At 43.8% G+C, this 282,794-nt stretch overlaps 3 protein-coding genes across 5 annotated transcripts in view; 2 read left to right on the top strand and 1 right to left on the bottom strand.

Moving 5' to 3' along the window:
- Window positions 1–6,587, top strand: part of LOC106567410 (sarcoplasmic/endoplasmic reticulum calcium ATPase 1) — a 90,454-nt gene extending 83,867 nt beyond the window's left edge. The window contains exons 21-24 of one of the 2 annotated variants that reach the window (XM_014136610.3): window positions 677–794; window positions 901–1,018; window positions 2,766–2,799; window positions 3,028–6,587. In XM_014136610.3, coding sequence (XP_013992085.1) covers window positions 677–794; window positions 901–1,018; window positions 2,766–2,770 — 241 coding nt within the window. In that variant the 3' untranslated portion in view covers window positions 2,771–2,799; window positions 3,028–6,587. The remainder of the gene's footprint in view (window positions 1–676; window positions 795–900; window positions 1,019–2,765; window positions 2,800–3,027) is intronic. The other variant, XM_014136608.3, reaches the window with a different exon arrangement.
- A 60,459-nt stretch (window positions 6,588–67,046) lies between these two features.
- On the top strand, window positions 67,047–202,462 carry LOC106567408 (calcium/calmodulin-dependent protein kinase kinase 1). The gene is made up of 16 exons (XM_014136604.3): window positions 67,047–67,308; window positions 99,498–99,936; window positions 117,658–117,705; window positions 123,584–123,637; window positions 140,313–140,364; window positions 143,603–143,739; window positions 153,862–153,898; window positions 156,579–156,600; window positions 162,089–162,177; window positions 166,420–166,619; window positions 168,265–168,318; window positions 168,718–168,791; window positions 169,657–169,744; window positions 173,012–173,140; window positions 173,305–173,408; window positions 200,986–202,462. Exons 2-16 carry the CDS (start codon window positions 99,598–99,600, stop codon window positions 201,056–201,058), a joined length of 1,500 nt encoding a protein of 499 aa, XP_013992079.1. The 5' UTR covers window positions 67,047–67,308; window positions 99,498–99,597; the 3' UTR covers window positions 201,059–202,462.
- A 3,532-nt stretch (window positions 202,463–205,994) lies between these two features.
- On the bottom strand, window positions 205,995–265,065 carry p2rx1 (purinergic receptor P2X, ligand-gated ion channel, 1). 2 transcript variants are annotated; one of them, XM_014136605.3, is made up of 14 exons: window positions 264,457–265,065; window positions 240,649–240,793; window positions 232,333–232,404; window positions 231,893–231,965; window positions 223,502–223,592; window positions 223,181–223,261; window positions 217,932–218,073; window positions 217,432–217,577; window positions 215,520–215,610; window positions 215,334–215,399; window positions 214,767–214,862; window positions 212,828–212,926; window positions 212,306–212,347; window positions 205,995–206,520 (listed from the first exon to the last, which is right to left on the bottom strand). In XM_014136605.3, the coding sequence occupies exons 1-13, from the start codon at window positions 264,642–264,644 to the stop codon at window positions 212,315–212,317; spliced, it is 1,323 nt and encodes a 440-aa protein (XP_013992080.1). In that variant the 5' UTR covers window positions 264,645–265,065; the 3' UTR covers window positions 205,995–206,520; window positions 212,306–212,314. The 2 variants fall into 2 exon arrangements, with proteins under 2 accessions (XP_013992080.1, XP_013992081.1); XM_014136606.3 differs by lacking the exon at window positions 212,828–212,926 and having other exon boundaries at window positions 264,457–265,062.
- Window positions 265,066–282,794: the final 17,729 nt, after the last annotated feature.

Raw genomic sequence — 282,794 nt, 5'->3', positions numbered from 1 at the left:
TGAATAGACAGGTTTGCCTTTCCAAATCATGTCCAATCATTTGAATTTACCACAGGTGGACTCCTATCAAGTTGTAGAACCATCTCAAGGATAGTCAATGGAAACAAGATGCACCTGAGCTCAATTTCGAGTCTCATAGCAAAGGGTCTGAGTACTTATGTAAGTAAGGTTATTTTGAATAAATGTGCAAAACATTCTGGAAACCTATTTTTGCTTTGTCATTATTGTGTGTAGATTTGAGGAAAAAATACAACTAAGAATAATACTGTAACGTAACAAAATGTGGAAAAAGTCCAGGGGTCTGAATACTTTCCATTCATGTTTTGGCCTTCTACTATGTCACCCTGATTCTGAGAGTTGTATTAGTTTTATTAGGCCAGTAATTTAAGTATAGACTACTGTAAATCAGGGACTTTACCCACAAAGACTCTCAGAGTAGGAGTGCTGATCTAGGATCAGTTTTACCTTTCAGATCATAATGAATACGATAATATATCCTAGATCAGCACACCTACTCTGAGACGCTTTGTGGATACGGGCCCAGACCTCAGACATCTGCAATGTAATAATTGTCCTGTATACCATGTTTTGGGTCCAGTAGTTGTCTTGTCTATGAATACAGTAATTACAGTTTTGGTGGTTTGTTTTCTAATGTGGCCTCTCCTCCTGCCTCTAGTCTGTCTGAGAACCAGTCCCTGATCAGGATGCCTCCCTGGGTGAACTTCTGGCTGCTGGGGGCCATAGTCCTCTCCCTGTCCCTCCACTTCCTCATCCTCTACGTCGAGCCCCTGCCTGTGAGTACAGCATATACATAGGTTCTGTCTGTCCGTCAGCAATAGTTTGCTTTCTAGTGTATCCATCTCTCTGACCTGGTCCACCTGTCTTTTCTCTGCTCTCTAGCTGATCTTCCAAGTGACCCCTCTCTCCTGGTGCCAGTGGATTGTGGTCCTAAAGATCTCCATCCCCGTCATCCTATTGGATGAGGCCCTCAAGTACATCTCCCGCAATCACTTAGACGGTATGACTGTTTCTAAAAGTAGCTTCCTGTTCAAAAACAGGAAATACAGTGCATTTGGAAAGTTTTCAGATCCCTTGACTTTTTCCACATTTTGTTACGTTACAGCCTTATTCTAAAATTGATCGAATAAAATTAATTCCTCAATCTACACACATTACCCTACAATGATAAAGTGAAAACAGGTTCTTAGAAATTTTTGCAAATGTATTAAAATGAAAAAACATCTAATTTACAAAAATATTCAGACCCTTTGCTATGAGACTCGAAATTGAGCTCAGATGCATCCAGTTTCCATTTATCATCCTTGAGATGTTTCTACGACTTGACTGGAGTCCACCTGTGGTAAATTCAATTGATTGGACATGATTTAGAAAGGCACACACCTGTCTATATAAGATTCCATAGTTGACAGTGCATGTCAGAGCAAAAATCAAGCCATGAGGTCGAAGGAATTGTCCGTAGAAGTCTGAGATGGGATTGTGTCGAGGCACAGATCTGGGGAAAGGTACCAACATTTTTTTGCAGTGTTGAAGGTCCCCAAGAACACAGTGTCCTCCATCCATTTAAGAACGATGAAGTTTGGAACCACCAAGACTCTTCCGAGAGCTGGCCGCCCGGCCAAGCTGAGCAATCGAGGGAGAATAGCCTTGGTCAGGGAGGTGACCAAGAACCCGATGGTCATTGACAGAGTTCTTCTGTGGAGATGGGAGAACCTTCCAGAAGGCCAATCATCTCTGCAGCACTCCACCAATCAGGCCTTTATGGTAAAAGGCACCTGAAAGTACGCTTGGACTTTGCCAAAAGGCACTTAAAGACTCTCAGACCATGAAAAACAAGATTCTCTGGTCTGATGAAACCAAGATTGAACTCTTTGACCTGAATGCCAAGTGTCACGTCTGGAGGAAACCTGGCACCATCCCTACGGTGAAGCATGGTGGTGGCAGCATCCTGTTGTAAGGATGTTTTTCAGTGGCAGGGACTGGGAGACTGGTCAGGATCAAGGGAAAGAGGAACGGAGCAAAGTACAGAGAGATCCTTGATGAATAAACTTTCTCCAGAGCGCTCAGAACCTCAGACTGGGGCAAAACTTCACCTTCCAACAGGACAGTGACCCTAAGCACACAGCCAAGGCAACGCAGGAGTGGCTTCGGGACAAGTCTCTGAATGTCCTTGAGTGGCCCAGCCAGAGCCTGGACTTGAACCCGATCGAACATCTCTGGAGAGACCTGAAAATAGCTGTGCAGCGATGCTCCCCACCCAACCTGACAGCGCTTGAGAGGATCTGCAGAGAAGAATAGGAGAAACTTCCCAAATACAGGTGTGTCAAGTGTTATACCCAAGAAGACTCAAGGCTGTAATCGCTGCCAAAGGTGCTTCAACAAAGTTCAGTGTAAAGGGTTTGAATACTTATGTAAATGTGATATTTCAGTTTTGTATTTTGTTTAAATTTGCTAAAATTTGTAAATACCTGTTCTTGCTTTGTCATGATGGGGTATTGTGTGTAAATTGAGGAGAAAAAAAACTATTTAATACATTTTAGAATAAGCCTGTAACGTAACAAAATGTGGAAAAAGTCAAGGGGTCTGAATTCTTTCTGAATGCGTTATATGTGACTCTGTTTGGTTTTCCCTAGAGATATGTGATTGACTTTGGTGAGACAATAGGGTTAGGGATAGCATTTCTTCTAGAGCTTGCTTTGGAAACCACCCAAAAGTGACTTTCCTCTTTTTCTGCATTCCTTATTCAGCCTAAACTTTGTCTCCTCTCGCCTTCTGTAAAAGGTACTTTATAATTTGGTTTTTCTCATTGTTCCTGCCTTTTCTCCCATCTCTCCTCTGCTTCCTCCTTGCGCCTCTCTGAACCAGCATATTTAACTAAAACTTGCTAGATTTTGACTTTTCAGTTTACCCTTCTCATGAATTAGTTTTTATGCCTCGTGGTTAAGCTATATGCATGGACACTTCCATGTAGACGTTAATGTTAAAACTTTTTGTTTTTCTCCCCAATAGACAACGAGGACAAGAAGTACAGGAAGAGGCAGCTGAAATATTAAGAGACCCCCCCCCCCACACACACACACACCTTTCCTTTTAAAGAAATGCCCCTCTGTTCCCTCATTCCCCCCAGTCCTGCATGCTCAACCTCCACTAGAAAATGAGCAGGGCATGCATGAGACCAAGAGTACATCTGTGCGAGTGTGTGCGCATGTGTTTGTATGCGAGCGTGCGCATGTGTGAGAGTGAATGAACGAGTTAGTGTGTGTGTTTGTATATGAACCAACGAACGAATGCATGCCCATGTTCACATAGGCCCAGGAAAGCGTGATGACAAACTGCAAAACACATCCAGGACTCCTGTTGCTTTTTAAAACTTTCAGCTCATCGCTTTTCACTCTGTACAGTAACACGCAATAGGTGGACCGTGGGGGGAGAGAGGGAGAGGTTTAGGAGGAGAGGGGTCAATCAGCTGGGGGATTGTTGTATGTCTGTGGGGAGAGGGAGCTGGTGCAGCATAGAGAGAGGGGCATACCCTGGCAGAGACTACAGAGTCTTGATGGTACCAACAACAGACAAAGAGTCTGGCATGCTAACTGGAGATGAAGATACTACCAACGGGCAGCTAGAGGAACCACATTGCTCGGCCTGAGGTGTCCGCCCAGTACCCATGTGTCCATCCCACTCCTTAGGAACCCCTCTGTCTGCCAAGGCTTCTGTCATCCAGATCCACAATGTTGGGGAAGTTGTCTGGACCGCTCTTGTCAGGCTCATGGTAGTGGCCATCAGACCAACACATCACAACTACATGCTCCTCTGGCTACAGATACCACCACATTCCTCTCTCCTTCCCTTTCTCTCCACATGGACCTCTGTTTGCTCTATATTGAGCTGATTTCTGCTATTTAGCTCTCCCATCGACCTTTCTCTTCTTGCTCTCTCGCTCTTTCATTCTCTGTTTAGGAAGCAGGTAGGCAGCGTTGGCCCTGAGTTCTGACTCATCCGGGCTTGGGCGGTGCAGTGTGGTGTGCGGAGGCGTGTGCCTCTGTCCTGAATGTGTGAATAGCTTTTTGCTGCTTGGCTGCTTTCTTTAGCTCTTACTGGGGAGCCGGAGTCAGTCCAGAGACATGGCAACCAAGATTAAATGTGAAATGATGACTACACCCACTTTGCCCAGGCTATTCTGATAAACCCATCCAGATACACAATCAACCTTCAGTGTTGCGCATCCCTCCCCTCCCCTCCTCCCATCTCCATTCCAGAAGAACTCTGTTCCTAAATCACAACTGTATTTGCGGAGTACTACTACTACAGAGTAGATAAACAAAATATACTTATACTTTGGAAAGGATGCTTAGGAGGGTGAGGAGGAGAATTAGCAAGCAAGGCAGCTAAATTGGCCAGACTTCATCAGTCGGAGACCTTTGTCTCTTCCACACATCAAGAACATGCACACATATATCAATCAAATCAAGACTTTAACACTCCCAACATGCTGTATGTCGACTTGGACCTAGTAGGGTCAAATAATGAATGTATTTTTGTGCCAGCCTATTTCCCATACCTTCCCACTCTACTCCCAGGCCACTCCCACGAACCCTGGTTTACCACGTGAACCCTCTCTAGTCCTTTAGTTCTGTGCAGTAAGATAATTTCATCCCTTGTTACTTCGTTTTGATCTTATTGAATAATAATACACCCTCACTATCAATAGTGCATGTCCAGTTAGACAAGCTTAATACAAGCTCTTCCCCCTTATTGTTGTGCTGCTCCCTGGGCTCTCCACGCTAACGCCAGTGCTTTTTGCATTACAGGTTAACTATTGGCTATTGTTTTTAAAACAAGTAATAATAATGTATTTGACTGAATGAATGAATTTTGGATTGTTGCTTTAGCTCTTGTTTTGGGGTTTGCTGTGGAGCCATTGTGCTCTGCAGGCTGGGGCCAGTGGATTAGCTGGAGGGAAGCAGAAACACTAGGGCTCAATCACAAATTGACCCCTAAGCAAAGATCTGAGGGATTGGATTGATTTAAGCAATGTGGTGAAACTTCTACCTAGCCTATCAGAGAGCAAGGTGGAGCTATTACCATATTGCTTACACTTGTCATCCAGTCAGATCTCCACAAATGTGTAGGACATAGGGGTCGATTTTGGGATTGGGCCTAGTGGTGTTATGTGCTTGTTGAGCCTTCTGCCACTTTCTAAGTCTGCTTGGGTGAGAGCACCAAGCAGTATGACCAAAGTCCACTTTGATTTCATCAAGGAACTGCATATAGTTGTGATATGCAAACAGTTGTGACTGGCACTTAAGTTAAACGTTAGATGACCAGCTATCTCTCACCACTGACCTAACACCTTGACATAAAGGAAAGATCTTGGTCTTTCTATTACTCTTTAATGAATATCTACCAGGGTACTCTTGTTAGCTAATCATAACAACTTTTGATTCTGAGATTACTACCAGGCCGATGCAGTAGCTCTCTACCTGTCCTATAGCCTAACAGTGGCAGAAGGCTTCAGGACCCCAGGTGTGCTTCCTAGCTGGTCCTCAGCCTCAGATCATGATGGCGACCTATAGCATGCTGGCACTCAGGCTGTCCAGCAGTGATGTGGGTTTGTACAGTACCTTGTTATTTACTACTGAATCCTTGAACTCTGTAAAGGAAAAAAGAAAAACGATTGCATGGATACCTTGTTACTGTAATTAATATTCTATACAGTATATTAGATCTTTTGATAACTTACATGGCATCAATGAAACCTACTTAACAGCAAGAGAACCAACTGCGAGAAACCATTACATATTTTCTTTGAGCACATCTTGGCATCTAATGATCTAAATTTTTTTGTAGACTAGAAAAAGGTTGTTTATTCATTGTTACTGTTTGTTTTCACGGTTGCTGGGGTTTGGTGTCATACTTTAGGGAAAGAAATTACAATGTATAAAATAAACAAGAATCATGGTTATGATGAGAAATATAATTATGATAATGATGAAATAATTTATTTCACTGATGGTAATATGGCTTGAGAATTTCTGTTGAGAATTTCAAAATGAATTGTTTGGTTTAGACAGCGCAATGAACAGTGATGAATCCTGGGTAATGAAGTTTTGTGTGTACATTGAAGGGCTTGGTGTGACTGCAGGCTCCAGAGACCGCATGTTAGCCATTTGGGTCAGACCGTTAGGAAGGTGGTCCTAACCATGGTATGCTTGGAGAGCCTGGTCCCAGATCTGTTTGTGCCGTCTTGCCAATTGACCACGGCCATAGGAGTTGGCAAACCACAGTCCCAGATCTGTTTCTATCAGGCTAATGTTTGGCATCGTGTGCTGTAATAACATAAGCACCCATGTGTGTATTATCAGTGTGGTAGTCACCAATCTAGAGGTGGCTCTGCTCCTATTGGTCCTTTCTCCCTGTCAACCAATAGTAAACATTCACAGGTTGCTGGAGCCTGAATCTCACCACACAGAAATAAAGGATTCTCGTTATTGCCTTGTTAATATTAATTGTGGACACAATTTTATATATGACAAAGACATGGAAATAAATATTATTTATCTTGTTATTTATTCAGAGGTTTGATTTCTTTCTTTTTTTGTATTATGTTGGATCAGAAGAGTTGGGTTTGCTTGTTAAATTTGATGGAGGGATAAACAAGATCTGTACACTTTCTCAAATCAGTAGAGCATCGTGCTTGTGATGTGGGGTCGATTACCGCTGGGGCCACCTTTGACATAAATGTTTGCACACATATCTAAGTCGCATTGGACAAAAGCATCTACTTAATAGTATATCATTATTTATTAATACAATATCTTGGAGGGTTGTCGTTTAGGCTATTATGTTTGTATGTGCCTAAATGGAATCCTACCAGCAGAGGGCGATATTGTATGATTTTACCGTCTGAAGACACTACCATTATCACTTTACCTTCGATGGCCAGGCCAAAACATTAGTAGGCTACACAAAAACAAAATAACCATATAATGGGTAGTGATGACAGGACACTGGGCTCTCCAGATGGTGGTGCAGTCTGCCCAACGCATCACCGAGTGCACACTGCATGCCCTCCAGGACACCTACAGCACCCGATGTCACAGGAAGGCCAAAAAGATCATGAAGGACATCAACCACCCCAGCCATGGCCTGGTCACCCCGCTATCATCCAGAAGGTGAGGTCAGTACAGGTGCATCAAAGCTGGGACCGAGAGACAGAAACTGTTTTTCAATCTCAAGGTCATCAGACTGTTAAATAGCCATCACTAGCCGGCTACCACCTGGTTACTCAACCCTGCACCACTGGTCACTTTAAATGGAACACAAGTCACCTTAAAAAGGGTCTTCCAGGTGGCTCAGTTGGTAGAGCATGGTGTTTGCATCGCCAACATGGTGCGTGCAACGCCAGGGTTGTGGGTTCGATTCCCATGGGGGGCCAGTACAACAAAATTCATGAAATGTATGCACTCACTACTGTAAGTCGCTCTGGATAAGAGCGTCTGCTAAATGACTAAAATATAAAAATGTTTACATACTGTTACGCACTGTACTCAGTATTCTACTGTATTTTAGTCAATGCCACTCAGACATTGCTCGTCCTGATATTTATATATTTCTTAAATCCATTCTTTTACTTTTAGATGGTTGTGAATTGTTAGATACTACTGCACTGTTGGAGCTAGGAACACAAGCATTTCGCTACACCCGCAATAACCTGCTAAATATGTGTATGTGACCGATTTTGAACACACCTACAGTGCCTTCGGAATGTATTCAGACCCATTAACTTTTTTCACATTGTGTTACGTTACAGCTTTATTCTAAAATGTATTAAATAAAAATAAATACTCAGCAATCTACATACAATACCCCATACTGACGAAGCGAAAACAGTTTTTGTTTTTATTGTAGCAAATGTATTAAAAATAGAAATACCTTATTTACATAGGTATTCAGACTCTTTGCTTTGAGAATCAAAATTGAGCTCAGGTGCATCCTATTTCCATTGATCATCCTTGAGATGTTTCTACAACTTCATTGGAGTCCACCTGTGGTAAATTCAATTGATTGGACATGATTTGGAAAGGCACACAACCAAGCCATGAGGTTGGAGGAATTGTCTGTTGAGCTCCGATACAGGATTGTGTCGAGGCACAGATCTGGGGAAGGATACAAAACAATTTCTGCAGCATTGAAGGTCCCCAAGAACACAGTGGCCTCCATCATTCTTAAATGGAAGAAGTTTGGAACCACCAAGACTCTTCCTAGAGCTTGCCGGTCAAACTGAGCAATTTGGGGAGAAGGGCCTTGGTCAGGGAGGTGACCAAGAACCCGATGGTCACTGACAGCTCTAGAGTTACTCTGTGGAGATGGGAGAAACTTCCAGAAGGACAATCATCTTTGCAGCACTCCACCAATCAGGCCTTTATGGTAGAGTGGCCAGATGGAAGCCACTTCTCAGTAAAAGGCACGACAGTCCGCTTGGAGTTTGCCAAAAGGCAGCAAAAGACTCTCAGACCATGAGAAACAAGATTCTCTGGTCTGATGAAACCAAGATTGAACTCTTTGGCCTGAATGCCAAGCGTCACGTCTAGAGGAAACCTGGCACCATCCTATGGTGAAGCATGGTGGTGGCAGCATCATGCTGTGGGGATCTTTTTCAGCGGCAGGGACTGGGAGACTGGTCAGGATCGAGGCAAAGTACAGAGATCCTTGATGAAAATCTGCTCCAGAGCGCTCAGGACATCAGACTGGGATGAAGGTTCACCTTCCAACAGGACAATGACCCTAAGCACACAGCCAAGACAACACAGGTGTGGCTTCGGGACAAGTCTCAATGTCCTCGAGTGGCCCAGCCAGAGCCCAGACTTGAACCCGATCGAACATCTCTGGAGAGAACTGAAAAAAGATATGCAGCAACGCTTCCCATCCAACCTAACAGAGCTTGAGAGGATCTGTGGAGAAGAATGGGAGAAACACCCCAATTACAGGTGTGACAAGCTTGTAGCATCATACCCAAGAAGACTCAAAGCTGTAATCACTGCCGAGGTGCTTCAACAAAGTACTGAGTAAAGGGTCTGAATACTTATGTAAATGTGATATTTCAGTTTATTTGTATTACAATTTCTAAAGTAAAAAAAACTGGGGTATTGTGTGTAGATTGATGAAGGGGGAAATAAGGCTTTAGAATAAGGCTGTAACCTAACAAAATGTGAAAAGTCAAGGGATCTGAATACTTTACATCAGCTGATGTCACAAAGTGCTGTACAGAAACCCAGCCTAAAACCCCAAACAGCCAGCAATGCAGGTGTAGAAGCACGGTGGCTAGGAAAAACTCCCTAGAGAGGAACCAGACTCTGAGGGGTGGCCAGTCCTCTTCTGTCTGTGCCAGGTGGAGATAATAACAACATGACCATGATGTTCAAATGTTCATAGATGACCAGCAGGGTCAAATAATAATAATAATAATAATCAGTGGTTGTAGAGGGTGCAACAGGGTGCAACCTCAGGAGTAAATGTCAGTTGGCTTTTCATAGCTGATCATTCAGAGAGTCTCTACCGCTCTTGCTCTCTATAGAGTTGAAAACAGCAGATCTGGGACAAGGTACCACGTCCGGTGAACAGGTCAGGGTTCCAAAGCTGCAGGCAGAACAGTTGGAACTGGAGCAGCAGCACGACCAGGTGGACTGGGGACAGCAAGGAGTCATCAGGCCAGATGGTCCGGAGGCATGGTCATAGGACTCAGGTCCTCTGAGAGAGAATTAGAGAGAGCATACTTACATTCACACAAGACACCGGATAAGACAGGAGAAATGCTCGAGATATAACAGACTGACCCTAGCCCCCCGACACAAACTATTGCAGCATAAATACTGGAGGCTGAGACAGGAGGGGTCGGGAGACACTGTGGCCCCATCCATCGATACCCCCGGACAGGGCCAAACAGGTAGGATACAACCCCACCCACTTTGCCAAAGCACAGCCCCCACACCACTAGAGGGATACCTTCAACTACCAACTTACCATTGTGAGACAAGGCCGAGTATAGGCACGAAGATCTCCCCCACGCATAACCCAAGGGGGGGGGGGGGGGGGGGGGGCGCCAACCCGGACAGGAAGATCACGTCACTGACTCAACCCACTCAAGTGACGCACCCCTCCTAGGGATGGCATGGAAGAGCACCAGTAAGCCAGTGACTCAGCCCCTGTAATAGGGTTTGAGGCAGAGAATCCCAGTGGAGAGAGGGGATCCGACCAGGCAGAGACAGCAAGGGCGGTTTGTTGCTCCATTGCCTTTCCGTTCACCTTCACACTCCTGGGCCAGACTACACTTAATCATAGGACCTACTGAAGAGATGAGTCTTCAATAAAGACTTAAAGGTTGAGACTGAGTCTGCGTCTCTCACATGGCTAGGCAGACCATTCCATAAAAATGGAGCTCTATAGGAGAAAGCCCTGCCTCCAGCTGTTTGCTTAGAAATTGTAGGGACAGTAAGGAGGCCTGCGTCTTGTGACCAAAGCGTATGTGTAGGTATGTACGGCAGGACCAAATCGGAAAGATGGGTAGGAGCAAGCCCATGTAACGCTTTGTAGGTTAGCAGGAAAACCTTGAAATCGGCCCTTGCCTTAACAGGAAGCCAGTGTAGAGAGGCTAGCACTGGAGTAATATGATCACATTTTTTGGTTCTAGTCAAGATTCTAGCAGCCTTTAGCACTAACGGATGTTTATTTAGTGCTTTATCCGGGTAGCCGGAAAGCAGAGCATTGCAGTAGTCTAACCTAGAAGTGACAAAAGCATGGATACATTTTTCTGCATAATTTTTGGACAGAAAGTTTAGGATTTTTGTTATGTAAAAAAGCTGTCCTTGAAACAGTCTTGATATGTACGTCAAAAGAGAGATCAGGGTCCAGAGTAATGCCGAGGTCCTTCAGTTTTATTTGAGACGACTGTACAACCATCAAGATTAATTGTCAGATTCAACAGAAGATCTCTTTGTTTCTTGGGACCTAGAACTAGCATCTCTGTTTTGTCCAAGTTTAAAAGTAGAAAAATTGCTGCCATCCACTTCCTTATGTCTGAAGCACAGGCTTTCAGGGAGGGCAATTTTGGGGCTTCACCATGTTTCATCGAAATGTACAGCTGTGTGTCGTCCGCATAGCAGTATAGGTTAACATTATGTTTCCAAATGACAACACCAAGAGGTAAAATATATAGTGGTCCTAAAATGGAGCCTTGAGGAACACCGACATGTACAGTTGATTTGTTAGAGGAAAAACCATCCACAGAGACAAACTGATATCTTTACGACAGATAAGATCTAAACCAGGCCAGAACTTGTCCGTGTGGACCAATTTGGGTTTCCAGTCTCTCCAAAAGAATGTGGTGATCGATGGTATCAAAAGCAGCACTAAGGTCTAGGAGCGCGAGGACAGATGCAGAGCCTCGGTCTGACGCCATTAAAAGGTCATTTACCACCTTCACAAGTGCAGTCTCAGTGCTATGATTGGGTCTAAAACCAGATTGAAGCGTTTCATATACATTGTTTGTCTTCAGGAAGGCAGTGAGGTGCTGCGCAACAGCTTTTTCTAACATTTTTGAGAGGATTGGGAGATTCGATATAGGCCGATTCATTTAAAATATATATATTTTCTTGGTCAAGGTTTGGCTTTTTCAAGAAAGGCTTTATTACTGCCACTTTTAGTGAGTTTGGTACACATCCGGTGCAAAGAGTGCTGTTTATTATGTTCAACATCGGAGGGCCAAGCACAGGAACCAGCTCTTTCAGTTGTTTAGTTGGAATAGGGTCCAGTATGCAGCTTGAAGGTTTAGAGGCCATGATTATTTTCATCAATGTGTCAAGAGATACAGTATGAAAAAAACTTGAGTTTCTCCCTTGATCCTAGGTCCTGGCAGAGTTGTGCAGACTCGGGACAACTGAGCTTTGGAGGAATACGCAGATTTAAAGAAGAATCCGTAATTTGCTTTCTAATGATCATGATCTTTTCCTCAAAGAAGTTCATGAATTTATCACTGCTGAATTGAAAGCCATCCTCTCTTGGAGAATTCTGCTTTTTAGTTAGCTTTTTAGTTAACAATGACAAGCCACCGTGGTCTGACAATCTGGATGGAAAATTACTGAGGATAATAGCAGACGATATTGCCACTACTATTTGCCACATCTTCAATTTAATCCTACTAGAGAGCGTGTGCCCTCAGGCCTGGAGGGAAGCTAAAGTCATTCCGCTACCCAAGAATAGTAAAGCCCCCTTTTTCTGGCTCAAATAGCTGACCAATCAGCCTGTTACCAACTCTTAGTAAACTTCTGGAAAAAATGGTTTAACCAGAAACAATGCTATTTCACAGTAAACAAATTGACATAAAAATTTCAGCATGCTTATAGGGAAGGACACTCAACAAGCACAACACTTACACAAAAGACTGATGATTGGCTGAGAGAAATTGATGATAAAATGTGTCATGACGTTGGCCTCTTTTGGTACAGGGAGGACAGTTGACCCCCTCCCTTTTGCACCACCACCCAACTTACCTCCCCCACAACCCAGGCCCTGTGTGTAAAGGGTTGTAAAAACTCTAAAATTCCAGGAGAGTCTCTGGCCACATGGCCCATAGAGAGACAAAGGAAATTATTCTAACTCATAGAATTGGAGAACCGAGCGACATGTGTGTGCTGGAGAAGGTATGGAAGATTGGTGAAGAATCCAGCTACGAACTGATCCACTTGGTACAACTTTGTGATACTCAGAAGAGACAATATAGCCATATTACCATAAAACTGTTTATATAATAGCATCAGCTTGAGACTTGCATCATAAGGGTTGTATAGAATGTATTAATAAGGATAAAACTTTTGTAAGACATTGAAATGCTATGTACTGATGTAATGTGATAGAATTGTATTTCTGTAACCAAGTCTAGCTCAGTGATGGGCACGCCCCCAGGGACCCATACAGGACAAGGCGTCATTTGACAAGCCTGTTCAAAGGGTCACTATAAAACCCTCCCTGATTTACATTTCTTTAGACCAGGCCTCCACTCGATGGCCAATAGGTTTTACCATCCAATTCCTCTACTGAAAGTGAACCATACCACGTGGTTAACTTTTAGACTATTGATCCCGACAGAATAAGAACAAGTCTTTGATATTAATTATTAGTCTGCAGCTAAGTAAATTATATCATTGAACGTGAAGACCAACGAAACAACCATTCGATGACGACATTAATGAATGTCGCTTTGAAAGATCCAATCTAACCGAGAGAGAGACTCTCCATCAGAACGACTCTCCAACAAGAATCAGAACGACACACTGAGCGTAAATATATATTGATTGCAATTGTTGCCGAATGAGCGAGCCTTCAATTGTCAATTGTTAATATTAATGAACTCTGTGTGCCACAGCTGACCTTTTATGATCCATTGTTCAACAGGCCGACCTGCCTGTTTAGCCCACAAGGGCACATTCCTTTACCAATCCTTTGTGACGATAATTACTGTTTATGTTTTCTGTTAATTACTTAGTGTAGTAAATAAATGATTTTAAGACAATTGATGTATGGATGATTTTAGTAAAGACTGGGTTCGTGCAGATACAACAATTTACGACGTTTGGAATGAGACTGGACTAAAGGTAAAATACACCATTTAAACCAGAAGATAATCGGCCTATACTATAATAGAATATAATATTGTAGTACAGGAAAGTTATATTAGGAAAATTATAGCTTTGTAATCTGAATATTCTCCTTGGTGCCCCGATCTCCTAGTTAATTACAATTAAACGATTAATCAGTTTAATCGCGTGATAATAATTACCGGGAGCTAATTGATAAACATGTCTTCAGTTTAATGGCACCCCCGAAGACACGACAAATGATTTGGGGGGGATGTCTTGTTAGACCACAGTGCAGCTTTTGACATTATCAATCATAGTCTGCTGATGGAAAAACGTATGTGTTATGGCTTTACACCCCCTGCTATAATGTGGATAAAGAGTTACTTGTCTAACAGAACACAAAGGGTGTTCTTTAATGGAAGCTTTTCAAATATAATCCAGTTAGAATCAGGAATTCCCCAGGGTAGCTGTTTAGGCCCCTTGCTTTTTTCAATTTTTACTAACGACATTCCACTGACTTTGAGTAAAGCCAGTGTGTCTATGTATGCAGATGACTCAACACTATACACGTCAGCTACTACAGTGACTGAAATGACTGCAACACTCAACAAAGAGCTGCAGTTAGTTTAAGTGGGTGGCAAGGAATAAGTTAGCCATAAATATTTCTAAAACTTAAAGCATTGTATTTGGAACAAAACACTCACTAAACCCCAAACCTCAACTAAATATTGTAATCAATAATGTGGAAAGTGAGCAAGTTGAGATGACTAAACTGCTTGGAGTAACCCTAGATTGTCAAAACATATTGATGCAGTAGTAGCTAAGATGGGGAGAAATCTGTCTATAATAAAGCGGATGCTACGCCTTCTTAACAACACTATCAACAAGGCAGGTCCTACAGGCCCTAGTTTTGTCGCACCTTGACTACTGTTCAGTCGTGTGGTCAAGTGCCACAAAAAAGGACTTAGGAAAATTGCAATTGAACAGGGCAGCACGGCTGGCCCTTGGATGTACGCAGAGCTAATATTAATAATATGCATGTCATTCTCTCCTGTCTGAAAGTGGAGGAGAGATTGACTTCATCACTACTTTTATTTATTAGAGGTATTGACATGTTGAATGCACCGAGCTGTCTAAACTACTGGCACACAGCTCGGACACCCATGCATACCCCACAATACATGCCACAAGAGATCTCTTCACAGTCCCCAAGTCCAGAACAGACTATGGGAGGCACACAGTACTACATAGAGCCATGACTTAACGGAACTCTATTCCACATCAAGTAACTGACGTAAGCAGTACAATTATTATACATTTTTTTTTAAGATTAAAAAAACAACTTATGGAACAGCGGGGACTGTGAAGCAACACAAACATTGGCACAGACACATGCATACACACACACGCACACACGATAACATACACACTATACATACACATGGATTTAGTACTGTAGATATGTGGTAGTGGTGGAGTTGGGGCCTGAGGGCACACAGTGTGTTGTGAAATCTGTGAATGTATTGTAATGTTTTAAATTTGTATAAACTGCCTTAATTTTGCTGGAACCCAGGAAGAGTAGATGCTGCTTTGGCAGCAGCTTATTGGGATCCATAATAAATACAAATACAAATGCTATCAATTTCAAAGCCTTTCTCGAGTTTCAACCTTCTGCCATCGGAGTTGCAGTTTCTCATTTTAGCAGTTTCTCAGTTTATGTGCGTACATATGGGTCAAAGTGTCCATGGAGGACCGCACATTCTCCCGTCAAGTTTGTTTTTTATAAATCCCAAAGTTTGCTTAAAAAGTGGCGTACGTTTTCTTTTGTGCCTATGCAACGCTTATAAATGAGGCCCCTGGTCTGGTGTCGTTGTGCTTGGCACTAGATGTAGATGACACCTGTTCCTTTTGAACTGCTCCCCTTGGGCAGGTTCCACCCGGTATGACCGTGGGGTGGAGCTGGGGTCTTGAACAACAGCTGGTGTCTTCCAGTGTTTTTGTCCATCAAGTTTCTGACTCCATTCCTGTTGTTATGACTCTCCAAGACATGACACTGTGGTTGTAGTAAAATGCCTGCTTCAGTGTTGCAGCAGCGTCTGCCTGTCTGACCTTCTCCTGGTCGGTCCAGTTTGGTTTCAGATTCTCTTCTAAGGAAGGGAGGGTTGTCCTGAATCTTCTCCCCATCAGCAGCTCAGCCAGGCTGAAACCTGTGGATGTTGAGGGAGTGGCTCTGTATGTCATCAGAGTAAGCAGAGGGTCTGTCTGCTTGAGTATCCACTTTGCTGTCTGTACAGCCCTCTCCACATGTCCATTACTCTGTGGGAAGTGGGGGCTGCTTGTCACATGTATGAAGTCATACTCCTTACTGAGTTCTTTTAGCTCTGTACTTACCAACAGGGGGCCATTATCGCTAACCGGGATCTCAGGGATACCAATCCTAGCAAAGGTTGCTTTGTGCTTGGCTATGACCTGGCTACTGATCGTGTTTGGAAGGTGGAGGATTTCTAGGAGTCTCTGACACTACTAGATAGTTTTGCTTTTTGTATTTACACAGATCTATTGCTATTTTCTGCCATTGTCTGGAGGGAAGCTCACTAGACATGAATGGCTCTTTTCTCTGTGTGCTCCTAGTTTCACAGCAAAATGTACACATTTGCGCCTCTATGGTTATCTCCTGGGAGATGTAAGCCACCACACTGACTGGTTAGCGCTCTCCCTGTACTTAATCTAACCTTGGTGTCCATCATGAATCCTATGTAAGATTTTTTTCCTCATGCATGTGGGAATGACTATGCGGTTTCCCCTGATCACTAGTCCATGTGTCACTGATAGTTCCCCTTTCATCTGATAAAAGTCTCTTATCGATTCAGGGGTTTTCTCTAAGTACTCAGGCCACCCATTTCTGATGAACCACAGCACCGACTACAGCTGTGGGTCAGATTCTGTGTTCAGTCTGATGTCCTCCATTCTCTGTGGGGAAGCAGGTAGATTACTTACAACTGATGCAACAAATTAGGTCACGTCGCTGTGGGAGTCTGTTGCACCCTCGTGGTTTCTCAGTGGATCCCTGGACAGAGCTCAGCTACAGCGAATGTCTTTCCTGGTGTGTACTCTGCAATTCCACTGTAATGCATCAATCTCATCAACAGTCTTTGACACCTGATAGGAACATTGTCCAAGTCCTTGCTGTTAATGAGGGGCACAAGGGGTTTGTGGTCGCTGACCAGCCCAAAGCTGTCTAGTCCGTAGAAGTACTTCTCAAAGCGTTCACAAGTCCACACACTCGCTAAACACTCTTTTTCAATTTTAGCGTACCTTGTCTCTGCATCACTCAGATTCCCGGTGCAGTAGGAGACTGGTTTCCAGTCCTCACCATGCTGTTGAAGTAGGATGCCTCCTACTCTGTAGCTGCTGGCATCAGCTGACACTATTGTAGGCTTCCTGGAATCATAATACGTTAACACTGGAGCAGTGGTTAGTGAATGTTTAAGTCTCTGAAGTGCTGCCTCCTGTGTGTCCCTAGACCCACTCTACCTTTTTGTTTTGAGGAGCTTGTAGAGCGGCTGCCCCACAGTGGAGAGCTCAGGAATGTATTTCCCCAGATACTGTACCATCCTGAGAAAACGCTTTAGCTCGCTGACATTCTGGAGCTGGGGGAGTTACTTATCCTAGTGAATTTTTCCGGGTCTGGCCTGACGCCGTTTCTGTCAATGATGTGCCCCAGGAAGCGAAGCTGGCATTGTTCGAACTTACACTTGTCCTTGTTGAGCTTGATGCCTGTTTCTTCAATGACTTTGAGCATGTTTCCCAGGCGCTCATCATGTTTCTGCTCACAGTTGGCATTGAGCCCTTGCAGGAAAAATCTTGGGGGCACTGATAATTCCGAATGGGAGACGTTTGAAGCACTATCTCCCAAAAGGGTGACGAAAGTAGTCAGCTTGCTACTCTCCTTGTGTAGAGGGATTTGGTAGAACCCACTTGCTGCATCTAGCGAGGTGAACACTTTGGCTCCTGACAGTTTCGACACGTTTTCTTCCATCGTGGGAAGAATGTGCTTTTCAGTACTTTGTTCAGTGGTTTCAGATCGACACAGATTCAGACATTTCCATTTGGCTTTAGAACTGGCACCATAGCTGCACACCATTCTGTCGGCTCTGTTACTTTTACCGCTATGTCCTCTTAGGACTATTTTCACTGGTTCAGTTTTTAGCTGCCCACAGGACCCGAAAACATCACTGACCTCATGTATGCGCTTAACCAGGCTCATATCTGCAGCAGTTACACCTCCTCCTGATATGACGTACACAAGGAAACTGTACTGTTGTCCCTTGTAGCTAGTGTTAGCCTGAAACTGCCCTAGGCACTATAACTCGCCCCCTGGGCTGCTCAGACTCACTTCAGCGGGGTTCAATTTCATCCTTGGTGAGAGTTGCTTAAAAGTCTCTTAACTAATAATGTTTGCGTCTGCGCCTGTGTCTATTTTAAGCTTGTAGGGGTGTCCCCTGTGTTGGGCAGTACAGTTTTCTCGCTAGACTGCTTGCTAACTGATCTATCTCTTCTGTGATCTACCTCACAGATTGTGGTTTACTTTTACACATACGTTCCCAATGTCCTTTCTTATTACACTTGTTGCAAGTGCTTTTGAACGCTGGGCATATTTCCTGGTCAGCATGCCTGCTTTAACCACATATTTCACAGTGGCTTGTTTTAGAGCCACCATTACCTTGACTCACACCCTTTTTCTCCCAGTAGTCCTCTGGTCTTAGAGGAGCTGCAGCTAGCTACATATTGTATTAGTCTGTGCTGCGGTTCCCCTGTCTGCAAGCTAATCTGCATAGCAACATCCTCAGACTGTCACACTTGTTGAATAGCCTGTGCTAACGTCAATGTCAGCATCAACTGTAACTTTATGAATTGACCCATTCATCACACCACTTGAACAGAAACCAGTCTTGGTAGGATCTGCAGTGGTTGAGGCTTGGACCAAGAGAAAAATGATTACAACTTCTCTGTAAACGTGATGTGATCAAAAGGTGTGGATATGCTGGAAAGTGCCTGGAGTATGATTGAAGAAGGACACCAACCCCTTTTTAAAGTCCAAGCGCACCCTGACTCGCTTGGGTTTTGGCTCGACTGTCTGTGGTCCACTCGCTTGGGTTTTGGCTCGACTGTCTGTGGCCCACTCGCTTGGGTTTTGGCTCGACTGTCTGTGGCCCACTCGCTTGGGTTTTGGCTCGACTGTCTGTGGCCCACTCGCCTGGGTTTTGGCTCGACTGTCTATGATCCACTCACTTGGGTTTTGGCTTGACTGTCTGTGGTCCAACAAAGCACAGTTTCTAATTTCTCTCATTTTCTGGGCAAAGATTCTCTGGCCACCCCTACCCTCCAGTCCTCACTTTTCCCACCTCCACCTCCCAGTAGTGATTCCCTGAGGAGAAGCCCAGTGGACCCAGGACAGCATGGTATTTATCAAACCTGTAGGTTGAAGAGGGAGGTTCTACTGTTAATCAACTTGACATGTCAGACTAGTCAGGTCCTGAGACCGATGAAGTGGGAGCAGTGGTGTCTGGGTCCAGAATCACAGGAGGTCATTTCAGCACCTTCTCCCAAACATTGAACTGGAGGTTGCTCATGTATTTGGCCACATCGATCAGTGCTCCTGGTCCCAAGGTCAGCTCTGGATCCAGTAAGGGAGGTAAGTTCGGGGTTCTCCTTCGCAGTCCTGTACAAACGCCAAATCATCACCCCTGCTAGCTTCTCCTCCAACTCTCTGATCTGGTCTGACATAACCACTTCACTCATCTCCATCACTCTCTCCTCCATCCTTGTCATCTTCTCCCTTTCTTCCTACAACAGAGCAACCAGCCTGGCCTCCTCTCAGAGGAAACGGTACAGCTCCTCAAACGCCTCTGACCTGTCCCCCTGTTGTCTGGGCCGGTGCCCTGGTAAGCCAGTGTTGGTTCACATTCACAGCTCATTTTGCCTCTGTTGAAGAACACCATCTGATTTCGTAGCTCCTCTAGTGAGGTTCCTATGAGCTCTTTTCTCCTTTAACCTGCAACTTTTGCCACAGAGCAGAAGCTATGGTCTGGGCCTCCAGGCAGAAGTTCCCCATACTCTGAGAGTGGAGGCTACACACCCTGACCATGTGGTCTTGGAGCCATGGAACCGGCATCAGTGCGTTGGCGCGTCAAGGGCCCGGGCCCCTCTGTAGTCTGCTGCTCTCTGGTGCCCTCTACTGGCCCGTGGGTCTCCCTGTGTGATACAATTAAATGTGCCTTAGTATCATGAAGAAATACAATAGTACAGCATCATGTGTATCAACAAGCAATATGGCAATCATTTATCTGAATGTGATAACTCCCCTTCCAGGGGTACAACAGCTGCATTCATGTTTCCTCTCCCTCAGCATGGTCTCAGCTGCATTCCACAGAGCCAGGTTGGCAGGGGGCTTGGCCCAGGAGGACCTCTGTCTGCAGATGGGGCAACCCCAGGCCCCTCCTGGCCTCCAGGTCTCCTCCAGACTGGGTCTGCAGTAGAGCACAACAGAGTCCCTGAAGATGTCATGGCAGATGGGGAAGGTTAGATCCTCCTCGAGGATAGAGTTTGGTTGGGACCGACAACATTCTCTTTGCTAGATAACTGGAGATCTATCTATATATATTATGCAAAATTTGTACTATATCAACAATATTAGACTAAACAATTTACAAACAGTATTAAGAAATGTCAGAAACCTACAAATACACACTACAATTATGACAATTTTCATTTATAAAACCCATAACATTAATGACAAGTGATGGTCTGACTATTTGACATTTTAGAAAAATTATACCGGTCTTGTATGGATCAGTTGGTAAGAGTGTGGCATTAGCAACACCAAGGTTGTGGGTTCAGATAAAGCAACAACGTAAATACACAACTGAATGGAGGCTGGTTTCACTCAGATGCTTGGACCTCCCAACACAACACTGTCTCCAAATACCTGGCCCAAACTGCAACTAAAACAAAGATCAATTAATTAAGATCATTTGATCATCCCGGTGGCATATACTGTGTAACTTCACATACATTTTGGATTTTGTCAAACATTGTTAAAAATGCCCAACCCTCAACCTAACGTGACGCTAGTTTCTCTCTCACACCAAACACCTGTCAATCACCCTTCACAACTCTGCCAATTTGAACTAATTTGAACATAGTTCCTACCGTGTCAATTCTCAGTTAAATGAGAAAGTTCAGGCGATTTATTTTAATAAAAAAATAAAAAAAAGTTGTCCTTAAACTACAGACAGCTCAGCAATAGCAAAGTAAAACAAATCTAAAATTGCTTCTTCAAAGAACGAGAGAGGACAGTGCGTACAGTACGTGTAGGTCTGAACTGCTTCACTGAAGAGCGAGGTATTGCATTGCTATTTCTATTCACACACACTTCAACTAAAAGTGCATCTAGTCTTTACACTAGCAAAATATGTTGTAAGATCTTCTATTCAACATCATATTTGTAACTTTTGGGGGCTGTATGCAATTTGGTGTGGGTCCAGGGTGTCTGGGATGTTGATGTGAACCATGACTGGCCTTTCAAAGCATTTCATGGCTACAGATGTGAGTGCTACAGGGCGATAGTCATTTAGACACGTTACCTTGGTGTTCTTGTGCACAGGGACTATGGTGGTCTGTTTGAAAGATGTAGGTATTACAGACTGGGTCAGGGAGAGGCTGACTCTGGGCCTGACAGGAATACTCACTCTGGGCCTGAAAGGGAAACTGCCTCAGCCTGACAGGGAAACTGACTGGGCAAGGGGAGCAGGAGTGCTCTGGGCCTCCTGGAGAGACTGGTAACTCTGAGCCAAGAGGGGCATGAGCCTGATGACCCACTGGGGCTAGGTACAGAGGGCAGACTAGGGCTAGAGACAGAAGACCTAGGACCTAGTGCTAGAGACTGAGGACTGAGAACCTAGCACAGGTAACTTGTGGGGTAGGAGGCTGAAGGCCTGGTGGGCTAGGGAGCTGTGGGCTGATTGTCTGGACAGTGAGCTTAGTGCCTACCAACCAAGGCAGGGGGCTGAGATCTGAGCAAGGCAGGGAACTGCAGACCTGGAAGAAGGGCAGCTAACTTAGGGCTTAGGGTTCTAAGCCTGGCAGGATAGGGAGCTGCATACCCAATAAGCCAAGGGGCTGCGATCCGAGCTTGGCAGGAGACTGCAGACCTGCCAGCAAAGCAAATGTGGATCCTAGCTGGGTAGAATACTTAGGGCCTGGCAGAGCATCAAACCTAGGGACTACTAGTGCAGGGAACAGTGGACCTAGAATGGCAGAGGACTGGGGGCATACTACTAAGTCAGGATTCTAGGAAAGGAACCTAAGTCAACCTGCAACTAGTGCCAGAGACTGAAGGCCGGGTATTGCCGGAAACTGAGAGCCTCCTGGTGGGAGAGGGTGGGGGGCAGGATAGACGGGACTTACCAGGAAGGCAGGGCAGTCTATACCTACCACGGGGGCAGGATACACTTGACCTACTTGAGGGGCAGGACACTCAAAGCCTGGACACTACACCTTACAGGTGGGCAGGACATGGAAACTCTGACCCTACCGGGAAGGAATGGAACTCTTACCCTACCAGGAAGGAAGGGAACTCTGACCCTACCGGGAAGGAAGGGAACTCTGACCCTACCGGGAAGGAAGGGAACTCTGACCCTACCAGGAGGGAAGGGAACTCTGACCCTACCAGGAGGGAAGGGAACTCTGACCCTACCAGGAAGGAAGGGAACTCTGATTCTACCATGGTACCAGGCGGGGCTGGAGAGGCCCCAACATTCTGGCTGCACTGGACATTCGCAGAGGCTGCAGGCTGTGGCTCCACCGCTGGAAACTTCATGGTTGAAGGCGACGATCAGGGGAGTGGCAGGGCTGCCTCGACGTATAGTAGAGGTCCCAACCGTCCCATGGCGGTGGTGAAAGCTCAGGCCGGAGGGGCTTGGAGTAGTGTCACTCGGGGGAGTAAACTGCCTGACTCGGGGAGTAATTGCAGTGGCGCTTAGGAGAGTAGCGGTGGTACAGGTGCTGCCGCAATGGTGACTCAGGCTGGGAGGGTCTAGAGTACATCCTTCTGGACTCTTCCCTCTCATAGAGCAGCTCCTCGTTGTCGCTCAGAAGCTCCCAACTGATGAGGGTGATGAGGAGGCCTGGAGTAGGATTTGTAGTAGTACCTTAGATGAGAGATGTGCGTAAGGCCTTGCATCTCATCTTCCTCAGGTGCATGAATGCTTCATGTAGCTTCCGGGTACCTCAACATCACAACTATAGCAGGTCAGAATCCGGCGATACGAAAGACAATGAAAAAACGGCTATGGAATGCATTATAACTACATGGTTCACGTCACTGGAGATAGGGGATAACACACTATCACATTTCATAATGCTTTAAAAACAATTACCTACACTCCAGACTGCCAAATCAACCAATAGATGGAATATCCATCAGTTTATAGCGTCAAAACAAAGTATATATTTTGTTAAAATGTGCTCAATCTAAACAGTGTACAAAATTATTCAACTCAGTTTCTCCTTCAGGTACCAACTCACAATGTGCCCTGTGTGTCTGTGGGAAACCTGGGAAAGGGCCACTGTTGCCATAGCAACGTCCTCTGCACTCGAACTGCAAGTTGAACTCAGTGAGATAGAATCCTAATATGATAGTGCAGTTTGTTAAAGCGAGCAGAGTTTGATACTGTGACCAAAACTGTCGCATTTGCGACCGTTTGACTTGACTATGCTTTAAAAAAAAATATTATCTTAATTTATTCAAACAGTAATGTGTGAATGGCCAAAAATAAACCAACTTTCTGAAGAGAAAACAACTGCACAGGAATGCCCCTGTCTGTGTGTGTGTGCAGTGCGCAGAGCGTATATATGTCTACCATTTTGTGCAGCCGTTAGCGATGCTAATGATAGCCGTCTTTGGGTAGATGAAAATGTAATTTAAAGGTAACTACAAAGTAGCCTATACCTACCTGGAAGAATCATGATTATTTGCATCAATCCAGTGGCCATTTGTTTTGAACTCCATCACAAGTGCACTACAGACATAGGCAGCGCGCCCATAAACTAAGCTTCCCCTAAAGTAAATTGAATACAATTTCAAAAATTATTTAGCTTAATTGGCCTACTCCTGTGAACTGAAATAAATTAAATCATTCAAAATAGGGGACTACACCAGAAGCATGATTTGGCCACAGAGGATCATTAGCTTCTTTAAAAAAAAATAAACTATGGATTGTTTTATAGGTGCTACACCTAGAATTTTGCAGAATTTCTACCATATGTGGAAGCAATCTGAATTGCAACAGCACTGGGCTGCATTCAAAATAAAATCCCCCTCCCCCACATGCCATTTCCGAGTAAAACGGCGGAGAATCAAGCTTGAGCCTTTTACTTTCGGTTTTGGTCCACCAGATTCAAACAGCTGTAAAAACAATATTTTCTGCTATTGAAAATATATTTCACAGCAATTTAGTGGACACACTATGGTTCCCTACATTATTTAGTTCTTGTTTCCTCACATCATTTGAAATTCAGCGAACAGTGTAGAATTTTAGCAACCATGAAATGACAGAGAGACTTCTACTGTACATTTGCTGCTTGACCTGATTTCCACTAGATAACACAGCCACAAAGTCAAAAAATCTTTCCCATTTTGACAACAGATTCTGCTTCGGCAGGACAATTCAATAAGCAAATATTACAGCCAATCACAACAGTGGTGGGTATGTAATGCTGTGAAAAACGATCATTCCATGACTGAAGATATTGGGGTGGTCCAAAATTCAATTTGATGGAAACAACTCTGATGGGAAAATTTGCATATTGTTTTTTTTGTGCATATTTTAGAATATTTGCTTGAAAATATGACGGCAATTGGTTTAAAACCTAGCTATAGACACCCTAAAGACTCTGACAAGTGTGCTAGTCCAGTGTCACTTTGATTATGCCTACACATCATGGTTTACCAGAGGCCCCAAACGTCTAAAGAATAAGCTACAGACCAGCCAAAACAAGCTTGTAAGAATTGTACTTTAACTCCCCCCCTCATACTCACCTGGAACTCAAAAAAATGTTTGTTTATCTCTGTAATGTGTCTGCGTCTCTGTAATGTGTCTGCGTCTCTGTAATGTGTCTGCGTCTGCGTCTCTGTAATGTGTCTGCGTCTCTGTAATGTGTCTGCGTCTCTGTAATGTGTCTGCGTCTGTAATGTGTCTGCGTCTGTGTAATGTGTCTGCGTCTCTGTAATTGTACATGTATTTATGTAAAACATAGGGACTTATTTCCATTTTGGTCCCTGTCTTTATTGTGCATTCCCGGTCACTTAAAAAAATCTTTGTACTGTATGTGTGTGTGTGTGTGTGTGTGTGTGTGTGTGTGTGTGTGTGTGTGTGTGTGTGTGTGTGTGTGTGTGTGTGTGTGTGTGTGTGTTTTTTTTTTACTGACAAATAAAATCCATCAATCAATCCAAACTGTGCAGCGGCCATTTGATGAATGGAAAGAGAAATGTGTTACAAAATGTTGAATGACACTCGGAGATTGTCAAGCCAAACCTTTGATACTAGGTAGGCCTACAAGGTAGGGAGGGATGTAACCCTGCGTGGCATCGAATGTACCAGGAAAGCATGCTGAAGTGGCAAAGTCGATATCCATGTTTATGAAAACAGGGTCGATACAGATAATTGTTATTTGTGGTCGCAAACATTATTTTGAGTTCATTCTATTAGGGGGAGGGTGTGCAATTCATTTTACAGTACAAGAGGAGGGGGGGTGTATTTTTCCGTATGACACCTTGAGTTGGACCAACCCTTAGATCAGGGTTTTCCCAACTCAGTCCTGGGGCACCCCCTGGGTGCACATTTCGTTTTTTGCTCTAGCCCTCTTTTCAGTCACACACACTTCAACTGAAAGTGCATCTGGGGCTTGATATTGTATAGAAGAAGATGGAGCTGTCTCTCTGTAGGTTATTGGTGGCCAGTTTTTTTTATTGTTGTGAATCCTCTCTCATCACCGTTTGTGTACTCTCTTGATCCAATGTAATATGTTTGCGACTCCCTCCCCATGGCAACGTGTCTTCCCCTCAGTGCTAGGCCTTACAAACACTCCCAAGTTCAAGGACTGATGGATATTTGTATATAGATATATTTGTTTTTCCATCTACACCATACCTGCTGCAGCTCCAAGACTTTAAGTGCTGCTTAATTAAAATAAAGGATTTGATGCTGTGCATTTATGCTTATGGTTTCAATTGTCTTTTCTTATGTTTACTCTGTGCTAGGGACGTCACTAGAGATTAATTTATAGGGGGGCTAAGCCTCTTTTTTTTGGGGGGGGGGGGGGGTTCTGGGCATACTCCCCCAGGAGTATGCCATCATCCTGGACTACAACCACATCCTGGACTACAACCACAACAAAGGAGGCGTGGACAACCTGGACAAGGTGATTGGAACTTAGAGCTGCAGGGGGATGACTGCCCACTGGCCCCTGGTCATCTTCCATAACATCATTGATGTGTCCTCATACAATGCCTTCGTGATATGGAACAAGATCAACCCTACCTGGATGCCTGATAAGCGGAACAAGAGGAGAGTGTTCCTGGAGCAGCTGGGAAAGGCACTGGTAACCCCACATATTCAAGAAGGGAAAGCCTCTCCCGCACAGTAGCCTCTGCAGCGCTTGTGAAAGCTGTTCAGGGGGCTGAATCTTGTCCTGATCCACCTGAGGCTGCAGCTGGGGCAGGCAAGAGGAGATGCCAATTCTGCCCCCAAAAGAAGGACTGTAAAACAAATGCTATGTGCTGCACATGTGAGAAATACATCTGTAAAGTCCATGCACACTTGCATACATGTGGTAATTAGAGGTGATTGAATCAATCACATTTTTTGTTTTGTATCTATTATCTTATTTTATTTGTATTTAATGTTGTTTATACACCTTGTGGGTGGGGGCAATGGTTAAAAAAATGGAAGAAGACTAGTATTTTGTAGTTTAATTCCTCATTGTACAGTATATAAGAATATATCACTATGTTGCTGTCGCATCCTGACCATAGAGAGCTCTTATTTTCTATGGTAGAGTAGGTCAAGGCGTGACTGGGGGGTTGATCTAGTTTATTTATTTCTATGTGGGGTTCTAGGTTTCATTTTCTATGTTGGTGATTTGTATGATTCCCAATTAGAGGCAGCTGGTAATCGTTGTCTCTAATTGGGGATCATATTTAAGTAGCTGTTTTTCCCACCTGTGTTTATGGGATATTGTTTTGAGTTAGTATACGTAGCATCTCTGTAGTCACGATTTGTTTATTCATTCTTTGTTTGTTTTGTATTTTGCTGAATTTCACTTTATTAATAAAGATGTGGAACGCTACTCACGCTGCGCCTTGGTCCGTCTAAACACACGAACGTGACAGAATATCCCATCAAACCAGGACCGAGCAGCGTGACCAGGAGGAGCAGGGATCCTGGGCACGGGAGAGAAGGGAGTGGAGGACTTCCTGGACGTGGGAGGAGATCATGGCAGGAGACAAGAACCTGCCATGGAAGCAGGCGGATGCAGCGAAGGAGGATCAACGACGACTCCGGGGTTCGCAACCACGACGGAAGCCCGAGAGACAGCCCGAAAAAGTTTTTAGGGGGGGGCACATGGAGTGGTCGGCGAGGCCGAGGGGCGAGTCGGAGAGCGAAGAGGAATATTGGGAGAGACAGTTGAGGGGAGTGATGAGGTAGAGTGGATGGTTTGGTGTCTGGAGCAAGACAGTCGCGGTGAGGAGCCTGGGACTAGTCAGGCACCATGTTTTGCGGAGATACGCAATGTGTCTCCAGTGCGCATCCACAGCCCGGTGCGTTCTGTGCCAGCTCCTCGCACTTGCCATGCGAAAGTGAGCATCCAGCCAGGGCAGGTTGTGCCGGCTCAGCGCTCCTGGTCTCCAGTATGTCTCCTTGGTCCAGGTTATTCTGCGCCAGCTCTACGCACTGTGTCGCCAGTGCGCCTTCACAGCCCAGTGCGTCCTGTGCCAGCGCCCCGCACTTGCCGGGCTAAAGTGAGCATCCAGCCAGGACGAGTTGTGCCAGCTCTATGCTCCAGACCTCCAGTGTGCCTCCACAGTCCAGTATATCCTGTGCTTCCTCCTCGCACTCTCCCTGAAGTGTGTGTGCCCAGTCAGGTACGTCCTGTGCCTGCTCCCCGCACTCGTCCTGAGGTGCGTGTCACCAGTCTGGCACCACCTGTGCCGGCTCCACGCACTAGGCCTCCAGTGCGCATTCCCAGTCCAGTACGTCCTGTGCCTGCTCCCTGCACTCGCCCTGAGGTGCGTGTTACCAGTCTGGCCCCACGCATCAGGCCTCCAGTGCGCCTTCCCATTCCAGAGCTTTAGGCGATGGTCCCCAGTCCAGAGTTTCCGGCGACGGTCCCTAAGTCCGGAGCTTCCGGCGACGGTCCCTAAGTCCGGAGCTTCCGGCGACGGTCCCTAAGTCCGGAGCTTCCGGCGACGGTCCCTAAGTCCGGAGCTTCCGGCGACGGTCCCTAAGTCCGGAGCTTCCGGCGACGGTCCCTAAGTCCGGAGCTTCCGGCGACGGTCCCTAAGTCCGGAGCCTCCGGCGACGGTCCCTAAGTCCGGAGCTTCCGGCGACGGTCCCTAAGTCCGGAGCTTCCGGCGACGGTCCCTAAGTCCGGAGCCTCCGGCGACGGTCCCTAAGTCCGGAGCCTCCGGCGACGGTCCCTAAGTCCGGAACCTCCGGCTTCAAGGCCGGAGCCTTCCCCTGCGTTGATGCCCAGTCTAAGCACGGCGTCCAGTCCAGCTCCAAGGCCAGAGTCTTCTTCTGTGTTGGTGCCCAGTCTAAGCACGGCGTCCAGTCCAGCTCCAAGGCCAGAGTCTTCTTCTGTGTTGGTGCCCAGTCCAGGCACAATGTTTAGCCTGGGTCCATGGCTGGACCCGCAGGATGAGCGGGTTCTTCGTCTCGCACCAGAGCCGCCCCCGATGCTGGTGGATGCGCAGGATGAGCGGGTTATTCGTCCCGCACCAGAGCCGCCCCCGATGCTGGTGGATCTGCGGGATGAGCGGGTTCTTCATCCCGCACCAGAGCCACCACTGATGCTGGCGTATCCGCGGTAGAAGCGGGTACTTCGCCCTGCACCAGAGCCACCACCGACACTAGACACCCCCCCTAACCCTCCCTTTTTGTTTCAGGTTTTGCGGTCGGAGTCCGCACCTTTGGGGTGGGGGGGGGGGGGGGGGGGTACTGTCACGTCCTGACCATAGAGAGCTCTTATTTTCTATGGTAGAGTTGGTCAGGGCATGACTGGGGGGTTGATCAAGTTTATTTATTTCTATGTGGGGTTCTAGGTTTCATTTTCTATGTTGGTGATTTGTATGATTCCCAATTAGAGGCAGCTGGTAATCGTTGTCTCTAATTGGGGGTCATATTTAAGTAGCTGTTTTTCCCACCTGTGTTTATGAGATATTGTTTTGAGTTAGTGCACGTAGCATCTCTGTAGTCATGGTTCGTTTATTCATTCTTTGTTTGTTGTGGATATCATAATTTGTAAATCGCTCTGGATAAGAGCGTCTGCTAAATGACGTAAATGTAAATGTTTTGTATTTTGCTGAGTTTCACTTTATTAATAAAGATGTGGAACGCTACTCACGCTGCGCCTTGGTCCGTCCATACACACGAACGTGACAGTTGCCAAAAAAGTTTGACTGTTATTGTTTCCCTTCAGTAAAATGCATTCAAAACTACTTTCTGCACATTTCTGCTACTTTCTTAGGCTATACAAGTGCTATCTCTTGCAAAAAAATTATGTTTACACCTATGCAGTACCTTTAGCAATAATAATAAACCTCTACTTTAGTAAAGAAAACAATTATGATAGGTGTGTTGTAATAAAAACGAGTGGTGTCCACTGATTAAATTCTGTATTGTAAAGAGTGAAAATCCAGATATTCACAAAGATTGTGAAACCCAGATATTCACAAAGATTGTGATGAATTACAGGTTGTTTCTTCATGCAAAATAGATTTACCTCATTTGCACACACAGTATATAGACTTTTTCTATTGTATTATTGACTGTATGTTTATTCCATGTGTAACTCTGTTGTTGTTTGTGTCGCACTGCTTTGCTTTATCTTGGCCAGGTCGCAGTTGTAAATGAGAACTTGTTCTCAACTAGCCTACCTGGTTAAATAAAGGTGAAATAAAATGTAAATACATTTTGGGTTTAAAATTAAACTAAGCTGCTTAATTTTAGGGGTTTAGTGAAGGCGGGTCATTTTTTACCCTTAGGAAAAGGGGAGTATACACAATGTTAAGACTACACAAGGGTAGCATGATGTATCAAGGAAGTTTTTTGAGTTGGGGCTGCATGCCTGTATGCCTTTGAGCAGACCTGCATCTAGAGTCGAGAATCACTGGTCAAGCTCACAAACCATCCTGTCCAAGCAGGGGAGCAACAACTCTGTTTTCATTGTTTGGGAACATGACAATTCTGTGCCTAAACCCAAGGAGGTCTCCACCACAAAATCTCCCATTTTCCTTTGTTTGTGCTTTCTTGCTGCATCTGCCTCTGGAATATTGTGAATTTCACAGAGTGCTTTTGTTCTGTCATATAGTTCTGTGGCAAATGCATCTGCCTATCAGTGTGTCACATACAGCTTGTTTGCCGAAACAAGCTTCTGCCAGGTCTATAGTCTCTTTCTGGAGGAACTTGTGTAGTCCCCCCAGTTATAGAAAGAAGGGACTGAAACATCAGTAGTAAAAACACGGTGGAGAACTTAAGAAGCTTTGCTCTCAGACCAACAGCCATGGGGGATCCAATGGCAATCAAAAATAGCAGTTAGTGTCCAGGACTGCATTTATGGACTGTAGCTGGCATGCCCAGCGAGTGTTTGAGAGCGGTACAAGTTCAGCTGATTCCAAGTTTGAACTGAGCTTCTTTCAACTTGTGTGGGTTAACTAGGGATGTACTGAAAAACGAAAACACATTCTCCAAGAAACTGAAAAACTCAGCAGCCTCTGGAATAGCCCTGCAAGTATGACACAACACCAAATTAAGCTCATGAGCATAGCAATGTACATAAATTGCCTCCGGATGCAGCACTTTGAAATGTGCTTGCACACCTCCTTTGGACCCACTCATGACAGCTGCACCATCATTCGTCTGTGCAACGCACTTTAGGCCTGCTACCCCTCTCATTTGGAGCTGCTGTTGCAACTCATTTGCTATCGATTGGGCATCAAATTACTTGATTTCTGCTAGTGCTAGTAAACACTCCTTAACTGTCCCCTCGGTCACATACCTAACACACAAAGCCAACTGTTCAGACTGCCCATCCCTTGCCTCATCCGCCATAATCGCATACATTCCAGACTTTGACATCTCAGAGACTATGGTGTCCGTAATCTCTTGAGCACAGCATTCGATCATGTCATTCTGAGATTCTGGAGAGAGAGACGTCGTATTTGATGGAGTATTGTACCTTTGCAGGAAAGGGTTGAACTCCTTCAAAAGCTCCATACATTCCAGAAAGTTCCCTCTATTTTTGCTTTCACTAGATTCATCATTGGCACGGAAAGAGAGTCCGTCTTCCTAACATTGAGGTGACCGCAACAATTCTCCTCAGATACTCCCTGCTCTCTGCAATATCACTAGCATGGGTAGATGTTAAAATCTGAGCAATGTTCCCATAATTGATAGTTGCCTGGTAGCTTTGCCATGCCACAACATTGTCCCTGTGTGTATCTATTCAGTTTCACTTGTCTGGGCCCAGTGTCTTTGTCACCTAAATCGCTCTCATTTCTGGAAGGAGTTGCTGCAGCGTCTTGATTACTTTCTTTCTCCGGATCTGTTTGTTGTCCCTCCCTCTCTGGATCTGTTTGTTGTCCCTCTTTTTCTTGGCATTCTTGCTTTCTCTCACTTATACAGCTCACATGTTGATCTCTGCCTTGCACAGAAGCCTCTCTTTCTGCATGACCCTTTAAGATATCATGAACATCATTTATTTATGCCTAACAAAAGTAAGACATGTGCTGTACACATTTAACTGAAAGCTTAAACATCTACTCACTTTTTTTATCACTAACTTTCACCAGACATGCTCCCTCAGCCTCCAGATTCTTTCCCTCATTCTTGTCTGCTGTGTTTTGACATGTATTGTTATTAAACTCATATTTACAATAACTCTAGGTTTAATAGGTGATTCATCAGTTTAAGTTTTAATTTGTTTGTTTGAACTGGTAAAATCTTAATTTCTCACCGGATTGGCCTTTGCAGAGCTGCTGGCACTGCCTCTCGAAGAAGTTCTGTATATCCATCTAACGTTAGTCGTTAGCTAGCCTACAGTTGAGAAATGTAAGATAATACAATGACATTGTGATCAACACTATGTCACCTTTTCTACACATGACCTACTGATAATTGTTTTGCAATGGCCTACTGAATGAAAGCAATTGAGTATGAAAATATATGTGCATGATGTTACATCTGTCTCATTTATAGCCTGGCAAAACTACATTAAATACAACGTTAATTAGATATCATCACCACGTAACTTATGTCGAATTTAAAAGACACCGTTAACATTACTGTTAGCTAGCTCGCAATGTCTGTTGCACTAACTTACAGGCAGCCTCACATAAAAACGTGTTGATAACAAAGCTTTGATTATGACCAATGTCTATAGTAGTGAATTCTCTCTGTTGTAACTTACCACAAATTCACATTGTAGCTTATCTGCATGAATCTATCCTGTCAGAGCCTTTTCCTGTCCGTTTACTGTTAGCTAGCAGTCTCAAGCCACAGAAGTAGCTAACGTTAACCAAAACGTTGGCCTAACAGTCAGGCCTAACAGTCACTAGCGCATGCAGCAACCTCTGCAGCAGCAGCCTCCCCCTGATCCTAGTGCCCACCCGGTAAGAAGTTTAAGATGCGATGGAACGGTTGACGGAAAAAGAAAAAAAAAATCACAGAGAAAATATGTTGACTGATATATTGATTTATTTATGTGGGCTAATGAATATTTTAGGGGGGCTAAAGCCCCCCTAAAATAGGCCTAGCGACGTCCCTGCTCTGTGCTATCATATATGGTGGAAAATTACTGTTTGTGTGTGCGTGCTTGCTTGCATGCGACACACACACCACACACCAACACCCAAGGGTATTACTATTCCATCCCAGAGCCCAGCCGGCATCACTGGTCCTGGGGAGTTAGACGGTGACGAATATGTGATTGTTGTTATAGTTTGAAGATAATCGTAATGTGATCCTGTGTCATCTAAAGAAGATGTATGTTGTTCCTTTGGACATTCTCATTGACTGTGTTGGAGTGTTTGTATTGTCAGAAATCCCTCAATAGAGAACTGTGTTGAATCAAGAAAACCTACTCTTGACTCGTTTATTCCACCTTTCCACTTTAGTGACACCAAATGACTTGGTCCGCTCACACTTACAATCTCTCTGTTTTTCTGTCTCTCTCCCTCTAGACTCTCTCCTTCATTTTCTCTCTCTCCCTCTCCTCTTTTTCCTTGCTGCCCTGGTTTTTGAATAGATGCAAAGGACTTACCCACTCTTTCTGATCAAAAGGTATCCTGTCCTGTGTTCTACCCCTATCTGCATTGCAGATGTTTGGGATGGTGCAGCACTAGTCTAGTGCCAGGTTGATAGCAGCCTCATGCGGGGCTGCCAAGATTGAGGTATTTTCCCTGGTCATATCACTATGTACCCTCAGGCATTTTCCCACTCCTTTCAAAATCGGTCACTCCTCTCTCAACCTGACTCTTAAAAATCAAAATCAAGGGCAAGTAAGGTGTAGAGTTGGCTACAGTTGATTATGCCAGTCTCTTGCAGAGGCCCTTACTCCTTTGGGCAGCACAGCGGAAGCTTTGAAGTAAATGAGACACATGATGACTGATATGAATAAACAAGCCATTTCTAGGCCCACTGTGCAGGGCTTGGGCCTGTATGTGGAGTCCAGTTTACAAGTCCACAGTACTCTCCGTGGAGTCTGCAAAAATCGGATGTTTCCTGTTTTCAGGAAAACAGTATTTTCAACCTAACTTTTGTTTCCCCTGAAAAGCGGATGTGGGGACTCCACTCAGAGTTTTTCTTGTTCTTCAAATCAATTAAATTACATTTTATTTGTCACATGCTTCAAAAGAAAACAGGTGAAGACTAAGAATGAAATTAATGCAGAGAGAAAAATTGAAAAATAATGGCACAAGTAATAAATACACAATGAGTAACGATAACTTGGCTATATACACTGGGTAAGTACCGAGTCGATGTGCAGGGGTACGAGGTCATTGAGGTAGATACTGTATGTACACTACCGTTCAACATTTGGGGTCACTTAGAAATGTCCTTGTTTTTTAAAGATTTATTTTTTTTGTACATTAAAATAACATCAAATTGATCAGAAATACAGTGTAGACATTGTTAATGTTGTAAATGATTATTGTAGCTGGAAACGGCTGATTCTTTTAATGGAATATCACACAGTCATCCGATGGAACAGCTGGTGCTCTCATGCATGGTTCAGTGTTGCATGTCTCAAAGCGAGCATAGAAGGCATTTAGCTCATTTGGTAGGCTCGCGTCTCTGGGCAACTTGTGACTGGGTTGCCATTAGTATTCCATGATAGTTTGCAAGCCATACCACATCCGACGAGCGTCAGAGCCGGCGTAGTAGGATTCGATCTCAGTCCTGTGTTGATGTTTTGACTGTTTGATGGCTCGTCGGAGGTCGTAGCGGGATTTTTTTATAAGCGTCTGGATTATTGTCCCGCTCCTTGAAAGTGACAGCTCTAGCCTGTAGCTCAGTGCGGTTGTTGCCTGTAATCCATGGCTTCTGGTTGGGATCTATACGTGCGGTCACTGTGGTGACGACATTGTCGATGCACTTATTAATGAAGCCGGTGACTGGTGGTAAACTCCTGAATGTTATTGGTTGAATCCCGGAACAAATTCCAGTCTGTGCTAATGAAACAGTCCTTTAGCTTAGCCTCCACATCATCGGACGACTTCCATATTGAGTACTTCCTATTTGAGTTTTTGCTTGTAAGCAGGAATCGGGGGGATAGAGTTCTGGTCAGATTTGCCAAATGGAAGGCAAGGGAAAACTTTATGTGTTTCTGTGTGTGGAGTAAAGGTGATTTAGAGTTTTGTCGCCTCTAGTTGCACAGGTGACATGCTGGTAAAAATGAGGTAAGACGGATTTCAGTTTCCCTGCATTAAAATCACCATCCACTCAGAGCGCTGCCTCTGAATGTGCAGTTTCTTGTATGGCCTCATACAGCTTGTTATTTAATAATAACGAGCGTCTGTGTAGCCAGGCGCTAAAATAGAACTTGGTAAAATGGAACTTGGTTCTATTTTTGATGCTTGATGTGCTGCAAGTCCCGCCTCACCCATCTCATGTTTTTTTAGGAGCATATACACACGTGGGTGATTGCTTGTAGAAATTAGGTAAAACGGATGTAAGTTTTCCTGAATTAAAGTCCCCGGCCACTAGAACCGCCACCTCTGGATGAGCATTTTCTTGTTTGCTTATAGCCTTATACAGTAAGTTGAGTACAATTTTAGTGCCAGCACCAGTTTATGGTGTTAAATAGACAGCTACGAAAAATATAGATGAAAACTCTCTTTGCAATAGTGTGGTCTACAGCTTATCTTGAGATACTTTACCTCAGCCGAGCAAAACCTTGAGACGTCTTTCATTTTAGATTTTGCGCACCAGCTGTTATTGACAAAGAGACTCTGACCACCACCCCTTGTCTTACTGTTCTGTCTTGCAGATGCATGGAAAACCCAGCCAACTGTATATATTATCCATGTCATCGTTCAGCCACGGTGAAACATAAGTTATTACAGTTTTTAATGTCCCGTTGGTAGGATCGTCTCGACTGGAGCTCATCCAGTTTATTCTCCAATGATTGAACGTTGGCCAATACGACGGATCGTAAAGGTGGGTTAACCACTCGCCAACGTATTCTCACAAGGCACCCTGATCTGCATCCACTATATCGGCGTCTCTTCTTCATGCGATTGATGGGGATTTGGGCCTGGTACGGTATCAGTAGTAAATCCTTTGCCTCAGACTCGTTTAAAGAAAAAATCTTTGTCCAGTTCGAGGTGAGTAATCACTGTTCTGATATCCAGAAGCTCTTTTCGGTCATAAGAGACGGTGACAAACAACACGACTAACAGACAAGAGTGTACAATTGGTTAGGAGCCCGTAAAATGGCAGCCATCTCCTCCGGTGCTATTCCATTTACTCGCCGACAGTCTCATCAGTGTGCCCGCTCGTTTGCCTCTTTTCCTATTTCGAGTCCTGGGGATTAGGGCCTGGTCTGGATTGAGCAGTATGTCCAGAGCTGCTGACTCGTTGAAGTAGAAATGTTCATCCAAATCGAGGTTAGTGATATCTGTTTAGATGTCCAGAAGCTGTTTTCAGTCATAGTGCATTATGTACAAAACACAGGAGGCTGCTCAAATGTCTGTGTGTGTTTGTCTTGGGTGCGAGCTACAAATCTCTCACTTCAAGGAGGGCCAGTCAGTTTTTCCACCATCCAACCCATTGTGTCAGTCCTTGAGCTGTATTCTCTGAGACCAGAGCTGTTGCCAAGGTACTAAGATGAACTCCATATGAACTTCCCTCAAGGAACTTCACTGTGTGTGTGTGGGCTCACTGTGCCAGGCCAAACAGACATTATTCAGACTGAGGAACAAGAAAATGCACCTGTGACACAAGCTGCTGAGGCAACATCCTAATGAGCAAGGAGCAGAGGAGAGGAGGCAGCTATATTTTCTTCACAATAACACCTCTACATGTCATTCAACACTATGTGATTCCTCCTAAATACACTTGAGTATACCAAACATTAGGAACGCCTTCCTAATATTGAGTTCCACAGGGATGCTGGCCCATGTTGACTCTAATGCTTCCCACAGTTGTGTCAAGTTGGCTGAATGTCCTTTGGGTGGTGGACCATTCTTGATACACACTGGAATCTGTTGAGCATGAAAAACCCAGCAGTGTTGCAGTTCTTGACACAAACTGGTGGCACCTACTGCCATACCCCGTTCAAAGACAATTTAATAATGTGTCTTGCCCATTCACCCTCTGAATGGCGCACACACACAATCCATGTTTCAGTTGTCTCAAGGCTTAAAAATCCTTATTTAACCTGTCTCCTCCCCTTCATCTACACTGATTGAAGTGGATTCAACAAGTGATATCAATAAGGGATCATAATTTGGATTCACCTGGTCAGTCTACGTCATGAAAAGAGTCTGTGTTATTAATGTTTCCTATACTCAGTGTAGAGGTACTAAATCGTGTAGCTGGTCACAGGCTCATGGTCGTGGGCGCAATGTTCAATCAAACACAATATACAGACGTTTCAGAGCAGGAGAGGCCGGCAAGGTCATTCTTCCCACACTAACAGTTTGATATGAATTTGATTTTTAACTACTTTAGCCTATTGCGTCACACATCACACCTACTCAACCTTACTGTCTTATCTGGAAAGTCCAGATTCAGATTTTGATTGAATAGAGCCATAGACGCCTAAGAACTTATTCATATCCCAAATCCTTTAGATGTCAGACATTTCACCTGATATTAGTGATATTGCAAATTAAGCTCTCTTTTCCACAATTACAAAAACATTTGGACACACAATGTTTCTCTATGTTGATAGCCTACAATAGAAACAGCTGTTGAAGTCTGAGACAATGTGAATTAATCGGCTACACATACAGTTATGGGTTGGGTAGGTTGCTTTCTAAATGTAATCCGTTACTAGTTACCTGTCCAAAATTGTAATCAGTAATGTAACTTTTGGATTACCAAAACACAGCAACGTAATCTGATTACATTATTTATAGATTACTATCCCCTTAAGAGGCATTAGAAGAATATAAAAATGTATATTACCAATTGAATGACATCTATTTCAGGATATAGTTTAAAGTTTACATAGATAGCCATATATGGATGTTCAATTTTACTTTTATTGGTTGGTTATGTAGGCTTCTTCGAACTCATTGCATTCTACTACATATAATAATACGATTCAATTATATATTTACATTAAAAACCAAAGTCTATCAGAATTCCAGCCATTCCAATAAATGTTCTACCCCTTGATCTTCAAGAATAGGAATTGGAAATATGGAAGTGTAGATTAGCCAAATTGTTTTACCTAAGCATAACCCCAAAACGAAGGATTTATTAGCCAGCCCTACTTTGTTGTTTTTGAATTTGTTGTCATTGAGGACTGATTGGGCTCATTGATTCGAGTTGAAAAATAAATGCTGCACTCATGGAATGGCATGCTTTGAGCACTACTTAAAAGTGCTGTTTACATGTGAAAAATGAATGCCATATGCTGCATTAGGCCTATTGTGTACCTTTTTGTTGGAGACACTTTGATATCTTGATAATATGCAGCTGTTTAAAGGGCATATCCAGAGATGAAACAATAACAAAATGGCCGGGCGGCCTCTGTTTTGGTAGAAAGCTGAGGGATGAGAAATGTAACCATTCTCAGATTAATAGACAGAGCTATGGATGCAAGGAATGACCATCCATGATATCAAAATTATTGTTTTACCCATGTTATGAGGCTATACAGTGTTTATTTACATTTTAATGTTTTTAAACATTGGCGAAAAACAAGCATATATGTTGGGTTCTCATGGAGTGTGACAGTTGAACTAGGCTCATGAGGCATTTATAAGTTATATTCTTCAAGAATCAATGGATATACATTACTGGTCAAAATTTTTAGAACACCTACTCATTCAAAGGTTTTTCTTTATTTTTATTGTTTTCTACATTGTAGAATAATAGTGAAGACATCAAAATTATGAAATAATACATGTGGAATCATGAAGTAACCAAGAAAATGTTGGTTAAGTGTGCCTTGAATTGTAAATAAATCATAGACAGTGTCACCAGCAAAGCACCCCCACAACATAACACCTCCTCCTCCATGCTTTACTGTGGGAAATACACATGCAGAGATCATCCGTTCACCAACACCGCGTCTCACAAAGACACGGTGGTCTCTACCGGTCTAATGTCCCTTGCTCATGTTTCTTGGCCCGAGCAAGTCTCTTCTTATTATTGTCCTTTAGTAGTGGTTTCTTTGCAGCAATTTGACCATGAAGGCTTGATTCACACAGTCTCCACTGAACAGTTGATGTTGAGATGTGTGTTACTTGAACTCTGTGAAGCATTTATTTGGGCTGCATTTTCTGAGGCTGGTAACTCTAATGAACTTATCCTCTGCAGCAGAGGTAACTCTGGGTCTTCCATTCCTGTGGCGGTCCTCATGAGTGCCAATTTCTATTAGCGCTTGATGGTTTTTGCGATTGCACTTGAAGAAACTTTAAGTTCTTGAAATGTTCTGTATTGACTGATCTTCATGTCTTAAGGTAATGATGGACTGTTGTTTCTCTTTGCTTATTTGAGCTCTTCTTGCCATCATTTAGACTTGTTCTTTTACCAAATAGGGCTATCTTCTTTATACCACCCCTACCTTGTCATAAAATAACTGATTGGCTCAAATGCATTAAGAAGGAAAGAAATTCCACAAATTAACAAGGCACACCTGTTAAATGAAATGCATTTCAGGTGACTACCTCATTTACATTTTAGTCATTTAGCAGACACTCTTATCTAGAGCGACTTACAGTAGTGAATGCATACATTTCATTTCATGCATTTTATTGTTATTATATTTTGTACTGGCCCCTCGTGGGAATTAAACCCACAACCCTGGCGTTGCACACACCATGCTGGCGTTGCAAACACCATGCTCTACCAACTGAGCCACAGGGAAGACTCATGAAGCTGGTTGAGAGAATGCCAAGAATGTGCAAAGCTGTCATCAAGGCAAAGGGTGGCTGTTTGAAGAATCTCAAATATAGCCAATGTGTAGCCTACTTTTGCGAAAAGCCTATGCCAAGTCGCAAACAACCAGATGTTCCAGTTTTCAATAGAAATGGAAAGAGAGCCAACTTCCGCTTTTGGACGTTAAAAACAAAGACCGCATCAAAGACAAAACATAGACAGTGGAGTATGAAGATAAGCAGAAACTGCTTCTCAAATAGAAATCCCCGATCACTCTTGTAAATGATGTCATTGCAACATTGGCTAGCTAAGCTCATGTGCAGAAACAGTTCATTGGGTCTAACGGTCATCTCACAAGGAACTGCGCATGTGCAGGCCGTCAAATCAAAGGCACTTCTTTGATATTAAGTTGTTTTTGACTAAAATTAAAATGTCAGTTTGTCACTTTCACAAGCTTGGAGTAATAACATATTCAACTACTTAAGACATTGGCTCAAATATAGGTAGTGCCTTTAGATTTCTAGAATATTAACAACTAAGGATGATATTTTTTTACTTCTCTCATTGACTTCTCAAATCCCAAACCCAAGCCTGGTCTGCTTGGTCTGTTTCACAAGCATTCCCATAAGTCTCGCTGATGTTGTGCTTCTGGGTTTAGAAACTCTGGGCGGGTTTGAGTGGTAAGCACTGTTCCCTCTAAACTGCGCATGTGAGTGGGCGCCTAATAGCCCTGAGACTGCCACAAGGCAGTGCGCAGATTGCAGAAGAATTTCAGCCCATTTCAGCCCACTATAAACGTTTCCCTTTACTGTGGCAATATTAGACACTTTCAATGCAACATACCACAACAAAACAAACTATGCAAGAGATTTTGTTGTAGGCAGAACGCATTGGAGTAGGATTCTATTGTGCACTACTCAGCCCATACTCTACACAGACCAGTGTGCCATAACCAATCAGAGCTGCAGTAGGCCTATATGCAAATAGACCATTGCCAAATATGAATCTGGGTTGTCGGAGACGGCTTGGGAAAGATGGTGTAAGTGGATGATGAGTTCGAATCAAGCAGCACATCGAGCAAAGATGGTGAAGACGACTGTTCTGAAAGGACAACAGTTGTATCGAAAACTGGAACAAAAAGGAAATTGTCTGACATTGGAGAGGAGGATATGTGTATGCATGATAATGAATTAAATCTTGTTGGGATGTGTTTATGGAGTAAGGATGCATATATGGGAGACTCGTTTGAGGTGTATGCACTGGGAAAAGTGGAGTCTGTCGAGTGACAAGGAGTGGTCTTATTTTGATTAATTGTATTTTTGAAGAACAGAGTAAGATTGCAGGAAGCCTTAAAAGAATCTGGACAATAGAAGTTTTGAACTTCAGAGCAGCCCGTCAAAGGTGTCATCTCAGTGGTGATGATTGATGTTCAGGTTGAATCCCTGAAGATAATTCCTGGTGTGGTTGATGCCCGGCGTCTGACCCGCTGGGTGAATGGAGATGAAGAAGAAAGTCTGTCAGTCCTGTTGTTTTTTTGATGAAGAGCAAATACATACGCATGTGAAGCTTGGTTATGTAAGATACGCTGTAAGAGCTTTAGTCCCCAATCCATTGCAGTGTAAGAATTGTAAAGGATTTGGCCATGTTTCAAGTGTGTGCAGACGGACAAAGTATATTGAAGAACGGTGTGTAGAAAGACCACAGTGTTGCAAGTGTGGTGGGGATCATGGTCCCAAGTTCCTGGAGTGCCCTGTAAGGGTGAAGGAGATTGAGGTGGCAAAAGACAGAGCGGTCAATCGAATCTCCTGTGCAGAGGCGATTAAAAGAGCACAAGCCTCAAAGAAAACTAAAACTATCAGGCACATACCTGGTTGAGCAGAGACACATGAAAAGTAGAAAGTATACAGCGGGTACGGGGCAACAGAGGACGAACAGCAGAGGGGCTAATGATCTTGGAGCAGGGGGAAATGTCTCAGCTTCCGGGGGTGTAGTCGCGGGGCTATAGCGGCGTGCCAGCGCATCCGGCTTAACATCCTTGGGTACCGATTGGTGTTGCGGAGGCGAAGTGGTCCGGACCTTACTGAACCCCTCCTTAAGGTCCTGGTACTCTGCTGTAATGCTGGAGAGGTTCTGGGCAATTTCCAAGCCCCCAGGAATATGCTGATTTCAGGCAATGAGTGTGGCAGAATTGGCTCCAGCCCACGATGGCATCAGTAGACCAGTCAATCGAGGGATTGTGTTGCTGGAGCCAAGAGAATCCCAATACCACAGTAACCTGCAGAGACTCAATTAGCAGGAATTGGATCGTCTCGCTGTGGTTCTCCGACACTCGTAGGTTGATGGGGGTGGTATGGTGGGTGACCTGGCCTATAGAGCACCCGTGTAACACCCTAACATTCATTGGAATGGAGAAGGGTTGAGTGGGGATGCCCAGCTCGGACGCCAGGGTAACGTCCATAAGACTCACATCGGCCCCCAAGTCGATGACTATCTGGAGAGGCTTGAACTGGTTGCCCCACAGCAGGGTGGCATGGAGAGGGGGGCGAGTAGGGGGGGAAACAAAATTGTCCTTAAGACCAACCAGAATACTCATTCATACAAATGAGCTAGGTCTGTTGAAGGGACAGGTAGACACATAATGACTGGCAGTACCGCAATACAGACAACTCTGGGTGTTAAGTCTGCTTATGCGTTCAGCTGGAGACTGCCTTGCCCTGCCGAACTTCATTGGCTTGGAAAGAGGTATATCGGCAGACTTCGGAGGCTCTTAGAGGAACTCGGGTAAGCTCGGATCCTCTCGGGGGCGTAGACACTGGGGACTTCCAGAGTTCAGATGCAAGGTGGGATCCTTGAGTGAGCGATTGGGACCGCAATCAGACCTCTTCTCCCTCTTACGTTCCCGTAGCCATTCATCGATCCGGATGGTTAAAGCGATGACTGAGTCGAGATCTGTCGGTAGTTCCTGGGCTGCAAGCTCATCCTTCACTTCCTCTGATAATTTGTGCAGGAATGTGTCAAACAGAGCTTCTGGGTTCCAAGCACCCTCCGCTGCTAGTGTGCGGAAATCCACCGCAGTCTGCCACACTGAGGGACTACTGCCGAAGCTGGAGTAACTTCTGGGCAGCTTCTCTCCCGGACACCGGAGCCTCAAACTGCTTACCTTCACCACGAATACCTCCAGACTGAGGCAGACGGTGGATTGTTGCTCCCAGACCACCATGGCCCAGGCGAATGCCCTCCCAGACATCAGCATAATGATATACGCTATCCTCGAGCGGACTGAGGGGAATAAAGAAGGCTGCAGCTCGAAAACGAGGGAGCACTGGGAGAGAAATGCCCGGCAGGTTCTGGAATCTCCATCGTACCGCTCCGGGGGAGGTAAGCGGGGTTCCCGGGAAACCGGGGTGACTGCGCTGCTACCAGCCAGGTTACTGAGGGGCTGGGAGGTTACCATCATGGTAGGGTGCCTAATAGGCAACCCATGGAACTGCTCCCGCAATGCGTCCAATGCTAGGTCGTGACGTTCGGCCATGTTCTGGAACCCTTCCATCAGACCGCGAAACAACTCCTCGTGCCTACCAATGGTGGCTCCTTGGGAGGAGATGGCGTTGCAGAGCTGGTACAAGTCTGCTGGGTCAGTCATGGCCATCAGGTTTCAGGTAAGACCCAAATGTAGACTGTGTTGAAGTAACAATGTTTATTACAGCAACAGTGGCAAACGGCAGGTCAAGGCAGGCAGGGGTCAATAATCCAGAGTAGTGGGCAATGGTACAGGACGGCAGGCAGGCTCAGGTTCAGGCAGAATGGTCAGGCAGGCAGGCTCGAGTCAGGACAGGCAAGGGTCAAAACCAGGAGGGCGAGAAAAAGAGAGACTGGGGAAAGCAGGAGCTGAGCCAAACCGCTGGTTGACTTGACAAATAAGACGAACTGGCAACGGACAAACAGAACACAGGTATAAGTACCCAGGGGATAATGGGGAAGATGAGTGACACCTGGAGGGTGGTGGAGACGAGCACAAGGACAGTTGAAACAGATCAGGGCTTGACAGAAACTGGACATTATTGTGGCTGTGGCAGAAAAGTTATTGGGACTTAAGGATTTTACATTTCAAGACTTGCAAGGATTACTGGCGCCGGAAGACACGCCCTCCCAGGATCCCCTTGAGCGAGCTTGTGTAGGGATCAGATCTGTTTTATTTTTTTAACAGAAAAGTTGTTTGATTTAGTTTATTTATAAATTAATTTATTGGTAGTTTGGTAGTGTTTTCTGTATTTTGTTCAATTTTGGGGAATCCTGTTTCCATCCCTTTAAGTAGGTGGCGAAATGCACATTAAAATGTGCGATCGCCAATATACCATAGAAGAAGAATATATGGATCTGTGCCATTTACTTTAAACTGGACTGTGTTTACAGCTGTGGTCATGAGTAGATGCACTTGTTTTGAGATTTACATTTACATTCAAGTAATTTAGCAGATGCTCTTTTCCAGAGCGACTTACAAATTGGTGCATTCACCTTATGATATCCAGTGGAACAACCATTTTACAATAGTGCATCTAAATCTTTTAGGGGGGGGGGTTTAGAAGGATTACTTTATCCTATCCTAGGTATTCCTTAAAGAGGTGGGGTTTCAGGTGTCTCCGGAAGGTGGTGATTGACTCCGCTGTCCTGGCGTCGTGAGGGAGCTTGTTCCACCATAGGGGTGCCAGAGCAGCGAACAGTTTTGACTGGGCTGAGCGGGAACTGTGCTTCCTCAGAGGTAGGGGGGCCAGCAGGCCAGAGGTGGATGAGCGCAGTGCCCTCGTTTGGGTGTAGGGACTGATCAGAGCCTGAAGGTACAGAGGTGCCGTTCCCCTCACGGCTCCGTAGGCAAGCACCATGGTCTTGTAGCGGATGCGAGCTTCAACTGGAAGCCAGTGGAGAGAGCGGAGGAGTGGGGTGACGTGAGAGAACTTGGGAAGGTTGAACACCAGACGGGCTGCGGCGTTCTGGATGAGTTGTAGGGGTTTAATGGCACAGGCAGGGAGCCCAGCCAACAGCGAGTTGCAGTAATCCAGACGGGAGATGACAAGTGCCTGGATTAGGACCTGCGCCGCTTCCTGTGTGAGCCAGGGTCGTACTCTGCGAATGTTGTAGAGCATGAACCTACAGGATCGGGTCACCGCCTTGATGTTAGTGGAGAACGACAGGGTGTTGTCCAAGGTCACGCCAAGGTTCTTAGCACTCTGGGAGGAGGACACAATGGAGTTGTCAACCGTGATGGTGAGATCATGGAACGGGCAGGCCTTCCCTGGGAGGAAGAGCAGCTCCGTCTTGCCGAGGTTCAGCTTGAGGTGGTGATCCGTCATCCACACTGATATGTCTGCCAGACATGCAGAGATGCGATTCGCCACCTGGTTATCAGAAGGGGGAAAGGAGAAGATTAATTGTGTGTCGTCTGCATAGCAATGATAGGAGAGACCATGTGAGGATTATGACAGAGCCAAGTGACTTGGTGTATAGCGAGAATAGGAGAGGGCCTAGAACAGAGCCCTGGGGGACACCAGTGGTGAGAGCACGTGGTGCGGAGACAGATTCTCGCCACGCCACCTGGTAGGAGTGACCTGTCAGGTAGGACGCAATCCAAGCGTGGGCCGCACCAGAGATGCCCAACTCGGAGAGGGTGGAGAGGAGGATCTGGTGGTTCACAGTATCAAAGGCAGCAGATAGGTCTAGAAGGATGAGGAGAGAGAGTTAGCTTTAGCAGTGCGGAGAGCCTCCGTGACACAGAGAAGAGCAGTCTCAGTTGAATGACCAGTCCTGAAACCTGACTGATTTGGATCAAGAAGGTCATTCTGAGAGAGATAGCAAGAGAGCTGGTACGTTCAAGAGTTTTGGAGAGAAAAGAAAGAAGGGATACTGGTCTGTAGTTGTTGACATCGGAGGGATCGAGTGTAGGTTTTTTCAGGAGGGGTGCAACTCTCGCTCTCTTGAAGACGGAAGGGACGTAGCCAGCGGTCAAGGATGAGTTGATGAGCGAGGTGAGGTAAGGGAGAAGGTCTCCAGAAATGGTCTGGAGAAGAGAGGAGGGGATAGGGTCAAGCGGGCAGGTTGTTGGGTGGCCGGCCGTCACAAGACGCGAGATTTCATCTGGAGAGAGAGGGGAGAAAGTCCCCTCCTCGTCCCTCTCTGCGGTTGACGAAGTCATCCGCAGAGAGGGAGGAGGGGGGGAGGGGGAGGAGGATTCAGGAGGGAGGAGAAGGTGGCAAAGAGCTTCCTAGGGTTAGAGGCAGATGCTTGGAATTTAGAGTGGTAGAAAGTGGCTTTAGCAGCAGAAACAGAAGAGGAAAATGTAGAGAGGAGGGAGTGAAAGGATGCCAGGTCCGGAGGGAGGCGAGTTTTCCTCCATTGCCGCTCGGCTGCCCGGAGCCCTGTTCTGTGAGCTCGCAATGAGTCGTCGAGCCACGGAGCAGGAGGGGAGGACCGAGCCGGCCTGGAGGATAGGGGACATAGAGAGTCAAAGGATGCAGAAAGGGAGGAGAGGAGGGTTGAGGAGGCAGAATCAGGAGATAGGTTGGAGAAGGTTTGAGCAGAGGGAAGAGATGATAGGATGGAAGAGAAGAGAGTAGCGGGAGAGAGAGAGCGAAGGTTGCGACGGCGCAATACCATCCGAATAGGGGCAGTGAGAAGTGTTGGAGGAGAGCGAGAGGGAAAAGGATACAAGGTAGTGGTCGGAGACTTGGAGGGGAGTTGCAATGAGATTAGTGGAAAAGCAGCATCTAGTAAAGATGAGGTCAAGCGTATTGCCTGCCTTGTGAGTAGGGGAAGGTGAGAGGGTGAGGTCAAAAGAGGAGAGGAGTGGAAAGAAGGAGGCAGAGAGGAATGAGTCAAAGGTAGACGTGGGGAGGTTAAAGTCACCCAGAACTGTGAGAGGTGAGCCATCCTCAGGAAAGGAACTTATCAAGGCGTCAAGCTCATTGATGAACTCTCCAAGGGAACCTGGAGTGCGATAAATGATAAGGATGTTAAGCTTGAAAGGGCTGGTAACTGTGACAGCATGGAATTCAAAGGAGGCGATAGACAGATGGGTCAGGGGAGAAAGAGAGAATGTCCACTTGGGAGAGATGAGGATTCCAGTGCCACCACCCCGCTGGCCAGATGCTCTCGGGGTATGCGAGAACACGTGGGCAGACGAGGAGAGAGCAGTAGGAGTAGCAGTGTTATCTGTGGTAATCCATGTTTCCGTAAGCGCCAAGAAGTCGAGGGACTGGAGGGTAGCATAGGCTGAGATGAACTCTGCCTTGTTGGCCGCAGACCGGCAGTTCCAGAGGCTGCCGGAGACCTGGAACTCCACGTGGGTCGTGCGCACTGGGACCACCAGGTTAGAGTGGCAGCGGCCATGCGGTGTGAAGCGTTTGTGTGGCCTGTGCAGAGGGAGATCAAAGCAAGAGCTGCATATAGTTACGTGCACATTTTGTTCCTATTCTTTGCTAGTTAGTGAGTTATTAGCCCAGTCATAGATCATTTGTGGTCAGCAATAGGGCAGTGATTGCTTCCTGCAATAACACAATACGTGTACATTTCATCTTTGAAAGGCAAGTCAGGTAAAGAGCTTTTTTGTCTTAAAGGGGCAGTGTTGTATTTTGAAACGGCCTTGACTAAGCTAAGTAGGTAATAGACAGAGGGTAGCATAATTTGTTGATTCTCTGTATTCATTTTATGGGAATAATAATGCATTTTATTTTGTAAAGTGTTTCTTGCATCAAACAACACAACAACATTTTCAGTCACCTCCTTGTCTGAAGGACAAGTGGAAAACAGCTTAGTATCAAGTCCTGCATGTTTTTTTTCAAAAGTCTCATGGAATGTAGGCCTACATTGAACACGACACATTGGCTGCTGCTATAGGCTGAATGATAGAACAGCTATTTCTAGGTGTTTCTTAATCACCAAAGCTTTATTAAAATATCACATTTGAGAGGAATAAAACAGTGAGCTGACGTTCCCTTTTTATCTATGCATTGTAGGCAGGCCCACATTATTTTAGACATGCAGGTCCCGTTTTGGTGTAGGCTTCATGTCCATGCCCATCATGAAACGAGAGATGAGAACATCAGTGAATACCAGTGAACCTCGTATTTAGCAGTTATCTGTAAAAAAAATTGTTTTACGTTTCATATGTTCAAAACCCAAGCCCTCCCTTAGGACTACCATTTTTATTTTTTTACCTTGGCAAGTCAGTTAAGAACAAATTCTTATTTTCAATGACGGCCTAGGAACAGGACTGTTCAGGGGCAGAACGACAGATTTGTACCTTGTCAGCTCAGGGATTCGAACTCGCAACCTTTCAGTTACTAGTCCAACGCTCTAACCACTAGGCAACCCTGCTGCTGGTTCAACAGCAATGCGTGTGTTTTTTATCATGCCGATTTTATGATATCGTTACATTTTACATGTATTTATTGTTGTTAAAAAAAATTGATTGCTTGTTTTTGTTTAATTTTATTACAACCAAATTTATTAGAATGATTCACCTTCCTGGTTTTATGGTGATAACGTCTGTGGCGTGCTTGCAATGTTACTTCTGGAGATAAGTTTATGCGATCTGATCTGTAAGGTGGTTTCGATTATATTCATAAAACACAGGCCGATTTGGGAGCCATATAATGGTGAGTGGACATTCTCTCTTTCTCCTTAAAGGCCTTATCAATAACGAATTTAATCTTGCTCATTGACAATGTTTGGCAAGTCCATGCTCAGCCATAATGCAATGTAAAGTAGGCCTAGCCCCTACAGTATATCAGTGTGAATGCTATTGAAGCCATGCTATTACTTCGAACAATGTGGACGGAAAATGGGTTCAGCAAAGATAGGTCTACATTTTGTTATTTCATTTCTTTAAGCCATTTAACCAACTATAACGGGCTAACATTGGAATTGGAGTTGATTCCAACTGTAGCTCAGTTGGTAAAGCATGGTGTTTGCAACACCAGGGTTGTGGGTTCAATTCCCACGGGGGGCCAGCACAGGAAAAAAAATGTATGAAATGTATGCATTCACTACTGTAAGTCGCTCTGGATAAGAGCGTCTGCTAAATGACTAAAATGAAAATGATTCCAAGGCAACACATAAAAGACCGTAAGTACACAACTTGAAGCAACCACATATTTCACCGTGGAGCAAGTTCTGATTAGCCAGTGAGGGGCCAAGCCTTGACAGACCCACAACAAGTTTATTAATTCAAACCCAGCCCTTTTGCGCCAACGCCAGCAAGTGCGCCAATAATTGTGATAGTGAAAATAGCTCAAATATTTCTGACACAGGCCTGCATCTATAACGCTACCGCCTGTGCTTAGATTTACCATTGTACAGTGGGGGAAAAAAGTTTGTCAACCCTTTGGTATTACCTGGATTTCTGCAGAAATTGGTCATGAAATTTGATCTGATCTTCATCTAAGTCACAACAATAGACAAACATAGTGTGCTTAAACTAATAACACACAAATTATTGTATTTTTCTTGTCTATATTGAATACATCATTTAAACATTCACAGTGTAGGTTGGAAAAAGTATGTGAACCCCTAGGCTAATGACTTCTCCAAAGCTAATTGGAGTCAGGAGTGAGCTAACCTGGAGTCCAATCAATGAGATGAGATTGGAGATGTTGGTTAGAGCTGCCTTGCCCTATAAAGAACACTCACAAAATTTGAGTTTGAAATTCACAAGAAGCATTGCCTGATTTGAACCATGCCTCGAACAAAAGAGATCACAGAAGACCTAAGATTAAGAATTGTTGACTTACAAAAGGGTTACAAAAGTATCTCTAAAAGCCTTGATCATCAGTCCAAGGTAAGATAAATTGTCTGTAAATGGAGAAAGTTCAGCACTGTTGCTACTCTCCCTAGGAGTGGCCGTCCTGCAAAGATGACTGCAAGAGCACAGCGCAGAATGCTCATTGAGGTTAAGAAGAATCCTAGTGTCAGCTAAAGACTTACAGAAATCTCTGGAACATGCTAACATCTCTATTGACGAGTCTACGATACGTAAAACATGAAACAAGAATGGTGTTCATGGGAGGTCACCATGGAAGAAGACACTGTCCCAAAAAAACATTGCTGCATGTCTGAAGTTTGCAAAAGTGCACCGGATGTTCCACAGCACTACTGGCAAAATATTCTGTGGACAGATTAAACTAAAGTTGAGTTGTTTGGAAGGAACACACAACACTGTGTGGAGAAAAAAAGGCAAAGCACACTAACATCAAACCTCATCCCAACTGTAAAGTATGGTGGCGGGAGCATCATGGTTTGGGGCTGCTTTGCTGCCTCAGGTCCTGGACAGCTTACTATCATCGGCAGAAAAATGAATTCTTAAGTTTATCAAGCCTTTTTGCAGGAGAATGTTAGGCTATCTGTCCGCCAATTGACGTTCAACAGAAGTTGGGTGACGCAACAGGACAACAACCCAAAACACTGAAGTAAATCCAAAACAGAATGGATTCAACAGAAGAAAATACGCCTTCTGGAGTGGCACAGTCAAAGTCCTGACCTCAATCCGATTGAGATGCTGTGGCATGACCTCAAGAGAGCAGTTCACACCAGACATCCCAAGAGTATTGCTGAACTGAAACAGTTTTGTAAAGAGGAATGTCCAAAACTCCTCCTGACCGTTGTGAAGGTCTGAAAACATTTGGTTGAGGTTATTGCTGCCAAACGAGGGTCAACCAGTTATTAAATCCAAGGGTTCAGACTTTTTCCACCCTGCACTGTGAATGTTAATACGGTGTGTTCAATAAAGACATGAAAATATATAATTGTTTGTGTGTTATTAGTTTAAGCAGACTGTGTTTGTCTATTGTTGTGACATAGATGAAGATCAAATTTTATGACCAATTTATGCAGAAATCCAGGTATTTCCAAAGGGTTCACATACTTTTTCTTGCCACTGTATTAAGTTTGTTAAAATAAAGCCCTTATTGTGAAAATTATACCAATACAGACAATGTGATTATAGGCCTCGCATAAAAGTGATTTGGCGATCTGGATGGGGAACATGTCCAAAGCATAGGCTACACAGTTGTTTCAAAACACATTTGATAACCTTCCTGTTCAATACTAATAGATACGCTTATTTTATTAAAATGTTCTTCTAGCCTTGATGTTGCCAGGAACTACGGCTACCCAAGAGCCAGAATAATTTCCAAGAACTGCTTTGGGATCCTTGCTGTAAGATGGAGGATCCTGGAACGTGCCTTGGAATTTGTTCCAGAAAAGCTGAGAGCATTGTTAAGGGCTGCGTGGTCCTCCACAACTATCTTTGCACTACAGAGACTAACAACACAGAGTCATCAACACTGTGCATCCACCTCACATTTGTTGACCACTCCACACCCACTAGGGACCTCTGTCCAGGAGAATGGAGACAGGTGGTACAAGTGGACACCAACTTCCTAGACCCAAGAAACATGTAGGCAGACGGGGCAACCAGAGTTGCGGTACACGTCCGCAACAACAACAAGGACTACTTCCTTACACCAGCTGTTTGAGTTTCATTCCAGGATGCTGCTATCACATGTGGCACCATACAGTAAATGTTCAAATGTTGGATTGTGGTTTAGAAAACATGTTTGTACTTACACTGTATGTTCCTTTCCTCTGGTTGATTATTGTTATATACAGGGCATTCCGAAAGTATTCAGACCCCTTGACTTTTTATACATTTTATGTTACAGCCTTATTCTAAAAATGATTAAATTGTTTTTTTCCCCTCATCAACATACACACAATACCCCATAATGACAAAGAAAAAACAGGTTTTTAGAAATGTTTGCAAATGTTCATGCTACAAGGTTGGCACACCTGTATTTGGGGAGTTTTTCCCATTCTTCTCTGCAGATCCTCTCAAGATTGTTAGGTTGGATGGGGAGCATTGCTGCACAGCTATTTTCAGGTCTCTCCAGAGATGTTTGATCAGGTTCAAGTTCAGGCTCTGGCAGGGCCACTCAAGGACATTCAGAGACTTGTCCTGAAGCCACCCATGCGTTGTCTTGGCTGTGTGCTTAGGGTCGTTGTCCTGTTGGAAGGTGAACCTTCGCCCCAGTCTGAGATCCTGAGCACTCTGGAGCAGGTTTTCATTGAGGATCTCTTTGTACTTTGCTCCGATCTTCTTTCCCTCGATTCTGACTAGTCTCCCAGTCCCTGCTGCTGAAAAACATCCACACAGCATGATGCTGCCACCATTTATTTTATTTTAATTTCACCTTTATTTAACCAGGTAGGCCAGTTGAGGACAAGTTCTCATTTACAACTGCGACCTGGCCAAGATAAAGCAAAGCAGTGCACAAAAACAACAACACAGAGTTACACATAAACAAACGTACAGTCAATAACACAATAGAAAAATCTATGTACAGTGTGTGCAAATGTAGAAGGGAGGTAAGGTAATAAATAGGCCATAGAGGCAAAATAATTACAATTTAGCATTGACACTGGAGTGATAGATGTGCAGAGGATGATGTGCAAGGAGAGATACTGGGGTGCAAAAGAGCAAGAAGATAAATAACAATATGGGGATGAGGTAGTTGGGTGTGCTATTTACAGATTGGCTGTGTACAGATACAGTGATCGGTAAGCTGCTCTGACAGCTGATGCTGAAAGTTAGAGAGGGAGATATAAGTCTCCAGCTTCAGGGATTTTTGCAATTAGTTCCAGTCATTGGCAGCAGAGAACTGGAAGGAAAGGCGGCCAAAGGAAGTGTTGGCTTTGGATGACCAGTGAAATACACCTGCAGGAGCACGTGCTACGGGTTGGTATTGCTATGGTGATCAGTGAGCTGAGATAAGGTGGGGCTTTACCTAGCAAAGACTTATAGATGACCTGGAGCCAGTGGGTTTGGTAATGAATACGTAGCGAGGGCCAGCCAACGAGAGCATACAGGTCGCCATGGTGGGTAGTATATGGGGCTTTGGTGACAAAACGCATGGCACTGTGAAAGACTACATTCAGTTTGCTGAGTAGAATGTTGGAGGCTATTTGGTAAATGACATCGCTGAAGTCAAGGATCGGTAAGATTGTCAGTTTTACGAGGGTATGTTTGGCAGCATGAGTGAAGGAGGCTTTGGTTGCGAAACAGGAAGCCGATTCTAGATTTAATTTTGGATTGGAGATGCTTATTGCGAGTCTGGAAGGAGTGTTTACAGTCTAACCAGACACCTAGGTATTTGTAGTTGTGCACATTTTCTAAGTCAGAACCGTCCAGAGTAGTGATGCTAGTCGGGCGGGCAGGTGCGGGCAGGTGCGGGCAGCAATCAGTTGAAGAGCATGCATTTAGTTTTACTAGCATTTAAAAGCAGTTGGAGGCCTCGGAAGGAGTGTTGTATGGCATTGAAGCTCGTTTGGAGGTTTGTTATCACAGTGTCCAAAGTAGTGCCAGAGGTATACAGAATGGTGTCGTCTGCGTAGAGGTGGATCAGAGAATCACCAGCAGCAAGAGCAACATCATTGATATATACAGAGAAGAGAGTCGGCCCAAAAATTGAACCCTGTGTCACCCCCATAGAGACTGCCAGAGGTCCAGACAACAGGCCCTCCGATTTGACACACTGAACTCTATCTGAGAAGTAGTTGGTGCAACAGGCGCAGCAGACATTTGTGATACCAAGGCTATTGAGTTTGCCGATAAGAATGCGGTGATTGACAGAGTCGAAAGCCTTGGCCAGGTCGATGAAGACGGCTGCACAGTACTGTCTTCTATCGATGGTGAGTATGATATCGTTGAGGACATTGAGCGTGGTTGAGATGCACCCGTGACCAGCTCGGAAATCAAATTGCATAGTGGAGAAAGTACGGTGGGATTCGAAATGGTCGGTGATCTGTTTGTTAACTTGGCTTTCGAAGATTTTAGAAAGGCAGGGTAGGATGGATATAGGTCTATACCAGTTTTGGTCTAGAGTGTCTCCCCCTTTGAAGAGGGGGATGACCGTGGCAGCTTTCCAATCTTTGGGGATCTCAGACGATAGGACAGAGAGGTTGAACAGGCTAGTAATAGGGGTTGCAACAATTTCGGTGGATAATTTTAGAAAGAGGGTCCAGATTGTCTAGCCCAGCTGATTTGTAGGGATCCAGATTTTGCAGCACTTTCAGAACATCAGCTGTCTGGATTTGGGTGAAGGAGAAGCGGGTGGGGGGGGGGGGGGGGGGGGGGCTTGGGCAAGTTGCTGCAGGGGGTGCAGAGCTGTTGGTAGCCAGGTGGAAAGTATTGCCAGCCGTAGAAAAATGCTTATTGAAATGATCGATTATCGTAGATTTATCGGTGGTGACAGTGTTTCCTAGCCTCAGTGCAGTGGGCAGCTGGGAGGAGGTGCTCTTGTTCTCCATGAACTTTACAGTGTACCAAAACGTTTTGGAATTAGTGCTACAGGAAGCAAACTTCTGTTTGAAAAAGTTAGCCTTAGCTTTCCTGACTGACTGTGTATATTGGTTCCTGACTTCCCTGAAAAGTTGCATATTGCGGGGGCTATTCGATGCTAATGCAGTATGCCACAGGATGTTTTTGTGCTGGTGATAAAATAATTTATATGTTTAAAGATAATGATTAAATAATTCTACCCTGAAACGTAACCATTAGGGATTATAGTTTTTGTAGCATGTATAAGAAATAGTTAAAGTATTAAACATAAGTCCAACTAGGTTGGACTGGGAGGGAGATAAATGTGTGTGTATGTGTGTGCCGAAGAAAATACCAAGAACCATTAAACTGTGTTTGACTCGACCTGGCTAGAACTCTGAGAAACTTATGATAGGACAGGGAGTACTTTTCAAGGTTTCACTAATCTCGGGGGAATGGAACTGTCGGCTGGGTAGTGATACACAGGGGTGAGAACTCTGGAGAAGGATACAACTCACCTATTGTTCGTGTGTATGTATGTGCGTAGGATATCTACTGTTTGTGTGAAAGTAGGTGCGTAAGTAAGGAGCAAGGTATAAAATGGATGTCTTTGTATAATGGACTTCAGAGTACGCTCGTGAATAAACATTTTGACTATTGTAAACTGGGACTCTCGTCTGTTTCATTCAACCAGAATCTTACAAACCCTGGGTTGCAGACTGAGTAGATTAATTAACATTGATAATGAAATTCACATAACAGCTGGTCAAGGGCAGTCAAGTCTGGGGTGAACCAAGGGCTATATCTGTTCTTAGTTCTACATTTTTTGAATGGGGCATGCTCATTTAAGATGGTGAGGAAAGTGCTTTTAAAGAGCAACCAGGCATCCTCTACTGACGGGATGAGGTTAAACCTGTTAGGGACAGACGTTCCGCTAGCGGAACGCCTTACCAATATCCAATGGTATAGCGTGGCGCGAATTACAAATACCTCAAAAATGCAAAAACTTAAATTTCTCAAACATATGACTATTTTACACCATTTTAAAGACAAGACTCTCCTTTATCTAACCACATTGTCCGATTTCAAAAAGGCTTTACAACGAAAGCAAAACATTAGATTATGTCAGGAGAGTACCCTCCCAAAAATAATCACACAGCCATTTTCAAAGCAAGCATATATGTCACAAAAACCAAAACCACAGCTAAATGCAACACTAACCTTTGATGATCTTCATCAGATGACACTCCTAGGACATTATGTTATACAATACATGCATGTTTTGTTCAATCAAGTTCATATTTATATCAAAAACCAGCTTTTTACATTAGCATGTGATGTTCAGAACTAGCATACCCACCGCAAACTTCCGGTGAATTTACTAAATTACTCACGATAAATGTTCACAAAAAACATAACAATTATTTTAAGAATTATAGATACAGAACTCCTTTATGCAATCGCGGTGTCAGATTTTAAAATAGCTTTTCGGTAAAAGCACATTTTGCAATATTCTGAGTAGATAGCCCGGCCATCATGGCTAGCTAATTTGACACCCACCAGGTTTGGCCCTCACCAAACTCAGATTTACTATAAGAAAAATTTGATTTCCTTTGCTGTTATTCGTCAGAATGCACTCCCAGGACTTCTACTTCAACAACAAATGTTGTTTTGGTTCGAAATAATCCATAGTTATATCCAAATAGCTCCGTTTTGTTCGTGCGTTCAAGTCACTATCCGAAGGGTGATGCGTCGGCGCATTTCGTGACAAAAAAATTCCAAATATTCCATTACCGTACTTCGAAGCATGTCAAACGCTGTTTAAAATACATTTTTATGCCATTTTTCTTGTAAACTAGTGATAATATTCCAACGGGGCGACGTTGTATTCATTCAAACACTGAAAGAACAAAATGGAGTCGTCTCGTGCACACACGCTCCAGTGTCATTGTTCTCAGCAGGACCACTCACAAAAACTCCTGCTGTTTTTCACCCAGAGACTGGAGAGCTCTCATTCCACTTTCTGGCGCCTTCTGAGAGCCAATGAAAGCCTTAGAAAATGTCACGTTACAGCAGAGATGCTGTATTTTTGATAGAGATGCCCTAGAAGGAGAACAAATTGTCAGCCAGGGCACTTCCTGTATAGAATCTTCTCAGGTTTTGGCCTGCCATATGAGTTCTGTTATACTCACAGACACCATTCAAACAGTTTTAGAAATAGAGTGTTTTCTATCCAAATCTACTAATTATATGCATATTCTAGGCAGGAGTAGCAGGAGTAGTAATCAGATTAAATCGGGCACGGTTTTTTTCCCGGCCGTGAAAATACTGCCCCCTATACCATAACAGGTTAATATCCTTCCAGGATACCCGGGCCAGGTCGATTAGAAAGGCCTGCTTGCTGAAGTGTTTTAGGGAGTGGTGACAGTGATGAGGGATGGTCGTTTGACCGCGGACCCATTACGGACGCAGACAATGAGGCAGTGGTCGCTGAGATCCTGGTTGAAGAGGTGTATTTAGAGGGCAAGTTGGTCAGGATGATATCTAAGAGGGTGCCCATGGTTTTGGATTTAAGGTTGTACCTGGTAGGTTCCTTGATAATTTGTAGGAGATTGAGGGTATCTAGCTTAGATTGTAGGACTGCCAGGGTGTTAAGCATATCCCAGTTTAGGTCACCTAACAGTACAAACTCTGCAGATAGATGGGGTGCAATCAATTCACTTATGGTGTCCAGGGCACAGCTGGGAGCTGAGGGGGGTCTATATCAAGCGGCAACATTGAGAGACTTGTTTCTGGAAAGGTGTATTTTTAAAAGTAGAAGCTTGAATTGTTTTGGCACAGACCTAGATAGCCTGCAGAGTTCTGTCATACTCTCTCTGCAGTAGATTGCATCTCCGCCCCCTTTGGCAGTTCTATCTTGTCGAAAAATGTTGTAGTTGGGGATGTACATTTCAGGATTTTTGGTGGCCTTTCTAAGCCAGGATTCAGACATGGCTAAGACATCAGGGTTGGCGGAGTGTGCTAAAGCAGTGAATAAAACAAACTTACGGAGGAGGCTTCCGATGTTAACATGCATGAAACCAAGACTTATACGGTTACAGAAGTCAACAAATGAGAGTGCCTGGGGAATGGGAGTGGTGCTGGGGGCTGCAGGGCCTGGGTTAACCTGTACATCACCAGAGGAACAGAGGAGGAGTAGGATAACGGTACGGCTAAAGGCTATAAGAACTGGTCGTCTAGTGCATTCAGAACAGACAGTAAAAGGAGCAGATTTCTGGGCGTGATAGAATAGATTCAAGGCATAATGTACAGACAAGGGTATGGTAGGATGTGAGTATAGTGAAGGTAAACATAGACATTGAGTGATGATGAGAGAGGTTTTGTCCCTAAAGGCACCAGTTAAGCCAGGTGAGGTCACTGCATGTGTGTGGGTGGGACAAAAAGGCATATTGGGCAGGGCTGGGAGCTCTACAGTGAAATAAGACATTAATCCCTAACCAAAACAGTAATAGACAAGGCATGTTTACATTAGGGAGAGGCATGTGTAGCTGAGTGATCATAGGGTCCAATGAGTAGCAACAGGTGAGTCAGGTAGACAATTCAGTAGTTGCTACTACTCTAGGTGAGCTGGAGACACGGCGATTCAAACAGCTAGCGGGCCGGGGCTAGCAGATGGGCCTTTGATTATGTCGGCAGACCAGTCGTGATGGATCAGCGGGGCTCCGTGTCGGCAGTAAAGGGTCCAGGCCAATTGGCAAAAGAGGTATTGTAGCCCAATAATAAGCTGGTGGACCTCTTCGGCAAGCCGGGAGACGTGCCTAGCTCGAGGCTAGCTCAAGGCTAACTGGTGCTTGCTTCGGGACAGAGACGTTAGCCAGGAGTAGCCACTCGGATTGCAGCTAGCTAGCTGCGATGATCCGGTGTAAAGGTTCAGAACTTGCGGTAGGAATCCGGAGATGTGGTTGAGAAAAAGAGAAAAAGCAGCCCGATATACTCTGGGTTGATATTGCGCTGTGCAGACTGGCAGGTATTGACCGAGCTGAGGCTGGCTGTTGTCCGAGTTAATGGTGAAGACCGCTAGCAGTGACTATGCTTCACCATAGGGATGGTGCCAAGTTTCCTTCAGACGTGACGCTTGTCATTCAGGCCAAAGAGTTCGATCTTGGATTCATCAGACCAGAGAATCTTGTTTCTCATGGTCTGAGAGTCCATTAAGTAACTTTTGACAAACTCCAAGTGGGCTGTTGTTACGTGAATTAAGTTATCAATGTTCTTAAACCGAACTTCAATTAAACTACTCAGTCTGCCCGCCCAGAGTGTGTAAGATTCTGGTTAAATGACGCAGACGGAGAACCAGCCCACAATGGTCAAAACGTTTATTTATGAGAGCTCTGAAAATCCTTACAATGTACAAAGACTTTTATATTAACACACACACACACACACACTTACATCAGTAGAGAACTCTACCCAGCTTTAGGCGGCTGTACTTTTCCACTGTACCCAGACCACCTGTCTCCTTATCTTTTACCAGCCTAACTGTTCCCAGGCCGTTGTTTCTCTCCCTAACTTAAGGATCCTCTTCTCCTGTTCCTTTCCCAAGGTCGTCTTATCAACTCTGCCTCCCTCGTTTTGAAGTGGTACCAGTGTCTTACTCACACAGTATTACAATATAGTTTTTAACCCATTATTATAGCCTTATTTCAAATACATTTCAACAGGTTATAAGGTTTCTGAGTGAAATCATTTAGTCAAACCTTTAATCATATAATTTCCATTACAGCTGTCATATGCCTTTTACTGAGGAGTGGTTTCCGTCTGGCTGCTCTACCATTAAGGGCTGAATGTTGGAGTGTTGCAGAGATGTTTGTCCTTCTGAAAGATTCTCCCATCTCCACAGAGGAACTCTGGAGCTCTGTCAGAGTGACCATCGGATTCTTGGTCACCTCCCTGACCAAGACCATTCTCCCTCGATTGCTCAGCCGGGCAGCCAGCTCTAGGAAGAGTCTTTGTGATTCCAAACTTCTTCCATTTAAGGTTGATGGAGGCCACTGTATTCTTGGGGACCTTCAATGCTGCAGAAATGTTTTGGTACCCTTCCCCAGATCTGTGCCTTGACACAATCCTCTCTCGGAGCTCTACGAACAATTCCTTCGACCTCATGGTTTGGTTTTTGCTCTGACATACATTGTTACCTGTGGGACCTTATATAGACAGGTGTGTGCCTTTCCAAATCGTGTCCAATCAATTGAATTTACCGCAGGTGGACTCCAATCAAGTTGTAGAAATATCTCAAGGATGATGAATGGAAACATGATTCACCTGAGCTCAATTTCGAGTCTCATAGCAAAGGGTCTGAGTACTTATGTAAAGAAGGTATTTCTGTTTTTAATTTTTAATAGATTAGCAAAAATTCTGAAAACCTGTTTTTGCTTTGTCATTATGGGGTATTGTGTGTAGATTGATTGTCACGTCCTGACCAGTAAAGGGGCTGTTTGTTATTATAGTTTGGTCAGGGCGTGGCAGGGGGTGTTTGTTTAGGGTGTTTCGGGGTTGTTTGGGTTATGTTCTATGTTAGCGTATTTCTATGTTATTTCTAGTTGGTCTATTTCTATGTGGTGTTGATTGGGTTGACCTTCAATTGGAGGCAGCTGCTCTTCGTGGCCTCTGATTGAAGGTCCTATTTATAGGGGTGTTTGTTCTATGGGGCTTTGTGGGTAGTTATTTCCTGGTTTAGTGTTTGTTGCACCTGACGGGACTGTTTGGAGTCATTTGTTTTGTATACGTGTTTATTTTGTTTTTCCTTCTTCAAATAAAAAAAGAAGATGAGTATACATTTTCCCGCTGCGTTTTGGTCCACTCCTTACGACAATCGTGACATTGATGAGGAAAACCTTTAATTTAATCAATTTTAGAATAAGGCTGTAATGTTACAAAATGTCAAATGTCAAGGGGTCTGAATACTTTCTGAATGCACTGTAATTTGTGCACAACATTTGAGAGAAATACGTTTTTTGTGCATTTGAAAAATGTCTGGGATCTTTTATTTCAGCTTATGAAACGTGGGACTAACACTTTACATGTTGCATTTATATTTTTGTTCAGTTTATCATGTTGTGAGGTACACACTTGATTTTGGTGTTTGGATACTGCTGTTTTTTTATTCACACTTTACAAATCACAATAATGACAATCACTCCAAAGGATCCTTCCTATTTTGACCACTGGAGCTGGGCCTGAGAGATGAGGCGGAGGTTGATGGAGTTGCAGGGCTGAGAGCAGGGGTACTTCTGGGCGACTCGTGCATTGGTAAGAATTTCTGCTGTGATTTAAATATTTAAAAAAATTCTCAGCGACAATGATTTTCCTGACTCAATGGATGTTTTGTGCACAGATGGGATGACCAAAGTGTCTTATTAGGAATTTTCAAATCCGACTTCTCTATGTGGCCGTCTATGGAAATGGTATTTCTGGGCCGGCGTCAGTTAAACTGCAGTACCGAAGCAAAACTAGGAGCAGTCCAAACCATGCTTCTAGACCGGAACCCTGGACCTTTGGGAATGATATCTCAGGTCTCAATTTCCAGTTAGAAAATAAATTGTGACGAAAAACAACATTGCAACACTGCACTACGATGCATAGGGTCCATTTCCATAGGGTATAAATTGGCCTTAATGTGGATTTCCAAAAGCAGGGCCCAGAGCAAATCAAATCAAATCAAATTTATTTATATAGCCCTTCGTACATCAGCTGATATCTCAAAGTGCTGTACAGAAACCCAGCCTAAAACCCCAAACAGCAAGCAATGCATGTGAAAGAAGCACGGTGGCTAGGAAAAACTCCCTAGGAAAAACTCCCTAGAAAGGCCAAAAACCTAGGAAGAAACCTAGAGAGGAACCAGGCTATGAGGGGTGGCCAGTCCTCTTCTGGATGTGCAGGGTGGATATTATAACAGAACATGGTCAAGATGTTAAAATGTTCATAAATGACCAGCATGGTCAAATAATAATAATCATAGTAGTTGTCGAGGGTGCAACAAGCACGTCCGGTGAACAGGTCAGGGTTCCATAGCCGCAGGCAGAACAGCTGAAACTGGAGCAGCAGCACGGCCAGGTGGACTGGGGACAGCAAGGAGTCATCATACCAGGTAGTCCTGAGGCATGGTCCTAGGGCTCAGGTCCTCCGAGAGAAAGACAGAAAGAGAGAAAGAGAGAATTAGAGAGAGCATATTTAAATTCACACAGGACACCGGATAAGACAAGAGAAATACTCCAGATGTAACAGACTGACCCTAGCCCCCCGACACATAAACTACTGCAGCATAAATACTGGAGGCTGAGACAGGAGGGATCAGAAGACACTGTGGCCCCATCCGATGATACCCCCGGACAGGGCCAAACAGGCAGGATATAACCCCACCCACTTTGCCAAAGCACAGCCCCCACACCACTAGAGGGATGTCTCCAACCACCAACTTACCGTCCTAAGACAAGGCCGAGTATAGCCCACAACGATCTCCGCCATGGCACAACCCAAGGGGGGGGGGCGCCAACCCAGACAGGAAGACCACGTCAGTGACTCAACCCACTCAAGTGACGCACCCCTCCCATGGACGGCATGGAAGAACACCAGTAAGCCAGTGACTCAGCCCCTGTAAAAGGGTTAGAGGCAGAGAATCCCAGTGGAGAGAGGGGAACCGGCAAGGCAGAGACAGCAAGGGCGGTTCGTTGCTCCAGCCTTTCCGTTCACCTTCACACTCCTGGGCCAGACTATACTTAATCATAGGACCTACTGAAGAGATAAGTCTTCAGTAAAGACTTAAAGGTTGAGACTGAGTCTGCGTCTCTCACATTGGTAGGCAGACCATTCCATAAAAATGGAGCTCTATAGGAGAAAGCCCTACCTCCAGCCGTTTGCTTAGAAATTCTAGGGACAATTAGGAGGCCTGCGTCTTGTGACCGTAGCGTACGTGTAGGTATGTACGGCAGGACCAAATCGGAAAGATAGGTAGGAGCAAGCCCATGTAATGCTTTGTAGGTTAGCAGTAAAACCTTGAAATCAGCCCTTGCCTTAACAGGAAGCCAGTGTAGGGAGGCTAGCACTGGAGTAATATGATCAAATTTTTTTGGTTCTAGTTAGGATTCTAGCAGCCGTATTTAGCACTAACTGAAGTTTGTTTAGTGCTTTATCCGGGTAGCCGGAAAGTAGAGCATTGCAGTAGTCCAGCCTAGAAGTAACAAAAGCATGGATAAATTTTTCTGCGTCATTTTTGGACAGAAAGTTTCTGATTTTTGCAATGTTACGTAGATGGAAAAAAGCTGTCCTTGAAACAGTCTTGATATGTTCTTCAAAAGAGAGATCAGGGTCCAGAGTAACGCCGAGGTCCTTCACAGTTTTATTTGAGACGACTGTACAACCATCCAGATTAATTGTCAGATTCAACAGAAGATCTCTTTGTTTCTTGGGACCTAGAACAAGCATCTCTGTTTTGTCCGAGTTTAAAAGTAGAAAGTTTGCAGCCATCCACTTCTTTATGTCTGAAACACAGGCTTCTAGCGAGGGCAATTTTGGGGCTTCACCATGTTTCATTGAAATGTACAGCTGTGTGTCGTCCGCATAGCAGTGAAATTTAACATTATGTTTTCGAATGACATCCCCAAGAGGTAAAATATATAGTGAAAACAATAGTGGTCCTAAAACGGAACCTTGAGGAACACCGAAATTTACAATTGATTTGTCAGAGGACAAACCATTCACAGAGACAAACTGATATCTTTCCGACAGATAAGATCTAAACCAGGCCAGAACTTGTCCATGTAGACCAATTTGGGTTTCCAATCTCTCCAAAAGAATGTGGTGATCGATGATATCAAAAGCGGCACTAAGATCTAGGAGCACGAGGACAGATGCAGAGCCTCGGTCTGACGTCATTAAAAGGTAATTTACCACCTTCACAAGTGCAGTCTCAGTGCTATGATGGGGTCTAAAACCAGACTGAAGCGTTTCGTATACATTGTTTGTCTTCAGGAAGGCAGTGAGTTGCTGTGCAACAGCTTTTTCTAAATTTTTTGAGAGGAATGGAAGATTCGATATAGGCCGATAGTGTTTTATAATTTCTGGATCAAGATTCGGCTTTTTCAAGAGAGGCTTTATTACTGCCACTTTTAGTGAGCTTGGTACACATTCGGTGGATAGAGAGCCGTTTATTATGTTCAACATAGGAGGGCCAAGCACAGGAAGCAGCTCTTTCAGTAGTTTAGTTGGAATAGGGTCCAGTATGCAGCTTGAGGGTTTGGAGGCCATGATTATTTTCATCATTGTGTCAAGAGATATAGTACTAAAACACTTTAGTATCTCCCTTGATCCTAGGTCTTGGCAGAGTTGTGTAGACTCAGGACAATGGAGCTTTGGAGGAATACCCAGATTTAAAGAGGAGTCTGTAATTTGCTTTCTAATGATCATGATCTTTTCCTCAAAGAAGTTCATAAATTTATTACTGCTGAAGTGAAAGCCATCCTCCATTTGCGAAGGCTGCTTTTTAGTTAGCTTTGCAACAGTATCAAAAAGAAATTTCGGATTGTTCTTATTTTCCTCAATTAAGTTGGAAAAATAGGATGATCGAGCAGCAGTGAGGGCTCTTCGATACTGCACGGTACTGTCTTTCCAAGCTAGTCCAAGCTTCCAGTTTGGTGTGGCGCCATTTCCGTTCCAATTTTCTGGAAGCTTGCTTCAGAGCTCGTGTATTTTCTGTATACCAGGGAGCTAGTTTCTTATGACAGATGTTTTTAGTTTTTAGGGGTGCAACTGCATCTAGGGTATTGCGCAAGGTTAAATTGAGTTCCTCGGTTAAGTGGTTAACTGATTTTTGTCCTCTGACGTCCTTGGGTAGGCAGAGGGAGTCTGGAAGGGCATCAAGGAATCTCTGGCAGTGTTGCCTTTGTTTATAAACGTTTTTCTTAATGTCGAAATAAACATGGCTCCAACCCCATATCACAAACTCACAAACTGAAATCATATACAGTAGTCTGTGTAAAGTATAATATAGTGTATAGGCCTACATTGTACTATCAATCAGTGAGAGAGGGTCTCAAATATCACATTCATATCCACTCTATACATGAATCAAACCACAATTACATTTATATATATATATATATATATATATATATATATATATATATATATATATATATATATATATATATATATATATATATATATATATATATAAATGTAATTGTGGTTTGATACTTTATTGAGACAGTAATGACATGAGATAGGGAGACAGGGAAATGCTAGAAACAGTGGCAAGGTTGGAAGCAGGGATTGATCCCTGTTCTCAGGTGGAAAGTTGTAAGCAACACGTGCCGGGGAGTGTTACCACTATACCAAGGCCCTGCACAGGAACATTTTATATTAATGGTTGATGGCAGTGGGTAACCAAATCATAGATTGCAGACTCATTTTCCATAGACTGCTTTCAAGGTAAGGACACAAACATTTTGTATTTTGCAATTTGGGAGAACTCTCTCTTTAAAATAGGGCTGGAAGGAAATCCTGCTTGCTCTCCAGGAGGGTTGGCCACACCTGATCTATGTTTCCAATAGTTTCTCAAAATCAGCCAACCTTCAAGAAAAATCAAATGAATATCAATATCCAGGTGTTTTATGCCTACTAGTTGAAGATACTTACCATAATCTTATTCTACATAGACAAAATATCATGTGTGTATGAGTTGTGAGTCCCCCTACCATCTCTGCCTAGTATGTGCACAATACTAAAATGTCCAAAAATATATTTGATTCCTGGAGCATTTAATATCCAATGCTTATTTATATGACTTACTCAAAGCTGTCCATGAATGGCTGCAATAATGCATATAATACATTTTCAAAGACACAAGTAGGCATACCTATTTCAAATATGTGATTACACTGGAAACATTGGGAAGAAGTGGAAAAATAAAATAAGTGTGGGGAATAACAGTAATGTTCTTCCTGACAAGCATAGTAATTACCCTATATTTTAGGCCATTTTTAAGAATGATAATTGTTCCACTGATCAGACTAAATAAAGTAAATATATAAAATAAGATGACAAAATCTGCCCCTACACCCTAACCAAATTATTATTTTATTAATTGTCCCCCTCTCTAGAATCAAAATTACACTTTTCTGTTGACAATCTGTTTGACAAAATAATTGACATAGTTACAAATAAGGTAACCCAACCAAATTTCCCTGCTAAAACATACCGTTGTTACAGCCTAAATGCCAATCACCGAACGAGAGGACTAAGCCACGTGTGGATTAAATCAACTTTAGTACAAAAGGCTGCATTGTGCAATAACAGGGACGGGAGAAACATTGTACATAAAACAACGCTACCGTGCTGCTCTTTTTACAGTTTAATAAATTTAGCGAAGAACGTTCTATCTCTCAATTCAGCTCCAATCTAATCTTGAGGGGCGTTTCTTTAAAACATGCACCCAATTCCCTTGATCCCTTACATAACTAGACTAATCATATGCTTAAAATGTACGGTTCACATTGTTCTGGCAAGACAGGACAATGCTAGAGGTTCCGCTCCAGATGTTAAATTTCACGTTCAGATGCTCCGATTTCAAAACGATTTGGAGCACAGTTGAAAAGTTCACGCACTGACTATACAATGGAACTATTCGAAAAATAAAAGCGGTACTTTTCAATGCGTTATATATGAGACGTGCCGAACGTGAGAAAAGCATAAAATGCGTGTGTCTCACGGCCAATACGTGAGAGTTGGCAGCTCTGACTGGCTAGGATCATTTATGCAGCAGGTTAGGACAATTAACGTAGCAGGTTTGGAGACTGAGGTTAAGGAAAATAGTTACCGAAAATGCTCTCCTAATCTGCTAGGAAAATCACTTCGTATCGAAGTGGCGTGAAAAGAGTGTCCCTTGTTACCGGTCAACCAATCCACATTTACGGGATTGGTTGAACAGTGCGAAGATAACCGTTTTTTTCCTACTCAATAAGACCAGTATGTAGGGGATATATACTGAACAAAAACATGAACGCATCATGCAACAATTTGAAAGATTTAGCTGAATTACAGTTCATATAAGGAAATCAGTCAATTGAATCTATGGAGTTTCTCATATAGGTCCACCGACTTGGGAGCCAGCCCAGCCAATCACTCCTCCCTGATGTGGAAGTCCTGGGCTGCAGTTGTGAGGCTGGTTGGATGCACTGCCAAATTCTCTAAAACGAAGTTGGAGGCAGTTTATGGTAGAGAAATTAACATTCAATTCTCTGGCAACAGCTCTGGTGGACATTCCTGCTGTCAGCATGCCAATTGCATGCTCCCTCAAAACTTGAGACATCTGTGGCATTGTGTTGTGTAACACAACTGCACATTTTAGAGTGACCTTTTATTGTCCCCAGCACAAGGTGCACCTGTTTCTTAATATGCCACACGTTTCAGGTTGATGGATTATTTTGACAAAGGATAAAATGCTCACTAACAGATATGTAAACAAATTTGTGCACAACATTTGAGAGAAATAAGCATTTTATGTGCATATGAAAAATATAGTATTTCAGCTCATGGAACATGCGACCAGCACTTTACATGTTGCTTTTATATTCTTGTTCAGTGTAGTTTCAGCCGTTTATTTTACGCCTGTTGCGTTAGGTTAATTGCGGAAGAGAGGGTGTGAACAATAATGTACATAAACCCTGGATCTCTAATGCTACGCAGTTGACAGTGAAATGCACCGATCGGCCATATTGGCACTCCCCAGCAGAAGCAGTCCTCTATTGGAATGAATGGAATTCTACAGTATTTCAATAAAACATGTTTCAAGGACAAAATTACATGTATTTAAGTATTTTGTTGTTGTAGTGGGGACAGTAACATTATAACTTTCTAAAAATTATACTTTAAGGAAAATGTTTGCATACATTGTTTTATGTTTATCTCACTTAATGTAATTCAAACGTATGGATTATGGTGTCTGCAATAGAATAATCGTGCCAAAAAAAATATATACTTGAATAAATGCCTTTCTTTGCAAGGTGTGGGAGTGCCAAGATGTGGGCGCGGTGGCATCAAAACCGCGCCCCCTGAGATTCAACTGCTGTATATATAGATCATTGGGTGTGAACGATGGGACAAATTTCAGCACACAGTATAGGGGACAAGGCGTGTTTCATGTTGGATTTATAAAATCGGTTGTCCGACATAAAGTAATTTTCAGTTGTTGTAGCCAATATTATTCGGCTTTTATGTTAGTGATTGAACGCTGTGTCACTGTCACAATACCGACGGTTCCAGCTGGGACATCAATCTTGTGCTCGAGGGCTCTCCAAAACATATTGGTCCAGGCGTACTGCTTATTCCGGTGATTATTTCGGTGAGTGAAACTTTTTGAAATAGCATTGGACACATTTGTTTACCCCACAATGTCATATGCCTGTCATAGCTTTCCTACTCTTATACGGGCATAGGGTATGGTCAATTGTGTATGCTATTGCAGCATTTGGAACAAAATAACCTGGATTCATGCATTAGGCTACCTACTGTATACTAATGTTCGCATGCACTGTACATGTTGCCTATACTGTAGTCTGTTCTTCACACTTTTATTCTCTCTCTGTCTGAAATGTCAAGACAAGTTTACATGCGGACGAACATCATGTCCACCCTTTGTTACAATGTAGTAGCGCCTTGACATTCAATTGACGTGTATGTTACGAGCTGCGATTATTGCAATAGATAAAGCCATTTGTGCACTCACAATTTTGGCATATCAAGGTGATATAGAATGTTCTGAATGCTAAAGCAGCATACTGTCCTTCCCAGTGGCGATTTTAGCATGTAAATCTTGGTGGGGCAACAAACAAAAAAATAAGTGGGATGCATGCCAGCAAAGCCACTACACAACACGAAACAATACATGAATTGCACTATAACGGTGACAAACGGTGCCCACAAACGGCCTACGTAAAGCTGTGCCAACAGCAGTCCCAACATCTTACCACTGCTACACCTGACTATCAGCGGAGCATTGTCTGGCAGAAAAACAATTAATTCAGCATCATAGCCTTTAAAGAAAACATAGCTGATGTTGGCTGACTTGCTTAAACAAATGTGGTTTCTAATAACATTTGACATGTACAAGCTATGGTATAAGGGGACGACAAGCAGATAAGAGGCAATCCGTAATTTCGATTAAGACATTAATGAGCGAGCTAGGACGGACATAGTCAATATAATATGTGTTTAGCACTTTTGAAATGTACAGCGACAGAATTCAGAACATGGTCCGTTCTTACAGTGTTCTCCCTGTACACCAAGTCAGAACCGTAGGATAAATAAAAGCAAACAATGAAAACTCTTACAATATTCGATGATTACATTTCTCTAAAACAGGTTATAGGCTACATGTGCACCACCAAGTCCGAACAGTAGGTGAAATTTAGAGGGGTAAATAGACCAAATTATTAGGGTGAGGTACATGGGCTACTAACATCTTACTAGATAACATACAGTATTACTTTCTTAGCTATAGTATACATAACTCCCTGGCATATTACATAATTTATGCAGCATCATACAAAACATTTTGGGACTCACCTTGTTGCGCTGGTGCTCACTTGACAGGAAGGTGGCGCGGCGGTCCTTTGTGGGCAAATTTTGTCATCAAAGTCTGACATTCTCGGGATTTATTGTGCTTTCAAAACAACTGGGAACTGGGAAAAAAACATGATCGAATCATGATGACGTCATTAATCTTCAGGTCGTAGCTAGAAAACAGGACGGATTTACAATTCCGAGTTGGATGACCATTCAAAACGCCTTCTTAGATGGGCACTTCTAATGTAACTCTATGGCAGCACCCAAGGGGCTAGAATATTTGCTCTGCCCTTAGACTTGACGGTGATGTAGTGTCCCCATGAGTGACAGAACACTGAGCCAATCACGGTGCAACACTTTTCTGCTGGCTTGCCCCACCACCACAGAAAGCTCTGAGCTAGGCTGAAACACCTGCATTTTGGAGCTGCCTTACTCAAGAAAACAAAAAGGAAACCATGCTTATATGTGGCTTTATTAACTTGGTGATATATATATATTTTTACATTGTTTGCAAACTGATATGTGACACGTATTAATGCCAAAATAACATGCAAAACAGGCAAGCCCCACCCCAAAAAAAGGAATGATGCGTCCTTCCTATGCATTTTCTGTCAATGTCCTATTCCATTCATATACGCTAACTATCTTAGCGCCTATTGATGATCGTATCTTCCGGCCGGGGGTTTTGTTAAGCGCTCTGACGCTTGCTCTAAACTAGGGGTGTAGGACCTACATTCATATAGTTTATTGACTGCGTCCAGCTCGCTAATAATCAACGAAATGAAAGCTAGACACTCAGGGACCATCGAAAATAAATATTTATGTAGCAAATTTTGACAGTAAGGAAATATAACCAATTTTCAGTGCGTCCATCCAGACCTTCAGAATGTGGACCCCAGGGAAAAATTAGTTTGACACCCCTGCTCTAAACATTAAAGCGCATCGCTTGCGACACGGTTTTGGAAACATAAGGAAAGTATATTTCATATCAGCAAGAAATAATAATAATACTAAAATAATTACTACACAACTTTATAGGTTTAGGCTTCCCACAAGGCCATATTTCCACATTACACGCTTGTTTACAGAAAGCCGACAGAAAACAGTGCACTACCTGTGCTAATTAGCTACAGTATCTGCGTTTCCGAACACCTGTGTGTAAATGGAAGAGGACGGCAAAAAAAATTTGTCACTGAAAAATACTGTTGGCTGCAACTGTGTTAAAACAGGTTCTATTTTGTATAATGTGGTATGGGCCTATTGAGTGATGTCATTATTTGAAGTCAGCAAGTAGTGATTCCTTAATTCACCATGCCAAGTCTCTTTGATACAGGCTTTGTCTACAGTGCTACCCAATACTTGCATGTCTTGGTTAGTGAGAAAACACAAGTAACACTGTCCGAGTGGCTGTGCACTTAGCAGGGCATTCATCAGCAAAACAGTAATTTATCATGTTTTTGAGTCTTTGATACAGTCGTTGTGTACTACCCACAATACCACAGCAAAATTCGTTTCTGGCTATAAAATGCTATATAGGGCTGTGCACTAGATTATTAATCAATGAGTCCATAATTGACCAATATACAGGCATTGTTTACTAGTAGTACCCACCACACCACAACACATCAAATCGTAACTACTGTGCTGCTGCTCATTAGGCCTTATTACCAATATAGCCTATGATTGATCGGCCGGGAGAGGAGTGTCTGATACAGCTCATTACATTCACTGTCATCACAATGTGTGTCTGTCTGTGTGTGTGTTTGTGTCTGATTTGGTTTGTGTTGGCTGAGTGGGAGATGTGATGTGTAGGCAGCAGTAGCACTACAGGTTCTGTAGGGGGTTAACAACAACGGTACATACACAACAGAGTCAGTTTGTTAGCTCGCCTTATTCAAATCTCAAATGCACCCTGTAATTTACATGACATTTTGAATTTATAAGTCTGTTACCGAACTCTCTGTCTTTCTCTCACTCTCTCAGTATGTAGGATCTTAATTTGAGGCAGTTTGCTACAGCAGGAAAATGATCCTGCAGCAACAGAGAATGTGGATTATAATGAATGGCCATTTTTTTATAGGGGTTGATACATTTTTCATTAGGGCAAATAAAGTCTGACATTTTAAAGTGGAAATTACAAACTTTATAAGCTTTTAAACCTCAAATACACTACAAGTTTGCATTTCCTGCTGTGCAGCAATAACAGGATGATCAAATTTAGTTCTGGCCTCTGTTCTGTATTGGTAGCATACAGTAGTATTGGCCACTGAGATCCTCATTTCCAAAGGAATGGTTTGTGTTCATTGGTGTGTATTTCAGGAAGCTGCAACATGTTTGTTTTAGTGCCTGTGTGTTTGCAACACAAACATCACTTGTTTCTCTACGTTTTCATTTACTTCCTGTAGTGCTGAGTGTGTAGATACAATAGGCAGGATTTGTTAAATATTTGTTTTATTTAACCTTTATTTAACTAGGCAAGTCAGTTAAGAACTACTTTTTATTTACAATGACGGCCTACCCCGGCCAAACCCTAACGACGCTGGGCCAGTTGTGCGCCACCCTATGAGACTCCCAATCATGGCTGGTTGTGATACAGCCTGTGTGTGGATGTGTGTGTGGATGACAGTCTTGCTTCCAAAACATCTATTTACAATTTTTTTTTAAGTAGGTGTGTCCAAACTTTTGACTGGTACTGTAGTTAAAGGCATGTACTGTCTGTCAGATGTATGGTGATATCACTGCTGTTCAGTGGACAGATCTGTTTAACATGACAGTATTGACCAGAGGATTTGCAGCCAGGGAGGGGCCAACAGGCTGAGCTCAGACTAGCAACAAACGACATGACCATGACGGCTACTGTAGGTGGTGGAGGTATTTCCCTCAGGGCTTGTAACATTGACAGAAGGGTTTTCCACTCCCTAAGCCCTCTTCTCCTCAGTAGCAACCTCACATCGTCGGTTTCAGCCATGATGATGAGTTAGTTTGAGACAGGAGCAGCAACAATCTGTTTCCTTACCCGTGTCAGAACTGATAGCTTGACAATAGTGAACGTCATCCCCTTTTTTTCTATTGTTCAAGTGCTCTTGTACTTTTGGGTTTTGTTTTGTGTGCCTTCTTGCTGCAAGTTATGGTTGTCAAGTTGGATTAAAATAAGGATCTATTGCAGACAATTAGGATTGAATATAGCATATTGAGTTAGATGTACTGATATCATCATGAATTTAGTAATATCGAAGGGCACTATTTGGTGTAGCCCAAAGGCCGGCAGATGGCAAAATTGAGTCGTTTCATTTTACCGTCCAAAGGGAATGCATACAGCTGACTATACACTTGTATCCCCGTGGTTTGTATATAAAACAATCTCCATTCAGGCTGCAAAGTTGTCGATTTCCTCCATAACTCGATTTAATGGTGAGAAGGCAGAAAAAAACAGGGAAAATATCCAGGACTAGCATTGCTCGGCATTAGCTACTTTAGCATGGTGGTGGAAAATGGTGTTTCATAAAGAAAGCACACTTTTTCCCCCCATTTCTTTCCGGCTTCTCGCCATTAAACTGAGTTAAGGAGGAAATCAACTCCTTTGCAGCCTGAATGGAAAAGGTTTTATGTACAAACCGGTCCACGGGGGATACGTGTGTATAGCCGGCTGCATGCATTCCCTTTGGACGGTAAGATGAAACTACTCAATATCGCCATCTGCCATCCTTTGGCCTACGTTTGGTGCAAAGCAGAGCTGTAGGCATATGAACTGTAGTGATGGGGGGGAAATCTATACAGTTACATATTGCAGTATTATTTTGGATAATGTTATATTGTTGACTCTAAATAATATTTTGCTACAGGAAGCGTTAGCTAGTGCTAGTCTGCTGTACCTGCGCCAAAACTTTTCATCCTATAGCTTTTTCTCCATCTTCTTTCTAAATAGGTAGCCAACATGTTTTCAGAACTTTTATTTCCATGACTGATCAAAAATCATTTACACATGCTCTCTGTCATCTCTCTGCAGCAGACATACTGTGAGCAATATGTTTTGAACATCAAATCACAATTAAATCGAACAGATTGTTTTCCATTTTAAATGACATCTATCCAGCCAAACTGTCCAGCTAAAGACTGTCTCTGCTTCCCAAGTGGCACCCTACTCCTTATATATTGCTCTACATTTGGTCAAAGTAGTGCACTATAAAGGGAAAAGGGTGCCATTTGGGACTCACACAGACTTTCCTAGGGTGACCTACCCTTTATGTTTGATTGAAAGGCCCAGTGCAGCGTTGCAATACCCAAATAGCCTTTTAAAATCCATATTGGATTTTAGCACTTTATGTACCTAGTCTTTCATGTTGTTGCTTGATGTTCATAGAAAAGAGCGGCCATGTTTCAATAACAGACACAGCCAGGATTCCTGGAAGTAAAGGTGTGTTTATGTAGCAACAACAGAGCAACTGCTTGGAGTGATATTTTGAGTGTTTCTGCCTGTCTATCTGTCGTATAAGGTGAACGACCTACCTACAAAGTCAACTTCATCACAGTATACTGTATAAACTACTCAGGCTTTTGGAAAATTTATTTGAAATGAATTAAATTACGGTACATTTACACACACTTGTTAAGAAAGGGTTTTAAAAAATAATAGTATACTTGTTTGATTATGTCCAATTTGTGTGTGCATGCATGTGTAACCAATGTGAAATGGCTAGTTAGTTAGCGGTGGTGCGCGCTAATAGCGTTTCAATCGGTGACGTCACTCGCTCTGAGACCTGAAGTGGTTGTTCCCCTTGGGTTGCAAGGGCCGTGGCTTTTGTGGCGCTATGGGTAACGATGCTTCGGTGGGTGTCAGTTGTTGATGTGTGCAAGGGTCCCTGGTTCGAGCCCAGGTTGGGGCGAAGAGAGGGACGGAACCTACACTGTTACATTGGTGTCGTGACCCGGATCATTGGTTGCTGCGGAAAAGGAGGAGGTCAAAATGGGGGTGAGTGTAACCGATGTGAAATGGCTAGTTAGTTAGCGGTGGTGCGCGCTAATAGCGTTTCAATCGGTGACGTCACTCGCTCTGAGACCTGAAGTGGTTGTTCCCCTTGCGTTGCAAGGGCCGCGGCTTTTGTGGCGCGATGGGTAATGATGCTTCGGTGGGTGTCAGTTGTTGATGTGTGCAAGGGTCCCTGGTTCGAGCCCAGGTTGGGGCGAAGAGAGGGACGGAACCTACACTGTTACATATGCAGGCTGCCTGCCTGCATGTGTATAAATGTGTAATTACGGCACTGTAACAAACAGGCCAGGGCGATGCCAGCCCGGTACAGCAGGAGTGTCAGAGAGCAAACTAATGAATTTACTCAATAAGCTCTACCCCCTGATGGTCTCCTAGGATGTGTCACAAATGGCACCCTATTCCCTACATAGTACCCTATAGACCCTGATCAAAGTTTGGTCACTCACCCCCTCTCTCCTGTGTATGTGTGTGTGTGAGTCTGTATATTTAATGTCATTGACCAGGTATGTGTTCCTGTGTATGTGTTATCTGTATGGTTAGTCCTTGTGTTTAAGCCCTATGTGAGGAGTTCTGGGAGCCTCTTTAAAAGGCCTGATCTGATCAGCCTGTGTTCCAGTCTGTTTTCCGCAGAGCCTCTCCCCCTGGGCACCAGCGCACTGGCTCTGGCTCTAGCTCTCTGTGCCCATAGATTATGCATGTGTGTGTGATGTGCATGTGTGTAACCTGCGTCCAGGTCTGTTCAGGTAAATAGAGTATTTATTAGTTTACACCACCACCATCACAGGCGGGTAGGCAGTCAGGCCAATGGCGTGGTCTACAACGGAAAATGTTAGAGGCCCCCCCTTTTTTTTTTTTTTTGCTCTTTTAAAGTCAATTTCCTGCAAATCTACACATTTTGCCATAGTGTAGAGAGAACATTTTACAATTTTAAAGTTAGTTTCCTGCAGTTCTACACATTTTGTCATGGGGCTCAGAGAAAAAAAAAAATGTTTTGAAGCAAATCTACACATTTTGCCATGCCTTATGCTGTGTTCTTATGCTATCTGAGTGACTCAAACATTATAACAAAATCAATGGGGACCCCATGCCATGCCATTTTTTAAAATGTTTAACTGTCTAGTTTTTTTTATTTTGGTGGTTGTTAGTTCTCAAATATATAGCTCCATTATATATTTTTTTGCATACTTTATATCTGGTTTTAGTCTTTTAAGTTTACACTGAAAAGTTTTACCATCCTGAAAATTATTCACCCCCCCACAAAGACAAAATAAATAAATATTTTGATATTTTTTGGTGTGGCAGCAACGATTTAGCACAGGAAATGAGTATAGGGGAAACACAGAGTTTGGTTGTTGCAAGACCAATTTAGAGGGTAGAAAGTTAAACTTTGGAGCACACTGTACTATTTCTCTCTTTTTGTTTGACTGGTTGTTCTCTATGACTCTGAGTGCCATGCCCTTTTATTTCTCTGAAACATGATCTGCCCTTGGACCACTTAAACTGATAAAGATAGCACTTTAAAACCCCAACACTCAAAACTTAATTTGTGTCAATGTTTGCAGGGCATTTGTCAAACAGACCCTGACATAATAAGCACTGTTCTGCTCCTTTTATTGGTCCGATAGTGTTTGCCCAATGATAGGAGGAGACGAGCGTTGGCTGCCTGCTAATGATTGGGACTGGGGAGAACTACAAACACACTTCTGAAGTGCTGCCCAGAACAGGTTAAGTGATAGGCAGATGCCAATGAGCACAAGACAATTCTCTGAAGGATACTGTCACACCCTGATCTGTTTCACCTGTCCTTGTGATTGTCTCTACCCACTCCAGGTGTCGCTTGTTTTCTCCAGTATATTTATCCCTGTGTTTCCTGACCCTCTGTGCCAGTTCATCTTGTATGTCAAAGTCAACCGCATTGTTTTTCCCGTGCTCCTACCTTTTTCATTCTCTTTTTGCTAGTCCTCCTGGTTTTGACCTCGAGCCTGCCTACCACTCTGGACTCTGAACTGGTTTTGACCTTTTGCCTGTCCATGACCATTCTCTTGCCTACCCCTTTTGGATTGTTAATAAACATCTAAGACTCCAACCATCTGCCTCCTGTGTCTGCATCTGGGTCTCACCTTGTACCCTGATAGATACAACTTAATAAAGACCCACAAGTGTCCTTCTGAAACATGAGATTGTTCAGTTCAGGCTTTCACTAAATGTTCTTCTGACACTCATTTCTAATGCATGAACTTTCACAAAGCACCAACAATTTATCCTCTCCTAAGTGTCCTCCATTATGTGTCCTCAGCAGGGTCACCACGTCCAATTTGGTGTTTTCCCATGACAGGTAAGGTGAGGTAAGCAGGCTGAGGTAACAGATGGCTGTTCCCGCCTGTGTTATGTCTCTGGTCCTTTGAACAATCTAGGCCAGGCTCTATCTGTATTACTTTAAAATCCATACTCTCCTTGTCTCCCCTTCATCTGTACTGATTGAAAAAGACTTGACAGGTGAAAGCAATATAGCAGATGTTTCCCGTTAGTTGTTGGTCAGTCCTTCCAGATTAGTAAAATGAAGGAAATGAGAGGAGGTAAGGAAAGGAAAGGAAAGAACAGACTTCTTAGACATCTGAAAAAAAGCCTAGAATCTGTCACTCAAGAAGAGCATGTCTCTGAGAACTGTCTGGCCCACAAACCCTATGGCTCACACCATAGACTTTTGGCTCACACTCCCTCTGTCTCTGTCATTGGAATGTGTCTGTCGCTGTGGCCCCTTGTGGTTTTCATCACACTGCACAAGCACAGAGCGATTCCAAGGCTTTTTAGGAGTGTTTATAAACCAACTATCTTCAGTTTTATGGTAGTGACTTATCCCGGGCTTACCAATAAAAGCCAGGATGTCATAGATCTTGGTAGAGGTGTATGGACGAGATTGGATCGTGTTAATTATTAGATGTTTTTACACTTATTAATTCACATCAAAGCTCTTTACCAATGAAACTACACTGAACAAAAATATAAACATTATACAGTGCATTTGGAAAGTATTCAGACCCCTTGACTTCTTCCACATTTTATTACATTACAGCCTTCTTCTAAAATGAATTAAATAAATAAAACAATCAGCAATTTCCACACAATACCCCATAATGACAAAGCAAAAACTGTTTTTTTTAAACGTTTGCAAATGTTTCAAAAATGTAAAACAGAAATACCTAATTTACATAAGTATTCAAACCCTTTGCTATGAGACTCAAAATTGAGCTCAGTTGCATCCTGTTTCCATTGATCATTCTTGAGATGTTTCTACAACTTGATTGGAGTCCACCTGTGGTAAATTCAATTGATTGGACATGATTTGGAAAGGCACACACCTGTCTATATAAGGTCCCACAGTTGCATGTCAGAGCAAAAACCAAGCCATTTGATCGAAGGAATTGTCCGTAGAGCTCCGAGACAGGATTGTGTTGAGGCACAGATCTGGGGAAAGCCACTCCTCAGTAAAAGGCACATGACAGCCCACTTGGAGTTTGCCAAAAGGCGTCTAAAATACTCTCAGATCATGAGAAACAAGATTCTCTGGTCTGATGAAACCAATATTGAACTCTTTGGCCTGAATGCCAAGCGTCACGTCTGGAGGAAACCTGGCACCATCCCTACGGTGTAGCATGGTGGTGACAGCATCATGCTGTGGGGATGTTTTTCAGTGGCAGGGACTGGGAGACTAGTCAGGATCGAGGGAAAGATGAACGGAGCAAAGTACAGACAGATCCTTGATGAAAACCTGTTCTAGAGGGCTCAGGACCTCAGACTGGCGCTCAGGTTCACCTTCCAACAGGACAATGACCCTAAGCACACAGCCAAGCAGGAGTGGCTTTGGGACAAGTCTCTGAAGGTCCTTGAGTGGCCCAGCCAAAGCCCGGACTTGAACCTGCTCGAACATCTCTGGAGAGACCTGAAAATAGCTGTGCAGCGACGTTCCCCGTTCCAACATGAAAGAGCTTGAGCGGATCTGCAGAGAAGAATGGGAGAAACTCCCCAAATACAGGTGTGTCAAGCTTGTAGCGTCATACCTAAGAAGACTCAAGGCTGTAATCACTGCCAAAGGTGCTTCAACAAAGTACTGGGTAAAAGCTCTGAATACTTATGTAAATGTCATATTTAAGTTTCTAAAATCCAGTTTTTGCTTTGTCATTATGGGGTATTGTGTGTAGATTGATTGAGGGGAACAAAATATGGAAAAAGTCAACAGGTCTGAATACTTCCTGAATGCACTGTATGCAGCAATTTCAAAGATTTTACTGAAATAATTGATTTTATTAAATTGAAATAAATTCATTAGATCCTAATCTATGGATTTCACATAACTGAGAATGTAGATATGCATCTGTTGGTCACAGATACCTTAAAAAAAAGTAGGGTCGTGGATCAGAAAACCAGTCAGTATCTGGTGTTATCACCATTTGCCTGCCTCATGCAGCGTGACATGTCTCCTTTGCATAGAGTTGATCAGGCTGTTGATTGTTGCCTGTGGTATTACTCCTCTTTAATGGCTGTGCGAAGTTGCTGGATATTGGCGGGACCTGGAACACGCTGTTGTACACGTCAGTCCAGAGCATCCCAAACAATGGGTGACATGTTTGGGCCTCAGGATCTCGTGACGATATCTCTGTGCATATAAATTGCCATTGATAAAATGGAATTGTGTTCATTGTCTGTAGCTTATGCCTGCCCATACCATAACCCCACCGCCACCATGGGGGACTCTGTTCACAACGTTGACACCAGCAAACCACTCACCCACATGACGCTATACACACTGTCTGCCATCTGCCCGGTACATTTGAAACAGGGATTCATCCGTGAAATTCACTCTTCGCCAGCGTGCCAGTGAGCATTCGCTCACTGAAGTCAGTTACGACGCCAAACTTTAGTCAGGTCAAGACCATGTTGAGGACAACGAGCATGCAGGTGAGCTTCACCGAGATGGTTTCTGACAGTTTGTGCAGAAATTCTTTGGTTGTGGGGGGGGTGTTTGTTTTGTGTGTTTGGGTATTGTGGGTTTAGGTTCTAGTTTCCCTATTTCTATGTTAATCTAGCTTTTCTATTTCTATGTGAGTTTTGGCAATGACCTCCAATTAGAGGCAGCTGGTTGTTGTTGTCTCTAATTGGAGGCCATATTTAGTTGTGTTTGTTTTCACTTGTGTTTGTGGGTGGTTGTTTCTAGTATAGTCTGTGCACCTTACTGGACTGTTTTTGTCATTTGTTTATTTTGATCAAGTGTTTTCTTTAATAAAATTAAGAAGATGAGCACTTTACCCGCTGCGTTTTGGTCCACTCAATACGACTCTTGTGACAGTATGGACATTTTCTGGGATATTTTATTTCAGCTCATGAAACATGGGACCAACACTTTACATGTTACGTTCATATTATTGTTCAGTGGAACTTCAACATAGCCCCTGCTTTGAGTCCCCACGGTAACCAAGATTACTGTAATGTACCACAAAACTCCACAGATGTGCTCACAGTCTGTCGTGTGGATGCAAAGCATTGTGAGACACAGATAGTGTTGTTTTGTTAGATTTTCAGAGCATACTTACTTGTTTTTGGGTTGGGTGTTTAGGCACGGCTGCACGGCTGGTGGAGGCTGTCTGTACGTGTGTGCGTGCGTGTGTGCTTGAGGGAGAGATTGAGTTCCGCGCTATCCATTACTTACATCCCTCCATCCCTCTGCTTTGGAGTCATAAAGTATGTGTGTAAACCCTGCAGTGGCATGGCAGGATTGCAGGCAGTCTAACAGTGCTTCCAGAGTGCTGTTGAGGGAGCAGTAAGCTGTTATTGATGACTGGGCTCATGTGTTTGTCATTTCAACGAGTGGAGTGCTGGGAGACGTTGGAGTCTGAAGGAGAGGAGGGTAGAACACGGCGAGCGAGGAGGGCCACACCTTGTTCTCTCTCTCTGACTGGCATTAGCTATCATTAAGGCCTAGAGTTTTTCCTATAAAACTTAGGTCAGAGTTACTCCTGGGCCAGAGTTACGCATCAATCAGGCAGTTAATTGCTTCTATTTGGCCATTAGAAATGGACTGGGCTGACTCATCAGATAACCAATTAAGACAGAAATCAGGATCTCTGCTCGTTGTCAACGTGGAACATTAGTTATTAAGGGAAGAGAGATGATTTATGGAGGGGCTGTACTAAATATTTTGGAAACATTTATTTTGGAAACATTTATGCTTTATAACTGGCTTTACTCATTAGTAAAGATTGAAAAAGTAAGGGGCCAAGACAGCTGCCAGGGGGTATTCCTGATTTTAACTGGATTATGTTGGAGAGGATTCCATTAAAGAACACCCTCTGTCTACTGTTAGGCAGGTATCTCTTTATCCACAATATAGCAGGTGATGTAAAGCCATAACATATTTTCCCGCAGTAGACTATGATCAATAATATGAAAAGCCAGACTGAAGTCTAACAGAACAGTTCCCACAATCTTTTTATCATCAATTTCTCTCAGCCAATCATCAGTCATTTGTGTAAGTGCCGTACTTGTTGATTTTCCTTCCCTATAAGTGTGCTGAAAGTCTGTTGTCAATTTGTTTTCAGTAAAATAGCATTGTATTTTCCCAAATGTTTACTAAGGGTTAGTAACAGCTATTTGAGCCAGTAAAGGGGCTTTACTATTCTTGGGTAGCGGAATGACTTTTGCTTCCCTCCAGGACTGTCGGCTAACACTTTATAGTAGGCTTAGATTGAAGATATGGCAAATAGTATTTAAAAAAAAAAATTATTTCACCTTTATTTAACCAGGCAGGCTAGTTGAGAACAAGTTCTCATTTACAACTGAGACTTGGCCAAGATAAAGCAAAGCAGTTCGACACAAACAACAACACAGAGTTACCCATGGAATAAACAAGCGTACAGACAATAACACAGTAGAAAAAATGAAAGTCTATAAACAGTATGTGCAAATGGTGTGAGGAGGTAAGGCAATAAATAGGCCATAGTAGCAAGTCATTATAATTTAGCAAATTAACACTGGAGTGACAGATGTGCAAGTAGAAATACTTGTGTGCAAAAGAGCAGAAAAGTAAATAAAAACAATATGGGGATGAGCTAGGAACTTGTTCTTTGCTGTTCTTCGTCAGAATGCACTCCCGTAGAAAATGACTTATTTCTGGAGAGATTCATTTTTAAAATTAGAAGCTCGAACGCTTTGGGCGTTGACCTGGAAAGTATGACAGAACTTTGCAAGCTATCTCTGCAGTAGATTGCAACTCCTCCCCCTTTGGCAGTTCTATCTTGACTGAAAATGTTGTAGTTGAGGATGGAAATCTTAGAATTTCTGGTGGCCTTCCTAAGCCAGGATTCAGACACTGCAAGGACATCAGGGTTGGCGGAGTGTGCTAAAGCAGTGAGTAAAACAAACTTAGGGAGGAGGAGTAGCATTATTGCCCTCTATTATCCTTAGTAATTTTCCATCCGAAATGTCAGACCACGGTGGCTTGTCATTGTTGATAAACAACAATCATTTTTTCATTTCTTACAAATTTCAATGCTTGTCTTTCATAATTTGATCAGTTATACTTGGATGTGTAGTGTTGGCGTTTGACCCCACATGGACTATAACAGCGCCAGCTCCCGGCAGCTGTCGCAGAACGGTCGGTAGCAGCCTTGTAATGTCCTGTACTCATGCACCAGGATAGCAGAGGGTTTTGCTCCGGGAACCATTATGTTTCTTACCATAGAACTGCTGATGAGGACAGCTGATGCAATGGCTGAGGAAGTCCAGTCGTTCTTTTGCCTCGAGTGGTTTCGCAAACCCCTCGAGGATCAACAGGCGGTGAGGCCGATGGACCCGAGCCAGCTGTAGTATCCATTGTGGATGATGAATGGGCCGGAGTCTCAGACAGCCTCACGGTCTGATGAGGGTAGAAGCTCTGAGGATCTGAACCTGATGTAGAAGCCACCGGACAGGGAGACAGAAGAGGACGAAAGTGCATGTACCTCTAGATCCAGGGCGGCCAAGCTGTTTCTAGTCTGTGTCCGGTCCAGGCTTAACATCTCCAAGGAGGCCCCCGCTGCCAGAGGATTTACACATCGAGTGACCCATCTCCATGGCTTGTTGGTAGGATCAAGAACAGGAACATCCACAAAGTCATCCAGGAGCATCCCACCAACTCTATTCTCCATGGAAGAGGGAGACCCCTTCTGGGTGGGATTCCTGCAGAGTAATGACCAGTTGGCTGTGGAGAGCCGACACGGCGGTGACAATTCCAGCAGGCCAAAGCGTTGTTCGGTTCCTGATATGGAAGAGAAAGAAAAATTAGGCGGGCTTGGATTCCCAGGTAGCTTGTTTAGGTTTGCTACCGGTTGCTAAGAGTAGCCACTTTGCCCCTGTAGTCCTCTGCAAGCAAGAAGTTGCTACATTGAAAGTCCGGGCGGTCCACATTGTACCTGAATAAAGCAAAATAAACACATCTCCTGCAGCTTTGAAAACGTTTGTTAGCATCCTCCATTTGAGGCTCCAGGCTAGCTAGACTAGCTAAGCCAGTATCTCCTCCTGACAGGGGAACTTCCAACCACATTTTTATCAAAAACATCAGGCCAAGGTAAGCCTACACCAAGCACACAATTAATTCTATTTTTTGTCAAAATCACAATGCAAAAAATGAATGGCGGTATAGAGTATTTTGGTATTTGGCTTGTTTATAGGCCAAGTACCCTCGGGAGTCCTAGTACTCGTAGATGGGAACCACTGCTTTAAATAATGTCTTATAGTAGGGTCATGGAGATAAGTGGCCCTCCCTGCAATGGCTAGATGCACTGTAAAACTTTTCCCTGTACATTTACAGTATTATACTGATACCAGAGTTGCCCACTTAATACTGTAAATGTGCTTTACAGCAGAGATGCTGTAATGTATTTTACAGTACTTTTTTCCTTACTGTAAAACGTATTAAAGGATCCCTGCTGTAGATTTACAGGGTTGCTGTAATGTTTTACAGTAAGGGAAACAGCACTGTGAAATACTATTACAGAATCTCTGGGGGTTACAGTGAATTTACAGTGAAATTCTTCCTGAAATCTAAATTCTAATTCTACATAAAATTAAAAAATTCAAATTATTAACAACAATATTTAACAACAGAAGAAGTAACAACAGTTAACACATATGTAACCAAATAAGAGCATCATTACAACACTAATTTAAAAACGATATTGTTTTTGTGGGGTGTGGGGGGAGAGGGACAAAGAGAGGGAGTTAAAATTGAGATAGGGGTACAATCCTAGATCTGAGATCAGAGGCAACTCTATTGGGGGTAAGGGGGTTCAGGGGTGGTGAAACACACAACGGAACAGTTTGGGCTGGAGAGCATCCAGGAGAAAGAAGTCAACACAGCATCATGTCTTCCTCATGGGGCTCTGTAACAATCCTCCTCAGTTCTGATTTGTCAGCAATTCTCACCCAAAGTATAGAACAAATAAATAAGGGCTGTTACTCGGTGGGTAAAAAGACAGGTGACAAGGGACATATCAAGCCGATGTGTGTGTACTTATCTCACTGGAGGTCTTCATTCGAACTCAGTGAGCTCTTGGAAGAAAGGGGCAATGTAGGCATTGAGAACAGCTGGCTTCCTCTGGGCCACCTTGTCATGCACTTTGTCCCATTTTCAGGGTTCATCATCTTCAGTTGATTTGAACCAGGTATCTGTACAGCCATATATCCAATATAGTTTATAAAATGAATTGAGGCATTGAACAAATACAAATAAAACAGCTAGATACTAACAAACTCTAACAAATTCTAACAAACTAATACAACATTGCTATAGCCTACACAATTCTACAGATTATTTGACCAGATTCACAACATTTTCCTTTCTTTCTGTGCCACCAAACGTTTGCATACTACTACTATTAAAGTGAACAGGTTTAAGCTACTAATGGAACATTATGGAACAGTGTTAACTAATATTGGTAGCCATCTAGATGTCACCGTGAAACGGTCAACTCAATGGGGAGAGCATGAAAGGCAACAGCACCAGAACACATTGTCCTCCTTAGCTGTTACAACCCTGTGTGATTCGGTTCACTCCGCTCTCAAGTGCGCAACATACGTCATTGCTTTGCAGGCCAGGAGTGTCCGTATAGCCTCTCCCCACTAACCATTTGTTTAATTTGAACAACATTGTTCCATAATGTTACACCATCTACTTTACTAGTAGTATGCAAGTGTTTGGTGGCACAGAAAAACCCTCCGACTCCCTTGATTGATACAGTATGTTTCCCTACTGAAGACTCCAAAGCCAGCCATCCTCAACAAACCCCACAAGCAGTCAACCAGTCTCTACAGGCAGTCAGACAGTTTCTCAGTCTTTTAGTCAACCAGTTGGTCAGTCAGTCTCTCAATCAGACAGGCAGGCAGGCAGGCAGGCAGGCAGGCAGACAGGATAAGCTGGTGCTAGTCTCTGTCCAGAGCAGGCTCATTATTCATCAGGGTTGGCCTTGGACAGGCTTGCTTGGTTCACACCATTGATTGACATCTGACAGGCAGCCTGGCTAGCCTAGTGCTAACAGGGATGACGCAGGAAGAAGCATTGTGGGGCATTGTGATATGTGGCTATCCTGGACTTAACAGGGATGACACAGGATGGTGCATGGTGGGGGCATTGCGATAGCTGGCTAGCCTAGTCCTAACAGGGATGACAGAGGATGGAGTGTGATGGGGCATTGTGATAGCTGGCTAGGCATTACAACTTCTTTGCTTGAAAACTACCCATAGGCTATGGTAAAAGTTGAGTGTATCAAGTGTAGCCGACAGCCAGCAATTGATTGAAATTAAGTCACCACAAACATGGCATACATCAACATATTAATATGAATATATTATATTAATCAGCCCAAGCAAGGCATTTGATTTGTTTGATGAGTTGCGAGGCGTCATTGATTTACACCAGGCTACTTCCTGCTATTGACTTCACCAGGCTTTCAAATAGGGAAGCCTGGTTCTCGATGAGGCTAGCCTAGCCCTAATAGGGATGAGAGAGGATGGCGCTCAACAATAGCAGGGCATTCTGCCACTGGGAAGGATTTAGACAGTACAAAGGATCAGTCCCTGAAAGACTAACAAAGATAGAGTGATTTTGCTTTGTGGACGACTAAGTCTTCGCATTTTCAGTTTAGAGGATTCTTGCCACATGTTTTACTAACAGATACTTGTTGTTTAGGTCTATTCCTGTCGTGTAGGTAAGAGATTGGATGTGTGCAGTCAGTGTAGCACCTCTGTTTTTTCCTGGCTTGGCTGGTACCTTATCTAAAACCCACCGGGTCTCCCACTGCACCATAGCTGGGTTTTCTAGACATAGTTCCTCCCTTACTATCCTTATGTAGCATCCATCATGTGAATGCAGTTCTATAAGTGTACACTCAGGCATGGAACTTCCACACCCACCTGTCAAGAGAGAGAAGCCTGATGACATATCCAGATTCCCACTGCCCCGAGGGTACAGTGGTACGATTACTTCCTACTAATCTCTTTCTGAACTTTCCACCGCTGGGCTAACTACCTAGCCCATATTAAAAATAGACACACAGCCAACCAGTGGCTTGCTGAGGTCGTGGATGGGCTTAATTCAATGCAGGGCGGCAGGTAACCTAGCGGTTTAGAGCATTGGGCCAGTAACAGAAAGGTTGCTGGTTCGAATCCCCAGAGTGACTAGGTGAAAAATCTGTCTGTGACCTTGAGCAAGGAAGGCACTTAAACATAATTGCTCCTATTAGTCACTCTGGATAAGAGTGTCTTCTAAATTACTAAAATGTAAAATGGGCTCCAGTTTCTCACACCTGCCAGTGTGAGGGATACAGGGCTGCACTCGAGGGAGGACTTTTGGATGTTGGTTACACCAGGGAATTATGCTGAACTTCCCTGCCTCTGTCTCGAGGGCCCAAAGTGGGGTGCCTTGTTTCTCTGAGCCCCCTAAGCCTGGAACTTTGGCTTTGCCCGAGAGACCAGCCATGCAGAGGCTCGTCTCAGCCCATCTGAGAGTGTGAGTAGTAGGAGAGAACAGCAACTCTTTTCCTCCTCCTTCAAACCTCTGTATCCTCCTCTGTAATCCTGATTTAGCAGCCCTGGTCCTGGGTCGGGTTAGCCATAGGGAGGTGAGTGTTAGCCCTGGATTTGTCTGGGATTGTCTGGCTCTATTTCTGTCCATTGAGATTGACAGTCTGCTGATGTCTCGATGTGTGTACTCATACACTGTGTGTACAAGCTGTCTGGCACTGCCTGGGTTTTCTAAGTGGAAATGGCTGTGTTTTGTACTGTGGTCACCTTCAAGTGTACAGGGAGAGATCTCTGACAGGTTTATTGTTAAGGCTAGCTGTAGCGGTGTGGCGAACTGTAACAAGCTAATCCAGCTTCAAAGCTAATGATTTAATTAAAGAGTGCCTGATATGTAGGCTCTGATGGTTGTTGGCACAGGGGAAAGAGGCTGCTTGGAACTATTGCCTAGTCAACCACACTCAGTCAATGGGTCAATAGCTGGAAAGTATAGTAGGCTATACTTAGACGGTAAGTACAGAACCCTATTAATAACCTGTTATAAGCCTTTTATAAACCTTGCTATTAATACTGTAGCTAATGTATGGCCGTCTTGTTCCCATTAGCACCTAAGCTGCCAGAGGTATGTCCTAGTCATTAGATGCAGTAATCCACCCACCCCAGAGTGTCTCATTGTCACTGATCATCATAGTGCTATCACAGACAGTCATCAGCAGAAAGAGAAAGAGCTAGTCTCTCTTTCTCTAGGTATGCTTCGTAGGGCACAGATAAGTCCCATGCTGAACTGTATTGTATGGAGGAGATTCAGTTCAGTCACTCAAAGGGGATGAGGTTCTCAAAAAGACTGCAGGTTTTTACTTCAGACAGTGGCATGGCAACCACAAGTTGCCAACTGTTCACTGCCTGTAGATACAGTGGGGTCAGAAATGATTGACACCCTTGATAAAGATTAGCAAAAATTGGGAAATGATATTATTTTATACGAATACGAATGCTCAGAGAACACGATTTTGTTTAACAGCCCTGTTTTCAATACCTTTCAATTCCTCACCTGGTGAGGATAACGGCACTGAGACTTTTTCTAAAATGTTTATTGAGATTGGAAAACACATTGGAAGTGATCTTAGCGATTTCGACGCAAAACCCACGACTAGTGTGCGTGGCCAAAGAGCTCTATTTTCTTGTCATCTGACCATAGTACCGGTTCCAATCCATGTACCAATGCCATTTAATAAACTCCAGGCATTTATATTTGTTGGATGACATGAAAATAGGGCTGTTTGGCCACGCACACCAGTCGTGGGTTTTGCGTCGAAAGAAAGATGCATGGCCAGAAAAGAACCACATACCTACTGTAAAATATATGGTGGTGGATCTTTGATGTTGTGGAGCAATTTGCTTCCACTGGTCCTGGGGCCCTTGTTAAGGTCAACGGCATCATGAACAAAAACCTGGTTGCCTCTGCCAGGAGGCTGAAACTTGGCCGAAAGTGGATCTTCCACTAAGGTCCCATTTGGCTCAGTTGGTAGAGCATGGCGCTTGCAACGCCAGGGTTGTACAGTATGAAAAAGTATCCGATTAGCGACAGATTTTCCCACCAGAGATGTGTTTCCATCAAATGTACTTGTTGCGGATAAAAGACTGTGCATGATGACTTAGTGCACATAAAAATACCTTTTGCGGTTAAAGTCCCATGTATCGAAACAAAAATGCAAGTTAAATGGGTTTCCATCACATTTTCAACTCTATTTATGGTTTTCTCACAAAAAATGTTGCGTTATATAGCGAGTGTGCCCACTCTGTTATTGGCACGTGCACTCTAGGCAACAGCTCGCAGATGTGAGTATAATGTGAGTATAGCCTACATGACGAGATTATTATGGACAAAATTATTGTAACGGTTGTCTTCATGAATGGACCAAGGCGCAGCAGGTATGTGAATACTCATGGTTATTTTATTACCAAAAAAAGAGTAAAGCATCCACTTGAAAAAAACAATGACGGTGACAACAGTAGCAGTTTTACAGGCTATACACGCAGTGTAAAAACAACTACCCCCAAACCCAAGTGACAAACATACTCCTACATATATGACTCCCAATCAGGAACAACGATCCCCAGCTGTTCCTGATTAGGAGCCACAAGACCAACACAGAACACAAGACTGCCACGTCCTGACCCCAAAACTACAACAACAGCTCCATCTGCTGGTCAGGACGTGACAGTACCCCCCCCTCAAGGTGCAGACCCCGGAATGCACCTAACAATGAAAAAACACCAACAAACAAAAATCCCCAACAAAACCCATAAACAATAACCCCTAAACAATAAGGGAGGGAAGGGAGGGTGGCTGCCGTCAACGACGGCACTGTGCTACACCCTCCCTCCCCAACCCACCTATCCTGGAGGTGGCTCCGGTGCAGGACGTGGACCCTGCTCCACCCTCGGCGTCGCCCACTTCGGTGGAGCCGATAGCTGCGCCAGGCAGACGGACCCCTCGAGCCGGGCCGGAGGACAGGAGGGCCCCTCGGGCTGGGCCGGGGGACAGGAGGGCCCCTCGGGCTGGGCCGGGGGACAGGAGGGCCCCTCGGGCTGGGCCGGAGAGCAGGAGGGCCCCTCGGGCTGGGCCGGAGAGCAGGAGGGCCCCTCGGGCTGGGCCGGAGAGCAGGAGGGCCCCTCGGGCTGGGCCGGAGAGCAGGAGGGCCCCTCGGGCTGGGCCGGAGAGCAGGAGGGCCCCTCGGGCTGGGCCGGAGAGCATGCGGGCCCCTCGGGCTGGGCCGGAAGGCATGCGGGCCCCTCGGGCTGGGCCGGAAGGCATGCGGGCCACTCGGGCTGGGCCGGAAGGCATGCGGGCCCCTCGGGCTGGGCCGGAAGGCATGCGGGCCCCTCGGGCTGGGCCGGAAGGCATGCGGGCCACTCGGGCTGGGCCGGAAGGCATGCGGGCCACTCGGGCTGGGCCGGAAGGCATGCGGGCCACTCGGGCTGGGCCGGAAGGCATGCGGGCCACTCGGGCTGGGCCGGAGGGCAGGAGGACCACTCGGGCTGGACCGGAGGGCAGGAGGACCACTCGGGCTGGACCGAAGGGCAGGAGGACCCCTCGGGCTGATCCAGACATTCCGGGCACCCTGGCAGATCAGGGCAGGCGGGCACCTCTGGCAGAACCGGGCAGTCCGGCCACTCTGGCAGAACAGGGCAGTCCGGCCACTCTGGCAGAACAGGGCAGTCCGGCCACTCTGGCAGAACAGGGCAGTCCGGCCACTCTGGCAGAACAGGGCAGTCCGGCCACTCTGGCAGAACAGGGCAGTCCGGCCACTCTGGCAGAACAGGGCAGTCCGGCCACTCTGGCAGAACAGGGCAGTCCGGCCACTCCGGCAGAACAGGGCAGTCCGGCCACTCCGGCAGAACAGGGCAGTCCGGCCACTCCGGCAGAACAGGGCAGTCCGGCCACTCCGGCAGTTCAGGGCAGTCCGGCCACTCCGGCAGTTCAGGGCAGTCCGGCCACTCCGGCAGTTCAGCGCAGTCCGGCCACTCCGGCAGTTCAGCGCAGTCCGGCCACTCCGGCAGTTCAGCGCAGTCCGACCACTCCGGCAGTTCAGCGCAGTCCGACCACTCCGGCAGTTCAGCGCAGTCCGGCCACTCCGGCGACTGTTGACTGGCGGGCAGCTCCGACGACTGTTGACTGGCGGGCAGCTCCGACGACTGTTGACTGGCGGGCAGCTCCGTTGACGACTGTTGACTCCTGATGCGTGGGGCAGGTATTGGACGTACCAGCCTGGAGACACGCACCTCCATGCTAGTGTGTCTAGCGGGAAACACCGGACCGAAAGGGCGCACTGGCGGTCTTGAGTGCAGGGTTGGCATCACCCCTTCCGGCTCGATGCTCCCCTTGCCCTGGCACCTGCGGGGCGCTGGTACTGGGCGCACTGGGCTGTGCGTCCGTATAGGCGAGATGGTGCGCACCTCAGCGTAACATGACGCCCTCCACCTCGTACGCACCGCCCTGTAGTCACGGGTAGCTGGCTTACGGCTCTTCCCTGGCCTGGCCAAACTACCCGTGTGCCCCCCCCAAAAAAAATCTTGGGGCTGCCTCTCGGGTTCCCTTAGCTCCCTTAACTTGTCCGCCCAGAATTTTCTCTCGTCCTGCCAGGTCCATTCTTCCATTTCCTTCTCCTGTGGCTTCCTCCTCTTCTGCTGCTTGGTCCTTTGGTGGTGGGTAGTTCTGTAACGGTTGTCTTCATGAATGGACCAAGGCGCAGCAGGTATGTGAATACTCATGGTTATTTTATTACCAAAAAAAGAGTAAAGCATCCACTTGAAAAAAACAATGACGGTGACAACAGTAGCAGTTTTACAGGCTATACACGCAGTGTAAAAACAACTACCCCCAAACCCAAGTGACAAACATACTCCTACATATATGACTCCCAATCAGGAACAACGATCCCCAGCTGTTCCTGATTAGGAGCCACAAGACCAACACAGAACACAAGACTGCCACGTCCTGACCCCAAAACTACAACAACAGCTCCATCTGCTGGTCAGGACGTGACAATTATGGACAAAATAGCAAGACTTATTTTTATTTGTCAAATGGCAGCCAAGCATCGATGATCATGTCACCAGAATAAGACCCTCAATATTAATTGGAAAGGAGCATCAAGCTCATCACCTTGCACTTTCATCTGTAGCCTAATAAACTGCATGCTTTCCCGACGAGTCGTTGTGGGACGACCACACAACATGTCATCGCGTGACTTCAAGTTTACTTCAATTTGATGGTTATTATATCAATATTTGCGCATAAAAGCGTTTCCAGCGTCATTTCTCGCACCGTCAGATCCCACCTTGTCTAGCGTATTTTGTTTTGTCGACATTTGGAAAGTTTACTGACACATTTTCTGTTTCCAGCAGGACTGTCGTTACATTGTTTTCCGACATGTACTTTACTCACATAAAAAGGTTGGATGGAAACCTGGTTAGTGATCTGGAAAGGTTCTATATGGAAGAATGGTCTAAGATCACTCCCAATGTTTTCCCCACAAAAGGGCTTTATTACAGACTGAAATACTCCTCAGCATTCTGATTTTCTGTTGGTGTTGTTTGGCATGACAACTAATGAAAAAAACAGGTACAGTAGAAGTTATGACAGGGTAGAAACCAAGGTTAATAGGGACCCTTATTATATTTGAATTCATGGTGCTTAAAAACATAATTGCAGCCTCTTGCGATATGGATGTTGCACATGTCAATATTGCAATTTTGATTAAAATTGTATTAATTGTGCAGCCCTACAAGTTATGGAGGAGAACAAACTCTTTGTGCCAATCTTTTGTATCTCTTATTTTATTCTTTCTCCATCTTTACCTCCATCCCCATCTTTCTCTCTCTCTCCCTCTCTCTCTCTCTTTCTCTCTCTTTCCTCTGTGCATGAAGCATGCCACAGGGCTGGTCTTCTCCTACATGTGTCAGCAAGCACTAGGCCAGGCTGTCATTCTGGACAGCTCCCCCTGCCCCCTCCCATATACCTTTTTACCTTTCCTTCCCCATCCCCCTCTCACCCCCCTTCTCACAGCATCTAATGTGGAAGTGTTGGCTTTCACCCTCCACCTCTCCACCTCTTCTTCAGCATCCATCTCTTGATCCCTCTCTCCCCTAGTCCCCCAGCACCTAATGTGTCACATACTCTCCCTGACTGGGATGAGATGTGACAGATGAGGCAGCCATGCGGACCTGGTCCAAAGTGCTGGGCCCGGGGGGTTGTAACGAGGACAGGTAGCAAAGCAGCCTCTCTCTCTGGTTCTAGACAGACGACAGAAAGCCTCCTCTACCCTGTCTCCAGCCCCTCCTTTCTCAACTCTCAGCACTGGGATCATAGTAAGAGAGCTGAATATCTGATGCTATTAGATGGGGAGTGTTTTTTTCCGCATAGCTAGCCAAACCCTTGTTATTCCAAATAGTGACCATAGCAGTTGGCTATATAGTATCAATAGGTCTGGAACCAGGCTAGGGTTACCTTGTACATCAGGGTGATTCTGAGCCATGTTTCTCAATCTGTTAATGAACATTGAAGATAGTATTGTCTTCCTGCCATTTAGAACAATGGAGTGGGTGGTGATCCACTTACAGTGTCCTCTCTCTCACTCCTAACATTTGTCCTTTAGTAGTTTAAACAGCTTTGGAGAAGAGAAATCCTTTGTGTTTGTTGTTCGGGTGTTAAGAACTGAAGTACGCCTTGGCAGGCTTCCCATGTAGTGCTCTTTGCTTTGTTGGGCACTTGGGTTAAATAGAGGCATCAGCAGTGCCCTCTTTCTCTCTGTTGTTGTGGCCAACATTTTTCTCTTGGGTCTGGTCATTGGAATTTCTCTGGGCTTGACTGTGTGCTAGTTGGGCACAATGCTTGCCCCGACTGTGGAATGCGTATTGGTCTGAGGGTTAGATAAAGACACACGGTCACTGTATAAGGGAATGGTTAAAATTGTTGTCTGCCTGGAAGACTCATGCGGAATCGAAACACAAAGAACCTGGTTGCATTAGGACTGTGAAAGCAGCTCCCCTTGTTTAGTGGAAGGTCAATCTCATGGTCCCTTGTGTGGCGGGCCAACATAGTGTGTGTGTGTGTGTGTGTGTGTGTGTGTGTGTGTGTGTGTGTGTGTGTGTGTGTGTGTGGTGTGTGTGTGTGTGTGTGTGTGTGTGTGTGTGTGTGTGTGTGTGTTTTTTGTGGGCTTTTGTGTAGCGATAACAGTCCTGTACGTGACCTTGAAGGCTTGGACAGAAATGATCATATTGTCAGCATGTAGTCTCATCTCCATCCACCAACACAAAACTCTCTCTACAGGGCAGTGGAGGCCATGTTTAACACTTTTTTGGTTACTACATGATTCCATATGTGTTATTTCATAGCAAAAATAAAGAAAAACCCTTGAATGAGTAGGTGTGTCCAAACATTTGACTGGTACTATAGCTCCCGGAGTTGTAACGTTAGTAGCGATTCTAGTGTTGTGCCTCTCCCCGTAACCATGGTAGATGTAGCATTAGTATCAAGTATTGACATTTATTTAGCTCACTCTCAATGTCCCTGTACTGTGGCACCTCTCTCCCAAGTTTAAACAAAGTTTTTTTTAAAACACATGTATTTCGACTATCTGGATATACGGGGGGTAAGAATAATGATATTATTCGAATAGTGAAATTATTTTAAATGCCAATGCCTAGTTTGACTGAGCTAAATTGGTCCCAGTGTAATACTCCGTAGACACAGAAGGCCTGTGCTTTCTGTCAGTGTGCTCTCTCTTCCGCCTCAGGAGCTTCTAGCCTGTAAATCAATACCGATCACATCAACAGCATACAGTACTCTGGGGTCCTCATTCACCAACACACTGCTATCTGTGATCAACATTTTTATAGATTTTCTACACACAAACACACATTCATTATACCAGGGGGAGAAAAAGAGAAAGAGAGAATGACCTCCACTGCCCTCCAATCTGTAGAGAGAGTTTTGTGTTGGTGGATGGAGATTAGACTACATGCTGACAACATGATCATTTCTGTCTAAGCCTTCAAGGTCACGTACAAGCTTGAGTTCCAGCTATCTAGAGAAAGGAGGCTTTTTTTAATACACAAGGAAATAGACACACACATACACACTATGTATATAGTCACAGTGTTATATCAATGACTCAGCTGTCAACTGGGAATGAAACCCAGTGAGAAAACAACTCAGCGTGGAGCGAGAAAACCTCATTTCCAATTCGTGCTATGGCATAAAAACAACTCAATGAATTTTTTTTTTTTCATCAGTAGTATTATTGAGATTTATTCATGGTGCTATCCGCTCAGAGCTGTTTCGCTCTGAAAACCTATAAATGATCTCCATTTTGGCCTTCGCAGTCTTTACTTGCTGCCTGGGACACAACAAACCAATTTAGAAGACAAATTGAGACAGAGCAGGAGGGAGATATGGGTTGCTAATAGAGGAACATGTGTCAATCAGAAGAACCTGTATGCACTCTCTTCGTCTCCTCCTAATTAGTTTGGCGAATGAATGTACTTTCAATATGAATTGAGAGAAAGATGTGGAAAGATTGAAATAACATTTGGCTCTCATTCATAAAATGATCTCATTAAGTTTTTCCACCGTCTATTATGTATTTATTTATACATTTCCTTTGCTCTGCCTCTACAATATGCTATGAAAAAATAAGCTTGTATTATTATTATTATTATTATTATTATTATTCGATTGGATTGGATGCAAGTAGAGGAGCCCAAATGGGGTTAAAATGGTTCCCAAATGTGCTTCAAACAAGAAGCTTGTGGCTCCTGATGCATGCTTAAACATCATGGAGAACACAGACACACACACACACACGATAATGTCAGGCTTTTTCAATTTGTTCTGGCTTTTTCATCATGGCTTTATTCAGTTGTAGACAGCAGAGGAGATGTGAACTGCTCAATTAACCGTATTCAACCATATGGAATTACACCATATGTTTGGTGGTGGTAGTGTGAAAGTGAAAAACTTTTCTCCTAGCTCCCATTCCCCTCCCTCAGTCACTTCTGTGCTAGCTTCAGTCGCCTCTTGCCACACAGCAAATTTGTGATCGGAAGTTTAACACCCACTTTCTTCTAAATTATATGTGACCATCTCAAATAGTGTTAAACTAACACTTTTCAAATTTTTGATAAACTAACACCCCAAGAGTGTTGGGTCCCTAACACAATGTGTGTTTCAAATTCCGACTTAAATTAGCACTTTCTCAGTGTTAGGGAACTTGTTAGTAACTTGTTTTGGGTAGTTGTTTTAACATTGTAGGGTGTAAAGCCTTATTTGCACATTTATTCCCCAGGGTGCCTTTCGAGTGATTTTAGAGGTACCAGTACCACCCATGACTGTGTTTGCTAGTGACAGAAACATGATTGTTGCATTTAGTGTCTTTCAGTCCTATAGCCTTCACCAATTGAGTGCCTAATATAATATTTGATAATAAAAATTATATTATTTATGACAATACATAACTTAATTTTGACAATACCATACTTCGACAGCCTAGTTTTACCCTAACACAATGGTCTAAAACTCCTGGTTTGCGGCCCCATCGGCAGGTCACATTATGCCGGCTTGCAAAGTGTTATATCATTTCTATTGTAATCCAGCTATAGTTCGGTTAGCCAACAATTCAAACTTTTAATCACCCGCAGCTGTAGTTAGAATGACTGCCAAGCAGTGCTTGATTTGTAAATTGGGAGGTGCCGGGGAAAAAAGTGAGCGTGGTAGGGGGTTGCTCTGGGGGTACTGGAACGCATGACAAAAAAATCACCTTTATAATAAAGCATTGCATGCATATCATCGCATTTGCGTAGTGCATTTGACCTTTTTAGAAACGCATTTTATGCATTTGGCAGAATGGCAGAATGTTTTTTTAATACCGCGCAAATGATCGAAATGACAAGCTACTTTGACACTGACAAACTGAGAATATGAGACCAATAGAAACTACCTTGAATCCATCAGTAGCCTAGGCCTAGGTGTGTGGAGACATATTGTAGGCTACAATATGAGGAGGAAATTATAGTCCTAAACATGCTTTCCAGTTTCAATGACTCACCCAATGATGCGCAGCTCACTCACCAGTGATGGCCAAAGAATTCGTGCCAAAAGCCTATATCTCGCTCTTGTTTTACTTTGCAAAACAATATTTGGAAGTTGATCAAATATTTTGTTAGTCTACAGCAGACAGATTAGAGTCTTCTCTTTTCAGCAGGAGCCATTTGGTTTCCAATATTTGAAATATTGCAAAAGGCCTGTTTTGTCTGCATGCTGTTCACTGACAGATTTGCCGTGCGTTACCGACTGTAGGCTATGCCTTGTTATTGGGCTACACACAATCCACAGCAAGGCTATTTTTTTTAAAATAAGCTGTTGATCCTCTGTGGCTAAATTATGGGCATTTTCATGGTGTAGTAGGCTATTCTGAATTATTTCATTTATTTCTGAACAGAACAGTTATTCTATCACTTTGGCAATTGAATTTAAATTTATCAGGGTTGCTGCAGCTCCTCCTGAACCCTTTGCAAGGCTATGATTTTATAATGAAATGATTAAGTGCTACGCTGGAGATATGTAAGGACCAACGCTGGAGTAGAGAAGCAGGGTAGTCACACATTTATAGTCACACATTTATTCGGAACAGACATGGAACAAGACAAGAACAGCGTCGGCACACGGGTAAACAAGGACATATCACAATCAATGCTGAAGCGGGGAACAGACAGATATAGGGGAGGTAATCAAAGGTAGTCAAAACATAGGTTACAATGTTACGCAAATCATAATCCCCGGCCAACCAAACCAAAATCTACTCTTAGAATATCAGGCTGAAAATCTACTTTTTCACATAATAAAAAAAAAAATATCTAAGAGAGGCAAATTGAATGAACTTTGATCACCTTTATTCACATTTTTACACTGCAAAAAGTGACAATTATTTTTCATGCTGCGAGAGGTACCGGATCCGGCCAAATAGTTCCGGGAACGAAACATTCCAAAACGGAGAGGTGCACTGCTACCAAGGTAGGGAAGATTGATAAATGAGACTACCTAAACCATAAAACTGGAACAACCATCTCAAAAACAGGTGAAATAAGTCCAACCACTTACAGATTGGATTAGTTTAGAAAAATGTATGTTATTTATCTTTGTGTAGTATTAGATCAATGTATCAATCAATGTGCATGCAGAAACATAGATATTAAAATTCACTATTCTAAAAAGCAACCTGCAACAAAGCATACTGGGAATGATATAATAAGGAGGCCCCTCCCATGTCTTTTTCCCTCTGAGAGAGTGACAACACAGCCGATTAACAACACCACGCGGTGGTGATTCCATTGTGATTTAAAATAACACTTCATTTATTCACTGCAGGTGGTGTCAATTTCAATCCCGCTGGTGTTAACCCTACTTGAATCAATACTCAGATACAACACTTTTGACCTCAACACCAAGATTTCAGCAAGTTTTCTGTACGGGTTGTCATTGCAAATAATAATTATTAAAAGTCATCACAGTTCTCTTGTTTATTAAAAGTCATCACAGTTCTCTTGTTTATTAAAAGTCATCACATCCTCTTGTTTATTAAAAGTCATCACATCCTCTTGTTTATTAAAAGTCATCACATCCTCTTGTTTATTAAAAGTCATCACATCCTCTTGTTTATTAAAAGTCATCACATCCTCTTGTTTATTAAAAGTCATCACATCCTCTTGTTTATTAAAAGTCATCACATCCTCTTGTTTAGAACTCTTTCTCTCCCTGACATATGAATACCATTCCCTGATAGGCTCAGTCCCTATGAATGGTTCCTGAAGACTAGAGTGCTGCTGTAGCTAATAGAGAACGGTTAATACCAGTAAGTGGCTTTTCAATGGGGTCAAGAGTCAATGGTATTTGTCTCTAACTCTCTCCCTCCCCTGCGTCCGCCACTCCTCTCCGCCTCAACCACCATCACAATCAATTAAAAGGCTTTCCCAACTTTATGTAGAACAACAGTTATCAGACCGGGGAACATTGGAAGCTATAAGCTGTAATATTTTGGTTGAATTCATGTGTGCGTTGTCAATATCCTCCACATTAATGGTTGTCAGGGGCAACAAGCAGCCAGCCCTCAGGACTGAGATTGCCCGCCCACTGTGAGGGAACTGTCATGGTGGGGTCGACAAGTACGCCCGCACACACACACATATACACACAAACGCTCGCACGCAAGCACACACACACGTACACATGCTGGCACCCACATGAACAAATACTATCGTATACTATTTTAAAATACTATAGTATACACTGTAGTATATAAAAAAGAAATTGTATGCACTATAGTAATTACTGTAGTGTTTTTGTGGACTGTAGTGTACTATAGTATTCCAACAGTATACTACAAAATTCTACAGTAAGTACTACACATGATCAAGGTATACTACATTGTGTAGAACAGTATACTACTGTTTACTTCAGAATTCTAAGTACTGTAGTATTCTATATTGAGCTGAAGTGTTTTTTCATGTGGGCGCACACACACACACACACACACACACACACACACACACACACACACACACACACACACACTTAAATGGACACTGTCTGCTGAAGCACAGAGTTCTCCATTTCAAAAAGCCCTGACTGTTATCCCTCCAGGGATGGAAACAAATTGCCTTCCCCTTTGTGGAAAAGAGAACGCCATATTTATTTCCCCCCCTGATATGTGTGTCCTGCCGTGCTTGTTGTGAGTGAGAAAGAGGCAGTGATACTTGATAAAATCAAACATGTATGTTTCTGTGAAAAGACTCCAATTGACATGGAGCCAAGACTGCCCTGGTGAAAAATAAAATGCGGCATGAAATAATTTGACCCAAGTTAAAACTGGAGCACTCAGCTATTTTAGAATATGAGGCACTCTTAGTCCAACTAAACGGATAGGGTTTTCGTGTCCTGAGAAATCTCAGGAATAGCAGAAGATGACGATGTCCCAATTCACTACTCTAAATGTAACCTCTAAAAGAGTATTGATATTCAGACAACTGAAACTCCTCACAAAGGTTATTGTAAATAGATTCACCATTTTATATCCAATCAAGCCCCTTTCTCTGGATTATCAACCCTAAAGAGGTGGACACATTGAGCTCTTGGAGGTAAAAGCATTAATCACCTTCACAGAGCAGCTTTTCACTAAGGAGGTGTGTGTGTGTGTGTGTGTGTGTGTGTGTGTGTGTGTGTGTGCGTGCGTGCGTGCGTGCGTGCGTGCGTGCGTGCGTGCGTGCGTGCGTGCGTGCGTGCGTGTACGTGTGTGTGTACGCGTGTGGGTGGGTGGGTGGGTGCGTGCATTACTCACTGTGTGTGTTACTCCCTGACTAAGATAGATGTAGAAGGGCTCTTTGAGATGGAAGGATTGTAACGTGAGAGATTTGTCATCAGTTCTTCTTCCCTCCCTGGCCTTTGGATGGATAACTGGATGGAGTAGATCTGGTCCACTTTGCATATCTGTGTTCTCTCATCTGCAGAGACAACAACACATCAACCAACTGGCTGCACAGCCTTGCTTTGATACCAGCTCACTATGACTATCTACTTCCCTGATTTACATTTGTGATAAAAGGGCTCACAATGAACAAAGATCTGCCGTGATTGTCACACAGGTTCAAGCACACACACATACACCTACACACACTCGGTGTAATTGCATGAGAAAGTGGATGTTGTTGATCAGAGCTGTGTTAACACACACACACACTCACAGTAGAGGCATGTCCAGAGGAATGGATCATAATTAACTGTGCTGGGCCTAGATTGACTTTCATCACAGGGTCATTTATTTCAATTAGATCACCCATGCCTAGACAACTACACACACGGCACACACACGCACACACACACACACGCTTGGACGACTTAATCTGCTGGCCGGCCCTGCTGGAACAATCAGCTTCTCACAGAGAGAGAGAGGGAGAGATAGAAGAGGGGCACTGAGGTGTCTGGATGACAAAACACTGTCCTTCAGTAGTTATTTACCTTGGCTGTCCTCAGAGCACAATGTCATAAACTTCCTATACATGACAGTGTGACCTTTTTAGATATGTGAACTTGACTCAATCAAACTACACAGTATATTGTGATACATGTTCTTGGGTAGATTACATTGTTCTGGTTGTTATCACTTACCTGTTAATCATGGAACATAATACAATATCAATGTCCATATCATTCATTTCATATGATATCCATACCATAGTAGTGTGTTTGGTCTATGGCTTTTTATTGAGCTGCCATCATGGCCAGCTCTTCCATTTCAAATGTGAAATGGAAATATAAATTTAAATAATTTCCTCTATATGAACTCATCCCTCTCGCCTCTCTCCGTTCCCTGCAGATCCAGTGCTCCCCCAGGCTGGCCCAGACCCACACCACGTTGATGCTGGTGGGCTCTCACCTCCTCTTCGTCCTGCGCTCCCCCATCCCTCCATCCAGTGATGGCGATGAGTACCGACCCGGGCTGCAGAAGGGACGACCTCAGCCCTGACCCCGACCCAATGACCCCTGACCGCAGTGACCTCACCGCCATGATGGCCACCGTGACTGTGACGACCACTGAGACGGGCGGCTCACCGGCCAATGGAGTGAGGATTGGGGCTCAGCAAGTAGGAGCTAAGAAGGGCCCTGCTCAGCGGCCACACCTCTCAGGGAGGAAGCTGTCGCTACAGGAGCGGGGCACGTACCCATCTGGGAGGTCAGGAGGGGCTCACGTCTCCCCCCGTGTGGTACGCAGACCCACCGTGGAGTCCAAACGGGTCTCCATCTCAGACGCCGAGGTGAGGGAACTGACTCTGCACCTACACAGGGAGAGATAGAGAAATTAAATTCAATGAAATAAAAATTATTATTGCTCCTCTGGAATAAATTGAGTTGAATTAAGAGGGCTAACTGTTAGGGTTATAAGGGGTTTGAAGGCATAGTTAAGTGGTAGAGCATCTGGCAGAATATCAAGAGGTTCACGTTCATCTGGGTTTAAATAAAGGATGATGTCACGTCCTGGCCAGTATAAGGTTAATTGTTTTTGTAGTTTGGTCAGGACGTGGCAGAGGGTATTTGTTTTATGTGGTTCGGGGTGGTGTGTTTGTGTAAAGGGTGTTTGATTTAGTTTTTCCGGGTTTTTGGTTGATGGTCTATGTGTTTGTATTCTATGGTTAGTCTGGTGTGTGTGTTTCTATGTTTGGTTAATTGGGGTTGGGACTCTCAGTTGAAGGCAGGTGTTGTCTATCTGCCTTTGATTGAGAGTCCCATATATTAGGGTGTGTTTGTGTGTGTGATTTGTGGGTGATTGTTCTGAGTTTAGCCTTGTGCCTGACCAGACTGTCTGTATTTCGTTCGGTCATTTGTTTTGTTATTTTGTACGTTCATTTTGGAAGTTAATAAATCTCAAGATGAGCATACACATACCTGCTGCGTTTTGGTCCTCCATTACCGACGACAAGCGTGACAGATGAATAGAATAAAATGTTACAAAATACCAAATGTTGAGGACACGAGCCAAAGCTAGTGAAAAAAAATCATATTTTCTTCTTGTTGCAGTCAAGGTTGGCGTGAGTGTTTTAGCTGTGCGTGTTGTGACCAGGGTTCTCAGACATTGAATGAGTAGGATTGTATGGTCCACCGTGCAATTGTGACTCGTGCTTTTTAATGCAAAGTAGACTTCTGTTTCTGTATTAGATAGAAAGTGAATGTCCTGCGTGTGATGTGCCACTAAGCGGTCAGTCAGACAGAGGGGTCAGCTCAGGAGATTTCTCTCTCTTAGAGCTTAAGTCTTAACAGCGTGTGTGTGTGTGTGTGTGTGTGTGTGTGTGTGTGTGTGTGTGTGTGTGTGTGTGTGTGTGTGTGTGTGTGTGTGTGTGTTCAGTGCGTGTAGCCTACATGTGTGCTCTGAATGAATCAGTGCTATGCTCGGGGACATGAAATCTGTAATCTACATCTTGAATATTCTGCCTCTAGCTGAATTACCATCTGGTCTCATCTGAGAGAGCACTAGGAAATAGTCTCCAAGAGTGCGTACTAAATGGCACCCTATTTCCTAGAGCCCTGGTCAAAAGTAGTCCCCTTAATAGAGAATATGGTGGCATTTGGGATGAAGACTTACTCTTCACTACTTCAGTTAATCTTCGACTATACACTCCTCAAGAACTGGAATCCAAATCATGTACCTAATAGTTAATACCCAAGTGGATCCAATTGCAATACTGTGGGGAATTGTGTATTACCGGTAAAACAAATACATATCTCCAGTCATGCATTCAATTGAGACATCCTGTCATTTTCTTCCCATTAAAATGTATCTTTGGAGAATTATTGAATGTCAGAGTACATCAGTCTTCACGTCATTATTGAGTGTTGTATTAGAATTAGGGTATTACATAAAGAACATGTGGTTGATTGGTCACATCGGTGAGCTCAGCAGGTACCTGATTCACTCACTTACATGTAGGTGCAATCAAGTCACACGTGTGTGTGTGTGTGTGTGTGTGTGTGTGTGTGTGTGTGTGTGTGTGTGTGTGTGTGTGTGTGTGTGTGTGTGTGTGTGTGTGTGTGGTGTGTGTGTGGTTTGTGCGTGCTGATAATGACATCCTATGGGTGGACAGAGAGAGCAGGAGAAGGGATCATGACTGTTAGTCAATACCGCTTTACCTTGTGTGGGACACATCCTCCTCTATACCAGCCCCCTGATAAACACTCAAAGTGGCATGGTGTTTTATGTACAGAGAGGCTCAGGAGTTGGTTGTCTGGACATGGAATGAGAAGGAAATAACCAGTATAGTATATAGACTATTTCTTACATTTAAGGACCTGTACACAATTAGGTTTCACATCTGATGTAAAATGAATTTGTCACAATCGTTATGAAACATCTTATATGTTTGTGATAGAGGTTTTGTCTGCACAACCCTTGTGTACTTATTTTTGTTCAGAGAAACTCTGTTGAATCACAACCATTATGCCAAATGTGTTGTACATCAGTTGTACAACTTGAGTGTATTCCACCAGCTTCTCTGAAAGACTCTTTTTAATGAAAGGTTGGTTTTCCTCTCTTTTTTTCAGTTCAGTTAGTAGAACTGTCAGGTAGGGAGATGAGTGTATCCTACTTTGGTATGACATGCTAGCCACTCTGACTGACACATGGAGAATGTTCAGAAATACAAATGTGGGAATGAGCAGTTTAAGGGTTCTTTCTGGCTCTGGCTGTCAGTTTGTCTCAAATGGCACCTTGTTCCCTAGTTCCCTAGTTCCCTTGTTCCCCTGGTCAAAAATAGTGCACTATATAGGGAATAGGGAGTCATATGGGACGCACAGAGGTTAGCAGAATCCGGGCTTAGGATCCGTCCCAGATGGCACCCTATTCCCCGTAGGGCTCTGGTCAAAAGGAGTGCACTTTTAGGGAATAGGGTGCCATTTGGGACTCATGAACGTTGTTCACGCTGTGCATTCTGTGGAGGTATACAGGCTATAGCGGTGCTGATTGACAAGGAACCAGGAAATGCTTCTGACCTCACCCACAATGGATAACCTACGGCAGGGGTCGGCAACAGGTGGACATCCATTCGTGGGAATACTTGGTGAACAGATTCCCTAAATGAAACAATTTTCCTGCTGAATTCCTGCTAATTTTAGCATTTTTGAGCAAACCTCAAACCATCCCACGGGTGATTGTTTTTAATAAAAAAATACTAAAATCATCAAGAATTCAGCAGAAAATTTGTTCACTGGGCCTCCCAAGTGGAGCAGTGGTCTGCATCGCAGTGCTAGAGGCATCACTACAGACAAGTGGAGGCTGGTGACTTGAAAAATTGAGGAGGATGGGAGACCCACGGTATAGGTGCGGAACATCCAATGTGCCAGTGGTTGAGCGGGCTCGTGAGACGTGGCTTCAGTTCATGTCAGGAGAAAGTTGACAATGGTAGTGGAGTGGAGTAGTTATCACCTCTTAATCAGGGAACAGGAAGGGACTTAGCTGTAAATACAAATAGCAGATACATTCCATTACAGCTGCGCCATCGTAGGTTTGGACAACGAGTTTCTCTATGAAGTCAAATTCAGACATCTCAAATTCATAAAGTCAAACACAGACTGCGCATCTCGCCCACTTGACACATCAAAGTAGCCCAAGAAACGTTCCTGAATAAAGCCCTGATCATCCACATACCTGACGATAACTGACACCTGCAAGCAGACTGGTGGCACCATAGGTCCCAGAGTGGGCCGGGAGTTTTTCCTTATATGTTAACCTAACTAGGAAAACTCTGGACCCTATAAGGTATGACAGTGATTAATCAGTTGTAAAAAGGTTTTCTGTGGGCTATGATGGTTTTAAAAAAACTCCTGGAAAAAACTCCTGGCCCTGGGGGGGGGTGAAAACCCTGCCAAACTGCAGCTACCTTATATTTGTTCATATACAGTATATTTAAGGGAAAGAAAAAGGGTACCTAGTCAGATGTACAACCGTATGCATTCAACTGAAATGTGTCCTCCGTATTTAACCCAACTGAATCAGAGAGGTGTGGGGGGCTGCCATAATCGACATCCATGACTTTAGACTAGATTAGGAGAAGCATAGACAATACTCACAATACTCAAAACTCACAAGGCTGAGCTTGCTTTATGCATGTTTGCATCATGCAGGCCAATGCAACTGTAGGCCTTCTACATTGTTTTACTCTGTCATCACTATGAGGTTGATTGATTAATTCCAGTTAATAACATTGGAAATAAAAACTAATAGGCAGCCTAGCCAGCCCAATTTTGAATATAAACTAAATTTGATCACATTCACATTTTCTCCGGACACACAAATGGACTATAAATACATAACGTTACCAATTAGTTTACCCTGACCAGATGGACAGGGCACATAGGCTGTATGCATCTGCTATTATTAGTAGCCTACGGTTGATCAGACTGAAACATAGTCTTGTTTTCATCCCATACAGCATGTCAGATTTCTAATGCTGCAACATTTATGTCATGAGTTTTTGCTTGTGTCTGTCCGGAGTGATGATGTGTTATCATCTTTGCTAAATAAATACTGGAGGAAAGTGGAAAGCTGAGCACACTCAAAAAAATGCGCTGCGTCTTTAATCTAACTTTTAATGGATGGTAGCTATCAAATCATTCTGAATTGTTTTTGACATCCCAGAAAAGACAGTCGAAAGTTCGATATGTTCAGCAAGTAAAGCATCGTAACGTGCAATTATCTCTGCAAGCTCCTTGTAGTTGCCCTTGTTGGCGGAACTTTCCGTCTTGTCGTGTCCTCTAAAAGCAAATTCTTGCATGGCCAAAAACGCAGTGGTGTTGAAACATCCCTGTTTCTTCTTACTTTCTTGTTTGAATACGCAGACCTTTGTCATAATCGATGCAGCTTTTTCCCAGAAGGTTGAATCTGATGTAGGCATTTATCTGCTCCCTGCTTTTGTTTTGCCGTTTAGCTCAATGTTCTTCAGGTCACTGTACCCACCTTTTGACCAAGGCTCAGACTTTCAAAAAAGCAGGCAAGGCCAGCAATACAGGCGGCTTGATGAAAGGCTCCCTGTCAATTCCCACCTTTTCTGTGTACCCCAGAGAATGAAAGGGGTTCTTCAACAAAAAGTCCACCAGATTTTTGGCAGTGTTGGCCATTCTATCATTCTGGTGGAGAAAACTGCACACTCAAGCTGGTAGCTAGCTAGCTATTGAAGTTAGCAAGGAAAATGTAAATAAATTGCACTAACTGGACACAAAAATTATCAGGAATCAAGGTAAGACCCAGATGCAGACTGTCGAAGTAACAATGTTTATTGTAGCAACAGGGAAAAGACAGGTCAGGGCAGGCAGGGGTCGATAATCTGGGGTAGGGCAAAGGTACAGGACAGCAGGCAGACTCAGGGTCAGGGACAGGCAGAGTTCAGTAATCCAGAGGTGGAGCAAAGGTACAGTCAAAAACTAGGAGGACGAGAAAAGAGAGGCTGGGAAAAGATAGAAGCTGACAGGAAACATGCTGGTAAGCTTGAACAAACAAGACGAACTGGAAACAAACAGACAGAGAACACAGGTATAAATACACAGGGATAATTGGAAAGATGGGTGAAACCTGGAGGGGGGTGGAGACAAGCACAAGGACAGGTGAAACAGATCAGGGTGTGATAAAAATAAAGTTCTAAAACCAAGAAAAACTATTTATAATTGAGAAGAGACACACTGAGTGTGCAAACCTCCTCCGTCTCCTGTAATTAGAAAAAACACATTTGAGTTGAATAATATAAAAAAAATGCTCAACTATCACTCTTCAATCTTAATCTCTATCCAGCAATGACACCAAGCAACACATAGAACCCCCATAATGCTCTGTGGCACAACCCCAACACAACACACTAGGTTCATTCTCTGATCCTAATTCTATTATTGGATGGATAACATGTCAGTTCATACTGCAAAAGCTTTGATTGTTTGGAGGACGTCCTTCGGAAGTGGTCATAATTACCATGTATGTCTATGGAAGGGAGTGAGGCCTATGAACCTCATGGATTTTGTATTGAAGTCAATGCAGCCAGAGGAGGACGGAAGTTAGCTGTCCTCCGGCTACACCATGGTGCTACCCCAGACAGTGCTGTTGAGGCTACTGTAGACCTTCATTGCAAAACAGTGTATTTTAATCAATTATTTTTTTGACACGAATATATTTAGTATAGCTTTATCTAAAAAGGATAACTTTTTTAATGTTTCACTTTTTTTTTTTTTTTAATGAAATTTCACTGAGGAGCCTCCACTGCTACAGACCCGGGTTCAATCCCGGGCTGTGTCGCAGCCAACCACGACCGGGAGACCCAAGACATGGTGCACAATTGGCCCAGCATCGTCCGGGTTAGGGGAGGGTTTGGCAGGCTGGGATGTCCTTGTCCCATCGCGCTCTAGCGACTCTTTGTGGTGGGCCAGGCGCATGCACGCTGACTTCGGTCGCCAGCTGTACGGTGTTTCCTCCGACACATTGGTGCAGCTGGCTTCGGGGTTAAGCGAGCAGCATGTCAAGAAGTAGTGTGGCTTGGAGGGTTCGTGTTTTGGAGGACACATGGCTCTCGACCTTCGCCTCTCCTGAGTTGGTATGGGAGATGCAGCGATGGGACAAGATTGTAACTACCAATTGGAAACCACGAAATTGTGGAGAAAAAGGGGTAAATAGAATAAAAATGTGTTCACCAATTATTTCCATGAATAAAAGAAGAGACATACACTGAGTGTGCAAAACATTAGGATATTGAGTTCCTAATATTGAGTTGCACCCCCCTCTTTTGCCCTCAGAACAGCCTCAATTTCTAGGGGCATGGACTTCTACAGGGTTCTACAGGGATGCTGGCCCATGTTGACTCCAATGCTTTCCAAAGTTGTGTCAAGTTGGCTGGATGTCCTTCGGGTGGTGGACCATTCTTGATACACACGGGAAACGGTTGAGAATGAAAAATCCAGGAGCGTTGCAGTTCTTGACACACTCAAACCGGTACGCCTGGCACCTACTACCGTACCCCATTCAAAGAGACTTAAATATTTTGTGTTGCCCATTCACCCTCTGAATGGCATACATACACAATCCATGTCTCAAATGTCTCAAGGATTAAAAATCCTTCTTTAACGTGTCTCCTCCCCTTCATCTACACTGATTGAAGTGGATTTAACAAGTGACATCAATAAGGGATCATTGCTTTCACCTCGATTCACCTGGTCAGTCTATGTCATGGAAAGAGCAGGTGTTCCTAATGTTTAGTACACTCAGTGAATGTGATCGTGTCTCAATGTAATCAAGGTATGAAATTATATATATATATATATATTTGGCTTAGTTGTGGTCAATTTGCAGTGTACAAATGATTATAATTATGTCCCGCCCCCTCGACCATCCGCTCCGACAACAATCGGCCCGTGGCTGAATCAAGTTCCAACCCCTGACCTACAGTATAATGGCATAGAGAGAACATGTTTTTCCTCTATTATTAAGCGGTGGAGTATTTTTTCAATGTTTGTCATTGTTTCTGTCTGTCTCTTTCTCTCGCAGTCACTATGCTTCGCCTCTCTTTCTTTCTCCTTCCGTACCTTCTTGCTCTATTTTTCTCCCTGCTACTCTCTCATCCCCCCCTCTCCACCATTCATTTTATTTATGTGGCTTTAATTTCAGGCTCTTGTTTTTAAACCGAGGATTAAACACAGTAATCTGTAGAGAAACACCTGAAACAAACAATGCAGAGATACTTTAACAGTATTCGACAAAACACAGCACACAGAAGCATGATTACAACCACATCCACAATAGCATCCCACATCCTTTGTCTCATATATTTTATGTTCCTGTAGAATCTCTCCCTTTCCTCTCTCTCTCTCATCTCTCGTCTTTTGTCTCTCTCCCCCCACACTCTCTCCTCACTTCCCAACCACAATGACAGCATCACCTTCCCACTTTGCAGAAAAAGCATGAGCAGCGTTGTGGCACCAATAAATCTCCCTTCTCTAATTATTGACTCATCACCCAATATTTAGTCAGGGTTGACTAATGTCTATCCTCCCGCAGTGCACTCAGGTATGTGTGTGTGTCTCTGCGCTCACTGAGGGGTTGGAAGAAACTATTGATCACTCTCTCCTACAGGGCCACTTCGAGTTGAGGGACAGAACTAAAATGGAGGTGTAGTTTATACTCTTCTCCACCTCCATGCTAAGTAAATTAAGGAAAAGAAAGAGATGGTTTTGTTGCCATACTAGTGAAGCAGCAGCAGGCTACACAGGAGGTTTGTTTGGTTGGAGATTCTCTCAGTGAGCTACAGTATTCATGACTTTGTCTAAGTGTGCATCCCAAATGACACCCTATTCCCTACATAGTACACTTGTTTTGATCAGTTACTAAATGAGGAACATGATAGCCATCCTCCCTGTAAGACATGAGGAGAAATTAGAAATCAATGGACGAGGAGAGGAGGAAGAGACGTGTCAAGGGAGAGATGCATAGAAGGAAATGACAGCTCAGCAACTCTCACCCCCGAGAGGGTAGAAGGGAGTGGAGGGATGGGTGGAGTAATAGAGGGAGGGAGGGAGGAATGGCTTTCTGGGTCATCTGATGCAGTAGCCCATCCGTGACGAGGACTTACAAGTTGTGCTTTCCGAGATGGCGTTCTGCACACCACAGTTGTACTGTGCCGTTATTTGCCTGTTTGTGGCCTTCGACCTCATTAAAAAGCTGTTTTCGCCGACTGGACTGCCACTGACTGGATGTTTTTTGTTTGTTGCAACATTCTTGGTAAACTCTAGACACTGTTGTGCGTGAAAAGCTCAGGAGGCCAGACATTTTTGAGATACTGGAACCAGTGGTGTAAAGTACTTAAGTAAAAGTACTTTAAAGTACTACTTAAGTCATTATTTTGGGGATCTGTGCTTTACTTTACTATTTATATTTTTTACAACTTTTACTTTTACTTCACTACATTCCTAAAGAAAATTATGTAATTTTTACTCCATACATTTTCCCTGACAGCCAGAAGTACTCGTTACATTTTGAATAGCTGGCAGGACAAGAAAATGCTCAAATTCATGCACTTATCAAGAGAACATCCCTGGTCATCCCTATTGCCTCTTATCTGGCGGACTCACTGAACACAAATGCTTCGTTTGTAAATTATGTCTGAGTGTTGGAGTGTGCCCCTGGCTATCCGTAAATTAAAAAAACAAGAAAATTGTGCCGTCTGGTTTGCTAAATATAAGGAATTTGAAATGATTTATACTTTTAATACTTAAGTATATATTAGCAATTACATTTGCTTTTGATACTTAAGTATATTTAAAACCAAATACTTTTTTACTTTTACTCAAGTAGTATTTTATATGGGTGACTTTCACTTTTACTTGAGTAATTTTCTATGAAGGTATCTTTACTTTTACTCAAGTATGACATTTGGGTACTTTTTCCACCACTGACTGGAACTGGCGCGCCTGGCACAGATGATCATACAACGCTCAATGTCACTTAGGTCAGTCGTTTTGCCCATTCTAACATTCAATCGAACACTAACTGAATGGCTCGATGCCTGTCTGCCTGCTTTATATAGCAAGCCACGGCCACGTGACTCACTGTCTGTATGAGTTAACAATTTTAGTGAATGGGGTGGTGTACCTAATAAACTGAGTATATATCATAAGGCCATTAGTTGAGGGCCTAGTTATACCATTACGCAGTGGTTTTAGGAAACCCCTGGTTTATAGGCCACATCTGGCCTGCAAGTCACATTATGTTGGCTTGCAAAGTGATGTGTAATTCCTATTGGAATCCAGCCAGTGTTAGGATATCCAACAAGTAAATTTTTTTATCATCTGCAACCTGCATTCAGACTGACTGCCAGGGTAGGGAAGATTGAATACTGAGACTACCTCAATGATCTAAACTGGAACAACCATCTCAGTAATGGGTGCAATAAATCCAACTACTAACAGATTAGTTTAGTAAAAAAAAAAACGTTATTTATCTTTGTGTAGCATAACATTAATCAGCCAATCAATGTACATGGCCGTCATTGTAAAATAAGAATTTGTTCTTAACTGACTTGCCTAGTTAAATAAAGGTTAAATAAAAATAAAAACATGCAAAAACACATATTAAATAAACAATTCTGAAAATCACCCTGCAATACCGCATCTTGGAAAATATGATATATTTATGTAGAACCCTTCTTGCCTTCCAAAGAATCATCAAATAACCCTTTCTTCCCAAAAACGCTACGCATGTTAAAGATTCTAGGTAGAACCCTTTGCCTTACAAAGAACCGTTGTCTTCCAAAAAGGGTTCTTCAGTTCAAAACGAATCTTGGTAGAGCCCTATCCCTCCGCCAAGAACCGTTTTGGAACCCTTTTTTCTAAGCATGTAGGGAGGGGACAGGGCCACTCTGATGATGATGAGGTGATGGAGTAAGACATTGTGATTTATGAAGACCTGGGTGATTTATTGAGGTGTGTGTGTGTGTGTGTGTGTGTGTGTGTGTGTGTGTGTGTGTGTGGGTGTGTGTGTGTGTGTGTGTGTGTGTGTGTGTGTGTGTGTGTGTGTGTGCATGTTTTTGTATGTTTTGTATGTCCTTCAGCATGGCACAGCTCTTTATCCATCAGCTCAGATACAGTATATACTGCAGTGGAGATGTCACTGAGCATGCGCCAAACAATAGCTGGACCTGGCACAATGGGCTAACGACAGTGTCTGGTTTCTCTTTATCTCTCCCTTGCTGTCCCTCTCTCTCTCTCGCTCACTCACTTTCACTTCCTGCATCTCACTCCACATACAGTAGCATACCTTACACTCTGTCTCACTGTGTGTTTGTGTCTTCATACCTCTTGTAGTACTACGCTTGACTCACACCCTCTCTGGCTCTCCCTATGCAGTGGCACACGCCACTCATCCCCCGTACTGTACAGTACTACACTACCTTACCCTCTGTGCTGTACTACACTACCTCACCCTTTATGCTGTACTACACTTCCTCACCCTCTGTGCTGTACTACACTACCTCACCCTTTATGCTGTACTACACTTCCTCACCCTCTGTGCTGTACTACATGTCCTCACCCTCTGTGCTGTAATACACGTCCTCACCCTCTGTGCTGTACTACACTACCTCACCCTTTATGCTGTACTACACTTCCTCACCCTCTGTGTTGTACTACACGTCCTCACCCTCTGTGCTGTACTACACGTCCTCACCCTCTGTGCTGTACTACACTACCTCACCCTTTGTGCTGTACTACACTTCCTCACCCTCTGTGCTGTACTACACATCCTCGCCCTCGGTGCTGTACTACACTACCTCACCCTCTGTGCTGTACTACACTACCTCACCCTTTATGCTGTACTACACTTCCTCGCCCTCTGTGCTGTACTACACGTCCTCGCCCTCTGTGCTGTACTACACGTCCTCGCCCTCTGTGCTGTACTACACGTCCTCACCCTCTGTGCTGTACTACACTACCTCACCCTCTGTGCTGTACTACACTACCTCACCCTCTGTGCTGTACTACACTACCTCACCCTCTGTGCTGTACTACACTCCCCTCACCCTTTGTGCTGTACTACTAGACCCAAACTGCTACAGAACTATATCTATTTTACCCTGCCTTTCTAAGGTCTTCAAAAGCCAAGTTAACAAACAGATTACCGACCATTTCGAATCCCACCGTACCTTCTCCGCTATGCAATCTGCTTTCAGAGCTGGTCATGGGTGCACCTCAGCCATGCTCAAGGTCCTAAACGATGTCATAACCGCCATCGATAAGAGACATTACTGTGCAGCCGTATTCATCGACCTGGCCAAGGCTTTCGACTATGTCAATCACCACATTCTTATCGGCGGACTCAACAGCCTTGGTTTCTCAAATGATTGCCTTGCCTGGTTCACCAACTACTTCTCTGATAGAGTTCAGTGTGTCAAATCGGAGGGCCTGTTGTCCGGACCTCCGGCAGTCTCTATGGGGGTGTCACAGGGTTCAATTCTTGGGCCGACTCTCTTCTCTGTATACAGTACATCAATGATGTCGCTCTTGCTGCTGGTGATTCTCTGATCCACCTCTACGCAGACGACACCATTCTGTATACCTCTGGCCCTTCTTTGGACACTGTGTTAACTAACATCCAGAAGCTTCAATGCCATACAACTCTCCTTCCGTGGCCTCCAACTGTTCTTAAATGCTAGTAAAACTAAATGCATGCTCTTCAACCGATCGCTGCCCGCACCTGCCCGCCCATCCAGCATCACTACTCTGGACGGTTCTGACTTAGAATATGTGGACAACTACAAATACCTAGGTTTCTTGGTTAGACTGTAAACTCTCCTTCCAAACTCACACTAAGCATCTCCAATCCAAAATTAAATCTAGAATCGGCTTCCTATTTCACAACAAAGCATCCTTCACTCATGCTGCCAAACATACCCTCGTAAAACTGACCATCCTACCGATCCTTGACTTCGGCGATGTCATTTACAAAATAGCCTCCAACACTCTACTCAACAAATTGGATGCAGTCTATCACAGTGCCATCCGTTTTGTCACCAAAGCCCCATATACTACCCACCACTGCGACCTGTACGCTCTCGTTGGCTGGCCCTCGCTTCATACTCGTCGCCAAACCCACTGGCTCCAGGTCATCTACAAGTCTCTGCTAGGTAAAGCCCCGCCTTATCTCAGCTCACTGGTCACCATAACAACACCCACCTGTAGCACGCGCTCCAGCAGGTATATCTCACTGGTCACCCCCAAAGCCAATTCTTTCTTTGGCCGCCTTCCATTCCAGTTCTCTGCTGCCAATGACTGGAATGAACTGCAAAAATCACTGAAGCTGGAGACTCATATCTCCCTCACTAGCTTTAAGCACCAGCTTCAGAGCAGCTCACAGATCACTGCACCTGTACATAGCCCATCTGTAAATAGCCCATCCAACTACCTCATCCCCATACTGTATTTATTTATTTATCTTGCTCCTTTGCACCCCACTATCTCTACTTGCACATTGATCCTCTGCACCTCTACCATTCCAGTGTTTAATTGCTATATTGTAATTACTTCGTCACCATGGCCTATTTATTGCCTTACCTCCTTTATCCTACCTCCTTTGCACATACTGTATGTAGACTTTTTTCTACTGTATTATTGACTTTATGTTTGTTTATCCCATGTGTAACTCCATGTTGTTTTGGTCGCACTGCTTTGCTTTATCTTGGCCAGGTCGCAGTTGCAAATGAGAACTTGTTCTCAACTAGCCTACCTGGTTAAATAAAGATGAAATAAAAAAACAAAAACAAAAACAACTGCTGTACTACACTGCCTCACCCTCTGTGCTGTACTACACTCCCTCACTCTCTGTACAGTACTACACTACCTCACCCTCTGTGCTGTACTACCCTCTCCTCACTCTCTGTACAGTACTATACTCCCCTCACCCTCCGTGCTGTACTACACTCCCTCACCCTCTGTGCTCTACTATACTCCCTCACCCTCTGTGCTGTACTACACTACCCCAACATCTGTGCTGTACTACACGCCCTCGCCCTCTGTGCTGTACTACACTACACCACGCTCTGTGCTGTACTACACTACACCACGCTCTGTGCTGTACTACACTACACCACGCTCTGTGCTGTACTACACTATCCCACCCTCTGTGCTGTATTACACTACCCCACCCTCTGTGCTGTACTACACTACACCACGCTCTGTGCTGTACTACACTACACCACGCTCTGTGCTCTACTACACTCCCTCACCCTCTGTGCTGTACTACACTACCCCAACATCTGTGCTGTACTACACGCCCTCGCCCTCTGTGCTGTACTACACTACACCACGCTCTGTGCTGTACTACACTACACCACGCTCTGTGCTGTACTACACTACACCACGCTCTGTGCTGTACTACACTACACCATGCTCTGTGCTGTACTACACTATCCCACCCTCTGTGCTGTATTACACTACCCCACCCTCTGTGCTGTACTACACTACACCACGCTCTGTGCTGTACTACACTACACCACGCTCTGTGCTGTACTACACTACACCACGCTCTGTGCTGTACTACACTATCCCACCCTCTGTGCTGTATTACACTACCCCACCCTCTGTGCTGTACTACACTACACCACGCTCTGTGCTGTACTACACTACACCACGCTCTGTGCTGTACTACACTATCCCACCCTCTGTGCTGTATTACACTACCCCACCCTCTGTGCTGTACTACACTACACCACGCTCTGTGCTGTACTACATGCCCTCGCCCTCTGTGCTGTATTACACACCCTCGCCCTCTGTGCTGTATTACACTACCCCACCCTCTGTGCTGTACTACACGCCCTCGCCCTCTGTGCTGTACTACACTACCTCACCCTCTGTGCTGTACTACACTACCTCACCCTCTGTGCTGTACTACAATACCTCACCCTCTGTGCTGTACTACACTACCTCACCTGTTACATAGTAGAACACTCCCCTCTCCCCCTGTGTGTCTGTGGCCTGTAATGTACAGTAGTTGGTTCCTCTCTAGATTTCTTCCTAGGATCCTGCCTTCTAGGGAGTTTTTCCTAGCCACTGTGCTCTTCTGCCTCTGCATTGCTCGCTCTCTTTTGGGGTTTAGGCTGGGTATCTGTTAACCTCTATGGGCTAGGTGGGACGCTTGCGTCCCACCTACGTAACAGCCACTGCCAGCCTGTGGCGCGATTTTCAAAACCTTAAAAATCCTATTACTTCAATTTCTCAAACATATGACTATTTTACAGCCATTTAAAGACAAGACTCTCGTTAATCTAACCACACTGTCCGATTTCAAAAAGGCTTTACAACGAAAGCAAAACATTAGATTATGTCAGCAGAGTACCAAGCCAGAAATAATCAGACACCCATTTTTCAAGCCAGCATATAATGTCACCAAAACCCAGAAGACAGCTAAATGCAGCACTCACCTTTGATGATCTTCATCAGATGACAACCCTAGGACATTATGTTATACAATACATGCATGTTTTGTTCAATCAAGTTCATATTTATATCAAAAACCAGCTTTTTCCATAGCATGTGACGTTCAGAACTAGCATACCCCCCGCAAACTTCCGGGGAATTCGCTAACATTTTACTAAATTACTCACGATAAACGTTCACAAAAAGCATAACAATTATTTTAAGAATTATAGATACAGACCTCCTCTATGCACTCGATATGTCCGATTTTAAAATAGCTTTTTGGTGAAAGCACATTTTGCAATATTCTAAGTACATAGCCCAGGCATCACGGGCTCGCTATTTAGACACCCGGCAAGTTTAGCACTCACCATAATCATATTTACTATTATAAAAGTTTGATTACCTTTTGTTGTCTTCGTCAGAATACACACCCAGGACTGCTACTTCAATAACAAATGTTGGTTTGGTCCAAAATAATCCATCGTTATATCCGAATAGCGGCGTTTTGTTCGTGCGTTCCAGACACTATCCGAAATAGTAAAGAAGTGTCGCGCGCATGGCGCAATTCGTGACAATAAAATTCTAAGTATTCCATTACCGTACTTCGAAGCATGTCAACCGCTGTTTAAAATCAATTTTTACGACATTTTTCTCGTAGAAAAGCGATAATATTCCGACAGGGAATCTCCTTTTCGGCAAACAGAGGAAAAAATCCCAAAGGCGGGGGCGGTCGGGGTCACGCGCATAAGCCAGTGTCCCTTGATCGGCCACTTGAGAAAGGCGATAATGTGTTTCAGCCTGGGGCTGGAATGACGACATTCTGTTTTTTCCCGGGCTCTGAGCGCCTATGGACGACGTGGGAAGTGTCACGTTAGAGCAGAGATCCTTAGTAAATGATAGATATGGAAAAGAAGTTCAAGAAATGGTCAGACAGGCCACTTCCTGTAAAGGAATCTCTCAGGTTTTGACCTGCCATTTGAGTTCTGTTATACTCACAGACACCATTCAAACAGTTTTAGAAAATTTTGGGTGTTTTCTATCCATATGTAATAAGTATATGCATATTCTAGTTACTGGGTAGGAGTGGTAACCAGATTAAATCGGGTATGTTTTTTATCCAGCCGTGTCAATACTGCCCCCTAGCCCTAACAGGTTAAGCACTTTGTGACAACTGCTAATGTAAAACGGGCTTTATAAAAAACGTTTGATTCATTGATTGACTGTATCCAGGGCTTAGTTTCAGCCCCAGTCAGTCTGTAAACATGCTCCCAGCTCCAGTGCAGAGCCCCAGTTCCAGGGGCCCAGGATCTGGGCTGTCTAAGCCTAAACCGCAGCTTTCTCACCGTAATGAGGGAACTCCACTCAATCACTCAATGTTCTCGCTCTTTCCCTTTCGCTCTTTGTCTCTCTCTATCTCTATCGATCAACCCGACAGAGCAGGCTAGCAACAGCACCCAGTTTAAATCCCCACCTTTCTCATTATTTTTCCTTCCTTCTCTCCCTCTTTATTTTAATTTTCCTTGGTCTGTCCATCTATCTCTTTCTGTCTCTCTTCTCTTTCCCCCTCCCTCTCTCTCTCTCTATTTCACTCACGTGCTCTTTCCTCTTATGTTGTTGATGTACTGTTGGGTCTTGACCCTATAGAACCCCACCCTAGAGGTGTCATAATACCCATAAAACCTAGCGGTCAAACAGGGCGATTTTAGAAACACTTGGGGATTTTAGAAACACTTAAAATAAGGTCTGTGTTTCATGTAGGCTTACCCTGGTGTAACGTTTTGATAACCATGGAAATCTCTCTCGGACAAGGTGACTTTTATCAATATTTTTAGCTCTATTTACTCTCAGATTTGAAAATGCTAATTCGCATCAATGTAGACATCATTCAAAAATACAAATCCCTGCCATCTCCTGCACGTCATCTCTAGCTGACACCTTTGCTAACAGGTAAAACTTGCACAAGACAGTTCACAGAAGTGTCCATTTCACCAATTTATTCATTACTACATTTAGTTAACATTAGATAGTTCATCCAGAGATTCTTACCCTAACATTATATAGTTGATCCAGAGATTCTTACCTTTGCCTTGATTCGGCTGTCTCGTCCAGATCATCATGGCATCTGTAGTTCTTTATGATAGCCACATTAGCAGCTATTTAGCATTTCATTTGTTGGAGGTAAATATATTGATTAAAGTCACCTGGTCCTAGAGAAATTTACTCGGTTTTCAAAACATGACACCAGGGTAAGCCTACATGAAACACAGCCCTTATTTGAAGTGTTTCTAAAATTCCCTATGGGAAAAATGAATGATGGAAAAATGATTGGAACCATTTCCCTTTTTGACCGCAAGGTTTTATTGGTATTATGCTCTATAAAATAGAACTTAAAATTAAAGTCTCTCTCTCTTGATCGACCGGACCCTGAAAGAGCGGTCTAGCTCCCCTCTCCCTTCCTTTCACTATTTTCTATCTGTCCATCTGTCTCTCTCTCTCTCTCTCTCTCTCTCTCTCTCTCTCTCTCTCTCTCTCTCTCTCTCTCTCTCTCTCTCTCTCTCTCTCTCTCTCTCTCTCTCTCTCTCTAGATAGATAGATAGATAGATAGATAGATAGATAGATAGATAGATAGATAGATAGATAGATAGATAGATAGATAGATAGATATATTTAGTTTCTCTCTCCTCTTCTTTCTATCTCCTCCTCTTTCCCATCTCTCTCTGCCCTGTTTAACTCTTTGCTCCTCTCTCTGCCTTGTCCCTTGTTGACTACATGCATTATCAGTGGTTGCTATGGAGCTCCAAGCAGTTTATACAGCACTGTAATGGATGTATGACTGTAAACAGAATTCAGTGGCCGTAGGCATCACTAACAACGTCTCTAAAATGAGCTAGTCGGTGGAGAACATATTGTTCATGTATCCAGCGCTGTATTTGAGTCATCCAATGTTCTATTTCTCTCCTCAGGTGGACATGGTAGATGGATGAATCATCCTATCTCTTCTTTCATATTTTCTCGTTTAATGTCATCCCTTTGTTTTCTTCCTCCTGCAGAACTGTATCCAGCTGAACCAGTACAAGCTGAAGAGTGAGATCGGAAAGGTGAGCCTAGAACTAATTCAGAAATGCAGAATACCCTGTCTTCAATCAATCACCTTTCTGATATTTGTACATCATGTTCTTTTACAATTGTGTCCCTGTTGTATTGAACTGTCTCACACGGATTGTGCTGTCTGCTATCATTAGCACTAAATACAAATTAATTAATGAATAAACTATTCTAATCAATATTATCCCTAAGCAGAATAGCTCATGTTCAGTTACCTTATATCAACCCTGTTGTAACTATCAGAGAGGACCAATAGATTGTAATGTACATTCACTATTAGAGGGCCTGGCCATCAATACAAGAGGCCCATATTTTAGATTTACAGTAGTAGCTGTTCAATCTACAGTGCATTCGGAAAGTATTCAGACCCCTTGACTTTTTCCACATTTTGTTACGTTACAGGCTTATTCTAAAATTGACTAAATCGTTTTCCCCCCTCATCAATCTACACACAATACCCCATAATGACAAAGCAAAAACAGGTTTTTAGAAATGTTTGCATATGTATTTTTAAAAAAATACTGAAATCCAACATTTGCATAAGTATTCAGACCCTTTACTCAGAACTTTGTTGAAGCACTTTTAGCAGTGATTACAGCCTCGAGTCTTTTTGGGTATGTTGCTACAAGCTTAGCACACCTGTATTTGGGGAGTTTTTCCCATTCTTCTCTGCAGATCCTCTCAAGCTCTGTCAGGTTGGATGGGAAGCGTTGCTGCACAGCTATTTTCAGGTCTCTCCAGAGATGTTAGATCGGGTTCAAGTCCGGGCTCTGGGCCACTCAAGGACCTTCAGAGACTTATCCCGAAGCCACTCCTGCTTTGTCTTGGATATGTGCTTAGGGTTGTTGTCCTGCTGGAAGGTGAACCTTCGCCCCGGTCTGAGGTCCTGAGCACTCTGGAGCAGGTTTTCATCAAGGATCTCTCAGTACTTTGCTCCGTTCATCTTTCCCTCGATCCAATCTTGGTTTCATCAGACCAGAGAATCTTGTTTCTCATGGTCTGAGAGTCCTTTAGGTGCCTTTTGGCAAATTCCAAGCGGCTGTCATGTGCCTTTTACTGAGGAGTGGCTTCCGTCTGGCCACAATACCATAAAGGCCTAATTGGTGGAGTGCTACAGAGATGGTTGTCCTCTGGAAGGTTCTCCCATCTCCACAGAGGAGCTCTGTCAGTGACCATTGGGTTCTTGGTCACCTCCTTGACCAAGGCCCCTCTCCCCAGATTTCTCAGTTTGGCCGGGCGGACAGCTCGTGGAAGAGTCTTGATGGTTCCAGACTTCTTCCATTTGAGAATGATAAAGGCCACTGTGTTCTTGGGAACCTTCAATGTTGCAGAATTGTTTTGGTACCCTTCCCCCGATCTGTGCCTCGACACAATCCTGTTTCGGAGCTCTACAGATAATTTCTTTGACCTCATGGCTTGGTTTTTGCTCTGACATGCACTGTCAACTGTGGGACCTTATATAGACAGGTATGTGCCTTTCCAAATCATGTCCAATCAATTGAATTTACCACAGGTGGACTCCAATTTCAAGTATGATCAATGGAAACAGGATGCACCTGAGCTCAATTTTAAGTCTCATAGCAAAGGGTCTGAATACTAATGTAGGTAAGGTATTTCAGTTTTGTTTTTTAATAAATTTGCGTGGCCAAAGAGCTCTATTTTCAGGTCAGATGACATGAAAATAGAGATCTTTGGCCATGCACACCAGTGGTAGGTTTGTCCTTAAAAAGCGGAATCATATGCAGAAAAGAACCACACATCTATTGTAAAATATGGTGGTGAATCTTTGATATCACAGTAGACCTGATCCAATGGTAGTTTCTCTTTAGAATGATAACCCAGGCTAGCGTCTCTCCCATATTATGAAAGGCTCTGAATGAGTCACGTTGCTTTGATCAGAACCTGAATCATACAGTATAGCTTGCCCATGAATCACCTCATCTTGCTTCACTACAGAATACAGTATTATGATATAAAAGGTGAAACAGGGGCCTCCCGAGTAGTGCAAGCGTCTAAGGCACTGCATCGCCGTGTTAGAGGCGTTACTACAGACCCGGGTTCATTCCCGGCCTGTGCCACAACTGGCCGGGGCCCGGGAGTCCCATAGGACGGCGCAAAATTGGCCCAGCATCGTCCGTATTAGGGGAGGGTTTTGCCAGGGGGCTTTTACTTGGCTCATCGCTCCCTAGCGACTCCTTGTGGCGGGCTGGGTGCCTGTAAGCTGAGCGGTGTTTCCTCCGACACATTGGTGCGGCTGGCTTCTGGGTTTTGGAGCTCGGTTAGGCGGGTCATGTTTCGGAGGACGCATGACTCCTCCTTCGCATCTCCCGAGCCCGTTGGAGAGTTGCAGCGATGAGATGAGATTTTTTTTTTAAATGGGGAGAAAAAAGGGGGGGGGTGGAATAATATATATACAGTGGCAAGAAAAAGTATGTGAACCCTTTGGAATTACCTGGATTTCTGCAGAAATTGACCATAAAATTTGATCTGATCTTCATCTAAGTTACAACAATAGACAAACATAGTGTGCTTAAACTAATAACACACAAATTATTGTATTTTTCTTGTCTATATTGAATACATAATTTAAACATTCACAGTGTAGGTTGGAAAAAGTATGTGAACCCTTAGGCTAATGACTTCTCCAAAAGCTAATTGGAGTCAGGAATCAGCTAACCTGGAGTCCAATCAATGAGCCGAGATTGGAGATGTTGATTAGAGCTGCCTTGCCCTATAATAAAACACTCACAAAATTTGAGTTTGCTATTCACAAGAAGCATTGCCTGATGTGAAGCATGCTTCAAACAAAAGAGATCTCAGAAGACCTAAGATTAAACATTTTGACTTGCATAAAGCTGGAAAGGGTTACAAAAGTATCTCTAAAAGTCTTGATGTTCAGTCCACGGTAAGAAAAATAGTCTATAAATGGAGAAAGTTCAGCAGTGTTGCTATTCTCCGTAGGAGTGGCCGTCCTGCAAAGATGACTGCAAGAGCACAGCGCAGAATGCTCATTGAGGTTAAGAAGAATCCTATAGTGTCAGCTAAAGACTTACAGAAATCTCTGGAAAATGGTAAAATCTCTGTTGACAATACGTAAAACACTAAACAAGAATGGTGTTCATGGGAGGACACCATGGAAGAAGCCACTGCTGTCCAAAAAAAACATTGCTGCACGTCTGAGGTTCGCAAAAGAGCACCGGGATGTTCCACAGCGCCACTGGTAAAATATTCTGTGGACAGATTAAAATAATGTTGAGTTGTTTGGAAGGAACAGACAACACTATGTTCAAAATGTTTAATAGAAATGCAATGGTTCATTGGATCAGTCTAAAACGTTACATACACTGCTGCCATCTAGTGGCCAGAATCTAAATTGCACCTGGGCTGGAATAATACATTAAGGCCTTTCTCTTGCATTTCAAAGATGATGGTAAAAAAAAAATACTAAAAATATGTTTTTTTTTTCCTTTGTATTATCTTTTACCAGATCTAATGTGTTATATTCTCCTACCTTAATTTAACATTTCCACAATCTTCAAAGTGTTTCCTTGTTTCCTCAAATAGTATCAAGAATATGCATATCCTTGTGTCATATATGTCATTTTAGGCAAAAATTTAAAAAAGGGGGCGGATCCTTATCTTCAAGCTCTGGTTAAGTTGGTTGTTGATAATTGCTAGACAGCCATTTTCAAGTCTTCCTATAGATTTTCAAGCCTATTTAAGTCAAAACTGTAACAGGAACATTCAATGTCATCTTGGTAAGCAACTCCAGTGTATATTTGGCATTGTGTTTTAGGTAATTGTCCTGCTGAAAGGTACATTTGTCTCCCAGTGTCTGTTGGAAGGCAGACTGAACAAAGTTTTCCTCTAGGATTTGGCCTGTGCTTAACTCTATTCCTTTCTTTTTATCCTAAAAAAGTCAGTACTCCTTACTGATGACAAGCATAACCGTAACATGATGCAGCCACCACCTTGCTTGAAAATATGAAGAGTGGTATTCAGTGATGTGTGGTGTTGGATTTGCCCCATACATAGCACTTTGTATTCAGGACAAAAAGTTAATTTCTTTGCCCCATTTTTTGCAGTATATCTTTAGTGCCTTATTGCAAACAGGATGCATGTTTTGGAATAGTTTTATTATGTACAGGCTTCCTTCTTTTCACTCTGTCATTTATGTGGAGTAACTACAATGTTGTTGATCCATCCTCAGTTTTCTCCTATTACAGCCATTATTAAACTCTATAACTGTTTTAAAATCACCATTGGCCTCATGGTGAAATCCCTGAGCGGTTTCCTTCCTCTCTGGCAACTGAGTTAGGAAGGGCACCTTTGCAGTGACTGGGTGTATTGACACATTCATAATTAATAACTTCACTATGCTCAAAGGGATATTCAATGTCTGCTTTTTTTTACACATCTACCAATAGGTGCACTTGTTTGGGAACCATTGGAAAACCTCCCTGGTGTTTGTGGTTGAATCTGTGCTTGAAATTCCCTGCTCGAATGCGAGACCTTACAGATAATTGTATATGTGGGGTACAGAGATGGGGTAGTCATTTAAAAATCATGTTAAAACACTATTATTTTACACAGATTGAGTCCACACAATTTATTATGTGACTTGTTAAGCACATTTTTACTCCTGAACTTATTTAGGTTTGCCATAACAAAAGGGTTGAATACTTATTTACTCAAGACATTTTAGCTTTTCATTTTTAATTCATTTGTAAACATTTCTTAAAACATAATTCCACTTTGAAATGATGGAGTATTGTGTGTAGATCAGTGTGTGATGGATGAATCAGAATTAGTTGGGTAACATAGATAATTAAGATGTTTTATTTGCTTAATATGCTTATGTGAGATACTTGCCATTAGAATGTATCCCTTTGGACTCCAGTGTTGGCAGTTGCACTTTTCCCTTAGCTGGGGCTCAGTCACTTGGGGCCCAGAGAGGGAAGAGGTCAGGCTTGTCTTTCACATGTCCCTGGTGCTATGCAGAATATCAGAAAGGGAAGAGGACAGAATGGAACATTGTGAATGTGTCTTTACTTATTCTAAACCATGTGAAGGGATGGCGTGATTAATGTTGAACCAATTACTTGTCTCCACAATGTCTGTGCGCAAGTCACTCCCTCCTTTTCCATTGGGGGAGGTGTATGGCAGTGTCTGGAACCATTGTATGTCCTCTCTGATGTTGCACTTATCCTGGGATAGTGTATGACCTAGAGGCTCACTCCCCTCAGTGATCTTGTCCAGGAGTAGGGTCAAGAGGGGGTTTTCTTGAGATGGGAGTATCTAGAGTTGACAATTGATATATGCCATTGGATGTGTTTGTGTTTTTGTACTATGAAGTACCAGGAACGAGATTAGAACCTCGTCATAGGGACCAAACTGAACGATCATTTATAGCGAATGCTATCTGGCTATGGGATACTCCTCTCTCAAGTAAAAATCTTTCTTTGTGAATAGTTCCTAAATATCCGTGGTTTGTCATGTCAAAGTGGGGTAGATCTTTGCTATAAACGATCTCAGTAGCCATTGTGTTGACACTCAACGGTTCATTAGAAATGGTGAATCGTTGAAAGTCAAGTGCTAATGCAAAGCTCTTATTATTCAAGATGTAGTTTAAGTATAACTCTGACTGATGTGTAGAGTTTGTAACTCTCCTCATTTGGTAATGCAGAAATTAGCCACCACAAATGACACAAAATCTCAATGTAATCCATTTTAAATGCAGGCTTTAACACAACAAAATGTGAACAAAGTCAAGGGATGTGAATACTTTCTGGCACTGTATGTTATTGCATTGAATGATTAAATATGTTCTATTATTGACATCTGTCTTTTTCCTCTCCTGTGACTTTGCAGGGCTCCTACGGGGTGGTCAAACTGGCCTACAATGAGGATGACGACAAACACTATGCAAGTGACGTGTGTGTGTGTGTATGTGTGTGTGTAGCCCTCTTTCTCCTTCTAAAAGGAGACAATTATGATCCATTAACCATTTTCAGCTCTTTGTAAAGTGGAATTCTTTGTTAGCTTGATAGGTTAATGGCCCAACTCAAGGCATTTTATCTGCCTGCACACTGTCTTTGTTGCCCCCAGTGTGTGCGTGTGCGTGTGTCGTACGTGCATGTGCATGTTTGCGGCTCACGTCAATGGTGTCGATGCAAAGCAATTATGTCAGCGGGAATTGGTTCCCCGTTCCCCATGTTAGTGCTCATACTAGCTGGGAGATGGCCTGTAAATGCATGGACAAATTACATGTTATTACAGATTTGTCAGCCCCTCTCCCCTGCATGGTTCACAACAGAGACAGACTGGTCTTATCTGGAGAGAGATAGGGAGGCAGGGGAGAGAGAGATAGAGGGGGGCAGAGAAAGATAGAGGGGGGTGAGAGCGAGAGAGAAAGGGAGAGAGAGGTAGAGGGTGGACAGAGAGAGAGAGGGGGTGTGTGAGAACGAGAGAGAAGGGGAGATAGAGGTAGAGGTGGACAGAGAGAGAGAGGTGTGGGAGAGATATACAGAGGGATGAGAGAAAAGGGAGTACAGAGGGAGATAGAGGCTTGCTCCTGGCATCGGAGACCTTGCAAACACTCTCCTCTCTGCTCCGCTCCACCCTGGCTGCTGGAGAAGGAGAGATTGTTGACAGAAAGATGGAGATGGGCACCTGCCAGGGTTTAATTCTATTTCCTGGCATTCAAACTTGGCTCCACACTGTATTGATTGGATCTGTGCATCTGTGCCCACAGTGGGAGCTCAGCCCATACACACAGACACACACACAGAGCAGTAATCTTCACACACACACACACACACACACACACACACACACACACACACACACACACACACACACACACACACACACACACACACACACACACACACACACACACACACACAGAGCACAATACCAGTCACCTTATCACGGCAACGGGGAAGGCTTCCATGCAACAGAAATGCCAAGTACATATTTTGATTTTGCAACAGATTATTTTGTGTTTTAGGATTTTGGTGTCCAGTTTTGCATGCTATAATCGCTTAAACAATCTAGCCAGATTACAAGATCATCTCGGATGTTCTCTCTCTCTGTCTGTGTTTGTGTGTGTGTGAGTGTTTCGCTCAGCCCGTGTTGTAATTACAATGCCGACGAAGCTGTTACCTTGTCTCAGCCAACGTGACTGGCAAAGGTCCAGTACCATCGAGGTCTGGCAGTATTAGAGGGACTCGTGCTCTACCAGGCTCCAATCTCTGCAGCGTTCGCTCATTTCGTACACTGCTAAAAAAGAGCAGTGGGGAATAATTAGGAGTATCCCTGGTCCCTGGTTTTGTCTCTGGGGCTCCAGTCTGTTGTTCGGGAGGACGTATGCATGCACACACTTCCCTCACCACTGGGCTGAGACGGACAGTGTTATTCCCTAGACTATGGGGTGGTGGATACTAGGGTTGCAAAGGGTCTGAAACTTTCCGGTAAATTTCCGGAAATTTTCCATGGGCGGTTAAGCCCGGGAATTTGGGGAATGTTTCTTAAATTCATCCAAAAAATTATCTTGTAACAGTGAACCTTTTTTGTGGGATACACATTAAGCAATACTAGGTCTTCTGGCATATTTTGGTTAAACTATCCCCAATTTAATGGAATTGCAACCCTCTGTGTGCACAGTGCATTCTTCCATCACATGTACAGCTGATTCTCACGATCTTGCACACTAATGAGATGCTATTGAGCTTATGATTATGTATTTTGGGAGAGAGTGGTAAGCAGCCTGAAACTCCTGAAACCTATAGCTATAAGGGCACAAGGCGAGACCCAGATGCAGACACAGGAGGCAGATGGTTAGAGTCCAAGATGTTTATTAACAATCCAAAAGGGGTAGGCAAGAAAATGGTCATGGACAGGCAAAAGGTCAAAACCAGTTCAGAGTTCCAGAGGTACAGAATGGCAGGCAGGCTCGAGGTCAGGGCATGCAGAATGGTCAGGCAGGCGGGAATGGAGTCCAGAAAAACAGGCAAAGGTCAAAACCGGGAGGACTAGTAAAAGAGAATAGAAAAGCAGACAATCACAAGGACAGGTGAAACAGATCAGGGCGTGACAATAGCAGTAGCCACTGCACGGATTGAGGGAGACAATGCCATCCTGTCTGATGTTCAGACTCTGCTTGCAGATGTAAGAGAAGAAATCCGTACTGCCCTGCCCACTTCAATGTTGCTCCAAGCAGAGGAAACTGCAGTTCTGAAATACAACAAAAAGCATGAAGATTTCTGCCTGAAGCCCATACATGCCACAGCATACATGTTGGACCCCAAGTAGGCTGGCAAGAGAATCCTGTCTGGGGCAGAGATCAACAAGGCCTATGGTGTCATCACTACTGTGTCTCGCCACCTTGGCCTGGATGAGGGCAAGGTTCTTGGCAGTCTGGCGAAGTACACTTCCAAGCAAGGGCTTTGGGATGGAGATGCAATATGACAGTCGTGCCAGGATATCTCATCAGCCACCTGGTGGAAGGGACTTTGTGGATCTGAGGCTCTTTCCCCTGTTGCATCCATCATCCTCCAAATCCTACCAACATCAGCCGCCTCAGAGTGCAACTGGTCCTTGTTTGGGAACACACACACCAAAGCATGCAACAGGCTGACCAATACAAGGGTTGAAAAATTGGTGGCCATCTGGGCAAATTTGAGGCTTTTTGAGCTTGACAACGAGCCATCCTCAACAAGGTTGGAAAGTGGCAGTGAAGATGAGGCCTCAGAGTCTGATGTTCAAGAGGTGGACATTGAGGAGGTCCAGGGAGAAGACATGGAAGCCTGACAGGAAGACAACCAAAGCTTTAGTTTCTAGACTATCATTTTACATGTGTATGTAGAAAATGTTTTTGGGAGATGCGATGGATCATTGGGGATCATTCAATATTCCCTTTCTTTTGTTGTTCAGTGAAATCATCCCATGTGAAGAGTCATAATTAAAGTTCAATTCGTAACTAAATTGTTTTTTAAAATTTCTATTGGAAGGATTTCATCATTTGCAATTATGTCTACTTATGATAAGGTAAAGGTTTATGTTTCTGTCTCCATATGATATGGTAAATATATCCAATGCAAAAAACATCTACATTTAAATGGTATTAATATTAATTTGTATATAATTCCGCTAATTCCCATATATTCCTGTTAACTCCCCTATATTCCCGTTATTTCCCATATATTCCTGTTAATTCACATGGACATTTTCCATCTCTGAAAATTCCCCAAAATGTGCAACCCTAGTGGATACGATACACACTGTAACACACTGTAAAAATGTTCTAATGACTAACAACCAGTCCAGCCTCCACTGCTATGGAAATGGTGTACTACAGCAGTGGTTGTGGTTGTCACTGTCTGTCCTCAACATGTCTGCTGGAGGCAGCAGGCAGGGGGCCAATAAAATGTCCTGTTGTCCTTTTACAAGTCATGGATGGAGGATAAAAGCGACATGAATAAGGATATGAGGATGCAACAGGAAGGGATCGCCAGGAGGGACCTGCATGGTGTCAGCTGTACAGTACACCACTGTTAACAAGGAGGTTGTTACATTTGATCATTTAAAGTCACTGTCCAGTGTTTTTCATTGCCAATAATTAAAGGAACATTTCAAATGTTTTTAACTTCATATTCATCATCTCCAGCACCACCCTAACATCAACATATGTGAAGATTGCGCGTTTCTATGTTTTGTAGTATAAAAGATAAAGGAAGAGAAGTGTTTCCAATGACATCAACCAATTAGTAGACAATTAGTAGGCAACGCCTATTCATAATGGATTAAAATCACATGATGCACACCTTGGAAACACGTATCTTCCTCCAACTTTTACTACAACACCTAGAAACGTAACATTTACACATGTTGATCTTAGGGTGGTCCTGGAGATGATGAATATGAAGTATAATTTTATTATTATTATTACAATATGAGTGAAAAAAAATTCCTTACAAAATGTTTTTATTAAGTATGTTAAAAAGCTGCTTTTCTGTGTTTAAATAGTGTGGGAGTATCCCAACAACAGAATGGTGTGGGTGTATAGCGGTCATGAAATATATTCATGACAATTAAACATCACATTATATGAGGAAATAGCAAGCATTTTTAAACAGTCTGTTTGACATACAAGTTTGAGGTGTGTTTTTTAAAAGTGTTCTTTCTTTAATTTATGCTTTGGCAACAAATAATTGTATAGGACTAGCCCTTTCACACATACCATCACACATGGTGTGATCGTTCTACAGTGGTCCCTGAAGCGTACGATCACACCACGTGTGATTAGAACACTCATTTAGAACGGCCAGTTTCGGATGACGCAACAATCAGCATTTGATCTGGTCACACTTTTTTTCAGAAACTATTTACACAAATACAGTCCTTACAAAGTTATGTCCAGAATGTGAGCAGTTTATTTCTGGATGCAATGTTCAGATATTCACAGAAGTATCTATAGCATAACACAATCATCCTAACCGGAAAAATGTAGGCTACATTTGTCCTAGCGCTGAGGAAAGATTGACGCAACACAAGCGGTCATATTTTCTAACTCTCGGCTGACATAAACTACACTATGAATTAGCTAATAGCAATTACTATGTATAATTAATCACATCACGGGTGAGCTCACCGTTGATCAAAATAATTTAGTAAAACACTTTCTAGAAATCAAAAGTAATCCGACGATTAGTTTCAGCGCTCAGCCATGCTTTTTTACCTCACAGAAACCAAAGATAATAAGAGAAGACAAGATTAGTTTGGTCTGTTTATAGTATGCATGTTGAAGGAGTGTGTCGTCTACCATCGTTCACATCCCACATTCACTTCCTGAAGTTCTCAAAATATGAGTGAACCCTTACTCACCTCATTTTGTTATAGCATCTTTGGTCCGACAAACGATCAAGTGAAACCCAGAATGCATTGTATGTCAACAAACATGGCTCCATACACAGAGCTGGAATTAGCTTAGCTCATCATAATCAGTACAACCTTCAAAACATTATTTTACACACATACTATGTGCCCATTACAATTTATGCAAAAATCGGAACGCATGATTTATCACCGGTAATTGAAAAACGTGAATAAAATAGTAAATATATCAATAATACCACACAAAACATTTTCTGATAGTGATTTATTGATACAAATGGCGCGTGCAGGCAGTCAATCACGTAACCTCTCACTCCCACTCTGAGCCATTCAGTGTTGTTGTTTATGTAACAATCACATTCTGAAATGGAGAGAACGTTCTAACATCACATGCATAAAAAAAACTCACGCTGGGGCGACCGTTAGAGATATTTGGAACTCACGCATGAAAGGGCTAGTTAACAACATTATTTGGGTATGAGTTAACAGAATATACACTTTTAAAGTGAGATTCTCACTGGACAGTTACTTTAAAATGTAAATGAAGTTATTTAGCAAGTAAACACTCTTATCCAGAGTGACAAACAGTGCATTCAACTGAAGAAGGGCAGTTCTGGAAACCCTACTGTAGTAGTAGACCAGTGAGATGGTGTTTTCTGTCAGTGTTATTTAAATCTGTGTGATTGAAGAAGCGTTTTGCTATCTCTTCATGCATTTGTAATCAAGCCTAATTGCACTGTCAGCTCATTGCCACGGGCTCATTGTGTTCTCTCTGGCACTGTAGTAGTAATAGTAGTAGTACACTCCCTACCTGGTAGTGTTTTGAAAACAGCAGTTTTGCCTGCGTAGCACACACAGAGACAGACAGACAGACACACACACACGGTTTTGCCTGCGTAGCGTTCCCCTGACACACCTTTTAATATGCATGACTTTCTCTTCCCTCTCTCTTCCCTAGCTTTGCTCTAACAAACCGATGCTTCTCAACTTGTCAGCACAACAAAGGCTCTGTAAATCCCTTTACCAAGGGAGGGATTGTCCTTGAACACTTCCCTTTGTGGAGAATTCAGATTATGTATGGCTCTTAGCAGTTTGTGCCCTTTTGGAATATTACTTTTATCTGTTGAGATAGTCATCAGGACCACCCCAGGCCTTTTGAAAAGCAGATAAGACATATAGGACATCAGTGGATGACTAAACTCTTTGAAAAAAGGGTTCCAAAAGGTTTCTGCAGCTGTCCCCATAGGAGAACCCTTTTTGGTTCTAGATAGCCCTTTTTTCCCCTCAGAGTGTACACTACACTGTAAAAAATTCCTCTTTGGATCAACCTAAAAAAATTACTTCAACTGGTTACAAGTAAATTCGTTTTCTCATTTGAAAACTACTCATTTGTTGAAACCAAATATATGATTCAATGCCAACTGTTTTATTTGATTAAAACCAAACCTATATTTCAAGTTGCAACCTATTTCTTTAAACACTCAACTTACTTTTCTCTTCGGTTAAACGTAATAAATAACAAATGGAACAAATTTCATCTTGTTCCAAATTTACTTTAATTTGAAATGACCTTTTCAAATTTCTTACATTGAGTTACAAGCAATTAAATAAATACCCTGTAAATCAAGAAATAACTTGAAATAATGTCCAAACATATTCTTTACACAAGTGTCACAATAGTTGAAGCCGTGTTGTATGGACCAAACTGCAGACGGAATGTGGATACTCATATTTTAATGTAAAGAATAATAAATTAAAGCAAAGTATACACAGGAAAACAATAAACACGAACTCACGACAGGCTAACATGCTACGTACAAACAAAAGACTAACAGTGTTAGCACAACCACCCACAAACCCAAGTGACAAACATACTCCTAAATATATGACTCCCAATCAGGAACAACGATCCCCAGCTGTTCCTGATCAGGAGTCACAAGACTAACACAGAAACAGACATACTAGACAACCCATACAGACTTCTTCTGCCACGTCCTGACCAAAATACTACACCACTACTCCATCTGCTGGTCAGGACGTGACAACAAGTCTTTCAGATTTAGTAGCCACAATATCATAACCAAGCATTGGCTACCTTAACATATCACGCTCGTTATTAGAGGGTTTCCGAAAATGTGGCGCCCGACAACATGACCGGACCCATATGCAGTGAGTGCATAACTCATTAGGGCATCCACCCATGGTGCTTAGAATGACAGAAATCACATTTAGATTATGGAAGTAGCGATTTTAGCATGTAAATCTTGGTGGGGCAAACATTTAAAAAAGTGGGATGCATGCCGGCAAAGCCACTACACAACACAACACTAAACAATACATGAATTGCGCTATAACGGTAACACTATAACTATAACGGTAACACTGATTCCTTCCAAACCACTCATTGTTGAATTTGCGATTTCTAACTTGTTGTTTAATGTTTATGTCCAATGGCTGATGAGCACCGATACGTTTTATCTATAATTTCTCTTCATTATTTATCTTCATATGACAAGGATTAAAAAGGATTTGCCAGTAGATTGTCGACTTGATTCATGATGATGACTTCTAGCTAAGATTTTGAAAGTATGATGTTGACATGATCAGTCCAATCAAAGCTACTGTACATATAACGTGATTTGATGTCATTTGGTGGCCAATGACCTTGAGCCTTCTTGGATGGGCACTTCTAATGTAACTCTATGGCAGCACCCAAGGGGCTAGAATTTTCTAGCTCTACCCTTAGACTTGGCGGTGATGTAGTGTCCCCATGAGTGACAGACACTGAGCCAATCACGGCGCAATGCTCCATATTTTCTGCTGGCTTGCCCCACCACCACAGAAAGCACTGAGCTAGGCTGAAACACCAGCATTTTGGAGCTGCCTTACTCAAAAAATAAAAAGAGACCATGTTTGTATGCGGCTTTATTAACTCAATGATATATTATTTTTTACATTGTTTGCAAACTGATATGTGACACGTATCAAGACCAAAATAACATGTAAAATGGGCAAACCCCCAAATATATAAATAAATTGAAGGGTCGCCACTGGATTATGGTATTGCATTTTAACAGAACATGCAACTCGTGTAATGAAGCAGCCAATAAAATATAATTTTCAAACGTTTGCTAAAATGCAATTTGCTGGAAAACACCATTTTAAACAGTGCAGCTGGGAAAAGTCCATTCTAAACAGTGCACCTGATAGCGGTTCCTTATGTAACAGAGATGAAAATCTCTGTTAGAAATGTTGAAAGTTGGGGAATCTAAAAATGCAATAACTAGGATCGGTTGCTAATATGACTAGGATTGTGCCTTTGGTTTCTGTGCTTTTGACTTCATTGTGTGAATTGATCGGCTATGAAAAGCCAACTGACATTTACTCTTGAGGTGCTGACTTGTTGCACCCTCGACAACTACTGTGATTATTATTATTTGACCATGCTGGTCATGTATGAACATTTGAACATCTTGGCCATGTTCTATTATAATCTCCACCTGGCACAGCCAGAAGAGCACTGGCCACCCCTCATAGCCTGGTTCCTCTCTAGGTTTCTTCCTAGGTTTTGGCCTTTCTAGGGAGTTTTTCCTAGCCACTGTGCTTCTACACCTGCATTACTTGCTGTTTGGGGTTTGAGGCCTGGGTTTCTGTACAGCACTTTGAGATATCAGCTGATGTAAGAAGGGCTATATAAATACATTTGATTTGATTTGAATTGTTTGCCCTTTTTATAATGTTTTTTGTCAATTCCCCATTACATATGTCACCATTAGTAAATGTACCATTAATCCCTGTCATTTGTTTGGTTACATACATTTCTGTTAATGCATGTATTAATTACAGAGTTCTAAACCTGCTACACTTGGGAAAGGTTTTTGGTTTATTTCATAACCATAATTTATGAGATTTGTAAATGTTTTCATTGTCCTTTGTTTGGAGTGCTCAATGTGAGCAATGAACATGTGTCTGGTTTCTCTGGCCTGATAACGTTGAGGGAGCGCGCGTGTAACAGTTTAGCTTCCGTCCCTCTCCTCGCCCCTACCTGGGCTCGAACAAAGCTCTGCACACACAGACAACAACCACCCTCGAAGCATCGTTACCCATTGCTCCACAAAAGCCGCGGCCCTTGCAGGGCAAGGGGAACAACTACTTCAAGGTCTCAGAGTGAGTGAAGTCACCGATTGAAACGCTATTAGCGCGCACCTCGCTATCCATTTCACATCGGTTACACGCGCAACTGAGCACGCATAGGAGTACCTGGCCTACAGTGTGGACATTTAGGAAAGGGGTTTTTAACATCCATTGCGAATTATAATATATTAAAACTATAGTTTCTCACAGTAAGCTATTTGAAAAATCTTTACAACAATCCTCCCCTCAAATAATCACCAATCCTCGATGTGAAAAATCAATGGAAGTTATAGGCCTACTGCTGCATTGGCCTATTGGCAATGAGTTCCATGCGATAATTTCTTTAGCTGCCAATGGATCACGGTGTATCAATGTGTCCATATGGCAGAGGCTGGTGATCTGGCATTAGTTGAGTTTTCAATTTGTATCATTTTAATTCCGATTTTTATAATTAACCACGTGACAATGATTTTGACAAATGAAACATTATTGAAATGAAACTGTTCCACAAAAATGTGCATATGAAAATCATAAATGACACGCAGAACGGTAGAAATGGTAGGATAAATTGTAAGCTTCCCCAAACATGAAACTCATGCGCTGGCTATAAAGTCTTTATAAAAGAATTGCCTCCATGTTGGTCGGATTTTGCCTATAGGCTACTTTGGAGCAAGGCAAGACATCCCTAATAATATGACAGTAAGTATTCAGGTTTTAAACGATTAAGTATGTTTTCAAAATGCATACTGCCTTCAGCTCACATTGTAAAGTGGTGGGTGACGCGCTGATAGCCTGTTCCCTGCACTTGATTGGTGAATGGGAGGTGCACTGCAAATCCCATTTGAGAAATAAAAATAGTAGCTATTTTTAGTCATGCACCAAAGCTGTTTTTAACACGTGATTGCATTTAGGATGAATGGGCTTATAAAAGCACATGTTTTTACTTCATCAGCAACCAGCTGAGGAGCTGCAGAAGAAATCCTGCTCAAAATAGGTTCTGTATGCTGCGCCTGTGATAGTTGGATAAATAAGATACATGATGACTAACGAAATATACACAGGCCAATTTAATAGCACTAAATGATTAACCTATAGACCAATAATTATTTGATTTCAGACAAATTGAATAGAATAGGTTGAACGAACCTGAGTGTTTTCAATCATTCCAATCAGTTAAACCTCTTCAGATGAACAATGGCTTCATCCCACTTTTTACAGTGTATGAAATCAAATCAAATTGTATTTGTCACATGCTTTGTAAACAACAGATGTAGACTAACAGTGAAATGCTTACTTACAGGCCCTTCCCAACAATGCAGAGAGGAGGAAAATAGAGAAATAATAGAAAAGTAAAACACGTAATAATAGATATGTAATGCGTAACAATAACTTGGCCATATACTAGTGGTACCAGTACTGAGTGGATGTGCAGGGGTACGAGGTAATTGAAGTAGATATGTACATATACTAGGAATAAAGTTACATATAATAAACAGTAGCAGCAGTGTATGTGATGAGTCAAAAAAGTTAGTGCAAAAGGGGTCATGCAGATAGTCCGGGTAGCTATTTCACTAACTATTTAGCAGTCTTATGGCTTGAGGGTAGAAGCTGTTCAGGGTCCTGTTGTTTCTAGACTTGGTGCATCGGTACTGCTTGCTGTGTGATAGCAGAGAGAATGACTTGGGTGGCTGGAGTCTTTGACAATTTTTAGGGTCTTCCTCTGACACTGCCTGGTAAAGAGGTTCTGGATGGCAGGGAGCTCGGCCCCAGTGATGTACTGGGCCGTACGCATTACTGTTTGTAGTACGTTGTGGTCAGATGCCAAGCAGTTTGCCATACCAAGCATTGATGCAGCGAGTCAATATGCTCTCAATGGTGCAGCTGTAGAACTTTTTGAGGATCTGAGGGCCCATGCCAAATCTTTTCAGCCTTCTGAAGGGGAAGAGGCATTGTCAGGCCCTCTTCACGACTGTGTTGGTGTGTTTGGACCGTGACTGATCCTTAGTGATGTGGACACAGAGGAACTTAAAGCGCTCGACCCGCTCCACTAAAGCCCTGTCGCTGTGAATGGGGGGTGCTCGGCCCTCCGTTTCCAGTAGTCCACGATGAACTCCTTTTTCTTGATGACATTGAGGGAATGGTGGTTGTCCGGGCACCACACTGCCAGGTCTCTGACTCCCTCCCTATAGGCTGTCTCATCAGCGTTGGTGATCAGGCACACCACCATCGTGTTGTCAAACTTAATGATGGTGTTGGAGTCGTGGGGGGCCACGCAGTCATGGGTGAACAGGGAGTACAGAAGGAGACTAAGCACGTAACGCAGAGGGGCCCCCGTGTTGAGGGTCAGCATGGCGGATGTGTTGTTGCCTACCCTCACCACCTGGGGGCGGCCCGTCCAGGATCCAATTGCAAAGGGAAGTGTTCAGTTCCAGGGTCCTTAACTTAGTGATGAGCTTGGAGGGCGCTATGGTGTTTAACGCTGAGCTGTAGACAATGAACAGCATTCTTATGTTGATGTTCCTTTTGTCCATGTCGGGCCGTGTGTAGTGCAGTAGAGATTGCGTCATCTGCAGATCTGTTGGATCTTGAATAGGCTTCAATGTTGTGATCTTTGACACAGGCAGGGAATAACTAGCAACACTACTTATGGTGGTACTGTAGCAGTGGAATTAACAGAATGAAAAAACATCTCTCCTCTGAGATATGCAACATCCATTCATCCTTTTCATCCGCTGAACGACGACTAGTCTGATGTCCCTGACGTTACACACATAGTCAGGGAATGTACTGGCATGGTGGTGGTACTGTCTGAAGAAATGGGAGAAATAGAAATGATCTCCTATAAAATATGCACCATCCATGGTCCTTCGTCATCGTGTCTGAACAGCATCTGATGTCCTTAACATTACACACACAGGGAGAATATGAATGCTGCCATTAATAAAGCTGTGTGATGCTTTCAGGTGGGTCTTATTCATTAGCCAACGCAAAAATACATTTAATCCGCAGGTGCAAGGAATTAACACCTAATTAGTGCTATAGAGGAGAAGGTAATTAGGTGTTTGTGTGTGTGTGCCACTGAAGGAACTGGGCTCTCGCATCATTTGAACACAGCAGCAGCTGAAAAATGAGCTCCTACAAATATTGAAATTTACATGGTTTTTAGAGTGAAGTACATCGGAAAAAAGCAAAAGAAAACTGCAATACTGAATAGGAGAAAAAACAAGCAACAAACAAAGAAGATAGGCTTTTGAAAATAACTATTTTTCATAAAATTGTAGTTATCTTAGCAAGCTGAATTGTTTACCAGTTGCTAAGCAGTTGCTAGGGACTCTTTTGGAAGAAGCTAGCTAGCTAACGAAGAACAACAAAGAATATCTAGTTAACAGAAGAAAAGAAAGAGAAAATCAGGACAGAAGAAAAAGGATATCAAAGTGAAACAGTTCTCTAAAGACACAGGAGACAATAATACAAGAAACAACACTTCTGTAGCTTGTCAACTATGTGTCTGTCTATCCCTGTTCTCTCCTCTCTGCACAGGCCATACAAACGCTTCACACCGCGTGGCCGTTGCCACTCTAACCTGGTGGTCCCAGCGCGCACGACCCACGTGGAGTTCCAGGTCTCCGGCAGCCTCTGGAACTGCCGGTCTGCAGCCAACAAGGCTGAGTTCATCTCAGCCTATGCTACCCTCCAGTCCCTAGACTTCCTGGCGCTGACGGAAACATGGATTACCACAGATAACACTGCTACTCCTACTGCTCTCTCTTCGTCTGCCCACGTGTTCTCGCATACCCCTAGAGCATCGAGCCAGCGGGGTGGTGGCACTGGAATCCTCATCTCTCCCAAGTGGACATTCTCGCTTTCTCCCCTGACCCATCTGTCTATCTCCTCATTTGAATTCCATGCTGTCACAGTTACCAGCCCTTTCAAGCTTAACATCCTTATCATTTATCGCCCTCCAGGTTCCCTTGGAGAGTTCATCAATGAGCTTGACGCCTTGATAAGTTCCTTTCCTGAGGATGGCTCACCTCTCACAGTTCTGGGTGACTTTAACCTCCCCACGTCTACCTTTGACTCATTCCTCTCTGCCTCCTTCTTTCCACTCCTCTCCTCTTTTGACCTCACCCTCTCACCTTCCCCCCCTACTCACAAGGCAGGCAATACGCTTGACCTCATCTTTACTAGATGCTGTTCTTCCACTAATCTCATTGCAACTCCCCTCCAAATCTCCGACCACTACCTTGTATCCTTTTCCCTCTTGCTCTCATCCAACACTTCTCACTCTGCCCCTACTCGGATGGTATTGCGCCGTCCCAACCTTCGCTCTCTCTCTCCCGCTACTCTCTCCTCTTCCATCCTATCATCTCTTCCCTCTGCTCAAACCTTCTCCAACCTATCTCCTGATTCTGCCTCCTCAACCCTCCTCTCCTCCCTTTCTGCATCCTTTGATTTTCTCTGTCCCCTATCCTCCAGGCCGGCTCGGTCCTCCCCTCCTGCTCCGTGGCTCGACGACTCACTACGAGCTCACAGAACAAGGCTCCGGGCAGCCGAGCGGAAATGGAGGAAAACTCGCCTCCCTGCGGACCTGGCATCCTTTCACTCACTCCTCTCTACATTCTCCTCTTCTGTCTCTGCTGCTAAAGCCACTTTCTACCACTCTAAATTCCAAGCATCTGCCTCTAACCCTAGGAAGCTCTTTGCTACCTTCTCCTCCCTCCTGAATCCTCCTCCCCCTCCCCCCCCCCTCCTCCCTCTCTGCGGATGACTTCGTCAACCATTTTGAAAAGAAGGTTGACGATATCCGATCCTCGTTTGCTAAGTCAAACGACACCGCTGGTCCTGCTCACACTGCCCTACCCTGTGCTTTGACCTCTTTCTCCCCTCTCTCTCCAGATGAAATCTCGCGTCTTGTGACGGCCGGCCGCCCAACAACCTGCCCACTTGACCCTATCCCCTCCTCTCTTCTCCAGACCATTTCCGGAGACCTTCTCCCCTTCCTCACCTCGCTCATCAACTCATCCTTGACCGCTGGCTACGTCCCTTCCGTCTTCAAGAGAGCGAGAGTTGCACCCCTTCTGAAAAAACCTACACTCGATCCCTCCGATGTCAACAACTACAGACCAGTATCCCTTCTTTCTTTTCTCTCCAAAACTCTTGAACGTGCCGTCCTTGGCCAGCTCTCCTGCTATCTCTCTCAGAATGACCTTCTTGATCCTAATCAGTCAGGTTTCAAGACTGGGCATTCAACTGAGACTGCTCTTCTCTGTGTCACGGAGGCTCTCCGCACTGCTAAAGCTAACTCTCTCTCCTCTGCTCTCATCCTTCTAGACCTATCTGCTGCCTTTGATACTGTGAACCATCAGATCCTCCTCTCCACCCTCTCCGAGTTGGGCATCTCCGGCGCGGCCCACGCTTGGATTGCATCCTACCTGACAGGTCGCTCCTACCAGGTGGCGTGGCGAGAATCTGTCTCCGCACCATGCGCTCTCACCACTGGTGTCCCCCAGGGCTCTGTTCTAGGCCCTCTCCTATTCTCGCTATACACCAAGTCACTTGGCTCTGTCATATCCTCACATGGTCTCTCCTATCATTGCTATGCAGACGACACACAATTAATCTTCTCCTTTCCCCCTTCTGATAACCAGGCGGCGAATCGCATCTCTGCATGTCTGTCAGACATATCAGTGTGGATGACGGATCACCAGCTCAAGCTGAACCTCGGCAAGACGGAGCTGCTCTTCCTCCCGGGGAAGGACTGCCCCTTCCATGATCTCGCCATCACGGTTGACAACTCCCTTGTGTCCTCCTCCCAGAGTGCTAAGAACCTTGGCGTGATCCTGGACAACACCCTGTCGTTCTCCACTAACATCAAGGCGGTGACCCGATCCTGTAGGTTCATGCTCTACAACATTCGCAGAGTACGACCCTGCCTCACACAGGAAGCGGCGCAGGTCCTAATCCAGGCACTTGTCATCTCCCGTCTGGATTACTGCAACTCGCTGTTGGCTGGGCTCCCTGCCTGTGCCATTAAACCCCTACAACTCATCCAGAACGCCGCAGCCCGTCTGGTGTTCAACCTTCCCAAGTTCTCTCACGTCACCCCGCTCCTCCGCTCTCTCCACTGGCTTCCAGTTGAAGCTCGCATCCGCTACAAGACCATGGTGATTGCCTACGGAGCTGTGAAGGGAACGGCACCTCCATACCTTCAGGCTCTGATCAGGCCCTACACCCAAACAAGGGCACTGCGTTCATCCACCACTGGCCTGCTGGCCCCCCTACCTCTGAGGAAGCACAGTTCCCGCTCAGCCCAGTCAAAACTGTTCGCTGCTCTGGCACCCCAATGGTGGAACAAGCTCCCTCACGACGCCAGGACAGCGGAGTCAATCACCACCTTCCGGAGACACCTGAAACCCCACCTCTTTAAGGAATACCTAGGATAGGATAAAGTAATCCTTCTAACCCCCCCCCCCTTAAAAGATTTAGATGCACTATTGTAAAGTGGTTGTTCCACTGGATATCATAAGGTGAATGCACCATTTTGTAAGTCGCTCTGGATAAGAGCGTCTGCTAAATGACTTAAATGTAAATGTAAATGTAACACCAGAATACTCTGAAGATGTGATGTCACAGAATGTTTTTAATTCTATCCTGAGCTGAAGGATTGAAAGATCTTACTTACAGAAGAAAGTGTAGGATTTAACTTCAATAGCATTACTGTAGGTAACTAGTTAATGAGTTTATATTTGAATGTATGGCCAGTGGCCACCGCACCTTGTAGACCTACTGCATGGTAACAAACTGTAGGCTCCAGTATTGGACCATCAGCTTGCTTTCTGGAGTCATTACCATAACTGTGTTCTACATGGTAGCTAGTAGAGTTAAACTAGTCACTAACAGAAGTCAACCCTTCCTTAACAGAAGCCGTCTTCCACCGTGTATCACTTCATTTCTATAGTCATTTATGCAATCACTTACCCACCGGCAGAGAGAGTGGTGCTGGGAATTTTAAGTACGTCATTAGCACAAGAAACAATATTTATGAAAGCTTTTCTTTTATTAATATCGAAATGAATGCAGGAAGTTAGAGATGTTATTATGCCATCCATTTCACTAGAAATTAGGATGCTTTGACTGCGAGTGTCACGCCGACCATTGTGTACTGAACGCTAATGAATATGACATTTATTGAATGCTGAAAGACTTCAGACTTCTTTACACCTTTTAAAAAAACAGCTGTTCTGTTCTGTATGTACAGTATCTAGTAAGCCCCTTTTTGTTAGTCTCTCTCTCTTAATCCTGTTCAGCATGTAATGAATGAAGAAAGGAATGAATGGATGAATGAATGGATGGATGGATGGATGAATAAATGGATGGATTAATGAATTAACAAACATTATTGAATAAAGTTGATGTACTCAAATCTGTTCTGCACTAAAGTGCACTGTATGGTGTGTGTGTGTTTATTGTTATAGTGATTCAACTAATAGTGAGTGAGTGACCAGAATGAAATATATGGCATGTTAGCTCACCAATATCACCAATCTCACCCCCCTCTCCTTTCTTCCAGGCCATGAAGGTGGTGTCCAAGAAGAAGCTGATGAAGCAGTATGGATTCCCACGTACGTGGAACACGGTTTGGCTTTTACACATGCAACACTCATTGGTCTCTGGTCCTCTGGAGCTCAGTTGGTGACTTTGTTTACGTGTGGGTGGTACAGGGAAATCGATGTATACACGCATGACTGTAAGTCATGTTGGATAAAAGTGTCTTCTAAATGGAATATATTATATAATTACATTCCAGCTCGGGAAGGAACATCAAACAAAGGATACAGTTAGGATGTTAAGTAGTGTGACCACATGCTCCAGATTGTGCGGGACAGTCACACATTTCAGTCCTTTGTCCCGCGTCCTGCAATCAAACAATCCTGAATTTTATCAACAAATTAAAACACCACTAATTTACAAAAAAAGGTTGATTTGTCCTGTATTTCAGTCATACATTCCAACCTGTCTTTTGGGGTTGCACTTCTGACAAGATATACAGTGCATTCGGGAAAGTATTCAGACCCCATTACTTTTTCAAAATGTTGTTACGTTACAGCTTTATTCTAAAATGAATGTAATTGTTTTTTTCCCCTCATCAATCTACACACAATACCCCATAATGACAAAGCAAAAACAGGTTTTTAGAAATGTTTGCAAATGTATTAAAAATAACAAACTGAAATATAACATTTACATAAGTATTCAGACCCTTTACTCAGTATTTTGTTGAAGCACCTTTGGCAACGATTACAGTCTTAGGTCTTCTTGGGTATGACGCTACAAGCTTGGCACACCTGTATTTAGGGAGTTTCTCCCATTCAGCTCTGCAGATCCTCTCAAGCTCTGTCAAGTTGGATGGGGAGTGTCGCTGCACAGCTATTTTCAGGTCTGTCCAGAGATGTCACCTCCCTGACCAAGGCCCTTCTCCCCCGATTGCTCAGTTTGGCCGGACGGCCAGTTCTATGAAGAGTCTTGCTGGTTCCAAACTTCCATTTAAGAATGATGAAGGCCACTGTGTTCTTGGGGACCTTCAATGCTGCAGAAATGTTTTGGCTACCCTTCCCCAGATCTGTGCCTCGACACAATCCTTTCTCGGAGCTCTACGGATAATCCCTTTGACCTCATGGCTTGGTTTTTGCTCTGACATGCACTGTCAACTGTGGGACTTTATATAGACAGCTGTGTGCCTTTCCAAATCATGTTTTATCAATTGAATTTACCACAAGTGGACTCCCAGAAAGATGTAGAAACATCTCAAGGATGATCAATGGGAACAGGACTCACTTGAGCAAAATTTCGAGTTTCATAGCAAAGGGTCTGAACACTTATGTAAATAAGGTATTTCTGTTTTTTATTTTTAATACATTTGCAAAAATGTATAAAAACCTGTTTTCGCTTTGTGATTATGGGGTATTGTGTGCTGATTGATGAATAAGGAACAAAATCTGTAAAAAGGAAAGGGGTCTGAATACTTTTCGAATGCACTGTATATCATAAGGATATGGCACTGGTGATGTAAAACACTTCTCCAATTGCTGCCAATTGCTGTTGAGATCTGTTATTATGTGCAGCACAAAATCAAGACGTGGGCCAATGTCATATCGTCGACCAATCACATTTGTCAAATTGTTTAGGGCAAAGTTCCAGCTAAATTTGGAGAGGACAGCTTAGAGAGGACTACTTACGAAGAGCTACAAAAGTAAGGAGGCCTAAGTCACTATTATTCGAGTCACAGGCATATCTCAAGTCACAAGATCCCGTTCTCAAGTCGACTCCCAAGTAAAATGTGTCTCGAGTCAAGTCCAAGACGTGCATTCTAAGAGCAAGTCGAGTCACAAGTTTTTTCAAGTCCAGTCTCAAGTCAAATAAAAAAAAAAAGTAAACAGTTAATAGTCTTGATCACCAATTTTTTTTTGAGCTGCATATTTATTTATGGAAATCCTCTCTTCATACAGTTTCACATTTGAGCTGCACCCAATCTTATAGCTGTACAGGAAATCAGCAATCTGTTCGCTAGCTCAGTGGTTCTCAAACTTTTTTACCCTTGACCCCCAAAAAGGAGTGGTTCAAAGCTTGCTACCCCCTTGAACACGCTGCGCAAATGTAGCTTGTCATTAAAGCCATAAACGGTGATGCATTTTCAAAACACAAGATATAGAAATAACCTGGGTTTTAGACCTGCATTTTGAGCTGAAAGTCATTTGTGTTAGCAGTCAGTATCAACTAAGGATATCATGCCACATTTTCACTTCTCTGGAGACCAGAGCGAGCAGGATCAAATGGTCTACCTGTACACAGCGGAGAACACAGGATCTGATGGAGAGCGTGATTTGTCTTTAGCTTTTTTCTTCCTCACAAATATTGTAATTAATTTGTCAGAATATGTTACATCTTCATCCCATAAGTATTGAAGGTAGTATGATGTTACAGCTATCTCTAGACACATAACCACTGAGGTATATAATTAGATACTCACCCAAACTAGGCCTATTTGAAATATGAAAATAATCAATGGAATCATCACCAGGTCTGGCAAAGATGCGTCTGTAGCAGATTGCTAAACTGTATTTTATATGGATAATATGAGTGTAGGTAGGCTACTCTGTTTTTGCCATGAAAACCCATAGAAAATTAAACAACCGCTTTCAGGTCACTAATCTGGATATGTTCGCCCATTTTTGTGCACCAATGCTGATGACTGGACTGGTCATGACTGGTCACTGGTCAACAGTCAAAACAAGCAAATCTTTGGTTCTGAAGAACAGATTAGATGTTTTTGAAACAAGATTTGGTGCAATGCCGTAGGCCTATGTTAGTGATCAGAATCAATGAGAAAAAGTATTAATATGAAATACAAATGGTAGGCTATATGAAGCCTATTAAAATATGAATAAAAAAATCTCATTCAGTTTCACACTCGCTGTTCTATGTAAGCTACACTAGTCTGTCTCATGAATGTCCCTCAAAATCATTCCCTTGTCCCCACAATTGGGTATTGTAAATGTGGTCACACTAATCTTAAGCAGTGGCATGACTCCTGTATACACTTTGCTTCTCTCATGTACCCAGATATGAGTGATTTAACTTGACTTACTCACTGGTGAAAGTATAATTATGACTTGTGTCTCATATATGCTTTGTGAGACTGCTAACAGGGACTTTGTTGTGGAGGGTGTTGATTAGGATGCTTTCAACTAAATTGCCTTTCTTAATTGCGCCTGAAGAGATTAATAAAATTGTATTGAATTTAATGGAATTGTCAGCTGACGTGAGGTTGGTGGTTTGTGTGGCTGTTGTGATTCCCTGCAGGTCGCCCCCCTCCTAGAGGACCCAAGGTGGCGGTCCAAGGAGAGCAGCCCAAAGTCCTAGGGCCCCTGGAGAGGGTCTACCAGGAGATTGCCATACTCAGGAAGCTGGACCATCTCAACATAGTCAAACTGGTGGAGGTGAGGGTAGAGCCTACCCAGCTAGCACATAACGTTCTGAGAACCATATGTTTTCTAAAGCTTGGTGAGAGCGAGGTTGTCCTATGCTTATTTTTACAACCTTCCCACAACGTTCAGGGAATGGTGCAAGAAAATTGCTTGGCTTTGGAACATTCTCAGCACATTTAAGGAACTTCACAAAAAAAATAGTTATTTTATTGATATTTCATTACTTTACTCATAACAGAAGTTTCTTCAAACATGTTTACATTTAATACCATTTTGGGTAATGCTCTAGGGACGTTCTTCAACTGGTTTGACAATGGAATGTTCTCAAATAGTTGAGAGAACGTTAAGAAAATAACGTTCTTCTATGGGAATTTCAGTAGTTCTGCATAACGTTTCCTACAGGTTTTTTAAAATATATAAAAAATATACAGTTGAAGTTGGAAGTTTACATACACCTTAGCCAAATACATTTAAACTCAGTTTATCAAAATTCCTGACATTTAATCCAAGTAAAAATTTCGTTGTTTTAGGTCAGTTAGGATCACCACTTTATTTTAAGAATGTGAAATGTTAGAATAATAGTAGAGAGAATGATTTATTTCAGCTTTTATTTCTTTCATCACATTCCCAGTGGGTCAGAAGTTTACATACACTCAATTAGTATTTGGTAGCATTGCCTTTGAATTGTTTAACTTGGGTCAAACGTTTTGGGTAGCCTTCCACAAGCTTCCCACAATAAGTTGGGTGAATTTTGGCCCATTCCTCCTGACAGAGCTGGTGTAACTGAGTCAGGTTTGTAGGCCTCTTTGCTCGCACACGCTTTTTCAGTTCTGCCCACAAATGTTCTATTGGATTGAGGTCAGGGCTTTGTGATGCCACCCATGCTTCACGGTTGGGATGGTGTTCTTCGGCTTGCAAGCCTCCCCCTTTTTCCTCCAAACATAACGATGGTCATTATGGCCAAACAGTTCTATTTTTGTTTCATCAGACCAGAGGACATTTCTCCAAAAAGTACGACCTTTGTCCCCATGTGCAGTTGCAAACCGTAGTCTGGCTTTTTTATGGCGGTTTTGGAGCAGTGGCTTCTTCCTTGCTGAGCGGCCTTTCAGGTTATGTCGATATAGGACTCATTTTACTGTGGATATAGATACTTTTGTACCTGTTTCCATCAGCATCTCACAAGGTCCTTTGCTGTTGTTCTTGGATTGACTTGCACTTTTCGCACCAAAGTACGTTAATCTCTAGGAGACAGAACGCGTCTGCTTCCTGAGCGGTATGATGGCTGCGTGGTCCCATGGTGTTTATGCGTACAATTGTTTGTACAGATGAACGTGGAACCTTCAGGCGTTTGGAAATTGCTCCCAAGGATGAACCAGACTTGTGGAGGTCTACAATTGTTCTGAGGTCTTGGCTGATATCTTTTGATATTCCCATGATGTCAAGCAAAGAGGCACTGAGTTTGAAGGTAGGCCTTGAAATACATCCACAGGTACACCTCCAATTGACTCAAATGATGTCAATTAGCCTACCAGGAGCTTCTAAAACCATGACATAATTTTCTGGAATTTTCCAAGCTGTTTATTGGCACAGTCAACTTAGTGTATGTTAACTTCTGACCCACTGGAATTGTGATACAGTGAATTAAAAGTGAAATAATCTGTCTGTAAACAATTGTTGGAAAAATGACTTGTGTCATGCACAAAGTAGATGTCCTAACCGACTTGCCAAACCTATAGTTTGTTAACAAGACATTTGTGGAGTGGTTGAAAATTAGTTTTAATGACCCCAACCTAAGTGTATGTAAACTTCCGACTTCAACTGTAGATTCCGTTCTCATTATCAGCAAAATTCTCTGTTTATCTTCTATCTTTTTAACCCTTTGACATGTACGAACAAATGCGTGTGATCATGCTACAGTTGTCCCTGTAACATATGCTCAAACGGGTGTGATTAGAACATTTATTTCGAACGTGCTGTTACAATTGATTACAACAGTCAGCGTTTGAGCTGGCCACATTGTTTTTTTACAGAAACATTTTGCACAAACAGTCTTTACAACATTTTGTCCTCAATATGAGCAGTTTATTTTTGGATGCAATGTTCAGACGTTCACAGAAGTAGCAACAGCATAACACAAATCTCATCCAAACACGAAAATGTAGGCTACATTAGTCGTAGCGCTAACTGAGGAAAGTTACTTTACACAAGCGGTGTTAGGTCTCGACTGACAGAAACCTTATATGAATTAGCTAATAGCAATTACTATTTACAATTCATCATATCACGAGTGACCTCACCAGTGATCAAAATAATTGAGTAAAAATCTAAAGTAACCTGAAGATGGGTAGTTTGTGCACGCCGCCATGTTTTTTTGTTTGTTGTGTCAACTAAAGATAAGAGGTTGCAAGATGAGTTGGGTCTGTTTGCAGTATGCATATTGAAGGGGTTGTGTCGTCTATCATCATTTACTGCCATCATTCACTTCTGGAAGTTTACTCAAAAGACGAGTGAACCATCCCTCCACCTCGTTTTGTTATAACGTCTTTGTTCTGACAGACATTTATGTGACAACCAGAATGTATTGTATGATGTCAACAAACATGGTGCCACACATAGCTTGGAATTGCTTAGCATCAGCTCATCATAATCAATACAACCTTCATATGTGTCCATTACAATCTATGCAAGTATCGGAATGCATGATTTGTCACCAGTACTTGAAAACGTGAATAAAACAGTAAATACATTATGCTCCATACATACATACGGTGTGCAACAGTAGATACATTTAATAATGGAGCTGGAGGGGATGGCTGCCGGTTTACGAGTTCCTAACCAACTGTGCTATTTTGTTTGTTTTTTGCATTGTTTGTAACTTATTTTGTACATAGTGTAGCTGCTACCATCTCTTATGACAGAAAATAGCTTCTGGACATCAGACCAGAGATTACTCACCTCGAACTGGACAAAGATTTTTTCTTTAAGAGTCCAACGGAAAGGATACAAGACAAGACAAGGCCCAAATCCCCGTCATCAGCGTGAAGAAAAGACTGAGAAAAGGGGGGAGGAGGGTGGGGTGCCTTGTAAGAATTTGCTGACAAATAGGTAAAGCTTTGCACACTCTCGGCATTCTCTCAACCAGCTTCATGAGGTAGTCACCTGAAATGCATTTCAATTAACAGGTATGCCTTGTTAAAAGTTTATTTGTTTAATTTCTTTCCTTCTTAATGTGTTTGAGCCAATCAGTTGTGTTGTGAGAAGGTAGGGGTGGTAAAAAGAAGATAGCCCTATTTGGTAAAAGAGCAAGTCCATATTATGGCAAGAACAGCTCAAATAAGCAAAGAGAATCAACAGTCCATCATTACTTTAAGACATGAAGGTCAAACATAAAAGAACTTTTAAAGTTTCTTCAACTGCAGTCGCAAAACCTTCAAGCTGTTGAAACTGTCTCTCATGAGGACTGCCACAGGAAAGGAAGACCCAGAGTTACCTCTCCTGCAGAGGATAAATTCATTACAGTTATCAGCCTCAGAAATTGCAGCCCAAATAAATGTTTCACAGAGTTCAAGTAACAGACACATCTCAACATCAACTGTTGAAACGAGACTCCGCGAATCAGGACTTCATGGTCGAATTGCTGCAAAGAAACCTCTACTAAAGGACACCAATAATTAGAAGAGGCTTGCTTGGGCAAGAAACATGAGCAATTAGACCTGTGGAAATCTGTCCTTGGTCTGATGAGTCCAAATTTAAGATTTTTGGTTCCAACCGCCGTGTCTTTGTGAGACGCAGAGTAGATATGATCAGATGATCTCTGCATGTGCAGTTCCCATCATGAAGCATGGAGGAGGAGGTGTGATGATATGGGGGTGCTTTGCTGGTGACACTGTCTGCGATTGATTTAGAATTCAAGGCACACTCAACCAGCATGGCTACCACAGCATTCTGCAGTGATACGCCATCCCATCTGGTTTGCGCTTAGTGGGACTATCATTTGTTTTTCAACGGGACAATGACCCGACACACCGCCAGGCTGTGTAAGGGCTATTTGACCAAGATGGAGAGGGATGGAGCGCTGCATCAGATGACCTGGCCTCCACAATCACCCAACCTCAACCCAATTGAGATGGTTTGGGATGAGTTGGACCGCAGAGTGAAGGAAAAGCAGTGAACAAGTGCTCAGCATATCTGGGAACTCCTTCATGACCATTGGAAAAGCAGAGATAGGTGGGGCTAAAGCTTAAGAGGGTGTGAACGATGCTGAATGGGTGTAGGCAAATAAGAGCTCTACAGTAGGTACCAAAACATTCATAGGCCTTTTTTCTCAAAAGTGAGTATACAAGTTGATCTATTTTCAAAGCAGAATTACTTTCCCATTGTTCAGCCTTCCCTGTGGCTCAGTTGGTAGAGCATGGTGTTTGCAACGCCAGGGTTGTGGGTTTGATTCCCATGGGGGGCCAGTACAAAAAAACAATTATGAAATGTATGCATTCACTACTGTAAGTCGCTCTGGATAAGAGCGTCTGCTAAATGACTAAAATCTAAATCTTTCTCAACTGTAGTGTATGATATACAACTTTGTATCGCTGAGTCTCTACTTTTATCCAATGTAAAAAAACAATTTAAAATGTTGCTACATAAGACCAATTTGAGCCGGTCAGTCACATATTTAATTACCTTCAAATAACTTATATTTTCCATTCTCAGATCACCCATAAAACATCCCAGGACAAATTTCACGGAACCAGAGTAAAACGTTCTCAGAACATCCCAGAAACCTAAAAATGTACACAGCTTTGTACGAGATCTTCACTTTTTTTCTCACAGCTTGGCCTTCATTTCTCAGAACAAGAGTAGACTGACGAGATTCAGAAGAAAGATCTTTGTTTCTGGCCATTTTGAGCCTGTAATCAAACCCATAAATGCTGATGCTCCAGATATTCAACGAGTCTAAAGAAGGCCAGTTTTATTGCTTCTTTAATCAGGACGACAGTTTTCAGCTGTGCCAACATAATTGCAAAAAGGGTTTTCTAATGATCAATTAGCCTTTTAAAATGATCAACTTGGATTAGCTAACACAATGTGCTATTGGAACACAGGAGTGATGGTTGCTGATAATGGGCCTCTGTACGCCTATGTAGATATTCCATAAAAAATCTGCTGTTTCCTGCTGCAATAGTCATTTACAACATTAACAATGTCTACACTGTATTTCTGATCAATTTGATGTTATTTTAATGGACAAAAAAATGGCTTTTCTTTCAAAAACAAGGACATTTCTAAGTGACCCCAAACTTTTGAACGGTAGTGTATGTTCCCAGAACAGGCAACATTTTCACTTCTCTTCCCAGAACGTTGAAAAAAACATTTAGTTTTACCCGTCATTCAATTTATGGCTTCATTCCCACAACAATGTGAAACCAAAAACAGACACACAATTTCCAAGGATCCAAATGTGCTAGCTGGGAAGGAGTGTACTGTATATGGGATAGGGTGCCATTTGGGAAGCAACCAAGTTCTGCGCTGCTTACCACAGTGGCTTATGTAAAGGAGATGGGAATAGATGGGAGAGGCACTGATTTAGAGATGAGAGACAGACAAGCACCGCACTGACCCTCTCTCTCCTCTCCCAAGTGACATCATCAGAGTGCTCTTCAATCACAGGCAGATGGCGGGGGCTCCCAACCGTAATTGGGTGCCTCATCAGAGCAGGATGGAGGGCTGGGTGGGTGGAGGGCTAGGTGTTGGTGGATAGAGGGCTCGGGGAGGGCTGTGGCTGGAGTCAGTGGGTGGCACCATGCCAGGCCCGCCAGTCATAATGAGTTTACGGTGAAAGGAGGGCAGGGTGGAGGCACTGGGGATGGGATAGAGTCAGTGGGTGGCCATGGGTACCTCTGGGGCTCCCAGCAGCACTGTGCCAGTCATTCGTAATGAGTTTACAGTGAAAGTGGAGCTCCTCTTAGCTTAGTATTTCAACTCTACAGCCCCATCCCAGAGCAGCCAGCCGCCCTCCTTTCCCAGGGACGGATTAAGAAACCGAAATGCGTGGCTAATCTGACAATGACAAACTGAGATCAATCTGGTCTTGAATTCAAACAAATCCTGGCATTATGTGGCTGAGCAATGAGGAGAAACTGAAATGTTTTTTTGTTCATTGTGTATTTCCGTTTGCAGAATATTTAGATAAAGCCAGGAATAAAAGAAAAAGGGCTACCTATAATTAAATTATGAAAATAATTAGCTTCCCTGTGGTAAATGGCACGTGTGTATATCTTGTGTATAGGCTTGTGTCCCACATGAATCTTCTCATTGTGCCAGACTGGGTTCAAATGCCTTCTGTTTAATTTTTCTGTATTTATTTATCTGTATATGTTATGTATGTATATATGTACAGTACCAGTCAAAAGTTTGGTCACACCTACTCATTCAAGGGTTTTTCTTTATTTTAACTATTTTCTACATTGTAGAATAATAGTGAAGACATCAGAACTATGAAATAACACATATGGAATCATTTAGTAACCAAAAAAGTGTTAAACAATGTCACGTCCTGACCAGTATAAGGTTAATTGGTATTGTAGTTTGGTCAGGACGTGGCAGAGGGTATTCGTTTTATGTGGTTCGGGGTGGTGTGTTTTGTTGAAGGGGCATTTGGTTTAAGTGTTCCGGGGTTTTTGGGCACTGTTTGGTTTTCAGGTATTCTATGATTTTGTCTAGTATGTCTGTTTCTATGTTTGGTTAATTGGGGTTGGGACTCTCAGTTGAAGGCAGGTGTTGTCTATCTGCCTTTGGTTGAGAGTCCCATATATGAGGGTGTGTTTGTTTGTTATTTGTGGGTGATTATTCTGTGTTTAGCCTTGTGCCTTAATAGACTGTTTATGTTGATCGGTCGTTCTTTGTTATTTTGGTGTTCATTTTGTATTTATTAAAAAGCAAGATGAGCATACACATACCTGCTGCGTATTGGTCTACCTTTTCCGACGACGATTTCGCAATATCGTCAGACGACGAAGAAATCCCTGACAGAATCACCCACCAACTATGGACCAAGCAGCAGAAGAAGGAGCAGAGGGACTTCGAGTTGGACTGGCGGGAGAAGTGGACCTGGGAGGAAGTTCTGGACGGGGCCGGACCTTGGCACCAGGCTGAGGATTATCGCCGCCCGCAGTGGGAAATTGAGGCAGCCAAGGCAGAGAGGCGGAGGTACGAGGCCAAGTACGCGCTGAGGGTGAAGCACGAGAGGCACCCCCAAGAATTTTTTGGGGTGGGGCACACGGGTAGTTTGGCTAGGCATAGGAAGAGCCGGAAGCCAGCTACCGTGGTTATATGGAGGAGCGTATGGGGTGGAGAGTGCCATGTTTCGCTGAGGAGCGCACTATCTCACCCATACGCATGCACAGTCCGGTGCGCGTTGTTCCAGCCCCTCGCAGGTGCCGTGCTAGAGCGGGCATCCAGCCTGGTAGGAAGATGCCTGCGCAGCGCATCTGGTCGCCGGTACGCCTCCGAGGACCAGGCTACCCAACTCCCGCTCTACGCACGGCTACCATCAGGCCCCTGCACAGCCCAGTCTGCCCTGTACCAGCACCCTGCTCGTGCAGGGCTACTAGTTCCATCCAGCCAAGACGGGTTGTGCAGGAGGTAAGATCAAGACCGACTGTGCGCCTCCATAGCCCTGGGTTTCCAGCTCCTGTCTCTCGTGCGGACCCGGAAGTGCGTCAACCCAGTCCGACTCGTCCTGTTCCCGCTCCCCGCACTAGCCTTCAAGTGCGTAAACCCAGCCACGCCAGTCAACAGTCGTCATCAGAGCTGCCCGCCAGTCAACAGTCGTCGTCAGAGCTGCCCGCCAGTCAACAGTCGTCGTCAGAGCTGCCCGCCAGTCAACAGTCGTCGTCAGAGCTGCCCGCCAGTCAACAGTCGTTGTCAGAGCTGCCCGCCAGTCAACAGTCGTCGTCAGAGCTGCCCGCCAGTCAACAGTCGTCGTCAGAGCTGCCCGCCAGTCAACAGTCGTCGTCAGAGCTGCCCGCCAGTCAACAGTCGTCGTCAAAGCTGCCCGCCAGTCAACAGTCGTCGTCAGAGCTGCCCGCCAGTCAACAGTCGTCGTCAGAGCTGCCCGCCAGTCAACAGTCGCCGGAGTGGCCAGACTGCGCCGAACTGCCGGAGTGGCCAGACTGCGCCGAACTGCCGGAGTGGCCAGACTGCGCCGAACTGCCGGAGTGGCCAGACTGCGCCGAACTGCCGGAGTGGCCAGACTGCGCCGAACTGCCGGAGTGGCCCCGACTGCCCCGAGTTGCCGGACTGCCCCGAGTTGCCGGACTGCCCCGACTGCCCCGAGTTTCCGGACTGCCCCGACTGCCCCGAGTTTCCGGACTGCCCCGACTGCCCCGAGTTTCCGGACTGCCCCGACTGCCCCGAGTTGTCGGACTGCCCCGACTGTCCCGAGTTGCCGGACTGCCCCGACAGCCTGGAACGGCCTGAGCCGGAGCCACCTCCAGAGATAGGTGGGTTGAGGAGGGGGGGTGTAGCACAGTGCCGTCGTTGACGGCAGCCACCCTCCCTTCCCTCCCTTTAGTAAGGGGGATTTTTATTTTTTGGTGTTGCTTGGGGTTATTTTTGTAAAGGTGCTTCTGGGGTTAGCACCTTTAAGGGGGGGGGGGGGGGGGTACTGTCACGTCCTGACCAGTATAAGGTTAATTGGTATTGTAGTTTGGTCAGGACGTGGCAGAGGGTATTCGTTTTATGTGGTTCGGGGTGGTGTGTTTTGTTGAAGGGGCGTTTGGTTTAAGTATTCCGGGGTTTTTGGGCACTGTTTGGTTTTCAGGTATTCTATGATTTTGTCTAGTATGTCTGTTTCTATGTTTGGTTAATTGGGGTTGGGACTCTCAGTTGAAGGCAGGTGTTGTCTATCTGCCTTTGGTTGAGAGTCCCATATATGAGGGTGTGTTTGTTTGTTATTTGTTATTTTGGTGTTCATTTTGTATTTATTAAAAAGCAAGATGAGCATACACATACCTGCTGCGTTTTGGTCCTCCATTTCCAACGACAAGCGTGACAAACAAATCAAAATATATGTTATATTTGAGATTCTTCAAAGTAGCCACCCTTTGCCTTGATGACAGCTTTGCACACTCTTGGCATTCTCTCAACCAGCTTCACCTGGTATGCATTTCAATTAACAGGTGTGCTTTCTTAAAAGTTAATTTGTGGAATTTCTTTCCTTCTTAATGCGTTTGAGCCAATCAGTTGTGTTGTGACAAGGTAGGGCGGTATACAGAAAATAGCCTTATTTGGTAAAAGACCAAGTCCATATTATGGCAAGAACAGCTCAAATAATCAAAGAAAAATGTCCAAATAGGGCTATCTTCTGTACACCAACCCTACCTGGTCACAACACAACTGATTGGCTCAAACGCATTAAGAAAGAAAGAAATTCCTAACATTTCAGACCACAAAAGTCCAGATCAACTAGCCCATGTCAGCTAGCGTTATTTAGCTAGGTGTTTTTGCTCATTGATTTTGCTATCACATGAACACACATAAGACATGGCAAAATGTGTAGAATAACAGGAAATTAGCTTTAAAACTGCTAAATGTTCTTTCCATCCCATGGCAAAAAAAAATTGAATTGCAGGAAATTAGCTTTAAAATGGCACGGGATGTTCCCCAATGATGTAAGGGGGGCCCTAGTGAAACAGTTTGGAAACCACTGTTCTACTGTACTGGGCCTGGGTTGGGTCTGGGATGGGATCATATTAATAGTGCTTTGTTAATGAATTTTACAGCCAATATTGGATTTTAGACCAGTAAAATATTCTTATTATGCTCAGAACCTTTCTCTTCTTTTAAAAGATTACAGTCTCTGCTAGAGGAAAATGTAAAACATAATGTGCCAATTTCATTTGTCACAGATGGTTAGTACAATAATAGAGTACATGTTAGATATTAATATCCTCCTCATTTGGGCCTCAATTTGAACTGGCATCTAACATACTCTTAAGAAAGGTGCTTTAAAGGCCAATGAATACTTGTTACGCTGCATTATTCAGTGTCATGCTAATGCCATGTCCTTATTCTATAGGGTCTGTTGTGTATTCTATTATATGAGGTATTCCTGATGATGTATTATCATTGTTGCAGGTGTTGGATGATCCTGCAGAGGACAACCTCCACATGGGTATGTACCTCACCAGACTGCTCTCTCCCGCTCTCTTGCTGTGCACTTAATCTCCCGTTGACATTAATGAATGATTTATGTGAAAGTCCAAGTTGAGCGTGCTTATCTCAAACTCTAAATCGGACTGTTGCTGCCCTTAGCATTTGGCAAAGCTGACTCCATAAGAAAATTCTAAACTAGAGGATAGCTCATTAATGAAGCCTTTACCACAAACTCTTAGAAAAAAAGGTTTCTCCATTTGTCCCCATAGAAGAACCCTTTTTGGTTTCAAGTAGAACCCTTTAGCGGTGAAAAGGTTTCTACTTAGAACCTTTTAGTGGTGAAAGGGTTTCACATAGAACATTGTATTAGTAAAAGGGCTCCACTTGGAACCCCCTGAAAATATTTTCAGAGTGATCTCCTATGAGGTCAATTGAAGAACCCTTTATGGTTCTAAGAAGCACCTTCTTTTCTAAGAGTGCACCACAACTCCACAGGGTACATAGACTATGGCTGGATTCCTTCGATCAGTACTAGTAGGGAAAGGGAAAGGGGGATAACTAGTCAGTTGTACAACTGAATGCATTCAACTGAAATGTGCTTACCGCATTTAACCCATCCCCTCTGAATCAGAGAGGTCGGGGGGCTGCTTTAATCGGCATCCACGCCATCGGCTAGCGAGGAACAGTGGGTTAACTGTCTTGCACAGGGGCAGAATGACAGATGTTTACCTTGTCAGCTCTGGGATTTGATTCAGCAACCTTTCGGTTACTGGCCCAAGGTAGTAGGCATGGCAGTAGAAAGAAAGGCTGAATTAGGCATCAAACCACCTAATCTACTGCAGCTAAGCATGGCCATTGGCTAATAAACTTATTTAGCTCATTTAAGGCCTCGTGCGAAAAGGTGTTGTAACTTGGTGTTTGTGTCTGTCAGTCTTCAACCCATTATGCCGAGTTCTAGAATATACTACAGTCTCTTTGACAGACATGTATGTACTGTACAGTGCATTCGAAAAGTATTCAGACCACTAGACTTTATCCACATTTTGTTATGTTACAACCTTATTCTAAAATGGGTTAAATAGTTTTTTCCCCCCCCTTCAAACTCCTGTAAAGACAAACCAAAAACAGTTTTTTTTTAATTTTTGCTAAAGAAATATATATTTTTAAACATACATAACATATTTACATAAGTATTCATACCCTTTACCCAGTACTTTGTTGAAGCACCTTTGGCAGTGATTACAGCATTGAGCCTTCTTGGGTATGATGCTACAAGCTTGGCACACCTGTATTTGGGGAGTTTCTCCCATTCTTCTCTGCTGATCCTCTCCAGCTCTGTCAGGTTGGATGGGGAGCGTCGCTGCACAGCTATATTCAGGTCTCGATTGGATTCAAGTCCGGGCTCTGGCTGGGCCACTCAAAGACATTCAGTGACTTGTCCCGAAGCCACTCCTGCATTCTTTTGGCTGTGTGCTTAGGGTGATCGTCCTGTTGGAAGGTGAACCTTCGCCCCAGTCTGAGGTCCTGAGCACTCTGAGAAGATTTTCATCATGGATCTCTCTGGACTTTACTCCGTTCATCTTTCCCTCGCTCTTGACTAGTCTTCCAGTACCTGCCACTGAAAAACATCCCCACAGCATGATGCTGCCACCGCCATGCTTCACCGTAGGGATGGTGCCAGGTTTCCTCCAGACGTGAAGCTTGGCATTTAGGCCAAATTGTTCAATCTTGGTTTCATCAGACCAGAGAATCTTGTTTCTCATGGTCTGAGAGTCCTTTAGGTGCCTTTTGGCAAACTCCAAGCGGGCTGTCATGTGCCTTTTACTGAGGAGTGGCTTCCGTCTGACAACTCTACCATGAAGGCCTGATTGGTGGAGTGCTGCAGAGTTGGTTGTCCTTCTGGAAGGTTCTCCCATCTCCACTCTGGAGCTCTGTCGGAGTGACCATCGGGTTCTTGGTCACCTCCCTGACCAAGGCCCTTCTCTACCTATTGCTCAGTTTGGTCGGGCGGCCAGCTCTAGGAAGAGCCTTGTTGGTTCCAAACTTCTTCCATTTAAGAATGATGGAGGCCACTGTGTTCTTGTGGACCTTCAATGCTGCAGAAATGTTTTGGTACCCTTCCCCAGATCTGTGCCTCGACACAATCCTGTCTCGGAGCTCTACGGACAATTCCTTCGACATCATGACTTGGTTTTTGCTCTGACATGCAATGTCAACTGTAGGACCTTATACAGACAGGTGTGTGCCTTTCCAAATCATGTCCTATCAATTAAATTCACCACAGGTGGACTCCAATCAAGTTCTAGAAACATCTCAAGGATGATCAATGGAAACAGGATGCACCTGAGCTCAAGTTCAAGTGTAGCATTTCGCTACACTCGCATTAACATCTGCTAACCATGTGTATGTGACCAATAAAATTTGATTTGATTTGAGTCTCATAGCAAAGGGTCTGAATACTTATGTAAATAGGTATTTCTGAGTTTTATTTTTAATACATTTGCAAAAATGTCTAAAACCTGTTTTATCTTTGTCATTATGGGGTATTGTATGTAGATTGATGAGATTTTTTTATTTATTTAATCCATTTTAGAATAAAGTTGTACGTAACAAAATGTGGAAAAAGGGAAGGGGTCTGAATACTTTCTGAATGCACCGTATGTAGACTGATGTGTTTCTCTTCTCTTCCTCTCCTGCAGTGTTTGATTTGATGCCAAAGGGGTGAGTAGCACTTTTTTCAACAATAATTAAAGCCTGGTCCCCACCCCCATCCTGGTCTCATAGACTAGACATGACATACTACACGTAAATTCAGGATACTTAAATTAGTATGATATGTTATGTTTGGTATGGTTACAAAAGACATATGGTTACTTAATGCAAATACAAAACTAGGGTGGTTGGTCGGGGTGAATGGTTGGGGCATATAATGCGAACATCTAGCAACCTAAAGGTTGCAAGTTTGAATCTCATTATGGACAACTTATGCTTTAGCTAATTTGCAACTTTTCAACTACTTACTACTTTTTAGCTATATTACAACTGCTCAGCATGTTAGCTAACCCTTTCCCTAACCTTAAATGTAACCGTTTTAGCTAACCCTTCCCCTAACCTTAACCATTTAACCTAACTCCTAAACTTAACCCAAACCTTAACCCTAACCCCTAGCCTCACTAACGTTAGCCAGCTAGCAAATATTAGCAACCTAGCCATCTATCAAAATTTGTAACATATCATAAGTTTAGCAAATTCTGAACATATTGTACGTTTTGCGAATTAGTAACATATAATACGAATTGTAATTCGTAACATCTCATACGAAATGGGTGATGGACTTCCACAAATTAATACATACCATATGAAATGTAACATATCACATTCTCGCACAGCCGCGAGCTGCCTAGTGACACAAGCCTACCAGATGAGCTAAATGTCTTCTATGCGCGCTTTGAAGCAAGCAACACTGAAGCATTCATAAGAGCACCAGCTGTTCCGGATGAGTGTGTGATCACGCTCTCCGTAGCCGATGTGAGTAAGACCTTTAAACAGGTCTACATTCTCAAGGCCGCAGGGCCAGACAGATTACCAGGACATTACTCCGAGCATGCGCTGACCAACTTGCAAGTGTCTTCACTGAGATTTTCAACCTGTCCCTGACTGAGTCTGTAATACCAACATGTTTCAAGCAGACCACCATTGTTCCTGTGCCCAAGAACAAGAAGGTAACCTGCCTAAATGACTACTGACCCAGAGCACTCACGTCTGTAGCCATGAAGTGCATTGAAAGGCTAGTCATGGCTCACATCAACACCATTATCCCAGAAACCCTAGACCCACTCCAATTTGCATACTGCCCCAACAGATCCGCAATCTCTATTGCACTCCACAGTTTGCAGACGACACAACAGTGGTAGGCCTGATAACCGACAATAATGAGACAGCCTATAGGGAGGTCAGAGACCTGGCAGTGTGGTGCCAGGATAACAACCTCTCCCTCAACGTGATCAAGACAAAGGAAATGATCATGGACTACAGGAAAAGGAGGGCCGAGCACGCACCCATTCTCAGTGACAGGACTGAAGTGGAGCAGGTTGAGAGCTTCAAGTTCCTTGGTGTCCACATCACCAACAAACTATCATGGTCCAAACACACCAAGACAGTCGTGATGAGGGCACTACAACACTTGTTCCCCCTCAAGAGATTGAACAGATTTGGCATGGGTCCTCAGATCCTCAAAATGTTATACAGCTGCACCATCGAGAGCATCCTGACTGGTTGCATCACTGCCTGGTATGGCAACGGCTCTGCATCCATCCGTAAGGCGCTACAGAGGATAGTGCGCACGGCCTAGTACATCGCTGGGGCCAAGCTTCCTGTCATCCAGGACCTCTATACCAGGCGGTGTCAGAGGAAGGCCCTAAATTGTCATAGACTCCAGCCACCCTAGTCATAAATTGTTCTCTCTGCTACTGCACGGCAAGTGGTACCGGAGCACCAAGTCTAGGTCCTAAAGGCTTCTTAACAGCTTCTATCCCCAAGCCATAAGACTTCTGAACAGCTAATCAAATGGCTACCCGGACAATTTGCATTGACCCCCCCCCCCCCTGCGCATTTTTACGCTGCTGCTACTCTCTGTTTATTATCTATACATAGTCACTTTACCTACCTACATGTACATATTACCTTGACCAACCTGTGACCCTGCACATTGACTCTGTACCAGTACCCCCTGTATATAGCCTCGTTACTGTTATTTTATTATTATTATTTATTTATTTATATATTTTTTTTCTTCTTTACTTCAGTTTATTTTAAGTAAATACTTTCTTAACACTTATTTTTTTTTAAACTACATTGTTGGTTAAGGGCTTGTAAGTAAGCATTTCTCTGTAAGGTCTACACCTGTTATATTGATTTGATATACTAAATGGAGTGTCTCGGATTCAGTGGTAGAAAAAGTACCCAAATGTCATACTTGAGTCAAAGTAAAGATATCTTCATAGAAAATGGCTCAAGAAAAAGTGATAGTCACCCAGTAAAATACTACTTGAGTAAAAGTCTAAAAGTATTTGGTTTTAAATATACTTAATTACATAAACTTAAATATAAGTTTATGTAATTGCTCAAATATACTTAAGTAGAAGTAAAAGTATGAATCATTTCCTATTCCTTGTACTAAGCAAACCAGACGCCAGAATTTTCTTTTTTTTTTTATTTATGGATAGCCAGGGGCACACTCCAACACATAATTTACAAACGAAGCATTTGTGTTTAGTGAGTTGCCAGACCACAGGTAGTAGGGATGACCAAGGATATTATCTTGATAAGTGTGTGAATTGGACCATTTTCCTGTCCTGCTAAGCATTAAAAAAAAATAATGGAGTAAAAAGTACATTAAGTACATGTCAAATGGTGGGTGTAGCTGGTGCATGGAAGTCAGGCGCAGGAGAGCAGAGATGAGTGGACCAAGCACTTTACTGAGGCAATTATTTGAACAGAACGCAACCACGTCACAAAAACAAATTTCCCAAAGAACAAGTGAGGCAGCACAAAGTACAATAACCAAGTACAAAGTACCGGCTGCCACAAAGCACGGGTGTAAAACAAAACCCGGCGCAAACCAGCCGGAAGCGTGCCAACCTGACAATAAACAATTTCACACACAGACATGGGGGGAACAGAGGGTTCTGAACAGCTAATCAAATGGCAAGTAATGAGGGAATGTAAACCAGGTGTGTGGGAAAACAAGACAAAACAAATGGAAAATGAAAGGTGGATTGGCGATGGCTAGAAGACTGGTGACGTCGACCGCCAAACGCCGCCCGAACAAGGAGAGGAAACGACTTCGGCGGAAGTCGTGACAGTAGGAAAGTAGTGGAGTAAAAGTAAAAGTTGTCAAAAATATAAATAAAAAAGTAAATTACAGATACCCAAAAAACTACTTAAGTAGTACTTTAAAGTATTTTTACTTAAGTACTTTCCACCACTGCTCGGATTTACATACAGAATAATATGAAATGCTCTGAGACCAGGTTGCCATCCCCTCTTCCCTTTTCCCCTCATCCCCCTTCTCCTCTCTTCCCTCTCTCCCGTGTTCTCCTTCATTACTCAAAGCTGATGTAGTGCCTGTGTTTGTTCACTGCTCCCTCCCCCCTTCTCTCTCTCTCTCTCTCTCTCACACCAGAGGGATTCATTATGTGCTTATGTTTTACACTTGACAGTTATTACCAGTGGTATTAGCACTACACCACTGCACCAGGGTTTCTCTACACTTTCTGCCCCACTGGTTGGGCTCTATTGGTTAACCCTTTCATGTCCAGTTAATAATTATACATCCCTTCCTGTAGAAAAATGGACCCAAAGACATTTTGGACCCATAGACGCTTTGGACATCAAAGACGCAAATGTAATATTAATATCAGCTATACTCTACGAAAGTCCTGCCTACTTCCTGGATCATGTCTCATATTGTTTTTGAATGGGATTCAAGAGTATTATCATCAAATTCATTAAAATGCTGTCATTTAAGATAAACAGTATGTAAATTATATTTTACACAAAAGGAAAACCTTTTGTGAATCCCATTCAAAAACAGTATGGGACATGATCCAGGAAGTAGGCAGGACTTTCACAGCACATTATCAGCTATTAGTAATACTATTCCCCTGTTTCTATCACCAAGAAGCCACTTTGATGTGAAGCTAATGGCTTTATGACATTATGAAGAAAACATAAGAAATAGAGGTTGTCGCATGGGGGAGTTATTTCTGAATCATGACATTTTGCTTCAATGGAAGGGCAACTTTTCCCAGCTAATCCACCTATTGCCTATTTAAATGTTACTCAGACAGAGAGGGGGAGAAAGAGAGGAGAGGAAAAGAAAAAGGGGAGAGAGAGGGGAGAGGAGTGAGGTAGAGAGAGAAGTGATTATTTGATCTCCAGGGTAGGTACTGACCTTCCATTGCCAGACAGAGAACCGAGAGAAGTGGAAAGGTAAGGAGAGAGAAGGGGGAGAGAGGGAGAGAGAGAGAGTGAGAGAGAGAATAGATAGATTAGTTTTTCTCACAGTCTGCATATTAGTAATAGTCTATTTCTTTCCGGAGAGGAGATGGAAACGCAGTTTCCCTTTAACTTCAATTCCAATACTCCTTCCATCTATACACACTCAGGATATAGCTATTTAGTTGGAGTCATGTAATGAAATGGAGGACTTCAGACACATTTGAGTGATGTAGCTAGCTGTCTGTCGAATAGCTGATGAGTGATTTGGTGGTTAAATCAAATCAAACTTTATTTGTCACATGCTCCGAATACAACAGGTGTATACCATACTGTGAAATGCTTACTTGCAAGCCCTTAGCCAACAGTGCAGTTCAAGAAGAGTTAAGAAAATATTGACCAAATAAACTAAAGTAAAAAATAATAATAAGTAACACAATAAAATAACAACAACGAGGCTACATACAGCGGGTCCCGGTACCGAGTCTATGTGCGGGGATACAGGTTAGTCGAGGTCATTTGTACATGTATCTAGGGGTAAAGTGACTAAGCATAGATCATTAACAGTGAGTAACAGACTGTAGCTATGTCTCTAGTCTCTACCATTTTGTGGATAACATGGACAGATTGGTCACGTTCCATTTAAGCCCTGAATTAAATGAAATCTTGTCTATGTGAGCAGGAGACATTGAGCTGTTACCAGTGGTGCTGTTTTGGTCCTTGATTTGACATGGCTGATGTTGGGTGCCAGTGACGTGGGAGGTTGTGTGGTTGTCTTGTGTAACATTATTGTTTGTACAATCTGCTCCAGAGTGTGCTTGGATTTGGATCTATATATACAGGCTGTATTCAAATGCAATATGGAATGGAACTAAAGTAGCTTAACTAGTATCCTTCCAGTGGTTAATGACAAAAAGTTCTCTCTTTGTCTCCCTGTATCTCTGTCTCTCCATCTGTCTGTCTCTCCATCTGTCTGTGGCTGTCTGTCTGTCTGTCTGTCTGTCTGTCTGTCTGTCTGTCTGTCTGTCTGTCTGTCTGTCTGTCTGTCTGTCTGTCTGTCTGTCTGTCTGTCTGTCTGTCTGTCTGTCTGTCTGTCTGTCTGTCTCTATCCCTCTCTCTCTATCTACATCCCCCCCCCTCTCTCTCTCTCTCTTTTTCTCTTGCTAACTCTCTCTGTGTATTTGTGTGTTGGTTCCTGATGCGGTCCCAGTCCAGTGATGGAGGTCCCCACAGACAGCCCCTTCACTGAGGAGCAAACACGCCTCTACTTCAGAGACATTGTCCTGGGCATTGAGTACTGTGAGTACCAGCATCATACTCCTCCCTCTCCTCCCCTCTTCCTCCCCTCTTCCTCCCTTACTGCTCCTCCTCCCCTCCTTGCCTCTACTTGAGAGAGATCGTCCTCGATATCTTGGGCATGGAGCACTGTGACTACCCACATACATGTATACATGATTGTAGGTACCAGCAGAGTCTCTCGCTCTGAGCTGCTAGACTACCCCACTACCCCCATATCAATCTCAGTGGAGAGGAGAAGCCAGCCACCACCACTACCTCCATTGAACTGAACAGCGTTGAACAGTGTGCCTGGTAGACTTCCAATTCCATTTCCCCCCTCTCTTTGTGTTTTCCACTCATCCCTCAACTATCTCCCATCCTGCCACAGTATGTTCATGTCCTAAAGGGCTTCTCTATTATGGTGTGTCACACACAATCTCCCCTCAGTGCCATTGAGCTCATAACCAATTAGGGCTTTTCTAAGGCCATTTTAGACTGTGGGTTCTGGCTCACAGGGCTATGAGCACAATCAGTACATCAATAGGTAAACTTTACTGTAGTACCATTGTAGAGAATGGGCTATGTTATTTAACGTAGGAAGTGTATGCTCTCTATACGGTAGGGAAATTTGATTTGGTGTGGTATTGTAAATGTTATGATTGGGTGTATGGGTTTGTTGTTGGTCTCTATGTCTATGTACAAGCATGTGGAAATTAATTTCCTTCTTGGAGGACAATAAAATCCAATCTAATGTGCTCTGTAGGCTTCTGTAGAAGCATGGCCAAGCTTGGGCTACACTTTTAGAAAAAAGGTACTATCTAGAAGGGTTCTTCGGCAGTCCCCATAGGAGAACCCTTTGAATAACCCTTTTTGGTTCCAGGTAGAACCAAAAACTAGCTCCTGTTTGATCTCATTACTAACTCAAACACTTAATCTGCAAAAATGACAAGTTAATTAGTGGGTAATGGTGATTTCAGAAACAAAGCGGAAGGACCAAAAACATAGGCTACATTTGTTGCATTACAACCAGTAATTTAAATAGATTTTTATTTGGATTTCATGTAATGGACATACACAAAATAGTCCAAATTGGTGAAGTGTAATGAAAAAAATGACTTGTTTTCAAAAAATAAATAAAAATAAAAACGGAAAAGTGGTGCGTGCATATGTATTCATGACCTTTGCTATGAAGCCCCTAAATAAGATCTGGTGCAACAATTACCTTCAGAAGTCACATAATTAGGTAGTTTGCACACAGGTGGACTTTATTTAAGTGTCACATAATCTGTCACAAATAGTATATATACACCTGTTCTGAAAGGCCCCAGAGACTGCAACATCCCTAAGCAAGGGGCACCACCAAGCAAGCGGCACTTTGAAGACCAAGGAGCTCTCCAAACAGGTCAGGGACAAGGTTGTGGAGAAGTACAGATCAGGGTTGGGTTATAAAAAAATATCAGTAACTTTGAACATCCCACGGAGCACCATTAAATCCATTATTAAAAAATGTAAAGAATATGGCACCACAACAAACCTGCCAAGAGAGGGCCGCCCACCAAAACTCAGGGACCAGGCAAGGAGGGCATTAATCAGAGAGGTAACAAAGAGACCAAAGATAACCCCGAAGGAGCTGCAAAGCTCCACAGCGGAGATTGGCGTATCTGTCTATAGGACCACTTTAAGCCATACACTCCACAGAGCTGGGCTTTACGGAAGAGTGGCCAGAAAAAAGCCATTGCTTAAAGAAAAAAGTAAGCGAACACGTTTGGTGTTCGCCAAAAGACATGTGGGAGACTCCCCAAACATATGGAAGAAGGTACTCTGGTCAGATGAGACTAAAATTGAGCTTTTTGGCCATCAAGGAAAATGCTATGTTTGGCGCAAACCCAACACCTCTCATCACCCGAGAACAACATCCCACAGTGAAGCACGGTGGTCGCAGCATCATGCTGTGGGGATGTTTTTCATCGGCAGGAACTGGGAAACTGGTCAGAATTGAAGGAATGATGGATGGCTCTAAATACAGTGAAATTCTTGAGGGAAACCTGTTTCAGTCTTCCAGAGATTTGAGACTGGGACCGAGGTTCACCTTCCAGCAGGACAATGACCCTAAGCATACTGCTAAAGCAACACTCGAGTGGTTTAAGGGGAAACATTTAAATGTCTTGGAATGGCCTAGTCAAAGCCCAGATCTCAATCCAAATGAGAATCTGTGGTATGACTTAAAGATTGCTGTACACCAGCGGAACCCATCCAACTTGAAGGAGTTGGAGCAGTTTTGCCTTGAAGAATGGGCAAAAATCCCAATGGCTAGATGTGCCAGGCTTATAGAGACATACCCCAAGAGACATGCAGCTGTAATTGCTGCAAAAGGTGGCTCTACAAAGTATTGACTTTGGCGGGGTGAATAGTTATGCATGCTCATGTATTCTGTTTTTTTGTCTTATTTCTTGTTTGTTTAACAATAACAAACATTTTGCATCTTCAAAGTGGTAGGCGTGTTGTGTGAATCAAATGATACAACCCCACCAAAAAATGCATTTTAATTTCAGGTTGTAAGGCAACAAAATAGGAAAATTGCCAAGGGGGTGAATACTTTAGCATGCCACTATCTAAATACGTATCGAATCGTCTTGAAAGGGAAAGATGCACATCCCTAGGTAGGTAGGTGTTAAGAGTGTTGGGCCAGTAACCGAAAGGTCGCTGGTTTGAATCCCTGAGCCAACTACGTAAAACATCTGTCGATGTGCCTTTGAGTAAGGCACTTAACCCTAATTGCTCTTGTAAGTTGCTCTGGATAAGAGCATCTGCCAAATGACTAAAATGTATAATGAGTAAGATGTCTTCCTATTTGCCTGGAATTAGAAGTAGAGGAGCTCCTGTCTCCTGATTCTGCCTCTTCGACCCTACTCTGATCCCGTTCTGCATCCTATGACTTGCACTTTCTTCCCAGCCGGCTCGGCCCTCTTCTACTGCCCTACCTTCCTGACCTTTTTCTCTTTCCAGATGAAATCCTGCAACTAGTGAAGTCCGGCCGCCCAACAACCTGCCCACTCGACCCCAACCCCTCCTTCTCCAGACCATCTCTGGAGACCTTCTCACTTTCCTCATCAACTCATCCCTGACCACTTGCCGCGTCTCCTCTCACTTCAAAATGGCCAGAGTCACCACTCCCTTCCTCAAGAAACCAACACTCGACCCATCTGATGTCAAAGAATTACAGACTGGTATCCCATCTTTCTTTTCTTTCCAAAATACTTGAGCATGCTGTCTCGGACCAACTCTCTCGCTATCTCTCTCAGAACGATCTTCTTGACCGTAACCAGTCAGGCTTCAAGACGGGGGTCACTCAACCGACACTTTGCTCCTCTGTATCCCGGAGGCTCTCCACACTGCCAATTCTGACTCTTTCCTCAGTTCTCATCCTCCTAGATCTATCCGCTGCCTTCAACACCATTAACCATCAGATCCTGCTCTCCATCCTCTCAGGGCTGGGCGTCTCAGGCTTTACACACTCTTGGATTGCATCCTACCTGGCAGGCCAGTCCTACCAGGTGACGTGGGGAGGATCTCTGTCTGCACCACGTACTCTCACTACTGGTGTCCCCCAGGGCTCGGTTGTAAGCCCTCTCCTCTTCTACCTATACACCAAGTCACTCGGCTCTGTCATATCCTCACACGGTCTCTTCTATTGTTGCTATGCGGTGTTCAACCTTCCCAAGTTCTCCCATATCACCCGCACACTCCACTGGCTTCCAGTCGAAGCTCGCATCCACTACAAGACCATGGTACTTGCCTACGGAGCAGCAAGAGGAACTGCCCCTCCCTACCTTCAGGCTATACTCAAACCCTAAACCCCAACCCGAGTACTCTGTTCTGCCACCTCTGGTCTCTTGGCAGCTCCCGCTCAGCCCAGTCAAAGCTCTTCTCTGTTCTGGCTCCCCAATGATGGAACCAGCTTCACTCTGAAGCTAGGACAGCAGAGTCCCTGTCCATCTTAAGAAAAACATCTGAAACCCTACCTACCTCTTCAAAGAGTACTTCATGAAAGGCAAAAAATACTGCCTTTCGTGAAGCAACACTCGCACTTTCCCACCTTACTAGCATTGCCCTGCTATTTTCTGAGCACGGAAAATGCTGGATCTTTGCCAAATCATAATGGTAAGGTGCAGGCCCATGGAATACGAAGTTCTACAAAGTGCTATTTTGCTGGAATACCCTGTAAAATGCCCATCTCTCGTTCTCTCTCTCCATTCTCCTCAGTGCACTACCAGAAGATAGTCCACCGGGACATCAAGCCTGCTAACGTGCTGCTGGGGGATGACGGCCATGTGAAGATTGCTGACTTTGGGGTCAGTAACCAGTTTGAGGGCAACGATGCCATGCTCTCCTCTACGGCTGGGACTCCTGCTTTCATGGCCCCAGAGACCCTGTCAGATATCCACCAGAGCTTCAGTGGAAAGGTAGGGTCAAAGAGTGTGTGTGTCTGTGGGAGAGGGGTGGGGGGTGGGTCAGTGTTCGTGTGTGGGAGGGTGTGTGTGTGTGTGTGTGTGCTTTCTCGTTGCAGTACAATATTTTTTCTAACATGGGAAATGTATATTTCCCAGGCTGTTTACATAGAGCTGTGGATGTTCAAGGGTTGGCAGCATCGGTTGCATTAGATGTTGGCCTGTAGCCAGCCGATCCATGGAACAAGCGGAGGAACAGGAGGCAAAACAGGAGGAAGAGGAATAAAAATCATGAAATTAAAATGAGCCGCCACCAGTCAAAGTGGAGCAGAGAGGAGAGCGGTGGGTGAGGAGAGGGGAGGATAGGAGAAGAGAGGGGAGGAGAGCATTTGTGGGGCCGCCCATGCCAGGAGCAAGCCTACCTCTCTCCCTCCTTCTCTCGCTCTCTATCTCTCTTTCTGTGTCCCTCCCTGCATACTTTAGCAACAAGCGTCAGGCAGCAAGACAAGAGGAGAGGAAAGGAGGAGAGCAGAGTAGAGTCCATCACTAGGCAGCACAACACACATCAGCATTTTTGTGCTACTTTGACTGACAGCTCATCTCTTTGTGCTTCTCTTTAATCAGCCCACCCGCTTTATAAGATCACTAATTCATTTTCAGGCCTTTTTCTGGATAATCCCCAAATGGCAGTTTGATTTGATGGGTTTGGTCATGGACGGGAAGACCCTGCCTGCAACTGAGAACTTGGAACAGAAAATTGCACGACAGGCAAAACTGTCAGCAGAGTATGAATTGGGTAGGAGACAAGTGCTCTAGGCCGCTAGCCTTCCTTCTGTCTGTCTTCAGGGAACATGTTCTGTACAAGTGCCACTCCTGTTCTGATTTGTCAAGTAGTCCCCGAGCCTTGTTCGAGAGCAAACACTGTATCATTGACGTCTGCTAATTCTATACTCAGCAGCAAAACACAATCTAAATTATTTGATTTCAGTGGAAGATGTTTAAAAGCACACAAAACAAAAGCCACTCTCTCAGTCGCTCTGAAATTGCAGTAGCCTGTCTGTATCTGTATAGAAGAGATTGGCTGTGCAGTGCTCTAATGGTCCATGTGATAAAAGATAGGCTGTGTGATAGAGTGGCTGGTGTCGGAGGGCTGGGTTTATCAATCATAGTGCCAGCCGGGCCAACCAGTAAGCAAGCCAAGCAGGCAGAGAGAGAGTGTCCTGGTCAGTGTGCTGCACATTGGAACCCAGCTGTTAGATTGAGGACAAAGAGAGAGAGGAGGGGGAGGGATGAAGAGAGAGAGAGCAGGGCAGGAATGAGACTGATGGATGGCTGCAGCCTGAGGCTCGATTGGCTCTCTGTTTCTGTTTCCTATCTGATTGCCCTGCAATGGTCCCTAGAGATACACTCGTTGGGTTGATAGTGGACTTGGAAAGTGGTATGAGCGGTGTGTGTGTCTGTGTGTGTGGGTGTGTGCGTTTGTGTGTGCTTGAGTGCTTGTCTATCTGTCTGTATCTACCTGTCTGTGTCTTTTTGTGTCTGTCTGTCTGTCAGTCTGTATGCCTGTCTGTGTAATCTTATTCTGAGTCTATGAGTCTGTGTTTCTCTATGTGTTCACTGGTACAGCTCCCCTTACCGTTTGACTGCTATTGTTTTTCAGGCATTGGATGTATGGGCCATGGGAGTAACTGTCTACTGCTTTGTGTTTGGGAAGGTAAGCGAGTCAGCTGATTTCTGTGTCCATTTTCTCTTCTTTTCACTACTTCCCAGCCTGCCAACAACCATTATTTTTTTCAGTGACGTTCTATTAAGAGAAGTGGTGGAAGAGGGGTTTTTCCTATGTATAGATAGTCATGAGTATCTGCTAGCACAGCTGGCCCATCTGTATAACTTCTCACAGACGTCTAATGGAACAGTGGAACATTTAGCATTTCATTTTAGTGCAGTCTGGTGCACATCATATTTATACTCTTACCTAGGAATACAGATTTGTTTTTCCCCAAGATGTTCTTAGAATTGTAATTATAACTCTAACTTATAACGCTCACTTTTTTACCTCTCTACTCCTCTCTTCTCGTCTGTCCTCTCCTCTTTTTCGCTTTTCTACTTGCAGTGTCCGTTCATTGATGAATACATCCTGGTTCTACACAATAAGATCAGGACTAAATGTGTGGAGTTCCCAGAGTCGTAAGTCTCTCTTTTTCTCTCTTTCCCATTACTCCATCACTCCTCCGTCCTCTTTATTAAATGAGGCAGACTTGATGTTCCAGACATCCCAGAGTTGAAACCAATGCTGCCAACAATGCTGCCAACACACACCCTTCAAAAGTATGGTGATGTTCCTAGTGATTTGTCAACTGAATGTGATAAAAAAAAAACAGACCCTCTGAAGCCAAACCGGAGTGTCAGACTGTTACCTGCAGACTGTAACACTCACTCCCAGTCTCCTCTCTCCTCTTCTCTCCTTCTCTTTCATTCACTCTATCCTCTTATCTCCTTCACTCTGAAAAAACACCCAATGCCAGACAAAAAGTAGCCTGGGGAAAATTCTAATTCTCTGTGTCTGGTATAGGTGAGAAAGAAAGAAAGAAGAAGAGTGAGATAAAAAAACAGAGACGGGAGAGGGAGACAGAGAGAGGAACACAGCGAAACAGAGAGAGCGAGAGTGTCAGCTGGAGTATGTGTGGGGAAGACATGTAATCTTGTCATCCCCAGCTTAATGAAATAGTCTCCGTGCATGCGTGCGTGCATCTGGTGTGGACCCTTAGCTGTTCTGTGTGGGAAGATAGCATGCTGCTCCCTAGTCCTCCTAACACAACAACATCACATTACATAACGGGCTCATCTCAATGCAAACACCTTACAACAACACTGCCTGGGTTAGCTTAGCTACCACCACTGTCATTATTTAAGACTGATACTGTTGGAGGATTACTACCTCTGTTCATTGTTTTATATTTCAGATGTTCTGTCGCTCTTTTGACTATTACTGTGATCAATAACTGCTGTTAACATCGCTGTGTATCTGACCTCTGTGTCTGTGTTCTTGTAGGCCAGAGATCAGTGAGGAGTTGAAGACTCTTATCCTGAAAATGTTGGACAAGAACCCTGACACCAGGATCACCATACCTGAGATCAAGGTGAGGGGAGGAGAAACCAGTCAAGGGCTCCACCGTCATCCCCCTGACTTAGACGAATGGTACTGTAGGAGGTTACTTGCATAAGGTAGTTTCAATGGGACTAATTAACAGGCAGTGCTGAATGGGTCATGAGCATGACTGAACGTGTTCTCCCAGTAGATTGCCAGATCAACAGATCAACAGCTGTCCTTAGTGTTAAAGATCACACACACAAGTTCAAGTAAGCAAAGTCCCAAAACTAACAGTGAAGGCTGAATCCTCTCTCCCTACGAGTCTCTCTGTGACAGAGAGGGAGTTCTAACTTGTAATCTGATCTGTTGTCAGCGGATCATCTCTCTTCAGGGCTATGTGTGGGTGTGGGTATGGCCTCCAGTTCCTCCATCTCCTCATCAGAAAAGAGCCACTGCTCGTCAGAGTTCCCATGTTGCCTCATCTGTGGAGGCTCCACTACCTCTTCCTGTTCTTCAGCAGTGTCCTCAGAGTCAGACCAGGCCTTTATTTTCTGTGCCACTGGGTGGGTGCATGCGGGCCTCTCTCTCAAAGTCAGCCCTCCGCATCAGCTCCCTATATTAGAAGGCTTGAAGCTGGCAGAATAACTCATAAAAGGACTGGATGTTGTGCTGGAGCATAGACATACATTTGGATATGTACAGTTGAAGTTGAAAGTTTACATACACGTAGGTTTGAGTCATTAAAACTCGTTTTTCAACCACTCCACAAATTTCTTGTTAACAAACTGTAGTTTTGGAAAGTCGGTTAGGACATCTACTTTGTGCGTGACACAAGTAATTTTTCCAACAATTGTTTACAGACAGATTATTTCACTTATAATTCACTGTATCACAATTCCAGTGGGTCAGAAGTTTACATACACTAAGTTGACTGTGCCTTTAAACAGCTTGGAAAATTCCAGAAAATGATGTCATGGCTTTAGAAGCTTAAGATAGGCTAATTTACATCATTCGAGTCAATTGAAGGTGTACCTGTGGATGTATTTCAAGGCCTACCTTCAAACTCAGTGCCTCTTTGCTTGACATCATGGGAAAATAAAAATAAATCAGCCAAGACCTCAGAAACTACATTGTAGACCTCCACAAGTCTGGTTCATCCTTGGGAGCAATTTCCAAATGCCTGAAGGTACCACGTTCATCTGTACAAACAATAGTACCCAACACCATGGGACCACGCAGCCATCATACCGCTCAGGAAGGAGATGCGTTCTGTCTCCTAGAGATGAACGTACTTTGGTGCGAAAAGTGCAAATCAATCCCAGAAGAACAGCAAAGGACCTTGTGAAGATGCTGGAGGAAACAGGTACAAAAGTATCTATATCCACAGTAAAACAAGTCCTATATCAACATAACCTGAAACGCCGCTCAGCAAGGAAGAAGCCACTGCTCCAAAACCGCCATAAAAAAGCCAGACTACGGTTTGCAACTGCACATGGGGACAAAGATCGTACTTTTTGGAGAAATGTCCTCTGGTCTGATGAAACAAAAATAGAACTGTTTGGCCATAATGACCATCGTTATGTTTGGAGGAAAAAGGGGGAGGCTTGCAAGCCGAAGAACACCATCCCAACCATGAAGCACGGGGGTGGCAGCATCATGTTGTGGGGGTGCTTTGCTGCAGGAGGGACTGGTGTACATCACAAAATAGATGGCATCATGAGGCAGGAAAATTATGTGGATATATTGAAGCAACATCTCAAGACATCAGTCGGAAGTTAAAGATTGGTCGCAAATGGGTCTTCCAAATGGACAATGAACCCAAGCATACTTCCAAAGTTGTGGCAAAATGGCTTCTCGACAACAAAGTCAAGGTATTGTGGTGGCCGTTACAAAGCCCTGACCTCAATCCCATAGAAAATGTGTGGGCAGAACTAAAAAAGCGTGTGCGTGCAAGGAGGCCTAGAAACCTGACTCAGTTACACCAGCTCTGTCAGGAGGAATGGGCCAAAATTCACCTAACTTATTGTGGGAAGCTTGTGGAAGGCTACCCAAAACGTTTTACCCAAGTTAAACAATTCAAAGGCAATGCTACCAAATACTAATTGAGTGTATGTAAACTTCTGACCCTCTGGGAATGTGATGAAAGAAATAAAAGTTGAAATAAATCATTCTCTCTACTATTATTCTGACATTTCACATTCTTAAAATAAAGGGGTGATCCTAACTGACCTAAGACAGGGAATTGTTACTAGGATTAAATGTCAGTAATTGTGAAAAACTGAGTTTAAATGTATTTGGCTAAGGTGTATGTAAACTTCCAACTTCAACTGTATGTGTACCAGAAGTCCTGGTATTACTCCATGTACAACTCTAGGAGACTGGGGGTGGCCGCCTCCACTGGTTACTGAATTGGGCAAGGGATATGTATATAGAGGACACATTTTGAAAGAATGTATGATCTTTGATAGCACAGACAAGTCTAACATCTAGTCTTGGGGTTGTTGCCACCAAAACTGATATCCAAACAAACATCGGCCCCTATCAACCAAACATTTTCAATTTAAACATCTACAAAATTTGCTATGCTTGATTATGATATCATCATATTCAAATGTTATTGTATTCCTTCTAATCCAAATTGCCATGGTAATGAAATATAATGGAAGGATTATGATATCATAATTATTATGACAAGAAAGGAAAGGAAGGAAGAAAAAGAAGGATGGAAAGAAGGGCATGGACTGTTTCAAATCAAAATAGAATGGCTTAGCTGCCATCTTTGATTAGCTTTCCATGAAATGCTTCAATTTACTCAAAGCCACTGACACACAGAGGAAAGCAAGAACTATCCAGACCTGACATCCTGGTGTCATTCTCTCTCTCTCCCTCTCTCTCTTTCTTTCTTTCTCTTTCTTTCTTTCTTTCTTTCTTTCTTTCGTTCTTTCTTTCTTTCTTTCTTTCTTGATGGAATCCCTGACAATAGACAGCCTTAGCCATTAGAAGACTGTTTACAGCATCAGGCATTTCTAGAGTCTGGCCAATAGATGATTTCGATAGTTATTCCCCCTCTCTCTCAGCTAGACTTTCTGAGCGCTTTGTCTTTTTGCTTTTCTCTGTGTTTTTGTCCTGTTCCATCATTTCAGGAAGCCTCATTAGGTTGTCTTATCGTCCACGTCTCCAGTAATAATTTGACAAGGATCTTACAGTAACTTTAGATTCTTCTGCATGGGCATATCTCTCATGGTAGGATTTGTCCAGTTGTGCCCAAGCACATACCATACAATTGTGACATTCTGGTTGTGTGTGTCTCCGTCAGTTGGACCCGTGGGTGACCCAAGATGGTTGTGACCCTCTGCCTCTAGAGGAGGATCACTGCAGTGTGGTGGAGGTCACTGAAGAGGAGGTGCAGAACTCTGTCAAGTTTGTCCCCAGCCTGTCCACCGTGGTAAGGAGTCTGAAGTGTGTGTATGTGTGTGTACGCATGCCTTTGTGTCTACCTGCCTTCATGGATGTACAAAAATGTGTTTGTGTGGTGATGGGTCTGTGTGTGCGTGTGTGAATCATCTGATTGTAAGACCTGTGTGTGTGTTGTGTGTGTGTGTGTTTCAGATCCTGGTGAAGGCCATGCTGCGCAAGAGATCCTTCAGTAACCCCTATGAGTGTCCCAGGAGTAGAGCGGAGAGGTCCATGTCAGCACCTAGCAACCTGCTCATGTGAGTAGTACAGCTCCAACACCCAAACTGCCAAGTTATCAGTCACCCACCAATAATATCTCTTCTGTGACTTACACGCCCAATAACAGATATTACATGGAGCCGATATTGTCGGCTGATTTTAGCCTTTTACAGATGTACTGTATTTGTATTGGCGTAAACAAAAAAAGAAGGATGATCTAAGATGTGGAGAAATGCTCGCAAAAAAGCTGTTCTTTGTAGAATTGTACTTTTTTTTGTATTTCATTATTTGTCCTGGAGTGGGTGCTCTTTACATGGCTATAAGCTTATCTTGCCTTGGCGCGCTACAGCAAGACTGGATACTATCACCCAACGCAACTACACCAGTAGGAGATGAGAGTGAAATACTGTGAACTAGCTGTTACTGTTTCTATGTGGCTATGAAGCTTCCCTGTGGCTCAGTTGGTAGAGCATGGTGGGTGCAACGCCAGGGTTGTGGGTTTGATTCCCACGGGGGGCCAGTACAAAAAAAAAAAATGCATGAAATGGTATGAAATGTATGTTTTCACTACTGTAAGTCGCTCTGGATAAGAGCATCTGCTAAATGACTAAAATGTAAAAAAATGTGGAGTCCTGAGTTGACAGATGCTTGCCAGCTCAATAAAGTGACAGCAATGTGTACTGGCCATACACTTAAGCAATAAGGCACCTCGGGGGTTTGTGTTATATGGCCAATATACCACAGCTAAGGGCTGTTCTTAACTTCTCTAGGGCCGGCAGGACGAAATCGTCCCACCTACGTAACAGCCAGTGGAATCCTGTGGCGCGTTATTCAAATACCTTAGAAATGCTATTACTTCAATTTCTCAAACATATGACTATTTTACACCATTTTAAAGACAAGACTCTCGTTAATCTAACCACACTGTCCGATTTCAAAAAGGCTTTACAACGAAAGCAAAACATTACATTATGTCAGCAGAGTACCCAGCCAGAAATAATCAGACACCCATTTTTCAAGCTAGCATATAATGTCACAAAAACCCAGAAGACAGCTAAATGCAGCACTAACCTTTGATGATCTTCATCAGATGACACACCTAGGACATTATGTTATACAATACATGCATGTTTTGTTCAATCAAGTTCATATTTATATCAAAAACCAGCTTTTTACATTAGCATGTGACGTTCAGAACTAGCATACCCCCCGCAAACTTCCGGTGAATTTACTAAAAATTTACTAAATTACTCACGATAAACGTTCACAAAAAGCATAACAATTATTTTAAGAATTATACATACAGAACTCCTCTATGCACTCGATATGTCCGATTTTAAAATGGCTTTTCGGTGAAAACACATTTTGCAATATTCTAAGTAGATAGCCCGGCATCACAGGGCTAGCTATTTAGACACCCAGCAAGTTTAGCACTCACCAAAGTCAGATTTACTATAAGAAAAATGTTATTACCTTTGGTGTTCTTCGTCAGAATGCACTCCCAGGACTTCTACTTCAATAACAAATGTTGGTTTGGTCCCAAATAATCCATTGTTATATCCAAATAGCGGCGTTTTGTTCGTGCGTTCAAGACACTATCCGAAAGGGTAAAGAAGGGTGACGAGCATGGCGCATTTCGTGACAAAAAAATTATAAATATTCCATTACCGTACTTCGAAGCATGTCAACCGCTGTTTAAAATCAATTTTTATGCCATTTTTCTCGTAAAAAAGCGATAATATTCTGACCGGGAATCTGCATTTAGGTAAACAGACGAAAGAAAATAAAACATGGGGTCGACTCGGGCACGCGCCTAAGCCCATTGTCCTCTGATCGGCCACTTGCCAAAAGCGATAATATGTTTCAGCCTGGGGCTGCCTCGATATCATTCAGCTTTTTCCCGGGCTCTGAGAGCCTATGGGAGCTGTAGGAAGTGTCACGTTACAGCAAAGATCCTCAGTCTTCAATAAAAAGAGCCAAGATGAACAACAACTTGTCAGACAGGCCACTTCCTGTTCAGAATCCTCTCAGGTTTTTGCCTGCCATATGAGTTCTGTTATACTCACAGACACCATTCAAACAGTTTTAGAAACTTTAGGGTGTTTTCTATCCAAAGCCAATACTTATATGCATATTCTAGTTACTGGGCAGGAGTAGTAACCAGATTAAATCGGGTACGTTTTTTATCCGGCCGTGTCAATACTGCCCCCTACCCCCAACAGGTTAAGCATGACGCAACGCGGAGTGCCTGGATACAGCCCTTAGCCGTGGTATATTGGCCATATACCACAAACCCCCGAGGTGCCTTATTGCTATTATAAACTGGTTACCAACGTAATTAGAACAGTAAAAAGAAATGTTTTGCCATACCAGTGGTTTACGGTCTGATATACCACGGCTGTCAGCCAATCAGCATTCAGGACTCGAACCACCCAGTTTATAATGTTACTTGAATTTTCACGGTAGGGTGTTGGGTGTTGGATGCTATGCCCAAATGTAAAGCAAGTGCCGTGCTAATAACGTTCGACTCTGTGGTAACGTTAACATTACAGCCCTTTAGTGAAGCCCTTGAAATCTGGTGTTATATTTGCTTTTTGCAAAGGGTATTCCCCAAGCTGTCATTAAAATGTTTTCAGAGACACAAAAAAAGACACAGCCGGTTACAAAGTAGAGCTTCGTAGCTACGTTTTCGTGTATGGGTTGTCACTTGTCAGGGTCTTATCCAATTCACGTTTTTCCACCCCCATCTAGCCCGCTAACTAGGGTTACTACCCTCTTGGGATCCTTGGGACGACCCTACGCTAAACCCTAACCGTAACCAAAATTCGGTCCGATTTTTTTTGTTTTATCTAGCAGCACATGTTTGACACAGACACACATACTGCAATTAGCACACATCACTCACTCCTCCTATCCTCCTTATTGATCTTCTTCTTATTATTACAATTATTCATATTGTTATCATTATAATAATAAGTCATGTCATTATCATTAGTAGGCTTAGTAGACTAGTAGCCTTGTATCGAGCTGTAGGCCTAAGAGCATACATTTTACAGTAGCCTAGGTATAGCTATACCTAAAACATCCATTAATACATTTCAAGTCCCTAAAAATAGAAATCAACTCGGCAAGTCTATTGTCCTGATTATAGCCCATCAAGGGTGGATGGCTTGTTTTGTATTACAACAATACAGTAGCTTAGGCTGCCGAACGATTTACACCTGGCCCACAGATGAGGCATCACCAGCTGTGAATTCTACTGGACACTTCAGACAACCAAAGTGAATATCAAATATTGCAATGGTAAAACTATCATTTTTGCCTGACATGATAACTTTGCCTTCTCTTAATTCTTGCCTTAAATGTTGGCATGCATAACATTATTTAACCAATTCTGATATTTTGATATTCTGAATCATACAGTATTATGAAAGTGGAACACACTCGTCACTCTCGTTCAACAACTCTAAATCACTTTTGCATGCGCTCCAAAGGGATAACTTGAAATAAAAATATATATATTCATGAAATAGTCAAAAGGAACATTTTATAATTTATTTGCCTAGTGGTTCTAAGTTTTCAGGCATATCATGTGAATTACCCCTCATGTAAAATCATTGTAAAAAGCACAAAGCTACTGTTGCATGTAGGTCTAGATTATTTATGGGTTGATCGTATAGAAATATCAAAACATTATTTGAACAACGCCAAAGCAAATGCCTGTCACAGGAACCACTGACTCGCTGCCTTTTTCTATAATCAAGACACCTGCTGGTAACTCTTAACTTGAACACCTCATGAAGCCTCCTAAATATCTGTCAACTAGGTGGAACTCTTATGACTAAAGAGGCTTCATGCGTAGCTTCATGAGTAGAAAGTTATGGTATTAAGGCTAAACAGGGCGGGCACTTCGGCCTACAGCTCGCTGTTGGTTATACAAGGCTACTACTATAAGAAGCCTACTAATGATAATGACATTACTTATTATAATGAGGATCATAATAATAACAATAAGAAGAAGGCAATCAAGATAAAGGAGGGTATAGGAGTGAGAACTGTGTGCATATTATGTGTTAACGACAGGTGCTGTTAGATTACAATATCATTTTTCTGCCTGCTTGGAACAGCGTAAACAACACAAAATACATTTTAAGTAATACCAGAAAGTCTGTTCTAAATTTAAAAAAAGCCTTTATAGCAAAGATTAAAAACAGCCAGATTTGTAAAATTGCTTTATCTGACATTTTGTGGTTGTGTGAGGCTTGGTGCACACAGAATCAGTAGGCTATTAAACAAACACTCAAACAGGGAACAGAAGCGGGATCTGTCTTATTTCTGTCGATATATATGGATAATTTATAAAGACAGGCACCTTTAACAGTTAGGCTTTTGATTATAGAGCTATTTAAATTGGGGTTTCCTCTCCTCAATTTTCTTAGACAATTAAGGCAAGGGATGTTTCCCCGCTGCTGCCTCTACCGCATTGTTCTCAACACCAAAATGCTGGTTAACTTCGCTATGATGCACATAGCAACATATAGGGAAAAGCGCCAATTCAATGCTGCACTGAAGATTATGTTTCAGAACCGCAGACAGCTATATTTTTCAGCATAGGGCTGAGTGACACACTCATTCGTGGCTTTCGTTCATATTAAGTTAGGGTTAAAGACACATTCTTTCTGATCGTCTGTAGCATGCACAGTCTCTCTCTCTCGCTACAGCTCATTTAATTTGAATTATTATGTGGATTATAATAAATTGACATATTTGTAGGGGTTGATGCATTTTTCATTAGGACAAATCAGGTCTGTGATATTGAGTGTAATGTAAAACTTTAGTCATTTAGCAGACGCTCTTATCCAGAACGATTTCCATACATTTCCATACTTTATCGTACTGTTCCCCCATGAGAATCAAACCTACAACTGTGGTGTTGCAAGTGCCATGCTTTACTAACTGAGCCAAATGGGACTTAAGCCTTGAATATCTTGTAAGTTTGCCCTTTTTATCCATTCGGCTACACTTTATAATATGACTCAACTCTGACTGACCGCAGCATCTATCGGTAGTATAAACTGTGGTACAAATTGGGGGATTTTTCACACCTGTCCGAGCTGTTAGACTATCCTTTTGTAAATTAATGGAGGTGTGAATGTTTATTATTTTCGGAAAAAAAGGATACTTGTGCCCTACAGCCCATTACATAAACAAAGAGTGGGTGCTCGTGGAGAGGGTGTGATTCACCATGGAGTTGGACAGTTCCCAGCTCAAAACTGTAGATAACATAAGGCCAGCTATTGTGAAAGAATACTTGTGGATCTTGTTGTTCCTCTATCGCTTCACACTCGACTTGGAGGCAAGCAAACAGCCTGCTCTTCACATGGTTGTTTATCCAAAGGATAAACTGTCACCTACAGAGGGATGTGTCATTTCAGAGAGAAGCCAGCTGCAAGCCTGCAACCAGGCACGGTGGATGATGTCCTTTTCCTGCACAGCAATTTCACAAAATCAGAGTGATGAATGGACTGTTTTTGAAGTTATTGTTTTAGTAGCTTTATTTGTTGCCTAATATTAGAAGGGTCTTTCAAAGCTAAATAAATTGATGTTATTTTGTTGAGTAACGGATCGGCTCTCAGAACTCATAAGAGGCGAATTCTTTCTTCATTATAATCATTCATTCAGAAGGTTGAAGCCATAGATCTTAGGCCCACAGTAAATGAAATTAGATTACCAGGTTCATTTTTCATCAAGTTATAATAATCCATGCCTTCTGGGAATGTTATAAAGTCCAAAAGTTATGGGTAGAGATAGAAAGTATTTACTTTTGATCTGTCTGCATATTTCAAGACATAGCATTTGAGGGTGCAGGTTGGATGCTACTTGTCAATCATCTTGAAAAAACGTACGAAATCAAACAATCCTCCGTTGTTAACACAATGGAAAGGTAAAATGCTTTATTATCTACATGTTGAAAGTGCGTGGGTGACAAAGAGAAACAAAATGGTGTAGTTTAAGGCCATGTGGTGGAGAGTGATGCTGGAGATGGGGGGGCGGGGGGTGTGAGCATGTGGGTCTGAGCAGGTGTGATGTAGTTGATGTTTGTGTGATGTTGTCATTTCTATCCGTATGTTTTTTATTGTAAAAAAAAAATATATCTTACATTTTTTTAAGGAAAAATGACAGCTTGCCACAATTATCTGATTAATCATTATGAATAGGATTTATTTTATTTACATTCTTCATTGTAACCACGTCACACAAAAAATGAACACATACACACACACAACATGAGCAGATTAACATGATCAAAACATTTCTTTATTAAAGACAATCAGAAAGAATGTTGGTACTTACTTATTTTGATCAAAAGCCACAAATTAGTGAGTCACTCAGCTTTATGCTGACATCTAGGCTTGAGCAGAGACACCAGGGGAAGTTCTATGCATGAGTGACATAAGTGGTCGCTTAGGGCCCACGGCCACTAGGGGGCGTCCGACCCAATTTTTTTAAACAAAAAATATAAAAGTGCCTTCAGAAAGTATTCACATCCTTTGACTTATTCCACATTTTGTTTTGTTACAGACTGAATTCTAAATGGATTAATTGTAGATTTATTTGTCACTTACAGTGGGGCAAAAAAGTATTTAGTCAGCCACCAATTGTGCAAGTTCTCCCACTTAAAAAGATGAGGTACACGTCAACTATGACAGACAAAATGAGAAAAGAAAATCCAGAAAATCACATTGTAGGGATTTTTAATGAATTTATTTGCAAATTATGGTGGAAAATAAGTATACTTACACCTACAAACAAGCAAGATTTCTGGCTCTCACAGACCTGTAACTTCTTATTTAAGAGGCTCCTCTGTCCTCCACTTGTTACCTGTATTAATGGCACCAGTTTGAACTTGTTATCAGTATAAAAGACACCTGTCCACAACCTCAAACAGTCCCACTCCAAACTCCACTATGGCCAAGACCAAAGAGCTGTCAAAGGACACCAGAAACAAAATTGTAGACCTGCACCAGGCTGGGAAGACTGAATCTGCAATAGGTAAGCAGCTTGGTTTGAAGAAATCAACTGTGGGAGCAATTATTAGGAAATGGAAGACATACAAGACCACTGATGATCTCCCTCGATCTGGGGCTCCACGCAAGATCTCACCCCGTGGGGTCAAAATGATCACAAGAACGGTGAGCAAAAATCCCAGAAGCACACGGGGGGACCTAGTGAATGACCTGCAGAGAGCTGTGACCAAAGTAACAAAGCCTACCATCAGTAACACACTACGCCGCCAGGGACTCAAATCCTGCAGTGCCAGACGTGTCCCCCTGCTTAAGCCAGTACATGTCCAGGCCCGTCTGAAGTTTGCTAGAGAGCATTTGGATGATCCAGAAGAGGATTGGGAGAATGTCATATGGTCAGATGAAACCAAAATATAACTTTTTGGTAAAAACTCAACTCGTCATGTTTGGAGGACAAAGAATGCTGAGTTGCATCCAAAGAACACCATACCTACTGTGAAGCATGGGGGTGGAAACATCATGCTTTGGGGCTGTTTTTCTGCAAAGGGACCAGGACGACTGATCCGTGTAAAGGAAAGAATGAATGGGGCCATGTATCGTGAGATTTTGAGTGAAAACCTCCTTCCATCAGCAAGGGCATTGAAGATGAAACGTGGCTGGGTCTTTCAGCATGACAATGATCCCAAACACAACGCCCGGGCAACGAAGGAGTGGCTTCGTAAGAAGCATTTCAAGGTCCTGGAGTGGCCTCGCCAGTCTCCAGATCTCAACCCCATAGAAAATCTTTGGAGGGAGTTGAAAGTCCGTGTTGCCCAGCGACAGCCCCAAAACATCACTGCTCTAGAGGAGATCTGCATGGAGGAATGGGCCAAAATACCAGCAACAATGTGTGAAAACCTTGTGAAGACTTACAGAAAACGTTTGACCTGTGTCATTGTGTAACGACTGTCTTGAAGAGGGAACCAAGGTGCAGCAGAGGATGTGTTCATCATTAGAGTTTTAATTCAAATAAACAAGAGAACACTACAAAATGAACAAAAAACGACAGCAAACAGTCCTGTGAGGAAAATACTCAAACGGAAACACCCCCTGCCACATCCTGACCTAGACTAAGCAATACGCCCTCTGCTGGTCAGGACGTGACACATTGCCAACAAAAGGTATATAACAAAGTATTGAGATAAACTTTTGTTATTGACCAAATACTTATTTTCCACCATCATTTGCAAAGAAATTCATAAAAAATCCTACAATGTGATTTTATGGATTTTTTTTTCTCATTTTGTCTGTCATAGTTGAAGTGTACCTATGATGAAAATTACAGGCCTCTCATCTTTTTAAGTGGGAGAACTTGCACAATTGGTGGCTGACTAAATACGTTTTTTGCCCCACTGTACCTACACACAATGTCAAAGTTGAGTTACATTTGGAATTTATTTTACAAATTAATAAAGAAAGAAAAGCAGAAATGCATTGGGTCAATAAGTATTCAACCCCTTTGTTATAGCATGCCTAAATAAGTTCAGGAGGTAAAATGTGCTTAACAAGTCACATAATAAGTTGCATGGACTCACTCTGTGTGCAATAATAGTGTTTAACATGTTTTTTTTATGACTACCTCATCTCTGTACCCCACACATACAATTATCTGTAAGGTCCCTCAGTCAAGCAGTGAATTTCAAACACAGATTCAACCACAAAGACCAGGGATGTTTTCCTATGCCTCGCAAAAAGGGGCACAAAAGTAGACATTGAATATTCCTTTGAGCAATGTTCACTCAAAGCTGTGCGCGTGTGAGGGCGCGCAGTAGTCTCCTGCAGAAGAAATACTGTACCAGCCAATGGAGATTTTGTCTTGAAAGGGGCAGTGTTGTACTTTGAGACAGGCTTGAATAAGCTAAGTAGCCAATAGACAAAGGGTAGCATAATTTGTCTGATTCTCTGTATGTCAACAATAAAGCATTTTATTTGGTAAAGTAGTTTCTTGCATTAAACAACACCATTTTCAGTCACCTCCTTGTCTGAAGGATGTGGATAAACAAGTTTTTTTCAAAAGCCATGGAATGTAGGCCTACATTGAACACCACACATTGGCTGCTCCTATAGGCTGAATGATAGAATAGTTATTTCCATGTTAAAATGTTATGGGATGCATTTTCTCCATTGTTTTTGATGGTAGGCCACTCTGATAGGCCTACGTTATGATCAAATAGCCATAGTAGCCTACTTGGCCACTGTTAAAACTGCAACTTAAAGTGTTCACAGTAAACGTGCTCGTTGGAAGTTTCACAGAATTTTCACAACGTTCAAGTTTGCGCTCATCAGACCTGAAATTTGCTCAGTGCCGAGAAAAATTAGAGGGAACATTGCCTTTGAGCATGGTGTTATTAAGTCATTAATTACACTTTGGATGGTGTATCAATGCACTACAAAGATACAGGTCAGTTGCCGGAGAGGAAGGAAACCGCTCAGGGATTTCACCATGAGGCCAATGGTGACTTTTTAGTTCCTGAGTTTAATAGCTGTGATAGGAGAAAACTGAGGATGGATCAACAACATTGTAGTTACTACACAATACTAACCTAATTGACAGAGTGAAAAGAAGAAAGCCTGTACAGAATTAAAAAAATATTCCAAAACATGCATCCTATTTGCAACAAGACACTAAAGTAATACTGCAAAATATGTGGCAAAGCAATTCAGTTTTTGTGCTTAATACAAAGTTTTATTTTTGGGGCAAATCTAATACTGAGTACCACTGAGGACCATGGCACAACATCCCAAGAATGCCCTGAAAAGTTCAGAGGGATAACTTCACGCCGAAACCCTTAAGGGACCTAATGGGAAGTCGCCAAATGTCCTCAGGACGTCCCGTTTTCTGGGTTACTGCTGTTTAATGTTCATTTCAATTAATGCATTTATGTAAGTGGATGTATTCCGTTTTTTGCTGTTTATAGTGTGTGGCTTCGTAAATTCTTTGTTGATATATTCTGTCTGTATATTATGTTTACAAAATTAATGTCTTTATGTTTAATTTCCCTTATTTTGATGGACATGGAATAGTCCCAAAAGTGCCAAACTCATCAATCCGGCACTCCAGGCAGGCTCAAGCAAACGCTCTAAGTATTACAATTTCAAATTTGGATGGCACCAAGGCAATTGGTGTTAAATTAACATGTTGAGTAAACTTGGCTGAAACCTGAAGACTTGACACCTTGGCTTAAGCCCAGCAGAGGCTATCAAAGTCTTGTGCTGTGCATAACTAACTCAGTCAGTAACACCAGCCAGTAACACCAGCAACCATCCAGCTCAATCCAAACAGATATTTCTACTATAAAATAACGTATAATACGGTCATGAAAATAGGACTTTTATTTTGAAGTTTACATATGATTGATGTTTAATGTTGTAATTTGCAGTGGGTGGTGGTATATGCATCAAATTGAGGGATGTAGTACATAAAAACATGTTATTAAATGATTTGTAGAAGTTATTACATTATTCATAAGAAAGTTTTTACTTTTTTGTTGTTGAACGATTTTATTTAATTTTTCAAACAATATAAACATACACAGACGGAAGACAACAGACAGACACAAACATCGCCTCCATCTCCCTCAAACTGCGCCACTCTGCCCTTCTCTGTCACCCACATCCTTTCAATATTCAAATAATAATGCATTTGACTCTTCCACCGTCCCAAGGATGGAGGATCAGTTGATTTACAGTTTTTAAGCAAAAGTTTTTTCAAAATGATTGATGAGAAAAGTATGGTCCAACCCATTGGGTATCTCACCGCACCCTCATAAGCCATATCTTGAAATATGCATATAGAGAGATTAAAATTACATTTATGTTGTAAAAAAAAGTTGTTACTAACCGGTTAATGTAATAACCACTGGTTAATGTAATAGCTTACAATACTCCGCCTCCCCCCTATACACACACCACACATCCCACGTCCCCTTCTGAGAGCAGATAAACCAAACACCTGGAGCTGCCAACTTGCTTTGCCATAGTACCATAATTCAGGGACAATATATTACCGTATGATTTGGAGCTAACAGCTTTACAATTACAAATCCACTGCATGAAATGTGCCATCCCTCTGCAGATTCAAGCCCACGATGGCTCCGGTCAGGTGGAATGTCAGACCAAGCCCATTCTACAGCAGGTTGGGGTGAATTACTCAGAGACTCTTAGTTTTCTTTTGATCACGGCTCCCGAGAACCCCCTTATCCTAGGGTACTCCTGGCTAGCGCTACATAACTCACTATTCTCCTGCTCCACTGGACACCTACTAGACTGGGGTAAGGACTGCCAGACTAAATGTCTAAGACCCCCACCAAGAGCCTCGCCGTGTCTACCTGCATCCATTGAAGACCAAGACTTCTCAGCTCTCCCTCCCGAATACTTCAACCTCCGGGAGGCCTTCAGTAAGAGGCAAGCCACCACCCTTCATCCATACGACTGTGCCATAGAACTCCTACCCGGCTCCACACCTCCCCAGGGCCGTCTCTGTAGTCCCTCTCGACCCCTGAAGTAGCAGTCATGGACAATTACATCCAGGAGTTGCTGGGGGCAGGTTTCATTCACCCCTCTACATCCCCAGCTGGTGCAAGCTTCTTCTTCATGGGTAAGAAGAATGGAGGCCTGCGTCCTTGCATCGATTACAGAGGGCTGAGCCTGTTTACGATCAAGAATCATTACCCCTACCCATGATGTCTGCCACCTTGGAGTTGGCCCAAGAGGCCCAATTCTTCATCAAACTGGACCTCCGCAATGCTTACAATCTGGTGAGAATCAGGGAGGGAGATGAGTAGAACAGGCATTTCTCAGCCTTGACGTACAGGTCATGCTCCAACAGTCGACCAAGCACCCTGCGCACCAGGGACACATGCTCGGTGCGTGTAGCGGAGTATATCAGAATGTTATCAATATACACCACTACACCCTGAAAATCTCATCTACAAAGGCTTGGAAGACTGATGGAGCATTCATCAACCCGTACGGCATTACAAGGTACTCATAATGCCCTGAGGTCATACTGAACGCCGTCTTCCACTCGTCTCCCTCCCGGCACCAGGTTGTAAGCACTCCTGAGATCTAATTTGGTGAAGAAGCGCGCCCCGTGCATTGACTCAATCACTGTGGCGATGAGCAGTAGCGGGTAACTGTACCGCACCGTGATCTGGTTTAGACCTCGATAGTCAATACACGGGCACAGACCTCCCTCCTTCTTCTTCACAAAAAAGAAACTCGAGGAGACAGGTGAAGTGGAGGACCGAATGTACCCCTGACGCAGGGATTCGGAGACATATGTTTCTATAGCCGCCGTCTCCGCCTGTGACAGGGTATACACATGACTCCTGGGAAGTGCAGCGTCTACCAGAAGATTTATCGCACAATCGACCCGTCGATAGGGTGGTAATTGAGTCGCCTTCTTTTTGGAGAAGGCGAGAGCCAAATCGGTATATTCAGGGAGAATGCGCACGGTGGAGATCTGGTCTGGACTTTCCACCGTAGTAGCACCAACGGAAACCCCTAAACACGTGAGAGCCCTCCGTTGCCAAGAAACAGTGGGGTCAAAGACAAGCTAACCAGGGTAGGCCTAGCACCACGGGAAACGCAGGAGAGTCAATGAGGAAGAGACTGATTCTTTCCTTGTGACCCCCCTGCGTCACCATACCCAGAGGAGCGGTGGCCTCCCTAATCAACCCTGACCCTAATGGTCGACTGTCTAAGGCGTGAACGGGGAAGGGCACAGCCACGGGAACAATGGGGATCCCTAAACTAAGGGCGAACGATCTGTCTATAAAATTCCCAGCCGCGCCTGAATCGACAAGCACCTTATGAGGGGAAACTCAGGAAAAGTAACATACAAAAACATGTGTGCAACAGAGGGCTCTGGGTGAGAATGGTGCCGGCTCACCTGGGATGACGCCAGAGTGCCCTGCCTGCTGCCTCGATCCCCAGAGGAACCAACCCGGCACCGACCGGCAGTGTGACCTCTGCGGCCACAGATGGTGCACGAGACGGAACCTCCTCCAGTCTCCCAATGCACAGCATCTCCCAGCTCCATGGGCACTGGAGCGGCGGTGCTGGGGGATGGAACCGACAGAACCCGATCTGGACGTCCACGGGTAGCCAGCAGGTTATCCAACCGAATGGACAGTCCACCAGCTAGTCGAAGGTGAGGGTGGTGCCCCTGCAGGCCAACTCCCGATGGACGTCCTCGCGCAAACTGCAGCGATAGTGGTCGATCAGGGCCCTATCGTTCCATCCCGCGCCGGCGGCCAGGGTCCGAAAATCCATGGCGAACTCCTGGGCGCTCCTCGTCCCCTGCCTCAGATGGAAGAGACGTTCACCCGCCGCTCTACCCTCGGGTGGGTGGTCGAAGACTGCCCGGAAGCGGCGGGTTTAATCCTCGAAATGGTCCAGCGCCTTCTCCCCACACGGAGTTGGCCCACTCCAAGGCTTTCCCAGAGAGGCACGAGACGAGGGCGGACACCTTCTCACGGCCTGAAGGAGCCGGGTGGATGGTTGCCAGGTCGAAGTTGAGCTGCAACAGGAAACTCTGGCAGCGTGCATCCGTCCCATCGTATTCCCGGGGAAGGGCGAGACGAATCACACTGGGACCGGGTGAAGGGGGGGCGAGTAGTGGAGACCTTGGTTGTGCTGGTGGAGGTGCTGGAGGAACTCCCTGTCTCTCCCAGCGGTCCATGGCGGCGCCGAGATGGTGGAGCATCGCGCTCCTCCACCCCTATTCCAGGGGCACCTACTCCTGCTGACTCCATATGTTGCAGTGCTGGATTCTGTAGCGGGGTGCGTAATTGGCGGCAGGAGTCAGGCGCAGGAGAGCAGAACTGGGTAATAACCGGAGATTTATTAAGCAAAACCAACGGCATCCAGAACAACAAGATACATGGGCACAAAATAACCCGTCGTGCGCTCACGGGGAACGTGCACAAGCACTACAATAAAGAATCCCACACAAAGACATGGGGGGAACAGAGGGTTAAATACACAACAAGTAAATGAGGGAATTGAAACCAGGTGTGTGGAAACACAAGACAAAACAAATGGAAAATGAAAAGTGGATCGACGATGGCTAGAAGACCGGCGACGCCGAGCGCCACTCGAACAAGGAGAGGACCCGACTTCAGCGGAAGTCGTGACAATACAGTTGAAGTCGGAAGTTTACATACACCTTAGCCAAATACATTTAAACTCAGTTTTTAAACAATTCCTGACATTTAATCCGAGTAAAAATGCCCTATCTTAGGTCAGTTAGGATCACCACTTTATTTTAAGAATGTGAAATGTCAGAATAATAGTAGAGAGAATGATTTATTTCAGCTTTTATTTCTTTCATCACATTCCCAGTGGGTCAGAAGTTTACATACACTCAATTAGTATTTGGTAGCATTGCCTTTAAATTATGTAACTTGGGTCAAACGTTTTGGGTAGCCTTCCACAAGCTTCCCACAATAAGTTGGGTGAATTTTGGCCCATTCCTCCTGATAGAGCTGGTGTAACTGAGTCAGGTTTGTAGGCCTCCTTGCTCACACACGCTTTTTCAGTTCTGCCCACAACTTTTCTATAGGATTGAGGTCAGAGCTTTGTGTTGGCCACTCCAATAGCTTGACTTTGTTGTCGAGAAGCCATTTTGCCACAGCTTTGGAAGTATGCTTGGGTTCATTGTCCATTTGGAAGACCCATTTGCGACCAAGCTTTAACTTCCTGACTGATGTCTTGAGATGTTGCTTCAATATATGCACATAAATTTCCTTCCTCATGATGCCATCTATTTTGTGAAGTGCACCAGTCTCTCCTGCAGCAAAGCACCCCCACAACATGATGCTGCTACCCCCGTGCTTCACGGTTGGGATGGTATTCTTCAGGTTGCAAGCCTCCCCCTTTTTCCTCCAAACATAACGATGGTCTTTATGGCCATTATGGCCATTTTTGTTTCATCAGACCAGAGGACATTTCTCCAAAAAGTACAATCTTTGTCCCCAGTTTTGGAGCATTGGCTTCTTCCTTGCTGAGCGGCCTTTCAGGTTATGTCGATATGGGACTCGTTTTACTGTGGATATAGATAGCTTTGTAGCTGTTTCCTCCAGCATCTTCACAAGGTTCTTTGCTGTTGTTCTGGGATTGATTTGCACTTTTCGCACCAAAATACGTTCATCGCTAGGAGACAGAACGCGTCTCCTTCCTGAGCGGTATGACGGCTGCGTGGTCCCATGGTGTTTATACTTGCGTACTATTGTTTGTACAGATGAAAGTGGTACCTTCGGGCGTTTGGAAATTGCTCCCGAGGATGAACCAGACTTGTGGAGGTCTACAATGTTTTTTTCTGAGGTCTTGGCTGATTTATTTTGATATTCCCATGATGTCAAGCAAAGAGGCACTGAGTTTGAAGGTAGGCCTTGAAATACATCCACAGGTACACCTCCAATTGACTCGAATTATGTCAATTAGCCTATCAGAAGCTTCTAAAGCCATGACCTAATTTTGGGGAATTTTCCAAGCTGTTTAACCTGTCTGGGCCAGTGGGACGCTTTCGTCCCACCCTAATCAACAGCCAGTGGAATCGCGTCGCGCTAAATGCAAAACCTCATAAATGCTATAACTTCAATTTCTCAAACATATGACTATTTTACACCGTTTTATAGATACACCTCTCCTGAATCGAACCACGTTGTCCGATTTCAAAAAGGCTTTACTGCAAAAGCAAAACATTAGATTATGTCAGTAGAGTACCCAGCCAGAAATAATCACACAGCCATTTTCAAAGCAACTAGCATGCATCACAAATACCCAAAACACAGCTAAATGCAGCACTAACCTTTGACAACCTTCATCAGATGACACTCCTAGGACATCATGTTACACAACACATGCATTTTTTTGTCCTGTGTGGCTCAGTTGGTAGTGCATGACGTTTGCCATGCCAGGGTTGTGGGTTCGATTCCCACAGGGGACCAGTACGGGAAGAAAAAAAATGTATGAAATGTATGCATTCACCACTGTAAGTCGCTCTGGATAAGACCGTCTGCTAAATGAGTAAAATGTACAAAAAATGTAAACTTCTGACCCACTGGAATTGTGATACAGTGAATTATAAGTGAAATAATCTGTCTATAAACAATTGTTGGAAGAATTATTTATGTCATGCACAATGTAGATGTCATAACCAGCTTGCAACAACTACAGTTTGTTAACAAGAAATGTATGGAGTGGTTGAAAAACGAGTTAATGACTCCAACCTAAGTGTATGTAAACTTCCGACTTCAACTGTACATTCTAGAAACTATTTTCACAGTAATCATATACTTTACACGCGAACCGCCGCCCGTTTGGAGTAAGAAATCCTGAATGTATTTACGTGTGGGTGCCTTCATTTGCCGTTTATTTCTGTCGGATCCAGATTCCTTAGGAAGGGTGATGGGTTGGCCTTTCAGCGACACGCTTGTAAGGCTCTGATTGTCTGAAAGGGTCCGGACCCGTCTCTTCTACTCTTGTTCACTCTGGAAAATGCTCCTTGGAAGCTAAGCTAGCCAGCCGTGTCAATGGTTCCCACTGGGTGATGAGAGTAGCGTATTACGGTGATTTGAGAAGAGTAGTACAATAGGATGATTTGAAGAGTAGTAGGATGGTCCCACATATATTCACTTTTCTAGATATTTTACTTAAGACAGCTAATCAGCTGTACCAGCAATTGTCTGAGAGGGGAATTTTCTCCTCTCTCCACCTCGTGTTGACAGTCAGAGTTTGAACCACTTTACACACGCAGCTGCAGCCTGGCGATGTTCTGGTCTAGTCTGGGAGGTGAGTTTATTTTCTTGAGGTTCAAAGTTCCAACCATTTCAAACGTGTTGCTACCTCCTCACGTTTTTCTGGTCTAATGTTAATCTTTCTAACAATCCTTTTATGCACTCTGGCCGAAGGGGACGATTCCGTCAGTCTGACAGTCTGACTTCACTCGGGGAGTGGCTACTTACTATGCACAGTTTATAGGAGATAGATTATTTTATGGCTCCTAAAATTGCATTCCTAGCTTAACAAAAATACTTTAATTTTTTTCGTACCTAAAATACAACATAGAGGATGGAGACTTCATACATGTAGTGTATATTCTTTTCAAGTTATAATATTTCCTTTATAACACTTTTAATGACATTACAAAATCAAAACCAATTTGACATTAGTTTTCTATAGATCATCTCTGATCATTCCCCACGTTCTCAAGTTATAAATATTGTTCCAGTATTTGCTTTTTGAACGTGTTAGAGTTTCAGCGGGAAAAAGTCTATTAACAAAGCACATTCCTTGGTGGGTTTTGGAGAAGGAGATCTCTCTGGATCTCCTCTCCTTTAATTTACGGCAGGGTGTGAGCTGTCAAACCGGCCCAGTTCCCTCCTCTCCTCTTCTGTGGGTGATTGAAGGTCTGGTTACTGTCATCCATTGCCAAGCTGATCTGACCCATTCGAATCCTCACAGGACAGTCATGACAATCCTTCACAAGTGATAGGCTAATATTGTCACCCATCAAACTATTCTCAATTTAATGTTGTCTTTACATATACTAAATAATATATGTGTGGAATTAGTTTTGAGTTGGAATGGACCAAAATCATGCACCTGTCTCCGAACAGGGGCATGGGGGAAAAATACATGTCATCTATACAATTAAATAGCAAATGGAGGACGCTTTTCCCATGGTTCATTTTCATGCCAGCCAGGTAGGATATACTCCTGTTGCAAAGCAATGTGATTAATATTAGGAAAGTTGAGAAATAAATATAGTAGGCCTAGCCTATAGAAAGCTGATGGGATCCTCCTATTTGTAATAGAGGCCATCAAAACTCTGTTTTCTCACGCAATTTCATAGACTATAGAAATGTTGCGCAACATGAGCTCATGGGCTCTCATGAAGTGTTTGATTCGATTTTCAATTACCGCCAATGTGGCGGTAATGTAGTCACCTTAACAGCCCTAAGCCTGAGGCCGTATTTATTGTCTCTGGGAACTTTAATAAAGCAAATCTGAGGAAACGCTACCGAAGTTCTATCGACACATGTCCTGCAGTACTCCAGCAAAAACTCTCGACCATTGTTATGCTCCCTTCTGGGATGGCTACAAGGCCCTCCCCCATCCTCCCTTCGGCGAATCAGATCACGACTCAATTCTTCTCCTCCCTTCCTATATGCAGAAACTTAAACAGGAAGGACCCGTGCTAAGGTCTATTCAACGCTGGTCTGACCAATCGGAATCCATTCTTCAAGATTGTTTTGATCACACGTACTGGGATATGTTCCGTGTTGCCTCTGAAAATAACATTGACGTATACACTGACACAATGACTGAGTTAATCAGCAAGTGTATAGGGGATGTTGTTCCCACTGTGACGATTAAAACCTATCCAAACCAAAAACTGTGGATAGATGGCAGCATTCGCGCAAAACTGAAAGTGCGAACCACTGCATTTAACCACGTCAAGGTGACTGGGAATATGGCCAAATACAAACAGTCCAGTTATGCCCTCCGTAAGGCAATCAAACGGACAAAATGTCAGTACAGAGACAAAGTGGAGTTGCAATTCTCAGACTCAGAGACGAGACATATGTGGTAGGCACTCCAGACAATCACGGATTGCTAAGGGAAAACCAGCCACGTCGCGGACACGGACGTCTTGCGCCCGGGAACAAACTAAACACCTTCGCCACTTTAAGGATAACATGTTATGGGTGTAAGATGGCACGTTGATGCCATCTGTTGGTAAATGTTAATTTGCTGCAACACCAGTGTTCTTACCGGTGTGCTTGATATACCCTGATGTATTGCAGTGTGCTGAACAAGATTGATTGCTCGCATCAATGTCTCTGTTTCGTTGTTTAACGTCCAAACATGGTGTTAGAAGTGGGAAAACTATTCATGAGTGAAATGTTTGGGTGTACAAAAAATGCATCCGTGAGTAAAATATAGCCGGAATTTACCTTAGCTACAGTGAGTTTGCTAGTTAGTGTTATTAGTATCGGATAGACATGGCTGTGAACATTCCCCCTCCCACTGTTATGAAGCTCAGCGGAGATTAGAGCATGAACTGGGATATGTTCCGAGGTGAATGGGAGGACTATGCACTAGCCACGGGACTTCTGGAAAAGGATGATGATGTAGTGGCTGCCACTTTGAGGATTATAATGGGAGCTGAATACTGACACGTTTACCAACATAACCTGAACCTGACAGCAGCTCAGCAAGGTAACACAACAGCTATTCTTGATGCTCTTGAACATTACTTTAAGCCAGCAAAGAATGTTATCTACGAGCATTAGGTTTTTGGCTGATGCAAACAGGAGGACGGGGAGTCCATTGACAGCTTTGTCACCAGGCTAAGGGAAAAGCAGCTACATGTGAATATGGTGCTTTAAGAGACAAACTGATCAGAGATAAGATAGTGCTCGGTATAGCTGATGAGGGCATGCGCAGATGTTTGCTGAGATAATTTGACCTGATACTGGTCTTGGCAGTGGAGACATGCCGTGCAGCAGAGCTTACTGATATATGGATAAGGTCCATGGAGCTAGAAAGGTAGCACATGGACAATGTCAATGCTACATTCAGTCAGCCAGTAAAGAAATTCCCCTTTTCCACAGCTAATGCTAATTCTACAGCCAACTCTGCAATAGACAGCCCCAATACATGCAGATATTGTGGCATTTCTGATGGTTGTGGAAAACAACACTGCCCAGCCTATGTGAAAATGTGCAAATTATGTGGCACAGCTAATCACTTTGCACGGGTTCTGCATGAAAAGCAAGAGAAAGGAGGGTAAAGTGCACTCCATTGAAACAAACACAAACCAAGGGAACAACAGCATGGAGAATGATTTCTATGCTAGCGAGTGCATGGGGCAGTGAGTGCCAAAGAAAAACATTTTGTTGCTCTACAATTTAACAATAAACCACAGCAATGCCAGCTAGATTCGAGGGTCACATGTAAAGTTATGAGCCTTAAAGACAAAAGGAGGCTCGCGCCCAGAGACAAACTCACAGAGAGTAGCACCAAGCTGAAGCTGTATACAGGCCAGTTGATGACCTCTTTAGGCCTGTTTTTTACAGTGTATTGTGCGGGCGAGAAACACACCCTTAAGTTTGAAATAGTTGAGGCTATTACTGCTTGGGTCCACATGCGAGTGCCTCGGGCTTATTAACTTCACCATCCCAGCAGACCTTAACCCTGTAGACGAAGTTCAGGCTGGGCCCCTGAGCAAAGAGACACTTCTAAGCAAATACCATGGTGTCTTCAACTCACCGGTCGAGTCAGTCCACTTTGAGTTGGACGCAGCAATCCAGCCTGTCCAGTGTGCACCCCGCAATGTACCAGTGGCTATGAAAGCAGCTGCAAAGGCTCAGCTTGTCAAATACAACGAAGATGTAGACATCACAACTGTCACCGAGCCTACAGCCTGGGTAAGTAATATGGTTATTGTCAAGAAATCAGACAATGCATTGATTCTAAACACCTCAACCAGGCACTGGTTATTATTCCCACGTTAGAGGATGTTCTTTACAAGCTCCCGAAGGCCTGAGTCTTCATGCTCATAGATGTCAGAGCTGCCTTCCTGCAGTGCAAGCTCGACGAGGACTGCAGCTACCTGACCACCTTTTAGACAACCTGGGGCAGGAAGAGGTGGTTGAAGCTCCCATTTTGGGTCTCCGTGGATCCGGAGGTGTATCAGCGGAAACAGCATGAGCTGCTGGTGGGACTCAATGGCGTGGAACCCATAGCACATGACATCCTCGTAGTTGACTGTGGAGACAGTGATGAGGAGGCAGAACGTGACCATGACTCCAAGCTGCTGGCCCTGATAGACAGATGCAGACAGGGCAAGCGAAAGCTAAGCATAAATAAGCTTCAGTTCAAAGTGCCAGAGGTCCGCTTTCTCGGGCACATCTTGTCCTCCACCAGATTGAAGGCGGATCCTGAGAAAGTGAAGGCTGTCTTGGACATGGCCCCTCAATCTGACGTGAAGGCACTGCAGCGCTTCGTCAGATTCTTCACTTACCTGGCCAAGTTCCTGCTGTGGCTCTCGGTGGTGTGTGAGCCACTAAGGAGGCTCATGGACAAGGACGCCATCTGGCATTGGCTCCCAAAACATGACGCAGTCATGAGGGAAATAAAGCACCTTTTCACCCAGACACCTGCACTGCGATACTACTATGTGTCAAAACCTGTCACGATTCAGAGTAACTCGGGTCAGCATGGACTGGGCTGTTGCCTCATGCAGGGGGGCCATCCTGTGGCATTCACCTCTAGAGCGCTTACTCCAACAGAGCAGAACTATGCCCAGAAAGAGAAGGAGTGCCTCAGCATTGTGTTTGTAAGGCAACGCTTCCACCACTACCTGTACGGGCGCGACATCATTACCGCAGAGACAGATCAAGCCGGCAGAGCATGCTACTGGTTCTACAAAGCTACAACCTCAAGGTGGTGTATAAACCAGGGCCAGAGATGTATGTGAGTAACACCCTCAGCAATGCTACCACATCAGGCACACACATGCGCCATGCATGAACAACACACAGTTTGCAGCTTACAAACAGAGCAAGTGGATGTTGAACACGTCAACCAGGCTGACTACCTCAATGTTACTGACCAGCGCCGTGTACAATTCAGACAGCACACAGACCAGGGCGACAACCTCCAGGCATTGAAGTCTGTGATTCTGATGGGGTGGCCCAACTGCACGGAAGAACCTGTTCTAGCCATCAGAGAATATTGGCCAGTCAAAGAGGAGCTCAGTGTTCAAAATGGAGTGATATTCAAGGGTCAGATAGCTGTTCTTCCCCGGTCTCTGCACCATGAGATGTTGGTGCGTGTGCACACAAGTCACATTGGAGGTGAGGCCTGTTACAGACAAGCACGTGACACGCTGTATTGACCAGAAATGCAGAGTGAAATAAATGACAATGTCAGTAAATGCACAATCTGCATTGAATATGCCATTGAGCAACAGAGAGGGACAATGATGTCCCATGAGCTACCGACGCGCTCCTGGCAGATAGTAAATCTAGATCTCTTCCAGTACAGTGTCAAAGACTTTCTTCTGGTATTCGATCATTACTCAGACTTTTGGGAGATTGACTTCCTCCCTGACCTCTGAGCAGAGACGATGATCAAATGTTGCAATGCGCAGTTTGCCCGCTATGGCCAGCCATGTAGTGTAATCTCAGATAATGAACTCCAATTCTCCTGTTTTGAGTTCCGGAAATTTGCTGCAGAATAGGAATTTGAGCATGTCACCTCATCGCCATGTCACCCTGCAAAATCGCGAAGAACCTCTGCAAAAAAAGCTCTGCGAGAGGGCAAGGATGCCTGGAAAGCGGTCCTGCAGTGGCGTAATACCCTCAACGGAAGGCATGAATAGCAGCCCGACCAAGCACCTCATGGCACGGAGCTTAAAAGCAGCTCTGCCAGTAGCCAACACTCTCCTGGAGCCCTGTGTGGTGACGTACGCGCTGGCGAAGCTTTCTCACGGAGGACAGGTGTCCAAGTTCATCAATGACAAATCAGCGAATTACTTACCTGAGCTCATGGTGGGTGAAGTGGTGCGGATGAAGCCACTAACAGGGGACCAGACGGGCCTCTGGAGACTCGGATCCTGTGTGCATAAAGTTGAATGGATCACTGTACCGTTGTAATAGGGTTGACCTTCGGGTTGCTGAGCCAGCACCTACTCAGAACCCTGATGGTCTTAGGGGTCGCATGACAAAGAACGGACCCCCAGCAAGTCATGTGGGGCCTGAGTCACTGGGCGAAGGGATTACAGGGCAGATTACAAGGGATTACAGGTCAGCCGCTCCCTCGCCCATCAGTACTCCCATGCTCATCAGCACTCCCCTAAGGGAAATTAAAAAATTTGAAAAGTGAAGAGATTATCAAAATGTGTTTAAAAATAGATAAACCTTATTTTTATTTTTTATAAAAAATAAAAACTGAACTGTTCATGTTGGATGTTATTACTAGGTTTGTTTTGTTAGTGAATTGACAGCTCCTTTCCTATTTTATAAAATGGAATATGTTAAAAGTGTAAGACGGCACATTGATTCCATCTGTTGGTAAATGTTAATTACTGCAACACCAGTGTTTTTACCCGTGTGCTTGATATACCCGGATGTATTGGAATGTGCTGAACAAGACTGGTTACTTGCATCAATGACTCTGTCTCGTCATTTAACATCCAAACATAACACAGTGCCACCCATATGGGCCGCTCCCGAGGACTGTGAACTCTCGTTCTCCGTGGCCGACGTGAGTAAGACATTTAAGTGTGTTAACCCTCGCAAGTCTGCCGGCCCAGATGTAATCCTTAACCGCGTCCTCATAGCATGCGCAGACCAGCTGGCTGGAATGTTTACAGATATATTCAATCTCTCCCTATCCCAGTCTGCTGTCCCCACTTGCTTCAAGATACCCACCAAGAAAGTGAAGGTAACTGAACTAAATTACTATCGCCCCATAGCACTCACTTCTGTCATCGTGAAGTGCTTTGAGAAGCTAGTTAAGGATCATATCACCGCCACCTTACCCGACACCCTAGGGCCTAGACCCACTGCAATTTGCGTACCGCCCCAATAGGTCCACAGATGATGCAATTGCCATCACACTGCACACTGCCCTATCCCACCTAGACAAGCGGACACCTACAGCATGTAAGAATGCTGTTCATTGACTACAGCTCAGCCTTCAAGCTGGGTCTGAACCCAACCTGTGCAACTGGGACCTGGAATTCCTGACAGGCTGCCCCAGGTGGTGAAGGTAGCAGCACCTCCACTACGCTGATCCTCAACACAGGGGCCCCAAAGGGTGCGTACTCAGCCCCCGCCCCCTCCTGGACTCCCTCTTCACCCATGACTGCGTGGCCATGCACGCCTCCAACTCAATCATGACATTTTCAGACGACACAACAGTGGTAGGCCTGATTACCAACAACGATTAGACAGCGTACAGGGAGGAGGTGAGGGCCCTGGCGAAGTGGTGACAGGAAAACCACCTCTCCCTCAACGTCAACAAAACAAAGGAGCTGATCGTGGACTTCAGGAGACAGCAAAGGGAGCACGCCCCCATCCCATCAGCATCTGGTCGGGCTGGACCACCGCCTCATACGGCAACTGCACCATCCGTTACCACAGGGCTCTCCAGAGGGTGATCTGGTCTGCCCAATGCACCCACACTGCCTGTCCTCCAGGACAGCTACAGAACCCGGTGTCACAGGAAGGCAAAGAAGATCATCTAGGACCTCAGCTACCCGAGCCACGGCCTGTTCACCCCGCTATCATCTAGAAGGCGAGGTCAGTACAGGTGCATCAAAACTGGGACCAAGAGACTGAGCACCAGCTTCTATCTCAATGCCATCAGTCTGTTAAATAGCCATCACTAGCCAACTTCCACCCAGTTCCCTGCCCTGAACTTAGTGTCTGTCACTAGCCGGTTACCACCCAGTTACTCAACTGACATTGCTCATCGTAATATTTCTTATTTCCGTTCTTTTACTTTTAGATTTGTGTGTATTGTTGTGTATTGTTAGATATTACAGCACGGTTGGATCTTGGAACACCTGCATTAACAACTGCTAAATACAGCTCTGGAAAAAATTAAGAGACCACTGCAAAATGATCAGTTTCTCTGGTTTTACTATTTATAGGTATGTGTTTGGGTAAAAAAAAAAATATTTTATTCTATAAACTACTGATGACATTTCTCCCAAATTCCAAATAAAATATTGTCACTTAGAGCATTTATTTGCAGAAAATGACAACTGGTCAAAATAACAAAAAATATACAGTGTTGTCAGACCTCGAATAATGCAAAGAAAATAAGTTCATATTCATATTCATTAAGTTAAAACATTAGTATTGTGTTGTTTAAAAATTAATATGAACTTATTTTCTTTGCATTATTCAAGGTTTGACAACACTGCATCTTTTTTGTTAATTTGACCAGTTGTCATTTTCTGCAAATAAATGCTCTAAATGTAATGATGGGGTGGTGAGTCGGAAGCAGGTGCAGGTGAAACGTTTTAATAAAACAACAAAACCAAGACACTAACATAAAGGCAGTACACCGATGCACAAGAACAATACCAACTGGTGAGTGAACATGGGAGAGTGACATATAAAGGGGAGGAAATTATGAAGGTAATGGAGTGCAGGTGTGAATCATAATGATCATAATGATTCACAGGTGCGCGTAATGATGAGTGCCAGGTGTGTGTCATGATGAATTCCAGGACCGGTGGTTAGTATTCTGGCGACGTCATACACCGGAGGGGAGGAGCAGGAGCAGAAGTGACACTAAATTACAATATTTTTATTTGGAATTTGGGAGAAATGTTGTCAGTAGTTTATAGAATAAAACAAAAATGTTCATTTTACCCAAACACATACCTATAAATAGTAAAACCAGAGAAACTGATCATTTTGCAGTGGATTCTTAATTTTTTCCAGAGCTGTATTTAGCAAATTTTTTATTTTTTATTTGAACCCTGCCCATCAACTTGGAAGCACAACACCACTGCCCCCTGCTGAGGACATGACCTAACCACCCCGTCTCTACAAACCTTACACACTAATGTAGGCTAACTGACATTGCATGACAGATGGACGCTTTCAGGCACAGATCTAGGATCAGCTTACCCTCCACAAACCCTATCCCTAACCGTTAGGGAAAAACCTCAAAGCTGAGCTGATCAATGTTGAAGGGCAACTGACTCCCACATGTAGTGGTGGAAGGATGCTCATAGCTCTCCGTCACCCTCCGATGACCTCTCCTGACCTCAGGCTCTGACCTCTGACCCTGTGTCCGTTTTCTTCCCCGCTCTATCTGCTGCAGGGATGCGTGGCCGTTCCGCCACTCTTTAAAACTCCACCCCTCTCTAAGGTAAAGTTGTGTGGTCATTGGTCTGGCACGTTGTCTGTCAAAATTTCTAACAACCCCCCATCCTGTTGTCCTTATCCATTGGTGTTCCTTCATGAGAAAGGCGGGGCAAATGTTTTTCCCCAACTGTCAATCCAACTGTGACTCAAAGGTCTCCGACTGCCATCTCCCTGTGTTACACATAACATGTGTTGTTGTCACCATTTCTGTGTGTTGTCATTGAAGATGGTGTTTCTTGCCTTCCTCAATGCGATGACATTAGGTGGCTCCTGTTTCTCGCCATGTGTATGATAGAGACTAAATATGTGACTGGTTACAAGACCCTAGCCTTATTTTAATTTTTGACAAAAACAGGACTTTACAGTTTATAAAAGTACAGACTCAGAGCTTCAAAATGGCATATCGTATACTGCAATTGGAGAAAATTATGGGAAAGTAATGCTGCTATGAATGTTGATATACTTGTTTACCCACTTTTGAGAAAAAGCCCTTCAAAGTTTTTGTAAAGGTTTTTACACTTGCTGGAGAGCTCTTCTTTGTGTACACCCATTCAGCATCATACACACCCTCTTAAGCCTTAGCCCCACCCATCTCTAAGATTTCACATGTGAACGGGACTCTTTGTGAATGGATATTTTTTTGTCTCCTTTGTTTAGCTAGCTAAATAAGTTCATCAGCACCATATTATCTGTTATCTCAGCCAATCGTGGCAAGTCAGGAACGATCCTGTCTTTCTCCCTATAGCTAAGTGCTTTCTCCTTGGCTACCCACATGCAAAAATACTACAGTTTACTATAGAATACTACTGTACTTACTATAGAATTCTGTAGTAAACTGGTATACTGTAGAATACTATACTACACACCTCGATCATGTGTAGTACTTACTATAGAAATGTGTAGTATACTGTGCAATACTATAGTAAATACTACAGTATACTACAGACTGCAAAAACATCACAGTAAATACTACAGTAATATCCGCAAAAACCCTACAGTCTGCAAAACACTACAGTAATTACTTACTAGTATATAGTATATACTACAGTATTTCATTTGCATACACCCTGCCCATTCCCCTCCCCATATCCCAATTTGTGCCACCCATATTATGGTCTATACTTGGCATGTAGGTTTCTCATTTATGGGTAGCACAAATTGGGATATATTGTGTTCCCTACAGGTTATAGAAAAGAGCAGAAGCTCTGAACTATCTGTTCAGACTTCAGTCTGACCTACCTACCTACCTACCTACAGGTTATGGAAAATTTGCTCTTGGAGTATTTTGTCCAGTAGATTTCCTCAAAGACAAAGCCCCCACTGCTATTTCAAAGCCCCAAAAAAAAAACACTACAGTAAATACTATCCTAAAGTCCGCAAAAACACTACAGTGAATACTATAGTATTTAACCATAGTATACTATAGTATTTTTTCTTTTGGGATAAACTAGGCTTGTCATTTTATATTTTTATTCATATTTACAGATCACATACCAGTTTGTTATTAAGGCACATGAAAGTTCACATTTTCAAGAAGGCAACAACAACAAAAATCTGTATTTTTTTTTACAGTTTCTCTCTCTCCCTGTCTCTCTCTCTGTCTCTCGCTCTTCCCCTCTATATGTCTCCTGTCACTTTTTCAGAAAGGGCAGCAGTGGAGAGGGAAGTAGGGAGGGAGAGCTCGAAGACCTACATGAAGATGAACCCTTCTCCTGAATCCCGTTCCTCCTCCTCTCCTCCAGTCAGCTCAGCTCAGCCCAGTTCTACACAGCCCTCTTAACCGCCATCTTACGCTCCTACCTTCAGTGCTTCTGGACTGAAACGGTGCTTTTACTTGTGAGAAGTGGTTCAACTCAAGCATGGCCTCCCCTTTAAAAATGATATGCCCTTCCCCTTTAAAGCCCAATCTGTACATTGCCTCTCTCCCTTTAAATCTATGATGCACTCCGCTCTTCTAATCCTGTCCTTCCCTCCATCCCTCCCTGATCTCTCCTCACTCCATCATTGCGTGTAATCACCCAAAGAAGCACATAGAACCCAGACAACACTGTACCACTGCCAGGCGTACTCAAGACTACTGGAAATTCCTACTGTATGTCCGTCTGCCGTCTGCTGGCGTTATGTTGCTGAGGAGAAGAGGAATTTGGTCTGTTGTGTTTCGATGTCACTTTACCTACACAATGCATGGTGAACGTTATCGCCGTTCAGAGACTCTCTAGGAACCATTCACAATCATGGACAATATTGGTGCCCTAAGAGCCAGCATGACCAAGAGACTGGAGCATGCAACTGACATTATTACGCCCCCTACTGTTTGAAACAAGACATACCCACAGGGCTTTTAACCTCCTATCATAATCAATAGTTTGAAGGGGCAACCTACAGATGCTTCATACATTTTTGGACTTATAAATTAATGAATGAGATATACCTATGATTCTTGAAGAATATAACTTATAAATGCCTCATAAGCTTAGTTCAACTGTCATACCCCATCAGAACCAAAAGTGTGTTTTACTCCAATGTTTGTAAACACACACTGTATAGCCTCAATATATGCTTGACACTATAATATTTATATATCGAAGGGTCAGTCCTTGCATCCATAGCTCTGTCTATTAATATCAGAGTGGTTACATTTCTCCAGGCCCATCCTTCAGCTTTTTACCAAAACAGAGGGAAACCTTTTTGTTATATTGTCATCTGTGGATTGCCCCTTTAATGCTGCAGCGTTGTACATAGATCATAAATGTGTCAGTGTAATGTCATTGTTGCCTATCTCACCCGTACATGCTAAGCTGTCAACATAACCCTTCCACACTCTTCTCTTAAGTAATAATAATAATAATATATTTTATTTTAAGCACTTTACAAGACACCCAAATTCACTTTACATACACAAGATAATAAGCAGGATTAAAAGCAATAAAATCATACATTAAAATAAGTAAGTATATAAAACTACGCCAAACATAAGGACAGACTAACAAGGGGAAAAACTAAACACTAACTAGGGAAGTGAACTTGTGAGGGATCTCTAAGACAACAGATCATGTGAAGAGGTGTGTCTTTAGTGTAGACTTGAATATGTGTATGGATTGTGAGGTTTTGACATGGAGAGGGAGGGAGTTCCGGGGGGGGGGGGGGGGCTGCAATGCTAAAAGCATTGTCTCCCATGGAGTAGAGCCTGGTGTGAGAGATGGTTAGGAGGCCAATGTCATAAAAGCGCAGTGAACAGGTGGGAGTGTAGGGGTGCAGGAGGTCAGTAAGCTATGTGAGCATTTTGAAGATGATCCTGTATTGAACTGGGAGCCAGTGGAGTTTGAGGGTGGAGGTGATGTGGTCCCAAGGTTTGGTGTCTGTGTGGACTGGTCTCTTCCTCTCTATTGCTCTAATTGTCTCCCCTTCATCCTCTAATGTTTTTAGTAGGGTACAGAATTAGAGAAGGGCTGTTTCTCTGAATCTCAGGCAGTAGGATGAAGCAAGCCTGTTTCTTTCCCGTCTCCTAGACTCTGACAAGAAGCAGCAACTTATCCTCCTTAAAACACATTTGAAGCCCACAATTGTGAAAGGGGGGACACTAATCATATTTATGCAGCCTATTAATCACTCTTAGAATACTTCCAGAACCAAGTAAATGTTTTGTTTTTTTCAATTTAAGAAAAACTGAATTGGAAATTGGCCCATTCATTGATAGGGATGCATGTGAGATTGCACAGCAGTAACCTGGTTTATTTGTCCTTTATACATTCTTCTCGATATCAAAATGGAAGTGAAACCAGGTAATGGTGTTTGTATGAACTGTTTCTTGATTAGTAAAAGGTTAATTTATGAAATAAATGTGATTAATTGTGTTATTCTCATAACATATTTTTATGTAACAATAGTAGCAGTTCATTCAGTTCATCCAAGCACGGTGATGGCTGCACAAATGTTATAATTGGTTATGACATCTAAATGTAGTTAAAGGAGTTTGGTGGTCACTTTATGAAATGTTAAGAGTTAGACCAAGAGTTTAAAGTAATACAGAAATTATTGGTATTTTAGTTGTGGTTAGGATATATTAACCAAATTATCAGGAAAGTTTTGGATGTATTTTCCCTTCAAAATGCCCCTGGACGGCCCTAGAAGTGTGTGTGCGTGTGTAAGTGTGTGTGATGGATAATCTCCAGTTAGACTGTGCTGTAATCAGAGGGAGCTTTCAGAACTTTAATAGCTGTAATGGTGTGTTTCTTTGTTTGGTTGTGACAAACAGCTAAAGAGGGGACTCTCTCTTTCTCTCTCCCTCTCTTCCCCTTTCTCTTTCCTTCTCCCTTCCTCCACACCACTCTCTCCTTCTCTGTCTCCCTTCCTCTCTATCCCTCCACCTTTCTCTGTTTCCCTCCCTCTCTCTCTGCCAGCTCAGGCACTTTGTACTGTATGTGAAAGCGTGTTGTCAGTCAGAGCACAGCGATCTCCAGGGACCATTACAATATGGTGATTAGGAACAACACAAACAACAACAACAACTATCTATTCACAACCACACAATCCCCATGTGGCAGAGAATGGCCCAGTAGAGTGATTTCCATTCATCCCTCTCTTCCGACTTGATGCAATTCTATTGTGCAAAACACTCCATTGAAAGTAGGTACTGAGGACCGATAGGAGGGCAGCATATACATATACAAGGGTCAATGCCACTTCTGAATTGAGCCTCTGTGATTTGAACCTCTCAATTTTAAAAACGACTAATTGTGTGCACAATCATAGAAATGATGGACACAATTTATGCAACTTCAAAACATGTTACCTATAATATCATCTTAGTCATGCAGTCTTTATAGGCAGTATGGAAGACCTGATGTCAGTAGATGTGTGTTTGGGAGATGTGTATTATTGCTGTCTGTCTCTCTAAGGCCAGGATTCAGTCTTATCACACTGTGTTGACAATGCAGCTTTTAAAGGCAATGTTCCTACATTTGCTGAGATTGCTTGCATTCATGGTAAACGTTGCAGATGTCGGCGCATTCGGAAATTACCTTTGAATGGCACATTGTCGACAGCTGCGATATAGGGAATAGCAACTATATAGGGAATAGCCACTATATAGGGAATAGCCACTATATAGGGAATAGCCACTATATAGGGATTAGGGTGCCATTTTGGATGCATCGTAACCCTTTGGTGGACATATCAGTGCACCTGTTAGGTGCTAGTCAGAGAATGGGTAGAGTGATAGAGGGATTGTAGTGGAAGAAAAAAGCTTTATTATGCATAACCTGTTAGCCAGGCCAGATAGTGTTTTCTCTTTCACTCACTCATTCCATCTTCTCTTTTTCCCCATCTTTTTCTTCTTCATTGCCCTGCTGTTGCCTTTACACGTCAGTTTCACCTATTTACGGCAGCCATATTTAATTGTGCTTCCGTCTTTGAATATATATTTTTTAAATAATTTCTATTACCGGTACATGCAATTTCAAGTGCAGAGTTTCAATCAACCATATGAAGAGCTTGCTTTGTTTTCTGTTATGGCTTTTTATTTTGTTACCTTTACTTTTTTTCCTGCTACCTTTAGGGTGAACGCTATGTTCGTGTTGCGCTGGACGTAGTTGCTTTTTGATGGAGCTTTTAACGATTTGTCTTAGTCATTGGTCAGTCTGTGGTTTAACTTCTCCTAACTGAAGGGCTGTTGGGATCGGAACAAAGATGGCACCTGTTGTGAACCAGCTGTCTGCCATGTTCAAGTCCCCTCTGATGAGATGGCACTTTATATGTTGACGATGATGCGAAAGCGAAACACTGTTTTTTTGTACGTCTGTCTGGAGCACTGCACTTGCAAGAATCTTTATTAGTGTCTAAGGTGTATTCACCTTTCTAATGTATGTGTGTGTATGTACAGGTATGTGTGTGTGTCAGAAGTGCAATATTGTCGTCATTAGATTACTTCAGTGTTGTGTTCTGATTCTAAATGCACTCAGGTGCTCTTTCTTTCTGTCTATTATTCCAGGTACATTACATTGTCTTGGGAGTTGAGCTGGATGATATTGACACTTTTATGCTAATTAATATGATTAATAATTCCTTCAACCAGGGGTAAAGAGGGAATCCTCTTCAACAGATGAAACAGGCCTGTGGGAGTGAGAGTGTACATAATGTTAAGATTAGGACAGTGTCATGGTTTTTGCATCGCTGCTATGTATCATATGTGATTGTCCAAGGTCCTGTGTTGATAGATGTCTGTACTGTTCCGCATTTCTCTGAAGCCCTGTTTATACCTGGTGCTAATCTGCGTCATGATCTCTTCCACAGTATTATTGTGTCCACATTTTTAGACAGGTCTAGGCATTTTAAAGACGTATTGTGAACTGATTTTCATCAGAACTTATAACGGATTACATCAGGATGAAGGATTCATGTTAGAACCAGGTATGAATGGGGCTTGAATGTACTTGTCAAGGTTCGTCAAGTCCCACAAAAAAAAAGCATGGCACACCTGTACTGAATGCAGCTGTTACAATGTAAATATGTACCAAATATATACAGAAGCTATTTTTGCATGCTTTTTGTACACCTAGACACACAATAAAAGACAATAAAAATTATTATAATCATTTTTGAATAATTTTGTCTTTTGTAAGTAACCTGTAAAAGGGTATGGAAGAGTAAAACCTAAGCTCAGAACATTTATTGAATTCACGTGGCAATCACAAACTTTAAATGAGAAGATATAACCTAAAATACATAATTATTTATGTGTCTTACAAAGTGGAGTACCCCACCAGTAGTCATTCTAGTGTTGTCTCTTGAAGACAACATTGAGGACTCTGTGCCGATGGAAGAGGTTGGAAATGGGTGGTGCTACCATAAAGTAGAGGGCTGTTATAACCGTGTTATAAACATGTTATGGAACTGTGTTATAATGGTCATAGGAGGGTGGCATCTTCTGTCTCTTCAAAGAATAATATTCTGTATTTATCTCGGTTTATCTCCTAAACAGATAGCGTCATTTGAGGTCTGTTGCCAAGATGTGAAGGTATAAATAATTAGCAGTTGAATAATTGAGCTGAAGAGAGAAGAATGTTGTTTGAGAGTGTATTTTCCTGTCCAAGTGTCCTCTGCATGGCAGTACAGCCTGGAGTCTATGTTCTGCTGTCTGGAGCCCAAGAGTCATGAATCTGCCCTTTGTAGGATCACTCCTGTAGGAGAGGAACAGAAAACATGGCCATGTTCAAATGGGACTCTTTAAAAACAGGCCATTTAGCACACTGGGCAGTTCAATAGGCCTACGTCACAGGGGGCATAGATTAGAGTGTGCACATAAAGAAAGAACTGTGTCAGATGTTAAATGTTTTGAAGTCTTTTGAATTGACTCTCCACAAATACTTTAACATTCTCATGTGGTTAACTGATGTGTTTCTTCTGGTCCATGTTTGAATACTTTCAAAATGCATCATTCCGTCCTCCTTCCCTTCCTTGAAGTAAGTATTGACGGTAAGTATGTAAGCAATGGTTCTAATACATAGCTTCTACCTACCCAGTCAAGTCAGATCAGGGATTACTGTAGTTAAGAAATAATCCACCAAAAAAAAAAGACATTTTTTAATTAGTCCACTCCCACTGGACACACCATGTAATTTCAAAGTCGATAATTGGATAATATTTGGTTGAGACGTTGATTAATTGCAACCTATATTCACCCACTCAAAAAGACAGCCAAAAGTTAGTTGAATTTCCAATATGCTTTCAACCATCTAAAAGCACAACCAAATTCCAATGGAAAAACAATGTCTGATTTTTAGTTAAATTGTCAACCAAATGTCTATCACTGTGCTTTCAACCATTTAAAACCAGAGAAAAGTTCAAATAGGAATACTGTCATATTTTTATAACAGATTAATGTGTTATCACTGTGCTTCATCTAATAGCTAAACCAAATGACCTGGTTTGCAGTTGAGATTACAGCAAGTGATCGATGTCGTTCAAAATTCTGTACAGATTATTACAGCAATTGTGAAGATCTCCACAGACTTATGACAACCTATGCATGCTGTCTTGAACATGCACACTTCATATGATTACAAAATAAGAAATGTATAGTTACAGTAACCTCAAAATGTGGACAGTAGTTAAGATGGCGCTGAAGAGGATGGCTGACGTTATACATGCCCATAACCAATTGTGCTATTTTGTTAGTTTTTTTGCGTTGTTTGTAACTTATTTTTGTACTTATTTTGTACATAATGTTGCTGCTTACGTCTCTTAGGACTGAAAATAACTTCTGGACATCAGAACTGGGATTACTCACCACGAACTGGAAGAAGCTTTTTCCTTTAACGAGTCCAACGAGAAAGATATACTGCTCTCCCGGGAACAGGCCCAGATCCCCGTCATTTGCGTGAAGAAAAGACGGAGGAAAAGAGGATGCAGATCGGGCTGCCTTGTGAGAATCCGTAGGCGAGCGAGTAAACTCCCAATGCCATCAATTCTACTTGCTAACATGCAATTGTTGGAAAATAAAATTGATGACCTACGATTACGATTATCCTACCAACCGGACATTAAGAACTGTAATATCTTATGTTTCCCCGAGTCGTGGCTGAACGACGACATGGATAATATAGAGCTGGGGGGATTTTCAATGCACTGGCAGAACAGAGAAGCTACATCTGGTAAGACGAGGAGTGGGGGTGTGCGTCTTTTTGTCAATAACAGCTGGTACGCGATGTCTAATATTAAAGAAGTCTCAAGGTATTTCTCCCCTGAGGTAGAGTACCTTATGATAAGCTGTAGACCACACTATCTACCAAGAGAGTTCTCATCTATATTATTCTTAGCCGTCTATTTACCACCATAGACCGCTGTGGTGCTGGCACTAATGCTGCACTCAACCAACTCTATAAAGCCATAAGCAAACAAGAAAATGCTCACCCAGAAGCGGCGCTCCTAGTGGCCAGGGACTTTAATGCAGGCAAACTTAAATCAGTTTTACCAAATGTTTACCAGCATGTCACATGTGCAACCCGAGGGAAGAAAACTCTAGACCACCTTTACTCCACACACAGAGATGCAGACAAAGCTCTCACCCGCCCTCCATTTGGCAAATCTGACCATAATTCTATCTTCCTGATTCCTGCTTACAAGCAAAAACTCAAGCAGGACGTACCAGCAACAACACATCTACCACGCTGATCCTCAACACTGGGGCCCCATAGGGGTGTGTACTTAGTCCCCCCCTGTACTCCCTGTTCACCCATGACTGCGTGGCCAAACACGACTCCAACACCATCATTAAGTTTGCTGACGACACAACAGTGGTAGGCCTGATCACCGACAATGATGAGACAGCCTATAGGGAGGAAGTCAGAGAACTGGCAGTGTGGTGCCAGGACAACAACCTCTCCTTCAATGTGAGCAAGACAAAGGAGCTGATTGTGGACTACAGGAAAAGGCAGGCCGAACAGGCCCCCATTAAAACCTCTTATGGATCCCTTAAGCACGAATCCCGCTCGAATCCCGTTAGCGGGATTGATTTGACAACATCCAGTGAAATTGTAGCACGCCAAATTCAAACTACAGAAATATCAATATTCAACCTTCACAAAAATATAAGTGTAGTACATCAAAATAAAGCTTAACTTCTTGTTAATCCAGCCACTGTGTCAGATTTCAAAAAGGCTTTACGGCGAAAGCAAACCATGCGATTATCTGAGGACAGCGTCCTGCATACAAACACATGAAAATAATTTTTCAACCTGGCAGGTGCGACACAAAAGTCAGAAATAGCCATATAATAAATGCCTTACCTTTGAAGATCTTCTTCTTTTTGCAATCTCAAATGTCTCAGTGACACAATGAATGGTCGTTTTGTTCAATAAATTCCTTCTTTACATCCCTAAAATGTCCATTTATTTGGTGCGTTTGATTCAGAAATACACCGGTTCCAGCATGGCTACAAAGTATCTAATAAGTTACCTGTAAACTTGGTCCAAACATTTCAAACAACGTTCCTAATCCAACCTCAGGTATCCTAAAATGTAAATAAACGATACAATTTAAGACAGAATAAACTGTTTCTAATGCCGGATAAAAACAACGTGAAGCGCGCTCCAGTTCCCGCGCAACAAAAGACTAAAGCCCTTCAGAGTGACACCTACAAAGAACAGCCCTACTTCTTCATTTCTCAAAAGAAAAACATCAAACAATTTCTAAAGACTGTTGACTCTAGTGGGAGCCATAGGAACTGCAATCTGGGCCCTAATAAATCAGGTCTCCCATAGAAAACCTTTAGAAAACACAGTGACCTCAATTCTTTTTTTGCCCTGGATGGATTGTGCTCGGGGTTTCGCCTGCCAAATCAGTTCTGTTATACTCACAGACATTATTCTAACAGTTTTAGAAGCTTCAGAGTGTTTGCTATCCAAATCTACTAATATGCATATGCTAGCTTCTGGGCCTGAGTAGCAGGCAGTTTACTTTGAGCACGCTTTTCATCCGGACGTGAAAATACTGCCCCCTAACCCAGAGAGGTTAACATCAACGGGCTGTAGTGGAGAGGGTAGAGAGTTTCAAGTTCCTTGGTGTCCACATCACCAACGATCTATCAGAGTCCAAACACACCAAGACAGTCATGAAGAGGGCACGACAAAACATTTTCCCCCTCAAGAGACTGAAAAGATTTGGCATGGGTCCCCAGATCCTCAAAAGGTTCTACAGCTGCACCATCAAGAGCATCCTGGCCGTTGCATCACCGCCTGGTATGGCAACTGCTCGGCATCTGACCGTAAGGCACTACAGAGGGTAGTGCATACAGCCCAGTACATCACTGGGGCCAAGCTTCCTGCAATTCAGGACCTATATAATAGGCGGTGTCAGAGGAAAGCCCATAAAATTGTCAGATACTCCAGTCACCCAAGTCATAGACTGCTTTCTCTGCTACCACACGGCAAGCGGTAGGATCAAAAGGCTCCTTAACACCCCCCCCATTTGTTGTTGCTACTCGCTGTTTATTATCTATGCATCGTCACTTCACCCCTACCTACATGTACAATTTACCTCTAACCTGTACCCACGCACACTGACTCGGTACTGGTACCCCCTGTATATAGCCTCGTTATTGTTATGTTATTGTGTTACTTTTTATTATTTTTTACTTTAGTTTATTTGGGAAATATTTTCTTAACTCTTCTTGAACTGCACTGTTGGTTAAGGGCTTGTAAGTAAGCATTTCACGGCAAGGTCTACACTTCTTGTATTCAGCGCATGTGACAAATTAAGTTTGATTGAATTTGATTTGAATAATAATAATTTACTCAATTTATTTTCATAACAATCTCAAAGCACTTCAAAAGCAAAAAACAAACAACCAATATATCATTATGAGTAGCCTAGCTATAGTTGGCTAGGCCAACTAAGAGAGGCCAAGTCTTTGAATGCATGCATCCTTCAAAGATGGAGAGGGACAATTCATGGTTTGATCAGAGGAAGGTGGTCAGGGAGATGGTTGATGATGGATGTGGATGTGTTACTCATTTTAGGTTGTAAGATAGCCTTAACTTCAGGTTATTTACTGTGTTACAAAAGCAATATTGAATTGTGTTTGGTTGACAACACAACCAAAAAAACATTTAAAGGAGATCTGAGCCACTGGCTTAGTCTCGTTCTTTAACTTTTATTTTTGGTTGAGATGGAGACGTGAATCCAACATATCAATTATTAATTTGTAGACAAACTGGAATTAAAGTCAGACTAATTCAGTGGCACAGATGGAACTATCCACTATATATCATTCAACTTGAAATCAACCAGAGCTTTAAACCCTAGGCCTATTTTTAGTTAGGAAATTGAAACAATAGCTGTTGATGACTTTGGAATGCTATATTTAAGCAATAAGACCCAAGGGGGTGTAGTAGATGGCCAATATACCACGGCTAAGGGCTGTTCTTAGGCACCATGCAACAATAGTTGATTACTTTTTTCCAATCCAATGTATTTTCCACGTACATTCCACGTCATAATACGTTGACAAATGATGATGAAACATTGATTCAACCAGTTTGTGCCCAGTGAACTGTTGATACAGTCCCAAAATGTTTAGCATGTCAGTTTTCAAGATACATTACTTTCAAAAAGCAAAGTATAGCATGCCAAATTATGCAACATGCATTACATAATGCAAAAAGTATCATCATGATGATGTGGCATGCTACACGCATCTTAAAAGTGCTACAGCTTGAAAGCTTCACTGCTGACATGCAAACATTTTGTGATCATTTCAACAGTGGACTAATGACCGGATTATTTCTTTAAGGAAGGGAGGAAAGGAAAAGGGATTTTTTGAAGTATTCCAACAGAAACCAGAGGACCCACACCAATTAACACAAACCTCAGATTGACTGCAGCACCTCATCTGAATGTTTTTGTGTGGCCAAGAAGGCGTCAATTATATGCTACAGCACAATATCTTTTGGTCTTTCACTCACTTTAACCACAAACTTTTACAATTTAAGGTGATCAAAATGGTGCACACAAAACACGCATGCATGCATGTGCACGCTCTGTCACGCATGTGTGTAGAAACGGACCAAGGCGCAGCGTATCGTTCCACATCTTTATTATATTGTGAAACTTAGCCAAACAAATAATAAACTATAAACAAAACACAAACCATGACGACAGAGGTGCAACATGCACTAACTTAAAATAATCTCCCACAAACACAGGTGTACTTAAATATGATCCCCAATTAGAGACAACGATGACCAGCTGCCTCTAATTGGGAATCATACAAAAACTCCAAAATAGAAAAATGAAACTAGAACACAACATAGAAAAAAGAAACTAGAGCACAACATAGAAAAAAGAAACTAGATAAACCCCCCAGTCACACCCTGACCTACTCTACTATAGAAAATAAGAGCACTCTATGGTCAGGACGTGACACGTGTGCACACACACACACACAAACACACACAAAGTGCTTACCTTGGATACTTATTTTTCTGATGAGAACTCATCTAAAGGTTCCTGAAAGACAGACTCAGACTTAGAAGGATCCATTTGTATCTGACTAGTTCCTGTTCCCCTTGTTTTAAACCTAAAACTCTCAAGAGAAACCAAACAAAGCATGTAAGATATATTTCCAAAATATTTACTTCATGTGAGGGTTGAATATAAGTGAATTAAATCAAGATTAAGGTAAATAATATTCAATTTTAAACACTTTTTTGTAAGCTTTTTTTAACCAGAGAAGTCACATTGAGATTTAAGTCTCTTTTTCAAGTAAACCCTGGCCAAGAAAGCAGCATACATACACAGTAGTTACACATATATTAGACAAAACACAACATAAAACATAACAATGAATGGAAATTAAAACAGTGAAAAGATCATGAAATAACCTAAAATCCCTCAAAAACCCTCAATTGACTAGGGTTAGAACACAGCACGCACCAGCAACCTTGCCCCAAGACAAAGCACACTTTACTTTTCACTACATGCACTCACTTTATGTTGTAGGATTATATTGGCTGACACTCGTGGTCCTGCATAGACGTCGGGGATGTAATAGATGAACGTGTTTATACCCAGCCTCAGGTTGTCGCACTGCAAATAAAAAACCAACGGTCTTCCTGTCTCATTTAGCCTCTTTAAAGAGAATAGCTGAGTAGGAGTAGTAGTAAGAGAAGAGGAGGACAGCAGGTTAAGATCTGCCCTCCATTTTCTTTACTTCTGTCAGTCCCCAATAGATGCTTTATAGATGTTCACTTGTCAACAAACTATCCAAGTAACTATCCACTAATCCTTACTCCAACCTTAGATTAATTTCCATATCCCAGCTCAATCCTAACCCTAACCCTGAATGCCAATGCGATACGGAGGCTCGGTACGGAAGGTGTGACGCAATTACAGAGCCTCTGGAGGCTTGTGGAGGCCAAATCGGGGCTCCGTACAGTATCGCTGTGCACCTCCCAAAAGTTGTTACAATGTGGAGGGATCCGTATAGCTCCGTATTGACATGATTGGTTTACTGTAGATGGGGGCGAGAGATCCTGTAAAAACACAAACTCACTTCCTTGACAACCTTCTTTACAACAGCTCTACTCTGCTCCGCGAAGCACAATAAGTATGAATGCCCTGACTTCTGCAGACACTGTATCACCGTAACTGCTGTACAACCAATGCAGACTTGGGATTGGTCATACAGCGCCTTTAACCCTATGTACACATCCAAGCTGTTGCATATTAACAGCGTTGCAGTTGACAGGAAGATTCTCAATTGGGCAAAAGTTTGTCCTCTCCTCGACTCCTCCGTGACCCAGAAACCGATTAGTGGTTGCCATATGTATCAAATCAAAGTTTATTCGTCATATGCACAGGATACAGCAGGTGTAAATAGTACAATGCAGTGCTTTTGCAGGAGAGTGTAATTTTGTTAATAGGTGAACGGAGACGCGGAAGAGTTTTGAAATCCGCCGCACCCACTTTGAATCAGCTGTTATTTTCTCGGAGGAAAAAAGCATGCCCACATTCAAAAACGATACTCTACTTATCGTTTTATCTATAGAATGTCTAGCACAACTCATGACATACACATTGGTCGTTCTTGAATTGCGGTGGCATTTTGGAAAAATGAACTTCATTTTTTTAGTTTTGTATTTATTTAAATCTTCCCATTCTAAATCAACTAATATGGCAACTAAATTACTTTAAATATGTTTTACCATTATGATAAAATTGTGCCACCAGTAGCATAGCCGCGGGAAGTAGGGGTGCTGAGGGTGCTGCAGCACACCCTGATAAATCTGAATTGTTATGTTTTTGTTTTCACAAAATTAGTGCACAAGGCCTTTATTACTCCTGTATGAGCAGAAAAAAAATGTTTTCAGCAGCGCGGGAAGCCATGCATCTTCCCACAGCCATGCACCAATTGCACAATTTTGGTAATTGAGGATTTTTTTAAATGGATGCCACAGATGGCCACACAAAGGAGAGCGACGCAAATGCCACCACAATTCAAGAACGATTTCTCCTCTTTAATTGTTATTTGCCTGATGACACGCTGCTGGAGAAGGAGAGCCTAATTTTATACACGCGCATTTGTTTCCATGTTCTCTCCAATGAGGAGAGGATATAGGTAATCGAGCCAATCCAATTGAGATTCTCCCATAGTTTGCTGACAGTTTGAGCATGTATAGATCATCTCTTAGAGACTATGCAAATAAAGTGGGACCTAGTAGCCTTCCCCAAAGAAGGAGACAATTACACCATGTATTTCTTAGAGAAAACACATGAACTGTTGGGTAAATTACTATGTGTATTGTTGAGGGTCTGTCTGCCTAATTTTCTGTACAACTATTTATAGAATGCCTCTATGCTGCCATTTTTTGTTTAAACTGAATGACTGAGGGTCAACGCTACGCAAAAGTTTGAGTTTCTAACTCACCTGCTCTACTGATTCTGTGACCTTGAATTTCATGTTGTTGTAGAACTCCCTCTTTGGTAGTAGATACAGAAGGATCAGATCGCATACTACAGTCGCCTGCGGAAACACAACACAATTATTAGTATCATAAACATTAAGAAATAATATAGACTGACCAGGTGAATCCAGGTGAAAGCTATGATCCCTTATTGATGTCACCTGTTAAATCCACTTCAATCAGTGTAGATGAAGGGGAGGAGACAGGTTAAAGAATCATTTTCAAGCCTTGAGACAATTGAGACATGGATTGTGTATGTGTGCCGTTCAGAGGACGAATGGGCAAGACAAATTGAGGCTGTTCTGAGGGCAAAAGGGGATACAACTCAATAATAGGAAGGTGTTCCTAATGTTTTGTACACTCAGCGGACATTTAATTATGTGTTCATAACTACCGCTGTCACACGATTGAATAGTTAAATAGGTTTGTTTAGTCTACACTATGCAAGCTGTTTAAGAGATACAGTAGGCTACTTGAGATTCTGTATGCTTTGAAAAATCAGATAGGATGTGTAGTATTGCAAGACTCACCACCCCAAAGATTCCAACGCCAGACCCTATAGCTGTTAGTGTTGGGATGATATCAAATTTTCTGGCCTGGGAAATAACAATACGATTAACAATCTTCATCGTTTTCATCTACCGTTGCAAGGGAGGAATTCAGAAACACTGTCTGGAACATTACAAGCATCGCAATCATGAACTTCATGAACTTACCACTGAACGAACAATGATGTCAAATCGAATCCCAAACACTTTCAGAAGTGTTCTTTTCTCCTGTTTGTCCTCCATATAATGCTTTGCATACCTAAAGCACAAAATGTAAACATTTGGGCAGCCTCTAGGCTAGTGCTTTAATCAGATCTGTATTTCTCTCTCTTCTGCCTTTTACATTTTATTCATTTAGCAGACGCTCTTATCCAGAGCGACTTACAGTAGTGAATGCATACATTTCATTTCATGCATTTTTTTGTACTGGCCCCCTGTGGGAATCAAACCCACAACCCTGGCATTGCACACACCATGCTGGCGTTGCAAACACCATGCTCTACCAACTGAGCACTTTTACATGACCTTAGCCATGCAACTAAGAGTAATCTGTATAATGAATACAGTGTACTCTTCTTAGTCATATACAGCGTACTCTTCTTAGTCGTGTGGTCCCGTGTGGCTCAGTTGGTAGAGTATGGTGTTTGCAACGCCAGGATTGTGGGTTCGATTCCCATGGGGGACCAGTACGGAGAAAAATGTATGAAATGTATGCATTCACTACTGTAAGTGGCTCTGGATAAGAGTGTCTGCCCAGTAACTAGAATATAACCAGGCGGCGAATCGCATCTCTGCATGTCTGTCAGACATATCAGTGTGGATGACGGATCACCAGCTCAAGCTGAACCTCGGCAAGACGGAGCTGCTCTTCCTCCCGGGGAAGGACTGCCCGTTCCATGATCTCGCCATCACGGTTGACAACTCCCTTGTGTCCTCCTCCCAGAGTGCTAAGAACCTTGGCGTGATCCTGGACAACACCCTGTCGTTCTCCACTAACATCAAGGCGGTGACCCGATCCTGTAGGTTCATGCTCAACAACATTCGCAGAGTACGACCCTGCCTCACACAGGAAGCGGCGCAGGTCCTAATCCAGGCACTTGTCATCTCCCGTCTGGATTACTGCAACTCGCTGTTGGCTGGGCTCCCTGCCTGTGCCATTAAACCCCTACAACTCATCCAGAACGCCGCAGCCCGTCTGGTGTTCAACCTTCCCAAGTTCTCTCACGTCACCCCGCTCCTCCGCTCTCTCCATTGGCTTCCAGTTGAAGCTCGCATCCGCTACAAGACCATGGTGATTGCCTACGGAGCTGTGAAGGGAACGGCACCTCCATACCTTCAGGCTCTGATCAGGCCCTACACCCAAACAAGGGCACTGCGTTCATCCACCACTGGCCTGCTGGCCCCCTACCTCTGAGGAAGCACAGTTCCCGCTCAGCTCAGTCAAAACTGTTCGCTGCTCTGGCACCCCAATGGTGGAACAAGCTCCCTCACGACGCCAGGACAGCGGAGTCAATCACCACCTTCCGGAGACACCTGAAACCCCACCTCTTTAAGGAATACCTAGGATAGGATAAAGTAATCCTTCTAACCCCCCCCCCCCCCCCCCCCTTAAAATATTTAGATGCACTATTGTAAAGTGGTTGTTCCACTGGATATCATAAGGTGAATGCACCATTTTGTAAGTCGCTCTGGATAAGAGCGTCTGCTAAATGACTTAAATGTAAATGTAATGTAAATGTCTGCTAAATGACTAAAATGTAAAATGCATCCCTAACAAGACCCCTTTCTAAGTCTTTTTCTTTCACTTATTCAAAATTCAGAACAGGCTTTTCGATTTACAATAATAAAGGGGCCCTTACCAGAAAGGTCAATAAATACTTCAGTATTGTTGCAGATGGTTTTTTTCTGATTTATTGAGATAGGACTCTGAAGATGAGACAGGAAATGTAGGCAAGATTGCGAGTCAGAAATGCAGTGAGTCAGATTCAAACCCACACCGAATATGGGATAAAGTTGTACCAGAGTCTGCAGCACTAACCGCAAGACCACACAGGACACACATGGCAGATGTTTTATTTACCGGAAGTTGTATCCAACAGACGCTCTAGCCATGTCTGTCTCATTGGGATTTCCATAGAGACCGTGGAAGGTGTAGATCGGTTTACACTCTGACTTGTCATAGTCCAGGTTACAGGTCCAGTCAATGACGATACCAATCGCCCCGCCCTGTCACATAACAATCAGTACAATACATCCAGTCAATGAGGGTACAACTAACCCCAAACAACACAATACTATGCCATCAACATTGCCAATCAATGGAGGTACTAATAACACCTAAGTGAAAAAGGAGTCTCCAGACACTTAAATCAGAAGCAATTTCTGTGTTTTTACTAATCTTTCCCTCGGTAATGACCTTCGTCAGAGCATACCTCATTACCAATAACACCACCATGGATCAATGACTCAACAATAAACACCAACACTATGATCACCAACACCGAACACACAGCCATCCCATGGATTGACAGGTGCTTGTAAACCTGCTTCACTCATAAATAGAATAGCATTATTGCTCACCATTTTGGCTATGGTGGCGAAGTTGAAGCCAGACAGCTGTACCAAGTCACCCAGTCTGAAAATGGGACACAGTGGGGACGTTGTCGGGTCATACACACAACTCTTGATGTACTGATTGTCGATACCTTCAACAAGGTTACTCCTGAGAAGGGGAATGGGAAGAGAACATTGTTAAAAAGATGACAAGTTTATATCTTACTGTACTGGTTATTTAACTACATAGATATTTGAATCAATATCACATTTGAGATACTACTTGCCTAAACATGAATGGATCTGGTAATTATATCACTCCTACCACTACTTATCGATTAGCTGTCACATACCATCGCCATCCATATTCAATGCATTACATACACAATACAGTGAATTTGGAAAGTATTACAGCCCCTTGACTTTTTCCACATTTTGTTATGTTACAGCCTTGTTCTAAAATTGAACAAATTTGATTAAAAGCGTCTCTGCACAGCTATTTTCAGGTCTCTCCCAGAGATCGCGTTCAAGTCCGGGCTCTGGCTGGGCCACTCAAGGACATTCAGAGACTTGAACCGGAGCCATTCCTGCATTGTCTTGGCTGTGTGCTTAGGGTCGTTGTCCTGTTGGAAGGTGAACCTTTGCCCCAGTCTGAGGTCTGAGGTCCTGAGGTTTTCATCAAGGATCTCTATGTACTTTGCTCCTTTCATCTTTGCCTCGATCTTGACTAGTCTCCCAGTCCCTGCCTCTGAAAAACATCCCCACAGCATGATACTGCCGCCACCATGCTTCACTGTAGGAATGGTGCCATGTTTCCTTCAGACGTGACAGTTGGCATTCATAACAAATAGTTCAATCTTGGATTCATCAGACCAGAGAATCTTGTTTCTTATGGTCTGAAAGTCCTTTATGTGCCTTTTGGCAAACTCCAAGCGGGCTGTCGTGTACCTTTTACTGAGGAGTGGCTTCTGTCTGGCGACTCTACCATAAAGGCGTGATTGGTGGAGTGCTGCAGAGATGGTTGTCCTTCTGGAAGGTTCACCCATCTCCACAGAGGAACTCTGGAGCTCTGTTAGAGTGACCATCGCGTTCTTGGTCACCTCCCTGACCAAGGCCCTTCTCCTCCGATTGCTCAGTTTGGTTGGGTGGCCAGCTCTAGGAAGAGTCGTGGTGGTTCTTCCATTTAAGAATTATGGAGGCCACTGTGTTCTTGGGGACCTTCAATGCTGCAGAAATGTTTTGGTACCCTTCCCCAGATCTGTGCCTCGACACAATCCTGTCTCGAAGCTCTACGGACAATTCCTTCGACCTCATGGCCTGGTTTTTGCTCTGACGTGTACTATCAACTGTTGGACCTTATATAGACAGGTGTGTGCCTTTCCACATCATGTCCAATCAATTTAATTTACCACAGGTGGACTCCAATCAAGTTGTAGAAACATCTGGATGATCAATGAAAACAGGATGCACCTGAGCTCAATTTCAAGTCTCATAGCAGAGTCTGAATACTTATGTCAATAAGGTATTTCCGTTTTTTATTTTTAGTAAATGTGTTTTCGCTTTGTCATTATGGGGTATTGTGTGTAGATTGCTCAGAAAAAAAAAGATTTAATTAATTTTAGAATAAGGCTGTAACGTAACAAAATGTGGAAAAAGTCAAGGGGTCTGAATACTTTCCGAAGGCACCGTATATGTGTGATGTAATACATTTATACAACGGGTGGGTCTAATCCTTGACACTGATTTGTTAAAACCGCATTCCAGATGGTGTCTATTCCACAAGTTACCACTGGCTAAAGCTATGACTTTGAAATGCCTATTACTCTGTTCGATCTCACTGTGAAATCCACTGCCTCATCAGCCCAGTCAGACAATGTATAAAGTTGATCTCCACTGTAAAAAGCATCTAGACATTATCTTCCATTTCTTTTAGACTAGAAATTGGTTTTCAATAGCGGAGATTTGTATAAACCTTACTGTCTGTCTCTCTGACATTTGCAACATTGCTTCAGTATTGAAATTTGATCTCCAGCTTTCCCATAGTAACGGGAAAATGTAGGAGTGGGAGTTGGGATGAGACAGACAGGCAGGCAACTTTTCTCAGCCAGTCGAAATTATGAACCAGCATAATTTTTATGGATATATACAAAGAAATGTCAATAGAAAACAGGTAAAACAAAACAAAGTGCAGCTAGTTTGCAGTCTTTCCAGCTTCAGTTTTAAGTGATTGTGCTAGCTGAGTTGTTGGCTAGCTCCTCCGAACAACTGTCCTGACGAGAGAACACATTTTCTATGCCAGGTGAAATCGCGTATCATTTGCTCATTGTTATGGATGAATCCAAATGCTGTAAATTGTCACTAGAAAACAGCTTAAACAAATGCAAATGCAGCTATTTTGTTGTTATTCTGACTGCACTGTTAGACGTGACTGTCAGTTAGCAGTAGTTGGCTAACTTGCAAGCAAGGGATAACAACGTTGCCAGTATGATAACAGAACGACTGGGTCGAGTCCATAGATGCAGAACAAAAAGACTTAATGACTGGGTCATGACTCTGGCAACCGAACCGATAGAATGAACAACCAGCCGGCTTGGGTAGCAAACCTAGATTTGTGTCGGGACTATGAAATAGTATGAATAAATTCATCAAAATAACGTTTTTAAGGCGGTGCACAATTGGCCCAGCGTTTGGCCAGCCTGGATATCCTTGTCCCATCGCACTCTAGCGACTCCTTGTGGTGGTTCGGGCGCCTGCAAGCTGACCTTGATCCAGCTGGACGGTGTTTCCTCCGACACATTGGTTCGGCTGGCTTCCAGGTTAAGCGAGCTGTATGTCATGAAGCAGTTCGGCTTGGCAGGGTCGTGTTTCGGAGGACCCATAGCTCTCAACCTTCACCTCTCCCGAGTCCGTAGGGGAGTTGCAGCAATGGGACAAGACTGTAACTACCAATTGGATATCACGAAAAAGGGCTAAAAAAAAATGTATATGTAAATCATTATATGAATAATGTCTTTTTTTGTTGTTGTACTTTTACCCACCCGTTGTATAAATGTATTACATCACACATATACAGAGCCTTCGGATTGTATTCAGACCCCTTGACTTTTTCCACATTTTGTTACGTTGCAGCCTTATGATTAAATATACATTTTTTTTCTCAGCAATCTACACACAATCCTTCATTATAACAAAGCGAAAACAGTTTTTTAGAAATGTTTGCACATTTATTAAAAATAAAAAACATAAATACCTTATATTCAAGTATTCAGACCCTTTGCTATGAGACTTGAAATTCAGCTCAGTTGTATCCTGTTTCCATTAATCATCCTTGAGATGTTTCTACAACTTCATGGGAGTACAATATGCTGTACTCTATTGTACTATGCTCTACTTTTCTTTACTGTACTGTACTCCTGTATTGTATCGTACTGTTCTCTACTGTGCCTACTCACTGTATAGTATTATTCAAACTTGTGAAACACACATCTATGATAGGTTCAGATTTGGTCCAGTCCGGTCCGTCTGTGGACATTAACATCAAGGCCAGGGTGGACTGACCAAATTTCAACTACTTTTCAACGTCCATGGACGTCTGGGGTTGTTTGGTGCTCAGTGGTTGAGGATACTGTATATATTAAATGGAAAGAGGGGGGGCTCATGGATAGGTGTTAGTAAGAGCTGGGAGAGGTGACATTAACTTGAAAGTGAGTGAGAAAGACAGAGAGGGAGAGGTTGTCCAGACTCAGACTGTTTTAACACTCTTGCTTTGACCATCAGACAACAGAAAGTGAAAGAAAACAGTTTTGAGCTGAAAAGTATGCCAGTGGAAGAGAGGACGGTAGCAGGTGACCCAACTGTGGTTTGTGACTATTATGATTTCGGTAACGGAATTACCAGACAAAAGGTACTATTTCTTAAACTTAGAGAAGGCAATCAATGTCTCCAAAACTAAATATGTGTTTATTAGTTGGCAGGAATCTTTACATCAACATTATTGTGTTTCGATGTATTTCTAAGACCCCTTTTCCATCTGTTTATCCAGAAATCTTTAAGATGGAAAATGGTTGAAAAATGTATCTATGCCTTTGTAACGATGTGCGCTGAGAGTTGGGAAGCAAGTTCAGGGAGTGAGTGTTTTAATAAATAAATTCAACATAATACAAAATAAGAAGCACGACCAACGCACAGAACTGACACAGGAACAGAAACAATAACGCCTGGGGAAGGAACCAAAGGGAGTGACATATATAGGGAAGGTATTCAGGGGGGTGATGAAGTCCAGGTGAGTCTGAAGGCACGCAGGTGCGCGTAACGATGGTGACAGGTGTGCGCCATAACGAGCAGCCTGGTGACCTAGAGGCCGGAGAGGGAGCACACATGACAGCCTTCAATTCCCATATAGTCTCTTAGCTTTCATTTGACTCCCAAATTGATATGCCCCTTTTTAACTATTTAATCCTTATTTTACCAGGTAAGTTGACTGACAACACATTCTCATTTACAGCAAGGACCTGTGGAATAGTTACAATGAGAGGAAGGGGGATGAATGAGCCAATTGGAAGCTGGGGATGATTAGGTTGGGATTGGGAATTTAGCCAGGAAACCGGGGTTAACACCCCTACTCTTACAATAAGTGCCATAGGATCTTTAGTGACCACAGAGAGTCAGGACACCCATTTAGCATCCTATCCAAAAGACAGTACCTTACACAGGGCAATGTCCTCAATCACTGCCCTGGGGAATTGGGATATTTTTGTGGGGACCAGAGGAAAGAGTGCCTACTACTGGCCCTCCAACACTACTTCCAGCAGCATATGGTCTCCCATCCAGGGACTGACCAGGACCAACCCTGCTTAGGTTCAGAGGCAAGCCAGCAGTAGGATGCAGGGTGGTGCTATTTGATGGAAATGCCCATATGATTTTAATCTATACAGAGACTTGCTCTTCTCATGTTCACTTGCCTCTTGTGGTCCTAGGAGAGTTATGCCCTGCTCCTGCTCTGACCTGTGCTCCTGACTTCAGCAGCTCGCAGGGGAGCAAAAGGGGAGAACCGTCTTCATGTTGTTGCTATGGTAATTGGGCTGTACATTGTAAGGCAGGATCATGTAGGTTGAGTGAGACAGATACCACCTGCATCATGTGTAAATACTACAGATCTCGGAAGAACCAACTTTTTTATGCTTTTATGAGTGTAACAGACTAAACCATAGTGACTTTCCTCATACTAATAGAAGTTTATGAAAATATATACACTGTATCAAAAAGGGGTCACTCACCTCTTAACACCATATGCTGGAAAGGTGACAGAGTTTTTAATGAACAGTGTGTAGTTCTCTGCCGACATCAAAAGTGCGGGACTGCACAGAAAACAGTAGAACATAGAAAACGAAGACAAACAAAGCATTAACACATCAGACATACAGAGAGGTCATCATAAAAAATGGATGGAGACCGTTTTCCTTTCATAAAATAGCTTACACATCACTTGGTTCAGTTCAAAGTACCATTCAGTACATAGAACTTATAACAAGTAATAAAATATTATAGCTACAGGCTTTATGTAAAGTGTTAACATCATTTTCAGTGATCCTACATACTCTGGGATTTTGCGGTCATCTTCCACAGGGCACCAGGCTACAACCTCACACGTCTTGGTTGTGTTCCCCACACACTTCCCCGTCATAAGTCCTTGGGGTGGGCGGTGGAGGGGGGCAGCGAGACATAGACATGAAGAAAAGACACGTGAGGGATATAGCTTTTCAACATGAAGTATGTCCACTTAAAATCTTATCTAAAATGTATCTCATTGCAGAACACCAAAGGAAACTGTTTTAGTGAGCAAAAAGAGTGCTGAGATATCTCTTTTATATCTCTCTGATCTGAAAAGTATAATTTCCTTCTGCATGAAAAACATTGAAGCTGATGTGGTTCTGAGAGGTTGAAAGGGCTTAGATATAACCCATGGGCATATTGGAACAGTTACAAAATACACAGCCAACCCTTTCAACTCCCTACGTTATATAGGTTCATAATTCTACTTTATAGGCTTATTAGATTGGCTCCTACTACTCCCTATGTGTCTGCTAATCTGTCTGCCTATGTCTCTGACTGTGCTTATGACTTGTGTCGATTGCATTTGTCTGCAAGTTAATGGTTCAAATCCAATCTGTCACGGCCGTCGTAGTGAGGAGACCAAAATGCAGCGGGTATGTGAATGCTCATATTTACTTTATTAGAACACTACACAAAAACAAGAAAACGAAAAACGAACGACAGCTAAACAGTTTTGCAGGCTATACACAGCAGTGCGAAAACAACTTCCCACAAAAGACAGGTGAAAAAAGGGCTACCTTAGAATGACTCCCAATCAGCAACAACGATGTACAGCTGTTCCTGATTGAGAGCCATACCAGGCCAACACAAAGAAATACACAACATAGAAAAACCATAGAAATACAAAACATAGAACAATACCCAAAAACCCCGACAACACAAAACAAACACACCCCTGCCACGCCCTGACCAAACTACAATAACAAATAACCCCTTATACTGGTCAGGACGTGACACAATCAAATGTTATTAGTCACATGCGCCGAATACAACAGGTGACATACTTACTTACAAGCCCCTAACCTACAATGCAGTTTAAAAAATAAGAATAAATAAAAGGAACAAGTAAGTAAAGAGCAGCAGTAAAATAACAATAGTGAGACTATATATGGGGGTACCTGTACAGAGTCAATGTGCGGGGGCACCGACCGGTTAGTCGAGGTAATTGAGGTAATATGTACAGTTGAAGTCGGAAGTTTACATACACTTAGGTTGGAGTCATTAAAACTAATTTCTCAACCACTCCACAAATTTCTTGATAACAAACTATAGTTTTGGCAAGTCGGTTAGGACATCTAATTTGTGCATGACACAAGTAATTTTTCCAACAATTGTTTACAGACAGATTATTTCACTTATAATTCACTGTATCACAATTCCAGTGGGTCAGAAGTTTACATACACTAAGTTGACTGTGCCTTTAAACAGCTCGGAAAATTCCAGAAAATGATGTCATGGCTTTAGAAGCTTCTGATAGGCTAATTGACATCATTTGAGTCAATTGGAGGTGTACCTGTGGATGTATTTCAAGGCCTACCTTCAAACTCAGTGCCTCTTTGCTTGACATCATGGGAAAATCAAAAGAAATCAGCCAATACCTCTGTCTGGTTCATCCAAGTCTGGTTCATACTTGGGAGCAATTTCAAAACGCCTGAAGATACCACGTTCATCTTTACAAACAATAGTATGCAAGTATAAACACCATTTGACCACGCAGCTGTCATACCGATCAGGAAGTTGACGTGTTCTGTCTCCTAGAGATGAACGTACTTTGGTGCGAAAACTGCAAATCCCAGAACAACTGCAAAGGACCTTGTGACCAAATTGGTCTACATGGACAAGTTCTGGCCTGGTTTAGATCTTATCTGTCGGAAAGATGTCAGTTTGTTTCTGTGAATGGTTTGTCCTCTGACAAATCAATTGTAAATTTCGGTGTTCCTCAAGGTTCCGTTTTAGGACCACTATTGTTTTCACTATGTATTTTACCTCTTGGGGATGTCATTCGAAAACATAATGTTACATTTCACTGCTATGCGGACGACACACAGCTGTACATTTCAATGAAACATGGTGAAGCCCCAAAATTGCCCTCGCTAGAAGCCTGTGTTTCAGACATAAAGAAGTGGATGGCTGCAAACTTTCTACTTTTAAACTCGGACAAAACAGAGATGCTTGTTCTAGGTCCCAAGAAACAAAGAGATCTTCTGTTGAATCTGACAATTAATCTGGATGGTTGTACAGTCGTCTCAAATAAAACTGTGAAGGCCCTCGGTTACTCTGGACCCTGATCTTTCTTTTGAAGAACATATCAAGACTGTTTCAAGGACAGCTTTTTTCCATCTACGTAACATTGCAAAAATCAGAAACTTTCTGTCCAAAAATGATGCAGAAAAATGTATCCATGCTTTTGTTACTTCTAGGCTGGACTACTGCAATGCTCTACTTTCCGGCTACCTGGATAAAGCACTAAACAAACTTCAGTTAGTGCTAAATACGGCTGCTAGAATCCTGACTAGAACCCAAAAATGTGATCATATTACTCCAGTGCTAGCCTCCCTACACTGGCTTCCTGTTAAGTCAAGGGCTGATTTCAAGGTTTTACTGTTAACCTACAAAGCATTACATGGGCTTGCTCCTACCTATCTTTCCGATTTGGTCCTGCCGTACATACCTACACGTACGCTACGGTCACAAGACGCAGGCCTCCTAATTGTCCCTAAAATTTCTAAGCAAACGGCTGGAGGTAGGGCTTTCTCCTATAGAGCTCAATTTTTATGGAATGGTCTGCCTACCCTTGTGAGAGACGCAGACTCAGTCTTAACCTTTAAGTCTTTACTGAAGACTTATCTCTTCAGTAGGTCCTATGATTAAGTATAGTCTGGCCCAGGAGTGTGAAGGTGAACGGAAAGGCTGGAGCAACGAACCGCCCTTGCTGTCTCTGCCTTGCCGGTTCCCCTCTCTCCACTGGGATTCTCTACCTCTAACCCTATTACAGGGGCTGAGTCACTGGCTTACTGGTGTTCTTCCATGCCGTCCATGGGAGGGGTGCGTCACTTGAGTGGGTTGAGTCACTGACGTGGTCTTCCTGTCTGGGTTGGCGCCCCCCCCCCCCCTTGGGTTGTGCCATGGCGGAGATCTTTGTGGGCTATACTCGGACTTGTCTTAGGACGGTAAGTTGGTGGTTGGAGACATCCCTCTAGTGGTGTGGGGGCTGTGCTTTGGCAAAGTGGGTGGGGTTATATCCTGCCTGTTTGGCCCTGTCCGGGGGTATCATCGGATGGGGCCACAGTGTCTTCTGATCCCTCCTGTCTCAGCCTCCAGTCTTTATGTTGCATTAGTGCATGTGTCTGGGGGCTACGGTCAGTCTGTTACATCTGGAGTATTTCTCTTGTCTTATCCGGTGTCCTGTGTGAATTTAAATATGCTCTCTCTAATTCTCTCTTTCTCTCTTTCTTTCTTTCTCTCGGAGGACCTGAGCCCTAGGACCATGCCTCAGGACTACCTGGCATGATGACTCCTTGCTGTCCCCAGTCCACCTGGCTGTGCTGCTGCTCCAGTTTCAACTGTTCTGCCTGCAGCTATGGAACCCTGACCTGTTCACCGGACGTGCTTGTTGCACCCTCGACAACTACTATGATTATTATTATTTGACCATGCTGGTCATTCATGAACATTTTAACATCTTGACCATGTTCTGTTATAATATCCACCCGGCACAGCCAGAAGAGGACTGGCCACCCCTCATAGCCTGGTTCCTCTCTAGGTTTCTTCCTAGGTTTTTGGCCTTTCTAGGGAGTTTTTCCTAGGGAGTTTTTCCTAGCCACCGTGCTTCTTTCACATGCATTGCTTGCTGTTTGGGGTTTTAGGCTGGGTTTCTGTACAGCACTTTGAGATATCAGCTGATGTACGAAGGGCTATATAAATACATTTGATTTGATTTGTGAAGATGCTGGAGGAAACAGGTACAAAAGTATCTATATCCACAGTAAAACGAGTCCTATATCGAAATAACCTGAAAGACCGCTCAGCAAGGAAGAAGCCACTGCTCCAAAACCGCCATAAAAAAAGCCAGACTACGGTTTGCAACTGCACATGGGGACAAAGATCGTACTTTTTGGAGAAATGTCCTCTGGTCTGATGAAACAAAAATAGAATTGTTTGGCCATAATGACCATCGTTATGTTTGGAGGAAAAAGGGGGAGGCTTGCAACCTGACGAACACCATCCCAACCGTGAAGCACGGGGGTGGCAACATCATGTTGTGGGGGTGCTTTGCGGCAGGAGGGACTGGTGCACTTCACAGAATAGATGGCATCATGAGGTAGGAGAATGTTGTGGATATATTGAAGCAACATCTCAAGACATCAGTCAGGAAGTTATAGCTTGGTCGCAAATGGGTCTTCCAAATGGACAATGACCCCAAGCATACTTCCAAAGTTGTGGCAAAATGGCTTAAGGACAACAAAGTCAAGGTATTGGAGTGGCCATCACAAAGCCCTGACCTCAATCCTATAGAATACTTGTGGGCAGAACTTAAAAAGTGTGTGTGAGCAAGGAGGCCTAGAAACCTGACTCAGTTACACCAGCTCTGTCAGGAGGAATGGGCAAAATTCACCCGACTGTGGGAAGCTTGTGGAAGGCTACCCGAAACGTTTGACCCACGTTAAACAATTTAAAGGCAATGCTACCAAATACTAATTGAGTGTATGTAAACTTCTGACCCACTGGGAATGTGATGAAAGAAATAAAAGCTGAAATAAATAACTCTACTATTATTCTGACATTTCACATTCTTAAAATAAAGTGGTGAACCTAACTGACCTAAGACAGGGAATTGTTACTAGGATTAAATGTCAGAAATTGAGTTTAAATGAATTTGGCTAAGGTGTATGTAAACTTCCGACTTCAACTGTACATGTAGGAAGAGTTACTAGAGTGACTGTGCATAGATAATAACAGAGAGTAACAGCAGCATAAAAGATGCAAATAGTCTAGGTAGCCATTTGATTAGATGTTCAGAAGTCTTATGGCTTGGGGGTAGAAGCTGTTTAGAAGCCTCTTAGACCTAGACTTGGCACTCCGTTACCGCTTGCCGTGTGGTAGCAGAGAGAACAGTCTATGACTAGGGTGGCTGGATTCTTTGATGATTTTTAGGGCCTTCCTCTGACACTGCCTGGTATAGAGGTCCTGGATGGCAGGAGGCTTGGCCCCGGTGATGTACTGGGCCGTACGCTCTACCCTCTGTAGTGCCTTGTGGTTAGAGGCCGAGCAGTTGCCATACCAGGCAGTGATGCAACCCATCAGGATCCTCTTGATGGTGCAGCTGTAAAACCTTTTGAGGATCTGAGAACCCATGCCAAATCTTTTCAGTCTCCTGAGGGGGAATAGGTCTCTTCACGACTGTATTTGTGTGCTTGGACCATGTTAGTTTGTTGGTGATGTGGACACCAAGGAACTTGATGCTCTCAACCTGCTCCACTACAGCCCCATCGATGAGAACGGAGGTGTGCTCGGTCCTCTTTTTCCTGTAGTCCACAATCATCTCCTTTGTCTTGATCACATTGAGGGAGAGGTCGATGTCCTGGAACCACACGGCCAGATCTCTGGCATCCTCCTTAAAGGCTGTCTCGTCATTGTCGGTGATCAGGCCTACCACTGTTGTGTCATCTGCAAACTTAATGATGGTGTTGGAGTCGTGCCTGGCCGTGCAGTCATGAATGAACAGGGAGTACAGGAGGGGACTGAGCACTCACCCCTGAGGGGCCCCTGTGTTGAGGATCAGCGTGGCGGATGTGTTGTTACCTACCCTTACCACCTGGGGGTGGCCCGTCAGGAAGTCCAGGATCTAGTTGCAGAGGGAGGTGTTTAGTCCCAGGGTCCTTAGCTTATTGATGAGCTTTGAGGGTACTATGGTTTTGAACGCTGAGCTGTAGTCAATGAATAGCATTGACTAGAACTCAGCGTTAGGTGTTCCCTTTGCCCAGGTGGGAAAGGGCAGCGTGGAGTGCAATAGAGATTGCATCATCTGTTAGGGCGGTATGCAAATTGGAGTGGGTCTAGAGATTCTGGGATAATGGTGTTGATGTGAGCCATGACCAGCCTTTCAAAGCACTTCATGGCTACAGATGTGAGTGCTACAGGTCAGTAGTCATTTAGGTAGGTTACCTTAGTGTTCTTGGGCACAGGGACTATGGTGGTCTGCTTAAAACATGTTGGTATTACAGACTCAGACAGGGAGAGGTTGAAAATGTCAGTGAAGACTCTTGCCAGTTGGTCAGCGCATGCATGTTTCAGTGTTATTTGCCTTGAAACGAGCATAGAAGTAGTTTAGCTCGTCTGATAGGCTTGTGTCACTGGGCAGCTCTCGGCTGTGCTTCCCTTTGTAGTCTGTAATGGTTTGCAAGCCCTGTCACATCCGACGAGCGTCAGAGCCGGCGTAGTACGAATCGATCTTAGTCCTGTATTGACGCTTTGCCTGTTTGATGGTTCGTTGGAGGGCATAGCGGGATTTCTTTTAAGCTTCCAGGTTAGTGTCCCGCTCCTTGAAAGCGGCAGTTCTAGCCTTTAGCTCAGTGCAGATTTTGCCTGTAATCCATGGCTTCTGGTTGGGGTATGTACCTACGGTCACTGTGGGGACGACTTACATTTACATTTTAGTCATTTAGCAGACGCTCTTATCCAGAGCGACTTACAGTAGTGAATGCATACATTTCATACAATTTCATACATTTTTTTTTTTTTTCTGTGCTGGCCCCCCGTGGGAATCGAACCCACAACCCTGGCGTTGCAAACACCATGCTCTACCAACTGAGCTATAGGGAAGGCTTCATCGATGCACTTATTGATGAAGCTAATGACTGATATATTGTACTCCACAATGCCATCGGAAGAATTCTGGAACATGTTCCAGTCTGTGCTAGCAAAACAGTCCTTTAGCTTAGCATCTGCTTCACCTCCTCACTTTTTTATTTACCGAGTCACTGTTTTCATTTTTGTTTGTAAGCAGGAATCAGGATGATAGAATTATGGTCAGATTCGCCAAGGGGAGGGCGAGGGAGAGCTTTGTACGAGTCTCTGTGTGTGGAGTGAAGGTGGTCTAGAGTTTTTTTCCCTCTAGTTGCACATTTAACATGATGATAGAAATTTGGTAAAAACGGATTTAAGTTTGCCTGCATTAAAGTCCCTGGCCACTAGGAGCGCTGCCTCTGGATGAGTGTTTTCCTGTTTGCTTATGGCTCATTGAGTGCGGCTCATTGAGTGCGGTCTTAGTGCCAGCATCGGTCTGTGGTGGTATGTAGACAGCTACGAAAAATACAGATGAAAACTCTCTAGGTAGGCGAACAATATCTCAAGACTTCCTTAGATATCGTGCACCGGCTGTTATTTCCAAATATACATAGTCTGCCACCCCTTGTTGTATCAAATGCCGCTGTTCTATTCTGCCGATAGAGCGTATAACCAGCCAGCTGTATGTTGATAATGTCGTCGTTCACCCATGACTCCGTGAAGCATAAGATATTACAGTTTTTAATGTCCCGTTGGTAGTTTAATCTTCCTCGTAGGTCGTCGATTGTATTTAGCTTGTAGAACGGAAGGCAGTGGTTGTATGCATAATATGTGTGTGTGTGGGACTCTGTTTGCATGCTTTAATAGAATGGTGAGCCAAGGCGCACAACCACCCTGCGTCATGTTGCTAAGAACATGGAAAGTTGTTGATCTGAAATCAAGTATACTTTTTCTTCTTGTATGCATGACTTTGGGCAGGGAAACAATGATGATACAACCTGAACACTTATCTCCCTGACAAGGTTTATGCTCTCTGACAAGTGAAATTGTGTGCCATTTTAATTTATGTTTAAACAACACCTGATTTTGATTACAAGTAATTAGAATCCAATACATACAGTAGTAATAATTTAACAAAGTAAGGGATAGACTACGAAGGACTGTGAATTATTTTCACTGAACTCACATCCCTTTGTTGTGTATCCCTTATTGTAGTTATAGATGGCCAGTGTGAGTAGTCATGTAGGGAGGGTAGTGGCAGTAAAGAATGGTTAGTTTGGCAAGGTAGGTAGTGAAGAGGGTTAGTTAGTGCAGTGTTTCTCAACCTTTTTTATACCAGGGACCGACAAGCTATGGCCCGCTTGTGTCAGGGACCAGCAAACTATACCTCTTCCTCCTTTGGAGGACAACCTGCTAGCACTGTAGAACTGACTATATTAGTGTTCAGTTAACCATCTCAGGAACCGGCCAGGACCGGCCAGCAATGTGCCATGAACCAACGCTGGTCCACGGACCAGAAGTTGAGAAACACTAAGTAAGTGAGTGGGACTGTGTCACACTGTCACACTGCCATGCCGTCAGGACTTTACCATGTCCTGTACGTTCTACCATCCCTCTTTCACAGTCTGAGTCAGAGTTGCAGAGATAGCTGGATTCTGCGAGCTGAAACACAGGAAGGAGTTAGAGTCAATGGGTAACTGTGTGTGTGTGTGTGTGTGTGTGTGTGTGTGTGTGTGTGTGTGTGTGTGTGTGTGTGTGTGTGTGTGTGTGTGTGTGAAACATGATAAAATAGGTTAACAAAAGACAATTAGTTTAAACCACATGTTCCTGATTGATAATCTCTGTGCAAATGTATTAGAATTTTTCTTCTCTACATGTGTCATTGACAGCATCTCACAATGAAAGTAGATGAGCTGATATGATGGACTTTCCATTTAGCTTTAGTATTTATGAAAATAGATTAATATCAGAAAGATATACAAAGAGATACAGAAAATCCAATAAATACTTTTGAGATGAGTTGACATACCTCAGGACATTTTCCCATTTTCTGACCTTTGGTTATAATGTAGTTGGTCATCACCACAAAAGATGAGTCTCCCTGAGGTGAGGGTGAGTGAGAGAGAGAGAGAGAGAGAGAGAGAGAGAGAGAGAGAGAGAGAGAGAGAGAGAGAGAGAGAGAGAGAGAGAGAGAGAGAGAGAGAGAGAGAGAGAGAGAGAGAGAGAGAGAAGCCCCATTTACACCTGGTTCTAACTTGCGTCCTTTGTTCTTATCTTGTCCACATTCTGAATGTGCCCACATTTTTAGACAGTTGTAGACAATCAAAATACACATTGTGATCCGATTGTGATCAGATCATCCTGCCCACATCCAGAGGTAGCCAGATACGCATTGTGTCTGGATATCTTACAAGTGTAGACAGATCTGGACAGAAAAACTATTTAAATCTTCATTATTTAGCCCTCTAAAATCATTGACAGGTGGTAACATTGACTGATTACATCAATATGTCTTACAATAAATAAATAAATATTATTTTGAAAAAATACCTGTGAAATCATTTGCATAAAGGAAGGAATCAGAAAATGCAGACACAGTGGAGAGATAATAGAAACATTTCTGGAAATGTGGGCACAATCATAATGTAGACAAGATCAGGACAAAGGACCCATGTTAGCGCCATGTAAAAACAGGGCTAGAGAGACAGACACAGAGAGATTATAATTCGATCTTTAAATGTGACAATCATACAGTTTGAAGCCATTTGTTTTTATTTAGTATTATAGCCACTATTCTTATTATTGTTGCTGTTGTTTTCATAATTATTATTGTATCACTTCGCTTTTTCAACATTGACCTTGTTATATCGAATTATTTGAATTTGACCTGTATATATAACGATACTCCATCCATTCCCTATGGGAACAACAAGGTCTGCTACCGGATATAGTTTTACCTGTAAATGTCATCACGTCAGAAGGTCATGAGGTGAAATCAGTTATTACCTTTCACAGACCTGCAGGTCATCTCTCCATGTTATGTGACAAACCTTTTGTCGCTGTTGTTTTTGTAACAGATCTATAGCCCCCGCCATGCAACAGAATTACTGAATTACATGAAGGTGCAGTCGAATAGCCCTGGTCTAAGGGACTTTTTCTTGTTCTAGTAATTGCATTTCTATGACCCTCGCTCTCCTGTTTCATTCTATTGGCCCTCTCTTGAGTCTCGACCAGGATGTCATTCATGTTAATGTAAACTACCTCATATGTAGAGGCCATATAAAGCCAAGGACATGTGGCCCTGAATTAATAAGGACTGGTACTGGAGCCTTCCTGCCTGGGTAACAGCATTAGATGGCATCAGACCTAGGTTCAAATACTATTTGACGCCGTTTAGCTCTGCTTGATTGACACTTTATCTGTGCTTGATTGAGCTTCCCTGTTGCAATGGAATCAACAGCAAAGTCTAACATCTCCAAAGTACAAACCCCGGCCACCTGACACTCCAGGAAGGCTAAAGTAAACACTCAAATTATTTGAAAGATCTTAAATAGTATTTCAACACAGGTCTGGATGGCATGCTTGTGTAACTCGGTCACACGATGCTAAGTCACTGACTGTGACCACTTCGGGAAGTGGTTATTATCATGCAAAGTCAGATGTTATTGCATCGATTCCTGTCAATGTTATGGCAGTACCACAATGGCATCTAATTGACAATGCAGTTAGAGTCAATATCATTTCTTTGTGGATGAATGTTATTAAGACATGTCTGTGTAGTTACAGTAGTACAAGACAGCTTTTACTACTACTATTAATACTACTACTACTACTACTATAAAACTGCTCAATATACTTCCTATTTCAATATCAAGAAAATAAATGCCTTTGGGTGTAATACAATGTTGAATAACTAAATCAATACTGTATAACCAGCATCAATTACATTGTTTTGGAAATCACCATGAGACAGGTAAATACCTTGAATAAGTTAACATATACCTTATATTATGATAACAGACAAGGTAATCTTCAGGTAAATACCTTGAATAAGTTAACAGATACCATATATCACTACTTGCCTAGAGAGTTTTCAGCTGTACTTTTTGTGGCTGTTTATTTACCACCACAGACAGATGCTGGCACTAAGACCGCACTCAGTCAGCTGTATAACGAAATAAGCAAACAGGAAACCACTCACCCAGAGGCTGCGCTGCTAGTGGCCGGAGACTTTAATACAGGGAACCTTAAATCAGTTCTACCAAATTTCTATCAACATGTTAAATGTGCAACCAGAGAGAAAATAATTCTAGATCACCTGTACTCCACACACAGAGATGCGTACAAAGCTCTCCCTCGCCCTCCATTTGGTAAATCCGACCACAACTCTATCCTCCTGACTCCTGCTTACAAGCAAAAATGAAAGCAGGAAGCACCAGTGACTCGGGCTATAAAAAAGTGGTCAGATGAAGCAGATGCTAAACTACAGGACTGTTTTGCTATCACAGACTGGAACATGTTCTGGGATTCTTCCGATGGCATTGAGGAGTCACCACATCAGTCACTGGCTTTATCAATAAGTGCATCGAGGACGTCGTCCCCACAGTGACTGTACGTACATACCCCAACCAGAAGCCATGGATTACTGGCAACATTCGCACTGAGCTAAAGGGTAGAGCTGCCGCTTTCAAGGTGCGTGACTCAAACCCGGAAGCTTACAAGAAATCCTGCTATGCCCTGCGACGAACCATCAAACAGGCAAAGCATCAATACAGGGCTAAGATTGAATCACACTACACCGGCTCCGGCACTCGTCTTATGTGGCAGGGCTTGCAAACTATTACAGACTACAAAGGGAAGCACAGCCGCGAGCTGCCTAGTGACACAAGCCTACCAGACGAGCTAAATCCCTTCTATGCTCGCTTCGAGGCAAGCAACACTGAGGCATGCATGAGAGCATCAGCTGTTCCAGACGACTGTGTGATCACGCTCTCCATAGCCGACGTAAGTAAGACCTTTAAACAGGTCAACATACACAAGGCTGCTGGGCCAGACGGATTACCAGGACGTGTGCTCCGGGCATGTGCTCACCTACTGGCAAGAGTCTTCACTGACATTTTCAACATGTCCCTGATTGAGTCTGTAATACCAACATGTTTTAAGCAGACCACCATAGTCCCTGTGCCCAAGAACACCAAGGCAACCTGCCTAAATGACTACAGACCCGTAGCACTCACGTCTGTAGCCATGAAGTGCTTTGAAAGGTTGGTAATGGCTCACATCATCACCATTATCCCAGTAACCCTAGACCCACTCCAATTTGCATACTGCCCAAACAGATTCACAGATGATGCAATCTCTATTGCACTCCACACTGCCCTTTCCCACCTGGACAAAAGGAACACTTATGTGAGAATGCTATTCATTGACTACAGCTCAGCGTTCAACACCATAGTACCCTCAAAGCTCATCACTAAGCTAAGGATCCTGGGACTAAACACCTCCCTCTGCAACTGGATCCTGGACATCCTGACGGGCCGCCCCCAGGGGGTGAGGGTAGGTAGCAACACATCTGCCACGCTGATCCTCAACACTGGAGCTCCCCAGGGGTGCGTGCTCAGTCCCCTCCTGTACTCCCTGTTCACCCACGACTGCATGGCCAGGCATGACTCCAACACCATCATTAAGTTTGCAGACGACACAACAGTGGTGAGCCTGATCACCGACAACGACGAGACAGCCTATAGGGAGGAGGTCAGAGACCTGGCCGGGTGGTGCCAGAATAACAACCTATCCCTCAACGTAACCAAGACTAAGGAGATGATTGTGTACTACAGGAAAAGGAGGACCGAGCACGCCCCCATTCTCATCGATGGGGCTGTAGTGGAGAAGGTTGAGAGTTTCAAGTTCCGTGGTGTCCACATCAACAACAAACTAGAATGGTCCAAAGACACCAAGACAGTCGTGAAGAGGGCACGACAAAGCCTATTCCCCCTCAGGAAACTAAAAAGATTTGGCATGGGTCCTGAGATCCTCAAAAGGTTCTACAGCTGCAACATCGAGAGCATCATGACTGGTTGCATCACTGCCTGACGGCAATTGCTCGGCCTCTGACCGCAGGTCACTACAGAGGGTAGTGCGTACAGCCTAGTACATCACTGGGGCTAAGCTGCCTGCCATCCAGAACCTCTACACCAGGTGGTGTCAGAGGAAAGCCCTAAAAATTGTCAAAGATCCCAGCCGCCCTAGTCATAGACTGTTCTCTCTACTACCGCATGGCAAGCGGTACCGGAGTGCCAAGTAAGGACAAAAAGGCTTCTCAACAGTTTTTACCCCCAAGCCATAAGACTCCTGAATAGGTAATCAAATGGCTACCCGGACTATTTGCATTGTGTGCCCCCCCAACCCCTCTTTTACGCTGCTGCTACTCTCTGTTTATCATACATGCATAGTCACTTTAACTATACATTCATGTAGATACTATCTCAATTGGGCCGACCAACCAGTGCCCCCGCACATTGGCTAACCAGGCTATCTGCATTGTGTCCCGCCACCCACCACCCGCCAACCCCTCTTTTACGCTACTGCTAGTCTCTGTTCATCATATATGCATAGTCACTTTAACCATATCTACATGTACATACTACCTCAATCAGCCTGACTAACCGGTGTCTGTATGTAGCCTCGCTACTCTTATAGCCTCGCTACTGTATATAGCCTGTCTTTTTATTGTTGTTTTATTTCTTTACTTACCTATTGTTCACCTAATACCTTTTTTGCACTATTGGTTAGAGCCTATAACTAAGCATTTCACTGTATTCGGCGCTGTTGTATTCGGCGCTGTTGTATTCGGCGCACGTGACAAATAAACTTTGATTTGATATATTATGATAACAGACAAGTTCATCTTCAGGTAAATACCTTGAATAAGTTAACAGATACCATATATTATGAGAATTTGTTCTTAACTGACTTGCCTAGTTAAATAAATAACAGACAAGGTAATCTTCAGGTAAATACCTTGAATAGGTTAACAGATACCATATATTATGATAACAGACAAGGTCATTGTAACGGCCGTCGAAGGGAGTAGACCAAGGCGCAGCGGGTTGAGTGCTCATCTTAAACTTTTATTGAACACTTAATGAAAAAACAAGAAAACAAATGACAGCTTGACAGTTTGCAGGCTATACACAGCAGTGCAAAAACAACTTCCCACAAAAGACAGGTGAAAAAAGGGCTACCTAAGTATGACTCCCAATCAGCAACAACGATGTACAGCTGTTCCTGATTGAGAGCCATACCAGGCCAACAAAGAAACACACAACATAGAAAAACAACACAAAACAAACACACCCCTGCCACGCCCTGACCAAACTACAATAACCCCTTTACTAGTCAGGACGTGACAGTACCCCCCCCCCCCCCCCCCAAAGTTGCAGAACCCAGATGCACCTGAAACAAAACTAGCAAAACAATAACCCACGAAAAAAAAAATCCCAAAACTACAGGGGAGGGAAGGGAGGGTGGCCACCGTCACCGACGGTTCTTCTGCAACACCCCCCCTTCCCGATACTCCCCCCTACGGAGGTGGCTCAGGAGCAGGACGCAGACCCCGCTCCACCACTGGCTCACTCCACTTCAGTGTTGTCTCTAGAGTGAGGTCCCTCTCCGTCGACCCCGGACTGGGGACCCTCGCAACGGGCGACTCTGGCTGCGCCGGACTGGCGGGCGACTCTGGCTGCGCCGGACTGGCGGGCGACTCTGGCTGCGCCGGACTGGCGGGCGACTCTGGCTGCGCCGGACTGGCGGGCGACTCTGGCTGCGCCGGACTGGCGGGCGACTCTCGCTCAGGGCTGAGGAGCGCCTCGGCAGGCTCCGGACTGTGGGCCGTCTCGGCAGGCTCCGGACTGTGGGCCGTCTCGGCAGGCTCCGGACTGTGGGCCGTCTCGGCAGGCTCCGGACTGTGGGCAGTCTCGGCAGGCTCCGGACTGTGGGCCGTCTCGGCAGGCTCCGGACTGTGGGCCGTCTCGGCAGGCTCCGGACTGTGGGCCGTCTCTGCTGGTTCCGGACTGTGGGCCGTCTCTCTCGGCTCCGGACTGTGGGCCGTCTCTCTACGGGGCACTGGCGCCGGAAGCTCTGGTCGCGGCACTGTCGCCGGACACTCTGGAAGGGGCACTGTCGCCGGACACTCTGGTCGGGGCACTGTCGCCGGACACTCTGGAAGGGGCACTGTCGCCGGACACTCTGGACGGGGCACTGTCGCCGGACACTCTGGACGGGGCACTGTCGCCGGACACTCTGGACGGGGCACTGTCGCCGGACACTCTGGACGGGGCACTGTCGCCGGACACTCTGGACGGGGCACTGTCGCCGGACACTCTGGACGAGGCACTGTCGCCGGACACTCTGGACGAGGCACTGTCGCCGGACACTCTGGACGAGGCACTGTCGCCGGACACTCTGGACGAGGCACAGTCGCCGGAAGCTCTGGACGAGGCACTGTCGCCGGAAGCTCTGGACGAGGCACTGTTGCCGGAAGCTCTGGACGGGGACTGCGCACTGAAGGCCTGATGCGTGGGGCTGGCCTAGGAAGCGCCAGACTAGGAACACGCCCCACTGGGCTAGTGCGAGGAGCAGGAGCAGGACGAGCTGGACTGGGCTGATGCACTGGAGGCCTGGTGCGTGGGGCTGGTACTGGAGGTACCAGACTGGAGACACACACCCCAAGGCTAGTATGAGGACCGGGAACAGGACATCCTGGACTGGGCTGACGCACTGGAGGCCTGGTGCGTGGTGCTGGCTTTGGAGACGCCAGACTGGAGACACGCACCTCAGGGCTAGTGTGGAGAGCGGGAACAGGATACACTGGGCCGTGGAGGCGCAGGACTGGCACCACCCTTACTGGCTGGGTGCCCGCTTCCCCCCAGCAAATGCGGGACGCTGGCACCGAGCATACCGGCCTGTGGATGCTTGGCCTCGACGCCGTGCGCATCACCCCATAGCATGGGGCCTGACCAGTACCATGCTGCCTCTGGTAAGCATGGGGAGTTGGCTTAGGGCTCAACCCTGGCCCAGTCAAACTACCCGTGTGCCCCCACCCAGGCTTCCATGCCAACCGTGTTCCAGCAAAACACTCCCGGTCCTCTCCAGCCTTCCTCCATGGTCCCTCTCCGGCTAGGATCTCCTCCCAGGTCCACGACTCCCGATAGCTCTTCTCCAGCTCCTTACCCCGCTGCTTGGTCTGTTGGTGGTGGGAAGTTCTGTAACGGCCGTCGAAGGGAGTAGACCAAGGCGCAGCGGGTTGAGTGCTGATCTTAAACTTTTATTGAACACTTAATGAAAAAACAAGAAAATGAATGACAGCTTGACAGTTTGCAGGCTATACACAGCAGTGCAAAAACAACTTCCCACAAAAGACAGGTGAAAAAAGGGCTACCTAAGTATGACTCCCAATCAGCAACAACGATGTACAGCTGTTCCTGATTGAGAGCCATACCAGGCCAACAAAGAAATACACAACATAGAAAAACCATAGAAATACAAAACACAGAACAATACCCAAAAACCCCGACAACACAAAACAAACACACCTCTGCCACGCCCTGACCAAACTACAATAACAAATAAGCCCTTTACTGGTCAGGACGTGACAGTCATCTTCAGGTAAATACCTTGAATAGGCAAATAGATAAGACATATAAGAGCACAGGTTGTATAATCTTGTGTGTTTGACCTTCTTGCTGTTTTTGGTAATTGATCTCCTTACTCCTAACCATCAGTCAAACTGGTTGGTTCTGAATTAAATAGACCCATCATGGCCACACCCTTCAGAGTAAACAGTAGTGTCTTCTTTGTATCTCTTTATTGCTTAGTCACGGTCAACATGAGCTGACTACACTTAGGCAAACAATGTCACCGTATTTACAGAGACTCTCCTGCTTGTCTCTTTATTTGCCTAATGTGTGTGCAGGATCAGGATGCGTGCAAAGGAACCACTGATGAAAGTTAGGTACAGTTTCACCTGTGTGTTGACAATGATACCACAGTTCATCTTCTTCACCTTCTTCATTTCCTCCTCCTTTTCCTCCTTCTTCTTCTTCAATCTGTCAAAAACCATCTGTCTGACTTCCCTGCATGAACCTCGCTATAGTACTTTATTATGCATTACTATTGCACTAGTATTACAGCACACTGGTAGATGTACTGTGAGGCTCAGTTCCTAGAGGGTGTAATGATATGTGACCTTTCAGGTCATTCATTCAGTTTCTCATTCATTACAGTACTAGTGTTGTTCGTCCACACTCAGCCACCTGTTCAAGAAAGATATTAGCCAATGACCCACCTGTTCAGGGAAGACGTAGTCGACCGTGTCCCAGACCCACTCCTCTCCATCCACCTTGGTGTAGGCCACCCCTTTCATCTTAGTAAAGACAGAACTCACGGCCGTGTCTGTCGACTGGTAGCCTTTCTCATAGATAAACACCCAACTGGATGGAGCAGAGGACACAGAGGATACCATAAATCCATCAATAGATCAATCAAATGTATTTATAATGCCCAAACAGTTGTCTCAAAGTGCTTTACAGTAACCTGGCCTAGACCCTAAAAAGCAAGCAGAAGCACAGTGGTGAGGGAAAAGTCTCTGGCAGTCAGAAACCTTGAGAGGAACCAGACTCATACAGTACTAGGGATTTCAGCATTTGAGATATGAAACCACAGGCAAGGGCAAAGATCCAAGAGTATTGCCAGCATTTCTAGACAACCGTTTTCAAATGATACCAACAGCTACAGTATAAGTCAAGGTTACAGTACAGTACTGTATGTGTCATACATGTATGATGTGTTGTATGACTAATGTAGTTAATGTAAGTTCAATCAGTAAGGCTGATCTGAATGCATCTTCTCACGGAAACTTTGTTTCAGTAGTATAACGTATTCACATTGAAGCTTTTATCATGGGAACTTTATATTTGTCATTTTTAATAATGGTCTCATCATTATCAGATTGAGCAGATGTGATGTGGTAGGTGGCAGTGACGTGCTGAGCTTCAAACCTGTCTCATTATTGATTGTTTGAAATTGTAATTTAGCCATCAATTAAAAGAAGGAAGCAAACTTAAAGAGATACCAGACTTAGAGAATTTTATTGCTAAATCCTATGATATGCTAAGTCAACAGACAAAGCAGGAAAGAGCAGTACTGTCCTCCAGCGAGACAGAGGAGTTGTGGCCAGACCAAACTTTCTATCACAATGGACGGTTAGACTGAAGAAGGTTACCCAACAACATTCGCCAAAGACGACAGAGCTGCTTTGGAAAACATGAACGAGCAATTGAAAAAGCTGGATTTGCTCCCTGGAGCAATAGCAGAAATAGAGGCCCTCAAAGTATCGGTGGAGTCTAATAACAGCTTAATACAGCAAATAATGGCAGAAAATGAAACACAACATGCCACAGAACTACAGGATGATAACAAATAAATGAAGGCTGCAATTCTAGATATCAAATGCAGAAGCATGAGGCACAATATTGTTATAATAGCGCTGGAGGAAGAGCAAAACAAAGACTACCTGAAAGAACATCTCAGGATGACGGAGGAACACGCGTAGAATGTGGATTACCAAAGGGCCCACCGTTTTGGCAGGGAACAGACCCGACAGACCGAGACCTATTGTTGCAAGGCTAACCCATTACAAAATTAAAGTGACAGTGCTGGGAAGAGGAAGGGACCTGAAGGATATAGCAGTGGGAAGTAGTTTGGGGGTGGGGGTGCTGCGCTAGTTTGGGGGTGGGCGGTAAGGGTGCAGGGGATTATTTTTTTTGCCCGCGCTGTAGACGGCTGTATCGGTCCACTAATACAGGACTATTAAAGGTCCAGTGCACTACTTTTGTGAGAAAACATTTATTTTTCAAAAAATATTTGTTATAAAAATTTAAAAAACATTCAGATTTTTCAGGGGAGCTGCAGCACCCTCAGCACCTCTACTTCCCGCGGCTATGCGGAAACAATTTATCTATCAATTGACAATATTCTTGAGAGATCGTGGACAGTAGACACGTTCTTTACCCTATTTTTAAACACCACAGGGCCAGAAAGTGTACCTGGTCTTGGACAAGCTCTACATTAACAACCAACTCTTCAGGGCCTCCAAGATAACAACCTGGTTGTGAGTAACCCTACAACACTACATCCCTATTTTGTTTATCTCTCTCTCATGACGAGCAACCCCATGATGGTAACAGGGAAAATTTGAGTGTCATGCAGTAGCCTAAAGCTATCGATGTTACATTGAGCTGAGTGAATGGAATATGAATGCCAGTCATCCAATATGCTGTAATAGAAATAAGGCCATACTCAGAAGAAAAACAATGTGTCCTCCCTCATAACCGCCAACTGCCACTGACATTTATAGATTAAGTTATGTGGAAAAAGGAACTTTTGTCATGGGCAAAGAAATTCAAAAGGGGTGATGATATTAATTAATAATAATTTTGAGCCAAATGTGCAAACTCTCCAAACAGATCCGCAAGGAAGGTGGATCCTATGCTGTTGAACGATAAACATATTTGGATAATTAATCTATATGGTCCAAATAATGATGGTCCACACTTAAAAAAAAAAATTATAACAATCTATTGAGCTCACAAGCAACAAACGATCCTATTATTATGGTGGGAGATTATAACACGGTTTTAAGTACTTCAATGGACCATAAAGGAAATGACACTACAAACTATCACCCTTATGCACTTAAGGAGATAACAAATATTATGGGCGCATTAGACCTGGTGGATACATGGAGGCTAACAAACCTGGACCTTGTGAGATATACTGTACATGGAGGAGGCTTACTCAATATTATTATATTATATTATTATTATTAATCAAGCTAGTTTCATTCTCACTGGCACCAAAAGTAAAAAATAAGTGTTGATAGGAGACAGAATGCGATCGAACCATCATCTAATTGGCCTCCACATAACTGTTACAGAATTTCCACGTGGTTGGGATATTGGAAATGTAATCAAAGCCTACTGGAGGACAATTTGCTCGGCGGTCGGCGGTCGACGTCACCGGTCTTCTAGCCATCGCCGATCCATTTTTCATGTTCCATTTGTTTTGTCTGGTTGTCACACTCACCTGGTTTCAATTCCCTAATTACATGTTGTATATGTTCCCTCTGTTTCCCCCATGTCCTTGTCGGGAGTTGTTTATTGTAAGTACGTGTGCTTTATGTGACTGGTGCGATACGGGTTTTGTTGCCCATGTGTTTTGTTATTTTTGTATGCCGGTAGTTATGTACATTAAACGGCTCCGGCTAGTTACCAAGTTCTGCTCTCCTGCGTTTGACTTCCATGCCACCAGTTACGCACTCCTGACACAAATGTACCTTTTAGAGGCCAATTAATTCAATATTCATCTTTAAAACAAAAACAGCTTCGGTTAAAAGAGATTAGACGAACAAAGGAAATAGAGGAGCTAACAGGACAGTTAGCAATAAAAACTACTTTTGAGCACAGAATAAGTTAGAGGAAAAACAAAAAGAACTGGAGGGATTTATTTAAGAACGATCAAGTGTAATGTATTACAAAAATAAAGCGAATTGGATGGAAAATAGTGAAAAATGCACTATATTTTTCTTGAATCTCCATCATAGAATTGCAACCAAAAATAATTTACAGAAACTCGTTACAAATGAGTCATCCATGATTCACCAAATTATAAGAGTAAGCTAAATATTTGAAGCATATGTTTTCTTTCCAGTCTCCTCCATCTCCACTGAAGGATGTTAATTGTAAGGATTTTTTCCATAATAATAATTATAATGTCAAATTATCAATTGTACAGAAAGACCTATGTGAAGGCCAACTTACAGAGGAGGAACTTCTTGAGGCAATTAAACCCTTTGTCTGGAAAAACCCCAGGGCTTGATGGCATACCAGTAGAGGTATATCAAACCTTATTTATGTACCTTATTAGCATGTTTTAACTACTCCTATAAAAATGGTAGACTATCAGGTACGCAGTAAGAAGGTCTGATTTCACTATTACTGAAACAGGACCCAGGTGGTAAGTATAAAGGTCCAGTCCATTTAAAAAACTGGAGGCCTCTTACACTTCAATGTGTGATGCAAAAATACTTGTGAAATGCATAACGCATAGAATTACTTAGTTTGCACATATTCATAGTGTGCAAAAAATACCATAAACCTTATCTTGCAGTGTGATTTAAACTTTTCTTCAACAATGTGCATCATACAGAGGTGATTTAGTAAACTAAAGACAGTTTAGTAAACTGAGAAATATATTAAGTCTCCTCTTTATAACTCACATTGTTGAAGAAAAGTTTCAAATCACACTGCCAGATTATGATGTTTATGGTAATTTTTGCACAATTATTTTAGTACTATCTTCACACAGACTGATGTATAGGACTCTCTCACAGCAGTGAGAATTAGGCAGAAACACAGTAATCCCAACGCAAGCTAGCTATCACCAGGTGATGTTGAATTGAGGTAGGATTAAAAAGACAATCAGCAGTTGCTACATCCATAATTAATGATATGTGCCCTTTGATTATTGAAGAATATAACTTGTAAATTCCTCATGGGCTTAGTTCAACTGTCGTACCCCATCAGAACCCAAAATATAAGGTTGTTTTACTCCAATGTTTGTAAACAATGTAAATGTAAACAAACCCTATATAGCCTTAAAACATGGTTAAAACTATCATTTTGATATCACGGATGGTCAGTCCTTGCATCCATAGCTCTGTCTATGAATTTGAGAGCGGTTACATTTCTCCAGCCCCATCCCTCAGCGTTTTACCGAATCAGAGGCGGGGAGTATGCTTTGTTAGTGTTTCTACTGCTGATTGCCGCTTTAAAGAGTCTTTGGGTGATAAAAAGTATTATTCCCAAGGTTATCAGTGCAGGGTGATGCAAACCAGATTCCAAAGGTTGAGTACTGGATGACAACCTATTCCCTAAATAGTGCACTACTTTTGACCAGAGCCATCAAAAGTAGTGCACTGTGTAGTGAATAAGGTGCCATTTGGGACACTCCCATAGATTTCCAGACTCCAAGGGAGTGAATGCATAGAATGTTAAGCAGCGGGATGGAATGAATGGAATGTATGACAATGAAATTATTACATAATGTTACACAGTACAAAAAAAAAATGCATAAAATGAAATGTGTGAAATGTGTGCATTCACTACTGTAGGTCGCTCTGGATAAGAGCGTCTGCTAAATGACTAAAAATGTAAAAAAAAATGTAAAAATTGTGTTACATGCACATTTATCTGCACACACAGGTTAATACACCTTACCTATATACCAGGTTATTAACCTATTTGGGTTCGTATTGAGCTTGAAGGTGTCACGTCCTGGCCAGTATAAGGTTAATTGTTTTGTAGTTTGGTCAGGACGTGGCAGAGGGTATTTGTTTTATGTGGTTCGGGGTGGTGTGTTTGTGTAAAGGGTGTTTGATTTAGTATTTCCGGGTTTTTGGTTGATGGTCTATGTGTTTGTATTCTATGGTTAGTCTGGTGTGTGTGTTTCTATGTTTGGTTAATTGGGGTTGGGACTCTCAGTTGAAGGCAGGTGTTGTCTATCTGCCTTTGATTGAGAGTCCCATATATTAGGGTGTGTTTGTGTGTGTAATTTGTGGGTGATTGTTCTGTGTTGAGCTTTGCTTTGCCAGACTGTCAGTTTATCGTTCGTTTTCTTGTTTGTTGATTTGTATTCGTGTTGATTTAATTAAATGTTCAAAATGAACAACTGCACACCTGCTGCGTATTGGTCTACCTTTTCTGATGACGATTTCGCATTATCGTCAGAAGACGAAGATACTTGTGACAGAATCACCCACCACTCAAGGACCAAGCAGCAGAAGAAGGAGCAGAGGGAATTCGAGTTGGACTGGCGGGAGAAGTGGACCTGGGAGGAAGTTCTGGACGGGGCCGGACCTTGGCACCAGGCTGAGGATTATCGCCGCCCGCAGTGGGAAATTGAGGCAGCCAAGGCAGAGAGGCGGAGGTACGAGGCCAAGTACGCGCTGAGGGAGAAGCACGAGAGGCACCCCCAATAATTTTTTTTGGGGGGGCACACGGGTAGTTTGGCTAGGCGTAAGAAGAGCCGGAAGCCAGCTACCCGTGGTTATATGGAGGAGCGTATGGGGTGGAGAGCGCTATGTTTCGCTGAGGAGCGCACTATTTCACCCATACGCACGCACAGTCCGGTGCGCGTTATTCCAGCCCCTCGCAGGTGCCGTGCTAGAGCGGGCATCCAGCCTGGTAGGAGGATGCCTGCGCAGCGCATCTGGTCGCCGGTACGCCTCCGAGGACCAGGCTACCCAACTCCCGCTCTACGCACGGCTACCATCAGGCCCCTGCACAGCCCAGTCTGCCCTGTACGAGCACCCCGCTCGTACAGGGCTACTAGTTCCATCCAGCCAAGACGGGTTGTGCAGGAGGTAAGATCGAGACCGACTGTGCGCCTCCATAGCCCTGGGTTTCCAGCTCCTGTCTCTCGTGCGGACCCGGAAGTGCGTCAACCCAGTCCGACTCGTCCTGTTCCCGCTCCCCGCACTAGCCTGGAGGTGCGTGTTCATAATCTGGTAAGCCCAGTACCAGCACCACGCACCAGGCTACAAGTGCGTCAACCCAGCCACGCCAGTCAACAGTCACCAGAGCTGCCCGCCAGTCAACAGTCGTCATCAGAGCTGCCCGCCAGTCAACAGTCGTCATCAGAGCTGCCCGCCAGGCAACAGTCGTCATCAGAGCTGCCCGCCAGGCAACAGTCGTCATCAGAGCTGCCCGCCAGGCAACAGTCGTCATCAGAGCTGCCCGCCAGTCAACAGTCGTCATCAGAGCTGCCCGCCAGTCAACAGTCGTCATCAGAGCTGCCCGCCAGTCAACAGTCGTCATCAGAGCTGCCCGCCAGTCAACAGTCGTCAGAGCTGCCCGCCAGTCAACAGTCGTCAGAGCTGCCCGCCAGTCAACAGTCGTCAGAGCTGCCCGCCAGTCAACAGTCGTCAGAGCTGCCCGCCAGTCAACAGTCGCCAGAGAGGTCAGACTGCGCTGAACTGCCGGAGTGGCCAGACTGCGCTGAACTGCCGGAGTGGCCAGACTGCGCTGAACTGCCGGAGTGGCCAGACTGCGCTGAACTGCCGGAGTGGCCAGACTGCCCTGAACTGCCGGAGTGGCCAGACTGCCCTGAACTGCCGGAGTGGCCAGACTGCCCTGACTGTCCCGAGTTGCCAGACTGCCCAGACTGTCCCGAGTTGCCAGACTGTCCCGAGTTGCCAGACTGCCCAGACTGTCCCGAGTTGCCAGACTGCCCAGACTGTCCCGAGTTGCTAGACTGCCCAGACTGTCCCGAGTTGCCAGACTGCCCAGACTGTCCCGAGTTGCCAGACTGTCCCGAGTTGCCAGACTGCCCAGACTGTCCCGAGTTGCCAGACTGCCCAGACTGTCCCGAGTTGCCAGACTGCCCAGACTGCCCCGAGTTGCCAGACTGCCCCGAGTTGCCAGACTGTCCCGAGCTGCCAGACTGCCCAGACTGTCCCGAGCTGCCAGACTGCCCCGACAGCCTGGAACGGCCTGAGCCGGAGCCACCTCCAGAAATAGGTGGGTTGGGGAGGGGGGGTGTAGCACAGTGCCGTCGTTGACGGCAGCCACCCTCCCTTCCCTCCCTTTAGAAAAGGGGAATTTTTTTTGGTGTTGCTTGGGGTTATTTTTTGTTAAGGTGCTTCTGGGGTAGCACCTTTAAGGGTATTGTCACGTCCTGGCCAGTATAAGGTTAATTGTTTTGTAGTTTGGTCAGGACGTGGCAGAGGGTATTTGTTTTATGTGGTTCGGGGTGGTGTGTTTGTGTAAAGGGTGTTTGATTTAGTATTTCCGGGTTTTTGGTTGATGGTCTATGTGTTTGTATTCTATGGTTAGTCTGGTGTGTGTGTTTCTATGTTTGGTTAATTGGGGTTGGGACTCTCAGTTGAAGGCAGGTGTTGTCTATCTGCCTTTGATTGAGAGTCCCATATATTAGGGTGTGTTTGTGTGTGTAATTTGTGGGTGATTGTTCTGTGTTGAGCTTTGCTTTGCCAGACTGTCAGTTTATCGTTCGTTTTCTTGTTTGTTGTTTTTGTATTCGTGTTGATTTAATTAAATGTTCAAAATGAACAACTGCACACCTGCTGCGTATTGGTCTACCTTTTCTGATGACGATTTCGCATTATCGTCAGAAGACGAAGATACTTGTGACAGAAGGCTGAGTCTGACATGCCTGTTACTGTATCTCTGTGTAGCTGATAAGTAAGGGACTTCCTTGGACAGCCTTTTTAATAGTAGCACTATCTGTCCGTCTGTCAGTCTCAACCTACCTTCTACAGAATGATGGACACCAGCTTGTGAGCAAGAGAATTAACAGGTAAGTAGATGATGTCATAGGGCTATTCGTACGTACGCTGGTATAATATAAAAGGACATATAAAACAAGTACAAATGTTATATAAATGACATATAAAGTAATAACCCCCTGGCATCAAGCCCCAGAGACAGGATGTTACACACATCTACAACTCCCTGCCTTATAGCTAAAGTCACAAGAGTCGCATGCGCACACACACACACAGCATTGTTTGGCTGTAATTAAACTTTAAATAATTAAAGAAACTGTTACGTTTCAACTGGATGTTTCCGTCAAGCTATGACTACAAATCCTATCGCTGTTGTTGTTTCTGAATTATAATTAAAGTCCACATAGAGAGAACAGTAAGAACAGCCACATTAGAAGAAACCAAAGCGTGAAATGAGGAAAAGCATTTTCCACCAGAACAATCTAAGAAAGATCTGTATCTGTTCTGTATCCCAAGGCCTGGCAGAGAGAGAGAGGAGAGAGAGACAGGGACAGAAGAGAGAGAGAGAGAGCGACAAAGTCAGACAGACCATGCGACAGATCTTTTTGATGTGTGATTGGCTTTGTGGCTCTTGCTGAGTACACTGTTTTTCAGACAGATTTCTTTTGAGTCGCCCTACTTCTATTAAGGCCCATAGCTGTCTGATCCTGTGTGGCTCAGTTGGTAGATCATGGCACTTGCAACGCCAGGGTTGTGGGTTTGATTCACACTGGAGACCAGTACAAAAATGTATGCGTTCACTACTGTAAGTCGCTCTGGATAGAAACCAATTTATGCTTGATCCGAAAATGTTGCCGGTGGCACCGTATGGATGGTGCAATGCAATTGCAGAGCCTCCGAAGGCATGCAGAGGTCAAATTGAGCTCCATGCCGTGTGCCACCCAAATCTTGTAACATTGCTGAGAGCTCTGTATACCTCCGCGTTGACGGTAGGTGGGGGTGCGAGGTCCTATATAAACACAAACCCACTTCCTTGACAACTTCCTTCACAACAGCTCTGCTCTGCTCTCCTCGGCGAAGCGCAAGAAGAATAAATGCACTGACTTCTGCAGAGGCGGTATCGCAGTAAATGCTGTACGGCCACTACAGAGATCGGATTGACCATGCAGAGCCTTTGAGAGCATCTGCTAAATGACTAAAATGTAAATGTAAAATATGATCAGGTGCTGAAAGGGCCAGTAATTTTTTATGTCTGAGCTGTCAAAGCCAGTAGGGCTCTGATTAAGAGAGTCCTGGACAGGTTCCTAATCACCCCCCAACCCCAGACAGCACACATAACACATACAGTTTAGACAAGCACAGGGTCAAACTGCAGTGCAGCGTCCCTGGATGGAGAGCATGCTGTGGGGTTAAGGGCCTTGCTCAAGGGCCCAACGGTAGGGATATGTGTTTAGGATGGGGCGGCAGGTAGCCTAGTGGTTAGTGCGTCGTACTAATAACCGAAAGGTTGCAAGATCGAATCCCCGAGCTGACAGGGTAAAAATCTGCCGTTCTGCCCCTGAACAAGGCACTGTTCCTAGGCCATCATTGAAAATAAGAACTTGTTCTTAACTGACTTGCCTTGTTTAAAAATAAAAGGATGTACAGAAATAACAAACTTATGAGGTATTATAATTCTGGTATGACTGAATCTGCCAAGCTGAGCACATTTAAGTTTCTCTGATGTGTTTTCAACAGAGAATGAACTTTTGAAATGTCACATGCCTTTCTGGCATTATCTCAAGGAGAACATCTCTGAGAAATAGCAGTGTAGCTGTGAGTTTACCCATGTTTGATTGTTATCTGTGTGAGCATATGCCTCTGCCTGTTCATGTCCTGTAGCTCCTAGAGTCCAGATGCCTGAAGATGTATACAGACACACGCGCAGGCACGCACACATACACGCATATACACACACACATACACACAAAAGTGTAAACAAATCATTTGTTTTGTTGAGACATAACACAGTCTGTCTTTTGGTGCATCTCCAGTAAGAAAGTACAAAGTACAACGTGAAAGTTCAAAGAATTCATCCACGACACTGATTCATCACACTATTTGCAAACCTACATGTGGTAGCAAGTCTGCAAGCTAAGAAGAGGATTGGTCCACTGTGAACAAGTTTCCCAATATGCAGTAATGTTGCATTACACAAGACTGCTGATAAGAGGGATGTCTTTAGCTGTAGCTAATCTCTAGCTCCTTGCTCCTTATATGCTCACAGTATACAGTATAACATGCCAGCTGCTGTTCCATCATTATTCACTATTCCTCCAGATAATTCATTCAGCTGCCACAACAGCTACTCACAAGAAAATTCCTGTTTACATCTATTCATCCTGTATGCAAAAAGTGAATAGTATGTATAAGCTGGAAGTAGAAACCTACAGTTGAAGTCGGAAGTTTACATACACTTAGGTTGGAGTCATTAAAACTATTTTTACAACCACTCCACAAATTTCTTGATAACAAACTATAGTTTTGGCAAGTCGGTTAGGACATCTACTTTGTGCATGACACAAGTCATTTTTCCAACAATTGTTTACAGACAGATTATTTCACTTAGAACTCACTGTATCACAATTCCAGTGGGTCAGAAGTTTACATACACTAAGTTGACTGTGCCTTTAAACAGCTTGGAAAATTCCAGAAAATGATGTCATGGCTTTAGAAGCTTCTGATAGGTTAATTTACATCATTTGAGTCAATTGGAGGTGTACCTGTGGATGTATTTCAAGGCCTACCTTCAAACTCAGTGCCTCTTTGCTTGACATCATGGGAAAATCAAAAGAAATCAGCCAAGACTAAGAAAAAACATTGTAGACCTCCACAAGTCCTGGTTCATCCTTGAGAGCAATTTCCAAATGCCTAGAGGCACCAAGTTCATCTGTACAAATAATAGTACGCAAGTATAAACACCATTTGACCACGCAGCCGTCATACCGCTCAGGAAGGAGACGCGTTCTGTCTCCTAGAGATGAACGTACTTTGGTGCGAAAAGTGCAAATCAATCCCAGAACAACAGCAAAGACCTTGTGAAGATGCTGGAGGAAACAGGTACAAAAGTATCTATATCCACAGTAAAACGAGTCCTATATCGACATAACCTGAAAGACCGCTCAGCAAGGAAGAAGCCACTGCTTCAAAACCGCCATAAAAAAGCCAGAATACGGTTTGCAACTGCACATGGGGACAAAGATTGTGCTTTTTGGAGAAATGTCCTCTGCTCTGATGAAACAAAAATGTAACTGTTTGGCCATAATGACCATCGTTATGTTTGGAGGAAAAAGGGGGAGGCATGCAAGCCGAAGAACACCATCCCAACCGTGAAGCACAGGGATGGCAGCATCATGTTGTGGGGGTGCTTTGCTGCAGGAGGGACTGGTGCACTTCATTCACAAATAGATGGCATCATGAGGCAGGAACATGATGTGGATATATTGAAGCAACATCTCAAGACATCAGTCAGGAAGTTAAAGCTTGGTTGCAAATGGGTCTTCCAAATGGACAAAGACCCCAAGCATACTTCCAAAGTTGTGGCAAAATGGCTTAAGGACAACAAAGTCAAGGTATTGGAATGGCCATCACAAAGCCCTGACCTCAATCCCATAGAAAATTTGTGGGCAGAACTGAAGAAGCGTGTGCGAGCAAAGAGGCCTAGAAACCTGACTCAGTTACACCAGCTCTGTCAGGAGGAGTGGGTGAAAATTCACCCAACTTATTGTGGGAGGCTTGAGGAAGGCTACCTGAAATGTTTGACCCAAGTTAAACAATTTAAAGGCAATGCTACCAAATACTAATTGAGTGTATGTAAACTTCTGACCCACTGGGAATGTGATGAAAGAAATAAAAGCTGAAATAAATCATTCTCTCTACTTTTATTTGGACATTTCACATTCTTAAAATAAAGTGGTGATCCTAACTGACCTAAAACAGGGAATTTCTACTTACAGGGAATTGTGAAAAATGGAGTTTAAATGTATTAGGCTAAGGTGTATGTAAACTTCTGACTTCAATTGTAAGTGTTATTGTTTATTAGTTTATTCCAATTAGGAGAAGGGTGGTAGGGTTTGCGGGGAATAATAAAGGAAGGTATATTAAAAAAAAGTGTATGTGCATATATGTATATAAATATGTTTGTGTATGTATGTTTATATGTGTATATGTATGAATGTTTATATGTATATAGAGTGAGCTCCAAAATTACTGGCACTCCTGACTGGCAATGCACAAACAATACAAAATAATTTCTTGATTTAATCAAAAATCAATGTTCTCCAAATCAAGTAATTTCACAATTAATGGCACCCTTAAAGATTATTGTAAATGACATCTACCAAAATTAAACCAGGAATTAAATTCCACTTATTTAAGTTTATCTAAGTCTTTATCTAAGAACTATACTGCTCAAAAAATAAAGGGAACACTAAAATAACACATCCTGGATCTGAATGAAAGAAATAATCTTATTAAATACTTTTTTCTTTACGTAGTTGAATGTGCTGACAACAAAATCACACAAAAATAATATATGGAAATCCAATTTATCAACCCATGGAGGTCTGGATTTGGAGTCACACTCAAAATTAAAGTGGAAAACCACACTACAGGCTGATCCAACTTTGATGTAATGTCCTTAAAACAAGTCAAAATGAGGCTCAGTAGTGTGTGTGGCCTCCACGTGCCTGTATGACCTCCCTACAATGCCTGGGCATGCTCCTGATGAGGTGGCAGATGGTCTCCTGAGGGATCTCCTCCCAGACCTGGACTAAAGCATCCGCCAACTCCTGGACAGTCTGTGGTGCAATGTGGCGTTGGTGGATGGAGCGAGACATGATGTCCCAGATGTGCTCAATTGGATTCAGGTCTGGGCGGTCCATAGCATCAATGCCTTCCTCTTGCAGGAACTGCTGACACACTCCAGCCACATGAGGTCTAGCATTGTCTTGCATAAGGAGGAACCCAGGGCCAACCGCACCAGCATATGGTCTCACAAGGGGTCTGAGGATCTCATCTCGGTACCTAATGGCAGTTAGGCTACCTCTGGCGAGCACATGGAGGGCTGTGCGGCCCCCCAAAGAAATGCCACCCCACACCATGACTGACCCACCGCCAAACCGGTCATGCTGGAGGATGTTGCAGGCAGCAGAACGTTCTCCACGGCGTCTCCAGACTCTGTCACGTCTGTCACATGTGCTCAGTGTGAACCTGCTTTCATCTGTGAAGAACACAGGGCGCCAGTGGCGAATTTGCCAATCTTGGTGTTCTCTGGCAAATGCCAAACGTCCTGCACGGTGTTGGGCTGTAAGCACAACCCCCACCTGTGGACGTCGGGCCCTCATACCACCCTCATGGAGTCTGTTTCTGACCGTTTGAGCAGACACGTGCACATTTGTGGCCTGCTGGAGGTCATTTTGCAGGGCTCTGGCAGTGCTCCTCCTGCTCCTCCTTGCACAAAGGCGGAGGTAGCGGTCCTGCTGCTGGGTTGTTGGCCTCCTACGGCCTCCTCCACGTCTCCTGATGTACTGGCCTGTCTCCTGGTAGCGCCTCCATGCTCTGGACACTACGCTGACAGACACAGCAAACCTTCTTGCCACAGCTCGCATTGATCTGCCATCCTGGATGAGCTGCACTACCTGAGCCACTTGTGTGGGTTGTAGACTCCGTCTCATGCTACCACTAGAGTGAAAGCACCGCCAGCATTCAAAAGTGACCAAAACATCAGCCAGGAAGCATAGGAACTGAGAAGTGGTCTGTGGTCACCACCAGCAGAACCACTCCTTTATTGGGGGTGTCTTGCTAATTGCCTATAATTTCCACCTGTTGTCTATTCCATTTGCACAACAGCATGTGAAATGTATTGTCAATCAGTGTTGCTTCCTAAGTGGACAGTTTGATTTCACAGAAGTGTGATTGACTTGGAGTTACATTGTGTTGTTTAAGTGTTCCCTTTATTTTTTTGAGCAGTGTATATTGAGCCATTACATCACTTCCTGTTTCACTAGGGTATAAAAATTAGCTAACACGCATGCAATATCCCTTTGTCATCCAACATCATGAAGAAAACAAAAGAACTGGCAGTTCAAAAGAGACAGATGGTTGTCGACCTTCATAAATCTGGTAATGGCTACAAGAAGATCCACAAACGATTGAATATACCACTGAGCACAGTCAGGGCAATTATAAAAAAATTCAAAAGATATGGAACAGTTGAAAACCTCACAGGTAGAGGACGCAAATGCATTTTGCCCCCCAGGATAGGGAGGAGGATGGTGAGAGAAGCAACAAAATCCCCAAGAATCACTGTGAAAGAATTGCAGGCCTTGGTGGCGTCTTGAGGTCACCAGGTTTCAAAAAGCACCATCAGACGCCACCTCCACAACCACAGGCTCTTTGGAAGGATTGCCAGAAGAATGCCCTTTCTGACCCCAAGACACAGACGCAAGCGCTTGGAGTTTGCCAAAGATCATTTAAATTATGACTGGAAGAAGGTGCTCTGGTCAGATGAGACCAAAAATGAACGTTTTGGTCAGATGTAGCATCGGCATGTTTGGCATTTAAACAGAGATGCATACAAGGAGAGGCACCTCATGCCCACAGTGAAATATGCTAGTGGTTCAGTGATGTTTTGGGGCTGTTTTATTTCCAGAGGTCCAGGGGCACTGGTTAAGATTGATGACATAATGAATTCCGCCAAGTATCAGACAATTTTGGCTGACAATCTGGTTCATTCTGCCAGAAGGCTGGGACTTGGCCGTAGGTGGACTTTCCAACATGACAATGACCCAAAACATACCTCAAGATCCACAGAGAAATGGTTCTGTTACAACAAAATCAATGTTCTGCCATGGCTATCTCAGTCGAAAACTTGTGAGCTGAGTTGAAGAGGGCAGTTGATAAGTGCAAACCCAAGAATGTGAAGGATCTTGAAAGGATCTGCATAGAGGAATGGTCCAAAATCCCTCCAAATGTGTTCCTTAACCTTGTCAAACATTACAGGAAAGGACTCCATGCTGTTATCCTTGCCAGAGGTAGTTGCACTAAGTACTAAATCAGGAGTGCCAATAATTATGAAACCGTGATTTTGGTGAAATTTATTTTGCATTAAATAATTGTATGATTTTGGTTGGTTCCATTGAAACATTAATAAAGTACAGTATTTCTCACATGTTGGTATTTTGAGTTTATCTCTGTAATTATATTGTTAATATTTTTTTAAAGTATTATTTGTGCATTGCCAGTCAGGGGTGCCAGTAATTTTGGAGCCCACAGTATATATGTGGATATGGATATATATATATATATGGGGGATTGTAAATGATGCAGATAATTACATTGATGGAAGCAACAATCTATCCGCAATATTAAAAAGCTGATCCACCTCCTAAAAAAGCAAGTCATTAGGTTGGGTACACTTGTAACGTTCGTCGTATGTGGTAGTTGAAGTGGACCAAGGCGCAGCATGGTAAGTGTTCATGATTTCTTTATTCATAAACACACTCAAACAAAATAACAAAAGCAAAAACGAAAACGCACAGTTCCGTCAGGTACAGACACTAAACAGAAAACAACCTCCCACAAACACAGGAAGAAAACAGGCTGCCTAAGTATGATTCCCAATCAGAGACAACAATAAACAGCTGCCTCTGATTGGGAACCACACTCGGCCCAAAAACATAGAAACAGAAACCATAGAGTTTCCCACCCGAGTCACACCCTGACCTAACCAAACATAGAGAATAATAAGGATCTCTACAGTCAGGGTGTGACAGTACCCCCCCAAAGGTGCGGACTCCGGCCGCAAACCTGAACCTATAGGGGAGGGTCCAGGTGGGCGTCTCCTCTTGGTGGAGGCTCCAGCGCGGGACGCAGATCCCCCTCCGCTTTGGGCTCCCCCCACTTTCGTGGAACCGGACCGTGGATCGTCGCTGGAGGCTCCGAACCCTGGATCGTTGCCGGAGAAACTGTACCGTAGATCATCGCCGGAGGCTCTGGGCTGGGAACCCCCGCTGGAGGCTCTGAACTGCCGACCGTCACTGGAGGCTCCGGACTGCCGACCGTCGCTGGAGGCTCCGGACTGCCGACCGTCTCTGGAGGCTCCGGACTGCCGACCGTCTCTGGAGGCTCCGGACTGCCGACCGTCGCTGGAGGCTCCGGACTGCCGACCGTCGCTGGAGGCTCCGGACTGCCGACCGTCGCTGGAGGCTCCGGACTAGGGTCCGTCGCTGCAGGCTCCGGACTGGGGACCGTCGCTGCAGGCTGCGGACAGGGGACCGTCGCTGCAGGCTGCGGACAGGGGACCGTCGCTGCAGGCTCCGTGCCATGGATCGTTGCTACAGGCTCCGGACTGGGGACCGTCGCTGCAGGCTCCGAGCCATGGATCGTCGCTACAGGCTCCGCGTCATGGATCGTCGCTGGAGGCTTCGTGCCATGGATCATCACTGGAGGCTCCGGGCCATGGATCATCACTGGAGGCTTCGGGCCATGGATCATCCCTACAGGCTCCGGGCCATGGATCATCCCTACAGGCTCCGGGCCATGGATCATCACTGGAGGCTTCGTGCCATGGATTATCACTGGAGGCTCTGGGCCATGGATTATCACTGGAGGCTTCGTGCCATGGATCATCACTGGAGGCTTCGTACGTGGAGCCGGAACAGGTCTCACCGGACTGGGGAGATGCACTGGAGGACGGGTGCTTGGAGCAGGCACAGGATATACTGGGCCGTGGAGGCGCACTGGAGGTCTGGAGCATAGGCCTGGCACAACCCGTCCTGGCTGGATGCTTACTTTAGCCCGGCAAGTGCGGGGCGCTGGCACAGGACGAACTGGGCTGTGAAGGCGCCCTGGCAACACAGTGCGTAGAGCTGGCGCAGGATATGCTGGGCCTTGGAGGTGCACTGGAGGTCTGGAGCGTAGGGCTGGCACAACCTGTCCTGGCTGGATGCTCACTTTAGCCCGGCAAGTGCAGGGCGCTGGTACAGGACGAACTAGGCTGTGAAGGCGCACTGGTGACACAGTGCGTAGAGCTGTCGCAGGATATCCTGGACCGAGGAGGCGTACTGGAGACCAGGAGCGCTGAGCCGACACAATCCGTCTGGCTGAATGCCCACTCTAGCACAACAAATGCGGGGCAAAGGCACAGAGCGCACCGGGCTATGAATGCGCACTGGAGATATAGTGCGCATCACAGCATAACGCGGTGCCTGACTGGTCACATGCTCCCGACGGTAAGCACGGGGAGTTGGATCAGGTCTCAACCCTCACTCTGCCAATCTCCCCGTGTGCCCCCCAAAAAATATTTTGGGGGGGGCTGCCTCTCGGGCTTCCATTGTTGCCGTGCTAGTTGCTCGTAGCATCGCCATTCCTCCTTTGCTGCCTCTATCTCCTCCCTTGGACGGCGATATTCCCCAATCTGCGTCCAGGGCCCTTTGCCGTCCAGGATCTCATCCCATGTCCAACTCTCCTGGCCACGCTGCTTGGTCCGTTTTTGGTGGGAGGTTCTGTAACATTCGCCGTATGTGGTAGTTGAAGTAGACCAAGGCGCAGCGTGGTAAGTGTTCATGATTTCTTTATTCATAAACACACTCAAACAAAATAACAAAAGTGAAAACGAAAATGCACAGTTGCGTCAGGTACAGACACTAAACAGAAAACAACCTCCCACAAACACAGGAAGAAAACAGGCTGCCTAAGTATGATTCCCTATCAGAGACAACGATAAACAGCTGCCTCTGATAGAAACCATAGAGTTTCCCACCCGAGTCACACCCTGACCTAACCAAACAGAGAATAATAAGGATCTCTACGGTCAGGGCGTGACAAAACTAGATTTCTTTCTAAATGTAATCCATTACAGTTACTAGTGACCTGTCCAAAATGTTAATCAGTAACGTAACTTTTGGATTACCCAAACTTAGTAACGGAATCTGATTACTTGATTACTTTCAGTTACTTTTAGATGACTTTTCCCTTAAGAAGCGCAGGTTAGTAGTTGGAACAGCCACAAAGTCATACAATCTGATTTTAAACCTAACCTTAACCCTAACCTTACCACATAGCTAGCCCTTATGCCTAATCCTAACCTTAAATAGCCCTAACCTTAACCACACTGCTAACCCTAATGCCTAACCCTAACCTTAAATTAAGACCAAAAAGCAACCCAAGAAATCATTTTTTACAATTCAGCAAATTTGGGATTTGCAGCTGGCCCATCTACCGAAAATCACTCAGTTCTGCCTTAAGAACAAGACTCATCCCAATAAACGTCAACCTAGTTAAGAGGCATTAGCAGAAGACAAAAATGTGTATTACAAATTGAACATCTATTGCAGGATAAATTAATGTTAGAGTTTACATAGCTGGCCATAAATGGATGTTGCATTTTACTTTATAGGTTGGTTATGTAGGCTATTTCTAACCTATTGCATTCTACTACAGATACTAATATGATTAGGCTAAAACTCTACCAGATTTTAAGTCATTCCAATTTAATACCCCTTAATCTTCAAAAAGACTTTGAAATTTGGAAATATAGATTAGCCAAATTGTTATACCTAAGCATAACCCCAAAACTAAGGACTAATTAGCCTACTCTATTGTTTATGATTTTGCTGTCATAGAGGACTGATTGGGCTCATTGCTTTGAGTTAAAAAATAAATAGGCTTTTATGCTTGATCCAAAAATATGGTTGGAGGCACCATATGGACGGTGTGACGTAGTTGCGGAGCTTCCGAGGCATGCAGAGGCCAAGTTGAGCTCCATACCACATTGTCATGCTCCTCCCCAAAAAATGTAACAATGTGGATGGTTCTGCATAGCTCCACATTGACATGATTGGTTGTCGGTAGGTATTTGTATTTGTCTTTATTATGGATCTCCATTAGCTGCTTCCTGAGGTCCGGCAAAATTAAGGCAGTTATACAATTTTAAAACATTACAATACATTCATATCAGATTTCACAACACACTAAGTGTGTGCCCTCAGGCCGTTACTCCATTGCCACATATCTACAAAACAAAATCCATGTGTACGTGTGTATAGTTGCACACACTGTACATAGATTTTTCTATTGTGTTATTGACTGTACGTTTGTTTATGTCTAACTCTGTGTTGTTGTTTTGTCGCACTGCTTTGTTTTATCTTGGCCAGGTCGCAGTTGTAAATGAGAACTTGTTCTCAACTGGCCTACCTGGTTAAATAAAGGTGCGTATGTCTGTGCCTATGTTTGTGTTGCTTCACAGTCCCTGTTCCATAATGTGTATTTTTATCTGTTTTTTAAATCTGATTCTACTGCTTGCATCAGTTACCTGATGTGGAATAGAGTTCCATGAAGTCATGGCTCTATGTAGTACTGTGCGCCTCCCATAGTCTGTTCTGGACTTGGGAACTGTGAAGATACCTCTGGTGGCATGTCTTGTGGGGTATGCATGGGTGTCTGAGCTGTGTGCTAGTTGTTTAAACAGACAACTCGGTGCTTTCAACATGTCAATACCTCTCACAAGTAGTGATGAAGTCAATCTCTCCTCCACTTTGAGCCAGGAGAGTTTGACAGGCATATTATTCATGTTTGCTCTCTGTGTACATCCAAGGGCCAGCCGTGCTGCCCTGTTCTGAGCCAATTGCAATTTTCCTAAGTCCCTCTTTGTGCCACCTGACCACACGACTGAAAAGTAGTCCAGGTGTGACAAAACTGGACCCTGTAGGACCTGCCTTGTTGATAGTGTTGTTAAGAAGATAGAGTAGCGCTTTATTATGGACAGACTTCTCCCCATCTTATCTACTGTAGCAATATGTTTTGACCACGACAGTTTACAATCCAGCTTACTCAAAGCAGTTTAGTCACCTCAAATTGCTCAATTTCCACATTATTTTTACAAGATTTAGTTAAGGTTTAGGGTTTATTGAATGATTTGTCCCAAATACAATACTTTTAGTTTTTTGAAATATTTAGGAATAACTTATTCCTTGCCACCCATTCTGAAACTAACTGCAGCTCTTCGTTAAGTGTTGCAGTCATTTCAGTCGCTGTAGTAGCTGACATGTATAGTGTTGAGTCATTTGCATACATAGACACAATGGCTTTACTCAAAGCCAGTGGCATGTCGTTAGTAAAGATTTTAAAAGTAAGGGGCCTAGACAGCTGCCCTGGGGAATTCCTGATTCTATCTGGATTATGTTGGGGAGGCTTCCATTAAAGACACCCTCTGTGTTCTGTTAAACAGGTAACTCTTTATCCACAATATAACAGGGGGTGTAAATCCATAACACATACATTTTTCCAGCAGCAGACTATGATTGATAATGTCAAACGAGGGAGGTCCTGGGGCCGGGAGGTCCTGTATAAACACAAACTCTCTTCCTTGACAACTTCCTTCACAACAGCTCTGCTCTGTTCCTGCGAAGCACAAGAAGTATGAATGCTCTAACTTAGGTGGAGGCCGCATCGCAATAAATGCTTTATGGCCACTGCAGACGTCAAATTGACCCTCCACAATACCTAAAATAATAATTACAACATAAAGTGGATAGCAGAGAACATGCCTAACGTTTACCCTCACTCTTAGGACAGACCAGATCCTTTAGATTTGTGGTTTTAGAAACTGTTCTTCGTTTTGTAAGCATTAGCCTACATGACAAAGTAGCCAGAGTATGGATGAACATTCTGCCGCTGACAAGTTTAGCGGTGAAAATATCACCATGATAATAAAAGCAATGCATGAATCTATCATCTTATTATCTATCATCTTATCTATCATCTTGTTTTTTTATTTAATTTGATTAAAACCAAAATTAGAATGATTCACAATGTCCTGGTTTTATGGTAAGGATGTCCATGGTGCACATGCAATGCAACTTCTGGAGATGTGTGAATGCGATCTGTAAGATGGTTCCAATATGTACAGTGCATTAGGAAAGTATTCAGACCCCTTGACTTTTTCCACATTTTGTTACGTTACAGCCTTATTCTAAAATTGATTAAATCATTTTTTTCCACCATCAATCTATACACAATTAAATAAAACACTGAAATATCACATTTATTTAAGTATTCAGACCCTTTACTCAGTACTTTGTTAAAGCACCTTTGGCAGCGATTACATTCTCGAGTCTTCTTGGGTATGATGCTACAAGTTTGGCACACATGTATTTGGGGAGTTTCTCCCATTCCTCTCTGCAGATCCTCTCAAGCTCTGTCCGGTTGGATGGGGAGTGTTGCTGCACAGTTATTTTCAGGTTTCTCCAGAAATGCTTGATCAGGCTCAAATTCGGGCTCTGGCTGGGCCACTCAAGGACATTCAGAGACTTGTCCCGAAGCACCCTGCATTGTCTTGGCTGTGTGCTTAGGGTCGTTGTCCTGTTGGAAGGTGAACCTTCGTCCCAATCTGAGGTCCTGAGCACTCTGGAGCAGGTTTTCATCAAGGATCTCTCTGTACTTTGCTCCATTAATCTTTGTCTCGTTCCTGACTAGTCTCCCAGTCCCTGCTGCTGAAAAATGTTTTGGTACGCTTCCCCAGATCTGTGCCTCGACACAATCTTGTTTCGGAGCTCTACAGACAATTCCTTAGACCTCATGGCTTGGATTTTGCTCTGACATGCACTGTCAAATGTGGGACCTTATATAGACAGGTGTGTGCCTTTCCAAATCATGTCCAATCAATTGAATTTACCACAGGTGGACTCCAATCAAGTTGTAGAAACATCTCAAGGATGATCAATGGAAACAGGATGCACCTGAGCTCAATTTCGAGTCTCAAAGCAAAGGGTCTGAATACTTATGTAAATCAGCTTTCACTTTGTCATTATGGGGTATTGTGTGTAGATAAAAAAAATATATATTTTAGAATAAAGCTGTAACGTGACAAAATGTGGAAAAAGTCAAGGGGTATGATTTTTTTACCAAGGGAAAAGTATAACGGTGAGTGGATATTCTCCCTTTCTCTTTATATTGGATATTTGTGAAAAGTTTGGATGTGCTTAGTCTGCCTTGTTTTAATAGTCTATTATATGCCCATAGGGATCAATGATGGTGCCAGTAAGTCTATTTAGACATAGCCGATTTAAAACAAGTTGTTGTTTCGTTTTGTTTAGAATTTGATTAGAATTATTTGCTCTGTTTTTAGACCTTATCAATAATTCATTTTATCTTGCTTATTGACACCGTTTGGCATGTCCATGCTCAGCCATAATGCAATATACAGTAGGCCGAGCCCCTATGTCAGTGAGAATGCTATGTAGGCTATATATTTCCACATTGAAGCCATGCAATTACTTAGAACAATGTTGACTGCAAACAGGTTCAAGTTAACATATTTTGCAAAGATGGGATGGGTCTACATTTTGTTATTTCATTTCTGTAAGCTGTTTAACAAACTATAACGGGACTAACATTTGAATTGGAGTTGAATCCATGGCAATACATACATAAAAGATCATAAATACACAACTTGAAGCAACCACATATTGGCCAGTGAGGGGCTAAGCCTCGACACAGCCACAACTGGTTTAGTCATTAAAAGCCCTTTCGCACCACCACCAACAAGCACTGTAAAGATAATTTCTGAACGTGATGATTGCAAAAATATTTCTGACACCCCTGAACCTATAGTGCCACCGCCAGCACTTATATTTACGATTGTGTTAGGTTTGTTAATCGATTACAAATTACATGACCCTTCCTGGACTAAATAAAATAAATACTAAACCCTCCCCCTGACTGAAATTGAAAAAAACATGACCCTCCCCCATTTTCCTCCGGGTAACAATTGTGTCAATTTCGGCCACTCCCTTACCTCCAAATGTTTATCCAAGTTGGATAATCTTTGGAGGCTGATAGCAGTCGCAACATTGGAAGACATAGCTTGGACTGTAGCCTACAAAAACCTATTCCTGCTCTTTTCCTGCAATCCATCAAACTCATTTGGTGTGTCATCATAGTGGTCTCTGACTTGTGGTCAGACTTGCTCAAGCAGAACAAACTTAAACGTGCCTTTTTGCAATGCTGATTTGAATGTCAGTGAGAAAACAGAAAGATTTGTAAATTGTAATGTACATGTAATGGACATGTAATCCGTTACTCCACCAACCCTGGTCAGTAAACTCATTAGACTCATCACCCTAAATATCAAACCTGAATATCAAACCTGAATTAGCCCAGATGTCAATAGATCCATCCACAAGATAGTTCCATACATACATCCCTAATGTATGCCAAAAAATATTTATATTTGCGTTATGAAGTCATCACCCTTAAATATAGTGGTGCTCTAAAGGTTTTGTATAATTTCAGCCAGTATGAAAGTAGCGCTCACAAGCAAAAACTGTCCCCGAAAATTGTGCACAATTGTGTGCTACATCATCCATTTCATATATGTTATGTATACATTTTTGGTTTGCAATTTGTATTATATGTTAGGAATGTCAGTGCTCAAGAGCCCAGACTGCATCTTTAAATATCACTTCTTAATTTGGTCAGATATCTCGTGATATCTGTAGTGTTTTACTTTGTAGTGTTTTACTTTGTAAAGATCACCACTACACACAACACACTTTGACATTTCAACAAACAAGCCATTGAATGTAAATAATGAAAGCTGGGTCATGCATTTTGCAGTCGAGAAATTACTCAGTCTTGCTGAAACTTGCAACAGACAAGCTCACACACTAACTCACATGATCACCACGCTCCACTCTAAGTTTGCACGCCTGTAGAGTCCCGGTAAATAACAGAATCCTTAAAAAGTCTTACCCGATGATGTAAGCCAGGACCCCCAGCTGAATCAATCGGCACACAACCCCCACTCTCCTGTTCCGCACCAGCACCTGGCGGGGGGTCTCATACTTGAAGAAGAAGTCAGAGAGGGCGTTGGCGATGTAGCTGTTCATCTTGCTGCTCCGTGGGAGACAGGAGGGTCTCTCCATCCCGCTGGCATGCATACACCCTGACCCTGCCTCTCTCTCTCTGTCTCTCACACCTCTTCCCTATTACCTATTTTTCTTCGTCAGCCTCCCTTAACCAACAGCTGACATGTTTCAGCAGCTGTGTTGGACTTTCTCCCCTCTCTCTCTCTCTTTCTTTCTCCCTCTCTGACTCTCCTCACAGTCAAGTTTCTTCCTGTCACCCTTACCTCTCAAACACACCCTCTCATTCCCTCTCTTTCGCTCTCTTTACACTCTACTCCCTCTTTCTCTCTCCTTCCCTCTCTCCAAAACAAACAAATACTATAGAATCTTGCTGTAAACCAAGGTGTTACTGTTCCACAGTCCTTAAGTCAAAAAACAACTTCTTCACTTAGCTACTGATCAGATCATTCAACATCTGTCACAGACATAATAAACATTACATCCTTCTCACACCATGCAATCATTTCCCCCTGACACTGTCTTCCTGTGTGGTGCACAGAGATAGCACGGACATAGGCTTGACCTAAACTTAGGCTACAAAAACAGTTCCCTATACATGTATAATGCATGTGGGTTTTTTGTTTTCTATATTTTGTTTTATTCACGCAATTCCGAGTTCTATTGTATTCTGCCATGTGAATGAAGTAGATGAACTTGGACTACATGTCGCCTGCTTCTTTTGCTTTCCATTACAGATGTTTCATATAGTATTATGTTTTATTTTTGGTAGGGGTAGCCTAGGCAAAGTATGAGGAAGGAGACAAAAATGACTTAATAGATTGAATAAAATGCAATTAGATTGGATTAATAAATATTATGTTCTGTTAATCTGTTTGATAACCATTAAAGTAATATAATTCAGTTACTTGTATGTCGCTTAGGGACGAGTTCAACACAACAACGCACCACAAGGGTGTTACTAATTTGAATTTTAAAAAGGAAAACGTCTCTGATCACTCCCAGTCAAAATTGCAGTTTGTAGTTTTGCATTTTGTCTCCAGCACCTTCACCAATCGGTTTTGGGTGTGCGGTAGATTCTGCCTATTATCATGCTATTTTGAATTAAACTAGAATTTATGAACTCATATCGCTGTCCAGCAATGGAATGTATCTCTTACAGTACATTAGTTATTTATCCCAAATGTTTGAATAGCAAATAAGCAAGCACTTAAAACTTCAAAACGACCACACATTTGCATAGTCACTTTAATTACTCTACCTACATGTACATAATTACCTCAATTACCTCGACACCAGTGCCCCCCGCACATTGACACGTTGACTCTGTACCGGTACCCCCTGTACATAGCCCCGCTATTGTTATTTACTACTGCTCTTTCATTATTTATTATTCTTATCTCTTACTTTTTGGGGGATTTTCTTAAAACTGCATTGTTGGTTAAGGGCTTGTAAGTAAGCATTTCACTCTAAAGTCTACACCTGTTGTATTCAACACATGTGACAAATACAATTTGATTTGACATTTAGCACTATTTATCTGTGGTTGTTTTAGGTACCATATTTAGGTCATATTGAGCTAGTACTCTATGCTCTGATCTCCCTATTGTCTTCCATCAGATCGTGTCACTCCTACGCGACACTCGTCGTGCTATCTGACATGAGACAATGCTAATCTCCCATGATATTCAAATGTGGAAGGTTATTTCCAGTCTAGGGCTGGGTCAAATACATATTAGACGCTTTCAAATACTTCAGGTGTATTGATTGATTTAGTTTGCAAAACAATGGAACCAATAGTGCCGATAATGCAATCTCCAAGCTAAATCAAGTGTATCTCAAATACTTGCCCCTAGGCCTATATCAAGCAGGTCTACTTACTTCCATATAATTTATTAAACCCCAGTGTTTGCATGACATACTGTACATTGATTTGTGTAGTTCCTATAAAGATACTGATGTTATGAGTCATATCCTGGGCTACTGTGTCTGTGTACTGACTACTGAGCTGTAAGCTACTGGAGAAAATAGTTCAATATATCAATGTGTTAGTTTATGACTGTGAGAGACTAGAAGTAGGCTAGGCTGGAATCATTCAAAGAACATTTGCAAACCATGTACAGTGTCTGCCTTTAATCTGGAAAAACATGGCTTGTAATTGGGTGAACCCTGCCTGATCCTGCTTCCACTGAATATTTAGAAAATACTGGAGAAATACTGGAGTGGGTATTCTAATAGCGTGTAACAGTTTCTTTAATGTTTGTTAACTCTTACATCTAGACGTTCCGCTAGCGGAACACCTGCTCCAATATCCAATGATGGGCGTGGCGCTAAATACAAACTCCTCTAAAATCCGAAAACTTCAATTTTTCAAACATATGACTATTTTACAGCATTTTAAAGACAAGACTCTCGTTAATCTAACCACACTGTCCGATTTCAAAAAGGCTTTACAGCGAAAGCAAAACATTAGATTATGTCAGCAGAGTACCCAGCCAGAAATAATCAGACACCCATTTTTCAAGCTAGCATATAATGTCACAAAAAACAAAACCACAGCTAAATGCAGCACTAACCTTTGATGATCTTCATCAGATGACAACCCTAGGACATTATGTTATACAATGCATGCATGTTTTGTTCAATCAAGTTCATATTTATATCAAAAACCAGCTTTTTTACATTAGCATGTGACGTTCAGAACTAGCATACCCCCACAAATATCCGGTGAATTTACTAAATTACTCACGATAAACGTTCACAAAAAACATAACAATTATTTTAAGAATTATAGATACAGAACTCCTCTATGCACTCGATATGTCCGATTTTAAAATAGCTTTTCGGTGAAAGCACATTTTGCAATATTCTCAGTAGATAGCCCAGCCATCACGGCTAGCCATTTAGACACCGACCAAGTTTAGCCCTGACCAAACTCCGATTTACTATTACAAAAGTTTGATTACCTTTGTTGTCTTCATCAGAATGCACTCCCAGGACTGCTACTTCAATAACAAATGTTGGTTTGGTTCAAAATAATCCATCGTTATATCCAAATAGCGGCGTTTTGTTCGTGCGTTCAAGACACTATCCGAAGTGTAAATAAGGGTCACGAGCATGGCGCAATTCGTGACAAAAGATTTCTAAATATTCCATTACCGTACTTCGAAGCATGTCAACCGCTGTTTAAAATCAATTTTTATGCCATTTTTCTCGTAAAAAAGCGATAATATTCCGACCGGGAATCTGCGTTTAGGTAAACAGACGAAAGAAAACATAGCATGGGGTCGACGCGGGCACGCGCCTGAGTCTCACAGTACTGTAACCAGCCACTACCCAAACGCGCTACTTTTTTTCAACCAGAGCCTGCAAAGCCACGATTCAGCTTTTTGCCGCCTTCTGAGAGCCCATGGGAGCCGTAGGAAGTGTCACGTAACAGCAGAGATCCTCTGTAATGGATAGAGATAATCAAGAAGGGCAAGAAATTGTCAGACAGGCCACTTCCTGCATGGAATCTTCTCAGGTTTTGGCCTGCCAAATGAGTTCTGTTATACTCACAGACACCATTCAAACAGTTTTAGAAACTTTGGAGTGTTTTCTATCCAAAGCTAATAATTATATGCATATTCTAGTTTCTGGGCAGGAGTAATAATCAGATTAAATCGGGTACGTTTTTTATCCGGCTGTGAAAATACTGCCCCCTAGCCATAACAGGTTAATAAATGTCAATATTTGTATTTTTCAAATAAATGCCTGCAATCAATATGTGCACTGTCATAAATATTGCCGTGTTGAATAGACCAAATCGCAGCCATATGAATGCTCATCTTTTAATTACTTTAGACTAAATCATACACGGGAAAACAATAAACACGAACAACTCCAGACATGCTAACAGGCTACTTACAAAATCATAGCAGTGTTAACACAACCACCCACAAACCCAAGTGACAAACATACTCCTAAATATATGACTCCCAATCAGGAACAATGATAACCAGCTGTCCCTGATCAGGAGCCACACAGACCAACACAGAAACACAACACCCAGAACAAACATACACAGACATCTTCCACTAACATCAAGGCGGTGGCCCGATCCTGTAGGTTCATGCTCTACAACATTCGCAGAGTACGACCCTGCCTCACACAGGAAGCGGCGCAGGTCCTAATCCAGGCACTTGTCATCTCCCGTCTGGATTACTGCAACTCGTTGTTGGCTGGGCTCCCTGCCTGCGCCATTAAACCCCTACAACTCATCCAGAACGCCGCAGCCCGTCTGGTGTTCAACCTTCCCAAGTTCTCTCACGTCACCCCGCTCCTCCGCTCTCTCCACTGGCTTCCAGTCGAAGCTTGCATCCGCTACAAGACCATGGTGCTTGCCTACGGAGCTGTGAGGGGAACGGCACCTCCGTACCTTCAGGCTCTGATCAGGCCCTACACCCAAACAAGGGCACTGCGTTCATCCACCTCTGGCCTGCTCGCCTCCCTACCTCTGAGGAAGCACAGTTCCCGCTCAGCCCAGTCAAAACTGTTCGCTGCTCTGGCACCCCAATGGTGGAACAAGCTCCCTCACGACGCCAGGACAGCGGAGTCAATCACCACCTTCCGGAGACACCTGAAACCCCACCTCTTTAAGGAATACCTGGGATAGGATAAAGTAATCCTTCTAACCCCCCCTTAAAAGATTTAGATGCACTATTGTAAAGTGGTTGTTCCACTGGATATTATAAGGTGAATGCACCAATTTGTAAGTCGCTCTGGATAAGAGCGGCTGCTAAATGACTTAAATGTAAATGTAAATCTTCTGCCACGTCCTGACCAAAATACTACACAACTACACCCTCTGCTGGTCAGGACGTGACATGCACTGGTTGAAGGATACGTTTAATCATTCTTCTTTAGTTTTCTGTTACACAACTTTTTATGCTGATAAGCATCCCCTAACACAGCTAGTGAGTGAGTGACATCTCATGTCACTATTCACAAACTTTGGTATTGAAATAGATATTTCCGACTACCCATTGTAACGGCACTACTCTAAAATGACATAATGATCAATGGGTTGGCTATGTCTAGGCCAGTGCTAGTGGAGATAGTCCTCAGTGTCTGGTCCTTCCATTTTTATCTTAATGTGGGCATGGCTCAACTGGACTGTAAGGTCTGGACTATTAAAGGAGAGGTTAGATATAACTGGACTATTAAAGGAGAGGTTAGATATAAGTGGACTGAATTTAATTCATTTCACATAAATCAGTCTGACAAACATGCTCACACTCTGAACTGAAACTATCTGGCTTATCTATCTGGTAATGCCACTAGAGGATGGGCCACCACTTAGAGCCGGGTTCCCCTCTAGGTTTCTCCCTTCTAGAAAGTGTTTCCTGGCCACTCTGCTCTTGCTTTTGCTTGCTTTTCTGGATCTAAGCCAGGCTACTGTAAAAACCCTATAAAAAAGGGCTTTGCAAATAAAAAATATTGATGAACAATGCACAGTTTGATTAATTTATAAAACTATGACAAAAAAGAAACTGGTGCTACCAATCTCGTTAAGAGATAAAAAAAAATGTATACTGGCCGGATGGACCCCCTCTCGGGCCGGATTCAGCACCAGTCCTTGTGTTTGACACTCTTGCTCTAGACATACCAGTTGCCTACCAATGTAGCAATGTTCCTAGTGCTGTTGCCCTAGCTCTGGGAATTCTGAGACCATTATGTGACTGTCAGGGCTATACGGCATTCTTGGGATGTCCCTACTCTAAACCCTAACCTTAACCCCTACCCTTACTCTAACCTTAACTATTACCTAACCCTAACCTTAATCCTTACATTAACCATTTTGATTTTGAATTTCAACTTCAATGGGGTAGGGATGTCCTAAGGATCCCTGATAGCACAGACCATTATGTGACCTTCCACTAACTGTTTGTGATATTTATCTCAGCAGCTTGCTCCTGCATGATATTTCTTTGTGCTAACTTGTTAGGGTTGTTAGGCTTTGTATTCAAATCAGCCTCTAAAGTCCATTGCGCGCAAGATGGCTCTATCGAGCAAGAATAAACATCACTGAGCAAGCAAACACTGAATAGAGAGTGCAGAGGGTATGTCCCATGAGCAAAGGATAAGTGAAACGAGCGCACAGACCAGCCGAGAGCACAGATTGTGGTGCGAGCGCACAGGCAGCGGGGCACACAAATTAAACTTCAATTGCAAGTGTGAATTTGAGCGAACAAAACATCATTGCCACACGCAAAATATTAATTTGAGACAGAGATACATATTTTTGCAGAGATACTTATTACATGTCAAGACTCAGAAGTTACTCTGCACTCACAAATACACCTCTCACAACAAAAAATGTTGCTCTCACAACTGCAATCTTATACTATCATTTTATTACAGGTAAAAATTTGAGCCAATGAACATGGTCATCACTAGTTAACACAGCCACAAATTCATAATTATTATGGGGCCCTAAACCCCGCCTATTGATCAAATGACTTGTGACTCCTGCATGAGTAAAACTGACCATCCTACCGATCCTCGACTTCGGTGATGTCATTTACAAAATAGCCTCCAACACGCTACTCAACAAATTGGATGCAATCTATCACAGTGCCATCCGTTTTGTCACCAAAGCCCCATATACTACCCACCACTGCGACCTGTACGCTCTCGTTGGCTGGCCCTCGCTTCATATTCGTCGCCAAACCCACTGGCTCCAGGTCTTCTACAAGTCTTTGCTAGGTAAAGCCCCGCCTTATCTCAGCTCGCTGTTCACCATAGCAGCACCCACCTGTAGCACGCGCTCTAGTAGGTATATCTCAATGGTCACCCCCAAAGCCAATTCCTCGTTTGGCCGCCTTTCCTTCCTGTTCTCTGCTGCCAATGACTGGAACGAACTGCAAAAATCACTGAAGCTGGAGACTCATATCTCCCTCACTAGCTTTAAGCACCAGCTGTCAGAGCAGCTCACAGATCACTGCACCTGTACATAGCCCATCTGTAAATAGCCCATCCAACTACCTTATCCCCATACCGTATTTTATTTATTTTTTGCTCCTTTGCACCCCAGTATCTCTACTTGCACATTCATCTTCTGCACATCTATCACTCCAGTGTTTAATTGGTATATTGTAATTACTTCGCCACCATGGCCTATTTATTGCCTTACCTCCCTTATCTTACCTCATTTGCACACACTGTATATAGATTTTTTTCTACTGTATTATTGACTGTATGTTTGTTTATTCCATGTGTAACTCTGTGTTGTTGTATGTGTCGAACTGCTTTGCTTTATCTTGGCCAGGTCGCAGTTGTAAATGAGAACTTGTTCTCAACTAGCCTACCAGGTTTAATAAAGGCGATATAAAATAAATAAATAAATAAAAATAACACTGGTCGCGTCTCAGAGATAGGGTGTTGGTTGCATGTTGTTTGTTTGTTAGCCCAGGGCTTTGGAATGCAAGTGTGAATCCTTAGCCCAGGGCTCAAGTTTAGCCCAGGGTTAACAAATGGTTGTGTAAACACAGACTAAGCTATCCCAGGGCTAGTCTAGCATGGGGCTAAGATGGCCTGGGGCTAAGAACAATACAGTGTGAAAAGGCCTAATGTGGTTGTGGAACGTTGATAACAATGGTAATGATGCAACTGAGTGATGGAGGTTCAACCCATACTAATTTGCCAATACTTTCCGAAACCATCTGGTGATTGTACTACTCTCTCTCTCTCTCTCTCTCTCACTCTGTACGCTTGTCTGTGTCTGTTTGTTTTCTATGTAATATGCCATATCTATGTAGGCTGAATTAGGAATTTACATGGAAGATAATTCTTATATAATATGTTATTCTTATATATTTGTGTCACGTCCTGACCATAGAGAGCTCGTATTTTTCTATGGTAGAGTAGGTCAGGGCGTGACTGGGGAGTTTTGTCTTGTTTAAATTTTCTATGTTGTTTTGGTTCTAGTTTCTTTTTTCTATGTTGGGATTTTTGTATGATCCCCAATTAGAGGCAGCTGGTCATCGTTGTCTCTAATTGGGGATCATATTTAAGTAGTTGTTTTTCCCACCTGTGTTTGTGGGAGATTATTTTGAGTTAGTGCATGTTGCACCGCTTTGTCACGGTTTGTTGTTTTGTTTATAGTTTATTGTATGTCTTGCATAGTTTCACATATAAATAAAGTTGTGGAACATTACGCACGCTGCGCCTTGGTCTCCTTCATACGACGAGCGTGACAATATGTTTGTCATATTTTTGCTGTTGGGAAGAGAATAGGATGTTATGCAGAAAAATACGTTGGTAGGACAAGGCTATGTATGTTTGTGCACATGGAAGTCAGTGATTTATGTTTACTATATGTTAATGAGGCAATACAAATGTGATGTGACTAAAATGAAAGGGCATTTAGTTGACTAAAATGGCACACTGTTTGTCATGACAATAACAAGACTAAATCATTATTCAAATGACAAAAAATTTGATTATTTTATTTAGACAAAAATATAGTGCCAAAATAAACACTGCGTTTAACCACATATAAAAGTTACCAGTATCTTTGGTTTAACTGAAGATGTGGCGGCGGCGTAGCCTAGTGGTTAGAGTGTTGGACTAGTAACCGAAAGGTTGCAAGATCCAATTCCCGAGCTGACAAGGTACAAATCTGTTGTTCTGAACAAGGCAGTTAAACCACTGTTCCTAGGCTGTCATTGAAAATAAGAATTTGTTCTTAACTGACTTGCCTAGTTAAATAAAGGTAAAATAAAAAACCAAGAGCATTCCAACTGGGCACAAACATCAATTCAATGTCTATTCCATGTTGGTTCAATGTAATTTCAATGAAATTAAGTGGATTCAACCAGTGTTTGCCCAGTGGGTTAGCTAGCTAAGTTAACGAGGGATTAGTATGGAAGGAGGACTTGAACAGACAGGGATGGCTCTCACTGGAGAAGAAACCCTTGATTGAGATGGTGTGAAGGGGAGCCAAGAGAGATAAAACTCCAAACTAAATAGCCAATATTGTAAACTGCTAACTGTTCACTTAACCCGGAAGCCAGCTGCACCAATGTGTCAGAGAACTATCTTTCTAACCAAATAGACAACAGTTGGTCAAAGTCAATAACATGTTGGCATCCCGAGTGGGGCAGCGGTGTAAGGCAGTGTTTCGGCGTCACTATAGGCCATAGTATCCCAGGCTGTATCATAACCGGCCGCGACCGGGAGACCCATAGGGCGGCGCACAATTGCCTGAGTGTCGTCCGTGTTAGGGGAGGGTTTGGCCGGGGGGAGCTTTACTTGGCTCATCGCGCTCTAGCATCTCCTTGTGGTGGGCCGAGCGCCTGCAAGCTGACTTCTATCATCAATTGAACGGTGTTTCAATTGATGTGTACTCTGTACACATCAAGCGTACTTGTACACATTCAGTATAGAATCATCTTTATAGATCTATCTTTCTAACCAAATAGACAACAGTTGGTCAAAGTCAATAACATGTTGGCATCCCGAGTGGCGCAGCGGTGTAAGTAGCCACCCTTTGCCTTGATAACAGCTTTGCACACCCTTGGCATTCTCTCAACCAGCTTTATGAAGAATGCTATTCTAACAGTCTTTAAGGCATTTCCACAAATGCTGAGCACTTGTTGGCTGCTTTTCCTTCACTCTGCGGTCCAACTCATCCCAAACTATCTCAGCCTTGTTAAAAGTTAATTTGTGGAATTTCTTTCCTTCTTAATGCGTGTGAGCCAATCAGTTGTGTTGTGACAAGGTAGTGCTGGTATACAGAAGGTAACCCTATCTGGTAAAAGACCAAGGCCATATTATGGCAAGAACAGCTCAAATAAGCGAAGAGAAATGACAGGCCATCATCCACCATTACTTTAATTTATGAAAGTCAGTTAATCAGGAACATTTCAAGAACTTTGAACGTTTCTTCAAGTGCAGTCGCAAAAACCATCAAGCGCTTTGATGAAGCTGGCTCTCATGAGGACTGCCACAGGGAAGGAAGACCCAGATGTACCTCTGCTGCAGAGGATAAGTTCATTAGAGTTAACTGCACCTCAGATTGCAGCCTAAATAAAGGCTTCACAGAGTTCAAGTACAGACACATCTCAACATCAACTGTTCAGAGGAGACAGGCCTAAATCAGGCCTTCATGGTCGAATTGCTGCAAAGAATCCACTACTAAAGACATCAATAATAAGAAGAGACTTGCTTGGGCCAAGAAGCACAAGCAATGGACATTAGACCGGTGGAAATCTGTCCTTTAGTCTGATGAGTCCAAATTTGAGATTTTTGGTTCCAACCGCCGTGTCTTTATGAGACGCAGAGTAGGTGAACAAATGATCTCCGCATGTGTGGTTCCCACCGTGAAGCATGGAGGAGGAGGTGTGATGGTGTGGGCTTGCTTTGCTGGTGACACTGTCAGTGATTTATTTAGAATTCAAGGCACACTTAACCAGCATGGCTACCACAGCATTCTGCAGCGATACGCCATCCCATCTGGTTTGCGCTTAGTGGGACTATTATTTGTTTTTCAACAGAACAATGACCAAAGGGCTATTTGACCAAGAAGGAGCGTGAAGGAGTGCTGCATCAGATGACTTGGCCTCCATAATCACCCAACCTCAAACCAAATGAGATGGTTTGGAATGAGTTTGACCGCAAAGTGATGGAAAAGCATCCAACAAGTGCTCAGCATTTGTGGAAACTCCTTAAAGACTGTTAGAATAGCATTCTTCATAAAGCTGGTTGAGAGAATGCCAAGGGTGTGCAAAGCTGTTATCAAGGCAAAGGATGGCTACTTTGAAAAATCTCAAATATAAAATATATTTTGATTTGTTTAACACTTTTTTGGTCACTACATGATTCCATATGTGTTATTTCATAGTTTTGATGTCTTCACTATTATTCTACAGTGTAGAAAATAGTAAAAAAATAAAGAAAAACACTTGAATGAGAAGCTGTGTCCAAACTTTACACTGGTACTGTATGTGTCCCTCCACCTTCCTCAGTGGAGTCCTGACCAGGGCTATCAAACTCCAATGTCTATGTACCTGTTGTGTTGGCGTAGTTACCGGACCAGTGGGAGGAGGTGTTGATGACAGTGATGCGTCCCAGTGTGATCTCAACAAACAACCGCTATGCCAACACCATGCCTGATGATGACAACCAGATGATATTCCTCTACCCTGGATCACGGTTAACACATACCAAGACTCTCTCTCTCTGTGCATGTTTGTTCTGTGTGAGAGAGTGAGTAATGGGTCTGCATATGCAAGTGTGTGTTTAGTGTAGGATATATACATTATGTTTATATGAGTCTACTTTTCTTGTGTGAGATTTAGTGCAGTGTTTTGTGGCATCCCTCTCTCATCTCCTTAAATATTTGGTGCTCCCCAGACCAGTGTTTAGAGAAAGGGATAGACTACACTGTTGGTCTGCGCTTGCCCCTCTACTCTGCACTCAGTGATGTCCAGTCTCCATACACACTCAATGACTCGGTTAGCTCCCCCACACACACTGTTAAACACCTATACACAACTGAGACTTTTGCATAAGTCATGCATTGATGTCACTTGCATAAAAATTTGAGCTACAAGGATTTTAACCCTTTACACTCATGGGAATTGGCCTACTGTCACAACACCGACGGATGGTGGCGCCCCTCCTCGGCCGAGCGGAGCTCGGCGGTCGTCGTCGCCGGCCTACTAGCTACCATCGATCCCTTTTTGTTTCACTTTCTGTTGGTTAGGTCTAGGTAGGCACGCACCTGTTTTGGGTTAGTCATTAGTAGGGGGGGGGTTATTAAGTTTAGCGTAGATTGTCTGTGTTTGTGCGTGATTGTGTTTCCTGTCCGGTTCATGTGCTATAGGAACATATGTTGGTTTTCCTCTGCCTGTGGTTGATTTCATTGTGTACACCACCGCAGAATAATTTAAGGGCTGCGTCCCTATATATTTTTTGGCGACCACCTCCAGTTTTTCTTGAATAAAGAAGTGTGGTCAAGAACTCTCTGTCTCCTGCGCCTGACTCTACCTCTCCTGTTTTTCCGAGCCAGCCCGTGACAGAAATCACGCACCAAAACTTGATGGAGTCAGCAGGAGCTTCAGTGCCAACCCTGTCCATGGAGGAAAGAGTTGACCAACACTCCACCCTGCTCCACCGTCTGGGGAACGCCATGGATCAGGTGTTGGCACGCATGGAGAGCTGGGACCGAAGCGCTCTCGGCCCCCTGAACGCGACAGGTCAACAGCCTGCGCCCCCATCAGCACCCAGTACCAGTGGGGTGAAACTCGCTCCCCCCAGGGAGTACGATGGGACGGCCGCTGGGTGTAAGGGCTTCTTACTCCAATTGGAGTTATACCTGGCAACCGTTCGTCCCTCTCCCTCGGGGGAGGAGAGCATCAGCGTCCTCGTCTCCTGTCTCACGGGTAAGGCCCTGGAATGGGCAAACGCCGTGTGGGACAGTCCGGACTCAGCCAGGGACAACTACCCAGAGTTCACCCGTCGCTTTCGGGCAGTATTCGATCATCCCCCGGAGGGGAGAGCGGCGGGTGAGCGGCTGTTTCACCTGAGGCAGGAGACGAGGAGCGCGCAGGATTTTGCTCTCGAGTTCCGGACCCTGGCCGCGGGAGCAGGGTGGAATGAGAGGGCCCTTATAGATCACTACCGTTGTAGTTTGAGGGAGGACGTCCGCCGGGAATTAGCCTGTCGGGACATGACCAACACACTGGACCAACTGGTGGATCTGTCCATCCGACTGGACAATCTGCTGGCCGCCCGCGGACGTCCGACCCGGGCCCTGCTCATTCCATCCTCCAGCCCTCCTGCTCCCACGCCTATGGAGATAGGGGGGGCAGCAGCCAGGAAGACCGGAGGGGGAGTTCGCTCCTGCACCTCATGTGGTCGCAGAGGGCACACTGTGGACCGGTGCTGGAGAGACTCACCTGGGAGTCCAGAAGGCAGGCAGAGTGCTCCTTTGACACCTCAGGTGAGTCAGCACCAGCCTCACCCAGAGCCCCCTGTCCATCACATGTATGTGTCAGTATCTTTTCCTTGTTTCTCCCCTCACTCCCGGTTTAAGGCGCTAGTCGATTCAGGCGCGGCGGGGAGTTTTATGGACCGTGGGGTCGCGGCTAAGTTAGGGATTCCCCTGGTCCAGTTGGACCAACCCTTCCCCGTGCACGCCCTAGACAGTCGACCACTAGGGTCAGGGCTGGTCAGGGAGGTCACTGTGCCACTGGTCATGGTAATGCGGGGGGGTCATGAGGAGCGGATTAGTCTTTTCCTCATTGATTCCCCAGCGTTTCCAGTGGTTCTAGGGATTCCCTGGCTAGCCACTCACAACCCTAAGATGTCGTGGGGACAGAGGGCTCTTAAGGGGTGGTCAAATGAGTGCTCGGGCAGGTGCATAGGAGTTTCCATCGGTGCGACTACGGTGGAGAGTCCAGACCAAGTCTCCACCGTGCACATTCCCTCAGAGTATGCCGATTTGGCTATCGCCTTCAGTAAAACGAAGGCGACCCAATTACCACCTCATCGACGAGGAGACTGTGCGATAAACCTCCAGGTGGGCGCTGCACTTCCTCGTAGTCACGTTTATCCCCTGTCTCAGGAGGAAACAGCGGCTATGGAAACATACGTCACTGAGTCTTTGAGGCAGGGATACATTCGGCCATCTAACTCACCCGTCTCCTCGAGCTTCTTTTTTGTGAAGAAGAAGGAGGGAGGTCTGCGCCCGTGCATTGACTATAGAGGTCTAAATGCCATCACAGTGGGTTTCAGTTACCCACTACCTCTCATCGCCTCGGCGATGGAGTCATTTCACGGGGCGTGCTTCTTCACGAAATTGGATCTCAGGAGTGCATATAATCTGGTGCGTATCCGAGGAGGGGACGAGTGGAAAACTGCATTTAGTACCACATCTGGCCATTATGAGTACCTCGTCATGCCGTATGGGTTAAAGAATGCTCCCGCAGTCTTCCAATCCTTTGTGGACGAGATTCTCCCGGACCTGCTCGGTCAGGGTGTAGTGGTGTACATCGATGACATTCTGGTCTACTCCGCTACACGCGCCGAGCATGTGTCTCTGGTGCGTAAAGTGCTTGGGCGACTGGTGGAGCATGACCTATACGTCAAGGCTGAGAAATGTGGGTTTTCCAAACCAGCCGTCTCTTTCTTGGGGTATCGCATTTCCTCATCAGGGGTAGTGATGGAATGTGACCGCATCTCAGCCGTGCGTAATTGGCCGACTCCCACCACGGTGAAGGAGGTGCAGCGGTTTTTGGGATTTGCCAATTACTACCGGAGGTTTATCCGGGGCTTTGGGCAGGTGGCGGCTCCCATTACCTCACTGATGAAGGGGGGACCGGTGCGGTTGCGGTGGTCCGCGGAGGCGGACAGGGCCTTTAGTCGTCTGAAGGTTTTGTTCACCGACGCTCCGGTGCTGGCGCACCCGGACCCCTCTTTGCCCTTCATAGTGGAGGTGGACGCGTCCGAGGCTGGGGTAGGAGCCGTGCTGTCCCAGCACTCGGGCGCCCCCCCCCCAAGCTCCGCCCCTGCGCCTTCTTCTCTAGGAAGTTGAGTCCGGCGGAGCGTAACTATGATGTGGGGGACAGGGAGCTGTTGGCTGTGGTCAGAGCCCTGAAGGTGTGGAGACATTGGCTTGAGGGGGCGCGTCACCCTTTTCTCATCTGGACTGACCACCGCAATCTGGAGTACATCCGGGCGGCGAGGAGACTGAACCCGCGTCAAGCCAGGTGGGCGATGTTCTTTACGAGATTTCAGTTTAACATCTCGTATATCCCAGGTTCCCGGAACACTAAGGCCGACGCACTGTCTCGTCTCCATGACGCCGAGGAACGGTCCACCGATCCCACGCCCATACTTCCAGCCTCCTGCCTGGTGGCACCGGTGGTCTGGGAGGTGGACGCGGACATCGAGCGGGCGTTACGGACGGAGCCTACTCCTCCGCAGTGTCCAGTGGGTCGTAAGTACGTTCCGCTCGGTGTTCGCGATCGTCTGATTCGGTGGGCTCACACGCTTCCCTCCTTGGGTCACCCAGGGGTTGAGCGGACAGTGTGTGGTCTTAGTGGGAAATACTGGTGGCCCACCTTGGTGAGGGACGTGAGGCACTATGTCTCCTCCTGTTCGGTGTGCGCTCAGAGTAAGGCTCCCAGGCACCTGCCTAGAGGGAAATTACAGCCCCTCCCGGTTCCACAACGACCATGGTCCCACCTGGCGGTGGATTTCCTGACCGATCTCAGAGGTAACCTGACTGCCATTAGGTACCGAGATGAGATCCTCAGACCCCTTGTGAGACCATATGCTGGTGCGGTTGGCCATGGGTTCCTCCTAATGCAAGACAATGCTAGACTTCATGTGGCTGGAGTGTGTCAGCAGTTCCTGCAAGAGGAAGGCATTGATGCTATGGACTGGCCCGCCCGTTCCCCAGACCTGAATCCAATTGAGCACATCTGGGACATCATGTCTCGCTCCATCCACCAACACCACGTTGCACCACAGACTGTCCAGGAGTTGGCAGATGCTTTAGTCCAGGTCTGGGAGGAGATCCCTCAGGAGACCATCCGCCACCTCATCAGGAGCATGCCCAAGCGTTGTAGGGAGGTCATACAGGCACGTGGAGGCCACACACACTACTGAGCCTCATTTTGTCTTGTTTTAAGGACATTACATCAAAGTTGGATCAGCCTGTAGTGTGGTTTTCCACTTTAATTTTGAGTGTGACTCCAAATCCAGACCTCCATGGGTTGATAAATTGGATTTCCATGTATTATTTTTGTTTGATTTTGTTGTCAGCACATTCAACTATGTAAAGAAAAAAGTATTTAATAAGATTATTTCATTCATTCAGATCTAGGATGTGTTATTTTAGTGTTCCCTTTATTTTTTTGAGCAGTGTATAAGGAAAAGCGAAAGCAGTCCATTATAAATCGCAATCTGGGTCAGATGGGTATGGTTTGAAAGCTTGTTCTATTGCCAACATGACTAGCTAAGGTATTAAACATGATTTTACAGTGTTAGGTAGGTGACGTGGCCACCAACTGTGCCTGCCTGGGATACGTTCCAGCGTTACCACTGTCTAGAGAACAGCCAGAGCGTGGTCAAGACCCCCTCCACAGAGGGGGTCTTGCCGCAACCTCATCTTTAGCGTGTCAGCTCAGCTGCACCAGGTAGCTAAAGGTATGGCACAGCACTCCCAACAGTAATGTATGACTGCTTAAACATCCTTAAACATACTTGTTTGCTAATTTATGTGTTTCTTAGCTAAAGGTCTAAGGAAGGTTTCTAATGGCTCAATAATAATGACAAATGGTGTGGATTGTACACCTCTGCTCAATCTCACATAGTGACATCTGCCATTCCATATTGAGGCAAACATGCAACAGCTCTGTGCCATTTTATCTTTCCTTGCATGCTTTTTCCGTGCCTCCTAAAACCCCATCGGAGGAGAGGACCCAAAGTTCCTCGCCTCAAATGTCCAATGGATTTTGAGAAAGATGCGAGTAGAGAGGAAGTGAGGAGTTGAGCTGAAATTAATTTGGACAGAACTCATGTCATTGTTTTAGGTGGAATCTAATGTTGAATGATACATTTGTTATCTGTTTGAACATACATCTTTGTTCTACTTGTACTCTTTCCACAGATGGCTCTGGCTTGCTGATAACATTTGTTCTGATGAGACTCCCTATACAATTTGACTCCTGTATTACTGCCTGTACTCCGTTAAACTTCCAATGCCAAACTGAAATAATTTGGCACAGTAATATGATCGACAATAGTGGTTCCCAATCAGACAATTACTATAAAACAAATCTGTTTTCCTCAGTTACATGTTTGGTGAATGCACGCCGTTACTTTGTCCTCAGTCCTCCTTTGAATACTCTGTGTACCATGACATGAGTTTAACTGGTTAATCACATTAATTTCAGTTGACATAATTTGGCACTGGTTATGTGCTGTCAATGTAGCATGTTCTCCCCTTCGTGTCTCCATATAGTTCAAAATCCCCATATGCTGTGTATTTGTATGCCCTTTGTCTTAATACAGTCCATTCTTAAAGTATTCAGACCCCTTGACTTTTTCCACATTTTGTTACATTACAGTCTTATTCTGAAATGTATTACATTTTAGTTTTTTTCTCATCAATCTACACACAATACCCCATAATGGCAAAGCAAAAACAGGTTTTTAGATTTTTTTGGCACATTTATTACAACTAAAAAAATGAAATATTACATTTACATAAGCATTCAAACCCTTCGCTCAGTACTTTGTTGAAGCACCTTTGCCAGCTATTACAGCCTTCTTGGGTATGACGCTACAAGCTTGGCACACCTGTATTTGGGGAGTTTCTCCCATTCTTCTTTGCAGATCTTCTTAAGCTCTTTTATGTTGGAACGGGGAACGTCGCTGCACAGCTATTTTTAGGTCCCTCTAGAGATGTTTGATCTCCATAAAGGCCTTATTGGTGGAGTGTCCTTCTGGAAGGTTCTCCCATCTCCACCGAGGCGCTATAGAGCTCTGTCAGAGTGATCATCGGTTTCTTGGTCACCTCCCTGACCAAGGCCCATCTCCACCAATTGCTCAGTTTGGCCAGGTGGCCAGCTCTAAGAAGAGTCTTGACGGTTCCAAACTTCTTTCATTTAAGAATGATGGAGGCCACTGTGTTCTTGTGGACCTTCAATGCTGCAGACAATTTGTGGTACACTTCCCCAGATCTGTGCCTCGACACAATCCTGTCTCGGAGCTCTACGACCAATTCCTTCGACCTAATGGCTTGGTTTTTGCTCTGACATGCACTGTCAACTGTGGGACCTTATATAGACAGGTGTGTGCCTTTCCAAATCATGTCCAGTCAATTGAATTTACCACAGTTTGACTCCAATCAAGTCAAGTCAAGTCAAGGATGATCAATGGAAACAGGATGCACCTGAGCTCAATTTCGAGTCTCATAGCAAAGGGTCTGAATACTTATGTAAAAAATGTTTTTATTTTTAATACATTTGCTAAAATTTCTAAAAACATGTTTTTGCTTTGTCATGGGGTATTGTGTGTAGATTGATAAGGATTTTTATTTAATTAATCCATTTTAGAATGATGCTGTAATGTAACAAAATGTGGGGAAAAATCAAGGGATCTGAATACATTCCGAATGCACTGTACCAGCCACTTTGTGGAAAGGTGAAGAAAAACAATTAGCTAGTG

The sequence above is a fragment of the Salmo salar genome, chromosome 13, assembly GCF_965601325.2.
Source record: "Salmo salar chromosome 13, fSalSal1, whole genome shotgun sequence".
NCBI lineage: Eukaryota > Metazoa > Chordata > Actinopteri > Salmoniformes > Salmonidae > Salmo > Salmo salar.
Note: the sequence above shows the minus strand (reverse complement) of the source record. Positions and strands in the feature narration are given on the sequence as shown.

What these genes read in the sequence shown, in the direction of transcription:
- LOC106567408 (XM_014136604.3), top strand. Translation starts at nt 99,598, where the DNA reads ATGGCGATGAGTACCGACCCGGGCTGCAGAAGGGACGACCTCAGCCCT. An exon ending in AGGATGACGACAAACACTAT is followed by an intron (nt 123,638 to 140,312) that starts GCAAGTGACGTG and finishes CCTTTCTTCCAG; the next exon opens with GCCATGAAGGTGGTGTCCAA. An exon ending in GCACCTAGCAACCTGCTCAT is followed by an intron (nt 173,409 to 200,985) that starts GTGAGTAGTACA and finishes TCACTTTTTCAG; the next exon opens with AAAGGGCAGCAGTGGAGAGG.
- p2rx1 (XM_014136605.3), bottom strand. Translation starts at nt 264,644, where the DNA reads ATGCATGCCAGCGGGATGGAGAGACCCTCCTGTCTCCCACGGAGCAGC. An exon ending in GGTAGAACGTACAGGACATG is followed by an intron (nt 223,593 to 231,892) that starts GTAAAGTCCTGA and finishes GCCCACCCCAAG; the next exon opens with GACTTATGACGGGGAAGTGT. An exon ending in ATATAATCCTACAACATAAA is followed by an intron (nt 212,348 to 212,827) that starts GTGAGTGCATGT and finishes TCTGTCTTTCAG; the next exon opens with GAACCTTTAGATGAGTTCTC.